Here is a 288,358-nt window from a genome sequence, read left to right on the forward strand (position 1 = left end):
ACACCATCTCAAAAAAAAAAAAAAAATTCAAGTTGTAAAACAATATATATTATGTAGTGCCATTAAGTTATTATTATATTTTGAGACAGAGTAACTGTGTCACCCAGGCTGGAGTGCAATGGTGCCATCTTGGTTCACTGCAACCTCTGCCTCCTGGGTTCAAGCGATTCTTATGCCCCAGCCTCCTGAGTAGCTGAGACTACAGGTATATGCCACCACACCCGGCTAATTTTTGTACTTTTAGCAGAAACGAGGTTTTACCATGTTGCCCAGGCCGGTCTCGCACTCCTGACCTCAAGCAATCCACCCACTTTGGCCTCCCAAAGTGCTGGGATTACAGGCATGAGCTACCATGCCCAGCCTAAATTAAAATTTATATGTATAAATCTGTCAACATATGTACATCTGTGTGAAGATATGAGAATGTGGTAATGCAAGACATTCCCACATAATTATTAATACTAGTTACTTCTGGGACGAAGAGTGGAGTTAGGGGTCAGGATAGGTAAGAATTTTCACATTTTACTTTATGTTCTAATATATGTCTTAAACCATTTGCACTGCGAATATATTCATATAGTATTTACGTACCAAGAAAAAGCAAAAGAGGTATTCAAAAGAAGGAATTAATATGAGTGAGTACAGGCTAAGAATGAGTTTGCTTGCATGGCACAGTGAGGCATCTCATCTAATTATGGTCTAGGATGCTTCTAGGTAGAAAGGGGAATTAAAATTTTATAGGAAAAATGGATCTAAATTAAAGTGAAATTTGGAACTAGAAAGAAGAGTTAAGGTTTCATGCTGTAGCTTTAGTATTACTTAGGTTAGTTAAGATGTTAGATGCCATAAAATCTCAGCATCACTGCTGTGCTGTCACATTTGACCTTAGTAACTTAACAGGGGTATGGTAAGAACCAAAGTGGGACAAATTCCACAATACATCACCTAAAATTCTCCTTCAGCTTGTCAAGTTTATTCAAAGTTGACTTTGTCTTTGGTTTCTCATAGTAGACCTATCAGATGAGGTCAGAAAAATAGGATTAGTTTCCAAAGGCAGTGTTTTTTTTTTTTTTTTAAGAAACAGGGTCTGGCTCTGTCACCTCAACTAGATGCAGTGGTCCAGCCTCAAATTCCAGTGCTCAAGGGATCCTCCCAAGTAGCTAGGACTACAAGTATTCATCCACACGACCAGCTAATTTTTTCTAAATTTTATTTTTTGTAGAGACAGGGGTCTTCTAATGTTGCCAAGGCTGGTTTTGAACTCCTGACCTCAAGCAACCCTCCCACCTCAACCTCCCAAAGTGCTAGGATTACAGGCATGAGCTGCCATGCCAGTCTAGCGGCTTTATAAGGAAAGAATTGCAGAAGTCCCTCTACTTAGAAGGTAGTTGGGTCCTTAGCAGGCATTCTTTCTGTTACAGAACCACCATAAGGAGAAGCTATACCACTCTAATAATCAGAAAGAACTTTTCAGATCATCTTCCTTCCAGTGGCTCTCCATTTTTCTCAGATGAAATCCCACTTCCTCACTCTTATTTAAAGGCCCTTTGTGGTGTCTTCTCACAGCAATGCCTCGGCCCTACTCTGTCCCTCCTTCACTGGTTCTGCCACAAAAGCAAACAGTCCCAGTGCTGTTTCCACAGCCCAGCAAGGATGGTAGGCACCCCCATGGGCATTTACCACTTATGACAGTATTATGCATTTGGCAAAGAAGGCTGTTCCCCTCTTTGCTAATCCTGCCTCCTATCCTCTTCTTAATAACCATGGAATGGCAGAAGTCAGGCTTTTACTTTTCTTAAGACTGTACTAATGGCTGGGTCATTTGGGAAAGGAAGTTGAATGCAAGAAAGGGAAATATAACTGCCACTAGCAGAGGCTATTTTTAGAGTCCATAGGCTTCAGCCCTCCTCAGAATCCATCATAGGGCTTCTTGGCTTCACTCCTGGCCTGCAGCCATTGGCGGGGCCGGTTTACTTCCTAGTGTGGCTTCTGTACCCATTTATTCCTTTAAGTTCAATTCAGTTGCCGAAAGATTTGGAGAGAGAAAAGAGTTTCTTGTAGTCCATGTTTCATCTTAGATGAATTAATCCCTTTGTGCCTGTTTCCTCTTTTGTAAAATGAGAAAAATAACAGCTAGTATATGCAGTTATTATGAATATTAAATGAGTTACTATATGTAAAGCTTTTAGAACAGTTTCTAGCAGTTAAGGATAAATGTTAATGAATTCTGGATAAGTTCTGCATACATGTTAATAATAAGTTCTGGATAAATGTTAGTTATTAATACCTATATCACATTATTGAACTTAGTGCCTCATGTCCATTACCTTACACTTCCACAGTTGGGTCTTTTGGCATAGGCAAAAAATTTCTGTTTTTCGCTAATAAATTCTATCTGTTGGCTTAGACTCATTATTCCAAACCGGTGGAATTTTTTTGGTAGTCTATCATCCAACATGTAGATTATTATCTTCAATTTAGTTTGGGATACCACCTGAGTTCTCCCTCACTGTGAATATTGATTTTATTTATTTAACAAATTGGTGAAGGGTTTCTTATGTGCCATGTTCCTGAATGCATGTGTATGTTGTATGCTCATGAGTGTTTAAGGAGGGACGGTTTCATCTCAAAGGTGCATATAGTTTTTGATAAGGGAAGTATGTTGACCACACGTAATATAAACACTTAAATATTCGGAGATGGGGCAAGGTAAAGAAAGGATCCTGGATATGGGCTGACTTACTTTGAGCAAATTATTCCATAAGGATCTAGCCTGGAAGATCCTTGGAAGGATTTAGGCTGGTACAGTTTTTATTAAAGAAATTTATCTTGCAGAAATACATACTAGATAGGTTAGTTTTTATTTTTTAATCTTACTCCTTTAAATTTAAAAATATTTATTAAATACATCACACCTTAAGGGCATGAACAGGATGAGGTTAGCTTTATTTAACCAAAACAGGGCAGCCCATGAAGCTTAAAAAAAAAATCAAATATCGGACAAGTCACAAGAAGGCCTATTTTAAGGAGTGAGTAGTAAACTAAGAGCTGATCCAGACAAAAAAAAATATTTGGTAGCTTTAAAACTATTTCACATTTATTTGTAGTAAGGGTTCTACTTGGAAGATGCAAACCTTGTGGCTAGATAACTATAAAATAAATTCTTGTGAGTTAATAGACTTTCAGACTTTTAGAGAAGTTAGAGCACATAATGGAAGAAGAAATACTCATGATTCTCAGTGGTGATGTGGAAGAGAAGAAAGCGTTTTTGGCAGCCAAAGGACCTACACAAAGCAACATATCCAGGAAGGACTAAGGGCTTGAATCTGTCCTACTCTAAACAGGAGGCATTTCAGGAGAGGACTGAGCAGGAGATACAGCCTGTTGTGACTGCGGCTTTACTATATCAAAGGCTGCAGTGGATCTCGATAATGCAGAAGAAGGTTTCCTTTTATAACTCACAGTGAATATGGCTGGATAACGAAACTATTTTGTAATTTCTTTCCTGAAAGATAAAGGAGTTAGAACATAGAATCTTTGATTATACAAAATCTTAAGACTCCTTCAGGGATGGCAGTCATTCCTACCGTGCTGAACAACGTGTTGTCACGGTTAGAATCAGAACTAAACTGATTAAGGGTCTGAAACAGTTTGGCAATTCTTGGGCCCTTATGCTGATAAGAAAGCTGATGAGACAGGGTAATGAAAAGAGGCTGCAAGAAATGACCATTCATGCATTCAGCCAACATTTAGGTCACCCTCCTGTATTCCAGGCGCTGTACATGGCACTGAGAATGCAAAGCTAAACGAGTTACGGTGTACTGGCGGGAGCCTTCTCAGTGGAGAAAAGATCAACAAGAGAATTGCCTGCTGGAGACCTCTCCTAGGGCATAAACCAATACAGAGGTGGGGCAGCTACGTCAGCCTGAGGTGTCCTTAGGCAGAACAGAAAGTGAGAATCAGATCTGTATCTCATTTCTGAGCATCTGGATTGTAGCTTTCCCTTCACTGACTGTCAAAGGAGGTGGTTTTTAAAATCAAGCCAAACAGGTTTCCATCTTTTAGGAAGACCCCGGAACGTGCCAGTTGATTCTGACAATTTCTCATGAACAGAAACACCTAGGAAGGGAGAACTGGTGAGTCTTTTCAAGAGGCGGAAGTCCCTCAAAAGGGGCTGTGTTTCGTAAACGGCGCCCCAAAGGGGCTGAACTACTTCCATCTGGAGGAAAAAGACTCAGGCACCGAGGGAAAGGGAGGGTGCACTTCTGGAGTAATTTCAAGGCTTTTTCCGTGTTATGTGATGTGGCAACAAGGAAAGATTTTTTCGTCTTACTATTTTTTTAATTTTTCAAGATTTTCTTTTCCCCCCTTTTCCCTTCCCAGCCACTCCGGTTTGGGTTTGCCACATGACTCGTAATTCCTTTAGAAAGTGGAGTCGAATTCATAAAAGTGATGGGGGGAGGGGCGCGGAGAGGGAAGGCTGGGAGCCCCAGGGAGTCTTCACTACCTACACTGCCGCTCAGCTCTCAGCGCGAGTGGAGGTCGGGGTGGGCAGACGCGGCTCCCACCCGGGATGGCTGATATTCTGCTAGCCCCGGCGGCCCGCAGCCGGGCCGGGTGACTAGGCGGCGGGCGCGGAGGGTCTGCGGCGGGCGGGCGGCGCTGCAGCAGCCTGGGCACGGCCGCCGCCGCCCGCGGGCGCGAGTGTGCGCGGGTGTGGAAGGCCGGCGTGCGGGCCGTGAGGGGTGTGCGCGCGTGAGCCGGAGCGGGGCTCGCCCCTCGCCGGCGCCCGCCGCCCCGCCGGTGATCGCTCTCCGGCCGTCTCCTGCACCCTCGGCCCCCCACGGCCGTTGGTCCGGGCGGGGGAGGGAGAAAGTGAGACTCAGTGTCATCACCATCCATTGTCAGAAGGGGAGGAAATTGGAATCCAGCAGCGGCGAGCAGCAGCTGGGCGGTCACATCTGGGAATGCAAAGCCGACCTCCCCCTCCTCCTCCTCCTCCTCCACCTCCTCCTCTTCTCTCACCCAGGATCACTTCCGAAACCACTTCGCCTTCAGCCCCTGCCTCGGCCAGAGGTTTCATTTTTAACTGAATATTTACGAAAGCTGGAAGCGTGCGAGGGGGGTGGGGTGGGGTGGAAATAGCGGCTGCTTCTTTTCCAGGGATTTATTTAATGGGGATGTGTTCAAGGCAAGAGCGAATTCAGAAGGATATCGACGTCGTGATCCAGAAGTCCAGAGCTGAGAAGGACTGCCTATTTGCAGGTGAGTTCTTGCTTTTCCAGAACCTTGGACCCAGCGCCCCCTTCCCAGTTTTCTGACCGCGACGTGTGTGGCTGGGGGTGGGGTGGAGGGTTGCACGTCCCCATTCTGGGGTTCATTTGGCAACAGCTGCTGCAACGACCGCGGGAGCTAAAAGGGGGAGGGGGCGCCAGCCTCTCCCCTTCCCCTCCCCCCACCCCCAAGTCTGGGGCAGCCACCAGCTTTGAGGGCAGAACCCGCGTGGCCCGAGCGGAGGTCTAGGCGAAAGGACAGTACGTGGTATTTCCACTCCCGCGTAGTGCCCGAAGCCTCCAAGCACGCCTCCTGGGTTCCAGCAGCAGCGGCAGAGCGGGGTTGGTTGGATCCACCGGGTTTGCGCAACGGGCTGAGCGGCGGCTGCCGGGAATGGAGCCCGCTGCGCTGCGCTGGTCAGCTGCGCCCGGCGCCGAGGACCCCCGGGGGCAGCGCTCAGCCGATCTTCGGCCCCTTCGGCGCCCTCTAGTCCCCTCCGACTGGCAAAGAGAAGGGATTCCTCGGATTCCCAAGGCACCCAGCGCCCCTTCCTGGGGGTCGCCTTTCGTCCATTTTGCTCGCCCGGGAGAGAGATCGGATTTTGCTTTCGCTGCCGCGAGCCCGGCGGGTGCTGCTTCCGGCCTCCCTGACCGCGAAATTCCCGCCGTTGCCATGGCACCCGGCACTTGTTGCGGGGGGCGGCCTCCAGCTGCACCCAGTCGGGGACCCGCCGCATCCCCTGGGACGCGGCGCAGAGCGGGTACCTCGCCACCCTCCAGCCCTCGCCTCCCGCCCGGCCAGGCCTCCCCTGACTCCACCAAATGGGGGGCCTAAGTCATGGTCGGGGTTAAAACAAATCCACTCCATGGGTAGCTTTTAACAGGACTTTCTGTTTCAGATTTCAGATACTCAGACTCCACCTTTACTTTTACCTACGTTGGCGGCTCCAGAAGGTATTTATGTGTATAGAGTTGCTTCATTTCCTGTTCACATGCTTGTGTTTCCTTTGTTCTTAGCGTGTTCCGTGTTCGGGTATTTTGGTTGCTTGTTTGTTTGATTATTGTGGCTTTTCTTTACCCACAACCGAAGCCTGACGTCCCTCGGTTTTAAATAGCGGGGGGAGGGGAATCAATGTTTGATTCAGCTGTTTGGAAGACCACGCCACAGGCAATGAGCGTTGAAACTGTTCTGCTACAGTACTAGATTACTCTTAGGCGATTTGGGGTTGATACAGGCAAGCCGGTGCAAAACTGGAATACTGGATATGAAGTGAAATGTATAAAAGACATAAAATGTCACAAAATAGTTTGATCACAAGTGTTGATTTTCCTGGTGAGTTGGGGCTGCGTGTTTCCATGTTTTCTGAAGGTTCACATAAACATGCAGCTTGCCAATTCTCTACACATTTTTTTTTTTTTTTTCAATGAGTGGTATTTCGGTTTTCACGTTTAGTTGTAAGAAAGAAATTGGAGACTTATATGTAGCTGGAGTGGATGACTTCTTTCTTTTGGGGGAAGAATGAGAGATGCACATTTCGTTAGTAAATTGTGAACAACTTGAAACAAACCCAAATCCAATTTTGAATTTAGGAAGTAGAGTTAAAATGAAAGGTAGCCATTCAAATACTATGCCTTGCTGCCTTAACTTGTTAGGTTAGGATCTTCCTTTTAGCCCTTTAGGGACACAGTAGTTTAAAAGAGCAGTAGCCACATATGAGAAGTATCAGATATAGCTTAGAAGGGAATTCCTGAGACCAGCCCTGCTGTTAAGACTTGACGTCAAATTCAATATTGTTTGATCACGTTCCAAAATATATCTTAGCTAATGGAAACATTTATAAACATATATATTGCAAAAGAAGCTTTCTTGTGTACATACATTTTTAAAAGCTTGAAATTGATGTGCACTTTTAAAAACACATAGGATCTGTATTACATTCTACATCTTAAAACAAATTTAATTAAAATGAATATCATTCGAGTATATACAATATGCCTAAGCCCCAGAATTGGCACATTGATTTACTAGTTGAAAATATAACAGTGAATCACCAAACTTCAGTGTATACTCTTTGGGAGATAATGAAATTACAGTATTTCTTAATTTACTGTAATGTCATCTTTGTAATTATGAATTAATAATTCAATGAGAGGAGACCTGGTTGATTAAATTAACGCTGGTCCTACACATCATATCTAAAGGATCTTCGTATATGACTAATATCCTCTTCCATTATTTTAACAGTTAAAATACACAAAGTGGCCCATTAAAATCAGAGTTGACTTTTCACCATTGCTGTTTTTCTGGTGAGACATGTGGGCAGGAAGGACAGGTGGGCTTTTCAACTAACTAGCTTTCTGATTTTTAATAAGATACCTTAGTTCTTTTGGCCTCAGTTGACTTATCTGTGCAATCAAAGGGTAAGTCATATGCTTAATCACTAAGATCTGTTAGATACTGCAGTTAAGATTCTTTATCAGCAAATTATTGAACTCTAGTGTTAACATAGCTAGAGGTGGAAAAGGGAGCAAGGCCAGGTGTTGGGATGAATAATTAACTAATCAAGATAACATCAGTTTTCACCATAGGAACAAGTACCATGGTTGCTCTTAAAGTAAGAGATGTTTCCTATTTTATGTAATTTTATTAAGGGATAGTGTTTCCTTTTGTCACTGATTTAAATGTACCTGGATGTTTCTTAGCCATTTGGCTAAGATTGAGCGCAAGTATACCTGGGTCTTTTATATCTAATCTAATGTAGACCAGCCTGTTAAAAAAGAAAGACAATTGATTAAACTGCTGATGTGTTGCTTTGTCATCTCAAAAGCTTGTTCTATAATACAATATGTAAAAAGTTGTTACAGTGTAGTAACTGCAGATAATCCCTTTATAATTTGTATATAATGGGGAAGACCATTTATTTTCTGAAAATAACATATTTGTTTTCATTACCAACATTAGAAACCAATATTTATTAATCTATTTCTCATCCTGACATTTCAGTCAGACTCTTAAAATAATCTTGCTGTATTTTGATTTAATGTGCTTATCAACTTATAATATTGAATTAATAGTGTCACTTTAGGTGAACTAGACTTCACTGAAGGAGTTGGGAGCCTTATGGAGAGAGAGTATATGATTATCTCTATTTGTATTTAATTACCATTTCATCTAACCATTAAGAACATATTTCAAGGATATTTTTAAATTCAAGTTGTAGATTAAATGTACTGTACCATTTTCTTTTTGACACTTTCCGAGAACGAGTTACACGGTATTTTTAAAGACAAATATTGATCTTACATGTTACTATTCAAAAAAAAAAAAATAATACAATCATTTTGTTCTACATGTATACTTTTAATTTTTCTGTGGATAATAAGAAATGCCAAGAGGCGATTGTGTCCATACTGGCAAGTGGCCTAATAAATTGTCCTTTTATTTGGTGGTCATCAGAGTGGCAGTTAATATCTTGCTATTTTGCCTTGTGGACTTGAGGTAGAAAGGTTCATGGAATTGTATCCTAGCTTTTGGATGTGCAAACTGAAGCTCAGAGAGTTGAAGACCCATAGTCACTTCTGCCAATTAAATGAAGCTTCCATGTAAACCTGTTCTGTCACACTTCCAAGACCTCCTTCTTCTCCATTAATGTTCTGAAGTTTTTTGAGCATGCAGACACTTTACCATCAAAAAATTATGTAGAAGCATACTTGAGAGTTACAGTTTAAAGAAAAACAAGGTGCAATTATTTAGTTATTAGTAGCATTTACATATGCTTGAAAACTTGTGCTAGATATATGGTAAGATTAATTTATTCTAACAGTGATCTTGATAATCCCCCTAATTCCCAGACTCCTTGGAATAGCTCCACAGCTATCAGTGGTTCTGCCACAGGTTCAGAGCCTTCCCAGTAGTGCCTTCTTATTTGAGAGGTGTGCTAAGAACTATAAAGCAGAGGCTTCAATTGTACACAATTTGGAAGTTTAGGCAAAAGTCATTTCTTCTCTATACTTTGTCATGCTTATCTCCTGTCTCTTTCTGTTTTACTGATTAGCAATAAACTCCTTAAAACCCAAAGGTTTGGGCTTCTGTTCCTTTCACTTGCAGTCAGACATGGAGTTAGTGGTAGAAGAAACAGAAGGGGTAACCTGCATGGTGATAGCTACTGAGGGATGGATAGGAAAGCAGGCTGAGTCCCTGGGGCCAGTGGTTACCAAAGCCAAGGAGAGAGCAAGGGGAGCCCAGTGGGCCTGGCCATGGACTACTCTGGCATTCCGAGTATGAACTTTCAGCCAGGAATGTATTGTGAAAATATTACTGTGAGGTTTTAAAAGTGCACAAATAAGAATTATTTTTTGGGGGGGAAAAAAAGTTAGAAAAAAAGATATACCAAAAAGAAGGAAGTAAAAAATACATGACTTCTGTTAACATATTAAAATTTATTCTTTTGGATTTTTATAATTCTATATGCATATAAAATATGTATGCATCCCCAAATTGTATTATACTCTTTTGAGACCACTTTTTTTTTCACCCAACAATATAACATTAATTTCTTTCCTTTAGAAAATATGTGAGACTAAAGAATGTTTATTGAGAGTTTCCCAATCAAGGAGTATGACTCTCTATGATAGTAAGTCTAATGTTTTATTAGAAATTATAATGAAATTAGAAATTTAATATTAAATTTGGCAGGATGTTGTGAGTTGCCTGCATATGTACACACCCTTTATTATATGACTAGACACTCTTTTGTGTGGTCATGGATATATTGGCATCTTTTGAAGTGTATCCTTTTTGTTTCAGGAGCTTCTGTCTAGATAAATAGCAAGTGTGACACTGATAATAGTAATCGAATATTCCTCAAAGCACAGGCTCCTTCCTCTTTCTCATGGGCCTTTGCACATGCTGCCTGGAAAACTCACCCACAACCTACTTTCTATCCTCTCCTTTGGCCCATCCCTGCTCAGCTCCCTTTGTTGAGATAGTTGCTAAGCCAGATTCTCTGAGAAGCCTTTCCTGGCATCTTCGTCTGTATGATTCTGCTAGGTGTTTCGAAAACCATGTTGTTACAGTATATTGTAATTGCGTATTTATGTCTGTTTGACTGTGAGCCTCTTGATGATGGGAATTCTCTCCTATGCATTGCAGTTTCCCCAGCCCCTAGCACGCTGTCTAGTCCAGTATTCCTTCTCAGTAAGTAGGTGTTGAATGACTTACAAAATGAATGCTAATAGATCTGGCAGACAAGAAGGAATTTCCTAGCCTAAATGACCAGATGTGGATACTCAAACACTTCAGGGTCCCCAGTCTGGTGATGTGACTTGTGATGGAATTTCTTTTATTTTTTTTTTTGAGACGGAGTCTTGCTCTGTCGCCCAGGCTGGAGTGCGGTGGCCGGATCTCAGCTCACTGCAAGTTCCGCCTCCCGGGTTTACGCCATTCTCCTGCCTCAGCCTCCCGAGTAGCTGGGACTACAGGCGCCCACCACCGCGCCCGGCTAATTTTTTGTATTTTTTAGTAGAGACGGGGGTTTCACCGTGTTAGCCAGGATGGTCTCGATCTCCTGACCTCGTGATCCGCCCGTCTCGGCCTCCCAAAGTGCTGAGATTACAGGCTTGAGCCACCGCGCCCTGCCTTTGTGATGGAATTTCATACGAATCCAGCGTGACAGAAGTTGCCTAGTCAAGTTATAAGTCCTCTTCTCTGGGTCACGTGTTCAAATACTTTTAGGGGACAGATAATGCAGTATTTCAGATACTAGGGAATGATGAGGACTGTGGCACACTGGAGAGTTTGGACTCCAAGAGTAATTAATTCAGTTGAAAAAATCGACACCACTCTGGTGATCAAGGAAACTTTCTAGGGGCCCTAATCCACGTGGCCCCCAGTGTGTAATTCCATAACTCATGGGATGCCATCAATAGAGACAATCTACTTGATTGCTAAAGGGCCTTTGTTTTCTTTGGAGTTCCCCAGAAAGGAGAAGTGTATGTGTGTGCAGGGGTGAGGAGGGGGAGGATAAAGAAGCAATACTATCCCCTTAAAAAGGTTTGTCAATTTTCATTATGAAAGAAGATCAAACGTGCCCACTCCAGAAATCTTGGCATATACAGTTATGTTGAAGCCATTCCGTGTTCTTCAAGATGTCACAATGAAAAGAGTGATGATTTTTTTTTTTAATTAACATGTTTCTCTTGGCAATGGGGACTTTCTCACCATACTTTTACATCACTTATTATATATTCAGAATATTGATTTTTTAAAAGTGTGTTTCTTGGCGCCCTAGGAACCTGCCTCAGGAACTGGGGTAGCTGTGGGGAAGGAGTGTGAAGCGAGCTGAATGAATGAGCGAGAATCTGGGTCTTCATATCTTTTTTAAAATTGCAGCTGCTTTTTTCTGTTACGTATAACAACTTTTTTTGAAAACAGTTTCATTGTTGAGTTTTAAAACCACTGACCGAAAATAACCACCAATTTCACATAAGTATACCTTTATTGAGTTTTTTTGTATTAAAAAATTTAAACTCTATTTTCTTCATGGATTAAGGTGATCCTACTAGTGATATTTATTAAGCATTGTCTCTGCTGTTTTCTTTGCTGGCCTTGCCTTATCCCGTGTTTCCAAAAAATACAAATGGGCATTTTGTCAGCTACTTCACATTTTATAGCAGGAAAAACAGAGGCTTGGGTGTTTAAGTAAGTCATAGTTAGTAGGAGTCATAGGATACATTTCAGTGTAAGTCAATGTTTATGTAAGGCTTAAGGGACATTGGTTGAATTGGCATGACTAGAATAGTTGGGAATGTTTGGGAATGGGGAGAGATTCCTAATGGGATGTCTGCCAGGGGCAATACTGAAAATCTACTGGTTGGCAAAGGTAGTGCCTAAGCCCAGTGCTAACCATAATAGTTGGAAAAGTATGTACATTGGCTGTGGAATCCTTATGCAAATATTTGGCCAATCCATCTAAATTTCCCATAATTTCTCTCTGTAGCATTTTTAAGCAGACATATAGCTGAAATTTTATCAATCCTAAAAATATTTTGTAATTCTCTGCCCAGATTTGCATTTGGGTAGATTGTGCTGTAGAAGATATAGCTTGCTTTAAGATAGCTGCCACTGATTAGTTTATTTTAGTCTATTTTAATCAACTTATTGCCTTGTAATCTTTCCTTTTTCATTCTCTAAATTTCTGAAATTCCATCTTTCATGTTTCCCAGGAAAGACTAGTTAGGTGTGTTTTTATTAATAAGACTTATTATCCTCATTTCACCGTGACATAATTTGGGCTTTCTGTTCCAAGTTATCCTACTTGAATGCTGGACACTTCCACCTGAATATTTGTCATTTTCACCTCAACCCAGCACATCAAAACAATCCCTTATTATCTCTTTAAAAGAAGCTTCTCTCTCCAGCCTTTTCCTAGTCAGTATCACATCTTTTGAGCCAGGTATGGGGATTACAGTTTCAGATTTCAAGTCAAGTCTTCCTCTTCTTGTTCCTGAAGCTCCACCAACCTCTACTTTGAAATGCCTCTTCATCCCACCTCATGTCAACATTTAGCCCATGCCCTGTTGGCTTTGACTTAGATCAATCACCTTAACCCAGTGTCTTAAAATTCTTGATTTTGAGTTTCTTATCCATCCAGTTTATTTACATCTGAACTCTTTAAGCATGAAATTAATCATTCCTCTGTTCAGAAGCCTTCAAATATGACCACAGCTTTTTCCATATAGACCTAAAACTTACATTCTTGGCCTTTGAGGGCTGCCTTCCCTGTCCACTGATACATGTTTCTCATGCTTCCTAATACCTACATGCTTCTGTTTGCTTAGTGACCATCCACCGTCCACTCAACAGCAGTTTGTATTAATTTAGTATAAAGCTGTGTAAAGTTTATTGATTGATAACATCTGTGTCACATAATATGATTGGTTTGGATATCAAGATCATGGTTCTTATCACAAAGAGCAGTTCATTGTATTTTTTCCTTGCCTACGAATGGCATCTCTGTTGATTAGAATACATAACATTTCATGCATAGGAGGATAGAGTGACAATATGAGTAGAACAAAGTAAGAATGAGAGGAGAGGATAGTAAAATTTGAGGATAGGATGAGAATGTAAATAGATTTATGTCCATCCATTACAGATTAATAACCACAACGATAAAAGCCTTGAATGTTATTTATTTGCATATGAGTGATATTTCCGTTTGCGGCTGATACCCTCTTGGTATTAAATGGAAGATGATAAATTATTCAATATTAATTTTAGAGGGAGACATCTATTGAAACCTTTGTGCAGTCAGGTCAAATTTCTGTGTACAAAAATTAGCAGAGAGGTTGCTGCTGGTTGACTTCCCCTAGGATGGTGTCTTTCTGAACATTTTGAAATATAGATTGAAAAGGTGGATTTGTCAACTAACTCTGAAGTGCTGTAGTTATTTGTGTTTTTATCATTGTTTTATTGTTTATTTTATTTTTGAGATGGAGTATTTGCTCTTGTTACCCAGGCTGGAGTGCAGTGGTGCGATCTTGGCTCACTGCAACCTCCGCCCCCCGGGTTCAAGCGATTCTGCCGTCTCAGCCTCTCCAGTAACTGGGATTACAGGCATGTACCACCACAGCTGGCTAATTTTTTTTGTATTTTTAGTAGAGGCGGGAATTCACCATATTGGCCAGGTTGGTCTTGAACTCAGGTGACCTCAGGTGATCCGCCCGCCTTGGCCTCCCAAAGTGTTGGGATTACAGGCATGAGCCAGCTATGGTGCCCAGCCTGTTTTATTGTTTAAAAAACAAGTACAAGTTATTATTCAAGGATTGTTGATAGAATATATACTGTATTTGGAGTGTAGAACTGAGGCAGAGGCTGATTAATGTAACTAGTTTATATTTCACATCTGTGAAGGAATAAAATACAGACAAAAGTGGAAAACAAACCAGGAAAAAAAAATTGTTAAGCACAGAGCTGCTTAAAAGAGTGATGTCACATTAAAACAAAAAAGTCGCAGAAATAAGTCCATATTTTGTTTAGAGACTAGAACTCCAACTGCTAGCCAACTGCCTAGAATATAGTAAATATTTTCTAGTTTCTTAAATGACAGAGTAGTATTCCTACATTATGTGTTGGCATTTCCCAAACTGTTAAAGTAGATGTTAGATTTGTAGCCAAATATGTCTAGGAAATGCTTAAACAATATAAAACAGTTTTAATGATTGGCTTTTTAGAACATTATGTGTTAGTGTTCTTTATGCATATCCAAGAGGTGAATGAAGTATTTTGGGTTTTTCAGACTTACTTGATTACAAATCTGAAATATCTCAAAACAGTTGTTTTGTGGAAAACACTTTGGCAAACTCTGAGTCTTATTCATTAAAAATAGTTTTTGGGTAAACAACAGTGTAATAGAAATGGAAATTACTGATTCATATTGAGCCATGAAGAATTTATTTTCAGCAATTTTTATAGAAGTTGCTTTATGACAAAGAAAGCTTTGGTTAACCGGCATTTGGCATTTGATGCCCCTAACTTTTCTACATGAGGATTTATTTCTGTGGTTCTCTCACTCTCTCACTCAGTTATACTGAATCCATTTATGATAAGGGCTCTCAACCTTTCTTATTCATCAAAGCCCTGAAGTTGGCAGAGCCTTCTCTGGTACCTGATTAGAAGTCCGACTTCCGTCTCATAGGGAAGTGTTAGAGATGGATAATGATTCTGTGTAGCAGAAGTAATCATTATGTCCTCCTAAATTTGGTCACTGACTGCAGTAGAGCTTCTTAGTGAGCAGTCTATGATGGAATGTACTTTTGGAGAAGCTCATGGTGGAGAAAATCTGGAATTTATCTAAATATTTGATTTCTTTGATAAATTACATTAAAAAATCAATGAGAGTATCTATTTGGTGAAATCATTTTCCTCCATGTGACCAAATGAGAAGTTTAGTGAAAGATTTAAAATCGTTTCTCAGAATTTTTCTGATTAGTCGGGAAGAAAACCCCTTTTTTAAGGCAATGTCAATTGTTAAGCTTTAGGGAACCACATGCTACTTTGGGTAACGCATGATTGGAGAGATTGAAGAGTGAAGTCCCTGCTTTAAAGTGTACTCCTGTGGACACGGTAATACATATATTTAAAATGGTTCATGTTAAGAGTATGTGTATTTCTATCTAAATACTCTGTAGCTTTTGTGATTCAGGGAAATGAGTGAAGCCTCGCAAGTACGAGAATCTAGTAAATTCTAGGTTTCTCATGTGCAAAATCTTAACTGAGTGAAAATCTTAACTGAGTGAATTCTTGATTGTTGGCATCACATTTGTTAGTCTAATGTATCTGTGTCATTGATCTCCTTAAGAAGAGACTCATAGATGTTGACTGGGAGACCCAAGCTGAATGCTAAAATCTGCTCCATGGATATAAGCTGATGCAGTCATCATTTCTCATTAAAATGCACCACAGCTAGATATGCAGCACAAAAAAAAAAAAAAAAAAAAAAAAAGTTCCTCCAGGCTGAAAAGCAGTCATTACTTTATTATCATCACAGAATTTGAAATGATTTCTGTAGTTAACAGTCAGATTTAGGCCGGGCGCGGTGGCTCAAGCCTGTAATCCCAGCACTTTGGGAGGCCGAGACGGGCGGATCACGAGGTCAGGAGATCGAGACCATCCTGGCTAACACGGTGAAACCCCGTCTCTACTACAAAATACAAAAAAACTAGCCGGGCGAGGTGGCGGGCGCCTGTAGTCCCAGCTACTCGGGAGGCTGAGGCAGGAGAATGACATAAACCTGGGAGACAGAGCTTGCAGTGAGCTGAGATCCGGCCACTGTACTCCAGCCTGGGTGACAGAGCGAGACTCCGTCTCAAAAAAAAAAAAATAAATAAAAATAAAAAAAAAAAACAAAAAACAGTCAGATTTAATTTTAGTTAACTAAGACAAAGTTTTAATAATTCACTGTGAGCCAAATTCTTTCTTGATTCTCCTTTTTGGAGCAGTCCATCTTTACGGGAAAACCAGCCTAGAATGATAATTTCAGTTTCAGTTAGGTGATTTCAATGAGAATTGTATTTGGCTCAGAAATGATGAGACTGGGGCCAAGAAAAATTTTTAACTTTTTTGTAATCATATTACTGGTTTGATTTCATATGAACTTCCTTTGTTGACTTTCTGTGCCATTAATTTAAAATTTCCAGTATCCTCAATATTTGATGTCTTATATGTACAGAATCCTTTCCAGCTGTAAGTCGTCAGCAAGTAAAAAATTTAGTATGGCAATAGTTTTCATAAGAGGTTTTTTAAAACAGAAAAATGTTGACATTGCCAGCCTCTGGGTTGCATTTTGGGATATGCTGCATTTCAAAGGTACCTTTTAAATCTTAAGGGAAAGACTTTTGCAACATCTGAAGATTCTGATTTACAGAAATTAAAAACAAAAAAACAAAAAAACCCCTGTGCATTACACAGGCATATAAATTTGAATCAGGAAAATATAAAATTAGCTAATTATTTTTATTCAGTAAAAGTGCCTTGGCACAGAACTAAAATTGATAACTTATGGTTTTAGCATGTAGATAAGTACATGAGAGTAAATCCCATTTTTATATGAATAGAAATATCAACTTTATTCATATATAGATTATAAAACTATACTAAACAAAAATTATTTACTATTACAAAAATTATTAAGAACCATTACAAAAATTCTCTGCCTACTAATTTTCAACCACCATAGAAATACAATATTTAATAATGCTGCTGCAATACTTACATAAAATGTATTAAGAATGGATGTTATATTTCTGTGTTTGAATATTGAGCTTAAACATAAAACATGTTTGAAATGTGTTTGTGTGTGTCTCTCACACATACATATAACACACACGTACTGCAGCTGCAACACATCTTAAGCTTTTCCTTTCAAACATGCCAAGATAACATTCTAAAATGAAGAATAATATCCATGTCTCTCTTCATACTATCTCTCTGTGTATATACAATTGCTATAGACATATCTTCGTATTTGATATAGATAGGTATATAGATAGGGATAGATAAATATAGCTATACAGATATATGAGAGAGAAAGGGAGATTAGAGATCTATGTTTGCCATAAATCACATTTGTTAAGATAAACTATCTGATTAAACTGGTATTTTGTGGCTCAAGACCTCAAACATGCAAAACTACTCTTACCAGGTAGAATTTTCTAAGAGCTGAGAGCTCAATCTCCAGGAGCTGGCCAAGGACCAGTCCTAAAGGCAGACCTTTCTTGGGAATGTACAGAGTCTGAGCAAACAAGGCCTGCTGAGTTAACCCTTTCCTATACATATTCAGACAGTGTTCAGCACAGGGCCTGACAGAAGGCAGTGTTTGTTATTATTATTCATAGCATTAGCCCAATGCTTGTTGTGAGTAACATGAACAAGGAGACTAAGGGGGAAAAAAATGCCCTTTTGTTGGGTGACCACCCTAACTGATTTGAAAGTCTACAGTTTTTTCAGTTTAAAATAATATTTATTTGTAACATGTACTATTATTGAACAACAATTTCTAATAAAAAACTACACTAGTTTTCTGCCTATGGAGTAGCCACCTTTTTATTCCTTTACTTTCTAAATAAACTTGCTTTCACTTAAAAAAAATCTACCCTACATATACACAAAAGTTAAAAAGCAGCAGTATTGTACATTGATCAATATAAATGCACACAGTTTTCTTTTCGTCAGTGTACAAAGTTTAAATCTAAACCTTTATAATTTTTAGAGTCCAGCGATTCTCCAGACTCCGTATTTTGGTTATTATCAGATGCCAGCATTAACTGCCTTTCCTTTCTCCTGTTCTGGGTTCCTGATCTTCACATGTTCTTTAAAACAGATTATTTTCTTTAGATTTGAAAGGTTGGGTTTTTGTCTTCATTTCTTATTTGCTTAGCCTTGTATTTCCCTTTCCTTACTTGAATTGTGTTATTGAAAATTAAATAATTTCTCTGTGAAGTCAAAAATCCTGTTTCAGGGTGGGCTCAAGTGCCTTTCTCTTGGCAGGTCTCTCTCACATGGGCTACTCTCCCATATCCTTGGAAAGCCTGTGTGTATTCTGATACGTTTGGCAATTTCTACTGGCTTTTCTTGTATTGTCTGACCTCTTTTTATTTCAGTGGTGCATCCTGGTTTTACCCAACAGGCAAGTGGTGACTCCAGTGCGGGTGACGCAGAGGTGAGGTGACACTAGAATGAAGTGAAATATTCTGTTGAGGACTAAGTTCATGTTTTTGCTGACAGTGGCAGATAAATATCATGGCTTCTACATAGTGCTTAGGAAGTTTCTTCTGATAAATGTTTTAGAGAAAACATAAAACTTGTAATCAAGAAAATGCAATAATGGAAGAAATGCTTACTTGAGTAACTAATATGAGTTAGGCAAAGAAGATACAAATACTTCCCATTTCCTACTTCTAAATTACGGTCAGATTGTCCCAAGCAAATCTCTCATTGTCTCTATGTAAAAGATATAGAGAAGCCATTAGAAAAAGGTGGCTGGAGCAACTTTATACATACTGACAGCCTGAATGAACTGCCTCACGATTTATATGTTTGAGGAAAGTGTCTGTTTGATAATTTCAATTAAGTTTAAACAGTGTCATAAAGGGAAAGCTGTTCACATTCTGTGAGAGAGGATATTGGGGTACCAGACACTCATTGCTTGGCTGGCCAGTCTGCCTCCTTCAGCACTCTGGATCCACCGGTGCCCTTTATTCGTTTTTTTTCACAGCTTCCTCCCCTTTACTCACATTCTTTAGAAGCTTCCAGGATTTTTTTAGTTTTCTTTTTTTTTTTTTTTCCCCCACAATGACTCTCATGGCTGTTGCTATAGTTGCTATAAAAGGCAAGGTGGGGAACAGACGGGTGAATGAGCACAAAGGTCATTTGTAAACTGTTTGTGGTTAGTGCTCCTCTGTTTACTGTCTGTCTCTCTCAGTGTCTCTGGGTGTGTGTCTATTTACAACATAAAATATAGGCACATAAATCTCCAATTTTTCTAGAGTAACTATTAACACAGTTCAAATCTGGAGGAAATCTATCTTTTAAAGGAAATACCAATTAGCAAATAAAAGAGTTGATTTCCCCCAACTCTCATTCCCCAAAGCTTGCTAAAGTGTATGGCTCACATACATTCCATAAATAAAAACATTACTGGCTCATAAGTATGCTTCACTTTCATAAGCCTTCCAAATGTTAGTAACTTAGCCTTCCCCTTTTTAAGGGTTAGTCTGTAAGTGATACTGGAAGTCATGTGGTAAGAAAGGGGACAGAAGTATAAAATCAGACTAAAGTAAGAAAGTAAAATCTGGCGTTTTTGGCATAGATCCATTCAGCTTTGTATACTTTGTTAGGACCTGAGGGCATGCCTGATTTTCATAAAATTGATTCTCTGTTATTAAAACAAACAGGTGAAAATGATTTTTGTTACCCTACTTGACAAGGCATCTGAGTACCTTAAGTGTGTTAGAAATTTTGCAAGTGGTTAAAATTTTATTCAAAAGATAGACTTTAGTTATCTTAAAAACTAATTTATGTAGATATTTTCTCTAATAATAGAGCACAAGTGGGTTTTATTTCCAACTAAAAAGATTATTTATTACCATGGATATAACTAGAAGAATCATACAAATATGTGTAATTCCATTAGAAAATATTTGTCTTAAAATTTTAAATGACAAGAACTTAATGAATCTTAAATATCTCTTGTTTTATTTTGAAAAATTGTTTTCATGAGATACAATTGAGCAATTGAGATTTGTTCTCCCAGTATCTGAAGATTTTTTTGGTATTGTTTTGTTTTTTGGGTTTTTTTTGGCCTAAAATTAGGTGAATTCAGCTTTGGGTCTATTTCATCCATTCTCGAAGGTTCCTTGGGTCACTGATCTGAAGCATTCTTGATGTGGTTAGGACTTCTAAGCATTATTATTATTTTTAGATCCTGTTTATTTAAAATGAAAAGGATTAGCATGAGGGATGGTAACATTCCTTTTTTGTTATTATTATTCCATGTGGTTGTTGTCAACTGGTCAGGGACACTTCAAGCCCTAATCTCTACTTTGTTTTTCTGTCTCCCTACACCCCATTCTACTTTTTCAGCTTGTTGCTTGTAATATGTGAATGGAAATAAAATAATCAAGCTTGTTAGAATTGTGTTCATAATGACACAAATGACCTGAGGGAATGTAAGAACATATAGAACATCCAAAATAAGACATACTTTTGGATGATTTAAAACCTTTTTGTTTGTTTCGTTTTCTTCTGTGCTTAATGTATGGTTACTATTATTTCATATCCTTTGACTTACAGGTTTGGCTACAATGCAGTGTGAATATTGCACATGGGACCATTTGTCATATTGGCAGATGGCAATATATAGGTGGATAGAGTTTTGCTGTTTGATCAAAACTGTGCTGTTAGAAACTTGTTTTCCCAAATATGGGTACATTCTCCCCTTTTCCTGAGTGGAGAAACCTAGATCTGAGCAAAAAGTGTAAATCACTACACCTTGGGAGGAAGGGTGTCAAATATTTGATGCCATTTCCTTTGCTTGTAAATTGTTCACTTCATTTGAATATAATAAATCACTACATCTTGGGAGGAAGGGTGTCAAATATTTGATGCCATTTCCTTTGCTTGTAAGTTGTTCACTTCATTTGAATATAAATAAAAAGGACGTCTACCAAGAACGTGAAACTAACATTTTGGCAAGCTAAATTTTAATGAATTCATTTTGACTTTTTTATAATCACTGAAACATTTTCAGTTCATATGCTAATATTAACCCTACTTCCTGGAGAGAAAGAAATGATCTTCAATATGATAACTACCTTTTTACTACAGAAATGTAGAAGTTTGGCATTTTAAGTGTCAAATATTTTAAGTTAAAAAAAAAAATTACCAGTGTCCAATAGCATAGAAAGAGAATATATGCTTGCCTGTGTCCCTTTAATCTTTGCCTTGTAAAATTAAGCCTAGGGGCCTTACACTATTTTAAATTTTCAAAATTAGGTCATGTAAATGTTGTGTCAGATTTCCAATTCATAAGTAGTATCCTTATGAATACTGAATAGTGAAGATAGGGTACATTTATATCCTACGGATTGCTTAGCTGTGGGCCAGAGGTGAACAGAGAATGAATGGTATTTTCACAGGTTAGTAAATTGTTTTTCTATGATCTCTTATATATAAGTGTGATTAATGTTTTTTTTTCCCTTTCTGAGCTAATATAGGAACATATGGTCTAATAAGTGTGAGTACATTTGGGGAGGGCAGGACAGAATGCTTGAAATTAGGACTCACCCAAAAAATGCCTTGGTCTCCGTATTTGTGGATTAGGAGGAGGAAGGGCTGAAAAGGAACCTTAAAAGCATTGGAATGGTAGAGTACAGATTAGCAGCAACACTCAGGGCTCCATCATGAAGAGAGTGAGATGAGTTCCCATGGTTAATGCAGCAAGGGCTCTAATTGAAAGCCCTCTACCTAGGAAATGATTTAAATCCTTTTATCCTAGCTGGATTGTGAACATTTTATTTACTTTGAGGAAGTTGTTTAACCCTTTTTGTAGATTCCATCAATATTCAGAGCAATGTAAATATATTTTCCCTTTGGCTATTTTACAAGGACAGTGAGGATTAATTAAATTTCAAAGAAAGTAGTGCAATTAACTCCCAAGAGACAGAGGTAGATGTTTATCATTTTTCTCATCATTCATTCCTTATTCTTTCATTTTACAAATGTTTGTTGAATAGTAATTATAATGAAGACACTATACCAGCTTCCTGAATTGGGAATACAAAGATGAAGGATGAGAGTGACTTCTGCTCTCATTATGTTATGTGATCATATTTTCTTTTTAAAATCTCCATTATAATATGAGCAATTGTGCAGGGATTTAATATTGCCGGTCTCAACAATAGTTGATCTTTGATTAACATCACTGACACATGTTTTCACTGTGTATATTCATTTTTCCTTTCTAAATTTAGAACTACTGTTTTTCTTCTACTGTAAGAGATATACAACATAATTTTGTTTTTTTCTATATTGTAATCAGTGCAGTTTTTAAAACTAAGAATAAACACAAATTCTAATAAACTCCCTACACATTACCTTCTCCATTAAAATGTTTTATGCCACATACAGAAGAATTTTAACATTATATGGTTATTTGTGAAAATATAACTACATAGAACTTTTGAGAAAGAAAGCCTCTAATATTCATATCTTAGCACTAAAGAAGCATATATTATTCTGGAGATTGAATTAAAATGTTAGTTACCAAGATATGAACTTAGACATTTTCAGTAAGCATTTATAGGCTATTCTAGTAGAAAACTGTACACAATTTCCCATGAGGCTGGTAGTGAAGGTTTATTAGCTTAAGTGACTTTTTAGCTGGTTCTTGGATTTTATTAAATAATATTTGAATGAATAGTTTTGACTACCAGCCTGAAAATATTAATCTTTCATCTCAATCTGAGCAAGCGAAAGTAGATACATTCATATTGTATGACTGATTCTCTTTGGGTTTGAAAAGAAATATAGACTCTACTCCTAAATTAGCATAGAAAAGAGGTGAATTTCTCTTGATTTATTTCTCAGTTTGGGTTTGTGCTTTTGGAAAAGGAAAATAATGGTCCTGAAATCAGTAGCCTTTGTCTTTGCCAAAAAATGTAGACATGTTGATCTTAGGGGGGCTGATTATATAAAACAATAGAAATGTAGTCTTAGATGAAAATCTGTAAAGATGTAAGAATGCTGAATTAACATGCAAATTAGGGGCTGAAAAAATGCTGGATTGAGAATAATGTGATAATGAAGGTTTTATATATATTCATATATATAAAGTATATTCATATGTTCTCTTCAACATACATAAAGTCATAAAAAGGATAAAATGCCTAAGTCTAGTCTTGACAGAGCACCAGCTTAAATCACATGAGCCTGTCATAGAATTTATGACAATATTTAGGGCTAAACTGATGTTACTGGTGAACCAGTATCTGGAATGATTTCCATAACTCACTTAACTGTGGACTTCAAAAAGTAATTATCAGGATGGCTACTGTGAAGCCAGGAGCTTAGGAAGTGTCACAAGATGCCTCTTGTCCCTTTCCCTGAAGTAGCGTGTGGGGTATGAGGGATTACAGTGTCTTTGTGGGTGGTGTGCTTGAAGGGCCATCAGGGGACTTCTGGTTCTGCTTCAGTTCTGTTTTGTGGAGACGGTCAAGTGATTTAAGGTCTCTTGCTTCAGCCTTCCCACTTAGAAAACAGTTGCTTGAGACTACTTCACTGTAATCTCCTTTTTTTTTTTTTTTAAGAAATGTAGATTTTATGATATTCCTAATCATTCTCTTTGCATTTAGTTTTAAAATGTTATTTGTAGTTGATTAGAGAGTGGTGATAAGTAAGCCAGGATTTCTGGAATGCCAGGGCACTGTCCCCATGCATGGAAAACTGCACAAGAGCTTGTGTGTCTTGACATTTGCACATGTCAGGATGCCTTCATTTACTAATGACAGAATACCCAACTCAGCCTTTATTAAATAAAAGGGGATTTTCTTGCTTATTTAACTCTAGATTCAGTGGTAAATGGGTTTCTGAGTTGATTGTTTCGGGGTCTAACAATGTCTTCAAGAGCTTGGTTTCTTGTCAACAGTCAGCTTTTGACTTCCTGTGAGCTAGCATTGTTTCCCATGGGATTGCAAGGCAGCTGCATACAACTCCTGAGGTTCTTCCTTTTCCATTTCCAGAGAGGGGAGCTTTCAGAAGCTGATTATTTTAGGTGTAAATTCCATGTACCATCCCTAGAGTCAGGGATAAACTTAGCAATTCCCAAATTAACTCTCCTGAGGAAGATATGATATAGTATTGAATAGCAGGAACATTTTTTATTTTATTTTTATAGACACAGGGTCTCTCTCTGTAGTCCAAGCTGGAGTACTGTTTTCACGCTGCTGATAAAGACATACGTACGATTGGGAAATTTACAAAAGAAAGAGGTTTAATTGGACTTACAGTTCCATGTAGCTGGGGAAGCCTCACAATCATGGCAGAAGGCAAGGAGGAGAAAGTCACGTCTTACATGGATGGCAGCAAGCAAAGAGAGCTTGTGCAGGAAAACTCCCCTCTTGAGCCTTACTGTCACAAGAACAGCATGGGAAAAGACCTGCCCCATGATTCAATTACCTCCCACTGGATCCCTCCCACAACACATGGAAATTCAAGATGAGATTTGGTTAGGGACACAGCCAAATCATTCTGCCCTGGGCCCCTCTCAAATCTCATGTCTTCACATTTCAAAGCCAATCATGCCTTCCCAACAGTCCCCCAAAGTCTTAACTCATTTCAGCATTAACTCAAAAGTCCACAGTCCAAAGTCTCATCCAAGACATGGAAAGTCCCTTCCACCTGTGAGCCTGTAAAATCAAAAGCAAGTTAGTTACTTCCTAGATGCATTGCGGGTACAGGCATTGAATAAATACAGTCATTCCAAATGGGAGACATTGGCCAAAACAAAGGCGCTACAGGCCTCCTGCAAGCCCAAAATTCAGCAGGACAGTTAAATATTAAAGCTCCAAAATGATCTCCTTTGACTCCATGTCTCACATCCAGGTTACACTAATGCAAGAGATGGGTTTCCATGGTCTTGGGCAGCTCCACCCCTGTGACTTTGCAAGGTATAGCCCCTCTCCTGGCTGCTTTCACAGGCTTGTGTTGAGTGTCTGCAGCTTTTCCAGGTATATGGTGCAAGCTGTTACAGTTCCATGTAGCTGGGATGTATTATTCTGGGGTCTTGAGGACAGTGGCCCACTTCTCACAACTCCGCTAGGCGGTGCCCTAGTAAGGAGTCTGTGTGGGGTCTCTGACCCCACATTTCCCTTCCACAGTGCCCTAGCAGAGGTTCTCCATGAGGGCCCTGTCCCCTAAAGCATACTTTTGCCTGGGCATGCAGGCATTTCCATATATCCTCTAAAATCTAGGCAGAGGTTTCCAAACCTCAATTTTTGACTTCTATGCACCTGCAGGCTAAACACTAGATGGAAGCTGCCAAGACTTGGAGCTTCCACCCTCTGAAGCAACAGCCCGAGCTATACCTTGGGCCCTTTTAGTCAGATCTAGAGTGGCCGGGACGCAGGACATGGAGTCCCTAGGCTGCATACAGCATGGAGACCCTGGGCCTGGACCATGAAACCATTTTCTCCTAGGCCTCTGGGCCTGTGATGGGAGGGGCTGCTGTGAAGACCTTTGACATGCCCTGGAGACATTTTCCCCATTGTCTTGAGAATTAACATTCGGCTCCTAGTTACTTATGCAAATTTCTGTAGCCAGCTTGAATTTCTCCTCAGAAAATGGGTTTTTCTTTTCTATCACATTGTCAGGCAGCAAATTTTCTGAACTTTTATGCTTGGCTTCCCTTATAAAACGGAATGCCTTTAACAGTACCCAAGTCACATCTTGAATGCTTTGCTGCTTAGAAATTTCTTCCACTAGATATCCTAAATCATCTCTCTCAAGTTTAAAGTTCCACAGATCTTTAGGGCAGGGGCAAAATGCTACCAGTCTCTTTGCTGAACCATAACAAGAGTCACCTTCGCTCTAGTCCCCAACAAGTTTCTCATCTCCCTCTCAGACCACCTTAGCCTGGACTTCATTGTCCTAATTGCTATCAGGTTTTTGGTCAAAGCCATTCAACAAGTCTCTAGGAAGTTCCAAACTTTCCCACATTTTTCTGTCTTCTTCTGAACCCTCCAAACCGTTCCAGCCTCTGTCTGTTACCCAGTTCCAAAGTCGCTTCCACATTTTTGGGTGTCTTTTCAGCAGCCCCTCACTCTACTGGTACCAATTTACTATATTAGTCTGTTTTCACACTGCTGATAAAGACTACCACAGACTGGGCAATTTGCAAAAGAAAGAGGTTTAATTGAATTTACAGTTTAACGTGGCTAGGAAAGCCTCACAATCATGGCGGAAGGCAAGGACGAGCAAGTCACATCTTACATAGATGGCAGCAGGCAAAGAGGCTTGTGCAGGAAAACTCTCCCTTATAATAACTATCAGATCTCTTGAGAGTTACTCACTGTCGTGAGAGCAGCATGGGAAAGAACCGCCCCCATGATTCAATTACCTCGCACGGGGTCCCTCTCACAACACGTGGAAATTCAAGATGAGATTTGGTTAGGGACACAGCCAAACCATATCAAGTACAATCTTGCCTCATTGTAGCCTCCACCTCCTGGGCTCAAATGATCATCCTGCCTCAACCTCCCAAGTAGCTGGGACTACAGCCACCACACTGGCTGTGTTTTAATTTATGTAGAGATGATGTTTTGCTGTGTTGCCCAGGCTTGTCTGGAAGTCCTAGGCTCAAGGGATCCTCCTGCCTTGGCTTTCCAAAGCTCTGGATTACAGGTGTGAGCCACTGTACCTGGCTAGCAGGAAAATTTCTAAGAAATAGATATTGGTGCAGTAACCACAAAGCCGACCAGATAGAGTTTTTCCATTTCCATTTCATAACTCATTTTTTTTTCCTTGACCTTGGAAAACTAGTGAACAGTTGGACTTAAGTAAATGTACTTTACTGTGTAAGAATACTTCACTCTGACACACAGCATCTGCAACACACAAGTCTGCTCAGACTTCAGTAACTGCTATTAGTATTTCTATCATGAACCTCATAGATCCCTGGTGAACAGGCATTGCATAAGAAGAAACTTCACAAGAGATAGAGATTCACTGGGAAATATACCAGAATATGGCATAATGAATAACCTCCTTCCAATGCTTATGGTGGGGATAATGATATGTAAATAATTTTTTGGACAATATTCTACAATTCATTTAGAACTTATATGGTGTGATTGATGTAGGTTTCAAACCTACATATGTGGCTTAAAGTATATATTAATATGATGGAAATTCGACATCAGATAATTCTCATCTTTATATAGGAAGTAATTATCAAAGTTCTCAATTAACATTAATATAATACCTAGAAAGTAAGTCTAGCTTGAATCTTGAAGTATTAAAGTATTTAAATTCTTTACTGAGAGAAAACCAGCCACTTACCTATGATGAGTGGTTATATACATTTTGTACCTTTTATTATATAGCCTTGTCAGTTTAGAAAATTAAGAACATTATGATGTGTTATTGGTTGAGCGGTAGCCCAAGCTACTCAGTCAAGAAAATAGTGGTTTGAGTGCACTTGATCTTGGACAGATAGTATCACTGAGAACTGCTTCCTTGTTTGTGCCAGAAAATGGGCTGGCATTTGAGAAGATGTTTAAATATGAATGATTTTTTTTTATAAGTTATTTAGGGCATGCTGCATTGTTCCTGGGGGCTCTTAAGCTGTTATTTTGACCTTCTGGCTTTCTGGGAAAGAGATCCTTAATCCACCTGTTATTCGAGGTGTGATTTTCTAGGAATGGGCTCTTTGAAACTGTAAGCTGTGTTCTCTGTCCTTTTTTCCACCCCATCCACTCTTGTTAGCTGTCACAGCTTTGATTTTCTTAGCCAACATGGAAGTTTTCTACATTTACTGACTGTAGCCTAGGCTATGCTGCAAAAAACAAATAGCTGTGAAATTAGAGCCACTTAATTCTACTGAGGTTTATTTCTTTTTCTTATTCTCTGTATCCATCTTCAGCTGGTTGAGGCCTCTGCTCTATTTAATCACTTGGGGAGTCAGATTGAAGAACCACCATCTTGTATGTACATTATCTGGAAACACTCCCTCTTAAATCTCCATTTCTGGGAAGGAGGGAAAATGGGGAATTCTATTTGGGTCTTTTACTACCTCAGCCCAAAAGTGACACACATCACTTCTTCTCACATTTCATGGACTCACATTAGTCATGTATACGTGACTGTAAGGGTTGCAGTGAAGAGGAGCGAAAGGAATATTTGGTGAGCATTATCACCCATGCTGTATTTTCCTATGACCTAGAAAATGTTGGTTTCTGAACACTTCATGAGGTTGATGGGATCTAATTCATTTCCTTGTCTTCCTCCTCACTTGGTAGAAGGGTCTTTTGGAATCCACAGATCTAGGTAATTTCTAAATGAGGCATAGGTCCCACCATGCACCTGGATTGCAGATGTTTTCTATTGGAGAGCTCTTTTGGAAACACTATCATTCCAGCCCAAGGCTGCTGGGACTGGCATTTTTGGTAACATTCCACTGTACCTCACATCCATTCTTGGTTCCTACTCAATAGCTAAAGCTCTTTGATCATCCATCTATTTCTGTTCTCTCATTCCCTTGCTCTTCTAATTCTCTGTGAACCCAAGGGGACAAGGGAGACTTTTCTGTCCTCTGCAACATGGGAAACAAACCAGTAGACAAACTCCAGCTTTTTGCTTTGAGCCTTAGGTGAAGATTGGGCTGTGCCTGAGGCCATCCTTCTTCCTGTAGCTTCTTAGAAGGGCTCCACATAAGTTCATACCCCTTTTCCTTACAACTAGAAGCTAGGATCAGTGAATTATGTATGATAGTACGTTAAGGGATTCCTACTTGATGGCCTCCATTTCTTTTTGAAAGAAAGTAGAGGAATTAGAGAACTTAAGAAGAGTAGAAAAAATTGGAAAAGCCACTGTGAAGAGGTTTGGAGGAGGAAGAGATCCCTAGTGCTGCTTTATTTTTCATCCTGTGCAAAATTCTCTCTTTTAAAGCTCTATTTTGGCCAGCCTCTCTCTCTTCCCTCTTGCTGGTCTTTACCAAACTCCTGGTTATTCCCCCTCCTTTTTTGAGGACTTTGGTGCCCAGTTGAATTCGTCCAACTAACTCTATTAACTTCCTCTCAATCTTACCTTTTCCTTTTTTAGCTGTGTTCCATCATTTGGCAATGGCAGCTCAGCTTCTTTGTTTTTTTATTCTTTTATTGGACCCATCTAGCAAAACTATGTCCAAAGATCTATTCACCTAGTACAGTCCTATGCCCAGACTGATAGCATTTCTGGAGATAGAAACTCAACAGTGGCAACTGATATTCTTAAATGCATGATTTCCATCCCCAACCAAACCTTCACATATCGGACACTACATACATGGTATACATATGTTAAGTACTGGGAAAAAAATACTCTGTTTCTTTGTTCATTTCTCTCCCCTGTTATCCATAGTAGTTCTGTATGCTGTTTCTACTTCCCTTCTCTACACTTCTCAAATTTCTTATTTCTCCACCTTCTTCAAAATGTGAAACTCATATAGAAGTCAATATCCAATAGGTAGCAGCTCTTTCTACTTCTTGCCAGATACCTACAACTCTAACATGTCCTCATCATCCTTTCTTCCTTTATTCAAATCTCACTGGAAAGGAGCCTCTGGCTAATGCCTGACACCACAAATCCATTGCATGACTTACCTTTCACTTAGCTTTTTCTCACTAGCTTCTTTCTGTCTTGAAAAACATATAAAATTCGGTAAACATACAAGTAAAACCTCTCTGGTTTCCCCATTCGCCCTTTGCTCCTTTTTTCCTCCCCTCCAAAGCCAGATTCTCAGACAGAAGTGTTTATATTCTTTTCTTTCCATCCTCAGGTTATCTCTTCAGCCTCACAGCCGTCTGCCAGTGCCTCCAGGACTCCATTGAAGCAGCTTTCATTTTACTTCACTGGTGGAATGTCTCCTTAGACGAGGTTAATCACGCCCTCCTTTTGGAAGTGCGCTCCTCTCTTGGCTGCTGCGATGAAATCCTGGTTTTTGCCTCACATCTGTCATTGCTAGGCCCCTTTTATAGAACTCCACTTTCTATTTCAGTATTTTAAATGACAGTGTAATTTAATGACACCTTCTGTTTCCTCATCTTTATCCACTCCATACACTCGAAATCTCTGTCAACTCCTTTGTGTTGGTTAGACCACATCCCAGAGATCCCCCAAATTCCTGAAGCCTTGTAACTCTGTTCTTATGTAATCTGTGTTTCAGCTTAGATCTATGTTCTGTGTATCAGCTGCCTACTAGACACCACAAATTGGACAGTTTAAGAATCTTCAAACTCAGCATTTTAAAAATTAAACTCATCACCTACCCACCTTCCAAGTTTCTCATGCCAGTGCCTGACTTCACTAGTCACCCATATTACTCATGTCAAAAACCTGGTGGCACCTAAGGTGTCTTCATCTCCCACAGCCCCTACTTAAAATTAATGACCACATTCTTAATGATTTTAATTATTTCTTATCGTATCAGTCAAATGGCTGATACTGAATGGTATCTACTTTCCATTCCAGCTTCCTCTATGTTAATTCCAACCACCACCACCATTTCTTACTTTGACTATTCAAAAGCCTTTTCCAGATTAGTCTTTCTTTATCCAGTTTTGCTTCATTCTATTCCATTCAACTCATAGCAAAATTATCTTTATTGAATATAGATCTGATGATATTACTTCCTCTGCTTAAAGCCCTTCCTTGTTATTCAGCTGACCGCAGAGTGAAATCTAAAATCTTTGTCATGTCATTCAAAAATGTCTGTGATCTGGCATCTCTTGACCTTTCCAGCCTTAATTCACAAATGTCTATCATATTATTTATAATTTTTAATATATTTTTATTTTGCATTGCCTATTCCTGTTTATTTCAGTGGAAGTCTTCCCTAAGACTCTCAAAATTAAACATCTCCTCTAGGAGCTATCATAGCCCCTAATACTTAGTCATCTGGGGATAGTGATCATATGATTAAAGTTTCTATTTATGACTTTGTCTTTTTTATTCTTTAAAGGCAGAAAAAGATTTTTTTTCTTCTTTCTTTGCACAGTGTTTTTTTATTTTATTTTTTATTTCTTCTTTCTTAGTGCAGTGTCTGACTTAAAGAAGTACTCAGTCAAATCTTTTGAATGAAGGAATGAATGCTCTTGGGACCTCATTAGACAACCCTACCTTGAGAATTCTGTTTGTCCGCATGGTTTCTTTTTCTTACTTTCATAGGCTGGTAAAAAAATGATACCTTTTTTCCCTCTAATCCATTGGACTAAATCTTACTCTCTTAAATTTCAGCTTAAGTAGTCCCACCCGGCTCTTCATTCCCCTGTCTTAGAGGCACTCTGTACCTCCTTGGCACCTTGTGTTATCTTTTACAACACTTAAAACAATTATGTATAATTATTGATTTTCCTGCCTGTATTCATTCATCTCTTCACTGAGAGAGACTTCAACAGAGAGTTCTTTGAAGCAGGACTTTATATATTTTTTTTAATCTGTGTTTCCAAATGATGAACTCAGGGAAAGAGCTCTTAAAAATTTTTATCATAAGGGTGTTGAGGACCTCCATTAGGAATTCTTCATATAAGTTAAACATCAAAGTTCTTAAAATGATTACCAAACTAAAATGCCAAAGGAAGATTTTAAGCCAAGTTATCAGTTGATAACTGAAAGGGGAATTCTAAATGCTTTTTTTCTTGCCTTAATTATTTATACCAACTGGCCATAGATTCCCCTACCGATTTTTAAATGGCTTGTCTCAAGTAAAGTTTGAATTAGCATGAGAATTAGCTATTATGGCTCAGCCTTTTCTTACCCTTAGTATTGCAGGTCAGAGGATTCCCAGGCATAGAATGAATGACATTTGGCCAATGTTTTGAATCTAAGCCTTGTTCTGAAACCATTAGGAAATTAAACCTTTCCAGGTGTTGCTGGTTGTGTCCATTGTCTTAGGAGGTCAGACCCTATCTCAAGATAGAACATAACATTTATAGAATCATAAGTTCAATTCAGCTAGGGCAATATAGACTAATTCTAAGGTTTTTAAATTATATTCGTGTCTACATTGCCCATGAGTTCAGTTATGCATACTTGTTATGACAATGCAGAGAATATAAAGAAAGTAAAACTGCCTATAATTTAAGCACTTAATTTATATAGTTTGCATTAATCTATTACATAAATTAATTATATAATTAAATTACACAAATCAATCATGTAAATTAAGTTATATAAATTAACCATTTGATTGAACTATATAATGTAACCATATAATCACATTATATAAATATATAATTAAGCTATGTGGATTAATTATATGATTAAGTTATGTGGATTAATTGTATGATCAATTATATAATCAATTATTAATTTACATTAATTTATGTAACTATAAGCACCCAAAGGTAATGTGTTAACAATTTGATATATGTCCTTTCCCCTTTTTTCTGTACACACACACACTTATTTGCTTTCTCTCACTCTCACACTTTTATTTATTATGCATAAAGAAGGGTTATCCTAAACCCCTAAATGGTGTCTTGCAAGTAGACTTTTTAACTGTAGCAGTAAATAATTGTCTATATCTTCTTTCTGTACCATTCTTTATGTTTGAAACACCTATTTGTGAACATTTTATGTTGCTTCCGGTATCCTGCAATGAACAGGGACCCTTGTACTTATACATTTTTGCACTTGTCTATTTACTCATACTATATGACTAGAAGTGAAAATTCTGAGTCTTATGACACATGTTGTGAAATTGCCCTTATGGAAGTGACATCAACTCCTGCCAGCACTCTCATGGCTTAGTGTGGGATATTAGAATTCTTTTTAATTCCTTGTCAGTTGAATTTCCTTATAGTTTTAATTTGCATGTATTTGATATTGATTTATTAATTTAATTTGCATTTATTTAATTTGTATTTATTTGATAATGAATTTGAAAATGTTTTTATGTTTACTTTATTCTCCTAGGTTTAATTAACATTTGCTAAAAGGGTCTTGTAACCACATTTCTTGTGAAGGAGTTTCAGCCCTGCTTTTATAAATTTTGTGGCATTTCCTTAGGGTGACTTTAAGAACCTCAGTTTTAACTATGAGCCTGGCAGTGCAAATTGAGATATTTCCTTCTAGAAACTGGAACCACATGTACTTGGCTTTATTAGTCTGGGTTCTTTAGAAGGACGGAACTAATAGATGTATATATGAAGGGGAGTTTATTAAGGAGTATTGACTCACGCAGTCACAAGGTGAAATGCCACAATAGGTTGTCTGCAAGCTGAGGAGCAAGGAAGCCAGTCTGAGTCTCAAAACCTGAAAAGTAAGGAAGTCAACAGTGCAGCCTTCAGTCTGTGCCTGAAAGCCTGAGAGCCCCTGACATATCACTGGTATAAGTCCAAGAGTCCAAAAGCTGAAGAACTCGGAGTCTAATGTTCTAGTCTGATGTTCAAGGGCAGGAAGCGTCCAGCACAGGAGAAAGATGAAGGCTGGAAGACTCAGCAAGTTGGCTTTGTTCTAGCCATGCTGGCAGTTGATTAGATGGTGCCCACCTGGATTGAGTCAGGTGGGTCTGCCTCTCCCAGTCCACTGACTCAAATGTTCATCTCCTTTGGCAACCCCCTCACAGACACACCCAAGAACAACACTTTGCATCCTTCAATTCAATCAAGTTGACACTTAATATTAACCATCACACTGGCTATGTAGAATCTATGAAGTAATCAGCTCCCAAGTATAGAAATGGAATGAGAATATTACGTTGTAGCAAGTGCCTTGATAATAATACTGAACTGTCAGTCATCATGTAGATCTGAACTATAGGTGTCACCATGACCTGATGTAGCACACCCAATGCTTAGAAAATTACTAAAGTAACAACTTCGTGCAGGTTCTTGCTTAGTCATTCAGGCCTCCTAAATTAATGAACTAGGTTGTAAATGATTGTTGAAGTCTGACCAGCTCAGCTAATTGAGTATTTATTAGACACACTTCATAAATGCCATAATTTGTACTAATGTGCACTAATTAATTAATGATTATTTCAACAAAAGGGCAAAATAGTTATATAAGGTAATCTTTTGTGGCTCTTTTAAAAAATAAATATGGTCATTTATATCCTGTGATTATTTTTCAATTTTATTCTAATATTTGCATCCTTGCTTCATTGTATAGTTCAGTAATGGACTATTTCTAAACTTTTTTTCTAATAATAAATTATTTTGATTTAAAAATAACTCATCAGATATGGAGTTACTATTCCTTGAAGCACTGCAATTTGATTTACATTTGGATATGCAAAATTCAAGCTTTAGTGTACCTGAACAATGTTTTTGTAATTTAGAGCTGCTATGGGAATTATAAATTTCAAAATTTTTCACTTAGATGAATTCAAAATCATTCTCCGCTATACATTATCTTGATATATTTGAGTTGAATTTACTGTTAACTTTTTAACAAAGACATGATTTTGAGATGAAAGAAATATATGCTCTTTATTGTTAGGAATTATGTAAATCTTAAAAGTTAAATCTGTACACCAGCACTGTGAGAACATAATTTAATGCTTATAAAGGAGAGAGTAAAGATTTTGCTTTTAATGAAGAAAAGAGAAACAGTTACATCTAATTAATCTTAGATCTATAATGTAGCCTAGGATTAAGGTGAGTCAAACTATACCATAGCTCTTTCTGTGGGTTAATCTATCTTTTATTAGTTTTTCATCACTTTTTAGACTGTTTGGGCTGTTTTAGAGAAATAGCAAAAAGAAAATACATTAAATCAGAATTTATTTAATCTTTACCTAGGTGAAAGCTAAAAGTTTTGTGCTAAAAATAGTGTAAACTTGGGTAACTGAAAAATTGTCCCAAGTTTTAAATTAAATTTGACCTCTCAAGGTACAACAGTTTAATCTGTGTGGAAGTATACATTAAATTTCTTGAATAATCCTCATTCAAGAAGCCCATAATCTTCCGTTTGGAAGGATAAAAATGATAAGGCAGCCATAATTATATTATCTAAATACAAAGTAGGATCCTGTTAACCACCAGTGACTTCTCTTGCTCCCTCTGCAACAGCGTTTCATGCTCTTCATTTTCCCTTTGCTGTGATATCTGTCCTTTGTCCTTACTACTCTGATTGGCCACCTTCTATTTTGCATCTTCATTTTGAAAAGTCTTTTTTTTCCTTTGACTTAACTGACATCACTTTCTCCTAGTTCTGTTTGTTTCCCCCCACCTCTAATCACTTCTCAGGTTTCTCCATTTCTCTATTTGTACTTTTTTATCTGCTTGCCCCCTAATCTGTTGCTTCTTTCTTAATTGATGGTAGCTTTTGGAATTTCTTCTTTTGCAAATTTAGCTGCTGCCAGCCCCTCAGGACTTAACCTTCTTACCTCTGTGCCCTTGGATTTAACTGTTCTTGCCTTGGGTGTTCTTACTCTCCTTTATGGTAATGAGACCCAACAACGGCTACCACTCAGCTAGAACATTAAGAAGAATTAGTTTGTGCCGGTCACAGTGGCTCACGCCTGTAATCCCAGCACTGTGGGAGGCCGAGGCGGGTGGATCACAAGGTCAGGAGATTGAGACCATCCTGGCCAACATAGTGAAACTTCGTCTCTACTAAAATACAGAAATTAGCTGGGCGTGCCTGTAATCCCAGCTACTCAGGAGGCGGAGGCAGGAGAATCGCTTTAACCGGGGAGTCGGAGGTTGCAGTGAGCCGAGATTGTGCCACAGCACTACAACCTGGCAACAGAGTGAGACTCCGTCTCAATTAAAAAAAAAAAAAAAAAAAGAGTGAGTCTGAAAACAAGTTCATATCCTTCAGAATAAAAAAATTCTCAGGGGTTTGGAAAGTTACTGAATGAATAGAATGCCAGAATCTTATATGAAAATCCTATCTTATATTTCAAATCCTGTGCATTAGTATTTTAAAGAAGAAAATCGGTACTTAAATCAGTATGTTAATAAAAGGCTTATCAATTTCAGAAAAAATCTAAATTATATTTATCATTATCTTTTCTTTTTCTTAAATTTTTTTTCAGACAAACTCTTGCTCTGTCATCCAGGCAGGAGTGCAGTGGTACGATCATGGCTCACTACAGCCTTGAACTCCTGGGCTTAAGCAATCCTCCTGCCTTAGCCTCCTGAGTAGCTGGGAGTGTAGGCACATGCCATCACGCCTGGCTCGTTTTTATATGTTTTGTAGAGGCAGGGTCTCGCTTTGTTGTCCAGGCTGACCTTGAACTCATGACCTTAAGAAGTCCTCCTACCTCTACCTCCCAAAACGTTGATAGTAATAGACAGAGGATATTCAAAGCTATATCTTTTAAGTAAGTAATATTCTCATTTGTCTTCAATAATGTGTTTCAGCATATGGCATATATACTGTTGTTACTTCAGTCAACTTTACTAATAATGAAAATAACCACTGTGCTGGTCCCGCGGCACCACTTCCTTTTTCATCTCCTTTGTATTCTTCAGGTTACATCTTCAGTGTCAGGAAGGAAAGCCTTCTGTCTCTTTCTCTCTCCTTGTGATTACGTTAAATCTCCTTATTGGAGTTTTCTCATACCATTGCAACTGCACATTTAGATTTACACATTTAGTTTTACACATTTAGATATGACTATTGGATGAAAGTTTAATTTATTTCTTGGGCTGTGAACTTCGTGAGGACTTTTGGTGTCATGGAGGTAGATGGGTGCTCACAGAATATTTCTCAATCGAATGCATGAGTTAATAAATGAATGAATTTGAGCTTCACAATTAAATTGGAGGTTTAGATAAGAAAACCTCAGAGAACAAAACATGTAAAGTATTTCCTAATTGATTTATGTGTCTACCACTCTGGCAGATGGTGAATTCAACATGACCTTTGTACTTGAAGTGTTCATGTTAATCTAAAACATTCCTTATTGTTTTCAGGGCTACCTGAGAATCCTAGAACATTTATGAATATTATAATTGAAATACTTAGGAATGAATTTCTCTCCCAGCAGGTTCTTCATATCACCTTCTTATTCCTTAGCATCTTTTTACTTCTTATTACTGTGATAAAATGACCCTGTGCTTTATATAAAGCCAGAAATTATACCTGAGAGTTTTAAATGCAGCAGAATCTCAGTGGAAATAGGATGATACAATTTTTTTCCCCCAAAGCACAGTGGAGAGCAGGAAAAAAGCCAAGGACCGTTACCCAATGAAAGAATAATCAGTCTTTTATTCTGATGAGATAGTACCTTTATCCCTTCTCTTAATGGATTGAGAACCCACTGGAAAAATTAAAAGTGAACCAGAAACATCTCAAAAGGAAGCCATGGGACCAGGGGTTCCCTGAAAGTGTTCAGGGAAAGAAAAGGATTAGAAGAGTAGATGTTTAATAAACTATGCCAGCCAAAATGATCTTTAACTTTGAATTAGTTAGCTATAAATGTACCAAATAAATGTATTCAAGACCTATTTGCCTTCCCCCAGGGAAAAGTTAGAGCAGGATTTTACCTTGTTTTACAAAAAAGAAAAGTTTATTTTGAAAAAAATTCCAAACTTGCCTCCTCTGAACTATAGTGAAAAGATACTTTTCCACATTCCTTTGTTCAGGAAATAAGGACACAGTGGTGTCATTGGGTTTTGATTGTCCTTTTGGAAAAGGTTAAAACCTGTCCTACAGTCATGATGATTTCAGTTCCATTTAAGTGGGGTCCTGTCTCTCTCACTCTCCACCGACTGTACCTTTACTATAACATGGCGTTACACAGACAGTTTTGAGTAAAGTGTATGTTAAATGACTGCCTAAGTGAATGGAAAATTAAGAAGGGCCTCCAGCACTGGAGCATGGAAAGGAGCACTGGGTTCATTGATTCTTTGGATTTCTCCCTTGCTATGTTAAGTCCATTCTCTAAAGAACATGGATCTTGACAGTATTGGAATCTTTAGAAATAATCGCAATACCAGAAGTTATTTAAGATTTTAGCATTTTCAAAGTATTTGTACATAACACTTTCATATGTTTTTGTTTCCTAGCTACCTCAGTTTCCCTATTGCCTTGAGCAGATTAGTGTAGAGAGATGGTGAGATCAGGGGAAACAGGTTTACTTAGCCATCTTCATTACCATATTATCACTGGCTTGAGGCTCCTCCCACATGCATTCCTAAAGAGGCTATTGTGGGTCACCCAAATTATTTACAGCCATCTGTATTATCAGTATAATGAAAACACAGGTATGCTCTATGGAATAAATCTTAGGCTTGAATGTGATTACATGGGCATCTGTTGAAATACAGATTCAGATCTATTGAAAGATCTGAGATGGGCCAAGAAGGGATGGGCATATTTTTAATAAACTACTAAAAGTGAGCTGATGCTGCTGGACTATGGACCATATTTTGAGTATCAATTAATATCAAGTTGCTAGAACATAAGAGGTCTCTGGGTGCAGCTGAGGCCCTTGGTTTCTACTCTGCCAGATATATTGTTGACAGGATAACATCATCACCCACTGGATGAGTAAAAGTTCCATTAACTTGAAAAAAGGATAGATAGCATGACTCATGGAACCTGTCTTCATTTAAAATTAGTGAAGTAAACTAGACTAAATATTCGTCCATTTTTAGAAGTCCAAATATTAGACATTCTGGTGAGAAACATTAGTCTTTGATGGTTCACTTGTTCAATAAAATAGTGGGATTTAAGTCTTAAATCATTTTTTGTCCTCTTTCCCGTATACCAAGGCCCAGAAGTGCCAGAATCAGCTTCTGGAAACAGTAATTGCACTGGTTTAGGGGTGAAAAGGTAGTATTTTTTATCTGTTGCCACTATGCTGAAAAGTGAACTTATCTTTAAATGGTTTTCCTCTTTAAAATTCTCTGAGAGGATAAAGCTTCTCTGTAGCGAAAACCAAGTTTCATCTAACTGTTGATTATTCTGTAGATAACTTCATTCACAGTTGGGAGACAATCATAAGTTTAAAGATAAAAACTTCTTTCCTTCAGTAGCCTATGGTTTCTAATCGTAACTTTTTGTTTGATGTTTCTGTAATGTAGTGAAATTGGAGACTTAATTTGATCAACTACAAGGAAATAAACAAACTGTGATCTAAATTTACTAAGCAATGTTTTAAGGCAAGTATTTAAATTAGTAAGAATTGGATTGGTTTTCTCTTATTTTAACTGTGTTTGCAGTCTCTTGACTATTACTTATATTTAATAACTGAATATTTGTGTTGGGGCATAATTACTCAAAATTATGTTTTTCTCCCTGCGAATACAATATTAATGTAGTAATGCTAACTCAGCTACTGCTTCATAAACTTCCATGTCTTATTTTAATCTAGCAAAAGCCTTCTCTCAGGATAATCATTATGCTCAGTAATCCTCACCGTCAAACTTGAAGTAGTTAAAAGATAATCCTCCAAGCAGCACTCCAGATCCATCTGAGTACCCATTAAAACACTTCTTGATGCTATTGGAGTTTTCTGAATTTATCTGTGAGACAATGGAAATTCCAGGAGAATTTCTTCTATTAGAATGTATATTCAAATCTTAGATTGTTTGAGTATCCTGTTCTAATTTTAAATGTGGTTTCCAGATGTGAATTGACTTTACAGATTTTTAATCTTAGAGTGCTTAATGAACACAGATTAAAGATTTGACAGTCTACGTTATTGACTCCCTCTCCACTCATTTTTTTTTTTCTTAAAAGAATGATAAAATGGAAAGGGTTTCGTATAGTTATTGTTAATAACAGAAGACTGTTCTGGTAATGGCTATAAGGATATGTATAAGTGGATGGATTGAAGAAACATTTACTGCGGAATTATCAGGAATTGGTGTTGATTGGATGTGTGGGATACGGATCATAGTACGTCAGTAAAACAAAACTCAAAGCATAGTGAATTTGGTTATCCGAGGATAAAGGTTTTAATTCTTCGAACAAAACGAATATGCTTTTTATCTGAATTCTCTTTATAAATATTTATTTGCTCCCCTTTGCGTAGTTTTCGTAAGTGGCATGCAATATATATGGATTTCTAATTATATAACTCCATTTATAGTTTGAATAATTATTTTAGAAGTGACTTTGGCTAATAAGATTGGCTCTTTTAAAATCTGGAAAATTCATGAGGTTGTTAAAGAGACAAAGTTAGTTTGGAACGACCATTTAAAAAATGTGTTGATTAATAACTCCAAAATAAACTGTTTGCTTTTCTGCATAGATATAGCTACATCCTACAAAAATCTTGCTTCACTCAAGGGGCTTCAGATAGAGTACCTGCTGAGTTTTTTTGTTGTTGGTCAATAACACGGTTATATACAAGCATTTAGAAATTCTTCCATTTCTTTTTTAGAACCTAAGATCCTTTTATATCATAATTTTGTTTTAAAAACTTCAAGAATTTGACCTTGTTCCTATAGTTCTCATGCACGAAAATAATTGGTGTAATTGGGGAGTTATGATCATTTTAGCTTGGAAACATAAACTGTTACATTTTTCTTGCTTTGACAACTGACCACCTTAATAAAATGACATGAAGTTTTCCTGTAGAATATATAATTTATTTATTTTTTATTTTTATTTTTTTATTTTTTTTTTTTTGAGAGGGAGTCTGGCTCTGTCGCCCAGGCTGGAGTGCAGTGGCCGGATCTCAGCTCACTGCAAGCTCCGCCTCCCGGGTTTACGCCATTCTCCTGCCTCAGCCTCCCGAGTAGCTGGGACTACAGGCGCCCGCCACCTCGCCCGGCTAGTTTTTTTTTTGTATTTTTTAGTAGAGATGGGGTTTCGCCGTGTTAGCCAGGATGGTCTTGATCTCCTGACCTCGTGATCCGCCCGTCTCGGCCTTCCAAAGTGCTGGGATTACAGGCTTGAGCCACCACGCCCGGCCGGAATATATAATTTAAAACCTGATGAAAATGTATTCCTATTTACTTGCACTATTTATGTAAGTGTTCTTGTTTTTTCTTTAGAAATAAAAGGAACATCTTCTCTTAACTTTTACAAAATTACATTTAACATCAATTAAATCTTTTTTAATTTCACTAAGAAAGGACAATAAATTAACTTTTTTTTTGAAAAAAGATAAGTATTACATCATAATTGATCACAGAATTGCAGTAATTTACTTATCATGTGACAATAAATAACTTGATCTGTGATCCCTGATAAAACATAACAGTAGAAAAATCCTTTGATGGGATAAATATGTTTCTGTTTTACAGGTGACCACTAGAAACTACCACCTTTAAACTCACACCTTCCTGGAGAATTGAAAGTAGTCTGAAATGACAATTTTCAGGGCTTCTCATTTTGTTATGTGATTTTCTAAGGCGTTTTTATTTTCTAAAAAGTATTTTAAATTCATTCTAAGGCGTTTTTATTTTCTAAAAAGTATTCTAAATTCATTCTAAGTCAAAATGCCCTGATTCACTCAAAACTTAGAACTTAGAAGATGAGGCTCTTGCATTTGACATCTTAGTCTTAGCACTACTAGAAAATGTATAAAATCTAAAATTCCATTGCTGCAACACTGCTCTTTCCCTCCACTTAGATTCAGTTTCTATTCACTTTAACAAACATAGTAGAAATTGTGTCTTTAATTAGTGTAGTGTCAGCCTTCTTTAATTCTCCTATAGAGGTAATTGAGGTATCACATAGTACTTAGTGCAAAAACAACCATTAGGTGAACACGTCCATTACAAAGAAGAGGAAGTGGTGAGGAAATTATCTGTCTTTAATTCTCCTGTCATTCCTTAAGTGCTTCCTCTGTGCTAGGCACATGGCCATAGTGGTGACAGGGCTGCCTGGAACCCTGTCCTTGTGGAGCTTGGCATCTAAGTGGAATCAGCAGACAGATAGTTGTACAAACAAACCAGATAATTACAGAAGATAAAAAGTGTTATAGGCCGGGTGATGTGGCTCATGCCTGTTATCCCAGAACTTTGGGAGGCTGAGGCGGGAGCATCAGTTGAGCCCAAGAGCTCAAGACCAGCCTGGGCAACAGGGCGAAACCTAATCTCTACAGAAAACACAAACAATAGTGGGGTGTGGCAGCCTGCACCTTAAGTCCCAGCTTCTTGGGAGGCGGAGGTGGGGAGATTGCTTGAGCCCAGGAAATTGAGGCTAAATGAGCCGTGATCACACCACTGCACTGGGTGACAGAGTGAGACCGTGTCCCAAAAAAAAAAAAAAAAAAAAAAGTCTTCTAAAGGCAGATTAACGTGGTGATATAATCACTGGGAAATGCTATTTCTGATTAAGAAATAATTTGTCTTCATCATTTATTATGTATGGATATGAGAGATGATATTTGAACTGTCCTGTTCAGTGAGATCATTTCTTGGAGGTCTCCTTGAGGGGGTTTGATTTCTTCCTTGAAGGATTCGTGATTATTATCACTGCCACAGCTTATTCATCATTCCATACATATTTATTGAGGGCCTGATATATTTCAGCCTCTGTTTTCACTTGGGAGAACAAAGCTGTGAAATCTCCTGATCTCAATGAATTTGCCATGTGTTCTCCACTGTTTTAATAAAACCCCCTGGCGAACACGGTGAAACCCCGTCTGTACTAAAAAAATACAAAAAACTAGCCGGGCGAGGTGGCGGGCCGCCTGTAGTCCCAGCTACTCGGGAGGCTGAGGCAGGAGAATGGCGTGAACCCGGGAGGCGGAGCTTGTAGTGAGCTGAGATCCCGCCACTGCACTCCAGCCTGGGCGACAGAGGGAGACTCCGTCTCAAAAAAAAATAAAAATAAAAATAAAACTCACTTTCCAGGCCCCTCAGTTGTATGATGGTCTAACTCTGTTCATTCGTTGTCCAACCTGGGCAACATAGGGAGACCCTATCACTACAAAAAATTTAAAAGCCAGGTGTGGTGTTGTGCACCTGTGGTCCCAGCTACTCTGTAGGCTGAGGTGGGAGGATTGTTTGAGCCCAGAAGGTTGAGGCTGCAGTAATCACTGCAGCCTGGGTGATAAAATGAGACCCTGTTTTTTTTTTTGTTTGTTTTAAATTTCATTCTTCCAACATGAATTTTCCATGTTTAAACATGATTTGTAGGAGAAAGTGCCTACCATATACAGCAAGATATAAGATTTAATTACTTATTATGATCTATTTTATTGTAGCTAATCTTTTGAAGTGTATTTAACATTTGTTTAACTTGTTTTCTTAATTCACATTCAGTCTCTTTTTGCAGTAAGAAATTGTCCAGCTTGTGCACTAGCAGAGAGGTTGCCAAATCTGCCTTAAGCTGGAGAGTTTAGCCTCCTTTCCCCTTTGAAACTTGAGGCATATCTAAGTCCTGAGAGGTGTGATATTTATTGACTCTTGTGGCTAGCTCTTGTGTATAGATATCCTCACAATTTTCCTTGGTATATGTGGATCCTGGTCACCAATCTGACAATCAGAAACGTCACTTAACTATCTTCTGTCAGGACATAATCAGAAAATGTTGATTTTTCTGCCGTCTTTGAAAAACTACTCTGACCAAGATATAATTACCTAAGTGAGCACGTGCTCACTTCGTTTATTTGAATCTTCACTCCTTATGTGCTCACCTCTAAACACTTGCAGTGATAATTTTAACATTTTATTTCTGAAAGTTATTTCTTACTCTGCCCTCCCCCAAATGGTAGCCACTAGCCAAAAGTGGCATTTGAGCACTTAAAATGTGACTGGATTGAGATGTGCTGTAAGTGTTAAAAGTACACACTGGATTTGAAAGACTTAGTGTAATAAAAAGGATGTAACATATCTCATTAACATTGTCATGTTGATTGTATATTGGAATGATAGTGTTTTGGCTATATTGGACTAAATAAAGCATATTATTAAAACTGATTTCATCTACTCTTTACCTTTTTTAATGCAATGATTTAAAATTGCCAATGTAGCTTGCAATATATTTCTTTTGGACAGTACTGCTTTAAAATAGGAATGCATATGGAATGTTCAAAATGGTTTTAGAAGCCTGGATTCGTTGATCTATTTGAAGAGTTGCAAGATTACTCTAGAGCAGTGTAATGTGTAAATTTAGAACTATTTCATGATCAATAATTTACTTCCTTGTAAAGCAAGTGAAAGCTTTAATATTGCATGTGGGAGGAATATGACATTTACAAATGGGCAAATTTCAAACTGGACAAAGCAGTGTCTTCATTGCCATCCAGATTATCTGCTCAATATAGATTGAGACTAATGTAAACAATGGAATATGTTTTGGTGGAAATTTTAGTCTTAAACAGTTTTTAAACTATTACTTTAAAATTGTGATTATTAAACTGAATGTTACTGTATAGGGGTTTACTTTGGCTGTGTTATGCTTTGATGAGTTTCTGGACATCAAAGTAAATCAAGGGGTTTTCTACTTGCAAGTTTGCACTTGATTATAGGAGAGCAGCCACGGTAGCTAATTAGCTTGCTTCTTTTTTTAATTGCTGTTTCTTAATGTGTCACATGAGTGAGAAAAGAAAAATACTAACTTGATAAGGATGTCTGACTTATTCTTGTTTAACTGAGTTCATTAGTGTTTTTAAAAGCAGAAGCCTGCAATAAAGGATATAAAAGTCTCAAACCATTATATGAGAGAAATTAATTGAAAATGAAATTTTAAAAGTAAGTACTTTTATTACTTTCAAAAATAGTTTACTGTTTAAAACAGTTGCTCTGTCTCAGGCAGCATGGCTCAAGAGAATATGTGATTTTAGGAGTAAAAGATAAAAAGAACATGTTAATGCTTTTTGGTCAAACATCTAGAAACTATTTTCTGTAATATCTGACTGCTTTGAGGAGAAGAGGTGAGCCAGGTTGCTGACAAAAATTGGTTGACAAAGAAATGGGGATAGAAATATATTATTTCAAGTTGCCAAGTTGCAAAACAGTTGAAAGATTAAAAATAATAGTGTCTATATCATATATAAACAATGTGAAGGTGATAAAATAAGAACATATAAATGATATGGAGAAAACCAGAGAGGAACTAAAACTAAATAAATTTAAAAGGAATTGATGGGGCTGGTGCGGTGGCTCACACCTGTAGTCCCACTTTGGGAGGCCAAGGCCTGTGAATCACTTGAGGCCAGGGTTTCGAGACCAGCCTGGCCAATATAGTGAAACCCCATCTCTACTAAAAATACAAAAAATTAGCTGGACATGGTGGCGTGCGCCTGTAATCCCAGCTACTTGGGAGGCTGAGGCATGAGAGTCTCTTGAACTAGGAGGTGAAGGTTGCAGTGAGCCTGATCGAGCCACTGTACTCCAGCCTAGGTGACAGAACAAGACTGTGTTTCTAAAAAAAAAAAAAGGAGTTGATGGGACTGGGCTGGGACTTGACTTTCATCATAAACTACTTATACTATTTGATCTGTTGCCATTTGCCTGCATTTCCTTGATATATTTTTAATTTGGTCTAGGGCAGTGTTTCTTAAAATCTGCTTCAGGATTAGGCTGCATTAGACTTATTGAAGTGCACACAAAAATGCAGATTTCTAAATCCCACTGCAGACAACTGAATCACATTTTCTGGGTGCAGTGCTTGGAAATCTGTGTTTTAACTTGCATCTCAGTGGAATCTTGAGAACTTTAAAGTGTGAGAACCTTTATAAGGTATGCCAGAATATATCTGGTTAAGTTTTTTTTTTTTGACATATGTGATTACATGTAAAGTATTTCAGCAACGAGTAAAATGAATGTGCAGTACAAGTTCATAGTGATTGGTATAATATACAACTGTAGCCAGCCATGCACGGCATAATATTGGTATTTACAAAGTACTTTTTTATTGCTGATTGGGACCAACTATTTCTGTGTCAGTAGGTAAGATGTTGGCAACGTACTTTCGAGTCTTCGGGCTTAAGCGAGACTTTTCTTCATATTTTGTAATTGCAACATTATATAAAGCACATAGGAATATTAACCCTAAATGAAATATGTCTTTTTTTTTTTTTTTTTACAGTGGTGGTGGAGTATGCAGTGATCGTGTCAGGGATGGTATCTTTGTCAGCTTACCCTATGCTGCAAAATACACACTGTCTCTATTTTATTTATATATATATATACACACACATACATACATATATATACACACATTTTTTTTTTTTTTTGAGATGGAGTTTCGCTCTATAGCCCAGGCCGGAGTGCAGTGGTGCAATCCTGGCTCACCGCAACCTCCGCCTCCCAGGTTCAAGCAATTCTTCTGCCTCAGCCTCCTGAGTAGCTGGAACTACAGGCATGCACCACCATGCTCAGCTAACGTTTGTATTTCTTTTAGTAGAGATGGGGTTTCACCATGTTGGCCAGGCTGGTCTTGAACTCCTGACCTCAAGTGATCCACTTGCCTCGGCCTCCCAAAGTGCTGGGATTACAGGTGTGAGCCACTATGCCCGGCCTTTGCTTCTATGATAGTTTGACAACAGATAACAGAAAACTTGGACTCAAACTGGCTTAAATATGAAGCACATTTATTATCTCAAATGACTAGAAGACAGCAGCAGTAAGCTGTAGTCAGGGCAAAAATCAGGGGATTAAGCGATGTCATCAGGAACCTGGCTATGCAGGCGTTGTCCTGAGGCTTACTTTGCTCCTGTTTTCAAGATGACTGCCATTCACAATAGACACTGTCTTTGCTTCCTTGTTCAGGTTCAACAGAAGGTATAAGAAGAAATATGTCACCCAAGCCAGGAATTCAGATCTTCACCTTTATTCTCACTGGACCAAGGAATGGGAACATATTACTTTAAGTCCTGAAAAAGAGAGAAGTGGATACCTTTAAAAAAAGAAAAAAATAGGATTTTGTTTTTTTCCAGAAAGGAAGAAGGCACATTTTTGGCAACAACATTGCCTACCATAAAAACGTTTTAATATATTTCACTGACAGGTAGTACTGCTAACTTTTAAAATAAGTAAGGCAAACTTCATGCATAGACAAAATAGAAATGTGATAATGACATGTAATACTTGATGAGTACTTACTATATGTTGGCATCATTTTGGATTGTTTTACATATAAAAACTATTAAATTATTTAGTACAGTATAAAAACTTTTAAAATTAGTACATTAGTTAACTAAATTAAGTACTCTTACTACCTCTATGGATTAGGAAACTGGCACATAGATTAAGTGACTTGTCTGAGGTAACACAGGTAGGAAGTGGCAGACAGGAATTTGAACTGTCAGGCCAGCTCCAGAGCCCATTCTCATAACTACTACCGTATGACTGACTCAGTAGATGCTCAGTGGGGTTGGTCACTGTGAGTGAGTGTGGCCTTTAAGAGGTGACTGTCATAGTGTTCATAATCAATATTATTGTTATAATCCTTTGCTTGCTGGTGGTTAGAACAGCTTTCATAGATACTATATTAAATTTACATCAGCTGGGTGTGGTTGGCTGATGCCTGTAATCCTAGTGTTTTGGGAAGCCAAGGCAGGAAGATTGTTCAGGCTAAGAGTTAGAGACCAGCCTGGGGAACATATTGAGACCCCCGTCTCTACAAAAAGTTAAAAAATTAGCCTGATGTGATGGCTCGTGCCTGTAGTCTTAGCTACTCAGGAAGCTGAGGCCAGAGGATCACTTGGGCCCAGTATACAGTGAACTGTGATCACACCACTGCACTCCAGCCTTTGTGACAGAGTGAGACCCTGTCCCTGAAAAGAAAAGAAAAAAAAAAATGAGGAAACAGTGATTACTGGGCCATAGTACGGAGGTAATAATAGTAGTAGTAGTGGTGTACAGGCAATAATAATAATAATACCAACCTATATTCCTATTATAAACCTGTTTGGATGGACTTATATTTATGGTTTCAATAGTATTAAGGTGATTATTTTAAATTTCCTGAGCCCATGTATTCATACATAAAAGGATAAATAAAAACAGCATCTGTGCTTTTAATAATTTCATGGTATGGTTAAGGAAATCAAACATGTAAACACATAGCTGCAATAGAAAATAGTAAGTACTGAAAGAAGCTAGCCTCAAAAGAGGAGTTCTGCTGGTTTTTGGAAGGAGAAAAGTTTGGGAAAGTTTTCAAGAAGAAAGATTTTGAAAGATGAGTGGCTAGACCTGAGCAGGAGAATTAGATCCAACATTTCAGGAAAAGTGAACAACATAAGCAAATGCACTGAAAACTGAAGAGCTTGCGTTTTGTGGGTAATGTAAGTACTTTATTATGTCCTAATAAAAGGACCATGAAGAAGGTAGTAGGAGCTTAGGTTACACAAATACTTCTGGAATATTTAAATTATTAAGAGTTGCTGAATTTTAAATCTTTGAGATATATTTGTTTAGATTTGGCAGGAGAAGTATTTTTAACCTTCAACATCTTGATTTTTGGTTTAGATATAGGACTTGTATTAATTCAAGGCCCTGATACTCAGAAAAACAGATCAATTAGGAATCATTAGTTACATTGCAGTTTCTTCACTGCATATACATAAAGGAACTCTTCAGTAATACTAGGTGTGTTTCAAAGTACTGGAGTGTGTTATTTGAAGATAGTCATTAATGAATTGGTTTTATATTTAAAGTGAAGACCCAATTTAAACATATATATTGAGTACAGCATACCAGAAACACAAATCTATTCCATAAACCATGATATGTATCTGCTCAAGCCATTGGGTGACCTTATGTCAATTTCATTATAGCGGAATTGTCCACCTTCTATGGTTGTTTCAAGTTAGGATAGGCACTTACCTTACTGTTTTATAACTACACCTCTTTGAGATAGTTTCTTTTTATTTTGTTTTTTCTCGAAAAATTCAAACATACAGAAAAACAGAAAAATAATGTATTGAAAATAATATCCTCACTTTTGAGATTAAGTAGGTTTTTTTCATATTTTAGATGTCTTTTTCTTTAAGAAATGTTACCGATATATTAAAACCCACCCTCTCATCACTTCAGCTTCCTTTCTCTCCAGAGGATATCACTGTCCTGAAGTTGTCAAACACTATTTCCAAGTACATATTATGCTTTGATTACACATGTATTCATAAACAACATGTAATATTGCCTTGAGTGTGCATTTTAATTTTTACATCAACCCTTTTGCACTGTATATTTTCTTGCAAACTGCATTTTTACTACTTTTTTGAGATTCGTCTCAGACTTTCATGTAGATCTAGTTTATTCAGTTTACTACTTTTATGTATCCATTCTCCATATGGAGGGTCAGTTAGAAGGTTTTCACTCATTTATCATGCACAGTCTTTCAGTGAGAATCTTTGTGTCTCCTTGTATACTTGTGCTAGACTCTCTTGAGGGTAGGTTTTAAAATGGATTAGTTGGATTAAGATATGCTCATGCTTAACAGTTGCTTCTAAATTGATTCTATCAAATTATACTCAAGGAAGAAAGGTACTGTTTCCCCAATTCTTGCTAATAACTCATGTTATATTTTGAAATTGGTATCAGTGTTATATGTTAAATCATATCCCATTGTTATTTTAATTTGTATCTACTGATTATTAGTGAGTTTGGGTTTTTTCAGTTTATTGAAAGTTTGGAATTTTATTTCTATGACGTTTCATATGCTTTTACATATATTTTATTGAGTTTTAAATGTTTTTTTCTGAGTAATTTTTAGGAAACCTTTATGTTTTTCAAACGGTTGGTTTTGGGGATATAAAAGTTTTCATGTCTAGTATCAATTTTTCTAGCCTGAAAAATTATTTAATTCTCTTCCTGTCCCATTTGACTATAGCTGGAGCCTTTTGATTGTAAACTTCTTAGGATTGTTAATGTCAGAAACAAGCGTACTTAACAGTAATTTTAGTGATTTAGATTTTAAGAGCTCAAAAGTTTGAATTTGAGTTCAAGATCTTCATCATTTTGGGTAGTTATTTATTTTTTGTTTTTGCATTTAAGACTATTTTCTCAGCATATTATACCTCTAATTGAGCAGTTATTTAGTCTTTCCAATTTCTGAATAGGAATAACAATATGTTATAATACACATAAGCACACACTCACATGTACAAATACCACAGAGCTTGGGACAGTATCCCGCAATAATTTGAAGTAATAATAAGAAGAAAGAGAATAGCACCAAGTATGTTCATTTTTTAAAAACAGATACCTTTTACCAGAGTGCTTTTACTTAAGTGAAACTTGGTTAATTTGAGCATGACCTAATTCAGATTCTAATAGTGCATTATGATGCTAGCAGACAGTGGTTGATTTCTGTAATTTTCATATACTGGCATGCATGTATCTTGTGAAATCACTACTCAGGGGTTTCATAATTTATACAAAAATCTATATAGCTGCTTTTTTATTGGGTAGTCTTGTTTAAGTGTTAGATTTGCATATATTTATGTAGCTCACTAAATCAATATGTTCTTTGTAAACTGATATAAAACCTTTTTGTACACATTTATAAGAACATTTACTGATTTAATAAATCAGACGCTTGTCAGACATGCATCAGTGTAAATTGTTGTTTATATATAACGTAAACATAATTCTTTAGATGGAGTATATAATTCATCATTCAATTAACATAAATATATAATCAGTCATTAGTTTATCTCCCAAGGTTCAACTCCTGCAGGAAAGAATTTATATGTATCTCTTTGATACATATAAATTAAAATTATTGCTCATTTAATGATTTTCCTAAAGCGTTTTTGCATTCTGTAGAACTTTAAATTTAGATTTTAAATTTTTTATACTCATTTCACAGTAACAATTAAGTAGACTTGACAGCTAACTAGAATGCATAATCTTTTTCTCAAAAACAGTGGCAAATTGTGAAGGTATGATTAAAATTCTTAAGTCATTAAAGCTAACCTTTAAAATCTGAATGCAATTAATTGAATGATTTGAAGATTTACCCTTTGGAAGATATTCCAAAGAGATATGAGATAGAGAGATAGAGATAGATAGGAGAGAGAGAGAGAGAGAGAGAGAGAGAATGCCAGTATTATCCTGATTCTATTGTCTTACAGTTGCCTGATCTCTTGTTTTCTATGGGGAGTTAGGCAGAAATTTATGTATTTCTTCAAGTAAGCACATATTTGATTACAAAACCCAACAGTAGTAAGAGTCTTATATCAACCATATATTTAACATATTTTAAAACAATATGCTGAGTTGCACTTTACTGACATAAGTTTTAGACAGTTTCTATTGAATGCCTGTTATATTAGTGAGTATTTATCTTTCTTACATTTCCTTACCACACCATCTCTCACCATAGCCACTTCAGAATTTTTGGTTGCATCACTAATCAGCATATTACAATGACTGCACTGTTACACCATAAGTATATATTTTTTTCCTTCTACTTTTTATTTTTCCTAGAGTTAAAAATTGCTTTTGATTTTTCCCATTAGTTTGTATTTTGCTGTGTATCCATTATTGTTTTTTCCCCAATAATTTAAGAGCGTTAGTCATGGTTCTTAATAATTTTCCTAAATAGTCTAACACATCAAATCAATTATCAATAACGAATTAGTTTTGCCTTCTCCTCCACCCTAGAGACCTTCCCAGAACTCTCCTTTTTTCTTGAATCTGAACCATATTCTTTGAGAGTGTGATGCAAATCTGTGGTCGTGTGTCATATTCTCTTTTCTGGATGCCATATTCTTCTTGTTTTACTGAAACATAACACTCTTTGTAAAGAAAACTTTATTCTTTGTAAAGAAAAGTTGTATTGAAGGTCATTTTTTTTTTTTTTGAATCTCTGCATGTCTAAAATACCTTTATTTTACCCTCATTTTAATTCATACATTGAGAGGGTATGGAATTCTGTGTTAGAACTCATTGTCCCTCATAATTTTGAAGATTGCTCAATATCCTACTACTGTGCAGTGTTGCTGGTTAATCTAGTACTTTTCTAATTTCTTTATTTGTAACTTGCCTTGGCATATCTTTGAAGTTTATCAAATCTCTTTTTCATCCCTGAAGTTCTGAAATTTCACATTGATATGACTTTATGTAAACTTATAAAAAATATCTATCAGGCTTGGTGTTTACTGCAAAACCCTTCACTGTGGAGGCTCCTGTCTTAGGAAATTTTTAAAAACAATATTGTTATTATTTTTTAGAGATAGTGTCTTACTCTGTCAGCCAGGCTGGAGTGCAGTGGCATAATTATAGCTCACTGCAGCTTCAAACTCCTGGGCTCAAGCAATTCTCCTGCTTCAGCCTCCCAAGTAGTTAGGACTACAGGCACTTGCCACCATGCCTGGCTGATTTTTTATTTATTATTTTGTAGAGTTGGGGTCTCAATATGTTGTCCAGGCTGGTCTTGAACTCCTGGCCTCAAGCAATCTTCCCACTTCAGCCTCCCAAAGTGCTAAGATTACCAGTATTAGTCACCATGCTGGGCCAGGACATTTTCTTGTATTATAGCTTTGATAATATTTTCTTGTCCCCTTCTACTCCTTTTTTTGGGGTCTCCCATTGAAATTCCTGTAGTGATACTCAGTTTCTTATGTTTACTTTCATATTTTTCACCTCTTCATCTCTTTATTCTGCTTTTTCAAGATTTCTTCATTTTTATGTTCCAACCATTTTGTTGAATTTTTAAGTTTTGACATATTTTAAATTTCCAAAGGCTCTTTTAAAATTCTTTCATTTTTTTTAATTTTTCTTTTGAAAATGTTTTTTAGAGCATTTTGTTCTTGTTTCATGTGCCAAGTATATTCTGGTTATCTATATTTCTGTTAAGTAAATTTAAGTTTCTTCTGTTTCTTTCATTGCTTCTGTTTCCTCCAAGTGTCATTTTTAAATTTGTTCTTATCTTTCATATTCACGTTGTAGGCTTTTCTCAAATGTCTACTGATCTTTCACTGTCTATTCACATTTAAAAGTAAGGTAGTGGGAAACATATTTTAATAATAATGTAAGCATCATGGTAGGAGATAATCAGTAAAATTCTTGAGTGCAGTAGCCACAGGCTTACAGTGTCTTCATTCTGACTCATCCAGAGATGCAATTTACTCGTTCCACAAAAAAATGCCAGTGTTGTTAAGCCCTGGTACTGTTGCAAAAATATAAAAATGAGAAAAGAAAAAGACCAAGGAACCAAAAGAGAGATAAATAGACAAAGAGTCAGAGATGGATGGATGGACTGAGTGTGTGTACAAGTGTGTATATGTGTGTGTGTGTGTTGGGGTGTTGGGGGAGAGAGACTATAAGAATATGAGGTAGAAAGAGTATATATATATATACACACACACACATATATATACACACACATATATATATGTATGAGATATTTGTGAAATATGCTTCATGACCCTTTAATAAAGAGAAACTTTGTTTAGATTTTGAACAGAAAAAAATGACAGAGGGAAAATTCATATTAACAATTTTTTTCTGGGGCTAATTATTGTGCTTTCATTTTATTACATCATTGTGCTCCTCATGTATTAGTTACTTAAAGGTGATGAAACTAGCACCTTCCATTAGTTCATTACTTATATGCACATTTCTGCTGCTGTTATCATAGGGAGATCCATTTGCATGTCTGATTTAATCTGAAATATAAATTGATTTTTTTTTTGTACTTTCATGGATCTTTTCTTAGATTCCATCTCCCACTGACTTATTTTTATATTTTGAGGTAAGTTTTGAGGCAATGTTTGCTTTTGCCTTAATACTTTATCAGCAGTAGTAATAGGGAAGTATTCACATGCTTCATGCTTCTTATTTATATCTTTTTTTATATAGAAGGAAACCTTTTTTAAAAAAGGTGTTTTTTTTTTAATCAAATAAACCTTTTTAAAAAAGTTTTTTTTTTAATTAAATAAACCTTTTTTATTTACAAGAATCAGATATTAGAATGGGTTCAACACCTGATGGTATGATGGTACTTAGATCTTACTGGTTCCTGCTAATTCTCATTTCTGGTCTGGTCTGGTAGGAACCTTTTTAGAGAGAAATAAGGATCAGCTTGTTTTTGCATGGATACTCCTTTGTTGTGTGAATTTTCTTGGACTTCATTCCCCGTTTTCAAAGTATCGGTAGTTAAATATAACAGATTTAGCAGTGTAACTGTGGTGTAGACTTTTGAAAAAGAACACAATTTTTGTTTCTGTGTCTGCAACCTACATATATGATTGAAAATTTTTATATCAGGTTCTACTTTTATGACCTATTACCTAGCCACAGTGTATTTGTTTCTATCTGTAGCTTTATAACTATCTATCTGTCAATCATTTATCCATATCTGTGTCTCTATCTGTATATAAACACATATAAAAATGTGCCTGTGCATACAATCAAATATATATATTTGAATGCTTTCCTAGACTCAGCATATATTAGTGTGTTTAACTACCTTTTGGTGAATTGTTTGTTGCTACTGGTGGTCTGTAAAATGGCATCTTGATTCCTCCTCTGATAAACACAATTATGTTATTATGAAACTTTCCTCCCTCGTTTTACCTCCTCAGAGCTTGGGAATTAGGCCAGTTGTAGAGCTGAGTTTTCTGATAATCTTGCTGTTTTAAATATTGTTGTCTATCAGCCATTCATTACTACCTTTTTCCATGCAAAGGGAACACCGGTGTTGTTCAAGAAATCACACCTTAGTGAAAATGCATAGCCTTGTCTCCAGCTCAGGAATAAAAGCCCATTAGTTTAATTCAGTCATATGACTTGTCCCTGTGGCTTGCCTTCTCCCTTCTCCCCTAACTGATTGATTCAGGGCTGGCTAGGAACTTCTCTCTGGCCTGTGAAATGTGAGGAGTTTGCGCTGTGGCTTCTGGGGCTGACTTTCATTCTCATGTCTGGATGTGATGTTGGGACTGCAGCACCCGTCATGTGGGCCATACAGGAAGTTAGCCCCGAGGTAGTTTGAAACTGCTGCTATACTGTGAGAAACAGAAAGACAAAAAAATGGGCGGAACTTGAGTCTTTGAGTCCTTGGTTGAGCCGCTGAATTAATCATAGACCTCCTCCTCCCCCACCCCCCAGCCCTCCTGCCCATCATCCAACATACATTTCTGCATTTACATAACAAAATCAAGGTCCTTATTTTTAAAGTCAATTCAGTGTAGGTTTTTGACAGTTGCAGCCAAAAGCATTATTGCTGAGACATCACTGCTTTACCTTTTATTTCTGTTTTCCATAGTGATTATTAACATCTGTTAACCTTTCTTTTCTCTCTTTTAAGTGAGTAGAGTAAATCATAGGCCAGGCTATTTGTCTAGCATTACTGTAGTAATAATAAACCTTCTGAGAAACAAAAACCTAAATGATTTTTCTGCAAAGTTGATTTATCTGCATCCTGAAGGACCTCATTACTTCTTCCATTTCTGACAGATATTTATAGTGCAATATAATTTTATTCTTTATAAATTTTAAGAGTAGTAAGTTTTATTAATCTTCACTTTATTCAAAGTGATTTGAAATAGATTACAAAGTGAAATGGCAGAAACTAAATTATGTTATGTCCAAAAAAATAAGAACAGCATATGCTGACCTTTGGCTGTTGGTTACCATTTTGTAGGCTTCTCCTAGGATTATATATTTAGAAATAGATATTTGGCATTTTATACTTTAAAAAACCCAACTTCTGGGAAATCTTCTGTTTCTCTACAATGAGTATGTACTGTTTTGTGGAGCACCTATAATACGACAAAATGAATTGTTCATGTTTTTCATGCTTCGATTATTGTACTGTTGATGGCAGAAACTAACAGGAGCTTTTTAGAATCTGTTCAACTTCATATTGATTTTATGTTAATATCAGACAACATTTTATTGTAAGAAATGTACAAAATAGTAAAAGTTGCAAAGATTATTGGCAAAACAAGTGACCAGATTTTTAAATTATTGTAGTTCATGATTTCTTCATTCACTCATTCAGTAAGCACTGAGGACCAGACTCTGCAGGCCACCCTGAATATAGAAGAGTCCCTGTACTGAGGGGCATTCACAGAGCAGGGATGAGATAAAGCAGCAGACATTATAATATAATGTCATAAGTGACAAGATAAGTGCAGGGAGCCACGGGTGCATGCAGGATAAGAAACAAGTATGGATCTGGTGGGGAGAAGGAGAAGAAAGATATTTTTGTATAAGGACTGTTTAAAACAGGAAAGTAGGAGGAACAAAGTTTTTTTTTTTTTTTCTTTTAAGTTTTGTTGCTAATATTAGGCTTGATTTTATTGTGTTTGGTATATTTTCTTTTTTATTATTTATGTTAGTGGCATGAAGTAAGGTATTATGATAAACTTAATGCAGAGATGTAATAATAACAAGTAAAATTCATTCAGTGTTTCTGTGGCAGTTAAAAGAGTGAGTATAAGCGCCAGATGGCTTGACTTTTAAAACCATTCATGTCAGATATTTGCTCTTATTAGGTTTAGGTATATTAATTGTGCTTTATTTTCCCCATTTCTAAAATGGCTGTGAGAGCTGTCTATATGTCATAGATCTGTGATGATGTTTCAATAAGTTGATTATTCAAAGGACTTAGAAGAGTGCTTGCTCATATTGAGTGCTCAATAAACATTAGCTATTATTATTATTATTATTATTATTATTATTATTATTTTGAGACAGGGTCTCACTCTGTTGCCTAGGCTGGAGTGCAGTGGTGTGATCTTGGTTCACCACAACCTTGGCCTCCTGGGCTCAAGCAGTCCTCCCACCTCAGCCCTCCAAGTAATTAGGACTACAGGCATGTGCCACTATGCCTGGCTAATTTTGGTATTTTTTGTAGAGATGGGGTTTTGCCTTGTTGCCCAGGCTGACCTTGAATTCCTGGACTCATGTAATCTGCTCCCTGAGCCTCCCATAGTGCTGGGATTACAGGTGTGAACCATCACACCCAGCTATTATTATTATTTGGATAATCTCATTTAATGTTTTCATTAATCTGATAATACAATGTGGTAGACAGAATAATGGCCACCAAGATGTCCACATCCTAATCCTGGAACTTGTGAACATATTACCTTGCATGGCCAAAAGGAATTTGCCAATATGATTAAATTAAGATTTTGAGATGGGGGGATTACCTTGATAATGATGTTGAGCCCAGTGTCATCACATGGATCCTTAGAAGAGGCAGGTGAGTCAGAGAAGGAGATGGGATGAAGGAAGCAGAGGGATAGAGTCAGAGATCTGAAGATGCTATGCTGTTCCCTAGCAAGATGGAAGGAACCCTAAGACAAGGAATGTGGGTAGATTCTAGAACCTGGAAATGAAAAGAAATAGATTTTCTCCTGGAGCTTCTGGCAGGAATGTGGCCCCCCTGACATCTTGATTCTGGTCTGGTTGAACCCATTTAATTTGAATTCTGACCTGTAGATCAGTAAGATTATACATTTGTGGCATTTTAAGCCACTGGTGATTTTTCTTTTCTTTCTTTCTTTTTCTTTCTTTTTTTAATCCCAGAATTCATCAAGCACAAAGTTTATTCTGAGGGTATCTGAGTCTGGTTTTCAGAACAGTGCCTAACCCATGTTGGAAAGAGCCCCACATTTTCTCCTCTGTCAAGACTTTTTGGAACTCAATACCTTACACACAACAGCTCACCAACACCAGTTGCTGCTTGGCTCACAACAAAGACAAATAAATTCAAGCTAGGAAGAAAGGATAGGAAATAAGACATTGAAATTCTATTACTATTTTTCCATAATCCTCTTAGAACAGAATTACAGTTTTTCTTTTCTATTTTTTTAACCATTTATTTATTTAATTTTCTGTTTTATTTTACTTTAAGTTCTGGGATGCATGTGCTGAATGTGCAGGTTTGTTACATAGGTATACATGTGCCATGGTGGTTTGCTGCGCCTATCAACCCTTCATCTAGGTTTTAAGCCCTGCATGCATTAGGTAGCCACTGGTGATTTTTCACAATATCAATAGAAAACAAGTGCAAATAAGCATTATTTCCATGTCACAAAAGAAGGAATGTTTTCTGGGGGATTAAGTTATTGCCAAGATTATTGGAAACTGTGGGGTGCACGCAGGGCTGTGGACTGATAGGCTTTATGATGGAAGCAGTCACCCAGAGAAGGAACCAGGACCTTACAACTCTATGTCCAGCCTTCTAAGCAGCCCCTGGTTTTAGCCTCCCTCCTGCAGCTGACTGTGTGTACAAGACTGGGGCTTTTCCAGGGTCTTTAAGGCAGCCACTGCTTCTGTTATCCTTAGCTGTCATTCCTGTAAGAAGCCCACCACTAGCTTTTCCATACTGTTAAATCACTTCACATTTTTCCAGCCCCTTGTCTTTTTCTAAAAGTGTTAGAAATCTGTCTTCCATGGATTCCTCTTTCATTCTTGCTGTCTTTGTGAATTTATGCTTTTTTTCCCCTTCATTTTCTGTAATTTTAGTAAGAGTTCATCAGGAAACAGTCATCAGTGGCCAGCTAACTATTCCCAACTCAAGCAGCATATCAATTTTTGACCCATGGCAGTGCCTCCTCTCACTTCAGCACTCTCAAAAGACTGCAAACAGTAACATTAAATTCACCCAACATGACCACAGTGCAAAAGCATCTCACATGGTCTTTATGAAAGCGCCCACAGTTACCACCCTTTAGTAACCTTTCCATACAGTAGAACAGTAGGCAGGAGGCAAAATGCTCCTACAAACTCTGTCAAAATATGTATAATGGATATGTTTCATATTTTGGATAAGTTCCTATGAATACACCTATATTTTTATAACTGTTCTAGGAATATATTTATACTTTTATGAGCTCCTTCCTCATATTTGAGGAGAGAAGAGAAATTGTAGTGCATACTTTTTACGGGGGGTTGTGTGTATCAGAGTGTCATGGTATTCATGAGGATCTACTGTAAAAGCTTGTGATTACTGCAAATAAAAATGACCAAATTGGTCACTTAATAAATAACATATAACATGATTAATCAAAATTTTAAAATTTGTGTTTTTAAACAACTATTTTTCAGACCTCTACACCACAGACAGTAGTAACAAGGGGAATAGGTAAATGTTGAGAGAATATAAAAAACTTCAGTGTTAAATTATAATACATAGTATGTTTACTTTTTAACTTATGTTAGCAAATTTCTATGCTTGTATGAAATTGGCAGTTGAAACTATTAGATTTTTTAGAAACAGTTATGTGCAGAGCTTCTGTCTCCTTCTTGTTCAGTCTCAAGAATAATATAACCTTTTTTTTTCTTAAATACTACCTTCTTCGTACATAATGGACAAAGATAAACACTATTATTGGATCCTAATTTGAAGGGTTCAGTTCCCAGCTTTCTCATTGTAATTCCATTCCTCTTTAACTCCCAGTTGGACAAAGTACATATGAATGAATAAAATTGATGTTGTGGCAAGAATCCCAAATTTACTATGCTTTATCGAAATGAGTAATTCTTTCCAAAAACTTGCTTTGATTCAAATGATCATGTTATATCCCCATGTTTCCACATAGAGGCTGAGAATTGTTAACCTGGAGCCTTCTATGGAGAAGTAAGAGGCTGGTTATTCCTTACATTAGAATACAAAGGAAGTTAAATTACAAAGGAAGATGACTCTGATGTGGCATAGAGTTTTACAAGTGAGACAATAATTATACGATATGGGGTAGTTCTGATTGTCAGAGAACAAAGTTCCAACAAATTGAGTTTAATGATCTAATTGGCTTTTATTAGTGATTCATGGATTGGGCAGCTTCTCAACTCTGTGAAAACAGGAAGGTGCTCTGCTGAGCTGAGCAGAGGGAGCTGGCTTTACAGGCAGAAAAGGGCTGAATTAAGAACAAAAAGCAGATTGATCGTTTCAAAGTTACTTTCCCTACAGGGTAAAAACAGAGGGGATTTCTTTATCATGCTGGCTCAGGTAGACTAGGCCCTTTTCTGTTGGAATCTCCTATCTTCTTTTGAAAACTGGCCCATTTTAAAATTCAGCTTATGTGACACCTGGCATGAGTGACTCCATTCTAGTTTTGTCTGGTCTTTGGGCTTAGTGCAGGAGCTTAGTCCAAAACAGCGGTCTGTGGTAGGAAATTTCTTTAACGTGGTTTAATACCTTTGTCAATATAGTGAATATTATCTTTAATCTGCTCATCAAAGCATTTGATGATTAAATGAGCTAATGCCTACATAACATTAAGAGTCTCAGATTAAAAGAGTGGTAAAATATTTAGTTTCTTCCTACTAGTGAATGTAAGTTGTGTTTGAATAAACATACTATAAGTTTAGTATGCATTTTATATGTATTCCATCCATTAATTCATTTAACAAATACTGATTGCACACCGATTATGTATCGGCCACTGTTCAGTATGTTTACAATGCTGTGTTTACAGCAATGAACAAGGCAAGGTAGGCAGGGGAAAGAATCTGTAGAGCATATTAAATAATTTGGATTTTATTCTAACTATGAAGGAAGCCATTGGAAGATTTAATGTAGGAAACTTACATAATTTGTAAATATATACTGAATTATATAATTTGTAAATAGAAGACTCTGGATTTTCTGCATGCAGTGGATTATCTGGAGAAACAAAGGAATTTAACCATCTGGGGGGAGGCTATTAAAGGAGTCCAGGGGAAAGATGATGGTGGCTTGAGTTGGGGTTAAAAATGGGGAAATGCAAAGCTGCAGCCTCAGAAAGTAGTCCATGAGATTTATGATGGAATTGACAGATATGAGGGGTAAAGGAAAGAAATGAATCAATCATGAGAATAATGCTTTTGGCCTGAGCAAGCATGTAGATGCTAAAGATAGAGAAGCACGGGAAGAATAGATTTCAGGAGTGGGGAATCAGCAGGTCAAATCGGAAGTTAATTTCTAGTCTGGAGTTTAAGTGTGAGGTTAGTGTGTAGGGAAGGTATATTTGGGTTTCATTGCAATAGAGACGGCATTTAAAGCCCAAGAGTAGATGATACAATATCTGTGCAAGTAGAGAAAAAGGTCCCAGGACTGAACCCTGGAATATTCCCATAATTTAGAGGCTAAACAAGAAGATGGGTTCTGCAGTTGAAACTAAGGAAGGACCATAGGCATAGAAACTAAGAGAGATGATGGTGTCATAGAAGCCAACAAAAGTGTTTTGATAAAACAATGGATCTTTGCACATCAAATTTTGAAAGTAATGCAGGTAAGTTGACCTCATTACTTCTCTTCAAGAAGCAGTTTTGCATAATCATTAATTACTCAGTGCTACTGAGAGTAGGGAGAGAGAAGTGACTGATGGATTTAGGATCATGGAGGTTGTTGGTTATACTAACAAGCAGAAGCCCAGTTTGGTTGGTTTAAAAGGAAAATGGAAACTGAAAAAATGGAAGTAGTGAGTATGGCGACTCTTTCAAGCATCATTCGTAGGAAGTAGAACAAAGAAATAGGATGGTAGCTTCGAAAAAGTATACTAGGTTATATCAGAAAATAGATTATACTGGAGTGCTGATTATACTAGAGTATGTTTGGAAGCTAATGGAAATGATCTCAGAAATAAGGGGAATTTAAAAAAATTTCACAAGTGAAGTTGAAGAGGTGAGAATATAATCATCAAGGAATTACACAGTTGTGACCAGTTGAAAATTCATATTCTGGGAATTTGACATTAGGTAAGAGCTTTGATAAAACAATTTTAGCATAAAATTGTTAAACAATACAGGTAAATTAACCTTATAACTTCTTTCTAAGAAGCAATCTTGCGTAATGACTTCTTGATAAAAATTGTAAATGTCTTATTGACTAAATAGAAACTGCTTTTAAAACCATGGAGAAAGCATATGTACACATATATGTGTGTATGTGTATGTATGTGTGTATACATGTGTATGTGTATGTGTATATATATATAATTATATATGTAATTTTTCCCCCTGAAGATGTGCCAACAGTAATTTGGTTCAGTTTTTTTTCAGCTCCCACATATGAGTGAGAACATGTAGTCTTTGTCTTTCTATGGCTGGCTTATTTTACTTAGCATAATGTCCTCCAGTTCCATCCATGTTATTGCAAATGACACGATTTCCTTCTGTTTTATGGCTGAATAGTTTCCCATTGTGTATCTGTACCACATTTTCTTTATGCATTTGTCTGCTGATGGACACTTAGGTTGCTTCCATATCTTGGCTTTTGCGAATAGTGCTGCAGTAAGCATGGGAGTGCAGATAACTTTTTGACATACTGATGTTCTTTCTTTTGAGTACATACCCAGCAGTGGAATTGCTGGATCATATGGTATTTGCATTTTTAGTTTTCTGAGGAACCTCTGTACTGTTTTCCATAGTGGCTGTACTAATTCCCACCAACAAGGTACAAGGGGTTCCCTTTCTCCGCATGCTCTCCAGCATTAATTATTGCCTGTCTTTTCAATAGAAGCCATTTTAAGTGGGGTGAGATGGTAACTCATTGTAGTTTTGGGTTGCATTTCTCTGATTATTAGGGATGTTGAGCATTTTTTTAAATACCTTTTGGCCATTAGTATGTCATCTTTTCAGAAATGTCTATTCAGACCTTTTACCCATTTTTAAATTGGATTATTTGACTTTCTTTATTGAGTTGTTTAAGCTCCTTATATATTCTGGATATTAATCCCTTGTCAGATGGGTAGTTTGCAAATATTTTCTTGCAAATATTTTCTCCCATTCTGTTGGTTGTCTCTTCACTTTGTTGATTGTTTGCTTCGTTGTACACTTTCTAGCTTGATATAATCCCATTTATTCATTTTTGTTTTGGTTACCTATGCTTTTGATGTCTTACTTAAGAAATCTTTGCCCAGTACAATGTCCTGGAGTGTTTCTCAGTGTTTCCTTCTAGTAATTTCATAATTTCAGGTCTTAGATTTAAGTCTTTAATTCATTTCAATTAGATTTTTTTGTATGGCAAGAGATAGGGGTCTAGTTTTATTTTTCTGCATATAGATACCCAGTTTTCTCAGCACCATTTATTGAAGAGACTGTCCTTTCCTCAATGTATGTTCTTGGCACTTTTGTCAAAAATAAGTTGACTGTTAACGCATGGATTTATTTCTGGGTTCCCTATTCCATCCAAATATTGGCGGTATTTTTGGCTCCTGTGTTGTAGGTTTTAAGAGGAATCCTATTAAAATATGTGGTTTCCTTTTTCTTTTAGAAGTTTGGTAGTTTAAAAGAATAAAGAGAGAAATTATAAAAAGAAGTATTTTCACAGCTTCTCCAGAGAAAGAATACCCCTTGGTAACAAAACATGCAGTACATCTTCAGAAATGATTTTCATTATGAAAAGTCAGAACCTATCCTAGATCAGCTTCATGCTGTTAATTGAACCTCTGAAAGACTTAACAGAATCTGTAGTGTCTTGTCAGCTATAATTGTTATAAAGCATAAAATCCTCAGGCAAAATTTTAAAAAAATCTGACATGCTTCTATCCTTGTTATGAGTCCCACCAACCACAATATACTAATTTTCATTGGTGGAGAACCTTTCGAAAGCAATATGTTTAGGAAATCTTCCTTTATTGCTTCTTATATAATCAAAGCATCCTTATATTGTTGTTTGCATTGCTTACATGAAAAGAGACATTTGATTTATCACTGTCAAGATCTAACTCACGGCAGCAGTTTGCATTCAGTGGGGATTTGGGAAGTGGTATGTTTTGGGCCCCTCTTATCTCCTTTAGTGTGTTTTCAGTTCTTAAAGCTCCACATCACAGTTTGTTGGCAATAATTATAATAACAAAAAGCTGGTGATAACATCACCCTAAATAAGAAGTGTTTTCTTCTCCTTTAGGTCTTTCAGGCCTGGTCTGATCACTCTGTTCGGCGACCCTCAGCCCCCTTTTCAGCTCACCTCTTCCTTATGGTCCTGGGTGGTATCCCTGTTTCTGACAAAAGGGAATAATGGAAGAAGAAGGTGGCAGAGCCATCTGCCGGCTGCCTCTGAAAGGAAGATCCCAGAAGCTGTTGCAGAATACTTTTGTTTGTACCATACTGGCCAGAACTTAATTATATCATAATTCTTTAGAGCAGAGGAGCCTGGGATATATAGTCTTGATTCAGTGCACCGTATTCTAAGCTAAACATCAGGGTTCTATAGAAAAAGATGTAAATAAGTATTGGGCTCGAGTAGTATCTGCCATACCATCCAACTCTAGATGCCACAAAAGCCTGCATCTCCTTGGAATACATCATGCTCATGAGCTGACCTTTGCTCCTTCTCTTCCCCTCATGTCAAAGGTTCTTTGACATGGAATCTTTGAAAATGGGAAAATGGCATCTCTTCTTTCAGAACAACCTGTGCTAGGTTGCAAGTCTTACTGAGCAGAACACAACTTAGATAGCCACTTCTTGGGAAACCTTCAGCTTGGAGCCCTTGTGCATTGCACATTCTGCACAGCCATACATGACGGCCCTATTTCTTTGTTCTGATACATCTCCTGTGTCCTCTGCTGCATGTGGGGAGAAGAGTCATCTAATGATCTAATTAAAATAATTTTTTTTAACCTGCCTTAGGGGGTGTATATGAAATACTTCTGAGATGGGATAAAGTATTTCCAGTCCTCTTATAGCCTTCAGTGTGAAACTTTCCAATGGCAGCATTCCTGATCTTAAGAAAAGTCTGTCTCACGTGGGTATAGCTTTCATTAGGAGGCTGCAGCTGTGAGTGCTTCCTCTGAGAAAACATGTCATTTAAACACCAATGGGTGCAGGAGGCTACAGTTTCATCCCCCATCACCCCAGGTAGAGTTAGCATTTGTAATGCTACCATATTTGAGATGATTTATTGGCATATAAAAATTGGCCAGCTATTTAAGAAGTATTAAGTTATTGTGCCTTCTGTTGTAGTCCATGTATTCTGTAATTTATCACAGAGTTCAGAACTGACAGAATTGAGAGAGAGAATATTCAATTCAGTGAATCTTTCCCTCCCATTTTTTTCTTAATTCTAAAAGTCAAGGACTGGTGACTTACTAAATAACCAATTGTATTTTTCTGTGCCTTCCATTTCTGTGGCTGATTAATTCAGGTGGGTGGAGTATAGCTGCAACAGCCTCCATTCTCAGAATGAGATTGATGATGTTCTGTGGCTGAACCTGTCTCCCTTTTGGTAACTCTTTATATTTTATTTTTAAACATAATAGTGTCTTATTTAGCTAGAAAAGGTGAGTGAATTAATAAAAGAGCTTTCTCATTAGTAGGAAAAAGTTCTTATTGGTTGATAAGAACTATGCCTTTGTACGCAAAATGTAATGATTAAAAAACTGCTAAAGCAATTCTGATTTTTTTTGGTCTTCTTTTTACAGGTAATTCTTGTAAGATACTCTGTTCTTTTTATATTTTATGTTCTCCTGTATCTATATCATGCCCTAAAAATGTTGTAGCTTTGTAATAATATTAAGAAACATGACTAAGTAGATGAATCAAAGTTTATTTTTTTGTGCCCAAGCTGTTCACTTCTTTTGTGTGTCCAATTAAAATATGTTACAGTTTTCTTAGTGAATGTTTTATTATAATATTTGAAGGATGAGGGACAGCTGGACTGAACAGTTGTTTTTGAGAAAGTTTTCAGGCTTATGGAGATCTGCTTTAAAATTATATGTAGTTGTTTTTCTTTGCCATTCATTTCTCATTTCTGTCACTGCCACTGAAAACCAAAGTTCAATAGTTAAGGAAAGAGTTTTCCAAGTAAATATTCATACATTTTATAACAAGCCAAATGTATGACTAAGGTATATACTTCTGTGTGTTTACTAATCCCTCTCCCCTTGGGCACAGCTATGTTCCATTTCCCAGCTTCCCTAGTAGTTTGCAGAGGAGGATGAAGTCTTAGCTGATGGTGGGACACAACGGTCAGTCAGCCTGGGTCCCTCAGGGACTGTATGGAGCTGAGTCCCCCACTCTTCTTCATATGATATGATGTATACAAGAAATCAGCCTGTATTGTGTTAAGTTTCTGAAATCTAGGTTTATTATAGTATTTACCTAATGTCATATAAGAATTGTTCCAAAAAACTATCTGCTTCTCAGACCATTGGTCTCATGGAATCCAACTGTGTTCCCTGGAGGAAATAGAAATGGGATTTGGTGAAGATAGAGTGTTGTCTCTGACAGATATTTTTTTAAAATGTTCATGTGTGGATGTTATATGTGCTTAAAGATTCCATGCATCTGATATGCTCTCTCCTAACCCTGTAATGTGATATGAGTTTTGTACTCACTAGGAGTGTTTGGGACAATCCAGCATCAGGAAGATATTTCAGTTCACTCTACATTATGAATACTTCTGCAGCAGATAATTAACTTGTCTAATTGTGTTGTGTTATAGCCTGCTTACTGGAATGATCTGTAATGCAGCTTGGCAGCAGTGAACAGTTATCAGATGCCATTTGAAATGATTTGCTGATTAAAGATAAGAGTTACTAAATCTTGCCCAGCCTTTTCATTTGATGAATGTTAAAATGTATTCTTGCCTCTTATATATGATAACTTTTCCTTTACATACAAATATTAGTAGTAAGCTAAACATTTCTTTCTCTTGAGAATCAACTTTTAGATAATTTGAATGATAAATTTTTGATAAATTTAAAAATATTTATAATTGGGTACATCAAAAGTCTCACGTTTTACAAAACTCACTCTAGAATTCCAGAGTGAAGTCCTGTCTTTCTTAGGAAGCAATGGAAAGGTATTAAATATCTCTCAAGTGTTTAATTCGTTGTATTCTCTACTAGGTATAGATTGTTGTCTTTCAGTTGCTAAATTAAACAGTTGCCTTCTCAAGACTTTGGTGATGATGATTATGATGATGGCAATTACAATATTAATATGATTGAGTGTTTGGATATCGAAGACGAGAAGAGGTCTTTCTTTTCTAAAAGAAGTGATTTTTTTTTGTGGTTGATTTGTATTTAATTTCATTTAGGTAGGTGTGGTTCTGGGTGAATATTAGATTTTTGTGCTAATTGTGTCACCTTGTTGTGTGACATTAGATAAACCTCTTAACCTCTTTTTACAATTAGAGGAAAAACTAAGTTCTTGAAGGTATGTAGAAAGAAAACCAAAAGACAAAACTAAGTGACAAAAAAGGAAACATAAGAAAAAACTATATATTAGTGAGGAATATTTTCAGATTTTGCCAAACAAGCTTTTTACTATTCTTTATTAGATTAAAAAAATAGTCTTTTAGGAGGAAGGTGAGAATTATTAAAAAAGTTTTCTACTTGGTCAAAGTTTTAAATTCGTGAGGCCTTGAAATTATTTTCTAAAATTTGTTGATGAGAAATTTAGTTTTCCTTTTAAATATTAAGTAGAGTATTTGAAATCCTCCAGGAGGAATTATTCTCTTTAGGCAAACTTTTGTTTTTAAATTTTTAAAAAGTAATTTTCACAAAGAGAGGATCTTGCTACATTCCCCAGGCTTGCCTTAAACTCCTGTGCTTAAGTGGTCCACCCTACTCGGCCTCCGGAGTAGTTGGGACTACAGACACCCCCTCCTTCAAACATCTAACTGTAAAATAACATGCCTATAAATATTCTTCAGGACCAGCTGTAGAAATTCTTGAAAATACGATTGTCTGTTTACATTATATGCCTTTCCTTTTTGCTTTTGGAATGAACAAATAAATATAGCTCAGTGAAATTATATTATATGTGTGAAAATTGATTCTTTACTTTTACCTACCTCATTAAGCAGGCAAATTGCTAAGTTTTCAGTAGATGCATTTAAAATAAATTATAGCTAATCAAATGTGTTGCTTTATTTCCTTTTAAATGACACAGTGTATGTGCCAGCACAGCAAAGGAAAAAAAACATCAGTTTGGTTATTCTTTACTGAAAACAGAAGTTGATTGGTTCAGGGAAAAAACATTGCAGCTACATGATTTGATATGTAGATGAGTTTCCACAATTTGTCAGAAATGGCTGCTTATGATATATGGTGAAATGTAAGATAATTCTTTCCTCTTCTGCCATCTGTCTGCAATTTATTCTTTTATTAAGGAATGTATTATAATTTTGTTATTTGTTTTTTAATTTTTTGGTAAAAGCAATACATATTACAGTTTTGACTATATTATTATGCTCTCTTTTTATTGATTTTTGTTTCAGTAGCTTTGGGGGTACAAGTGGTTTTTTGTTGCACGGGTGAATTACACGGTGGTGAATTCTGAGATTTTAGTACACCTGTCACCTGAGTAGTGTGCATTGTACCTACTGTGTAGTTTTTTTTATCCCCAGACCCCCTTCCTCCCTCCCACTCTGAGTCTCAAAAATCCATTATATCACTCTGTTTGCTTCTGTGTACTCATAGCTTAGCTCCCACTTTTAAGTGAAAACATATGGTTTTTGGTTTTCCACTCCTGAGTTACTTCACTTAGAATATGGCCTCCAGTGCCATCTATGATGCTGTAGCACACATTATTTTTGTCCCTTTTTAGTGGCTGAGTGGTATTCAGCCACTAAACACATATGTGTGTGTATGTGGATATACATATATATAAGACATATTCTTTATCCACTCATTAGTCGATGGGCGCTTTGGTTGGTTGCACTATATATTATGATACTCTTTAATATATTTTATTTAACATGTGTATTGTATTACAGTACTTAAATGCCTTTTTAATTTTTGTCAATGTAATAGTTTAATACCAATAAAATACATTTCATTATTTTTCATGAACCGTCTTACATAATGTTTGTGTTGCATCAAATGATGGCTAATGTCTAAAGTAAGAAAAGGCAACTAGTGAATTATTCATCTGTTTGTACTTTTAGCAAGATACTTAGTTATACACAGGTTCACATAAAAATCTTATGTTTAAATCCTCACTTTTAATCTGGGAAAATATTGGCTAAATATTGCTCCCTAACATGAATGCATGTTCGGTCAGGGTATCTGTGAAATTCAGACATATTTCATGTGTTCACTGCTAATATGGCTGTTAAAGCAAAATTAGTGGGCTAGCTAACAGAAGTTAAAAGACATTTTTTAAATTTGCTGATTGTTTTTTCCATGGCAAACGGTTTCCATTGTTTACACAGTATACAACACTTGTGCTCAGGCAACTGTCTGTAGTTTAGTTAAATTGCAATAGAAGTAGATCTGCTGGATCTTAAGATAGTCTTTCTAAAATATAATCAGTATGTTCTTCTCTGTTGGTTTTTGTGTTTTGAAATGACACTGCTAATGTTGGCATTATCAACTTGTAAGCAATGCTACTTAGATAGTATACAAAGTTAGTTTTTCTGATTTTGTGCATATACACAAGATTTCCTTCAAATCATGACCAGAGACGCATCCTTTAGAGCCTGAGCTGTTTATGGTTATGCCACCTACTCTTATGGCATTGTGATGCCTCATTTTTGAAAGCTGACAACTTGATTGCTTGATATGTGGTTATTCCACAGCTTATGCCATGTTGTTAAAATTGTCCTCCTCGCTACTTATTTATTTTTATTTATTTTTATTTTTTTAGTTTAGCTGTGTGTCAGGCAGACCTGGGTTTGAAGCTTTACTTGAATTCCCTTAGTAGCCCAGTGACTTTGGGAGCATTTCTAAACTTGCGAATCTGTTTCCTCGACTGTACAATAACAGTGAATTTATGGTGTTTTATTTAATGACATCATTAAGTGCTTAGTACAAAAAAGGTGTTTAGTAAAAATCTATCCAATGGAAGACGTATGTGTAATCTAGTTTATTAGTTTCTTTTCAAGCTTTACTTTTTCCCCACATTTTACAAATATGTTTTATTGATAGGAGTACCTCAGATCTGATCACAAACTGTAAGAGGGGAAGCTGCTTTTTCTTGTTTAGCCACATGATTAGCATCACTAACCACTGTAAAGCATATTGTATATTGCCAATGATGTCTCAATTAAAAATCCACTGGGAACAAAGCCCCATTTAACAAAGTTGGCTTGAGCACAGCGATGATTGAGGAAATTCCTTTACCCCAGTGTGGGAAACCCCACAAGGGAGCTGTTTTGCACACTGGTCTCATGTAGACTTGCTGGCTCCTGAATATTCTCTGAGAAGGGCAAAACCACCAGGAATTGTGCGGGCTGGTCATATGCAAGTACAAAGGGGACTGCCTAGGGCCTGTCAACTGTGAATCTCTGTCCCCATGCTACAGGCCATTCTGCTTGCCTCTAAAGCAAGACTCCTTTATTTGGAAGGTTGAGTGGAAATACTGTAGAGGGAATTTGTGTTTTAGAATAACACATCTCTCTGTTTCCTATATTAATTCTTTTTGTGGAAATAACCCAAAGATTGTGTCATTAGAAACTACTCTCTCATTTGAGGACTATGCCCTCTCATGCTATCTGGTAAAGATGGCATTTATAGTCATAAATCAAAACCATCTGAGATTTCCCAGGGTCTTTTTGAAGGTTGTCAGAAAAACACAGGCAATTCATTTGTATTCGATACAGTAGTATTTTGTGAGGGACAGGGTGTAGCTCTGATAATAGTTTTTGGTAATCATTTTATCTTTAGTTTTCTACCTATCAGTGGGCTATAGTATTTTTATGACTTCCTTCACCCTTCTTTAGATGAACATTTGAGATACTTCCTTGTACTAAGAACTGCAGACACATTTAGACACGTTGTGAGTCAGACCTGGCTTTTGCGTGCCAACTACTCCCTTCTGTTGTTGGAGTGTACCCAGTCCCCGCTCCTGCTCCCACTTCCCACTCGAACTTGGTGTTCTTTTGAAAAGATGGACATGGATCCACTCAAACTTTGTCCCTGTTTTCATATTTTTGTTCTTTGTTTAGGTACTATGTCATCTGCTTTGATCCAGCTTTTGGCCAGAGTACATGTGGACTATGTTGTTCAAAAGTAAAATACTTCTGTTAATGTACATGGCTTGTAGGCTTGTTTTCAGTTAATTTTGACAGAATGTGTGAAGGTCAGTTATGGTCTATACCTTCCACTGTGCCAGGGGCTACCAGTACATAGAGAAATAAAATATAATAACTGCTAAAGGGAGGTTAGGATTCGACATTTAATTTGGAACTATAAGGCTGAAAAAGTGAAAAGTTTGAAGAATGAGGATGGTATATTCAAATTCCCCAATTATTTTCTTTTACTCATCCACATATTTTTGTCCTGTCATCACACCCTGAAGGAAACCTTCCTGGTACCCTTTGGCAAGTTATGGGCCCTTATGTGATGCCACAATACATGATGTAGTCCTCCTTTGGAGTTGAAAATTAACAACTATTGGCCGGGCGCGGTGGCTCAAGCCTGTAATCCCAGCACTTTGGGAGGCCGAGACGGGCGGATCACGAGGTCAGGAGATCGAAACCATCCTGGCTAACACAGTGAAACCCCATCTCTGCTAAAAAATACAAAAAACTAGCCGGGCGAGGTGGCGGGCGCCTGTAGTCCCAGCTACTCGGGAGGCTGAGGCAGGAGAATGGCGTGAACCCGGGAGACGGAGCTTGCAGTGAGCCGAGATCCGGCCACTGCACTCCAGCCTGGGCGACAGAGCGAGACTCCGTCTCCAGAAAAAAAAAAAAAAAAAAAAAAAAAGAAAATTAACAACTATAATTTTCATTTATTTGGGTGATATTTTAATTGTGTTTTCCCTTGCTGGACTAGAAACTTCTGAATTCAAGGCCCCTGTCTATTTTTACTTTCCACCTGTGTTGGCACAGTGGGTCTTCAATAATCATTTACTCCATAATTGGTTGAATGAATGTGTGAGTTCCAACTACTAATGATTGGTAAGAGTTAAGTTTTGAATTCAGTTTCTTAATACTTCTTTTCACTCTGTGAATGTCATTTCTCTCAAGGACTTCCTATTTGTCAGATTTATAAAACCTCTCATGTGTGCTTTTAAAAGTTGTCTTTTGCAGTATTTTTAGTCATAATGAGACTGTCACTTTGAATGGCTTCCCTAGAGTCATGTTTGTGACTGCTGAAATGAGTTAGGATGGTGTATATTTGAGAAGGAAGGTCTTGGCACTGGCAAGACCTTGGGACTGCCAGCATTGATTACTTCTGTGTCATTTTTCTAGGTAGAAGTAAATGATGGCTTAAGTATTTCCTATTAGTTCTAATGAATATTTCTAAGACATTACCCTGTTCCCTTTATTAATTGACAACATCCAATGTAGAAGCTTCATTGATATTGTAATTTTAGAGTTGAGTATAAGTGATGAATTGATGCTATTGCAATTAGACTGACTTGAATTTATCTGTGAATTAGCTCATAAAAATGATTCTGTTGATCTTAACATTTTGAGTTTTGAGAAACTTTTAGTAGCATTTTGATTTATTTTTATACAGTCTTTTAAAACTGACATCATTTTCATTTTTTTCTCTATGATATTCTGAGTACAACTTAATTTGCAGTTTATCTGTCTATCTATTATTTTCATAGGAATCACACTTTTAAATTAACGTCTCATAGTTTCCTCAGTTCCTAAAGAAATACACAGACTTTTTTTTTTTTTTTTTTTGGCACCCAAATAAGTCAATTACTGCTTTCCCAGAATTCGTTGTCTTTCCTTTTTTGAGACTACTTAATATTAGAAATACTTCCCAAAGAGAAAGCAAAGCTAATATTTTAATATTTAAAGTATTTTGATATCAAAGGATAAGTTAGCTGTTTTTGAGTTGATAGCTTCTCCGTCAAAGTTTAAAATATTGCATAATTGGTAAAGTATAATTTTGATCTCTTAAAATGAAATTGTATATTAAATATTTTAAACTAAGTTTTTCCATATTTTATATTAGAAATACACGTGTACCCGAAAAATACTTAAAAATATGATGACAGAAATCAAAGATGTTTGTTTATGTTGAAAAAGGCAACTTATTAGCTCATTTTTTATTGGAACTGACTGACAGTTAAACATTTTTTTTCTCGTAAATTTACTTAGATATGTGATAATTTTATGGTCCAGTCTTATGGAACACATTAATGTGCAGTTGTTCAAAATTGTTCCTCTTCTAAAGTGAAAATCTCATTCACCTAACAAAATAAAACTAGATAAATGTTTGCTCTCATACTGCTTTGGTAACTATGAACTAAGTAAAAATAGTTTTTAGCAGGGTCATCTCATTGTTATAGGAACTCTGGATAACTAATCAATTTGCAAAAGTAATGCCAAATGCAATTAGACATGCCTCCTTTCACAGAAGTTGCTTTGCTAAGGAAAGAGCATACAGGGGAAACAACTTTTTCTTCACGCTTGGCTGTTTAATACATTGCATAATTGTTTTAAATTGATTTCTGATGAGTTACTAAATATGCTGTACAAATTGAATTAGACAATTGTTGAAATAATAAAATGTAATGAAAGGTATTTGGACCAAAGGAGACCTAAGTTCTGAACCAAGTGGTGTGTAACTGGGACAAATTGATAGACCTCTCTGGGCCTTAATCTTCTTGCCTGTAAAATAGAAAGAACAGATAGATGGTCCATTTTGTAAGTCTAAGTCTGTGTTCTGGGAATAAATTTTGTTTTTCTTACCGTTAGAAAGCTTACTCTTTCTGAGTAATTTCTTTTCAATTAGGTGTGAGTATCTCCTGCAGGTATCTTCCATCCATCTCTTCAAGATTAGCTGTCTCAAATGTTTTTCTTTTCTTCTTTACTGATAAATTTGGACTCCTTCTTGACAGTGATGACAGCTTCAGTATCATCAGTGTCTTGTCACCTTGCAGACTTTAAACATAAAAATACTCATTGGTTTTAAAAGGAAAAAAAAGTACGCATTAGTACTATGAAGCTTGGCCTTGAATCATTGTCTATCTTTTATTAAATGTCGGTTAGCTGAACAGAATTCATTTTACAGTGCAGAATGAGAAAAGAAGGGAGCTATATGCATTTGAGAATGCAAGCATTGTGAAATAAACGTTTTAAATGCTTTCTTAAAGTGAGCACATACAGAAATACATTAAGATATTAGAAAGTGTTTTTGCTTGTGTACTACTAATTAGGAAGCACCTTGTATAGTTCCACTTCTAAAATTGAAGTAGATTTTAAAAATCCATGTAATTTAATTGAGCTTTCAATTCAGATTGTAGGAGAATTTTAACAGGACTTGGTTTTTTCTAAATTTTATCAATTTTTTTTGTTAATCTGTATAATTTTATAAATGTCAAACTGTGTTAGTCTGTTTTCATGCTGCTATGAAGAAATACCCAAGACAGGGTAATTTATAAAGGAAAGAGGTTTAATTGACTCACAGTTCAACAGGCCTAGGAAAGCCTCAGGAAATTTACAATTATGGCAGAAGGGGAAGCAACCATGTCCTTCTTCACATGATAGCAGGAGAGAAAAGTGCAGAGCAAAAGGGGGAAAAGCCCTTTATAAAACCATCAGATCTCATGAGAACCCACTCGCTATTATGAGAACAGCAGGATCGGGTTGACCGCTTCCATGATTAAATTACCTCCCACCGGGTCCCTCCTATGACACGTGGGGATTATGGGAACTGCATTCAAAATGAGAGTTCCATGCGAACACAGCCCAACCATTTCACAAACCAATTCTTATTTCTTAAAAAGAGCTGATGTGACACAACTGAATGTATTATGTGCTAATATGAACCAGTACATTAGTTGATGGAATATTTATTGAAAACCAAAGATTATTGAGATATTTTTGTTATATTTTAAGTGATTTCCTTTGAAAATAATTTTATACTTTTTGAATAAGAATAAGTTCTTTTGTTAATAATGATCAAAGGTGAGGGTTAATAGACGAAGAAATTACTGTATAAACTTAGGCATATTAATCAGAAGACAAGGAAGTAATGTGCAAGGGCAGATTACCCAGTGAAGTTTGGCTCACATGGGGCAGTAACTTTACACTGTTGACTGTAGGTTCAGGAATACTTTTAGCAAGAAAGATTAGATCTTGTCCAAAGTAATCAGAAGTTTCTTGCCATAAGCAAAACAGCTCAGTGCGAAAATCACAAGAGGCTGATGACTTAGAGGAAAATGTCAGAAAACCTGGCTCTGCTTCTGGTTCCACATGGAATTGAATGAGTCTCTTTAAATTTATGTTTGTTCGTCTGTAAAATAAGGGATGTGCAACTGGGTGACTTCTGACTTCTGTTCCAACCTAACACTCTGTGAAATCAAGATCACATGTACATTTTTTTTCCAAATTTCCAAAATTTTTATTCTTTGTCCTTTAAAGAGTGAAATAAAAAATCTCTCAATTTTGAATTTCTTTTTTCAATTGAGTTCTCTTTTGCTCTTCTGTCCAAAAGAATGAGTGTGTTGGTCTGTTGGACTTGAGTCAAATGAAAATGTAAAATAGGAAATTCATAGCAGTGTGCATTTGCTTGTATAGGTCTGGCTCATTTACATCTGGGAAATATGGTAGAGTTTAAATTTATTTATATGCTAAAGAAGAAATATGTGCTTGTACCCTGAATAAAGGGTCACTAGACAGCTTTTTGTTATTTCCATTGTAAAGATATATTCATTCTGATCATAGTATGATGGGAAATGTTAATTATCCCCTTCAGATATTTTTCATTTTTTTGGATGCAGTTGTTGGGAAAGCATAAGGTATAGGACTCAACACTTAGGTATATATTTATAGATTTCTTACTATACTCAGTTATGCATTTGCTTAATTACAGAACTTAGTCTCATGAGTAATCTTCTTAGGTATTAAAACTTGAAATATATAGGTTGGATACAGTTCCTTATCCAGAATTTCTGATTCTTAAAAGCTCTGAAAATTCAAACCAATTTATTTTGTAAATTTACTCCGAACACATTTAGCAGTAAACCTATTCAAACAGACATGAGATTATATATAGTTTGCCCTATCTATAAATATCCCATATGTTTGCCACATAGTGGGAGTGTTTGTGCATCTCCCTACAGATATATTATTGTTTTTAATGACACGGTTTCTCACTGAGGGTTTTGTGTAAAATACGCACTCAATTACTTTTCTAAAAGAAGGAAATTTCTGAAATTTGAAGCACATTAGGCCACCCGGGTTTCGTATCACAAACTGATGGTAATTAGATAAAAGATTCAGATAATGACGATCTTTATCATCATAAATTTTCCCGAAGAATTAGTATGTGAACATGAGAACATTGGTTTCTTACTCATTATCACTGGCAGTAGAAATACAATACAATAAATAGTAATTTAGTGAGTGGTTCTAAGAAGGGTTAGAATTAGAATCTGGAAAAATGAACTATATACAATATGGAAGGGAACCTTAACAAGCACAAAACATATGATAGTATTATCTGTAGAAATTACTGTATATTACTTGTAATTTTAAAAACCAGTTTTTTGTTTAAGTTGTAAATTCTAACAATATTTTGTAAAGATTAGTTAAAAATGGTTCAAAGAAATTCTGAATAGAAATAGTAGATATGCCGACTGATATTTGCATAAAAAACTAATTAAAGCACTTCTTTGGAAACATTCAGTATTTCGTTGACTAATTTAGCTTTGAGAACAAAGTAGTAAAAGTCGTTATTTTAATGATAAATGTAAAGGACATGCAATAGCTTTGACTCAGCAGATTGTATCTTTTTCCTTTTTTTCCTTTTTTTTTTTTTTTTTTTTTTTTTGAGACAGAGTCTCGCTCAGTCGCCCAGGCTGGAGTGCAGAGGCGCTATCTCCACTTACTGCAAGCTCCGCCTCCCGGGTTCACACCATTCTCCTGCCTCAGCCTCCCGAGTAGCTGGGACTACAGGCGCCCGTCACCACGCCCGGGTAATTTTTTGTATTTTTATTAGAGACGGGATTTCACCGTGTTGGCCAGGACGGTCTCGATCTCCTGACCTCGTGATCCGCCAGCCTTGGCCTCCCAAAGTGCTGGGATTACAGGTGTGAGCCACTGCGCCCGGCCGCATCTTTTTCTTTTAACTGTAGGAAATGAAACTGTGAGTAGTTTTCACATACTCACATAGTTTTCACATTTCTCATCTGTGGTCATAGATGACATTAAAAATAGGTGAAAGGCCAGGCGCGGTGGCTCACGCCGTAATAATCCCAGCACTTTGGGAGGCCAAGGCGGGTGGATTGCTTGAGGTCAGGAGTTTGAGACCAGTCTGGCCAACATGGTGAAACCCCGTCTTTACTAAAAATGCAACAAAATTAGCCGGGCGTGGTGGTGTGCGCCTATAATCCCAGCTACTCGGCAGGGGAATTGCTTGAACCAGGGAGGTGGTAGTTGCAGTGAGCCGAGATCGCGCCATTGCACTCCAGCCTGGGTGACAGAGTGAGACTTCGTCTCAAAAACACAAACAAAACAAAACAAAAGTAAATGGGTGAAAAACTTGTTCCTGACCTAACAGATGGTGCCTATTGGAGTCTCTGATAGGCAGCTTGACTTTTAAAAACTGAAAATTCAAACTGTTAGTACCAATAGTTTTTAAAAAATAGTTTTTTTCTCTTAAAAAATCTTTTTACATTTTAGAATTCTTGATGAAGTAGTTTTTTAAAACCTCCTAAATGATTTCTTGATTTATTGACTTTAGCTAAATACTCTTAAATTATCAGTTTTTGAAAAACTACATGAAGCTACAGATAGCAGTATTTATGTTAACTAAACTATACTCAGGGACAGAAATTGTGGTTGAATAATTTAGAAAATAGTTTTTCAGTTGTTGACTCACAACCTCACAATTAGTTGTATTAAATTGTATAAAAGCAATTTTTCTATATCTATGGTAGAATCAAATGTTTTTACATCATATTCAAACTTTTTTTTTAAAATCATGTGAGGCTTTGTTTTAGTATTTAATATGATTATTTCTTTCTTATCAAGCCAGATTCCCTACAGTTTCTTGCAGATCTGATTCCCTCACTTGCCCATCTTTTCCTTAAATCTGTAGTACTTACTTGTTTCTGGTATGTTCTCAAATACTTCACACTTCCCTCCAAAAGCATAACTTAAGTTGTCTTGTCTTATGTATAGCATTTCCTTATTTTCTTCATACCGTGAACAGTAACTGATAACTTTACTAATGAGGAAGATGAATTTAAGTGACATACTTTATTATGAAAAATACTTTTGGAAGCATTTAGAAAATTCTGTGATTTAATGTTGTTAAATATAAACATATAGAAAGAGTGATAAAAAGGCTTTTAACATTGAGCTCCATCTTCCTTTTTTATGGAGGTCTTATTTCTGATCCCATTTGGATGTTTATCTTGTCAGTTGTTATATGTGAAATCTATATTTTATTATGGATCTCTTTTTTGGGGGTAGGATGAGCGTTGGGAAATCTCATGAAGGAAATTTTACCTTTTCCTTCCCTTCATGATTCCCCAGCCCTTTTCAGAAAAAAAAAAAAGGGGAAAAGGAGAAGGAAAGGTTTGTGTGATGGTGTAGGAGTGGCCAGTTCTTCATTTGCTTTGGGCTGTCTCTAGAGGACTAAAGTCATGAGAATTAAAGTCACAATAATCATATATTTAGTCCTTCATGATAACAAAGGGCAGTATGTAGGTGAATACTTTGCTGGAAATGACATAATCATTTCAAACAAATTAATTTGTCAGTAATATATTAATTGGTATGTAAAATTGAGTCTCTTTTCCTTTTTTATGTCTTTAGAGCTATATAATTCTCATCTAAATTGCAGATGTCTCCGGGATGACTAATATATATTTTCTATCTTAAATTGATTGATCAAATAAATATTTAGTGCTCTCTCTTGCTGTCTGCTTTTCCCTGAAGTCTGTAACTGGAGAAATTTCTTCATTGACTTATCTGGAGCTAGAGGTATGTTTATTTTTAGAGATAGAGAAGTGAATTTTTCATGAGTATTGGAGTTTTCTCATTTTCTTCAGTGAATTCATAATGCCGAAATCACGGAGGCCAAGGCGTGGATTTACTCTTTGACCTGCAGTGCCTAGAAAGGGAAGCTGAGACAGTGGGCTGTTTATGCCCATCCTAAAATTCAAATCATAATAATTAATATTAAAATATGCAGAATAATATATAGTTATCATATCTAGTAATAACATTACTATAATAGAAATTCATCATGGGCAATGTAGGATATATAGTGACTGGAAGAACATTTTTGTAAGATAGATTGATGCTTGCTTCTCTTGTATGTTAGTACTGTACTATAATAGGATTCTGGTGTACTTTTGTTTGGCTTCTGGGTAGCTCCCCAAACAGAATATATTTTAAACATATTTGCATGGCCTACAAATATTGACATTTCAAGACTTTGAAGTGCCCTTTGCTGCTTGTTCAGATTTTATAATCAATGTTGCAAATATCAAGTATAATATTTTCATGATTTGGGGCTTGTTGAATTATAGATAAATGCACTTGAATGCTCCGTACATAATGTATACATGGACAATGTGACTCCTTTGTTCTAATTTTACATTATATGGTATAATCAAATTCTATTACAATGATTTATTTCATGCAGACACATCATAGGCCAAATGATCACCTTTAAAATATTATATATGCAAAAAATCTGTTCTGTGAGGGAAAGACAAGTGTTATCCATCTATCCTAAAATCAGACTTATAAACAGACTTAAGTTAATTGTATTCAGGTTATCTTTGATAAGACATAAAATACTTTATATTCTGCCATTTTTAAGAATCATTCAATGTCCCTGGCAAGGGAGCTATACATACATTTTGAACATCTCTTAGGATGCAACCTGCATATATATTGAGCATCTGGGACACAACAGTGAATAAGATATACATAGAGAAATACGGTCTAGTGGGAGAAAGAAGCATTAATCTGATATTCATTCTAATTACAACTAAGAAAAGTTTTAGGTGGGGGTTGGTATAGAGCTCTATCTAGGTAAGGTAGGGCCATGGGGGTGGAAGCTTGGGGAGGGCTCAAGAAAGTAAAAATGTAAACTAATACCTGAAGAATGAGTAGGATCAAGGCAGGAGATCTAGGGGATTTTCCCCCATTTTATTAGTGAATGTATTCTCATTTGAAAGATGGAATTTATGTTTCGAATTAAATCTAGTGGTTCCCCCCTGTAATTATGTTTGATTACTATTAATAAAAGTGACTCCCAAAAAATTAGAAAGAAAAAGAAGGCAAACACCATCAGCAATAACAACAATCAGTGAATCAAGAAACCTCCCCCCACCCACCAAAAGCATACCCTGCAAAAAAAGTTAAAATTTTAAATCCATACAAAGAGTAATTTGTGACACATTGTTTTGTGTCCTTAGAGACACTTTTCTGTGCATCTGTATGCATTTGAGTATGCATTGTTCTTAACAGAGACGGGGTTATAGCCTCATTAAGCTAGTTTTATATCTCTTTTAGTGGCTACAGCATCTTTGTAATGGTGCAGCATCTTTGTAATGGATATGCTATTACTTAACCAATGCCTATCTGTGAACATTTTAGTTACTTCTAACTTTTCAAAATCCAGAAGTATTTTAAGCAAAGTCTACTGTGTTTACAAAGTTGACTTAATCAGTTCAGCACCTAAATTAATCCTAAATAAGGAGACATTTATTTATGGATTCCAAAGATTCTTTGCTTATGTTTGCATACTAAATAAAGATGGTTCAAATGAGAATTGGAGGTACAGGCATTTAACTTACTGAGATACATATTCTTTAGCAGAAAATTTATTTGTAATGCCGTGAACAAGAATCACTTGCATTACTACCAGTTTTCTATAACTTATGCCCATCATTCCAATGGAAAAACACCCAAGATCTTTTTTGCCCATTTTCAAGGTTTTTACAGTTTTTCCTTTAGAGTTTCTCTCCTGTGATCATAAGTACTTTCCAAAGGTAATTCTTCATCCAAAAACAAAACAAACAAAAAAACCTGCAGTCAGAGTCTTCATTAACCACATAGGCTTCCTGGAGTTTGCAAATCTAGAACCATGGTGTGTTGAGCAGCTACTGATCAAGGTGATAAAATTAACTTTTCCTCTGAAATTTTCATAAGAAAGATGGCATTTGACTTTAAAAAGTGCTTTCTTGAGGCTAGAAAAACAAAATGAAGAAACTCTCTCCACCTGATTTTTATCTTCAGTACCTATCTATATAATTGGTGAATTTCTTTCTGGTTGAGGCTCCCAAAATTTACTATGATTCCCATCTTGCCAGAAAGTGACCTTCCTCACCATCTATAAGTCTGGGAACCTATCAGCTAGTTCTTAGGCCAGTTTTCTTGGGAGGGGTGTGTAGGCATTTATTCCACATATAAAGTCATTCCTTGTTCCTTAATAGTTGCTTGCTATTCCTGATTAAATGAAAATTATTTTAAATATGATACTCCAGGGATAGCCTTGGTTACCAAATAGAGTTATCCAATGACATTCTGGTAATAAAAGAAGAGATATTCTTATTGAACCTGTGAAAATAACTCTATTTGCCATGAGAATAAGGGCACTCATTAGGAGTTTCTGAATTCTGGAGTAATCAGTGAAAATCATATGCTGTTTTAAAATGTTTATTTTAGTTTAGAAAAGCAGCATCCACAAAATTCAGAATTAAATATAGCTTAGAAAGGACTTTTTCATATTTATGTTAGAAAATAGAATATTAAAACAGTATCAACAGTATCTAAACAAATAGCCACAATTGAATGTCCCTCACCAGTTATTTCAATCTTATGTAGTTCCTGTTTCATTGGATTTTGGGTCAACAGTCTGTCTTCTGCTTCCATATGAAAAATCTACATTTAGAGCTTAGTTTGAACATATATTCAAAATTGTCATTGTAATCCTAACTATCTTGTTAAACTGCCACCTTTCCTTTGGTAAAACCATACACACGGCTATCTTAGATTTTTGTAATTGAGGCTTTTAGTTACATATTCATTGGCCTAAGAATGAGTTGCATTTGCTAACTGAATACTTACTAATCAAAATATGTCGTCAAAATATGTCATATTTAAGCACAGTGCCCTTATAATTTAAATAATTATATTTTACACAATCTTGTGAGAACAAAACATTTTCTGAAAGCTTAATGAATAGTGAAAGGGTAATTGATTTTAGTAACCACTTAGAAATACCATTCTGGAGTCCATAAAAGTATTACTATTGCCCTCTTTAGTTGCTCTTCTCCCAAAAGGCTATATCCAAAAAGAAACAAACAAGAAAAGCAGTGGATAGGACTAGGACTTTCCAACTCCAGCTTTACTATAGTATTTAAACAAAGTAATGAATCAGTACCTATGAAGGCCTGAAATAGCATGTAACCACTAGGGGAAAAATTATTAAATCATAAAGAAAATGACTTTATCTTTGGCGAGCAGAAAAATATTAAAACCTGTGCGCTTGTAGTTTTTTCTTGTGTAATGTATAAATGTCTAATTTATTACAGTTGTTTTTAGGTCATGACCTAAAATTTATTCTATAAAATTTATGAATATTACTTGAAACTCTAAACAAATCACTAGTGTGTATTCACTGCATTAAAATAATCAGGTAAAAATCATAAAATTAAAGCTATATGTTTACATTCAGTTTTTAATGCAAATAGCTTATAGATGCTTACATTGAAACATCTCAAGCACTTTAATAGGTCTACCTAAAATTAGGATGATTTCAGTTGTAAGAAACAAAAATACTTTTTCTGGCTTAAACCAACGGTGTCCAATCTTTTGGCTTCCCTGAGCCACAGTGGAAAAAGAAGAATTGTCTTTTGCCACATATAAAATACACTAATGCTAAAGATAGCTGATAAGCTAAAAAAAAAAAGTAGCAAAAAAACCTCATAATGTTTTAAGAAAGTTTACAAATTTGTGTTGAGTCGCACTCAAAGCCATCCTGGACTGCATATAGGTCACGGCTTGGATGAGCTTGGCTTAAACAGTAAAAAGGATAGTTATTTGTTCATGTAATAAAAAAAAATTATTGATAATGAGATTTAGGCTTAGTTTAAATCAGGGCTCTGTCTCTGTCTCTGACATTTTCTAAGCTCCACCTTTTTCTGTATCAAGCACTTCCTAGACCGGCTTGCTTGTGGGTGTGAGAAGGCTAAACAGCAGAGACCAGAGCTGTCTGCTTCCTCATTCACATCTAGGAGGAGCAAGAAACTTCCCACAGGTGTTGAATCGAAGTCCCAAGCTTTACTCTGAATGGAGCACCCTGAACCAACAACCACTGAGGCCAAAGTGTAGGACACAGGCTAGGTAACTCCTCTTTCCTTCCATTTGAGGGGGATCTGTTATCCTGATGGCTTATCCAGTCATTCAGTCTTCCTCTCCACCTGGGAGAAGGGATTCTCCTCATGAAAACCTTAGGACTTCCATATGAAGCGGGAGAGGAAGGAGCGGAATATTCAGGAGGCCTTTGAATGTCCATTACAGATTTATTCTGCTTTTACTCATTCCTTGATTTTTTTTTGCAGGGGGATGGGGTTGGGGAGGGAGTTGAGAAATCATTTTTATTGATCATCTCCTCTCACTACATAAGCTGCATTCTTCCATATATCATCTTCCTTGTAATCTCCTCTCAACACTAGGGGAGTAGATATTATCTCTCCAAATAAGCAGAAAGGGGTTAGCCAATTTAATTTTCTGAGGTTTACATTATAGTAAAGGCAAAATTTAATTCAAGCCTATCATATACTAAAGTCTGTGCTCTTTCTCCTGGTTGTAAAATAATTCTTATTTATACAATAATTTTGTAAGGAAGGTTATTCAGACTTGGAAGATCAATGGGTGTGTGTGTGTGTGTGTATATATATAGTGTGTGTATAGATATAGTGTGTGTGTATATATATAGTGTGTGTGTATATGTGTGTGTGTGTGTGTGTGTGTGTGTGTGTGCGCGTGTGTGTATATATAGTTTTTCTTTCTTCTTTTTTTTTTGAGACGGAATCTCGCTCTGTCGCCCAGGCTGGAGTGAGGTGACGTGATCTCGGATCTCGGCTCACTGCAACCTCCACCTCCCAGGTTCGAGCAATTCTCTGCCTTAGCCTCCCGAGTAGCTGGTATTACAGGCGCCTGCCACCACGCCTGGCTAATTTTTTTGTATTTTTAGTAGAGACAGGGTTTCACCATCTTGGCCAGACTGATCTTGAACTCCTGACCTCGTGATCCATCTGCTTTGGCCTCCCAAAGTGCTGGGATTACAGGCATGAGCTACTGCACCTGGCATGGGTTTATATATTTTTAATAAGCATTCATTCTACATATATTTATAGTGTTCCCACTATGTGCTAGGTAGATGGTAGGTGCTGGAAATACAACGGGAAGAAAACAGGTGCCTTCTACTCTGTTTTAGTGGGATTTAGCAGGGGAAGCAAATATTAGTAAGTCATGCAATTAGCCATATTTACAAACTGTGTAACTGCTCCTTAGTAAGAGCTGATCAAGTCTGGGAAAGGTCATCAAAAATTTTTTTCTTAGGAGGTGACATCTGAATTGAGAACTGAAGGATGAGACTCAGTTAACCAGGTCAAAAGGAGGAGGAGGAGGGGAGAGAGAATTCCAGGCAGAGGGAACACAACGTGCTCAAGAACTGAAAGGAGTCTTTTTTGTTGGAGCATAGAGAGAACACAGAACAGTGAGGCAAGATGAAGATGAGACGCGTAGATAGGCAAGGTCTTGCTGGGGCTTTAGATGTTATTAAAATTGTGTTTGAGCGTAGCATGGCAGCTCATGTCTGTAATCCCAGCATTTTAGGAGGTGCTTGAGACCAAGAGTTTGGGACCAGCCTGGGCAACATACTGAGACCTCATCTCTACACTAAATTTTTTTAAAACTTAGCCAGGCATGGTGACTTGGGTCTGTAGTACTAGCTACTCGGGAGGCTAAGGTGGGAGGATTACTTGTTCCCAGAAAGTCGAGGCTGCAGTAAGCTGTGATTGCGCCACTGCTCTCCAGCCTAGGGTGATAGAGTGAGACCTTTTCTCAAAAAAAAGTAAAAATAATAATTAAAAAAAGATTATATATTTGATATTCCACAAGAAATTAACTTGGAAATAACTTATTTTATTTGCCTTAAGTATTTAAGATGCTGAGGGTTGTATCATACTGTCGAAGTTCTCTGTAAATATTATAGTTTTGTTCCCTTGACTGGACAAAGCCTTAATTCAGCTATAGAGTTATTCAGTCATATTCAGTTTTTCCATCTTGGTATGCTGGGCAGATCATTTATAGCCGCTTTAAACTTTTTATGACCACTTTGAACTTGAACTTAGATATAAAACAGTGAAGGTAAAAACATCTACGTGTTACTGAATATTTATCAAAAGAATACTGAGTTACTTATAGTTACAAAGTGTTCAGTAAAGAAAAGCTCAGATATTAAACTTTTGGGATGCAATATGGGAATGGTATTTATATAATTAATCAAGGTGTCAGCATTTGATGGCTTGACATGATCTATCTACTATTCATATTTTATTGGAATTGTATTTGTGTCCTTTTATTTGTAGTCATGAGTAAAGAAAAAGAAGCACAGCTTTATTTAAATATAATGTTGTCTTTTGCATGGAACTAAGGTAGTGTAAAAAACCCATTTTTCTCACTTGCTTTTTAAAATATCATTAACAAAGCATGCATCAATGTTACTAATCAATGTCAGACTTAGTTCTCTCAAGTTCCTCCCTGTTAAGAAAATAGTTTACTTAGAAGTCCAAACATTTAACTTACAGTGTAATATTTAAGCATGGAAGTTGCTGACTTGACCGCTTCCCTAAAAAACAAACAAACAGACAAACAAACAAAAGCATTACTTTTGATCTTGTTACTTCACTTGCTGAAAGTATAACTTAAAAAATTACCAAAATAAATTTTGAAAATAGGAGAACATATTATTGAGAAACTAACTTAATGTTTATTGGGCAATAATCTTCATCCTTTTACCTTAGTAAAGGGTAATACGTAATTTATTTCATAGGTGAGAAAGATGTGTTTTTTTTTTTTTTTTTTTTTTTGAGGTGGAGTTTCGTTCTTGTTGCCCAGGCTGGAGTGCAATAGCATGATCTCGGCTCACTGCAACCTCTGCCTCCCGGGTACAAGTGATTCTCCTACCTCAGCCTTCAAGTAGCTGGCATTACAGGTGCACACAACCACGCCCAGCTAATTTTTTGTATTTTTAGTAGACATAGGGTTTTACCATATTGACCAGGCTGGTCTCGAACTCTTGAACTCAGGTGATCCGTCCGCCTTGGCCTCCCAAAGTGCCAGGATTACAGACGTGAGCCACCACACTTGGCTGCATTTTATTTTCTAGAATGAGAACTTACTGTTCTTGTCTTCTTCATGTTGAGTGGTTCCGAAGAAGGGTGGGAGCAGATACTGTGTGCAGTAGTTCATATAATTCTATTTTTGGCAGTTTGGCTTAAAAACAAACACATTTGTTCATTTTAAATAGTGCTACCATTAATATGTTTGTGGCTAGTTTTTTTTCCCACTCACATGGTTACATATGTTTGATAGATTTCGAATTGTGAAATTGTTAGATTAAATTAATAGAACAAAGTCCCAAATGGAATATGGGTTTATGAGTTCTGTGCAGCAAGTAGATGGATTAATCTTAGATTACAAGGACAGATATTTCCTTCTTCCTGAATACAAGGAGGGGGTATGAGCTTGTAGGTGGTTGGTGGAAGACAGAATAGAGGGAATGTCTTGAGGAAGTAACCATGTGATAATCTCTCTTAATGTGGAAAGAAAGCATTTTGATGAGAGTGAAAGGGTAGATTGTTACAGGGTGTTGGAAAGCTGTGAAAATTTGCAAAATAACTGAGAAGAAAAAGTAAGGGGGTCTATGAAGAATGGGTTTCTCAGGTTACTGAGCAGAGTTGTTAGTAGATGATATTGAGAACCACATGTCTGTAGCGCACCAGGCCCCTTAGTTTCATTGTCCTTTCCAGCAGCATTCAGAGCCCAGGTCCAGGAGCTGAGCATGCCAAATATGACCTAATCTGCAGTTTGGAGCTGGTAGGATCAGGTAGTCTGCAGGGGCAGGGTAGGGGCTGCACATTGAAGGAGTTGAAGATGCTGTGGAGAGAGCAGTTAGGTATCTAAAATCATGGGAAGATGAAAATGAAGCCCAGAGGGACTGGTAAAGACACAGAGAGTGAATGCATTGTTTAAGGATGTTAGAAGTAGGAGGAAAGGAGTGAGAGCTGGAAAATGATAAAATTGTGGTTAAAAAGTGGGGCATGGGAGTTTCAGATTTTAGAAGGAGAGCCATTCATTCCAAATCAAGCTTCAAGGTATAGCCATTTGGAGATTTGGTGAGCTAGAGGTAAGGGAAACGAGATCATGGAACTATGTGCAGCTTAACGTTGTCCAAATGGATGTGAGTGATGTCAAGATTTTTGGTAAAGAGGAAAAGAAGGTCCTAGAACTCTCTAATCCTGGATAAATGACAAAAAGATTGTAGCTCATAATGGTGAAGAATGAGGATGCTGTAGCTGATTGACCTGCACAATTTTAAATTTTTTTTTTTTTTTTTTTTTTAAGACGGAGTCTGGGTCAGTCGCCCAGGCTGGGGTGCAGTGGCCGGATCTCAGCTCACTGCAAGCTCCGCCTCCCGGGTTCACGCCGTTCTCCTGCCTCAGCCTCCCATGTAGCTGGGACTACAGGCGCCCGCCACCGTGCCCAGCTAAGTTTTGTATTTTTAGTAGAGACGGGGTTTCACCGTGTTAGTCAGGATGGTCTCGATCTCCTGACCCCTCGTGATCCGCCCATCTCGGCCTCCCAAAGTGCTGGGATTACAGGCGTGAGCCACCGCGCGGAAAATGTTTTTGGAAGATGAAATGATGATGAACATGAAAGTGAATGTTTTGGGAACTGAATGGCATTAAAGTAGCAAAGGTGAGCTTCTAGCATGCCCCAAATTACCTTCTAGCTTGAGACACTAGAGTTGGGTCTGGAGTTGGGTAGTGGGACAGAATCTCTTTCACTCTGCAGCACTTGAAGAGTAAGGAAGACAGAATTATAAGTGCTGGAGTGAATTTTCTTCTAGAAAGCTCCAGTGTGTCTGGGGATGAGATGTGGTCTCAGGTTTTAACTGCTGACTTGCAAGTGAACAAAGACTGAGACCTGACCAGACACGATGGCTCACATCTGTAATCCCAGAGCTTTGGGAGACTTGAGGCCATTGCATTCCAGCCTAGGTGACAAAGTGAAACCTTGTCTCCAAAACATAAATAAATAAATAAATAAGATTAAAAATAAATTGATTAAATAAAATTGAGATCTGTACTCATAAGCATCTTAGCTAGGGTAGAGAATTGTTTGTCATGTGCAAGTTTTTGTTTCTGCCTTTTGCTTTTTCTTATTTAAATTCTTAAAGTATGATCTAGCTGGGAAGGATAAAAGATATGAGGATGTAGTTTATTGGAGAAATTCTTTTAAATATTAGCTGGTAAGTAAAAAGGTAATGTGCAATAAAATACTGGTTTTTACTTGTTCTGTCAAAACCTCTGGGTGTTGTTGAAAAGGCATAAACTGAGGATCCAGGAGTTTTACGCTACAGATGGCAGTTATGGGCCCTGTTTATAAAATACAGATAATGAATTAGTGCATTGAAAAAGTCTTTTAAGTCTAAAATTCTTTCATGTTCAAGCCTAAGTTCCAATCTTTATTACATAAGAACTACCATCTTCCACTACTTTTGAAAGACTCTTCTTAGGTCCATGAACTTGGCAGTTCAGACCAAACTCTATCTATCTGTTCTTAGCTCATTGCAGACATTTCAGAAGGAAAAGGATGGTAATGGAGTGATTGGGAAGTGTAGATACAAGAATGACCTTATGAAATGGTTTCAATTATAGGACTAAACAAATATATGAACAAAATACAAGATTAGGTAGATATGGAACAACTGACGGCTGCTCTGGGAACTCCTTTGGTAGTTGTTGGCTATTGGGAGATGTCTTTTGTTGGGCCAGATGCTTTCAGAGGAAAAAGAGGTGAGAGTAACCATTTTGTTCAAAAATTATTGAGGTGCAATAAAATAATTTTTAGATTCTGGTTTCAAAGTTGTGACTTTAAGGATCATACATCACACTATTCATATAATATATACCAAACACATATTTGAGTGACCTGAGTTTCTCTGGCAAAGCACCTCAGTGTAATTAATTGTAAGTCAGCATATCACAAAATACTGAAGGATTTTTTTTTTTTTTTTTTTTTTTCTCTGAATAGGAATTCAGAGCTTGCTCCAGGGATGTGAGGACAAAAGATGAGTATGACTTTTAAAAGGAATTCAGAGGTTGCTCCAGATTTTGCTTTCTTCTCACGTCCACATTCTTTCACTTTGACTTATGCTTCTTGACAATATTTTCTGCCTGCTATATGGTATTTATTATGTACAGCACATACTAACAGTACTCTGAAATCTACTTAAACTTTGCTCTTTCCACTTTTTTTTGGTACTACCCATTAGATCCTTGAGCCAATCATCAATGTCTGCTTATACTAGATTGTTTCCCTTAGAACTCTGTAAGCCACAAAGTGAAACTGATTAGGGTTTTACAGTCCTGGTGATTTTCCTTCTGGTATACCACTGAGAAAATGCTGTCGCACAAGGGGCTGATGAATCATTTTACAGGATTTTTGTTTGCTATTTTCTATCTGAAAAATTAGGTATGTTCACGAACATGGGAATGTCTCCTAATATCATGAGGACAATAAGACCATAAAATAAAATAATCAGTGTTGGTTTGGGTCTCTGATAAATGCAGTATATTGTACTTTTTAGCAAATTGAGTACCCGAGAGAACATTCATTCATGTAAATTTCACTTCTATAAATTTTAATTGCTTCTACTGGAAGCTGACTAAAATTATTCGGCACCTGCTGCTATGTGTCTGGCATTGTCCTGGGGTCCTTGCACCTGTTAAGCCATTAAATCATCACAGCAGGCTGTTAAGGTAGGTATGGATTCTTCCATTTTACTAAATAGAGATTGAGTCTGTGGGTGTTTAACTAACTTTTCTTATGCCTCCCAGCTAGTAAGCCTCAAAGCTGCATTGGACTCTTGTTTGTCTGTCTTGAACTACAACAGGCCCTCTAACTGGAGGTAGACAAAGGAATGAATTAAGGCCTCATTTTGGATTCAGACATTGATTTAGATGAAAAATGAAGCCCATTGCGGTTGGTTGAGATGGTAGGCTGTTGGGAATTAATTCAGCTTAGTACTGAATATAATCTCTGGCATGGCATTGCCAAGCTTCTGTCACATAACACCGCCAGATCAGAAGGTGCCTTGATCATCAGTTTTATTTCTACGTAGTACCATTCGACAGTATAAGGGAATCGATCATGGGAAAATGAATTCATATGGGGTCATAGTGTACATTTCCCCCAGCTTGTTTGCGGCACCGTTTTCATGGATATTTTATCTTCTAATGTTTGGCATGTTGATTCAGGACCATGATTTCCAAAGCTGCTCTATTGGCTGGGGTCCAACATCTGCCATTTGTTCCTGCATTCTTATTCCCAATACATACCTTTTCACTGATATTTGCTCATATTTTACTACTATGATAGCTTCTCAGTCTGATCTCTCTTTTCTTCAATCCATCCTAAATATTAGCTATCAGAGTACCTTGTTCAAAATACTAATTCTGCCTGGGAATACTATTATGCCTCATACTATCTGATTCCATTTGTGTATCATTCTTGAAATGATAAAACATTTAGAGCTAGGGAACTGGTTAGTGGCTGTTGGGCTTAAGGATGCTTAGGTGAAGGGAGATGGATATGTCTCTAAAAAAGGTGGCACAAGGGAAATTTTTATGTGATCAAATAGCTCTGTATTTTGTTTGCTGTAATGGGTATATGATGCACATGTGATAAAATAACGTAGAACTATATACTCAAACTTTGCACTAATGTCAATTTCCAGGATTTGATATTTACTGTAGGTACATAACATGTAAGCAATGAAGGAAACTGGGTAATATACATGAGACCTTTGTACAGTCTTTTCAAATTTATGTGAGTCTATATTATATAAAAAGTTAAAAAAAAATACTACTGTGCTTTAAAATGTTCAAGTTCCTTTGTCTGTCATAGTTATTATGTATCATATTCTCTGGTTCCCTCTAAATTAATCATCCAAAGGTATTGCCTCTGATATATATATTTTTTTCTATTTAAATCTTATTTGGCATTAACACAATGTTTGGCTCATACCAGGTTACCATAAAGTGGTCCTTGAGTTAATACTGGGATTAATGGTTTTAATCCCGGTGCTTTGAAAGGCTGAGGCAGGAAGATCACTTGAGGCCAGGTGTTTGAGACCAGCCTGGGCAATACAGCGAGACCCCTGTCTCTACCAAAAATAAAATAAATTAACTGGATGCGGTGGTGCAAATCTGTAGTCCAATCTACCCAGGAGGCTTCAGGGGACAGTTGCTTGAGCCCAGGAGTTTGAGGTTACAGTGAGCTATGATCCAGCTTGGGCAACAGAGCAAGGCCTCGTCTCTAAAAAAATTTTTTTTTTAATTGAACAAATTTGCTTTATGAAAGAAAAATGTATCAAACTTGGTCTCATTACTAATCATACTTCTTTTCTACTCATCTACTTATTCAGTTTTTTTTTTTTTTTTTTTTTGTCTCTACCTAATCTCTTTCCAAGGACTGAGCAGCATGCCAGGGATTTGACTGGTGGAGTTGGGAACTCTATTCAAGGACTTAAGACTCAACTGTCATAAGGACAAGATGAGCCAGGGAACCCAGGGTATAAGCTGTGTTGACTCAACGTTCATCCATCCATTCAAATTTATTGAGATTTGTGTTATAGCTCAGTATATGGTCTATCTTGATATTCTGCAGTTATAGTGTTCTATGAAAATCAGTTTCACATATTCTGTGTCTTTAATTTTTTTTTCTTTTTGGTTTGGTTCTGTTAATTACTCAAATTATGATTGTTGAGTTGTTCATTTTTCCTGTATTTATGTCAGGTTTTGCCTCATATATTATGAAGTTTTGTTATTAGGTGCATACACATTTATGATTGGTATGCCTTCTTCCTAAAAAACTGACACTTTTATCATTATGAATGATCTCTGTATCTTCAGTCCTCAGTCTTCTGATGCTTATTGTTTGTGTGGAGTATCTTTTCCATTCTTTGCTTTAAATCTGTATGTGTCTTTATATTTAATATGGATCTCTTAAAGATAGCATAGACCTTGCTTTTTTATCCATTCTGGTCATCTTTTCCTTTTATTCAGTGTGTCTTATTCCATTAACATTCAATGCAGTTATTGATATGATTAGATTCGGGCTGTATTTACTTTTTGTTTTCTATTTTGTGCCTTCTGTTTTTTGTTCCTCCTTTCCTGCTTTCTTTTGGATTAAATCTTCCAAAATGATTTTTAGAATTATTGTGTAATTTATCTATTAGCTTTTTAAGGAGTTTGTGTGTGTGTATGTGTTCATGTGTACTTGCTATAGGGATATTTCCTTAACTTTTCTGATAGTTATTATTTAGGGGTAATATATCATTTTACATTGTATGTAAGGATTTTGCAACTTCATTTTACATAATATGCAAGGACCCTGCAACTGTTTAAGACCATCCTACCCGTCCCTGTTACAATGCTATAATCATATGTATGTGAAGTGCTATAATTTTACTTTTTAACAGTCAAATATATTTTTAAAACATTAAAAAAATCGTGTTTCATATTTACAGTTTTCGGTGCTTTTGATTCTTTTGACTTTCCCGTCTGGTATTATTCATCCAGAAGAGCTTTGTTTAGGACTTCTTATACTGCAGGTCTGCTGGGGACCAATTTTCACAATTTTATTTTATTTGAAAGTTGCTTTATTTTGCCTTTATTTTTGGTGCATACGTATGTATAATGTGTGGACTGAATGGAGAATTCTGGCTGGATGGTTGTCTCCTCCCCTCCCCAAAAGTCAACATTGGTTCTTATCACTGTTTCCTCGTGTGTAATGTGTCATTTTATTTTTCTCTGACTTCTTTCAGAATGTTTCCTTACATTTGGTTTTCAGCAGTTTGACTACTTGTACCTGGCTGTAATTTGCTTTGTGCTTTCCTATTTCAGATTTTCTGAGCTTCTTTATTCAACACATCTTTGTCTTTCACTCAAGTTGGAAAATTTTCAGCTCTTCTTGATATTTTCTGCATTATTCTTTCTTTCTTCAGCCTTCTAAAACTCTAATATACAAATGTTTGCTCTTTTGCTAGTGCTCCATAAGTCCCTAATAGTCTGTTTTTGTTTGTTTCTGTATTCTTCAGGTTGGTTTTTCCTTTACATCCTTAAGTATACTTATAATAACTGTTTTAACATTATGGTGGGCTAATCCCAACACTTGGACCTTCTTTTCTCTTGAAAATAGGTTACATTTTTCTGTTTGTACATATATTAAGTGATTTCTGATCATATTGGATTCACACTGTGAATGATGCTTTGAGTAGATTCTGTCTTCTGTATGTTCCTTTAAAGAGAATTAGGTTTTTTTTTTTTTTTTTTTTTTTTTTTTTTTTTTTTGTCATAACAGGAAGATAATTTGGCTGAAAGCAAACTAAAATTTGACCTTTCTGTGGCAGGTGGCAGCTTCACTGATGCAGTCAGATAGCTAATGTTAAACATGTGCTGTGTGTCATGCACCAAAATAAATGATGACACTACAAATATAAATAGACGTAGATCTTAACCGCATGGGGCTTGCTATCTAGTTGACAGAGATAGAAAATGAACAGATAAATATGTTCAATTTTCATGTCATATGAGATAAGGACATAGAGGCAGAGGGTTACTGAGAAGGGAGTTGTGCAATTGTTAAAATATAATTTAAAAATTGTTTTGAAACAACTCAATCCTTATGAAAACAGAATAAAGTTTATATATGTGTGTGTGTGTGTGCATGATGAAAGATTGATAATATTACTTATACTTCCATTATATTTTGTTAATTCTTTTAGAAAAAAACCAAGATTATCCAAAGTACTTCATATTTTGGGGAAACAATATTAAAAATGTTTAAATTCTCAGGTGCTATACTAAATAAGAGAAATACTTTTTTGGTAAGAAAAGATGATTTGATGAAATCTGAGCAAAGAATATAAATGCTCATATAATAGGAAAAATAGACCTTGCTGAAATAAAAGACCTATCTAAAGATAAAGCCTTGTAGGGAGAAAGATATTTCAAAACTGTTAGACTAAGATTCATTTAGACTAATGGAAAGCGTATTTTAAAAAACATGTAAGTTTCTTATGTTGGATGTAAAAGTGGTTTTATACTTATATCTGTATAACTGAATGGGTAATATCGGGTTGGTCTGTCTTTTATAAAAACCTGTTTACCTTAGCAGTAACTTGAACCTTTTTTTCTTGTTTTAACAGTGTATCCTACGCAGTACATGTATCTGAAGATTACCCAGGTATGGTTTTCTCGTTTTATTACAGATATTCATATCAGGGTTCCTTTGAATATTTTTTTCTTCTGGGTATGTAAAACACATATAAATATATCAAGGGGTGAAACATTGGTAGAGGAAGCCTTAAAGCTATAGAAGAATTCTGCCGACTGCCTGCGAAGTACATGTCTTACTCTGAGACACAGTGCAGAATCAAAATAATTTCCCAATGAAAACTTCTTTAAAGATTCCTATGATGGTTCCAGGCTGTACATTAACATCATTACAATTAAAATAAATATTCTCTCAATGGTCTAATTGTTAGTTTCAAACATCATTTGGCCTTTCAGAATGTAAAAATAATAGGTAACACTTATTTTTCAGTCAGTTTTCTAAGTGAGTGTGTGTGTGTATCTATTTTTTCTTTTTAGTATTAAAAAATAGTGATTAGTTCATAGTTTGGTATGGAGATAATGTAAAACTTACTTGTTTAGCATTTAAGTATTTTCTGCGGCAGTTTGCATTAAGCATTTAATCATTTTATAAGATTGTTACATTTGAAAATACTTTCTTAAATCACAAACTTCCTTGCAATTATTTTGCTATGCTCTCCAAATGTTTTAAGCATAGTATTCTATAAAACTGTTGTACAGTTATACAATGAGATTATTCATTAAGGCTATGCCTATTTTTAATAGCAATACAAAAAGTGTTCTAAAGAAATTTTACTGGAAGAACCAATACAAGAAGTATTTATAAGAAAAATGCTTTTTGTAGATGGTTAGGCAATCAGCCCTGTCTGATAGTATAGCATGTTTTTGATGATATGTTTGCCGAGTATGTTATGAAAATAGAGGCCCCCCTATTTATTGTAAATATAAAAATTAATGTGCTTTTCATCTGAGGCAGATCATAGAGATGTCAGCCATGAGAGGTACAGTAGGACTTTAAGTCAAGGTAATAGAAATAATAGTGCAAATTAAAGCCCAAGTTGAAGACACTAAGTGAATTAATCTGTAGCACAGAATATGTATGGTAGAAGATGCCTTTAGTAAACCAAGTGGACCAAGTGTTTAGCTCCCTCTTGTGGTCAAGAGGTATTACTTGGGCTTTTTCTCACTTTAAGGGAGCCCCACCTGGAAATGCCAATATACAAACATTGAAATTCTAAAAAAAAGTATTGATTATCATTTGTGCTCTTTTTACTGAATTGTCTAATTGGAGCAAGTTTGCAATGAATTTTCAATATAACTTCATTTCCAAAAGGAAGGAGTGTAAGTATATATATTTAATCTGTTTGGTGAAAGTAGGTTGTTATGCTGCAATAAAATACAATTACAGAAGACGAAGATTAGTGCATTCTGGTTTAAATACTGGGGCAGAATTTTCAATTGGTTGATGTAACCAGTATATCAAAATACACTGTCCAGTGGACAGTATTCCAAGTATTTGCACATACATAATTTCATTTGATTCTCAATGCCAGTCTGTATGAAAGGCAAAACAGGGCAGTTTAAAATATAAATTCATACTTAGAGAAGTGTACTGAGAGATGGCAAGTATTAAATAACATTTTCCCAAAACATGTAGTTTGGAGATAAAAATCAAGTCTGTAATTACGTTCTGATTCCCGTTGCCTCTGGGGAAGTAGTGTTAGTATTTTTATGGAGCTTTCTTCACAGTGAACATTAATATGATAATGTTTTCCCCAGTATTAAATTTTAATCTACATTTATTTGTACTAAGAGTTGTTGGTTAATATGCTTGACTTTTTAGGTAGACATCTTGTTTTATAACTTCTATGTTTGTTCTTCCTTTCCAACATTTATACCTGTTCTTGTTGGCACTGGAATAATTTTTAATAATAGATATGAAAGTTGGCAGCTTTGTATCTTTTCTCAAAATTAGTGAGCATGCTTCCAGTTGTTTTCAGAAAGGAAATTACTCTTTTTCTCATTTACCAAGGTTTTTTTTTTTTTTTAAATGAATATTAAGTCTTTATCAAACTACTGTTTGGCATCTGTTGAGGTGGTATATCTACTTTTTCCTTTAAACAATAAAGTAACAAATTATATTAGCAAATAACTCAATGTTGATCTATGAGAATTATGTGTTTTGTCATATACTTTAACATTAAAGACCTTAAGTTGCTGAAGGAATTAAACAACTCTTTGAGCATTTGCTAGAACTTGCAGACAAATCTGTCTGAGCTTTTTAGGGATGGTTCTGGGGCAGTTATCTTATTATTCTGCCGTGATTATTATCTCTTCTGTTTTCCTATTTCTTAGTCATTTTAAAATAGGTCTTCTTCTTGAAAGTTTCTATGTTGGTGAAATGTCCAAATTTTTAGCAAAAGTATAGTATTTGGTCTGTAATTGTAAAAATCTTCCATGTCTGGTTATTTCTCCTGGCCCATTTTTATTGTTTAAATTTGTTCTTGTTCTTCCCTCTGTTGGTTTGTCTTCCAAATAGTTTGTCCATTTAAAAGAATATTTCAGACAAATAGCTCTTTTTAATGTTGCATCCAATTTCTAAATGCAGTAATCTTGATACAACATTTATTAATTCCTTCTAATAATATAGCTTAGGCCGCCCCACCTTCTCCTGGATTATTTGGATCAGTAATTAACTAATCATCTAAGTTTGAACATAGGAAATTTTCTTTGCTCTATGAAAATGTATCAGTATTATCCTCCAAAGTCAAGATTACATCATTCTAGCTTATGTCCCTAAGAACAGATTTGTCCTTTTATGATTGTGATCTATTAATTAACTTGTGCCATCTATTGAAATTTATTTCATAGTTTTAGTGAAATGAAAATTTAGAGGGTCTTTATTGAGTCAGCATACATAATAGCATGTATATAAGTGAAATACTAAATGATATGTTGACTGTTCATAATTAAGTGAAGAAATAGAGCAGCCTTCTGATTTACTTGTACTTCTTTGTGTATTTTATACTGAAGACAGTTTTTATTTTTTAATGTAAGAGAATGGATTACACAATAGTTGTGTGTATTACAAGTCACAGGTTGGCTCTGCTATAATGGCAGAACTCTTTAATTTTCTCTTTCCACTTTTAATTAGGAAGGCTTACCTACTATTGGGAGTGGACTCTCTTATCCCTAGTAGAGGAATGAAGGGGTACTTTCTGGATCCTCTACTACCTGTGAGTCCAAAGAGTCTTGACCTACATGATATACTTGAGCATTAGGTATAGCTTGTGAATAAACCTCTTCAGTGAGAATTAGTATCCTATACAGTCTATATCAAATTACAGCCCCAAAAATGTAATTGTTTTTATACCTAATAAGCATTTATATTTTATAAGATATTGCAACTTTTTAGTGACAATACTTTCCATATTTAGAAAAGCACATGGTATAGTGGCAAAACATCGATTTTTGGATTCAGGCAGATTCAAGTTTTACCACTTACTAGTGTATAGGTAATTAATAAGTAATTTGAGCAAAGTATTTAATTTTTCTGAGCCTTAGTTTCCTAGTATTTAAAATAGGGATAATAAATGACTGCAGTAGGGGATCAGGTGAAATTATAGAGAAAATTCAGCAAAAATATCGAGAATGTACATGAAATCAATATAATTATTTTTTAGAGTTATAATTATTTATCTTAAGTTATACAGCAGTGAGGGGTGGAATAACTTGACTTAGATGATGCTGTATTTGAAGCAGAATAAAAGCAACAGTTTAAGAAATACTAAATACTATAAAACATACACATTAAAAATCTAACTGTCCCCAGAGGTTTTCAGGAAAAAAAAAGGGGGGAGGAGCTTAGAAGTCAAGATGGAGAATTCCAGTGAAGGAATTTGAGTTTAAAAACATTCTTATTCTGTCACTTACTCATTCTATTACTTTAAGTCCTTTCTTTAACACTTTTTACACTCCACTTTCTCCTGTAAACAAATATGTTGTTTTTACAAATGTCAAAATAATTTGAGGAAGATTTAGAAGGAATTAAGCAACAACAAAAAGCCAATAGAATGGATTCATACAGATGGGATGATCATCAAAGATCATGTGCAAACCTCTCATTGTATAGCTATAACTGTGGCTTAGGCTAAAGGAGATCAACAGCTAGTTGGCAGTAGTGTCTAGATTTTTCTAAATCTTAAAATATTTAATTGTCAAAGATTGAATATATTCAAGGTATACAATATGATGATTTGATGTATGTATACATATGTAGTGATTACCACAATCAAATTAATTAACATATCCATCACCACCCATGTTATACATTAGGTCCCAGAACTTGTTGATTTTATAGCTTTAACTGAAAGTTTGTACCCTTTAGCTAATATCTCCCTGTGTCCCCCAACCCCTGGCCACCATTGTTCTTACTCTCTGCTTATACTAGTTCAACTTTTTTAGATTCCACGTAGAAGTGAAATCATGCAGTATTTATCTTTCTGTGTCTGGCTTATTTCACTTGGCTTATGTAACGTCCTCTGTGTTCATCCATGTTGTTGCAGATGGCAGGATTTCATTCTTTTTTAGTTGCTGAGTGTAATATTCTGTTGTATATATGTACCACAGTTTCTTTATGCAACCGTCCATTGATGGACACTTAAGTTGTTTCCACTTCTTAGCTATTGTGAATAATGCCACAGTGAACATAGTGGTGGAGATATCGCTTCAAGATACTGATTCCATTTCCTCTGGATCTTAAAAGGATTGCTAAACTGTGTAAAGTAGAAGAAATAGGTAAATTCCTAGAGACATGCAACCTATGAAGACTGAATCATAAAATAATAGCAGGCCAATGATCAGTAAAGAGATCAAATCAGTAATCAAAAATCTTCCAAAAAGGAAAAGCCCAGGACTAGAGTGCTTTGAATTCAGAGCTAAGTGAATTCTTTCAAATAATTGAACCAGCTTCTAGATTTAATGTGCTTTCTTTCCTGTCCTACGTTTCTGATCATAAATTGGGTCTGTCTCTGTGATCTGATCTGGCCTATTATGTAATAATGGCAATTTAATAAATAATATCATGAAACCTGAAAACATTTTTATTTGGGGTAAATTAAGCCAAAATAAGAAATTACATGTCTTCTAATGCCTAAACACTAATCAAAATACAAACCATACAGAATCTCTTAGAAAATGATATGTTTGAAGGCATAATGCTGTCAAGCCTATGCAACATACAGTCACTAAATTATATTCTCTTGAATAAAATCTCACTGTCTTCCAGTGTTGACACTTTACGTAAAGCCATTTTGATAGAAAATCCTTTCTATTTAGTTATTCACTCCCCTGTTTTCTTAAACATAATGTCTTAATTAACTTGCCTCTTGGTGTTTTAGTAAAATCTTCGTCATTCCATGATACTGTGAAATTGCATGATGCTATCCACCTTACGGATTCTTCTGGATCTTCTAATTGGTGGCCAGCTTTTGTTTCTGTTGTTCTAATGCTCCCTTCTAATACTCTTTTTCTCCTAAATGTTAGCTCCAGGGAATCCATTGTGCACAGAGAAAACAGATAATTAGGTTTTATATTAAGTAGCAACCGACTTCAAATCAGTGAGACTCTTGAGTGAGGGTTTAAGACATAATAAAAAAATTTGACTCTAATAGGCATTTTTGATACTGAAAGTATGAGGTTCCCGACAGAAGCGACTCTAGATAAGTGATCAAAGTCTCAACTAATGAGATAATTAAGTTTATATTAAACCTGTTTCTTAATCTGTGGTCCCACTCAATAAGCATGAAAACCTCATATCCTCCATGAAAATATTGGAAAACTAAATAAAGCAAAATTTGTGATTGCACTAATCAAAATAATGAGGCAAACGTCTTTTGTCTCAAATCTAATTCACATCCACTCCTGCTTAGCTCCCTGACTGTTAAAGCCTTAGGTCTGTTGGCAATCTTTTGCAGCTAATCTGTACATACAGATCACTATCATTCACTCATTACTTGGGGTCTACGAATGCTACAGATGTTTCTTTGGAAATAATGACTCAGAGATGTATTAATTAAAAATTGTGTTCTCACTGTACTGACACAATATTATGAAAACTGGGCTCAAAAATATCTTTTAATGTGCATTCACTGTGTCATAAGAACAACTAATTTTTCCTAGCAGAAATTGATCCATGCTTCTATTATGTGTTCGTGCTACTTTATACTATTTAGTAGGTCATTGATGTGTGCATTATAGGACCATTATTAATGAATCGATAAAGTGTGTGTTAAAAAGCTCTTCTGAGAGATGCCTTGCAATCATCAATGAACAAAGAAAAATAAATACCTAGGAATTGTATTACCATACACTTGGAGACCTGTATTCATCAGAGAAAGAGTGCTAAACTCATAAAAATGTTATTTTTTTTAAGAGGAAACAAATAGTGAATAATAAATTTAAGGACTCCATGGACTGATTTAGTGTTCTGTGCACTCAACTTGTATAATACATGTAGATAATTTAATTCACGGAAGAATGATAATTGTGAGACTATCAATTTAAAAATATGTATTAGAGCAATATGGAAGGTATGATTTACAACAAAGTCTTCAGCTCAAATTTTTGAATGATTTGATAATGAATCTTTCTTTATTTTATTTTTTATTTTAGAGATGGGGAGTTTCACCATGTTGGCCAGGCTGGTCTCAAACTCCTGACCTCAAGTGACCCGCCCGCCTAGGCCTCCCAAAGAGCTGGAACTACAGGCGTGAGCCACCGTGTCCGGCCCACTAATGATTTTTTTTTTTTAATTGCAGCAAGTGCTTTTCTTTAGTTTTCTCTCTCTACTCACTAACCCTGCTCCCTATAGTAGACGCTAATATTGGGAAGGACCCTGTCCAGTGAGTTAAGGTACCGAGTTGCATCCAAATGATTCATTGCTATAAGGGATATTAGAGATGCACCTGGATAGTCTCTATTCAAAATCTGTATTTCACCAGGAGATACAAACTTCTTTAAAGAGACTATTTACAATTATTTCACACATAAATCTGCAATTTACTTTATCATATTTTTTGAGTTTAATCAGAACAGTAGTGTGTGGTTTATGAGAGTTGGAACTAAAGTGATGTACATATAAATTAGCTATTATTTTTATAAAGGATGTATTTTTTAAACTTATGCCTTTAATTATCCTTTTTTTTTTTTTTTTGCAGATAATACATATGTGTCAAGTTCAGAGAATGATGAAGATGTGCTAGTTACTACAGAGCCAATACCAGTAATTTTTCACAGAATAGCAACAGGTAATAGTAATATTATTTTTTATTCTAGGTTAATTTTTTAAATTGCATTATGCTTTTTGTTTGTTTGTTTCATTTAGCCAGTAACAGATATTTATCTTCTGTATCTATAAATCCAGTCTCCATGAAAATTTTCTATCTAAAGTATATTTTTTAACAATTTTGTAAATGTATAAATTTAAAGTAGTTGTAAAAAAGTTCTGTTTAAACGTATATGCTGACATTGCTGTTGTAAAAATATTTTTTTACATAGTGACAGACTAAATATTTTAAAAGTACACTTACAGCAATGAAGATACCATGAATTATAGAGTGAGAGCTGAAAGAATTTGTAAAGCGGTTGTTTAGTTTAATCACATCTTTCTGCACAGTGAAAAATCAGAAAAGCTTGCATATTGTGTAACTCCTCAACATGACATGATTTCAAAATATCCCTTAATTCATTTTCGAAGGAGATGGAATCACCTAAAGGGTGGTTTTGTACTAAAACTCATGAATGCTTGGTGAATAGCATACTAAATACCATAATATATTTTTTAATTATAACTTTCTTTCAGAATTAAGAAAAACAAAAGACATTAACTGTTGCTTATCCATAAAATCCAAATTACAAAAGGAAAATGGGGAGGTATGTAAATTATATTTTTTATTTTCTAGAAACAATATAGATACATTTAAAATTTACTGAGTATGTGTAGTTAATAGCATCATTAGTGAGACTAAAATGGTATATGGTGAATGAAACTCAAGCTAATGGCTCAGGGGCATTTGGTATGGTAGGAAGTGGCCTAAAATTAACTTTGAGAAGAAAGTTCCCTTTAAAATCATAGAAAGAAATGTCTGGTTTAACTCTAAATAAAATGTATATAAAGCTTAACTTATTCTGTATTATTTCATCAAACAATGTAATTAACTGAGGAACACTTATGTAACTGATTTATAGGTACACATGGCTATACATGATTTTGATGGGATCCTTAAAATTTTAAAAGATGATTTCTTTAGCCAAAGTGACACTGAGGGTGTACATAGTCTTATTTTCTGTCAGTATTTAAAAACACAAGCTCATCTTTTCTTTCTGTTTCCAAAGACTTTACTTGAATCTATAAATAAATATCAGGATATTAAACAAACAAAATGAGTGCAATGGGACCAGCAATTCTTTGCTTTCAAAATTATGCATTTGATCCAACTCTCCTCTTCCTGTTAGTGTTGCACCATTCATTGTTCCCTTCTTTATCCACATTGAGAATTACTGGTTGAACAAAAGGATTGCTGAAACCAAAAATGGTTAGAATTTTATAAAACCCAAATTTCCTTTTGCACATTTTTTTGTTTGTTTGTTTTCCTTAAGAACTTGAAATTAAGTCTAGAAGTTTAGGGATGGTTACAAAGCACTGGATGAATGGATTCCTGTGTCCAAATACCTACATTTCTTGTGTGTTAATAGGGCCAGTGATAGGAATACCCCCATGAATTTTCATTGTTTGTACTTCAGACACATGGCAGATGTGGTTCAGTTAATTAGAAATTCAAACTTCAGGCCGGGCGCGGTGGCTCAAGCCTGTAATCCCAGCACTTTGGGAGGCCGAGACGGGCGGATCACGAGGTCAGGAGATCGAGACCATCCTGGCTTACACGGTGAAACCCCGTCTCCACTAAAAAATACAAAAAACTAGCCGGGCGAGGTGGCGGGCGCCTGTAGTCCCAGCTACTCGGGAGGCTGAGGCAGGAGAATGGCGTGAACCCGGGAGGCGGAGCTTGCAGTGAGCTGAGATTCGGCCACTGCACTCCAGCCTGGGTGACAGAGCAAGACTCCGTCTCAAAAAAAAAAAAAAAAGAAATTCAAACTTCAAGTTGAAGTATATTAAATTAAATACCCTGTTGAAATCTGAATTCTGAAGCAAATAATTTCTGTATATCAAAAGTTCTTATAATATGTTTCATATTTATTTTCATAATTTGATTTTATATTATTGCATTTAAAGTTTCTTTTTTTTCATACCATTGTTTAGAGTTGGCAGAAGAAGTGAGAACAGCCTGGGACAAATAATGCTGAGGAGCTTTTTAATAAAATTGAATTAGTATAAGCTTGCAAGAGCTTTTTTTATCAGAGCAAAACTGAAGGTATAATTGATTATACATAAGTTTTTAATATACATCAAATATTGAATTGTGCATTTCCTATAAAATCAGTGAAAGAGAACTTTCAAAGCAGATATGCTGCTGAGTACACTCACAAAGCCATTTGTCTCCCACTACCTTTTGTTTTGGGGTTATACTGCACCAAGAATGTTTTATATATAAAATCCATAATATATGCTCAAGACCTGCCTATTATAGCCTCTTGCTATTTTAGAAAGATAAAATAATTTGACCATTAAATTGTTTTCTTACTTTATTATTTTAAGGAGTCAAGACAGAATAGTACAGTGGAGGAAGATTCTGAAGGTGACAATGATTCCGAAGAATTTTATTATGGAGGGCAGGTAAGGAAACGTGGTCTTACAAATACCTAATCTTAGAATTCTAATAGCCATGTTGTCCTAGTGATAATCTGTGCCTGAGAGTTAAGGTACCTGTGTGTTGTTCAGGGTTCTGTAACTAACTAGAAAATCTATATAATTTATATTTGCACATTTTCTACCTCTTTTTAGAAATTAAGGTTCCCTTGCAGTCCTTTTAATTGTAATCATTTATTTACATTGAAGTCATCTTAATTCATTACAGAGATTTTGCAGATAGCATTTTATTATGCTTTTGACTTGAATTTCTTAAGCATGTTGTGTTCAGTCACTATTTTGAGATAATGACACTTGTAATAAAAGTGTATATTGTTAGTTTTAAATAGAAGCTGCTTAACTTTTATTAAATTTGATGGGCCAAAATTACTGAGCAACTTCATCATTTGGCTTTTGTATTCATTGCCATTGAATTCTTGGTGTTGAAAAATTGTTATGAAGAATCATCATAATTTAAATATATGAGAATAGCCTAGCCACATATATAGAAGAACTCCTCAGAAGTTTACAGGATAATGCTAAACTTTAAAACTGAGCAATTGATTTTAGAGTGTGGCTATATAATATGTGGTTCTATTTCTATAAACTCCTTGAGCAAATGTGCTTTATAAGTCGGATAGTATAATGGGAGGGTAATATGTTAAAGAAGGACATTAAAGCCAAAATTATGTAAAAGAATGCAAGTAAATTTATTTATTCAGAATGAAAAATTAGTAATTTGTCAATCAAGCATGTGCAAGGCTACAGAGAGATGATATAATAAAATTGGCTTTCCTCTCTCCAGGAATGTCTTTCTAGCAATGAGATAGTTTTCCCAACGAAATGATTCATTTACCAATATAACATTTTAACATTATGCAAAATCATTCCTGTTTGATTTTTGTTTACTAATTCTTACAGAGGGGAAGTAAATGATTTTCTTCAGTCTTGATGTTCATTCTAGAAGTTTTTTAGATTATCTGCCAGACACTTCACTAGGTTTTTACATTTGCTTTTTCTTTGTATTAATATAAACTAACTTTAAGTTCCAACCATAATCAATTATTCTAGTCATATGTGAACTTAAGGATATTAGTGAATATATTACTTTAATGAAGCTAAAAATGCCCATAGTAAAACACACAGGGAGACCTATCTCAAAAGGTTGCTTAAGTTTTTGATTCCCTTCACATCTGAGACACTTTTAAATTATCCCTTTTCATCAGGTGAACTATGATGGGGAACTGCACAAGCACCCACAACTAGAATCTGATTTGTCAGCAGTGAGAGAGATATATGGGCCACATGCAGTTTCTCTCAGGTAAATACATATCACTGGTGAATAAAATTAAAATTTTATGGTGAGTCATTGAAATTTGCTTTTGGAGTAATTTAAATTAAAGGACAAATTTGGGGTTTTAATTACACTTTAAAGTGTTTTAGAGAGAGTCTACTGTTTCTCCTTATACAAAATGACATATTTATGGCTATGTTTTTGATACATGTTGTTTAAGAGTACATTGATTGCATTAAAAATTATTTTGGAGAGTTAGTTTGAAGATGTGTCAATCTTAAGTAGTGTCATAATTAATTCCTAGAATACATTTGGCCTGCTGGGCCCATGCTGTTATCGTAAATCATGGCCACATGCTTGTGAAGGATAAAAGTAAATGATGCCTACCTACTGGTATCCAAATTACATTGTCATCTGGTCCCTCAAAAAAAAAGTGTAACTTTGCACAGTATTTGTTTGAATGATAATGTATTTTATTCTGTAGTTACTTATTATTTGGTGATAAATTTACACATCATTTTTATTGCTTTTAATCATTCAGAAGACCCTACCATCCTTACTTTTCTTTTTTCTCTTTAATGTAAGAAAAAACCTTTTCTGCCACCATAATAGTTTCCAGGAATCAGCTCTGGTTATTTCAGATTTCCATTCTTTGCTTACAGTGTAGTCTCGAAGTCTCCATGGAATTCCAGACCTCTTTTGTAGCCTGACCTCAGACTGGCCCCTTTATGCACCCAGACTACCCAAATATGCCATATTTCCTCTTCACTTTGGGCATTTGCATAAGCAATTCTTTGATCAGGGAATGCGTCTCTTCAAATCCCACTGCTGTCTCTATTTAAGCCCCAGTCCATGGGTCAGCTTCTCTGTGAGCCTTTTTGGAATCTCCAATGCAGATAAGTTCCTCTGTTCTCTGGACTCCCATCACATTTGGCTCTTACCTTGTTTATTATTCATCTCATGTCTTTTAATTATTTGACTTACGTCTCCCCCTCTAGACTGAATTCTGTGAATGGTTGGGCAGTGCTTTTTCTTGTTCATTTTGTTTTGGTTTGGATTTTAATTCTTCATGTATTGTGGTACCTAGCATAACATGGGACATGCATGAAATATAGGCTGCTGGCATCCTGATTGTTTTCAGTGGCAATATCTGAAAAAAGACGTTCACATTATCTGGTTGTAACTTCTTCAATGGACATATACATATTTTGAGAGGGCAAACAAATAATTTTAATTGGAAAGTACAGCACAGCTGTAATTTATAATTGCCAAACATTTTATTTTAACTGCAGAAACAGAAACTCCCTACCATCTGCAGTCTAAGATAAACTGGGATTGTATACCCAGACTATCTCTATTCTACTCATGAAGGTATATTAGGCTACAATTGAATGAAAGTGTTGGGATTATATTTGGAAAAGCGAGTCTTTGCAAACTTCAAAGTTTTAGCAAATTAGCGTCAATAATTTCACATTGATCTCTATTATGGCTCCAGATTAGGTAATGTGCATATTTGTAAGTGTTATAGAATAAATATATGAAGAAGGCAATTGGGACTATCAATACATAGTCCAAAACAATGGCTGTTTTTTGTTTTGTTTTTTAGCAGTAATTGAACTTTGCTTGAAAGCCTACAACTTTAATTTTAAGCACAACAATCTCCGTCTCTATATACACCAAAATATGTCTATGGGATATAACTAACAATAATAATACAACATAGACTTCAACTTCCTTTTATTTGAAATATATAATTTGGTTGCTGGACGCGGTGGCTCACGCCTGTAATGCTAGCACTTTGGGAGGCCGAGGCAGGCAGACTCCCTGAAGTCAGAAGTTCGAGACCAGCCTGACCAACATGGAGAAACCCCATCTCTACTAACAATACAAAATTAGCCGGGCACGGTGGCAGGTGCTTGTAATCCCAGCTGCTCGGGAAGGCTGAGGCAGAAGAATCTCTTGAACTCAGAAGGCGGAGGTTGCAGTGAGCCAAGATCGTGCCATTTCACTCCAGCCTGGGCAACGAGAGTGAAACTCTGTCTCAAAAAAAAAAAAAAAAAAAGTATTTTTGTTTAGTGGACAACTTTAGCACATGTTGATTTCTTTTATAGTTTAATATTTTTCTAAAACATATTTCCATGCTGTCTAGGCCCCAGTCATATTGCCATGTATAAATGAAGGTCTTTTTTTGTTTCTTCACCAAGCATTTGTTAAGTACCTGTGATGATCTGCATTAGTATTTTCTATTATTAAAGTTAGTGATAATTGTTCACTGCTGAAATTAGATTAAAAAATGTTTGGAAATTCAGTCAAATGAAGTATCTAAAGTCATATCAGTGTTTTGAATTTTTTTCCCCTTACCCTTTTCACTTGTAATAGTTTTGGTCCAGTTTAAATCTTAATGAATGTAAGCCATGTTCCTGTCTGCTCTAGATTTTCTCTAGCTGTAGAGGATATTTCCAAAATAAATAACTTCCTAGAGGCTTCATGGAATAAAGGTGAATCACAACAGGACTAGCTTGATTTACTTAAATGAGAATGAATTTACTGTCTAGTCTCAAATACTTAGGCTTGGATTCAAGGGAAAAGAGGTGGGTAGTTAGGCAGAAGGTCTTGAAATCATCTTCCTTGCCAAGTTCTAAGTCTGTTGAAAACAGACTGTTCTAATTAGCTGTTCTTTTACCTAATTGGAGCTTACAAGAACTTAATGAAGTTTGAAGAGCAAAAGTACCTCAATATGCACAACAGGCTATTAGTAGTAATTTTTTTGTTTTGTTTTGTTTTGTTTTTAAAGCAACGTCTAATGAGAAAGGCAGCTAACCACATCTAAGTTCTATGTAAGAGATGGAAGTAACTGAGATTGCCTAGGCAAAATCCTGAGGTTATTGAGGCAAAATCCTCTTAAAGAAGGCTGAAAGAAGGTGTAGAAAAAGTGAGTGATGATACATTACTTAAGTAGGTAATGACAATTCTACCTCGCCATACTATCCAAAAGCCTACTACTGGCTGTTGAATCATACATGTAAACATTGATGATAATTCTGATTTATACTCTCTTGTATAGGAAGTGAGTTAGGTCTTGGGGCAACATGAACTTTTGTGATCAGTCTGAATAAGTGTCATCTTGAATCATTCAACAAAACGCATTTTGTATTTTTCATAAAATGTATCTCTCTATATATTTATGAAAATAAAATTGATCAGTGTCATTGGAAAATAAATTAAAATTACTATTTTTAGAAAGGGAATTACAGATCAGAAAATTCATATTTGTTTAGGAAAGAAATGATTCTGATAGTTTCTTTGTGAAATTTAAAACTTCCATTTAATATAAAATATTCTTTGCCTTATGATCATGCCATCTTTCATTTAGAAAATTTAAGTCATATGAGTAATAGTCTAACCTTTTTATTGTGACTAATGCTTAATGTAGGCTGGAAGCTTCTAAAATTGTGACTGTTCTATTGTGACTGTTCTATTGTGAACAGTCAACTGTTGTGACTATTTCAATCACTTTTTGTGCACAGACAATTGTAATCGGGCCTTTTGAGGGTAATGTTTGGGAAACGAGCATTCTGACGATTTGGGGTGGCTTGAGGAACCTATATCACGTTACTCATGCCTACCAAACATATATCTCCTTTAAAAAACAAAAACAGTAAATGAAAGGAAAGAAAAAAGTGCATACCTCAGAATGCACTGCTTTAAATTCTCTAAATTTCTAAATTCTCATTTGTAGTGGCCAGTAGGACTGCTTATGTATCTTCTGGTTCTCCTGTTCTGGTCTTATGGTAGGATTGTATTTCCTTGTACTCTTTAATGTTAGGCATGGACATATCACTAATTTTGGCCAGTCATATGTGAGCCAAGTGCTAGTGTGTTAGTTCCCATGTCCCCTCAGCTCTGCTTCCTTGGGCCCCTTCGTGACAACAGTGAGCTGCCCCACCCTAACCCTCAATTCTATATTAACCATAAGGTAAGAGTGAGATACAAATCTTTTTTCATGTTGAGCCACTGAGATTTTGAAAATGCTTGTTACCACAACATACCTTAGCCTACATAGATGTATATCGTTCATCAAAAAAGATCTTGGATTGAATGTTTTGTAATCTCCTTTCTAGCATATTGAGTCTTCACCCTCTGCCTCCAAGAAAAAGAATAAAAACAGTCTGACTCTGAAAATCAGGGAAATGATGACAGGAGGCACAGAGGGGAAAGAAAGGAGAGAGCATTTTCCCAAAACAAGGGGACATAATCTAGATGTAAGCTTTAGGTGCTCAGATCCTAGACACTAACCACTACTCCCAACGCAAGGACTTTCTCCTAGCAAAACTGAGGATTGTTAAGCTGACTGCAGAGTTCTAGCAGTTGTTTATACTGTACCTCTTATGCACAATTTTACATGAGCTTCCTTTCTTATCTGGATCTAATTTTAAAATTTTTCTCAGCCCTGTTGTTCTTTAGAGAAATGTATAGCTACCTTGGATGCAGTCTTGCAAATTCTTTAATCTGCCAGAATTTCTTCCTGACTACTGAGTTTGCATATTTCTTGGCCCATTCACAAACATGTCTCCCACGCTGGGCAAAAACCACACATTGAGTAGGCATGCAGAGATAGACATGCAAGCTGTTGAGTTTCAGATGACACGGGAAGGTGTATGTATCTTCACAAAATATCTGTCTTCTCAAAATATAACCATCCAGTTTTTGAAAGAAGAAATAACCAAGTAGTAATAGAGGCTTACTTCCTAGGAACATGTGGTAGAGTTTCATGCATGCGTGTGTGTGTGTGTGTGTGTGTGTGTGTGTGTGTGTGTGTGTGTGTGTTTCCATACAGTTAATAAAGGAAGGCTAGATATCTGAAATATATTTTCATAACCAACACAATGACTGCTGATTTTGATCAGGCTGCATTATAAAACATCATAACAGTGTAATGAATAAGCTGAAGCTTTATAGATAAAGGAGGACCAATATATTAAATGTTAATATATTGTAAGTGTGTATGTGAATGTCTCATGAGTGAGGATATTGTCTTGAGTAGTTCCATTAAAAATAGGAGAACAAATTGCTAAGAATTCTAACACAGTGGCTCAAAAGTCCACATTCATTGAAAAAAAAAAACTTTATACATATATGCTTAAATGAGCTAAGTCACATTTAAATATCCAAAATCAAATTACCAGATTTCAAGAAATGTAGATTAAAAGAGTAGCTCACCCCAAATTTAATGTATCACTACATGTCAGGAAAGAACATTTGTGGAGGCATTCTTTTCAGACCAGAATGAAACAATTTCATTAGATCATTTTTGTATTGTTTCCCTCATGTTAAAAAAATTCAAATTCATCAATTTGATGTGATCTTTTCACAGTGAAGAAATATAGGCAGCACATGAAATTATTTTGAGTTATTATATATCGAATACTACATTCAGGACACAATCAGATATCTAGCTTCACAATTCAAGTTGTAGTCATATTTCAAGCATTCAACTTGATTCTGCATTTGCTATTCATGAGATCCTGGGCCGCTGAAAGTTACTCAGATATAGAAGCAATCCTGATGACTGGGTCGCTGCATCTGGACAAACTGTAATCACGCTTTGTAATCTCTGAGTGGGAAATTTGAAATTTGCATTATTGGCATTATATAAAAAGGGCATCACAACGGAAATGGGCTTGCATATACATAGAGTCATTTGTAAATTCTTTGAAATCTGGCATACAAACAAATAAGGGTAACTATTTATAGATCTACACCTACAGAATCCAGTTAATTGCAAACCTTTAGGGCCTCTGCCTCCTTAAAATTCTTTATTCATGCTCTTCTATGGTGAAGAAGAGGAACACTTGCAACCCTTCATTTTCTTTTTTTGGAGCGTTAGAAATTGGGAAGATACTTTTAACCAAAACGTCATTTAAGAAATCATATACAAAATACTTACAAATTCACATGTAAGTGGTTTTAAAGGCATGTATGCACATTCTGATTATTCTTTTATGGTAAATTCTGTTGAAGTAATCTGAAAAACTATTTATGGAGAAAACAGTTGTGGATAAGGGTCATACTGATATATATATATATTTTATTATTATTATTATTATACTTTAAGTTCTAGGGTACATGAGCATAACGTGCAGGTTTGTTATATATGTATACTTGTGCCATGTTGGTGTGCTGCACCCATCAACTCGTCAGCACCCATCAACTCGTCATTTACATCAGGTATAACTCCCAAGCAATCCCTCCCCGCTCCCCCCTCCCCCCTCCCCGTGATAGGCCCCAGTGTGTGATGTTCCCCTTCCCAAGTCAAAGTGATCTCATTGTTCAGTTCCCACCTATAAGTGAGAAGATGCAGTGTTTGGTTTTCTGTTCTTGTGATAGTTTGCTAAGAGTGATGGTTTCCAGCTGCATCCATGTCCCTACAAAGGACACAAACTCATCCTTTTTGATGGCTGCATAGTATTCCATGGTGTATATGTGAAGGGGTGGCCTGCCCCTCCACACCTGTGAGTGTTTCTCGTTAGGTGGAACGAGAGACTTGAGAAAAGAAATAAGACACAGAGACAAAGTATAGAGAAAGAAAAGCGGGGGCCCAGGGGACCGGTGCTCAGCTTACAGAGGACCCACGCCGGCACCAGCCTCTGAGTTCCCTTAGTATTTATAGATAATTATCTTTACCATCTTAAAGATAAGGGAGTGGAGGGCAATAGGATCGTTTTTAGGGAAGAAATTAGCAGTAAGACATAAGAACAAGGATCTCTGTGACAGGAATACGTTTAAAGGAAAATCCTGTGCCTTGAGATAAACCTTTTAGCAACATTGTTTCATCCTATCACATGGGGATAAACCTTGGACAATACCTAGCTTTTCTAGGAACAAAGACACACCCTGCACGCCCAAAATCCATTAAACCTTGAGTTACCACAGCACATGTCTCTTGCAAGGACAAGGTTGGGGGTAGGGTCACAGATTAACAGCATCTCAAATACAGAACAAAATGGAGTCTCTTATGTCTACTTCTTTCTATATAGACACAGTAACAGGCTGATCTCTTTCTTTTCCCCACATATATGTGCCACATTTTCTTAATCCAGTCTGTCACTGATAGACATTTGGGTTGATTCCAAGTCTTTGCTATTGTGAATAGTGCCGCAGTAAACATACGTGTGCATGTGTCTTTATAGCAGAATGATTTATAATCCTTTGGGTATATACCCAGTAATGGGATGGCTGGGTCATATGGTACATCTAGTTCTAGATCCTTGAGGAATCGCCATACTGTTTTCCATAATGGTTGAACTAGTTTACAATCCCACCAACAGTGTAAAAGTGTTCCTATTTCTCCACATCCTCTCCAGCACCTGTTGTTTCCTGACTTTTTAATGATCGCCATTCTAACTGGTGTGAGATGGTATCTCATTGTGGTTTTGATTTGCATTTCTCTGATGGCCAGTGATGATGAGCATTTTTTCATGTGTCTGTTGGCTGTGTGAATGTCTTCTTTTGAGAAATGTCTGTTCATATCCTTTGCCCACTTTTTGATGGGGTTGTTTGTTTTTTTCTTGTAAATTTGTTTGAGTTCTTTGTAGGTTCTGGATATTAGCCCTTTGTCAGATGAGTAGATTGCAAAAATTTTCTCCCATTCTGTAGGTTGCCTGTTCACTCTGATGGTAGTTTCTCTTGCTGTGCAGAAGCTCTTTAGTTTAATGAGATCCCGTTTGTCAATTTTGGCTTTTGCTGCCGTTGCTTTTGGTGTTTTAGATATGAAGTCTTTGCCCATGCCTATGTCCTGAATGGTACTACCTAGGTTTTCTTCTAGGGTGTTTATGGTATTAGGTCTAACATTTAAGTCTCTAATCCATCTTGAATTAATTTTCGTATAAGGAGTAAGGAAAGGATCCAGTTTCAGCTTTCTACTTATGGCTAGCCAATTTTCCCAGCACCATTTATTAAATAGGGAATCCTTTCCCCATTTCTTGTTTCTCTAAGGTTTGTCAAAGATGACATGGCTGTAGATGTGTGGTATTATTTCTGAGGACTCTGTTCTGTTCCATTGGTCTATATCTCTGTTTTGGTACCAGTACCATGCTGTTTTGGTTACTGTAGCCTTGTAGTATAGTTTGAAGTCAGGTAGCGTGATGCCTCCAGCTTTGTTCTTTTGACTTAGGATTGTCTTGGCAATGCGGGGTCTTTTTTGGTTCCATACGAACTTGAAAGCAGTTTTTTCCAATTCTGTGAAGAAACTCATTGGTAGCTTGATGGGGATGGCATTGAATCTATAAATAACCTTGGGCAGTATGGCCATTTTCACGATATTGATTCTTCCTATCCATGAACATGGTATGTTCTTCCATTTGTTTGTGTCCTCTTTTATTTCACTGAGCAGTGGTTTGTAGTTCTCCTTGAAGAGGTTCTTTACATCCCTTGTAAGTTGGATTCCTAGGTATTTTATTCTCTTCGAAGCAATTGTGAATGGAAATTCATTCATGATTTGGCTCTCTATTTGTCTGTTACTGGTATATAAGAATGCTTGTGATTTTTGCACATTGATTTTGTATCCTGAGACTTTGCTGAAGTTGCTTATCAGCTTAAGGAGATTTTGGGCTGAGACAATGGGGTTTTCTAAATATACAATCATGTCATCTGCAAACAGGGACAATTTGACTTCTTCTTTTCTTAACTGAATACCCTTTATTTCTTTCTCTTGCCTGATTGCCCTAGCCAGAACTTCCAACACTATGTTGAATAGGAGTGGTGAGAGGGGGCATCCCTGTCTTGTGCCAGTTTTCAAAGGGAATTTTTCCAGTTTTTGCCCATTCAGTACGATATTGGCTGTGGGTTTGTCATAAATAGCTCTTATTATTTTGAGGTACGTTCCATCAATACCGAATTTATTGAGCGTTTTTAGCATGAAGGGCTGTTGAATTTTGTCAAAAGCCTTTTCTGCATCTATTGAGATAATCATGTGGTTCTTGTCTTTGGTTCTGTTTATATGCTGGATTACGTTTATTGATTTGCGAATGTTGAACCAGCCTTGCATCCCGGGGATGAAGCCCACTTGATCATAGTGGATAAGCTTTTTGATGTGCTGCTGAATCCGGTTTGCCTGTATTTTATTGAGGATTTTTGCATCGATGTTCATCAGGGATATTGGTCTAAAATTCTCTTTTTCTGTTGTGTCTCTGCCAGGCTTTGGTATCAGGATGATGTTGGCCTCATAAAATGAGTTAGGGAGGATTCCCTCTTTTTCTATTGATTGGAATAGTTTCAGAAGGAATGGTACCAGCTCCTCCTTGTACCTGTGGTAGAATTCAGCTGTGAATCCATCTGGTCCTGGACTTTTTTTGGTTGGTAGGCTCTTAATTATTGCCTCAATTTCAGAGCCTGCTATTGGTCTATTCAGGGAATCAACTTCTTCCTGGTTTAGTCTTGGAAGAGTGTAAGTGTCCAGGAAATTATCCATTGTTTCTAGATTTTCTAGTTTATTTGCGTAGAGGTGTTTACAGTATTCTCTGATGGTAGTTTGTATTTCTGTGGGGTTGGTGGTGATATCCCCTTTATCATTTTTTATTACATCTATTTGATTCTTCTCTCTTTTCTTCTTTATTAGTCTTGCTAGCAGTCTGTCAATTTTGTTGATCTTTTCAAAAAACCAACTCCTGGATTCATTGATTTTTTGGAGGGTTTTTTGTGTCTCTATCTCCTTCAGTTCTGCTCTGATCTTAGTTATTTCTTGCCTTCTGCTAGCTTTTGAATGTGTTTGCTCTTGCTTCTCTAGTTCTTTTAATTGTGATATTAGAGTGTCAATTTTAGATCTTTCCAGCTTTCTCTTGTGGGCATTTAGTGCTATAAATTTCCCTCTACACACTGCTTTCAATGTGTCCCAGAGATTCTGGTATGTTGTACCTTTGTCCTCATTGGTTTCAAAGAACATCTTTATTTCTGCCTTCATTTCGTTATGTACCCGGTAGTCATTCAGGAGCAGGTTGTTCAGTTTCCATGTAGTTGAGCGGTTTTGATTGAGTTTCTTAGTCCTGAGTTCTAGTTTGATTGCACTGTGGTCTGAGAGACAGTTTGTTATAATTTCTGTTCTTGTACATTTGCTGAGGAGTGCTTTACTTCCAATTATGTGGTCAATTTTGGAATAAGTGTGATGTGGTGCTGAGAAGAATGTATATTCTGTTGATTTGCGGTAGAGAGTTCTATAGATGTCTATTAGTTCTGCTTGCTGCAGAGAAGAGTTCAATTTCTGGATATCCTTGTTAACTTTCTGTCTCATTGATCTGTCTAATGTTGACAGTGGAGTGTTGAAGTCTCCCATTATTATTGTATGGGAGTCTAAGTCTCTTTGTAAGTCTCTAAGGACTTGCTTTATGTATCTGGGTGCTCCTGTATTGGGTGCATATATATTTAGGATAGTTAGCTCTTCCTGTTGAATTGATCCCTTTACCGTTATGTAATGGCCTTCTTTGTCTCTTTTGATCTTTGATGGTTTAAAGTCTGTTTTATCAGAGACTAGTATTGCAACCCCTGCTTTTTTTTGTTCTCCATTTGCTTGGTAGATCTTCCTCCATCCCTTTATTTTGAGCCTATGTATGTCTCTGCATGTGAGATGGGTTTCCTGAATACAGCAGACTGATGGGTCTTGACTCTTTATCCAGTTTGCCAGTCTGTGTCTTTTAATTGGAGCATTTAGTCCATTTACATTTAAGGTTAATATTGTTAGGTGTGAACTTGATCCTTCCATTATGATATTAACTGGTTATTTTGCTCGTTAGTTGATGCAGTTTCTTCCTAGCCTCGATGGTCTTTACATTTTGGCTTTTTTTGCAATGGCTGGTACTGGTTGTTCCTTTCTATGTTTAGTGCTTCCTTCAGGGTCTCTTGTAAGGCAGGCCTGGTGGTGACAAAATCTCTAAGCATTTGCTTATCTGTAAAGGATTTTATTTCTCCTTCACTTATGAAACTTAGTTTGGCTGGATATGAAATTCTGGGTTGAAAATTATTTTCTTTAAGAATGTTGAATATTGGCCCCCACTCTCTTCTGGCTTGTAGAGTTTCTGCCGAGAGATCTGCTGTTAGTCTGATGGGCTTCCCTTTGTGGGTAACCCGACCTTTCTCTCTGGCTGCCCTTAAGATTTTTTCCTTCATTTCAACTTTGGTGAATCTGGCAATTATGTGTCTTGGAGTTGCTCTTCTCGAGGAGTATCTTTGTGGCGTTCTCTGTATTTCCTGGATTTGAATGTTGGCCTGCCCTACTAGGTTGGGGAAGTTCTCCCGGATGATATCCTGAAGAGTGTTTTCCAACTTGGTTCCATTTTCCCCCTCACTTTCAGGCACCCCAATCAGATTTGGTCTTTTTACATAATCCCATATTTCTTGCAGGCTTTGTTAATTTCTTTTTCTTCTTTTTTCTTTAGGTTTCTCTTCTCGCTTCATTTCATTCATTTGATCCTCAATCGCTGATACTCTTTCTTCCAGTTGATCGAGTCGGTTACTGAAGCTTGTGCATTTGTCACGTATTTCTCGTGTCATGGTTTTCATCTCTGTCATTTCGTTTATGACCTTCTCTGCATTAATTACTCTAGCTATCAATTCTTCCACTCTTTTTTCAAGATTTTTAGTTTCTTTGCGCTGGGTATGTAATTCCTCCTTTAGCTCTGAGAAGTTTGATGGACTGAAGCCTTCTTCTCTCATCTCATCAAAGTCATTCTCCGTCCAGCTTTGATCCATTGCTGTCGATGAGCTGCGCTCCTTTTCAGGTGGAGATGCGCTCTTATTTTTTGAATTTCCATCTTTTCTGCCCTGCTTTTCCCCCATCTTTGTGGTTTTATCTGCCTCTGGTCTTTGATGATGGTGACGTACTGATGGGGTTTTGGTGTAGGTGTCCTTCCTGTTTGATAGTTTTCCTTCTAACAGTCAGGACCCTCAGCTGTAGGTCTGTTGGAGATTGCTTGAGGTCCACTCCAGACCCTGTTTGCCTGGGTATCAGCAGCAGAGGCTGCAGAAGATAGAATATTGCTGAACAGCGAGTGTCCCTGTCTGATTCTTACTTTGGAAGCTTCCTCTCAGGGGTGTACTCCACCCTGTGAGTTGTGGGGTGTCAGACTGCCCCTTGTGGGGGATGTCTCCCAGTTAGGCTACTCAGGGGTCAGGGACCCACTTGAGCAGGCAGTCTGTCCCTTCTCTGATCTCAACCTCTGTGTTGGGAGATCCACTGCTCTCTTCAAAGCTGTCAGACAGAGTCGTTTGCGTCTGCAGAGGTTTCTGCTGCTTTGTTGTTGTTGTTGTTGTTGTTGTTGTTGTTGTTGTTTAGCTGTGCCCTGTCCCCAGAGGTGGAGTCTACGGAGACAGGCAGGTTTCCTTGAGCTGCTGTGAGCTCCACCAGTTCGAGCTTCCCAGGGGCTTTGTTTACCTACTTAAGCCTCAGCAATGGCGGGCGCCCCTCCCCCAGCCTCGATGCTGCCTTGTGGTTAGATTGCAGACTGCTGCGCTAGCAGTGAAGGAGGCTCCGTGGGCGTGGGACCCTCCCGGCCAGGTGTGGGATATAATCTCCTGGTGTGCCCGTTTGCTTAAAGCACAGTATTGGGGTGGGAGTTACCCGATTTTCCAGGTGTTCTGTGTCTCAGTTCCCCTGGCTAGGAAAAGGGATTCCCTTCCCCCTTGCGCTTCCCAGGTGAGGTGATGCCTTGCCCTGCTTCAGCTCTCGCTGGTCGGGCTGCAGCAGTTGACCAGCACCGATTGTCCAGCACTCCCTAGTGAGATGAACCCAGTACCTCAGTTGAAAATGCAGAAATCACCTGTCTTCTGTGTCGTTCGGGCTGGGAGTTGGAGACTGGAGCTGTTCCTATTCGGCCATCTTGCTACGAACCCCCACTGATATATATTTTTTAATCTTCCTGCCTGTAAACATTCCAGCGTTTTGCCAATGTAAATAAGTTCAAAAAAAATGTTTTATGTGTTCCTCCCATAAAATTGGCAAAGACGGGAGAAAAAAAAATGTCTGATGATGATGAGAATGTAGAAAAGGTCATGGTGATAAACTGGCTGGTGTAATTATAAGTTGTTGTAGCCATTTAAGACAGTAATTAAACAATATACATCAAGAATCCCAAATATGGTTATAATGTTTATTTAAGCCAGTGATTCAAGAAGTGATTCTACCGGAAGACTGATATACGTAGATTTTTTTATCCAGTTACTGTTTACCAATATTTATACTGTAAAAAAATAAAAAGGAACCAAATATTTTATTATACAATCATGTATAAAATTATAAAATTTTACATTATAAAATTTTATATTATATAAAATCCAATTTTATAATATAATTTTTGTATATATTTTTTATATATTTTTATATTTTTTATAATATAATATATTTTATATTATAAAATTATGTATTGTATTATATAAGATATAATGCAATATGGGAAAAACAGCTGATCATAGAAGAAGTGAAAGAACAGAATCGAAATCTTTATATATTACACTGTATAATTCTTGTATACATGGAAGAGACTGGAATGAGATATAAGCAAAAAGAATTATGTCCATATGGTGATAAGACAGATTATTTTTGTGCATTTAAAAATTTCTCACATTTTATATAATGAGCCTTTATTACCTTTTTTACCAGAAAAAGTAGGCATATATTTTTAGAAAATCATAACATTTTTCATAAAATAAGTTTTACACACAATTTAGAGTTGATATATAAGTACTGTTTTTACTCTTGATTTTCCTATTTCTATTTTCTTAAAAATATCATTTTAGCTTCCATGCTTTTTTGGTAATCTGCTTGTCAGTATATTTGCAACATTTCCCCCAGGATATGAATATTTTTGTATTGACTCCTTCACTAATGGGTAATTTTTTCTCCTAACAACATGCTATAGTTTACTTAACTGTTTCCTTATTATTCTATATTTATTTTCTCAATTTCTGCTCTTACACACATGGCTGTAGGTAAGACTTTGAATATATTTGTTACCATTTTCTTAGGATTAACTTATGTTAGTGAAGTGTGGTTGTAGACAGGGCCTCTTCACACACCGAAACTTTTCTTAAACATCATTCATCATCCTTCCTCATTGTTCAGTTTAGTGGCTCTTTCTTTTTACATGCCTCACAATGGATATCGGATCTATTTTATTTATCAAATATTTGCCAGTGTTCAGGGTCATTCAAATTACAACAATTGGGTTGTGAGGTTTGTTTCGAAGAGTCCTGTGAACTATAAATGGTTTTGCTTTTTAAAAGGGTTGGAGAAAGAAAGAAAGAACGAAAAAGAAAGAGGGAGGAAGGAAGGAAGGAAGGAAGGAAGGAAGGAAGGAAGGAAGGAAGGAAGGAAGGAAGGAAGGAAGGAAAGAAGGAAGGAGGGAGGGAGGGAGGGAGTGAGGAAGAGAGGAAAGAAAGAAAGGAAGGAAGGAAAAAAAGAAGGGAAGGAGGGAAGGAAGGAAAGTAGGAGAGAGGGAGGAAGAGAGGAACGAAAGAAAAGAAAGAAAGGAAGGAAAGGGAGGAAGAGAGAGGAAGGAAAGGGAGGAAGAGAGAGGAAGGAAAGAAAAAGAAAGAAATAAAGAGAGGAAGGAAGGAGGGAGGGAGGGAAAGAAGGAAGGAAGGAAGGAGAAAGATAAAGCGAAAGGAAAGAAGGAAGGAAAAGAAAAAGAAAGAAGGAAGGAAGGAAAGAAAGAGAAAGAAAGAAGAAAGAGAAAGAAAGAAAAAGAAAGAAAGAAAGAAAGAAAGAAAGAGAGAGAGAGAGAGAGAAAGAAAGAAAGAAAGAAAGAAAGAAAGAAAGAAAGAAAGAAAGAAAGAGACAGACAGGAAAGATGGATGCAACAGAGGCTGTATGTGGCCTGAAAATCCTAAAATATTTACTGTCTTCATCTTCACAGAAAATGTTTGCTGTACCCTGAACTAAAGGCAGAGATGAAAGTGTTCATTTGCTTGGCTCTTATTCTTGTCGTACTTTCTGTATACTTTCATATCGAAATTTGCACATAATCTTATCCTTTAAGATTAATGTTTATCATGTAGTACAGACATTATTGATGCTTTGCCGGTTTTAAAAAATTAATTCCTATGTAAATATTTATTCATTTATTTATGTAACCTATAAAAATATTACCATGAATAAAAAGTGCAATTTCCTTAAACATGGAAATGTGCCCTCTCTCTCTGTCTCTCTCTCTCTCTCTATATATATATATATATACACACACACACGCACATAGATATATATGCATTTATTTAGTTTTTGAGATGGAGTTTTGCTCTTGTTGCCCAGGCTGGAGTGCAATGGCACGATCTTGGTTCACTGCAACCTCCACCTCCTGGGCTCAAGCAATTCTCCTTCTTCAGTCTCCCAAGTAGCTGGGACTACAGGCATTTGCCACCACACCCAGCTAATTTTGTATTTTTAGTGGAGATAGGGTTTCACCATGTTGGTCAGGCTGGTCTCAAACTCCTGACCTCAAGTGATCCACCCACCTCAGCCTCCCAAAGTGCATGAGCCACTGCGCCCGACCAATGTTGTAATATATTTTTAAGGAGAGGACAGAGAAAGCACACAGACTACCTTATATTTGGATATGCTGACATTATTTTGATCATAGATATCAAAAAGCAAACAAATCTCCCACTTTCCCTTTCTCATTAAATTACATAAAACCATTTAATCAGTACAAATTTCTTCTCTGAACCCTACAAAAGGGATATTTTATTACTTGAATAGTCGATAGAAATTTTTATTTAGTGCCATATACTGTGCTTTACACAATTTTTAAAATTTTATTTTTAATTGACACACAATAATTGTACAGATTTGTGGTTTACAATGTGATGTTTCAATACATATATACATTATGTAATGGTTAAATGATCCATTTAACCATGGATATCCATCACCACAAACACTGATCTTTTTTTGTGGTGAGAACATCAAGAATCCTTTCTTCTGGTTAATTTGAAATATATATTATACTAGTGTTTGCCATAGTCACTCTACTATGCTATAACTTATTTCTCCTATTGAACTGTGATACCGTACTCATTGACCAATTTCTCCTCTTCATCATCTTTCCCTTTATGCTTCCCAACCTCTGGTAGTCTACTCTGTACTACTATGAGATCAGCTTTTTTTTAGATTCTGCAAATGACTTAGATCATGCAGTGTTTGTCTTTCTTTTCCTGGCTTACTTTACTTAACACAGTGTCCCCCAGGTTCATCCATGTTGCTGCAAATGACAGGATTTCCTTCATTTTTATGGCTGAGCAGTATTTTATTGTGTATATGTACCACATTTCATTATCCATTCATCTAATAATGGACACTTAGGTTAATTCTGCATCTTGGCTGTTGTGAATAGTGCTGCAGTATACATGGGGGCACAAATGTCTCTTGGACAGACTGATTTCATTTCCTTTGGTTAATTGCCCAATAGTGGAACTGCTGGGTCACGTGGTAGTTCTATTTCTGATGTTTTGAGGAACCTTCATACTGTTTTCCATAATGGCTATACCAATTTACATTTCCACCAGCAATGCAAAAGGATTCTCTTTTCTCCACATCCACATCAGCATTTGTTATACGTTTTATCTTTTTGCTAACAGCCATTCTAATTGGAGCGAAGTGATATCTCACTGTGGTTTTGATTTGCATTGCCCTGATGATCAGTGATGTTGCACATTTTTTCATGTACCCGTTGGCCATTTGTATGTCTTTTGAGAAATGCGCAGTCAGATCTTTTGCCTTTTATTTTTATTTTTGAGACAGAGTCTCACTCTGTCACCCAGGCTGGAGTGCAGTAGTGCGATCTTGGCTCACTGCAACCTCTGCCTACTGGGTTCAAGCGATTCTCATGCCTTAGCCTCCTGAGTAGCTGGGACTACAGGTGCGTGCCACCACACCTGGCTAATTTTTTTGAATTTTTATTAGAGATGGGGTTTCGCCATGTTGGCTGGGCTGGTCTCGAACTCCTGACCTCAGTAGACCTGCCCCACGTGGCCTCCCAAAATGCTGGGATTACAGGCATGAGCCACCACACCTGGCCTTTGCCCCTTTTAAGATCAGATTATTAGTTTGTTTTTGTTCTTTTTTTTTTTTTTTGAGACGGAGTCTCGCTCTGTCACCCAGGCTGGAGTACAGTGGCCGGATCTCAGCTCACTGCAAGCTCCGCCTCCCGGGTTTACGCCATTCTCCTGCCTCAGCCTCCCGAGTAGCTGGGACTACAGGCGCCCGCCACCACGCCCGGCTAATTTTTTGTATTTTTTTAGTAGAGACGGGGTTTCACCGTGTTAGCCCGGATGGTCTTGATCTCCTGACCTCGTGATCCGCCCGTCTCGGCCTCCCAAAGTGCTGGGATTACAGGCTTGAGCCACCGCGCCCGGCCTGTTTTTGTTCTTGAACTGTTTGAGTTCCTTATATATTATTGATATAAACCCCTCATGAGATGCATAGCTTGCAGATATATTTTCGCCCATTCTGTAGGTTGTCTCTTCACTGTGTTGTTTCCTTGTTAGTTTGATGTAATCCCATTTGTCCATTTTTGCTTTTGTTATTAGTGCTTTTGAATTCTTATTCAAGAAATCCATGGCCAGACAAATGCCATGAAGCATTTTCCCTGTGTTTTCTTCCAGTAATTTTATATTTTTGGGTCTTACATTTAAATCTTTAATCCACTTTAAGTTGATTTTTGTATATGAAGATAGGGGTCTAGTTTCATTGGTTTGCTTGTGCATGGACAGTTTTCCCAGCACCATTTATTGAAGATACTGCCCTTTCCTCAAGGTGTGTTCTTGGAGCCTTTGTTGAAAATCAGTTGGTTTTAAGTGTATGGATGTATTTCTGTGTTCTCTATTCTGTTTCATTGATCTACATGTCTATTTTTACACTGGTCCCATGCTGTTTTGGTTACTATAGCTTTGTAAGGTATTGTGATGTCTCCAGCTTTGTTCTTTTTGCTCAGTGCCTTGGCTATTTGGGGTCTTTTGTGCTTTCATGTGAATTTTAGGATTTTTTTTCTATTCCTGTAAAGGATGTCATTGATGGGTTTTGACAGGGATTGCATTGAATCTGTAGGTTGCTTTGGCTAGAGTATGGATGTTTTAATAATATTCTTCTATCCATAAACAAGCAATTATCTTTGCATTTTTTGTGTCCTGTTGAATTTATTTCATTAATGTTTTATATTTTTTATTGTAGAAATCTTTCACCTCCTTGGTTTAATTTATTCCTATATATTTTATTTTTCATAGCTGTTGTAAATAAGATTTGTTTTTTCATTTATTTTTCAGATAGTTCATTTGTGGTCTACAGAAACACTACTGATTTTTTTTGTGTGTTCATTTTGTATCCTGCAATTTTACTAGATTTGTTTATTAGTTTTACAGTTTTTTTGGTGGAGTCTTTAGAGTTTTATATATGTATGATCATGTCATCCACAAACAGGAACAATTTGGTGTCCTCTTTTTTAATTGGATATCCTTTATTTCTTTCTCTTGCCGGATTGGTCTGGCTAGGACATCCAGTACTGGGTTGAATAAGATTGGTGAAGATGGGCATCCTTGTCTTGGTCCATATTTTAGAGGAAAAGCATTGAGTTTTTCCTTATTCAATGTGATGTCAGCTGTAGGTTTGTAAATTTGGCCTCTATTGTGTTATATTCCTTCTATAGCTAATTTGTTGAGAGTTTTCATCATGAAGTGATGTTGAATTTTATCAAATGCCTTTTGTCTGTTGAAATGATCATAATATTTTCTTCATGATTCCGTTAATGTGATGTATCATGTTTATTGATTTGCGTATGTTGAATCATCTTGCACTCTCTAGGATGAATCCTACTTGCTCATGGCGTATGGTTTTTTTAATGTGCTATTGAATTCAGTTTGCTAGGATTTTGTTGAGGATTTTTGCATCTGTATTCTTCAGGAATATTGGCTTGTAGTTTTCTTTTGTTGTTGTTTCCTTGTATGGTTTTGGTATCAGGGTAGTGCTGGCCTCATAAAACAAGTTTGGAAGAATTCCTTCCTCTTCAAATTTTTAGAATAGTTTGAAAATAGTTTGCAAAGCACAGATGTTATGATGCTTTGATGGTTTTTAAAAAGGGATACCTATGCAAATCATTTTTATTCCTTTCTTTATGTAACATTTAAATATATTAACCATGAAAGAATAAGAGTATAATTTCATAAAAGTTGAAAATTGCTCAATGTTTTAATGTATTTTTAAAGGAGAGAATGGAGAAAGCACAGAGGCTACTTTATTTTCTAATATGCTTTGGTTTTTGGTCATTTATATTAGAAAGCAAAAAGATCCCCTAGATTCCTTTATTCATTAAATCACATAAAATTATTCAGTCATTAAAAGTTTCTTCTCTGAACTCTATAAAGTGCCACAATTATGTGTTATAATTCTATTACTTGAATACATAATAGACATAAATTTTTAGTGAGTACTTAACTATATGCCAGATACCATACTTTATACAGCTTTAGAGTTGGACATATATTCAATTCCTGACTTCTCCACTAACTTATTTTTCATTTGGCAACTTTTTTCACATCTTTAAATCTTAATTTTCTCATCGGCAAAATGAATGTCATAATATTATCCACCTCACAAGGCTGTGATGAAGACCTAATGAGATCATCCATTAGTGCTTGACCTGGTTTTGAACACAAAGTACTAGTTTCTTGAATAGTAACTAAAATACATGTATTCAAGTCTCAGCTCTGCTATAGAGTGATGATGGATAAGTTACTTTAGTACTCTGGGCCTCAATTTATGCATCTATAAAGTGGAGATGGCAGTAGTGCCTTAGGTGTTTTGTGAGTACTGTATTAAATTATCACATGTATGTAAGATCTTTAGAACAATTTCTGGCACATCAGTGCTGAGTAAATATTGGTCATTAACTTTTATCATTTAGGTTATTTCTGTGGTTTTTATCTCTCACTATGTATAGCATTTGTAACTTCAAAGTTTTATAAGAATATAAAAAATACAGACATGTATATATGGAGAATATTAAAACTTGTTTTTATATTCTTTCATTTGCTTAAGAAGTATGCTGGTTCATGGCAGTACCTGCACTGTAAAAAAGTTGGTCTTCATAATTCCTTCCTGTAGAATACACTACAGTTACTTTTTTTTTTAAAAAAATATCAGACTCTTAGAGCTGCCCATCAAAACACTGACATTTAAGTGGCAGAACACTTAGATTGGCTTCTGAACCACTGATGCCTAACTAGAAGGAAAAATTATGGGCGCATTATTGTGTGTCTTCCCCACACTCCTTCCTCATGTCATAAACTCCTTTCTTGTCTTCAGAAGCAGCTCCTTATCCTCAGAGAGTGTAGTGAAAACAAAGCAGTCATATGGAAAGATTGACTAATTTGCCACAGAAAACGGAATATTTAAAACTATGAACCAAGCAACTCTTGATTTTATGTATGCATGTGCATGTACAAGACAATAGAAAGATAGCTATGTGGTATAAACAGAAAAATGACAGTCCAACTAGATTACTAGTTATTTCATATCTACAGTTAGATGTGAGCTATTTGTCAAAATCAAGGATGAGAATTAGTGATTTAAAATTTTAAATAAAATAACCTAACACACACCATCTTTTAAGCATCATTAAAATGAAAAAAATAATGTTAATTTTTGCTTTCAGGGAATATGGAGCCATTGATGATGTAGATATTGATCTGCATATCGATGTTAGCTTTCTTGATGTAAGTATCAATTTTATGTAATATGAATGGTGCATTTAAAATACATTTATTTTATTTTGGGGGAAATTTAATTTTTAGTTGTCTTATAATACTATTAGTTACATATTGACTGTTAAGGTGCTTTGTGAAGAATTGATGTGATTGTCAAAGAAGCAGAGATTTTATAAACATATATATTTGCAATGTTTTTTCTAATGTTATCTGAAATTTATGGGCTTTTGTAATACTTTGTTATATTTTAAGTGTTCATTTTTAGTTCTCACACATAGAAGGCCAATATTTTCACGCAACAGTGGGTTTTGAGATAACTTATAGGCCTTCATGTTATATGCATTTTGCGAACACAAATTTTAAAAGTTTGTGTGTGTTTTTTTTTTCATTTTGAACTCTAAAAAACGATTAATTCATCTTTTAAATATATTTGTGCAGGAGGAGATTGCTGTGGCTTGGGAAGTAATTCGAACAGAACCTATAATTGTTCGACTACACTGTTCACTTACGCAGTATTTAAATGGCCCAGGTTAGTTTTATTTCTTTCTTTATTATTTTTAATATTAATTAGCTGTGCACTATGCCTTAAGCAAAATGCGTGTTCATTTGTCAGTTCTGAGCAAAAGTGCTAAATATCTTGATAATGGTATTTAAAGAAGCTTGCATTCTAAGAAAGATGGTTTATTGCCAATATAACTTATGGAAACAGAAACATGACATTTCTTTTTATAGATTTTATTTCTTTATTTCTTTTTATAGATTTTCAGAAACTGACAAGTTTCTGAGACACAAACATTTAAAAAACGCAAAGGAGTACTTTGCATGTAGTAGAAACTCAGTAAATATATATATTTTGGGTTTTCCTTAGATACAATTATTTCTCTCTCTGATTCTGAGATTTAATTTTAATGCAATATATTTCTGTCTTTGAAAATGGAGATTATAATAGTGTATTTGTTTGCTGAATCTTTGAGGGACAATGTTGCTATTATATTTCACCTCATAGCTGTTTACAACAAAGGACCCTATCATAAGTCTTGCCAAAATTTACTTGGTAAAATGTTTTTTCCTACCTTCTACCACACATACACACACACACACACACACACACACACACACGCATACATGCACACACACACAATTGTATCTACTTATATTGTTCCAGTTATCTACTGCTACATTAAAAAAGAAATCCCAAAACTTAGTGGCTTAAAAAAACTTACCTCTCACTATTCTTTGGGCACTTCTTGCTTGCAGTCTCCCATGATTTGCAGTCATATGTGGGTGGGGCTGGGGCCGAATCAAGGCCTCACTGAGTTGGATACACATGATGTTGGACGTCCAAATGGCTAGCAGTTGATGCAGGTGTCATCTCAGGACTCAATTGAGGCTTTTGGCTAGAGTACCTGTCTGACACATAGCTTCTTCATGTGGTTTGGGTTTCTTGTACCATGGGGACTGGGATGCAAATGCAAGTGTTGCAAGAGACAGGATGTAGAAGCAACCAGGAAAAGACATAGTGAGTCTTTGATTGTATTCTGTTGATCACAGCAGTTGAAGAGCCCACCCAGAATCAAGGGACAGGAACATAGACAGCACCTTGTGAAATCATGGGCATCTTTAATCTGCCACACAAGTTACTATGATGTCTGCATGTTTTTCCTTTAGGCATATCAGGGAATATACATCTACTGTTTGTTGTCACATAGGAAACATACTTGTTCTTTCAGATTTATAAAATACAGGAAAAATCTTTCATTTTTAAAGTTAGTCACTTGTTTTCTGTCTTTGCATAATACATTCTATTCAAATTAATCAATGCATAATATAAATTACATATTCTAACTGATTTAATGCTGGACAAGAAAAAATAAGTGTTTAAAATATTTTTATTCTGATAATTTCAGATATATAAATATGTAAAGAAAAGTAATTTCTCATAATTCTTGTAATAAGAAAGCTAAATGGCTTGGTGTTGTTTCTGTTTTCTATGTGTATATGATTTATTTTTATAAAGTTGACAAATAATTTTATAAATAGCTGTGCACCTTGATGTTAAGTCATGAGACTGTCCTCAAGTCATTAAATCCGCCATAAGGGAATGATTTGTAATATATGAAGAATATTTCAGCCCATAGTTGTATGTGTTCTTGTTCCTTCCCCACATATTCTGCCATATGGCTAACTTTTTTCTTATTTTAGTGATTTGAAATGTCATTTGATTTTATTTTAATGGTGGTTAAAAGAAAAGGAAATCCTTATGTCTGAACTTTATTTAGGGTTAGGAATGAAATTGGGCTGGTTAATCTCTACTCACCCAAACCCCATCTGTGTGAGATGATACTGAAGCATGCTTTTATGTAATCTTACCTCTGATACTTATTTTTTGATATAATCTTGAATGTAAGGGAGATATTTTCCTTCACAATATCTCTTTAAAGATTTTTTACATTTGCATGGTTTTGTAAATATTTTAACACTCATTTTAACTCATGGTTAGATTATTTTAATGTTCAGTACAATTCCTTTAGTGTCACAACTCATCTGCTCTTTCTTTCATCTATATTGGTTGATTTATATATTTAACAATTTGGAAACCAAGGAAACCTGAGGATTATGTTTTCTTTTTTCATACCTGAGAATGACTTTCTGTTTTGTGAATGAGACAAACTTGTCCAAGTAAAATTAGTGAGGTCATGATAGTTCTCCTCCTACAAAAAGCAAAAATGCTTTAGAAACTTCTCATTTTGTGCCTGAAGTATTTTAACTCTTTTTATTTGCAAGAAGTCCGTTTTGATTTGTTTGTGTTTTGTTGTGTACTTTTTGGACTGCTTTTCTTCTTCTCCTTGATGCTAGTTTTTCTGTATTTATTTTTGCATGGTGTACCTGACTGAGTCTTAATTCACCTCAAGTGCATTTTATGTAATTATTTATTATTCCTTCTTTACCTGCTAATCCCAATATCCTGATTGGATCTAACTCTTTTGTCCTCCATGTTTTTCATTTCTCTAATTCTTTCATCCTTCATATCTGAAAACTTTATATGTTCTTTCCAATCTGTCTTCTGCTCCACTGAATGAATTGTTTTCATGATTTCATCTTAAATTTAATGTTCCCATTGTATTTTTAATTTGGCCATATTCTTTACTGATTCCATATTATTCCTCCTTTATCACCAGTCGCTTTCATTTTATTTGTTTAGTGTCATTTTGAGTTTTGTTGTGAATATCAATCAGTAATTGTCAAAGGTTTATCATTTTATTCCTATAGATGGAGTTTTGTTTTCCTCAATATTATATACAAGCAAGAGTTGAAATGTTCTTCTTTTGGAAATTAGTGTGATGTGTGAACAATTTCTTCCATTAATAAGAGGAAAGAAAGAGAATTCCATACTGACCCTACTTTGGAGTTGGCAGCTCTGAGATCTGCCCGCTGGAGGGGAGGGCTGTGAGCTCTGCTAGTACCCCCACACTGTTCCCCTGGGTCCCCTTTCCCAGCTCTTGCTCCCATCCCCATTTCTGCACCCTTGGCTGCTAACAACTCCACTTGAGACCCTCAGTAGCTTGTCCTTGGACATAAAAGCTTTCTCTTTCCTGGGGAGTGCAGGTAAGTACTTGGCAGTTTTTTTATCTTCCCTTCACTCTTGTGAGGTGTCACTAGTGTGAGGGTACAGTGGCCTAGCTACTCTGTTTCAAGTCTGTACAAAGATGGGGTGGAAACTAGAACTTTCCCTGGATTTGTACCCTTGCTTGGCTTTTTCTTTTCCTATCTAGCCCCTTCTCGCTTGTTCTTATTGTTTCCTCCTGAGAACAATTCCGAGTACATTATTTGTCCCTTGTCTGCACTCAAGGTCTGCTTCTGAGAGAACTAAGGACGATGGGTCCAGGGTCACAAAAAAGGTAGCATCTGCAGAGGGAGGAAGCCCTGCTAGACCAATCTAGAGTGTCTTCTCTGCCTTAGGGTTCATTTGCTCCCTGTTCTGAGAGGTGTCAGCGGTGGTTGACTTTTTTTATAGCATCTGTCTCTTTCATAGAATGGAGAGTTTCGCATCCATCCTGTAGGGCCCCTTAGGATTGGTTCCATCTGCTCTGTGCAAAATTTGCTGGGCATTTCTCACATGGGGATGGCATTACTCCAAGTTTCTGGTCTTTTTTACTGGTTTTCTCCTATTTCTATTAGGCACTGGTTATGACTGTGTTTGTGCAAAAGTATTCACTCACATTACCATCTTACTAGTAAACTCCCCAAGATAGTTTTTTCTTATTGAAAATTTGAGGAAAATATGATTGAAACTGTGCAGTAATATATAATATATGGATAGAACTGGAGACAGTGTTACTAAAAAGGAACTTTTAACTTATTATTCCAGGAGAATAATTAGGTTTTATCCTAACTTATGATTAGGATTATTGCTAGGAAATAAAAAAGTGAGAAAATATTTATGAAGAGTGTTTGTGCTATGCCCATAATGCCTCTGCCTGTCACAGAATACCATTATTTCAGTTTCCATCTGTAAATAAGTTATCACCTTATTAAGGTTAAGCAGATGAACTTTCCAATTTCAGTATCCCATTTTATGGTGTGTTGCCTGAGACCACTCCCAATATCTGATACTACATCTGTTAGAATCCAATCAGAAAACAAACCACTCTAGTATCTCAGGTAAAAAAATTAAACCTAAAGAGTTAGTTAAACCAGTGGCTAAAAACTTGGGAAGAAAAGCAGGATGGTGAAGCCCATCAGAGAGTGGTAGGAGGAGACCACTAAGGAAGATGACAGCAAGAGATCACTACAGTCCCTTGGGGCTGGGGTGACACTGGAAAAGGGAAGGTATGCAACAGAATCCAAATATCAGGGAAATCTTACAGGTTCTAGAACCATGTCAGGAGTTGCTCTGTAGGAGTTACGGCCACAGAAATAGGACATGTCTGGTAAAGAGCTGCAACCATGGAGAAGATATGACAACTGCTAAAAAATGCCCACACAAGACAGGAGAGGAGAAGGAAAGAGAGATGAGGGAATAGGAGGGAAGAGAGAGAAGAGAGAAGGGGAGAAGGAGAAGGGAGATTGGGTAGAAGGGAGGAGAGAAAAAGAAAGGAAATAGTACCTTGATTCTCTTTCTCTGTCTCTTCCTCAAGTCCAAACAGAGCTTCCATTAGTCAAACCTAACCAGAAGGTAGTTGGCAAGGGACCATGGAAATGCAGCCTAAAGGTGGAAGAATGAGGAATGGACTTGAGAGCAAACAAAACACAATGGCCTATATGTATATCCTTGTCAAATGCATAATGCTGTTAGACATTTTTAAATTTACATAAATGCTATTGTGCTATAGATTTTATTCTCTTAACCACTTAGCAACAGAATTCCTGGCCCTGTTGCTCTGGGTACACTAATATATACTATAGTATAGATCCACTACAATTTACATATTTACTTTGTTAGTGATGGCCACCTACATTATGGTCAGATCCCTGATGCCATAATCAGTGCTGCAAAGAGTGTCCTTAAATAACTTATTTTATGGACTTTATGACAGTTAACTTATGAACAGTGGAATTTTTATGGGTTGGTCTAATCTGAGCTGAGAGCACATACTCATTATCATTTCAATTGCGTGGCTCTACTTACTCATCAGAATTTCTCCAAATACTGTTAACCATATAGAATTTTCCTTCTCTATGTTGCTTTGTCAAACCTTTATTTTTCTAATGTGTTTCCTGTCTTTGAATTTTATTATTGTTTATCTTACAGATCCCTTTAGTATGTTAACTGTTGATAACTAGTGGCTTCAATTCATGCAAAAGTCTTTTACAGTGATATTTATGAAAAGTTGGTATTTGATATTTTTTATGAAAACTTTTTGAAATAACAAAATTCAGCGATTTAAAAATTCAGTGATTTAAAAAGAATGTTTCCAATGTGTCTTTGGAAGGTATCAGCATTTATAGTAAAATGGACTTACAAGAAATGTATGGCTAATTCAAGATCTAGACTGACCTACTTAACAGTTCTTTTTGAAAAGGATTTATTCCTACATTTTGGAAATGTATAAATAACAGTTATTTAAACATCAAGATTTGGCTACAGCTAATCTGACAATATATCTGTGAGAGAACGGGAATGATATGAATTGAAGACATCTACCTCCTTATCCACTTTGAAACTAAAGATAAGGATTATTTGTATTATATATGGGGAAATATACTTTAAATAAAGATATGATATAATTTATCACTCTTATGATAATGTATATTTTCTGGAATTGCTGATATAGAGATGCAGTTTTTCATCACAAGGACAAAGCTGTTTTTAGTTGAAAATGATAAACAACTAACAATACTTTAAAATGATTTCTGTGCATATCATCTCATTATTGGTACCTCTGTTCTTGCATGATCAGTGCATTAGAATAATTTCCACATATCTTGGGCAGCCCTCACTTCCCAACTGCAGTTATATGAGAGATAAGAGAACATTGAATAACTTTGACCTTTTTTAAAAACATGAAAATATGTCACTAGTACTTTCTGTCAAGTTCTTTTCTTATAAAAGAACATTTATTTGTAGTTTCTAGTTTTATGTATCGGTACAGTTCTGGGGATTTTTGTTGTTGTTGTTTGTTTGTTTGCTTGTTTTGCTTAGATCACTAATTTTAGCTATGTTTATTCCTGAGTACTTATTTGGATAATTAGACTTTTATAGTTCATTTTATTTTCTAACTTATTATTGATTATCAAGAAAGTATTAATTTTTTAAATGTTGTTAAAAATGAACTTAAAATGTTTTTAAATTTACAGAAAAATTGCAGCTAGTACAGAGGTCCTATACACTCCAACCTCTGTTTCTCTGTTTATTAACATATTTCATTAATACACTGAATATAATTAATTACATTTATTTTATTAGTAATATGTGTTTTAGGACTTGAATTTTGGAATATTTTATGAATTCCAAATTATGAATTTTGGAAATTTTAGAATTTTATGAACTCTTTTAGTATATTCCAAAATTATAGTTCATTTAGATTTTGTGCTATTAATTGAGTCAATGTTTGAAATTTATATTTTTCTAGAAAAATTATTTTGATAAATGTTAACACTTGTTTTCTAGTCATGCATAGTATGATTAAGTTTTGGTCTTTGTATTATCAATTTATAAGAATAATTTGTATGTTCTGGATAAACATTTATATCTAGTATTATATAACCCTTCTTTCTTTCTACGTATATATCATACCCAGTTTTCTTCAGTAAAGGCATTAGTTCTAGTGCATTTTGGATTTTTCTACATTTTTGTAGGTAGATGTCTTTTGTTTCTCTGCCCTCATCTTCCCACTTTTTCTGTCTGCCTCTGAAGAGATTGTAGCTTCTTCAGTCTTCTTAGAGAAAATACAGTGCTTTCTCATTTAATTCCACTGAGGTTTTCAAGATGTTAGAATGTTTTTATGCACTTTTGAATTTTGAAAGCCTTGGGTTTGGGTTAAGTGGGATTGGAGTGATGTTTACTCTATACCTTACTCTCTGTACAAAGATTAAGGAGTTCTCAGGAAACGAACTAATTTTTTGGTGGTACAAACACCCAATTTCCTTGATTGATGGAGCATTTGTGTCCCAAAGTAGTGGCCAACAGGGGATACCATTTGGCTTACAGTACAGAGCATGTGTGATCTGAGAAGGTCCTATGAGCAACACAGTCTTTGCTCTAATTATCTGCTGCCCCAACTGTTGCTATGAATGGCACTATCTAAGCTCCCATATGTCATCTTTTCATTTGCACACTAGTTTCTGTTCCCTTTCACCTAATTGGGACACCATCCCAGCAATTCAGTTCTCCTCCTCCCTCCTGTACTATTTATTTCTCTTTTTCTCCTAGAAGACTCACATAAGCATATATTTCTCTTGTCTTAAAACAAAAACAAAAACAAAAACAACCTCTTGATCTCAAATGCCTCTTCAGTTGGGACCCTAATACTCTGCTTCTTTTGACTGTTAATTTCCTTGATTACAGTTGTCTCTATTAGCTTACTTCATTTTCCTTTTTCTTTTCTCTCTTTGAATCCACTCAAGTCAGATTTTAGTCCCATCATTTCTCAAACACTGCTTTTGTCAATGTCATCAGTAACTTCATTCTTGCCAAATGACTCATAACCTATTTTGAGTTATCATCTTAATTGATTTAGCAGTATTTCATAACAGTTGTTTACCTCCTCTTTAAAAATCTTTTTTTTTTCTTTTTTTTCTTTTTTTTTTTTTTTTTTCCGGATAGAGTCTTGCTCTGTTACCCAGGCTGTAGTACAGTGGCATTATCACAGCTACTGCAGGCAGCCTCAACCTCCCAGGCTCAGGTGATCCTCCCACCTCAGCCTCCTAAGTAGCTGGGACTACAGGCATATGCCACCATGCCTATTTTTTTCTTTTTTTTTTTAAATAGAGATGGAGTCTCCCTAGGTTTCCAAGACTGGTCTTGAACTCCTAGGCTCAAACAATCCACCTGCCCGAGCCTCCCAAAGTATTGGGGTTACAGGCATGAGCCACCGTGCCTGGCCTGAAAAACTTATTTGAATTTGTGTCCAGGTAGCAGCACTCTGGAATCTTCCATCCTCTTGGCCATTCCTCCCCAGCCTTCTTTGCTGAGCTGGGCTCGGGGCCTAATCCTCAGACTTTCTCTTTCCTCTACCTACACTCACTGAGTGGTTTCTCATCCAGCCTCATGCCTTTAAATAAATATATATACACACACACACATACACACACACACACACACACACACACACACACACTCTGACTGTTCCAAATTTATATCTTTAGTACATGCCTCTCACCTTAATGCCTAAATGCTGGGCTTCTCCAATTGCCTTAACATTTCCATTTTAGTATCAAATAAGCATCTCAAATTTAAAGTATTTGGTCAAATAACTAGTCTTATCTGCCTTTCCAAACCTGTTTCTCCTACAGTCTTTCACATTGTAGGAATTGGTAAATTTCATCCCTCTGGTTGCTCAGGCCATAATCTTTGGATTCATCCTTAACTCCTCTTCTTTTTTTCACACCTCAAATCCAGTCCACCAGCAAAATCTGTCCACTCTCCTAGAAGTATGAATCCGAAATGTTCATCACCTCCACAGACCCAAGTTCTATATATCTTGCCTCACTTGTTGCAATAAGTTCCTGACTGATTTTCCTATTTTTCCCTTTGCTCTTTGACCAATTGATCCTGCACAGCTCCACCATGCTCCTTCCCTGCTCTCATCTCCTGACATGAGACCTTGTTCAGTTCTCTCGCCACACTGTTCTCCAGCTGTTCCTGGAATATTTCAGCATATTTTCTCTTCAGGGTCTTTGCCCTTGTTCTTGGGTCTGGCTGGGACATTTTCTTCCTGCTTGTTCTTATCTAACATTTAAACCTGAGCCCACATAGCCTGCAGCCCATATGTTTTTCCCCATCTTTATTTTCTCCAGAGCCTTTATTGCCATCTAGCATTGTATCTTTTTTTCTGTTTTTCATCTTCCTCCTCCCAGTGGATTTCCGACTTCATGGACGCAGGGATATTCGTGTGTGTTTTTACTCTTTCATCTGAAATGACTGGAGTGATGAGTGCAAGAAATACTCTTTAAACCAGTGAATAATGAAAAATAAGTGACTTTTTTGAGAGAAGTTATTAATTAACATAGTTACTGATTTAAAGAAATATATGTATATATGTATTTTTATATATTTAGTTACCGATTAAAAAATATATATATTTAAACATATATAAACGTATATTTTAACATATTTAAACATATATTATTAAACATATGTAAATATATATATTTTAATGAATTTAAATATATATATACACCTGGTAAAAGTATGAATTACGTGAAAAGGAAATCTCTTGTGCCTTCTTATCTCCCGTTGTTTTATTCTAAAAATGATGTGTGTAGATGCAAACATGTTGTCTTTCTTCCACTTAAAAAGTAATGCACTAACTGTCCTACATGTGGCCAGTTCAGCTGTTGCTTACTTTGGAGATCATTCTTTCTTACATTTACATATATTATACATTAATATATAATGACCATTAATGATCTCCTGTGTGGATATAGCATAAATAGCATTGTTTAGGACTGTATGTGCACTGCTTTTAAGTGTGTCTATGTATATGCACATATATAATGCAGTTTCAGCCTTTTCCTGGCTGATGGTTGAGTTTCAGTTTCAAGTCAATACGTGACTGTGATCCTTTTTCCTTTCTAGTGCCCACTGTTGATGTCTTTCAGATTTCCACAAAAGAGCGATTTGGATTGGGACATCAGCTGAAAAAGTAAGTTTGCTAAAGTGCAAAAAAATAAATTTCTGCTAAAGAGAACCGAGTTCTCATTTTGTTCATGAAAACAAACAAATAAACAAACAAAAACCTTCTATTCAGTAAGAACTTTTTGAAGCAAGTCCCTCAAGAGAGGAAATCATCCTGATGCTAAAAGCTGCATTGATAATTTATTAGCAGGCCTCACTTTTCACCTGGGCCAGGGTCCTTCTATTGCCATCCCAGATCCACTTTCTTTCCTCCAGCACCCTGCACTCTACCTGGGGAGGCTGACCTGTGTAGACATAGGCTCTGAGTCCCTAACATGACCAGTGGAGGGAGGAAGGAGAGTAAGATGGAAGTACTTACTGCCCTGGTTTCCTCCCTAGGAGGTCATCCTGAGCTGACCAGTCCTTCCACTGAAGCCTGCTGCTCTGCTCCAGGCTGCAGCGTGTACATGACTTTCTTTCTTACTGGGCTCTATTGAGGGCTCTCACTGCTCATTCCTTGGGGCCCAGAGGTGGGCAGCCACTGGCCCTGGACTCCTGCACTATGCCTACTTCCCATTCCTACCGCTTTGAAACGTTCGTTTTTTAAATAAATACTTTATTTCCTGTTTGGATCTTGATTTTGTTTTCTGATCTTTAAGTCTATTTTATATAAAAATGTATTTTTAAAAAACAGAAAAAGAAAACGCTGATAGAGCCAGGATACAATGGCACCAGAAAAAAAAAAAAAAAAGAAAATTGCATCTTAGAAGTAAATAGAGAACACTGATAAATTACAGACGCAAGAATTGACTCTCAAATTTTTCTAAAATCAGATGATCACTGATGTGATCTGAGACACAGACCTTTGGGACCCATTGGCCTGTGTTTTGGTATGCATCCAGAGGGCTTGTTGTGGTTTTCCCTGAAGAAAATAATGATGCCATCCACATGGTCTCCTTCGCCAACCTTCCACACAGAGGGAATACAGCTTTCTCTTTAGACATAGTGTCTAGGTGGGCCTTGATTTCATAAGAAGACATAAAGCCACCCAATTTGAACTGAATTTTAAAATTTAGGCACGTACCTCAGTTTGCCATGGTCAGAATATAAACAATAAATTCTCTACTTAATATCAGCTTTAAGAATTTGTGTTTATGGAGAATTCCTAGAGGATTATTTATTCTTCCAAATCTGCAAATTTAGCTTAAATGTAAATTTGTCAAGAAAGACCATTAGATAACTGTATACTTAAAGCCTGGTTTAGGCCTTTCATAGTGATGCAGTCTATATGATCACTTTTATTTTAATGGATTTAAATTTGAAATCATATGTGGGCTTCTACTGAGCAATATTCTAAGAAAAACCTATTGAAACTATATTTGATATATGAAATAGGGGACTTACTGAGATCATTTTGCCTGATGTAGGAAGCCACATATATGATATCTAGGATTTTGTATGTATTACAGAGCTCTAGAATTTTCTGAAATTTTTATGACTTAAATTGAGGCAGCACTACTCAAATGTGAGTTGTGTGCCTACCACATTTGAAAGGAAAAAACATTCTTACAAATTCCCAATGTTGAGTTCAAAGATATACAAATATAAAATTAGATAATAAACCCTTAATGTTTAGAATTCTGCATCTTTAAAATTAAATTCAATTTACAATATGTGTTTAGCATATTATGTAACGTAGTGTTCTCTTATAAGGACTCACAGGATAAATTTTCTCAGTTTTCCATTCTAGGATTAGGTATGCTTTCCCAGAGCACTTGGTTGTGTTTTTTTGATTGGATTTTGTTTCCTGCATTGTGCCCATATCCTGCATGTCTTGGAGATGAGCATGGAGCCTGCCTCCATGATGAGCATGGATGGCGTTATCCAAGTTGAGCACCATTTCACCTTGACACATTTTTTTATTCTATTATTTTTTTCCTCACTCAATTTGCTCCCTTGTTTTTATACTCTTCTACTTTGTGTACTTTTATAAGCCACTTACAAACTTTTTTTTTTTAAGTAGCATGGAGCTGATCAAAGTAAGATAAGAATTACAAAAGCACACAAGTCTAGGAATAAATAGCCTTCTACCCTTAATGGCTTCTGGGTACATTATATAGGCTCAGCAAAAAAAATTGTATATATAATCCCAACTCTGAGAAATTAAAGAAAGCTATGTGCCTTTTTCACTGTTTAAGTACCTAGTAACATATATAACCTATTTAATTAATATCCCTATCCAAGTGATTAATGTTTTTAAAGAGTTACTTGCTTTTAGGGATAAATATTAGCTATGTGGAAAGTTTGTTAATATAGATTAGATTTTTTTTTTTTATGATCCTTGAGAAATTTTGGTCTGATATGTTTGTTTCCCTAATTATAAATAATTAGATTTGGCTATGATCCTTAAGGTCACTGCCAGCCTAAAATCCCATAATTTTAACAATCTAATTTCATCCTCACAATACTTTATAAAAAGAAACTCAATATAAAGAGGTTATTTTCTTAGAAACATCAGCAAGTTAGGAAGGCAGATTTAGAATCTAGGCTCCTTGTTATCAGTTGGTTTTCAGTAAATAAAAGACACTCTTATTTACTGAATAACTTTTTCACAGGAAAATTTTTTTCTAGTGGTTTCAGACAGCAGAATAATCTTATCAACAATAGCAACAGCAAATGCTCATGCAGTACTTATTATGTGTCATGCACTATTCTAAGTGTTTAACATATAATAAGACATTTAATCTTTACAACAACTCTATGAAATAGGTCTTGTTACTCTCATATTTCCTAGATAATGAAACTGAAGCCCAGAGAGGTTGAGCAGCTTGCTCATGGTCACACAGCAAGAAAGTGATAGAGCCAGAATTTGACTCTAAACCAGTACTTATGACCCGTAAACTAATCTGCTTCTCATATAATCCTGGATATTCCTTTGCTTGAGATAAGATGTGGAATTTATGTTTGGCATTGAATGAATATTGAGAGAATGTGAAGTCAAAATAGCCTAAAAGAAAAAATATTCATGTATTTTCTCATGGCTGACCTGACACAGATATCACAGATATAGTGATTGGTCTTATATAGGGTATCCTATCATTCAAAGGCTCAGCATATCACAGACAATGGAAATAATCTTCGATTTTTGTATGACTTTATGTTGAGTCTGCACTGATCAAACCTTAGTTGTGTTTAAGGGGGGAAAATATTACAGATCTTCAGTTTTCCCTTAAATATATTTGCAACGTAAAATTAGGTATAAATTTTTCATATGTAGAGTTCCCTACATTTGTAAAACGAAATTCAATTTACAACTTAAGTGCAAATCAAAATAAAATACTTGAAATTCAAAGTAATACTATTAATTTGGTTTATGATATTATTTTGCTAAAGCTATTTCACCATCACAATTCGAATATAATACTGGCTGCTCTAGTGCATAGTTTTTTTTTAAATTAACATGTAAAACAGTATGATGTCATCCCTATGTACGTGCTTTTTCCACTGCCCTGGAACCTTTTTTCACATAGTTGGCCATGACATCATCTGCTCTTGACTTGATGCAAATGTATACTTTACTTTGAAAATTTTCACTTTTTTCCCCTACAATCAGCCAATCACTGGCAATGGTAGTAGTTCCTTTTGGTGCTGCCAGCACAATAGTAAACACAAACTCAAATGTAAATACTGAAGTCCCTTCATGGTTCTCTATTATAAGGAGGTGGTTGTTATACCAAATGTGCTCATATGTATACTCCAGATTACCCCTGAAATTAAACACAACATTGAACGTCTTTTAGAAAACACTTAATTTCTTTTGCATCCAAGAACAACTAGGTACCTGGGTATTCAAGTTTAAGAATTATTGATTTTAGATGTTGAATCACACTTTGAATCCTAATGTAATATAAAAGTGGGAAACTTTTTAGCCATTTTGACCTGTTTGGTTTTTTGTTCCACTTAGCTTATCAAGATTAGGCAAGCACTTGCCATCTTTCTTAGAGAATGGTGCATAGGAGTAACAATTTTCTATGGGAAGAAAATCTAACTCTGCTTAATACAAAGGGTTGTGTCAATGGAAATTTCAAATTAGGTACAGGGAGAAATGATGATCTTATTATTACATTTAAATCCTGCTGAAATTTTGGGTAAAAAAAAATTCAAACATGAATAAAATGTTTCTTGTGCTGACTGAGCGAATTTACTGTGAATTTGGAATCATGGCATCAGTTATTGCAGTGTTATTCCCCTTTTCTCACCACTTCCACTGCTAAAAGGACCCCAAAATAATTCAATATGTAACTGTTTATTCTTCTGAACTTACCAAAACTAGCAGAAAAAAACCTAACTGATATACTTTCTGGCCATCTGAGTTAGTTTGTTAAGACCTGAAGGATCCTGAGAACTTAGTAACTGGCGTTGTGCTAAGAGTCACGTCTGTCCCATTTGAATAACACGTGTTATACGTATCAAAACCCATTTGATAATATACGTACTACTGCTCTGTCACTTGCATCTGTGCTAACTTGGGCAGATTTCATTCTCTTATTTGTGAAATGTGTGGAATAACAGCTACTTGCTGGGGGTACTGTGAAAATTAGAGGGAAAAATGTGCCTGTAACATTTCTGTTTTACTCCGTGACATATTGTAAGTCGTAAACAAATATTGGGATCATTTTCCTGATCCCAAAGCAATGTGTTAGAAATAACTGAAAAGAGCATAAAAAACAGGCAATCCTGAAGTTATTTTTGAAGAAAAAAAGTTTAATTTATTGCATGCTTGATGTTTAATTGTAAAATTTCATGTCTACTTAAGTATTAGTGTTGAGGGCCACTGCCGTGTGGAAAATGGAGATATACAGAAGCCATCCAAGCCTGGGACCTTTCCCAGATAAGAACAGTGTGTCCAAGTCCACAGTTGACGTTCTGGAATTCTTTACTATAAAGCACTGATGGAGTGATTTTGACATAGAAAATATCGAGATTAGGAGTTACCAACATCCTGCCTTCTGATATTAACTAAACAAATTTAAGGATACCCAGTTTTGAAAATTTAGTATAGTATATTCAAAGGTAAATGGGCTGTGTTGAAGATATAATTTGCTGACCACATATTTCTACATAGAGCAAGTTCTGCATGTTTTCTTTTTATGTATGACTTTATAGCTTTACTTTCCTTTTCATGAAGAAGATATTGAAGCAAGTCAAGTAAAAAGAAAATGGCTTTACTTCTATCTTAATACATAGCATTATAATTAGTAACAAATATTTTCTTAAAAATTGAATTTCTAGCACCAAAAATTTAGATTTTTTTGCCACCTCAGCTCAAGTTGTTGATCCTGAAGGCCGTCTTTATAATTCTCTTTATATCTTTATTGTTCTGTCGTTTGAATTATATCCTAGTAATATTATAATTTAATTATTTAAATAAATAGCAATCATTATCATTTACTGTGATATAACTAGTCACAGTTAAGTTCTGGGAATTTGTTATATGATGCTTTCCTATGGATGAAAAATCTTGTATGATTCTAAATTAGCATCTCACTGATTTCCGTGTGCTTGCTTTTATTTGATAAATGCATTTTCTACATAATAAATACAGTAACATTAATTGAAATTGCCCTGGAGTGGTGATAACAGAATTACCTTTGGATTGACAGAATCATGCAGACATTTGTTACACAGCAGTGGAAACAGAGCAAAGAAAAATCCAATTGCCTGCACAATAAAAAGTTGTCAGAGAAGAAAGTGAAGTCTCCCCTGCATTTATTTTCTACTTTGCGCAGGTTGGTAACAGGCAACTTCGTCATTGTCTTACTAAATGCTGTGTGTGTGATGCAGTTCATACTTACAGCATTCTTTCTATAGTTTTGGCATCTGTTTATTTTCTTTATAACCTCTAAGAAAAGACTGAGTTAGATGCATTCCATCAAAAACATATTCATTTCTCTGTTTAGAGTTTTTATTAATATTTATTTAACATTGGTTACGTTTGCTAAAATTACATTCTTTGCTTTTTAATCACCTAGAGTTTTTCCTACCAAAATTAGTTTCATTATAGGGCTTTGGGATAGATAGGAGGGAAACAAAATCTTAGAACCTTTTTTTTTGCTTTTCAGGAAAAATGGGATTCAAGTCCTGTGATCATTCTGCACATACCTTTGATTTCAGTTTTGACTGGGTAGGCTATATTAAAATGAGGTGGTAGAATATTTGTAGCACAGTCAAGTTGAGTTTGAGAATGACAAGCTTTCTTCATGGTCTGCCATACCTGTGATTTGCCCTGTATTAATTGTTGTTCAATTTTGAAGGTCGCCAAGTTATCCTCCGCCTGGTTGTGGTAAAAGCAAATCAAAACTGAAATCTGAGCAGGACGGAATCTCTAAAACGCATAAGCTGCTGCGGAGGACTTGTTCCAGCACAGTGAAGACTGATGATGTGTGCTCCACAAAGTCACACAGGACCTTTGGCCGCTCCCTGTCCAGCGATCCCAGGGCTGAGCAGGCTATGACAACAATTAAATCGCACAAACTTTTGAACCGTCCCTGCCCTGCAGCTGTTAAGTCAGAGGAATGCCTCACTCTAAAGTCGCATAAACTATTGACTCGATCTTGTTCTGGAGATCCGCGATGTGAGCACAACACAAACTTGAAGCCCCACAAACTGTTAAGCAGGTCTTACTCTAGTAATCTCAGAATGGAAGAATTGTATGGACTGAAAAATCACAAGTTGCTCAGCAAGTCCTACTCCAGTGCCCCCAAGTCATCTAAAACTGAGCTTTTCAAGGAACCCAACGCAGAGGGCAGGAGGCTCTCTCTTACCTCAGGGCTTATTGGTATCCTAACACCGTCTTCATCTTCATCTTCTCAGCCTGCTGTGCGTAAATATTTTCATCTTGAGTTCTTAAATGTTAGCTAAGGTGCAGTCGAATTTTTTTTTTTTCTTATAAGATCTGGTGGAAAAAGAAGCAAAACTTTGTTTTAATTTACCATTTTTAAATATCTTTTTGGATATTGTTTTGCATACCATACATTTGCAACTGGCACTGAAATGTCACCTTTGGTTCTGAAAAAAAATAAATGTAGCTACCCATTTGAAGTCCAGTTCAAATTCTTGTCATAATAACAAATGCTACTGAAAACAGAAGGAAATGCATTGGATTCACAAAGCCCTTACTTATTAAACAAGCATATAATTTTAATGTTTCATTAAGTATGTGTATCTAATCTCTGGTCTTCTCACATGAGTGGTGGAGGACCACATTTTTCTTGTGGTTAAATTAAGAGTAATTCCCTTTCAATTACATATAAGAGAACTTTGCCCATGCATGTTGTTACCTGTGGAGAGGGGCAGCATTTATCGCTTTATCCCAGAGCTTCACTTAAAGTTGTTTCTAGTGTCCCTTTTATACTGAAGTCACTTTATGCTGGAGCTGTTTTGGGGGGACATGGGACCAGGAGATTACTTTAATAATTTAAGTCCTTTTGATGGTATTTATCAAGAATAACGCTTACACAAAATTTATCACTAGCATAATTGGCATGATAGCCAATTTCATGCTAATGATAAATTCATAGACCTGTCTTATGTATATTATTAACATATTCAAAACAGTTGATGAAAAGTTTTGTTTCCTTTTGCTAAATATATATGTGTGTATGTTGGGGGTGTGTGTTTAACTCTAACCATTAATGTGTATACACACTCAGCAAGAGATGAAATTGAAAAAAATAAAGGCTTTTAGGAAAGTAAGGTTATTCTTATATAGGTTTATTTCCAAAATTAAATTGTAAACTATACTGTATATTTATTTTATGAAAAGTTGAATATGTTGTCAGTTTCACATGAGCATCCTAGAAGCCCATTCCTACTCAAGGATAAGTTTTAAGGACATAGAGCAAATAATGTAGAACAGTTACACAGTGGAATGTTTCCCATGTCAGCTTCATCCAAGAAAGATCATTTCAGACATTCTGTAAAAGAAAATGCCTTAATGACTTCCAATATGGCTAAGCATAATACATAGTTTTCTGTTATGACACTTTCAGTAGCTGTCTAATATTTCTTTGGAGGAATAATTGTATCTAATTGTAAAATAAGACTGATGTTCCCTAATGAAGAGTATGAGCATTTGCTGATTAGTAACAGAAGAAATGAGTTTTTGTGATCATGTAAAGATGCCAGTCATTTTTGCTAGAAGATCAGCAACTAAGAATGCTATTCATTTACTGTAGGCAAAAATTGCATTAGTAATGGTAGAAAAGGGTATTTATTATAGAGTGAACAAAAAGGTTTTTAATTTTGATGTCATCATCAGTGACTCAATTCATTTTTCATGTGCTCTTAGATCACTTTTGTATTCACTGTTGCAAAGAGTAAAAGACTGTAATTTATACATTTTTAAATTAAAGAAATTATTATTGTTTTCTTACTTTGCTTTTTATAGCCAAATGGTGCAAAATGCATTCCAGTACGAGACCGCGGCTTCCTCGTGCAGGTATGAGCCAAAACTCTATCCACTGTAGAAATATTTTAATTCCTACTGGGTTTTAAAATCATTTATGAACTTGTCTTAATTATTTTTCCTTACTGTTTTATTCAGACAATTGAGTTTGCTGAACAGCGGATCCCTGTATTAAATGAATACTGTGTGGTATGTGATGAGCCACATGTGTTTCAAAATGGCCCTATGCTTAGGGTAAGTTCTTGCTGATAGAATGTTAGTGTTGGTTTAGAATACAGAAATACAGAAAAGGTTCGAAATATAAAAATAAGTAAATAAATGCAATTTAAAGCAAATACTCTTTATTGAGCAAATTATTTACATATAATTTTGACAAAATGAATTAGTATTACTTCTAAAGTAGCCTGTGAAAGAGCAGTTAGTTTGATATTAGGAAAATGTTTCTTACTATATTTTTTACATATGTTTATCTAACAGCTATTTATCCATCTATACCTATATCAGCATTAAGCATCATAAATTGTGGAATTTTGAAGAACCAGTGTTTACAAGGTTATATGACAAGGATGCTTAGGCAGTGTCCCTTCAAAACTCCACAATTTAAGATGCTGAATATAAGAGAGGAGAGTCTTGGTCCTATACATGTTAAAAGAGGTACACAGTAGTAGAGAGAGGATCAGAATAAAGATTTCCAAAAATGCTAACATCCTGACACATTTGGGACATTATCATGGGAGTATGAAAATAAGAATCGGTGTATACATGCATTTTGGGGAGAACTATTCAATTTTAAAATGATTTTTTTTGCAATTTTTATTGCAAAAATTTAACACATAAATCACTACTTAAAGTACACAATTCAGTGTTTTTTCATATATTCACAATATTATATAACCATTACCACTATTTAATTCCAGAAAATGGAATTTCCATTACCCCCAAAAGAAATATCCTGTTAGCAGTCACTCCCAATTTCCGCCTCCTATCATCCCCTGGCAATTATGAACCTGTTTTCTGTTTCTATGGATTTGGCCATTCTGGATATTTGATATGAATGGAATTGTATAATATGTGGCCTTTTGTTTCTGACTTCTTTCACTTATAATGTTTTCACGGCTCATCTATATAGCGTGTGTCAGTACTTTTATTTCTTTTTATGGCAGAATAATATACATTTTATGGATATACCACATTTGTTTATCCATTCATCAGTTGATGGAACTGCTAGAACATATGTTAACTCTGTTTAACTTTCTGAGGAACCACCAAACCTGTTTTAACAGTTGCTGCATAATTTTACATTTCCATTGGCAATGTATGATAGTTACAGTCTCTATATATCTTCCCCATGTATTATTCTCTATTTATTATTATTTTTTAAATTACAGCCATGCTAGTATGTGTGAAGTGGTTTCTTATTGTGGTTTTCTTATGCACTTCCCTAATGACAAACTAAAAGATGCTAAAATATTTTGATTTTCTGCTAAAAAGATTTTGAGCCTCTTTTCATGTGCTTATTGGCCATTTGTGTATCTTTTGAGAAATGCCTATTTAAACCCTTTTCATATTTTTAAATTGGATTATTTGTATTCTTATGAGTTGTTAGAGTTCTTTATGTATTCTGAATATTTTATCCTTACCACATATATGATTTGCAATTATTTTCTCCTATTTTGTGGTTTGTCATTTCATTTTTTAATAGTAATCTTTGACACACACAAGTTTTTAATTTTTATGAAGTCTTGTTTATCAATTTTTTCTTTTGTTACTTGTGTTTTTGATGTTGTATCTAAAAATGAATTGCTTAATTCAAAATCACACAGTGCACTTATGTTTCCCTCTAAGAATTTCATGATTTATGTCTTATATTTAAGTCACAATATTTTTTGAGTTAATTTTTGTATATGGTGTTAAGTTGGGGTCCAAAGTCATTCTTTTGCATGTAGATACCCAGTTGTCTCAGGACCGTTCTTTGAAAAGACTATTTTTTCTCTACTGAATGATCTTGGCACCCTTGTTGAAAATTATGTGACTATAGATGTTTTGGTTTATTTCTGGACCCTCAAGTCTTTTTCCACTGATCTGTATGTCTGTCCTTAGGCCAGTACCACATTGTCTTGATTAATGTTGCTTTATAGTAAGTTTGAAGTCAAGAGGCACAAATCCTCTTTGTTTTTGTTTTATAAGATTACGTTGACTGTTTGGGGTCTCTTGCATTTCTCTGTCTATGGTTCATTTATCCATTTCTGCAAAAAGGCAGTTGGAATTTTGATAGGGTTGCACTGGAATTGTAAATCAGTTTGAAGACTATTGCCATTGGCTGTAGACTGACTGTGTTCCCCCCAAAATTTATATATTGAAATCCTAACTCCCATGTGATGGTGTTAGGAGATGGGTTGTTTGGAAGGCGATTAGGTCATGAGGGTGGTGCCCTCATGAACAGGAATAATGCCTTTATAATAGAGCACAGAGAGCTCTCTCACTCCTCTACCATGAAAGGACACAGCAAGAAGATTAATTTGTGGCCTTACTGTCACTCTGGTCTGTGAATCAGCAGATGGGCCCTCATCAGGCACTGAATCTCCTGACATCTTTATCTTCCCAGCCTTCAAAACTATGAGTAATAAATATTTGTTGTTATAAGCCACTCAGCCTATGGTATTCAATTACAGCAGCCGGAATAGACCAAGACATCATCTTAACAATATTAACCTTTCCAATTTGTGTTCACCAGATTGTTTTATTTATTTAGGCTTTTAAAATTTTATTTCAATGCTATTTTGTAGTTTTCAGTATTCAAGTCTTACATTATCTTGGATAAGTATATTTTTAAGCATTTTACTATTTTTGAAGTTACTGTAAATTAAGTTGTTTTATTCCATTTTCAGAACGTTATTTGCTATTATATAGAAATAGAAGTTATTTTTGCATGTTAATCTTTTCTCCTGCAACATTGCTGAACTTATTTATTAGTTCTATTAAGTTATTTTTGGATTCTTTGTTTCTCTATATAAAATTATGTCTCTTGCAAATAGAGTTTCACTTTTTCCTTTTTAATCAGGATGCCTTTTATTACTTTTCCTTACCTAATGTGCTTGACTAGAACCTTCAATACAAGACTGATTAGAAGTGGCAAGAAAAGAAATTTTTATCTTGTGATTTAGGGGGAAAATGTTCAGCCTTTCACTGTTAGTTGGGGATTTTTCATAGATACCACTTACCAGGTTGAGAAAAATCCCTTTCTAGTCCTAGTTGTTAGGTGGTTTTATAATAATGAAAGCATTTTTGTCTGTTTTTGTTTTCCTGTGTCTCTTGATATTACTATGTTTTTCTTTTATTTTATTAATATGATGTATTACACTGATTTTTTAATATGCGATAACAACTATCTGGGCCTGGAGATTGCTGTTTTAGATTTTTTTTTTTTTTTTGAGACGGGGTCTTACTTTGTCACTCACGTTGAAGTGCAGTGGTGCAAACATGGCTCACTGCAACCTCAAACTTCTGGGCTTCAGTGATGCTCCCACTTCAGCCTCCTGAGTAGCTGGGACTACAGGTACATGCCACCATGCCCAGCTAATTTTTAAAATGTTTTGTAGAGATGGGGTCTCACCATGTTGCCCAGGCTGGTCTTGAACTCTTGGGCTCAAGGAATCCTCCTGCCTTACCCTCTCAAAGTGTTAGGATTACAGGTGTGAGCCATCAAACCTGGTGAAAAATTTTTAATTTATGAATTCAATTTCTTTATTAGTTATAGAGCTATTCAAATTATCTTTTTTTTTGAGACGGAGTTTTGCCTTTGTTGCCCTGGTGTGATCTCGGCTCACCACAGCCTCTGCCTCCCGGGTTCAAGCGATTCTCCTGCCTCCACCTCCGAGTAGCTGGAATTACAGGCAGGCACCACCACGCCCAGCTAATTTTGTATTTTTATTAGAGACGGGGTTTCTCCATGTTGGTCAGTCTGGTCTCAAACTCCTGACCTCAGGTGATCTGCCCGCGTCAGCCTCCCAAAATGATGGGATTGCAGGTGTCAGCCACTGTGCCCAGCCTCAAATTATCTATTTTATTTTGGGTGAAATGTGATATTTTTTGCTTTTAGAGGAATTGGTCCATTTTGTCTCAGATGTCAAATGTATGTGAGTAATTTGTTAGTATTCTCTTGTTGTTCTTTTGATGTCTGCAGAGTTTTAGTGATACTCTTTGTTTCATTCCTAATGTTGAACATTTGTATCATATCTCTGTTGGTCCTGCTACAGGCTTGTGGATTTTAGTTAACATTTCAAAGAACAGATTCTTCGTTTCATTGAGTTTCTCTATTTTCTCTTTCAAATTCATTTATTCTTTATTACCATTATGAAAGTGGGGATATTGAAGGCTCTGACTATTATTGTTGAATTGTTTTTACCTTCAGTTCTTTCAATATTTGATTCATGTGTTTTGGGAAATCTATTGCTAGATGCATATATGTTTGTAAGTGTTTTATCTTCTTGATGTTTTGACTCTTTTTTCATGTCCTTCTTTGTCTCTATTAGCAATTTTTGTCTTCAAGTCTATTTTGTCTGATTAGTGTAACCACTGCAACTCTCTATTGGTTATTATATGCATGGAATACCTCTTTTCATGCTTATGTTTTTATCCTATTAATGTGTTTAAAACTAACGTGAATCTCTTGTTGATAGCAAATTGTTGATCTTGTTTTTAAATCCTTGCTAAACTTTTTACTTAAACATAATTACTAATAAGGAAAGACTTCTACTATTTTGCTATTCATTTTGTATTTGTATTATATCATTTTATTGCTCTGTTTCTCCCTTATTGCCTTCTTTTGTGTGTTTAATAAGTATTTTCTAGTGTACCATTTTAATCCCATGTTGTAGCTTTTCAGTTTTTCTTAGTGATTGCTCTAGGGATTACAGTTAACATCCTAATTTCTAAAAATCTAGTTTGGATTAATACCAACTTGATTTTTTTTTTAGTAAGAGACAGATCTTGCTCTGTCCTCTAGATCAGAGTGCAGTAGTGCTGATCATAGCTCACTGAAGCCTCCAACTTCTGGGCTTAAGTGATCTTCCTGCTTGCCTCATCCTCACAAGTAACCAGGACTGGAGGCACAAGCCACTATGCCTGGCTAATCTTTATAAAGTTTTTTGTAGAGATGGGGTTTCGCTATGTTGAGCAGGCTAGTCTGGAAGTCCTGGCCCAAAGTACTGAGATTATAGGCATGAGCCTCTGTAACCAGCCTTAATAATACATAAAAACTTTGCTCCTACAAAGTTTCAACTCCACTCCCGGAGTGGAAGTACATATAAATGCTGTTATATATAAATATGTAAGTTATATCTTTATATTATGTGCTCATCAACATAAATTTATGATTATTGCTTTATGCAGTTGTTTTCCAAACCAGAAAAAATCAGGAAAAAAAAATCAAAGTCAAATTTATCAATGTGCTATTGTATTATGTATTATATCTATGTTTGTATTATATCTATGTTTAAATTTTAAAAAATATATTATATCTATGTTTAAAATTAAAATATATATATATATATTTGTGTGCAGTCCTTTGTATTTACCTGTATATATGGTTACTTTTCATTTTAATCTGAAGTGTCCTTATCATTTTAATCTGAAGAACTCCCTTCATTATTTCCTGTGGGAAATCTCTGCAAATGATGAACTCTGTTGGTTTTTACCTGGGAGTGTTTTACCTTCTTCTTTGCTGTTTGAAGGATAGTTATGCTGGATATAGAATTTGTGGTTGAAAATTTTTGTGGAGGAGGATTTGTGCTGTTTTCAGCATTTTGAGTATGTCATCCTGCTGCCTTTGGGTATTTGTGGTTTCCCAGGAAAAATGACCTGTTTTCTTACTGAGGATTCCTTATTATGTGATGGATTGCTTCTCTCGCTGATTTTGAGATTTCTTCTTTGTCTTTGGTTTTTGGCATCTGGATTTTGATGTGTCTAAGTGCCTCTTTAAATTTATCCTATTTGGAGTTAATTGGATTTCTTGGAAGTGTAGATTAATTTTTTCTAATGAATTTGAGATGTTTTAAGCCATATTTATTCAAATATTCCTCTTGTAATTTTTCTTTCCTCTTTCCTTCTGGAATTTCCATTGTCTATATGTTTGTATGCTTGATGGTGCCCCATATATGTCTTACACTTGATATTTTTTTTCATATTATTATTATTGCTCTTCCTTAGACTAGTTAATCTCAATGGACCTATCTTCAAGTTCATTGATTCTTTTTTCTGCCTGCTCAAATATGATTTTTTTATTTCAGTAATTGTATTTTTCAACTCCAGAGTTTGTTTTATTTTTATAAATTCTATATATTGATACTCTGTTGACATTGTCTTTTCTTCATTTATTTTGATATGGTATTCTTTAGCTCTTGAATGTTTTAAGTATAGCCAATTTAAAGTTTTTGTCTAGTAAATTTAACATCTATGCTTTCCTTGGGATCCTTCCTATTGGTTTCTTTTTACCCTGTAAATAGGTCTTACTTTCTTATTTCCTTGCATGCCTCTTTTTTTTTTAATTGAAAACTGGACATTTGAAGTATAATAATGCTGGAACTCTGGGATTTAGATCAGCCAAACTGTTTTGGCAGGCCTTAGCCTTCATTCCTGCTTGTCCAGAGTGTTAAGATCAGCCAGAGGTGAGATTTAAGGCCTTCTAAAGTCTTTCTTGAGCATGCACACAGACATGGGCAAGCATATGGTCTTCTGGATTTCCAGGAATATGTGTGAGTTTTTCATAGTCCTTATGGACATCTCTTTTCCCAATCCTTTCTTCTAAGCTTTTTGGTTATTCTGTTGTTTGCCTCAGTTATTATCTGTTGCCTCACACAAATAAAACACTTACTGGAAATGTTTTTAATCCCCACTCCAGGTAGTGTTTTAGTACTGGTTAAGTTCCAAGTCAGGCAGAAATAAAGACAAGTATTTTCAGCGTGTCTTCCAGAGAACTATCAGATATCTCTTTGTGAATCAGTTCCATTCTGCTCCCTCTATTATTGGAAATACAGGCTATTGTTTTTAAGGCTACCACTGAGCTCGCGAGTGGAAGCTTGCATTAGGGTAAATTTAACCCTTTTCCCATTTGCCCCAACAATACTTGCCAGCAACACTTGCGGCAATAGTGTTTATCCGGAGATAACTTTGCCATGAAATCTGTCACTTTTATTATTATTTCTGCATGGCTCTAGTATATCTACTTTGGAAACAAAATACATCATTCTACTTACAGCATTTTGGTTTTAGTAGTGGTATTTCCATTTACAAAATATAGTAGTAATTCTTGATCACTGAAAATGTCAAATCCTAGAAAACATAGCATTTGTATGTGTAATGTTAACATTGTTCTGGAATAGTGTTGGCTGAAGATTCATTTGATGAATCTGATTTTTCAGAAATAGACGATTCTAATGGTTCAGACTATTCTGATGTTAGTTCTGTTTAGAAATAGCTCTGAGAACAGTTTTTATATTTTGTTTTCACATTGATTGAAAATCAGATTTGCTTCAGCCTCAAAGAGTCTGTTTATGTAGAATTAAATAAGCGCTGGCAACGAGCTGCACTTTTTGTTTTCCCCAAAACAGAAAAAAAAGATTAAATGTCACAAGTTTTGTGGTTCTTACCAAGATTCAGCTGTTGATCCTTGGGTTGCTGCAAGTTTTTAAATTAATTTCCAGAATATCATAAGAGTTGACTCAGGCCATTTTTGCCAGTTTCTTTTAAAGATTTTATAAAGAGGTGCAAGTTTGGGTTCCTCACTCAGCCTTTTTTGCTGATATCATTCCTTATTTCAAAGCTTTTAACAAGCAAGTACATTGTACCATATCTGCATAGTATTCAAGGTCCAGCTTTTGAGTTAAGAAATAATGAAATGTAGATAAATATGAAAATAATGATTGAGCTAATAGCTATCATAGTTAACAGAGAAAAGGAGGTTATTGAGGGTTGTGTGCCAGGCACTGTGGGTAGATATTTGGCATTTTTTTTTTAATTTGATCATCACACACCTCTTGTGGTTTAGGTACTTTTGCTTTCATGCTGCAAATAGGGAGAATAAGATTTATAGAGGTTAAGCAGTTTGTTCAACACCACCCAGAAAATATAGGTAGAAACTTGGCTTTGAACCTAATTCTATCTGACTTTAAAACTGCATCACAAACATTTAACTTAATATTTGATAAGTAGAAGGCACCATGCTAGATTCTGTTACACTTTTTAAAAGAAACCTGTCTTGCTGTTTAGAATATGTGTTTGAAAAGATAAAACACAAAACTTGGAAAGCAATAATTCTATTAGAACTTTTTTTGTATTTCAAGATTTATACTTTTAAAAAAACATCTCTTGTAGCCATTTAATAACACAATCATCTGTCAGATATTTTATTTTTTTGCTTAAGGGAAACAATCCATGTGCTATTTTTTTGCCAGTCAACTTTACTCTCAGAGATATAATGTTATTCTGAAACCAAAATCAACGAAATCATCATTTAATTATTAAATAACTGCAATTTTGCCATTTCCATTTGACACAGGGAAATGTGTCCTTTTGATGAGAATAGGGAGAATTCTCTGGTCATCTCAACCTGCCCCACTTAGATGGCTATGTTTTCACGTTGTCAGTGCTCACCTGTTGATATTGATCTATTGCTTGCTCTATAGCATTGCCATTTCTACCACAAAAGGTAATAGTAATGTTATCAAAAGTAAATGCTTTTTGCATGTTTTTTATGTAATCCGAATGTTTAAAGTTATTTATGTGGATTTTCAAGTATAATCCTCTTAATAACTCTCTGGGTATATATTATTACTATCCCCACTTTATGGTGAGGAAAATAGTAATTTATTCAGTGTTAGTGTGCTAGTAAGTAATAGAAATAGGATTCTAATACCGATAGAATGGCACCAGGCAGGGGTTCTTACTCTTGACTTATGGACTTGAATTGACCACATTTATGTTCTGGAAATGTACCACACACGTTGTTGGGAGTTCACTGTTTGTGGTTTAATTGTGGGCAATTCATTTCTATAGTAAGTAGTAGAAATATTATAGTTACTATTAGTATTCTTGGTGTCTCCTCGAAATTTTGACTTTATATCTGCAACAATGAATATTGCTGTATTTTTCTACAAATGGCCATGCTTTTATATAAGCAAGAGAGAAAACATTTTCTAAATAAATATGGATGATTATCAGATGGTTTATTGTTGCTGTGATGCAGACTGATACCTAAGAATATCAGAAAACTTTCTTAAATAGTAAGATAAGTGACATAGGAAATCAGATCAGGAAATGAAAATTAAAGAAACTTTTCACGTTGAAAGGAAGAGAGGTAGACACAGGAAGAACTACCTCTTGATTCTGTGAAACAGATATTTTACCTAAGTTGGTCCCACTCATTTTTTTCTATATCTTACTTGTATTTACATTGCAATGTTTTGCTGTAAATTCAAGAGTAATATATAAGAAGTAATATATAATTTCTTATGAGATATTAACCAATTAACTGAATCACTGATCATTATTGAGCCCATCTGACATATTACAGTCTGTAGTAAGTCTCAGAGACATAAAGAGTGTAAGTTATAACCCATTGGTGATTAAACAGGTTAGATAAAACTCAAGTTTCTATAGAATTCTATGCCCATTCTATTTTATTACATTTACATTTGTTAGATCTTGCTTTCCAAACTTAGACTCTCCCATGTTTTTTTTTTTTTTTCGTTTCTTTAGGCCTGATTGTTTTTTAGATGACATAAATCCTCTTTAACCTTTATTCTCCAAAAGTCCTAAAATTTTAGTCACTGCTTTTGCACTATCTGTCACTCCACTCAGAGGTCTAGGTTAGCATGTCACACTCTCTGCAATACAGGGAACTAAACTACATACTTAGAAACTCCCTGCTGCTCCTTCTTCACTTTTGTTTACAAAAATTATAAATGTCACTCCCAGATTTGAGTCCTGACACATAACATTTTGCATCTGCATAACGCTTACATTAACATCACAAGAATTGTTCAGGAAGTCCTCGATTTTCAATTTAAAAGTGTCATTTATACTGTCATCACAAAACCAAACCAAAACCAAATGCATGGTTCTCTCCATTGTGGAATCAACTAGAGTGTTAATGCAGCAAATTGTTTTAGAGATGCTTTTTAAATGTAGTTTGTGTCTTCAGTTGTTTTTGAAAAACAATAAAACAAGGACTTATTGTCAGAAATGCCAGTTTTATCAGCCTCTAAATTCCTAATGCCCTTTTCTATTATACTTACGTTAATCACCTCAATCATGGATTGGTACAATGGTGTACTCTGCTGAACTGCTGAACTCTGCTGGAGAAAACCATGTGGCTGTGTGAATAACAGTTCTTGCAAAGCTGGGCTTCTGTCTTTGATACTTGGCAATCATTCTGTGTGTCCTTGGTTAATAGACTTTCTCATTTCCCACATCAACATGTGATATGAGAGTTATGATCTCATTCTCTTCTCCTATCATGTAAAATGCCCTGGATTACTTGCTCTGAGTGGTTTGATGAGGCATGAGATTCTAGTCTGCTGATTCCCAAATATGTTTGCATATGTCTGTCACCCACTTAGAGTAATGCCCATTCTTACTGAAGCAAAGCCAACTGAGAAACCTGAGAATCTATATTTTCTGTGTATCCAACATTAGACAGATGTTTGTAACTAAGGTTCTTATTTTGCAAGTGAAATTAACAACACCCAGTTATAATTTGGTCCGGTTTTAGGTGTTAACCAAAAAATGACTGAGGCGGGAGGAAGAGGACGGGTAGGTAATGAGGCAAATGGTTACATTCTTAGGAGGCTCTGATTAGCCTCAGTAAATCTACATTTTACATGTGAAAAGAGGGAGTAGAGGAAAAAGTTATGTATTAATCACAGGGTAGGCACAAGGATGAATCTGTTCTTGGTCATTGTTCTCGCTCTGTGAAGATAAGCTAATAATTGACATTGTCAGGATGAGATTCAGCAGAACTTGGTTTTAGGGCTAGTTTATAGTGGGTATGTCTCCTGAAAGATTTGGGGGCCTCAAGGAATTTCCTTGTGAGGGAGGCCATCTGGGGAGATGTGTGACCTTGTATTGTCGTGGAAACCTGTCTCATGGGTGAGGCTATGACACGGAGCTGTGAAATAACAGCTATCAGTTTGGGAACAAAAGGAAAGCAGTATGGCCTGACTCAGTTCCCAAGCTTAACTTTCCCTTTGGCATAGTGAGTTTGGGGGTCTCAAGATTTGATTCAATTTTCTTTCACAAAGACATTCCCATGAAAATTCATGAGAAACTGAGCATGAGGGTAGACCTAGGTATATCCCATTTTACCTTCTAAGAGTAAAACAGATAGGTCTGCTTGTATTTAGACCTGATTTTAATATTTGAAGAATGGATGAAAAAGCATAACCTATTAAAACCCTCCCCAAACCTTCAACATGGAAGTTCAGATATCAACTTCTGAAATACTAACTAAAATAATAATTATGCCAAAAAACCTTTCGTTCAAAAACATTGTTTAAAAAAATCCATACTAAATAGAAATTAGTTTTAATACTCAAACAACATCTTTAGTTGTATGAGACAAATAGAGACTACTGCATGTTTAGGCCTAATTAGACCTGATGCTGTCTTACTGTGGTTCTGCCTTAATTGCTGTGGGATTCTCTCTCTCTTCATGGACCGCACACCTTCCCTCACCCTGAATGTGTGTCTTGACCACAAACAGAACCCAAAGCATTGACTATAAAACTGTAAATACAGAGAGTTAAAGGCTTCTAAGTTTGTAATTCTAGAAGATATTCATATAATTATTCTTGCATTTTTCAATACCAGTTTTTAAATAGGAATTTATATTTACTCTGCTTATTTCATTTTTAGTAAGAAAAATTGCAGCAATAGTTTTAAACTGTGGGTATACAAATAAAAATGCTACTTCATAATATGCTTCAAAGAAAACTATTTTTTATTAAATACTTATCTTTGTATACACATTGAGTTAAGGAAGTAGAGCTAGCTTCTCCAGGTTCCCTTATATTGTTAATATTTAACAGCTTTCCATACCTCAAGGATATTTTTTGAACCTTATCTCACTTGGTATTTTTATCAATTTGAGAGCTGGATACTATTTTTACTCCCATTTTATAGATAGGAAAACTGAACTGTGCACATGTGCTCCAACAGGAACAAGCTCCACTTTTAGCTGTTTTGTATACTGGACTTATGTGAAATATTTTGTTTAAACAAAAAGACCATGGCAAAAATATTTGAAAACCTACACCATGCTTTTCTCTACATAAATACATAGCTAGATTCTTTAGAGTTGTATTATTTCTATTACCAGTAGAGGGTAATTTAAATTCATGGAAAACATAAATTTCTTAAAATACAATTAGGTTCTAAAATATTCTTCTGAGCTTAAAACATTTTTTGAAACATGTTTTTATTGCTCACATTTAAATTGCTTTGATTCAAATAAAGTTAAAAATGTATTCATTTTAGTTGAAAACTTCTAAAATATGTCTTATTTCAGGGACATATATAAATACGTTCCTCATGCTTTTAAATAGTGCCTAATGAATATTCTATAGCAAATATGTATGTGTTGATAATAGAGGGACTTGCTATGGTTTTGCAGTCTAAATTAGAGCGGTTAATTGCTTCCTGGCAATATAATATAATATTAAGAATAGGTAGTATTTTACAAATTGGAACTAATAGTTTTTTTGTAAACTCAGAATGAATTAATAAGTAATATAACACCTGGTTTTATTTAGGCATACATACTTTGTATTAAATTATGTACAATAAAACATGGCAATACACTTAACTGGTAATAGTTCTAATGACTATGTGCTGTTTTGAATTGATGCTAACATTTTCCGTGTAAATAACATAGTCATAGTAGAATTTGTCAGGGTGGAGGATTGGGTGGGAATAGGATAAGGCTAGCCCACAATATAACTACTTGTGTGTCTTTAAGGGAGTAATTCAGTTTCTCTTCCTTGAATAAGATGTTCCTTCTGTGAGCAAAAGAGACATCTAGTCACTTAATATAATTTGATAACTTTCTTTTAGTGCAGCAGCTGGTGTTAACACTTTGAACTTTTCAGAAATAAAGTGTGGATAAACAAGGAAAAGGGAGGATTACTACTCTACAAAAATAAATATACAAACACCTCAAAATAAAGTCATTTGCATCTTACATCTTAAATACTACTTGAACCTTCTAGTAAAAATGAGCAAGAGATACAGAATTGTTATTTTAAAAATTTACTAGCATTTACTTAGTATGGTGTATGGTATACAAATTAATGACATCATGACCTTTGTAGTTGCTGTGTTAAAAAGGAAAGATAAAATTATTTTTATAAGAACATAGTCCTTCCTTTTACTTCTCATTTTTTTAGTATGATGGCAAAGTGTTTTGGTTTTTGTTTCCAAAAAGCAGATTTTCTAGGGTGCCTGATTTCTGTCTGATTTCCTTCTTCAAACTATTGGAGTAGCAGAATATACCTAGAAATCTGCCTTACTCACTTGAGTATGGGAAGAGGGTTATTTTTAAACCAAGAACATGCAGGAAGGAAAACTGTTTCCACAAATTAATCAAATCATAGCTTCATCCTGAGGAGTGCAGGCGTATTATTTAAAATAATGAGTCAGTTGACAAGTCAATAAAGTTGATTTAGAACTTTCTTTTTTAATCCTTTTTTTTCTTTTTTTTTTTTTTATTATACTTTAAGTTCTAGTGTACATGTGCACAACGTGCAGGTTTGTTACATATGTATACATGTGCCAGGTTGGTGTGCTGCACCCAACAACTAGTCAGCACCCATCAACATGTCATTTATATCAGTTATAACTCCCAATGCCATCCCTCCCCCCTCCCCATAATAGGCCCCGGTGTGTGATGTTGCCCTTCCCGTGTCCAAGTGATCTCATTGTTCAATTCCTACCTAAGAGTGAGAACATGCGGTGTTTGGTTTTCTGTTCTTGCGAGAGTTTGCTGAGAATGATGGTTTCCAGCTGCACCCATGTCTCTACAAAGGACAAGAACTCATCCTTTTTTATGGCTGCATAGTATTCCATGGTGTATATGTGCCACACTTTCTTAATCCAGTCTGTAACTGATGGACATTTGGGTTGATTCCAAGTCTTTGCTATTGTGAATAGTGCTGCAATAAACATACGTGTGCATATGTCTTTATAGCAGCATGATTTATAATCCTTTGGGTATATACCCAGTAATGCGATGGCTGGGACATATGGTATTTCTAGTTCTAGATCCTTGAGGAATCACCATACTGTTTTCCACAATGGTTGAACTAATTTACAATCCCACCAACAGTGTAAAAGTGTTCCTAATTCTCCACATCCTCTCCAGCACCTGTTGTTTCCTGACTATTTAATGATTGCCATTCTAACTGGTGTGAGATGGTATCTCATTGTGGTTTTGATTTGCATTTCTCTGATGGCCAGTGATGACAAGCATTTTTTCATGTGTCTGTTGGCTGTATGAATGTCTTCTTTTGAGAAATGTCTGTTCATATCCTTTGCCCACTTTTTGATGGGGTTGTTTGTTTTTTTCTTGTAAATTTGTTTGAGTTCTTTGTAGGTTCTGGATATTAGCCCTTTGTCAGATGAGTAGATTGCAGAAATTTCCTCCCATTCTGTAGGTTGCCTCTTCACTCTGATGGTAGTTTCTTTTGCTGTGCAGAAGCTCTTTAATTTAATTAGATCCCATTTGTCAATTTTGGCTTTTGTTGCCATTGCTTTTGGTGTTTTAGACATGAAGTCCTTACCCATGCCTATGTTCTGAATGGTATTACCTAGGTTTTCTTCTAGGGTTTTTATGGTATTAAGTCTAATATTTAAGTCTCTAATCTGACTTGAATTAATTTTCGCACAAGGAGTAAGAAAAGGATCCAGTTTCAGCTTACTGCTTATAGCTAGCCAGTTTTCCCAGCACCATTTATTAAATAGGGAATCTTTCCCCATTTCTTTTTTTGTCAGGTTTGTCAAAGATCAGATGGCTGTAGATGTGTGGTATTATTTCTGAGGACTCTGTTCTGTTCCATTGGTCTATATCTCTGTTTTGGTACCAGTACCATGCTGTTTTGGTTACTGTAGCCTTGTAGTATAGTTTGAAGTCAGGTAGCATGATGCCTCCAGCTTTGTTCTTTTGACTTAGGATTGACTTGGCAATGTGGGCTCTTTTTTGGTTCCACATGAACTTTAAAACAGTTTTTTTCCAATTCTGTGAAGAAAGTCATTGGTAGCTTGATGGGGATGGCATTGAATCTATAAATTACCTTGGTCAATATGGTCATTTTCATGATATTGATTCTTCCTATCCATGAGCATGGTATGTTCTCCCATTTGTTTGTGTCCTCTTTTAATTCACTGAGCAGTGATTTGTAGTTCTCCTTGAAGAGGTCCTTTACATCCCTTGTAAGTTGGATTCCTAGGTATTTTATTCTCTTTGAAGCAATTGTGAATGGAAGTTCATTCATGATTTGGCTCTCTGTCTGTTACTGGTGTATAAGAATGCTTGTGATTTTTGCACATTGATTTTGTATCCTGAGACTTTGCTGAAGTTGCTTATCAGCTTAAGGAGATTTTGGGCTGAGATGATGGGGTTTTCTAAATATATAATCACGTCATCTGCAAACAGGGACAATTTAAGTTCCCCCTTTCCTAATTGAATACCCTTTATTTCTTTCTCTTGCCTGATTGCCCTGTCCAGAACTTCCAACACTATGTTGAATAGGAGTGGTGAGAGAGGGCATCCCTGTCTTCTACCAGTGTTCAAAGGAAATGCTTCCAGTTTTTGCCCATTCAGTGTGATACTTGCTGTGGGTTTGTCATAAATAGCTCTTATTATTTTGAGATATGCAATTTGGCACTGAAAAAGTAATATCTATTGTTATATTACCTGGAATGTGTATATATATGTACATGCACACACATGCACACACACACAAATATACATATTTTGATCACAAAGTAAGCCTAGTTCAAGGTTCAGATAAAAACTAGTCATAACTCATGTCAGTAAATAAGCCTTTGGGATTGATGGATTTTAATCATATAAAAGTGATGGTTATTCTACGAGAGTGTTACTAAAAACAAAGTGCCCTTTTGTGTCACTGTTTACTTCCTCAGTAGCTGATATAAAAATAAATTCCCAGGGCCTTTTATGATATCTAAGGTTTATCTTCTCCTTGGATTCTTGTTTGTGTACTGTTTCATTGTATTCAAGCACCAGAATAGCGTTTGACACTATCGTAAATATGCAGTAAGTGGTTGCCTTATTTCAGGTCATACCATGCTCTAAGCCCCAGAAAATGAACAAAAGAAGCAATATAATATCCATGGGGAAATTGAGGGTAAAGCATATACACATATAGATACACAAAAAAATTGGAGAATGTTAAAAATAAACACTCAAAGGAAAAGTTGTTGAAATTGAACATTTTGCTCTATGTATATCTAAATATATATTGCAGAGTGTATAGCTTGAGTCTGGATGAAGAACTTTCTTTACTTCCTCTCATGGTTCTGAAGTTTCTGAAAATGGAATCAAATGCACTTTTAAGTCTGACAAAGGAAATATATAGATTCATTTTTTTCCCTAAAATCCTTTTTGGAGCAAAGTCAACCAGAAAGCTTTGTAATTGGTCAAGCTTTCTATCTATAAAGCCACGCATATGGGCCCATTCTGAACATAAAGGATGTTCAGAATGGGGCCATATGTCCCCACTGGTTAAGCAAGAGACCAAGTTGGCCTCTGAAAGAAGTGAGCGTAGGAGCAGTGGCACTAACAAATGCCTTTTGTCTGCTATGCAGAGGCACCGTGGATTGCATCGTGTTAGGCTTCATCAGCTACCTAATGCAATGTAACTTGGGAGATAAGATAAATCAGAGGATGACACTATATTAGATTTGAAAGATGAGAGCTCTTCCAAAGTAATTGCAGAGTGTATATTTCAGTGCTGTTGACTTCACGAGGTTACTGAAGTCAAAAGTGTTTGCAACAAAACGAGTCTTTCAAGAGCTGGGTAGCAAGTAAACAGAATCATGCTTTTTGTTTTGTTTTGTTTTTTACAAACAAAATTTCATAGGACAAAGTGGAATTCTCTTTCATATGTTTGTTTTATATAGCTTTCATATTTAAACTCATTTATTGTTATATCACCAGCGTAGGTATTTACATTTTATGCATCTCATGTGCAAATGTATATGAAAGCACAAGAGATAAATTTTCCTATTTAAGGAATTTTTTACTGCTAAATTGTTCTGAGTGTGTCTAAAACTAACTGAAAAGGATCTTTTTAATAATATTTTTGACTCTATATTAGTAAATGATTCTGCTAATTGTTACCTAAATGTAAGAATTTATTTCTTGTTAAAGTGGTATGATTTCCTTTTTAAAAAACACTAAAACTGCATTTTCTATTTATTATGTGAAATGTCACGAATTTAATTTTGAAATTGAGAGTTGGGAAAAAGTTCTGTGATTAATATTGATTCCCTTTTCTTTTGTAGCCTACTGTGTGTGAACGGGAGCTATGTGTGTTTGCTTTTCAAACCCTGGGAGTAATGAATGAAGCTGCTGATGAAATAGCAACTGGAGCTCAGGTAGCAACACAGGATACTAATTATTTCTTATTTTGCTTTGAAAAATGTGTTCCAGTCCACTAGTTATCTTCATTCTGCTATTCTTTGGGGAAAATATTTGATAACTTCTTGTTAAGTGGCAAATTGGCATTTGATATTTTTTATATGTAAACTAAATGTTCTCTCTTCATCTAATGTGTGTTTTGTCATTTCACGATTGCCAAGGAGAGAAATTAAATCAACTTTCTATTGTATGAAAAATAATTGTAATTTCTTCTTACACGGTGAAGTGGAAATATTGAAACCCTCGTGCATGCTTTATGTAAAATTTATTTGTAAAGATATACTGCCATAAAATGGAAGCCAATTTATTTTTAAACCTTAGGTGAAAAGATAATAGGCAGAATATGTAATAAAAAGAGAACATTCAGTTTTACATTAGCAGTGTTTAGGAGACAGGAAGAAAAGCAATTCCATCAAAATTTCAAGTTTTTTTTTCCCCCACTTAAAGAACCTGATTAAACTACTAATTCATCTATAAGAAAAAAAATCAAAGAAAACTCTAAAAAATGAATGAGCATTAATTAAGAGAGGCTAGACCAACCACATACAGAGACATATGCAGTGCTATAACATTTTAACAAAATATAGTATTGGCAAAGAATAGTGTGACACATCAATGGCAGATTATCCCCCAAATGGATCAAATTATGAATAAATTTAATGTAAAAGTAGGTTTCACGTCCTCACTTAGTAAAGAGTTATTTAGTAAGTGACAAATGGCCTGTACCAGGGGAAGATTGGTTTAGCGCTTTACCTTACACTGTGTGCAAAAACAAATTCCAGATAGCTTAACAAATACCTAGTTTTAAAAAATTGTTTACTAATACAAACTATAGGACAGTAAAATTGAACATGCACAGCCTGAGGCAGTGTATCAGGCTTATGAAGGCACAGCAGTTAAATAATACAGATGGTAGCCTAGAGCGTAGGAATGTAAGCACCCCTTAGCCTAGTCATTTTACTGATTAACTAAAACTATGGTGCATCCACCTGATGAAATATTTAGGGCAGTATTTTTCATATAATTGAATTATAAATTAAACAAATAATATAAACAGTAGAATATTAGTCTTATATGAAAAAAATGATTCCATGATTAAAATAAATTTCTGAACTATAGCTTTGTATTTCTCCCACACCCAACATGCACACATTTGCATATTAAAGGTTCTGAGCATCCCTAAAACTAAGAAAATAGCTAGCCTATACTTAGAGGGTTACTAAATTATATCTGACTATGGAGAGCCTTTTTCTTTTCCATCCTTCTTTTTTAAATGTGAAAGTTTTTCTTGTCCCTTGGAAATAATATTGCTAAAAGGAAGAAAAAAGGCACTTTATTATATATGGTATTTATAGCTGTGTAAAAATAATTTAAACCTTACAAGGGGTATGTTGTATGAATATGCTCACACGTATATTTATATAGATTTATGTATGTGCATATATGTTAAAAATTCTTCAACAGTATACTTAAAATTTACACATTTTACTATATGCAAGTTTCCCTTTAAAAAAGAAACTAAAGGCTAGAAATAGTAAGTTATAAATTAGAAGGAAAAGTAACATGCTAACTGTATGGTATGCTGATAGAATAATAGTTGACATTTTAAAATCATTGTTGCATCTTAAAATTAATGGTTTTGAATAGAAATGAATTTCAAATTATATAATGATTGATATAAAGCACAAGTATTTGATCAGCTCAATTTAGTGATGTAATTCTAAAAATCAATATCCAAAGATCAGAAAATTTAGTAATTCTACTTCAAAGACAGCATTTTTTTCATACTTTATTTCTTAAAACGGGTGCCCCAGTATTCTGGTCTTAATCCTTAGGATTACAGGGAAATCACTTCTTTTTCTAAACAAAAAGAAACCACCTCAGAGTCTCATTGCCTCAGTTTACCCCTGCATTTTAAGTGGTGCTCTGGAGGCTGCAAAGACATTCCTCGGGATCACTGCAGGGGACTCACCTGGAACAACAGTGTCCTGCGGTCCAAGCAGCTACCATTCCAGCACCCCAAATACTACTTCAACAGAATAGTTCCATTTTATTTGTTTAGATATTGGACTCTCATCTAAGAGAGTTTTTTTTTTTTTTTAATTACTATTGCAATATTGGACAATGATTGGTTTATAATTCTGAATCTGCTTCCTTTTTTAGACTACATTGTATACCCGTAGGCTATTCCTGTAGGTGCCTTTCTTAGTCACATGGACTTCTAGTTAGTAAAAGACTAATGGCTAAAGACTAATGACTGAATTTTTCTCATTTGCAAGAGCTTGGAGGCCTTTCTTTTATGCCTGAAAGGGGTGTGGGGAGGGTTGCTCTGCCAGTTGAATTGTAGGTAATGTAATGTCCTTTGGAGGCACCTGATTCTGTAAATTCACAGACCTTTTTATCCTCACTTACCAAATGTCCTAATTTTTCTTGCCGAAACTTAATATTTCTGTGCATTTCCATCCCAAGTATCTAAGTCAGCCTCCAAATTGATTCTTCAGTTATATTATTCAGTCAAAGAAGGCAAATAGATGTGTGTAACTTGTTGCCTATGGCATGCATCATATATACTAAGATACTATTTAGAATCTTTAATTTTAAATGTTGGGAATGGGAAAACATATCATTTAGGCCAAAATTAAAAAAAAAAAAAAAAAGCGAAGTCATAGTTGTGTGCTCACTTTTATTTTTTATTTTATTTTGTTTGTTTTCTTTGTTTGTTTCTTTCTTTCTTTTTTTCCTGAGAGCACCTCTTTCCGTCACCCAGGCCGGACTGCATTGGCACAATCTCGGCTCATTGTAACCTCTGCCTCCTGGGTTCAAGCGATTCTCCTGCCTCAGCCCCTCTAGTATCTGGGGTAACAGGTGCACACCACTGCACCCAGCAAATTTTTGTATTTTTTTGTGGAGACAGGATTTGGCCATCTTGGCCATGCTGGTCTCGAACTCCTAACCTCAATGAATCCTCCCACCTCAGCCCCCTGAAGTGCTTGGATTACAGGCATGAGCCACCATGCCCAGCCTCTCTTACATTTTTATTTATTTTTTTTTTTGATACAATGTCTCACTGTGTTGTCCAGGCTGGTCTTGAACTCCTAGGCTCAAGTGATCCTCCCACCTCCACCTCACAAATTACTGGGATTACAGGCGTGAGCCACCACGCCCAGCCTTTTATTTTTTAAAGAGGTTGTTTTAGTCCATGAGATATTTAGAAAAATTAAGATATGCAAAGGAATATAAATCCAAATTGTATTATAAATGCTTTTCTTCTTAAAAAGTCTAATGCTAGTTTCTGTAACAGATAAACTAAAATCACAGTAGCTTAACATGGTAGCATTTTGTCATTCGCATACTCCAATTAGAATGTTTGATGGACCACTTTCTGTGTAGTGACTGGGCGAACTGGACCCCTTCCATCATGTAGTTTTTACTCTATGCCATATAGTAGAGAAAGTGAGGAAGGCATACCTTTCTTTGCATCAGGTCAGCCCCTTTCCACTGATGATCTGGTGAAAGCCAGTCATAAGACCTTATTCAGACGAAAAGGTGGAAATATCTCTTGCTGAGAAGCTGCTTCCAGGCATTAGCGCTGTGTCCTGGAAGTAAGCATGGAGTTGGCAACTTTGGTGCATCCCATGTAATTGAGTCACAGTAGTTACACTCTCTTTTTGAAATTAGATTAGGACATATATTAACAGAAATATTCTACCAATTAAATTTACTACCCATTATTACATTATAATTTACTTAAATATACTAGTAAAAATGTTGGTCAAAAATGCATGGACTTTTATAAAGCTTCAATTGCTTTATTAGCAGGACATAATTTTTAAAGGGTTTTAGTGAGAGCGTATCCATCTGTGTCATTCCCCTCCTCCCTATAGGGTGTCAGAAAAGGCTATTTTATCTTTTGTTTGTTTGTTTGTTTTGTTTTGTTTTGTTTCCTGAGATAGAGTTTTGCTCTTGTCACCCAGGCTGAAGTGCAGTGGTGTGATCTTGGCTCACTGCGACCTCCACCTCCCGGGTTCAAGCAGTTCTCCTGCCTCAGCTTCTTGAGTAGCTGGCACTACCGGCACCTGCCACCATGCCCAGCTAATTTTTGTATTTTTAGTAGAGATGGGGTTTCACCACTTTGGCCAGGTTGGTTTCAAACTCCTGACCTCAGGTGATCCTCCTGCCTTGGCCTTCCAAAGTGCTGGGATTACAGGTGTGAGCCACGGCGCCCACAAGGCTATTTTATCTTACCGATTCTTCTTTGTCAGGAGTTCCTGTTTGGGTTTTCATTAGAGATCAGATAATGCTGAAAACAATCTGTATCAGGGTTAATGTGCATCTCTAGGGTAGGAGGAATGTGAGGTTGAGAGTGGAAGACAAAAAGGAGGGTTTTATTATGTCCTTATTATGTTTATTGCTTGGAATATAACTTCTTGCATATATCTATCTATACGTATGCATGTATTTACATACACACACATAAATGAAATAGTGTGTCAGGAATATTAACCTTCTCCATTCTAATGTTTTCTGAGTGTGTCTTGTGGATATGCATGTCTGTGTACTCGGGACATGTTATGAGCGTTGCTAATTATTTTAGGTCACTGGAAATTCTGAATGCTATGATTGGGTGGGTGTGTTTTGTTAGTACCCACACAACATAGTGAGCCCTACTGTCATTAGGTCACAACGCTCCTCTCTTAAAAGCAGGAGAATCAAAAATTGGCCCCCTCTTACTGTGCATTTTTTAAATGCCTGTCTAAAGATTTTCTAGAAATAGCTGTCCCTATATATGTATTTAAAACCTGTTGCTTCCTTATTAAGTCACTTGTGTTCACGTTGTAGATATGTCTGTTAAGATGAACTGTGACCATTTAGACAGTATCAGTTTTCTATACTGTCTAAATTCAGTGGCCAGAATATATTGTTTTGGGGACTGGAAAGGAAAGCCATGCTATCAAACTCCTATATAATACTGCCTCTTAGTAGAGTGTGCAGAAGAATCATAGGATAACATAGGAATAAAGCTATTGTCTTTAGCCAATCAAAGATCATTAGTGGGCTTTGATAGAGAATAGGAAGAGGCAAGATGTTCTCAAGCAATTAGCTATTCCTGGATCATGCCAAAGTCTTTTCCTGCACATGGGGCTTCCTTCACCTGGAACATCTACCCAGATGGTCGCATGTCTCCTTCCTGGACCCCATACAGGTCTGTTGAGATTCACCACCTTTCCTAGCCACTCTAAAACAGTGTCCCTTTATGCATTATTCTCTGTTGCCTACTTTTTTTTATATAACATGTAACAGTATCAGAAATTCTACTGAAGCATCTACTTGTTTAACTAATATTTTATTGTGTATCTTCTCCCTTAGACTGTCAACTGCACCACAGCAGGGACTTGTCTGTCTTGTGCCTTGTCTTACCATAGGGCGTAGAACAATGCTAGCATATAATGTGTGCCCTTGAAAAAGAGATATTAAGTTGTGAGTAATGAGAGGCAGCACACGTTTGTTATTTTGAATTGATGGTCAAGTTTGGTCAAGTATGGTCTCAAGTCTTGAATTACCCATTTGAGAGATTGGTAGCAGTCCTGGATCTTCCGCATTAACTTATGCTACCTTGAGAGGGAGAAACAATGGCAAAGCACTGGATAAAACCTGAAGGGTAGTAACTATCTTATGTGTATATTTCAAGGTGGTAGATCTACTAGTATCCATGTGTAGGTCTGCGTTGGAATCTCCTAGAAAAGTTGTGATTTTCGAGCCATATCCTTCTGTGGTAGATCCTAATGATCCTCAGATGTTGGCCTTCAATCCCAGGGTAAGTTGTTATCCTGGCACACCAATCACAAAGTTTTCTTTAACAATAACAACAACATTGAGATTGTAGTCTCATTAGGTTTCCTCTTTCTATCTAAGTCTCTATCTCATCAAGCATATCCATGAGTATTTTAATTTCATCATATATTTTTGGGGATTCTGACTTATATAACCTCATTTTGATTTTAAAGATCATGGGTAAAGGGACAAGTTTTCATTTCTTTTCTGCATTTTCACTTCAACCCTCCTTTCCCCTTTCCCTTCTTCCTCTCCAGCTGTCTGAAGGTTAGTGAAAGTTTAGTTCATATTGTTAATGGACCTGCCTTTCTTAAGGAAGCAATTTTATAAATGTTCCTAAAGACAAGGCAGAATCCTTTTGAAATTACAAAACTTTCAAATTGCATAAGAGCTAAAATTGCCTCAGTTTCTATTACTACTCAGCTTGAAATAATTTTATAGAAACAACTGTATACAATTTTCTTGGAAGAACTTTATTTCTTCATAAATGGCAACAGCACATATACTTAGATCTTGCTTGAAAATGAATTGTCAGCTACATGACGGTATGCTATCATTTGCATACTCTCAGCCATACTCTTTTGTTAACAATATTCAAATCAAAATAAAATAAAAGCAATTGTGAGATTTGAAGTGGGTTTTTATATTTTAGAAGGATTCTATGTTGACTTTATTCATTATGGCTTAGTGTTTTAGTGGTGAAAGCCTGAATCAGGAGCCCCATAACTTTTTTGTGTTTCTAGATTTTTCTCCCATGACTTATAGAAGGATTGGCATTGTTTTCTTTGTTCCTTTTCTCTGACTGAAGTCCTGGAGCCATCTTATAATAGTCTTCCCTTTTATGTACACAAAACAGTCATTACCTTCAAATTGACCCTAAGGGAAAATTCACATATGGAAATAATATATTTCTCTAGTGAAAAATAGACTTGCAACAGCTTATAAGCAAATGCTGTTTTTTAACATTACTTTTTCATTAAACAGAAAAAGAACTATGATCGAGTAATGAAAGCACTGGATAGCATAACTTCTATCAGAGAAATGACACAAGTAAGTATGTCATCTGGTCTTGTACAGTATATTTTTAAAATGTTTGAGAGTTCTAGCTGTGTAGTGAAATATAGACTTTTCTATTATACAGGGTATAACTAAAATCATTTAAAAATTTGTGTGGTATTAAGATGTTTTAATTAAATCACATCAGTGTTCTAGCATGTAACACTGTGACTTCAGGAAAGTAAGCGGATAATTATAAGATAATTGTACTCCTAATACTCTGCCCTCAAACTTGAGCAAGAGCTTGGGTACATGTAGGTATGTTGGGATATTTTAAGGCAAAGGTTAAATCTGGTACCATCTTTCTGACTGTCAATTTTAATTGATGGTAGCAATTTCAAAACATCATTTGAGTATTAAAATAAAAACAGAAATGTTCTTTAAAATGGAAAATTTCCATAAATACTTTATATAATGCAAAATCCCAAAACCACTTTGGAAGATACCAGACTCCCTGAGAGTATGTGTTTATGTTTTTGGTCATTAAGGGAGGCTTTGGTGGAAATAGTTTGATGAGCAAGGATCAGAGTTTGTTAGGAAAATCTAACACATCCCTGGGCTATAGTCTAGCACTTGGAAAAGCACACACTTGAATTATTGAGACCTTTCCACTGTCAAAGACTTGGAGAGAGGTTTAAGACTCATCATTGTAAGTAGAAATTAATAATCCGAGATTGAGAACACACATTATGTGTGCAGCTTGCATGTAGTGGTTTCAAGGATTGCACTGCCCTTGAGAATCTTGCAGGCCTATAATGAGTATTACCCCGGGTCCTTTATTTTCTCTGGGGAGGGAATAGGGGAATCCTCCTGTCCCAGGGCCCACTAAGCTGCTATGCTGCTTTCTCCCCACCCCCCACCAACCCCCAGAGTTATCTCTATTCCTCTGTAGGAAGAGAGTACTCAAAAAGTACATTTTTCCATTTCCATTTTGTTTCTTGATTCTTTTGATCATCATTTATTCATGTAGTCAAATGTTCATTCATTCACTCAGTAAATAGTGTGTGTCTGGCAAATAGTAAACAAGAGATCCTTTAATTCACAAATGCTATTATTTGCTTAAAAAATCACCATCCTTTCGGGTTGTTTTTCTATGCCAGTACCTTTCTGTATTATCTGAATTCTTTCTCAGACAAACACTCCTTATCTGTGTAGGTAAAAAAATAAAATAAAATGTATTTCCACCTAGGAAAAAAAAAGAACATATTGGAATATCTTACACTAAGTCATATAAACATTTTTAGTCATGAAAAAGACTTTGGTATAAGGTATTTATACTATACCCTAGACCCTGATTATTCTTGGATTTAAAAATAGCTACAAACTCTGACTCTGGAATCAGCTCTCTGCCAAAAATTGCTTTCTTCATTCTGGGTCACGCATAAGCTATTTTAATAGGAGCAACGTAGACAACTGAGCGTCAGCCTAGGAAGTTAGAGGCCAAAATTGTGTAACTGACTTGTCAATGAATGTGGCCTGTGACCTTGGGCAAGTTGCTTAATTGCTTGGTGCTTTGCTGTCAAGGTGGAATTAGTAATTCCGCACCCTCTTCCAATGTGTACTTCATAGGGAAGCTGTCAGGCTTCATTGTGTCAAATTCTTTAAACCTTTCTGAATAAATACAACATTATACTGTGCTGTTTTCTAGAATGTACTGACCTGTACATAGCCCTAAATTGTCACAGAGAGATTGCTCTTTGTTCTGTGAAATGGTTGTCTGGGTAAATCCCATTAAATACTTTTGAGGGAAGGGTTCGTCTTAGGTAAATCGTGTCCAATTTTTAATGTAAAGATCTACACCTAAGTCTGGACTGTCAGAGATGAGCATGAGTGGTAGCTCTCACAAGCTTTGCTTCATACTAGTTATCAGTTAAAAATGATCATTGTGAAAGAGAAACTTTACAGGACACTTGTAAAGGTGGCAAGAAAGATTTATTCAGAGCACTGCAGTGGGGGAGAGAGACTGCAGCATAAACTGAGCTCAACTTCAACTAAGACAAAGGTGATCCAGGTTTTTAAAGGCAGAGGAGAGGAAGCAAAAGGCACTACAAGTAAGTGAAAAGGCAAGGAAAAGAACATGGGACTAGGGGAGTTATGTAAAAATGGAAAGTTACAGAATGGGATAAGTGGAGAATTACCAAAAACGGTTTGCCAAAGTGGGCTGGTACAGTACACATTTTGTGGTTTGGCAGCCTCACGTTTTCTTGAGCAGACACTCAACAGGGGGCCGGAGAGTGGCCATCTTTAGGGACATAGCCTAGTGTAAATGGAAGCCAGGCTAAAATCTGGACAAGTCTTTTAACACAGTGTTGGGACAAGTCATTTTGGTGGCTTGTAAGTTCATGCTTCCCATCATCTTGGGAGAAAAGACTAGGATAATTGTTGTTGTTCCCATGTTAAGTCCATAAAATTTTAAGTCTTACTAGATTAGGCATATTGTTTGGTCTGATTTTCCTTTTGTAAAAAGGGAAAAACAGATTTTTATGAAAAATCAAGAAGTATTATGACTTTTTTTCAGGCACCATATCTGGAAATCAAGAAGCAGATGGATAAACAGGACCCCCTTGCTCATCCCTTACTGCAATGGTATAAAATTTTAGTTTTCCTCGTAATGAAAACAGCATCCCTTTCTACTGCTTGCTTTAAGAAAAAAAAAAAAAAAAATGCCTGCTTTACAAGCCCTGCAATGCTAGAGTTCTACAAGCTTATGAGACCTGGTGATTTTACAACCTAAGGGTCCATAATGACTCTCACTTTAATTAAAACTTATACATCACAAGGGGAAGAGAATGCTGTCACACACACTACCAGGGATAAATAGTGCATTTGACAGCAGTTTGCCTATAGTTTTCAAGATGTGATTAACTAGATTATCTGGCAAAAGCATTTTGGTTCATTTAATTTTCTAGTGCAGTGAGGACTAAGTGATCAAACTCAGTGTTTCAACCTTTATTATTGAAATCTTTCTAATCCAAAATAATTGTTTTATATTTTGCCCCCTTAACAAGGGCAGTATAAATATGATTAACTCTTTGCTTGCTCACTGCAGAAGATGCACAGTTTCAGAGTGAGCCTGGTGAGGGATACAGTGTTATCCCAGCATGAATTTTAGAAGGAGGGCTAGACTATGAAGAGGAGAGGTGGTTTGAAAAGTCACCTTGCTGTGATGCCCATTTCAAATAATTTGCCCTCTTCTACTTCAAATAATTTCCTCTCTTGTTTCTCATTTGCAAAATGAAGATACTAGTTTCTACTCAGCATCCCTTAGAAGGGTTTTATATACATGTCTCTTTGAATTAACTTTGAAAACTCCAACTCCATGAGATTTACCATACAGTAATAAAAATGTAAGGCTTATAAGAGATTGATATGAATAAGCACTTATACCAGGCTGTGACCAGGAAGTTTTAAAAAATATGTAAAGGTGGGCAGATGCAAAATAATCTGGCTTCTTCAAGATTCTGATTACTTAACTTTCACTTCATTAAAATTGTGTAATACACATTTAATTTAGTCTAACAAGATTATAACAAAAATTAGGTATAGAAGCCTTCCTTCTTTGTATCTTTTATGATCTGTTACTAAATTCTGACAGATTTAAGTAAAATAACACTAAATTTCCATTGTAACCTTAAAATTTTTCTCATTATTATATTCAGATTGAAGGTAAAAATTGCAGATATCTGGTTGCTTTCTTTTTTTCCTTGTAGTCAGATGGTTAACTTCTAATTCTTGTGATCATTTCCTTCAGCTTGTTAGTCATTCTTCTTTCAATATGAAGAGAGTCTACCAAAACTTTGTGTACTTTTCCCTGCTTATTTTGTGTGCTGAAAGTATGGAGCAATTCCTTTCAGACACTTGAATTTAATTTTCTTCAACTGCAGTGTCTACGTTTGTTGGATTTTTGTATATAAAAAGGTTGTATATATCAGCTCAAAGAGATCCTCAAATGTTTAAAGAAAAAAAATCTTCATAAGAATGTATCCTTAATTTAAGTAATTTAAGAGAGGAATAAAAGAAGCAGATCCATGACTCACTGCTCATATTTTTATTTGGACTATCATTATTTGAAAGTACATTCAGAAATGTTCAAAAGTTCATTTTGCTGATATGTGAGGTTATGCTTATTAAAAACTATGTCTTAAGTTTTAGAGAACGACTTTCTAGTGTGTTTTCTCCAATTAAAATGTTATCTTTTTTGTTACATAAGCTCTTTAAATTGTTTCAGGAAGCAAACCTAAATTATGCAACTAAATGAAATTATTTCCAAGTTTAGTTTATGGCACAGCAAAAATAAGTTTCAATCACTTGCCAATTAAGAAAAAGAACTTTCAATATATTTGGCATATATTTGTGACTAATGGATCATTTTAATTTCAGGGTTATATCAAGTAATAGATCACATATTGTGAAACTGCCAGTTAACAGGGTAAGTTGTTTTGTTTTTTTACATATACATACAGAAATGGGAGGAGTACTTGCCAGTTGGGAGAACCTACCTTGTGATTTTTAGCCAGCCTCTCCAGGAATTGAAGTAAACCCAGGTTAAATCTCATTCTTTAGTTTGAAATAGCCATTTGTTCACTAGCTCCAAATCTTTCCAGATAACAAATTCATTGAGGCTGTTGTTCTGACCTTTTAAGTAAATAAAAACATCAATATGAAATCATTTAGTCATTCCACAAGCAATTGAAAAAATATTATATGGAGATTGACCAGAAGGAAGTTAATGTGCTTTGTAATCATTGTCAGTTTCATGTTGGCACATTTCCATTTTTCTATAACTGAGAAGCTGTTGACCTCAGACAGCTTATTTATCAGCCTAGTAAACTTAAAAAATAATAATTTGTAAAAAGCTAATAGAATGTGGATTTCAGTTCTGATCATCACCTAGGAGCTGTACCTAAAAAAATCTCATTTTTGCCACCTATGAATCTCTAAATGTGAGACTCCTGTGCCTTATATTCCTGTGTAACTATATTCCTAAGAGAAAGGGAAACACTTAGAAGATGTTATCAAGCTATGAATCCAAAAGATTCTGCTTTCATTTATTTTCATGACCAAGCAGGAGACTATATTTGAATGTAGGCAAAAGTTCTCAATTTTATAAATATATGCAAATAAAGCATAATAATAATTTTTGCAGTTTTATAAACTTTTCTGCTTAGCAAACTCCAGAATATTTCCCCAGTTGAATAGCTAGTATATACTTAGGGACTCAGTAATAAAAGTGTGAAAAGAAATGTAATTAAGAAGGCAGATCTGCTTAAACATGAATGCGTACTGTATTCCAAAGCTAAATACAAATGACTTTGGATTGTCTGTTTCCTACTCCTTTCCCGTTTGCCCAAAGAATTGTTCTTCATATTTGCAATTCCATGTGACTTACCACTTAAGTAGAGTTTTTAAAACATTATACAATTTAGCTTGCTAATGTGGTTAGTGTAAAATTGCTATAGTTTGAAAGTGGATAATTCTTAAGCCAATAAAATTTGAAATTGTCATCAGCCTGAATATATGTTAAGTTTTACATGTTTTTGTTTTTCTTTATTTTAAATGGCAGCAATTGAAGTTTATGCATACTCCACATCAGTTCCTCCTTCTCAGCAGTCCACCAGCCAAAGAATCCAATTTTAGAGCTGCTAAAAAACTCTTTGGAAGCACCTTTGCATTTCAGTGAGTAAGGGTTAATGTTATGGGGGTGTGCTCCACCCAGTTTTCCAGAAATGTATGGGGAAGATATCACTGTCTTTCAGTAAATGGTCATTCAGCAGATGGTCATTCAATAGATGGTCATTCAGTATCTGGTTATGAAGTCAACTACATAATACTTGATTTGGCAATCCAGAACCTTCAGAAGGTATCATGACTTGTTATATTGTGACCACTTTGACGATAATTAATTTTCTGATTTTGCTTTTTCCCTTCCGTCTGTTTTTTTAGTGGCTCACACATTGAAAACTGGCACTCCATCCTGAGGAATGGTCTGGTTGTTGCTTCTAATACACGACTGCAGGTAAATTTCCTGAATGCTTTAACAAGACCTCATTCTTCTTCAGAATTGAGAGTCAGTAAGCAACCCTGTTGTTAGGCTTTTACTTGCAAAAGAGGAAGCATGTGAGTAAAACATTATATGGAATTCGTAGTAGGCATACTAGAACTGAAGCAGAACACAATGTTCTAAACACAAAATGGATAATACGATGAAAAGGGAAAGGATGGGCACAGTGGCTCACAGCTGTAATCCCAGCACTTTGGGAGGCTTAGGTGGGCAGATCACTTGAGGCCAGGCGTTTGAGACCAGTCTGGCTAACATGGCAAAACCCTGTCTCTATTAAAAATACAAAAAAACACAAAAATTATCTAGGCTTGGTAGCACATGCCTACAATCGAAGCTAATTGGGAGGCTGAGGCAAGAGAATAATTTGAATCCAGGAGGTGAAAGTGAAGGTGGCAGTGATCTGAGATCGCACCACTGTACCTCAGCCTGGGTGACACAGCGAGACTGTCTCAACAAAAAAAAAAAGAAAAAAAAGAAAAGAAAAGAAAAGAGAGTTTAATTCCCTATGAGAAAACAATAAAACAAATCACACTTTTAACTTAGGTAGAAAAACATTATGCACAAAGTAAAATCATAGAGGCGTTCTGTTAATTCAGTGTACATTTCTTGAGTACTGGGCCTCAATATGAATGCTTTTAGAGAATAAAATGTAGAAATAAGTGGACTGGATGTTAGAGAGCCATCTAATACCTGCTTTTCCGCCTCTAGGACAGTACTTGGTGTTAGCAGAATATCGTGGCTGTCATCTTCATCTTTATTTATGCTTTTCATCCTGCACATTTCACTTCACTCTCATGCAGCTGAATTTTTTTTCATCTGACAGCATAAGGACTTAAGAAAATATGAGATGCTTAAGACTTAATAATATGAGATACTTAACCCAGCCACTTGAGCTAGATCTCATATTACAATGACATTTTAGATGATTCAATTAAATGTTAAATGTTAAATGCGTTTAGTATTCAATAGTTCATACTAATAGCGTGTGAGGGCCCAGAACACAGAAAATGAGAAAGAAGTTTAGTTGATCTGAGTATAGTTTCTTAGACCAGTTGAAGGGTTTCGGTTAATGAAACTTATGTAACTTCAAAAATGTAACAAAGGATAAGAGCAGGATGACAGATAGTGTTATTTAATGAAAATCTGAGCAGGACGCTTTGTTTATACACTAATATATAAATCCTAATCAGAATGTGTTACTGTGTCTTTCAGACCAAGTTTAATTTCTAAAATTTTAGATCCATTAAAATAAAGGCCTGCTAGTGTACTTTGTAATAAGTGATTGTTTTTATTACTGGTAGAATGGAAAACATTTATCAAGAATCTTTTTCCTCTAGATATCGTTTTTTCATATATAAACTCTGAGTTTTAAGCACAAGGCTGTTAGTACTGTTTTCAAATTAGACCTTGGAATAGAAGCTCCGTCATTTTTTTCTAAGACTGAATGTTCTGACATGAAACTGATTGCTTTGTCAAATATTAACATTTAAACCATGAACAGACCTCTCTCTCTCTCTCTTTCTCTCCTACTCTTCCCATCTTAGCTCCATGGTGCAATGTATGGAAGTGGAATCTATCTTAGTCCAATGTCCAGCATATCATTTGGTTACTCAGGTAATCCTAAAGTCAAATTTATTAGCTTTTAATTTTCTTATTGTTTATACTCTATGCACAGCTTTCTATTGTGCCCTATTATATATATTTTTATTAAATTTACAATGTCAAGATGAATTTATAATACTCTCCCTAGGGTACAAGATGGAATATGTGTTTTATCAATTTAAACAAATATTTAATATTTCTTACATTTATTCCTTCCATAAATGAATATTGAGACTGTAGTATATGCAAAGCACTATGTAGGGCCCTGAAAAGTACACATACATAATATCTTTAAGTGTAATTCTATATCATGCTAATTTCTTATCTTTGGATTATTATCCATAAAGAAGCTTTGAACATTATGGAAACATTAGAAGTAGAAAAACACCCTCAAAATCATCTCTCTTGTTAACAACTTTTTGTAAATTTGGTGAGATTGTGGGAAAGAATACTTTGGAATAAATTGAAAGCTTGTGCTGTGCAGGAGCCTGATGAGTTAAAAATGTAGAAAGAATGATCACCAAATTATTAGCATTAGTTATCCTTGGTGAAATTGGTGATGTTTTCTTCTTTGCACTTTAAAAATTTTTGGAATATTTTACAATGATCAGTATGATTTATGTAACAACTAACCTATTCTGTTTTAAACATAAAATAATTATGCTCATTGTATAAATTCAAGCTACATAGAATTTTTGAAGTAGCAGATGAAAATTTTCTCTCCTTTACTACAGCTTCATTGTTCTGCGTATGTTCCTTCACACTTTTAAGTGGTTTTATATACATATAACTGCATATGTAATTAGTTTTGCTTGTGTGCTTCTGTGTGTGTGTGTGTGTGTGTGTGTGTGTGTGTGTGTGTGTGTAATTATGCGATCACATTACACGTTTTAGGAGATGTCATTCACATGGTGCCTGAATGGTAAGTCTTAATATCCTCATGTTATAGGAAAGTATAGTAAGAAAGGTCTGATAACTAGGTGAACATTAAAAAGAACTTCCTAATTTATTTACCAAAGTTCATGTTCTTCCAACCATAACAAGTTGTTTCTCAGTGATAGGAAACTTGGAATGCTTAAAACCAGATTTATAATTAGAAATACGAAAAGAAAACAGCAACATTGATAAATGGTAAAATGCTGATGAAAAGAAAACTTTAAAAAATTAGAAGGTTGCATGTAAATAAAAAAAGAAAAATTAGAAATATATGAAAAATTAAAACATAATTATTCAAGTAACTATTGCTGTTCAACAAAGCACCCTAACCTTAGGGCAAAATAACAGCTTCATTATGCTCATAGGTTCTTTGGGTCAGCAATCTGGGATGGGACCTGGCTAAGTGATTCTTTAGCCCCTTGAAGTATCCACTGAATGGCACTCAGTTGATGGATGGGCTGCACTGGCAGGTCTGGGACAGCCTGACTCATATTCAAGAGTTGGGGAATTAGACTCCTTCTCTTGTTAGCAAAGAAATACTCTTGCAGTGATCTCTGAAAATACATATGCCAAAATAACACAAGAAAATAAATATCAGGAAGTGTAAGATACTGTAGAGATAGGAAATGGAGTAACAAAGAAGAAATCGGTTAAAATCAGACTCTAAATCTTGCTAAAACAGTACAAAATAAAAAGCTAAGAAACCAGCTGAAATAAATAAGTACATTCTCAGCATAGATAAAGAAAAAACACAGCAAATCATCAAGTACTGTGATTTTCTGTTTTTTATATTGGTATATAGACTCCTTCGATGGGTTCATGGAAAGAATTGAGGAAAGGTACAAACCGTGTGAATGGATGTAAAAATTTGTCTGTGTATATGTGCATTTGTCTGGAGAGGGAGTACATACCTTTCTCAAATTCCTGAAGGGCTTTTGATCTGAGACAAATGTAAGAATCACTACGGTAAGATGACGTGGCATCTGTAGTTGATTTTAAGGGCTGAAAGGGTAGGGGTAAGAGAACAGGACAGCTTCTCTGCATATATACCCTTTGCTTTTTGGTTAGAAATGCGTTTGAAATCCTAAGGCCTTCTCCTCAACCTGTCCCCATCCACCCCAGCACCTTTTTGGAAGACCTGAAAAAGTTGGATAAATGTACTTCACAAATTTGTAAACAGGCTTTTCCCCATCTCATTAGGCCATTTGCTGAAACAACTACAAAAATCAGCACCTATCTCAACTTCTGATGTAACAGTAGATGAACACTTTCTAGTAAAGTATAGATACAAATCTACATATTCAAAAACATGTGTATTTTAGTTCTGCTTTTCTAAAGTATTCACAGTAAGAAATTATGGCATTTACAGAGTAAGCTAAAATTTCTGAATATTGCAGAAAAAAGAACATAAAATTTGTCTTAATTAGAAGAAATGTTAGATTCTACGTAGAATTTAACAACAAATAACAACAGAAAAGTTAAGTTGTAATGTAAATATATTTTTCTGACATTGTTCATATTTCCCACCCTTTATTTTCTCCTTCTCCTAGCCAGATAGTAGGAATGACAGTTAGGTTCTAAAAGCCTTTTAAAATCAAGTTTTAATAATTTTTAAACTATATTAATTTTATGCAGAAGAATTTTCGATCCTTGCTTTCAATGCAAAATAATAATAATAATAATAACTTTCCCAGGACTCCAAAACCCACTGATCTTCCACCTCAGGTGCTAAGGGCACAGCCCTTTGTTACTGTCTCTAGCCTGATGTGATCAAACCTTTACCTAGAATGGAACTTTGCATAGTAGGTGGATTGTACTTTGAGCTGCATCAGACAGCTTTGTCCCTAAATTATTATTTTGCTGATGTTTTCAGGGATGAACAAGAAACAGAAGGTGTCAGCCAAGGACGAGCCAGCTTCAAGCAGTAAAAGCAGCAATGCATCACAGGTGTTGTAGTGACTTTAGTGACTGCTTATGATTAGTGAACTGTGGCCTCATTAGCCAGCAGAGCTTGGAAAAATAGGCTTTTTAAGTCTGCAAAATTATTTAATGTTGTCATTACTTATAAAGGAATAAAACTCACTCTGAAATGCAATAACTGAATTGCCTCTATACAATAGTTATTCAACAAATATGTATTTATCTCCCACTGTAGTACCAGAGATACTCCTAGGCAGTATAGTGATGGCCAAAAGTAGACACATATTCCAGTTCTCTTGGAGCCTACGTTCTACTGTGGGGTATAAATAAATTAACTACATATTTAGATAGATAGAATGCTAGATACTATGAAGAAAAATAAACCAGGGAAATAAGACATTTAATGCTGTCGGGTGGAAGAGGGACCTGGGATGAATGTTAAAAAGGATGGTCAGGAAAGGATACTCTGAGAAGGTGACATTTGAGTCAAGACCTACAGGTGATGAGTACCTGAGCCATGTGCCTCTCTAGGAGAAAGAACATTCTGGGCAGAGAGTAGAATGACCATCAATCTCACGTTGTTTCAGAGAAAACAAGTATATTCTGGGAAAATTAAAAATTCATCTGATAAATAATGTGACTTTAAATTTTTAAAAAAGAGTATAGCTAATCTAATATCTGAAAACGAAAACATCCCAGATTTTCTACATGTGATGTTTCTGAAACCTCTGTGACCTAGTAAGTGATGCTATTAAAAAATGGGTTGGTTTTGGAGTAGATGATCTGAAATAATTGATTTTGATGTTGGAAAAGATCATGCAAATTTAATTTTGTTTACCTTGAAATAGAGGCCAAGCTTTTAGTAAAAATAAATTTGAGTTCTAATTCCATGTTGTGAGATCATTGAACCCTAATTTAGCATTTTTAAGTTCACTCATCTCAAGAATAATTTAGTAATGATTATGTACAGAAATTAAATAAAAATAGCTTGATATTAAGAGAGTGCAAGGAAATTGATGCTAGTCTAGATAGGCTTTTTTTTTTTTTTTTTCCTGGAGCCACCTCAGTGACTTTTTGATGATGAACAGTTTTTTTCACTAAGTGTTCCATTCTGACTCTAAGTGTTAATTGTTTTTGGAATTTAGTCACAGAAAAAAGGACAGCAATCCCAATTCCTGCAAAGCCGTAACTTAAAATGCATAGCCTTATGTGAAGGTAAGTTGAAAGTTTTACAAACCTCGTAGTGTTAGTTCTTAGCTCATCTATAATTAAGAATATTAGTATATTTATAGAGTGCTTACAGTGGAATAGGAAAAGCATTATTCCTTGTGATCATCTCAAAGGGCACAAATGCAAAAACGGGTACAGTAGAGATCATAAAGTTTCAAACCAAATTGCAGAATTGGCAAGAATTCAGACAGTGATATATTTTATTTCAGGCAGATATTTCCAGAATGGTAATTACATATTTCTGATCAAGTAATGCTTATCTCTTTAGTTAATGTGCTATCTTCCTCTTAAAGTTGGTATTTGAATATGTGACACGATGAAAAATGTGAAAGATGAACCAAGCACTGAGAAGATAACCTATTAGGTCTTTCTGTTCCTACACTGAAATTATTATATTATTTTGTACTTATGACAGAAAAATTGACGGGTGATTTGCAAGATCATATACTTTTCTTTTTTCTTACTTTAAAATATGACTTTGGCTAAAAATTCATTTTTTTCTTCTTGTGTTAGGAGTTTTAGTAGCTACTGTCAACTGTCTTTTAAGTTTTCAACACACAGTAGTTATATAGTACATGAACATGGTGTCTAAATAGTTCTTAAGTCAGGACCTGTCAGCTTTCGATAATACTTAAATGAGTTCCTTTTTGTTGTTATACCAGTTGTTATTCAAATTATAAAATTGTTACATGGCCTTTCACTGTTTTTGTCTATATTTCTTCATAGACAGTAAGTTTAAAGAATTTTTATGTGTTCATTAGTGCTTATATTTTTGCTTTAGATTTCAAAGAGAAGGGATATATTAAGCCGGAATGGACTAGGATTTCTTTAGAATAAAGTGGTTCTTTAATTTTATCTTCTACTTGCAGTGATCACCTCACCCGACCTGCACAAACATGGAGAGATATGGGTTGTCCCCAATACTGACCATGTCTGCACACGATTCTTTTTCGTGTAAGTGGATGCTCAAATTTGTATATTACTGTCTTTGCCACAAATGAGCTAGTGGTGACTGAATTATTGTTTGGTCTCTTTAGCTGCCAAAATATAACAGGTAATTGAGTTTAACATCAACTAGTGTTTTTGTTTTATTTTCAGTAAGCCATTAAAAAAATCTAAATAATTTTTAAATGCTGTTAACTTAGAAGAGCTGATGAAAAACAGCTGTTAACTTACAACTAAAAAAACATCTTGGCTGGGCGCAGTGGCCCACTCCTGTAATTCCAGCACTTTGGGAAGCTGAGGGAGGTGGATCACCTAAGGTCAGGAGTTTGAGACCAGCCTGGCTAATATGGTGAAACCCTATCTCTACTAAAAATACAAAAATTAGCTGGGTGTGGTGGTGCATGCCTGTAATCCTAGCTACTGAGGCTGAGGCAGGAGAATCGCTTGAACCTGAGAGATGGAGGTTGCAGTGAGCCAAGATAGTACCACTGCACTCCAGCCTGGGTGACAGAGGGAGAATCTGTCTCAAAAAAAAAAAAAAAAAAAAAGAAAAACATCACCTCTGTCTCTCTAGCCATCTCTCTGTATGTATATATGTATACATGTGTTTATACACATGTATACATACATATACTTTTGTTAATTTTAAAAATTTAGAACTGGGATGAAGAATACAAATAATGGAAAGGTCTGTCCTATAAAAGATTGATCTACATTGCATATAACACGAGCTGGCAATGCAGTACATGTCGATGTGGGGTTTTTTTTTTTGGCATGGCTTTATCATAAGAGTTGCATTAAAATATAAAAGCATTATTTTTCACTCCTAAATAATGGGTGCAATAGACCAGTCTAATTTTCACGCTACCCTTGGCTTCCAACCCTTTTCCCATGCTGTTCCCACCTTATCCATGATCTTGTCACAGAAAGTATTTCAGGGAAGAGTTGAGCATATCTGTTTTGTACTTCATGTAGTCTTAAAAGAAGCTGAAAATTTGAACTGTTAAGATTGCTTCAGTATGCTGTATATCCCTAGTACCCTGTGCATTCAGCATTGGATCTGTTGCCTTGTTGACAGACTATTCACAGTGGAACTTAGGAGCTGCCTGGTTTTCTTTTGGATGATTTGAAAACTGTGATGGTTCTTACGATAGATATTTACTGGCTATAGATTTCTTTCTTAACAGTCAGGCAGCAGTGAGTATAGTAGAAAGAGCCGGCTTTTGATCAGATAGTTTGAATCCTGGCTGAATAGTAATTAGTAAGGCGATATTGACTAGTTGTATAACCCATCTAGGCTTCATCAGTAAAATGATAATAGTATACCTGTATCAGTCACAATCCAAACAGGAAACAAATGACCCGTGAAAAATATTTTTGGGACATCCCCAGTTAGATTATTTACAAGGATATGGTTATAAGGAAACCGCAGTTCCAGTGTAGTAACCTGGATCTGTTAGCACGTTATACATTCCCCGGTACAAAAAGACACAAGCAGGAAGCAGTCCTGTTGGGAAGCCCCATTGTCCAAACCCTGCCAGAAGCTAGAGAACAATGGAGTTTATTGAGAAAGTCCTTACAGGTCAGGCTCCTGGGGCAGAATGCAGGCAGAGAAGGACTCCAAGAGGATCCTGGGGGCTCCTAGAGAAGCTATCTGCACACAGTGCCTTTAAAGTTTATTACGAGGGTTAATTTAGCACAGTGCAGGTCTTGGCCACTGAAAGGCTTATAAAATATATATATATATTTTTTGTCTCTTCTTTCTTAACTGTCTTGATTGTTATCCACTGTTAGATGGTTGGCCTTCCAAAAAGAAACCTTCAGTCACCAAGTTGACTTCATTGAGAAATCTTGAGATTTTGGCAGAAAAGTAACTCTAGAGTCCTTTCCTTAGCCTGTCATCTAATCAGTTCATTTACTCCTTCTGTGTCTTGCTAACATTCAAATTAACTAAGCTAAATAAACAACCTTAGATATTTTAATAGGCAGTACCATTTTAAGTATTATTTCTTTTGAACTTTTAGATAAATTATACATAAAGCCTATCTGTAGGGATATACATGTTGTGGGGGGGTGTTTACTGGAGAAAATAATTTCTGTATTTCATAGGCAAGCATTGAGGATAAATCATATGAAGAAAAGAGAAGTACACTCGGATACTTCCTAAATAATCCAAGGAAAAATTTCATATTATCATATTAAGATCATTTTCATTGCTTTATGAACACAAATTAGATTTCATCCTTTCTGTACCCTCAGGAGACTCATTAAGGAAAATTGATAAATTCAAAACACATCAAAAGGAGAACTTGTTTCATTAATGTACATTCTAATTGCAACCATCAGTTTCTTTCTCTATAAAAGATATGATCACAGAGTTCTACTAGTGGTGAGCCTCCCTAATGCGTGGTAACACCTAGAAGAAGAATAAATAGATGAGAATGAAGATAAGACAAAAGCTCAATTTCTGTTCTTTTTAATTTTTGTGATACATTATGTGATCCTGGATGTTAGAAACTTTGCCTAATGCCTAGGATATGAGTTAACATGGTTACCTTTTTAAAAAATCTATTATCAAGTAACAATATTGAAAATTAAAATAACTCCCATGCTAATCTGATTCCCACAGTTGAGCTGATAAAACAGTCACATAGTATGCTACATGTTTTCCAGCAAGTAAGCAGCACAAAATGAGAGAAGAATTGGAGGGAAATTTTAGGGAACAGGCTGGTGTATCAGAAAAAAATGAAAGTAAAATTTGAAGGAAAATATCGATTTAAAAAAAAAAAAGAAGAGAATTAGAAGTTCAAAAAATTTTTGTTAGAGAATTCCAAAATGAAGAAACTTAATTAAATGTAAGTGCTTCAGGCAAAATGTAATAGTTCAGATGTTATGAACAGATCCAAGCCAATTTCTAGTTTCTAGAAACTGTGAGTAAAACTTGATTACATGACTAACCTTGAAACGCATGTGTACTAGGACATTAAGACCTGTATGTAGAAATTAGGTAGCCATTTTCAAAAGGGCTGGAGATGTGAATGTAGGAATGAATAAGTGAGGAATGAATGTAGGAATGAAAAAAGTCAAATATTATAACTGATGAGTATTTGCCCTTGAAAAGCCTGCTAATACCTTAAAATCAATATGCAAATAAGAACACATTATTTAAATTCCCTTGCTAACATCTCACCTTCTCCAATCTGTGCAGTAACTTTATACATCAAAGAGACTCGAAACCTGAGCTGTAGTTTTCCATTTGTTTTTCATTGCTCACCATAGTCATCAATTCCCAAGTTTATCTTTTCACAATTTTGTCCCAATGCCTTTACTCCCGTGGATATATTATTCTGTCCCCCCAGAGTATATCAAAGGGTTATTAGTTCTCCCTGCTTCTAATTTCTTCATCACTCTTAGCCTCCTTTGTGCAATGCAAGATTTATTAAACATTACCATTATTACACGTGATATACCTCTTTAGTATTCAGAAATTGAAGATAAGCAAAAAAGAAAAAAAAAGAACATTTTCCATATTATCCCCATTTAGAGTTAACTAGGATTAATCTTTTGGTGTACAACCTACATTCCTATGCGTATAAAATTCTAAGATCATACCATTTGTACCATATTCATCTCCCTAAAGCAGTGTTTTGATTATTCATTGCCCAGACAGGCTGATAGTTAAATAGAAACATGGCATTCTCCAACATATAGAGTCCCTTCTACCTTACTTCAGTTACATGCACAAACCACTGATTAAGTGAAATTGTCCAAGCTGTTTCTTAAAAACAACTTGGAATTGTATTTCCCACTATTGTGCCTTTGCTCAGTCAATCCAAATGATTTGGCCTTCTTACCAGCTAGACCATTAGCCTATTTTTCAAGGCTCATTCAAACAGTCTATTCCTTGGCACCTCCCCTGACCTCCCAGTCTGAAATGATTCTGTCTTTTCTCTGAATTCTGCTCACCCTATGTTTGGACAGCTCAGGCTGCCTTGTCCTTTTTTTAATTTGTAGAGATGAGGTCTTGGCTGTATTACTCAGGTGGGTCTCAAACTCCTTGACTCAAGTGATCTTCCCATCAAGTTGTCAATAATTTCAAAAGTTTTTATTTATGAAATGTCCTGACATACCTAAGAAATTTCTGGGCAGCTAAATTTCATCTAATATCCTAGTTTCTATTATTTTTAAAGCAAATTGGTTAATTTTTCATTAAAATTTTAGTAATCCTTTTACACTCCTGGGAATATGAGTAATTCTTGTCTCCTTTTAGACGTTTTCACTTTTCATTCTACCAAAACCCAGTCAAATGTATCATCTCCCTAGTGGTATCATTCATATGCTATTTCTTTTAAATTATGTTGTTTTCCAGACATAAAAGAACTTTACTCTTAAATCATAAATAGCTGTGACATGTTCTGTATACTCTATTTTAAGAAATGCCCTAATGCCACTATCAACTTATGTATCTAAGCCTTGCCAGTTGCCCAAATTAAATGGATGTTTGATTTTTCTTGGTTATTATATATGCAACAAATTTAAAACACCTGAATGCCTTTGGTCAATTTTGTCATTCAACCCACAACTGTTGTGATTCCTTGTGGGTTTCCTAGACAGTAGAAAAATATGCATTTTATTTAATACTTTTAAGCATGCTTTCTTTCTCTTTCTCTCTCTGTCTCTCTCTCTAGTTCTCACTCTTACCTTCACTCCCACTTTTGCTCTCTTCTCTCTCTTCCTCTGTGCTCTTTCAGTCTTAAATTATTATCCTTTATTCAAATAATTTGAGTCTCATGTCTTCTCCACTAACTTCTAATGCTTTTTAAATGTCAGTGTACGTATAATATTTGGGGAGACAAACCCTTCCATCTGACTGAAAAGAGTGATGGGGCATGACTGGAGAGGAAGTCTGTATTTGAATGATGAAGGAACTCATATTGCCAATAACTTGGATTTTGTTCTGTAAGTGAGATAGTGGTCATTTTCCTATCACTTTTGCAGGGTGGAGAATAGATCTTGTAGGAGAGATGATGGGGATAAGTGTAGAGACAGAGAGATCAGTTATAATGTTGTAACAACTCTCTAGGTCAGTTTGTCTCACCACAAAAAGAAATGTGTTTGACATTGTGACTTAGAAAAAAATAATTCTTTCTACCTGTATTGAAGTCAGTGTTCGCTATTCTATTCTATTCTATTCTATTCTATTCTATTAGTCATTTAACATGCTGGTCTGGACAACCTAAATTAATTTTGAAACCCACTAGTTACACACAACCTGCAACTTGAAAACCAGTCATTTAGACAAATGACAATGGAGGCCTAAACAAAGGTAATGGCCTCAGGTAGAGAGAAAGTTTACGAAACTGGAAGCAAGATAGCTTGATAATTAATTGGGTTTAGGCACAAAGAGAGCCAAGAATGACTAAAGGTTTTGTGTTCCTGGATGCTGGTACATCAAATTGAGATATGGATAGAATAAAAAGTAGCAGTCCCAGGGTCAAAAAATAAGGACTTTGAATATACTGAATTTGTGTTATCTGTAGGAAAGTTATATAGAGAGAAAAATTTAAGGATCGAAGGTAGAGTTTTAGGAATTAGCATGCGTGTGATAGTTAAAACTTGGAAGGGGCTGAAATAATTGATTTTGCATGTCATGAGAAGAGAGAAAACTGAGGTGTGATTCATGTATAAAACCATCATTGAAATGAGAGGCCAAGGAAAAGGATGCAATAAAAGTGATTGAGAATTAATCTTAGTAACAGAGCACTTACTGTCCTGAGAAAATACTTGTAATTGGGCTGTGTACCACATATCCCATTCTTTTTCTTAGGGTAATGTTTCACCATGAGGTGTCATTTCCATGTATATGTAAGTTGAAACTTGCTGAGTATATCTAAAACAGCAATAAGAATTAGCCAAATAGACAACCTTGGGTCATTTAGTTAAGAATTTAGACTTGGTAGATCACGAGGTCAGGAGATCGAGACCATCCTGGATAACACGGTGAAACCCCGTCTCTACTAAGAAATACAAAAAACTAGCCGGGCGAGGTGGTGGGCGCCTGTAGTCCCAGCTACTCGGGAGGCTGAGGCCGGAGAATGGCGTGAACCTGGGAGGCGGAGCTTGCAGTGAGCTGAGATCCGGCCACTGCACTCCAGCCTGGGCTACAGAGCGAGACTCCGTCTCAAAAAAAAAAAAAAAAAGAGAATTTAGACTTGGTACAAATGCAGTTATCACTTGATGGTTAAGCAGTGGATTACATAAGGAGCCAAGTTCTCTTTGCTGTATGTCATCTTTTCATTTTCCTATAATGTGCTATTTCAGGAAAAGATAGTGGCTAGTATTAGTCTTTGAGATGCTGTGCTTATATCCCTGGTTATCTATTTTCAAGTAATTACCACTTTTCTAAAGCTTCTGTCTTGAAGCCATTTTTATGAAGTAAAAATAATTTGTCACTTGTTCGCCTCTGAATATGATCATGAAAGCTTGAAAATTCATTCTTAGGAAATTCTTATTGCTCAAGTAAGTTTATTTGAGAAAAATGAATTACCATCTAAAATGTAATTATTTATTTTTAAAGAACTTAGTAATTGCTGTTCTTTAATATTATATTTTCCCTTCTACTGCTAAAGTAAACTTAGCAGGCTTGCATTCTTCTGTGAAGTGCCAGCATAAATAAGAATATGTTAAAGTCAGACTAAATAGTACAACCAGTGATAAGAAAAAAGGTCAGCACTGATTGTGGCTGAATAATTATTAGAAGGCAGGCATGGCAAAGAAGCAGTGGTAGAAAGTGAAGTGTCGTCAGTCAGAAAATAAAGACATGATTGAAGTAGGAGTAGAGTTAAGAAGTCCAGAATCTTAGCAACATAAAGTTGAAGCTGTTATTTTTTTTTATAGTAGACTTCATAGCAGCTGCTGTGGGAAATGCCTGCAATGCCAAAGACACTGAGAAACTTCTTGCAAGTCAGACAGTGCTTTATGAGAGGATTAAAAAAAAAAAAATGCAAGAAGGGAAAATTTAGGCATGACGTAGAATGGGCTGTTCTGTGTTTCACAATGAGGACACATTGTTAAACGCACCTGAAAAACAACCGTATAATTTGCTTTTTATTTTCTTGGGCTATATTTTAGGTATCAAATAGCATTTCTAAGCTGTTTTAAATGCTGCCGTCTTTTAAAATGTTTTTATATTTTTATGTTTTGTATTTCAGCTATGAAGACGGCCAAGTGGGAGATGCAAATATTAATACACAAGAAGGAGGCATTCACAAAGAGATCCTCCGAGTAATTGGTAATCAAACTGCTACTGGTTAAAGGACCACCATTTAATTAACATGATTTGAAAGCCTTCCTCGGGTTCAAAGCTGGATTTTGAACTGAAGAAGATGATAAAATAATTTATTATTATTATAAACAAAATTAACCCTTTGAATACTGGTTGTTTTCTTAGTATTTCTAAGTATCTCATTAAATACCTAAAATGGTATAAGATTTATCAATTGTAGGGTTATGGAATCTAGTAATAAAATTTCAACAGCACTTAAACTAAAGTTTGGGTTGCTCACACAATAAACAGATTGAAAAAACTGTTTTGTGCTGATATTTTTATATTAAACTCTTTAACTGGATATTTGGTATTATATACCGACATTTTAGGTTACCAAAATAGAATTGAGAACATTTTATAATGGCATCTAAATCAATCAGATACTCTGAAATAAGTATACTGTTTGCACATTCTGATGTGCTATATCATTAGTAGTATGGGCATTCTAATGTTTTGGAAGGGATGTTCCCTATTCTTCTATTTTTCTTCATACAAAAACAATTAGGTCTTAGAAGTAGTGCTTTGCGAAAAAGTATGTAATATACACATCTATAGATTCATGCATCAAAATGTGTGGTTGTGAATATATTTGTGTATATTCACACGTATGTTTTGACAAGAAAGATGGCTTAGCTTCACAATTCTATCCTCATTTAATGGAAAGAAGATAATATTTAGTAAGCAATAAATTTGAACATAAACCAAGATATGAGCCAAATTTACCACCATTCATTCACTGAAAATATTTTCAGACAATTTTTCAGTTTGTCTGAAGAAATTCAACTCTTTTAAAATGTTATCTAAAAGTCATAATTTGGGGAACATACATGGCCTGGTAGACTGAATCTATATTCAAATGATTATGTATTTGAAAGAAAGACCTCAGAATTTAAAGAAACCATATATATTTTTTATTTACTACAAGAAAACATTTTACCATTTTATTTATGCCACACCAGCATTTTTGTATTTGTTCATCTAATACCTCTGCTTATTTTTTTTCATATTGAGAAAGAACACAAACTTTGATGCTTCTTTTATATTAAAAGACAACAAATAAGTTTATAGAGAACAGTAACACCAGCTCTCAGCATTTCCTTTTCAAGACTCATAATTTCATCAAAATCATTTCTTATTCTTTGAGTCCTAGAGTTCTTATTCATCAAGTTTTAATTGACAGTGTTTATTTTCCCACATGTTGTCTTTGGAATAAGGCCATTCATGAAAGCAGTTTAATTAGTGAGTCTGCCACTCTATTCAAACCCTGAATCAAGGCTCTATCTGATTTTAATTTATATAGAAAAAAAATAAAAATGTGTAGTCATTTGCAAGTATAATGTGATAACTGCTGTGTTTATTTCCTTTGTCTGGCATAAAAGGTGAGAAAAAGGTCATACATGTTGTTAAGGGTTGCAGTTTAGGAAGTATTTTCTAATCATTTGTTTTGTTATATTGCAAATAATTGATATGCCACTTATTTCTGCAAGAAAAAGTAGGCTTGAAGTGGCTGGGATATTAATCATTTTGATAGTATCTACTTAAAACATTGATCTGTTTTGACTTGTGGCTCTGAACTCTGGGCTAGGCTGAGGGATAATAGTACTGGGGTAGGGCAAAGATACAATATCATATCCAGTGTTTTGTGACCACTTATTTGAAGACTAGTGTGGGACATGAGGACCTTGCTTTTTTTTTTTTTTTTTTTTTTTTTTTTTTTGTCAACATGCTGCAAGTCTCCCAAATCACTTTAACTGTGTTTTTAAGACATTTTTAAGCAACAGAATTATTTTTTTGAAATTAGTCTATACATTAGACCATCTATACATGACAAACATGATACCACGATTTGGGAGACGGAATCTTGGAACTCCACCTGTTTGGCCACTAGGACCACTGAGGCACCTCCAATAAGCTCTGTAGAGTGCCTCCAGCATAATTTAAAAGCCACTGACCTAATCCATTATGGTTTTACTTAACATTTGAGTGATCTGTAAAGAATATAGTATTGGAGTCTGAACTGGAAGGATAACTTGTAGGACTCAAGAAAGACTGTTTAAGGAAAATTGGCATAATAAAAACTGTTCCTGTTGACTTAAGAATAAGAGTAGGTTCACCTATCTGAGAAAGTAGTTGATAGTTTAATGCTAGGCATCTTTTATGATAATAAAGTAAGATATCTTGTTATGACAGTTAATTGAGTTGTATCATGATGCAGAATGACAGATTTTGTTTCAAACAATTGTCTCAGAACTTTGTAAGCAAATATTCTAAGGAGAATCAATCTTATTTTTTAATTGAACTTTTTGAAATTGGGGATACTATAATAACTGATAGAGATGATTTTCTGTATTTCTAAAGAATCTAATTTCAATTACTACTACTAACATATAAATGTGCTTCCAAAATCCAAACAGGTCCATACAATTTGGAGATTTGAACACTGTTATGCTTTGATTCAGTCATTCATTAAAATATTATCTATTCACTTATTTGATGATTCCAAACATTTGATATTGTATTGTGTTTTTATAATTATTTGAAATCTGTTCACCGATGCTTTGTAATGGTTTTATTAATTGTGTAGCTGTTGCTACTTAGATAGTAACCCACTAAGCAAAGGCAGTCATTTATTTTCATCCTTGAAGTAGGGAAAGAAAATTATTAATTTATTAGTTCTACTTTTTCCTACATTGCTGATTTTGTAAACATTTTACTATGAATAATATGTTCTCTTTCACTGTATTAAAATGAGAAGAAAATGAACATTTGACAATGGAAAAAAGTAATAATATACAAATAATCTAGTGCTATAAAATGCATTATTTGGTGTCTTCGAATAATGCACTTTTGGTGTCTTCGAATGCACTATGTTGGAATAAATTTTATACTTGTTGCTCAGCAAATCTCAGTCATATGTTGGGTTTGAAACTGTTTTTTTTTAATTTAAAGTTTAATTTTAAAAGTGCCACATTTTAAAAGTTACTGTTAAATACGGTGTAGTATAAAAAACCAACCCAAGCTATTGTTAATGCTCTGAATATTTTTCTTTGACAATTTAAGTTTGGAGAAGAAATTCCTTCATTTTTCTCCCCTTTGCTAAAAGAAAGAAAATCTATAATATGTAAGTCTATGAATCTTTAACTGAAAGAATTTTAGCAGTACTTTGTATAATAAAAATATTTTTAAAACTATAACTTGCCTTAGAGCATGGGGTTTGAGAAAGTTTTAATGAAAAATTCATCATCCTCATTAAAGAGTCTGGATAACTTCATCAGATAGTAATTTAATATGTCACAAAGGGGCCACTCAACATTGGGTCATCTACCATCTAAATAAATATGGATTTCATGGTGGCATTTGAAGCACATTTTACAGACATTATGATGTTCTATTGTCTTGCTGAATTCTTTATTATAACACTACCTCAAGACAAATGATAGACTGTTGGTAAGGTAAATTGGGTTTTCAATGTCAGGAACAAATAAAATTTTGCAAATAGAAGTCATCAAATAATTCAACAGTAAGACCATACTGGACACAGATGTTGTCAGTTACTTCTGGACAATGTGGTAACATGGATCTTTCAGTCACTGGTAACAATGTCAGGGTTAACACCCAGTGAGTTACCTGAAAGAATTTGGGTTGCAAAATTTGAAATTAATTAGTTTATTTTGAGATTGATTTTCTACATGGGCCAATTTTATGTCCATTACCTAAAGCCACTATCTCCCACTCTAAAGAGTTAAAGGATGAAAACACCCAACGACTACACTGGAATGGCAGACTGAATATTCAAGCATTTTGGCATTTAATGCCGCTAAATTTTTGTCTGATTATATATAGATTTGATGTATATTATTACCCAGTAAATTCTTCTTGGGAATTTTGTATACATTATGAAATATTAGGATAAGTTTTTGTAGGTCAGAAGAATTTCAAGTAGTTTTTAGACAAAACATATCCATGAGTGTGAAAAAAGCTGTGTTGACGAATAGATTACATTACACATTTACCAGGAGGTCAGTAAAAAATAGTGCTTATTTACATAGTCAATATAATTTAATGTTCTAAAAATAATATCTTTGATCTGCCCAATATTTAATGTATCATTTGAGATTTTTTTAAATGCAGCCACTCCTTTATGTAAACATTAAGATATGCCTATGTTTCTTTAACTATACAGCCTCTTTACAATAAATTTCTTGATTTTTGTGCACAGAATAGTATTGCAAACTGCTATTTAACCTTTGGTGCCTTAAAATTATTACAAATATTTAACAATATGTACATAATGTAAATACTGCCAAGAGATCAGTAAGGCCAAATATTTTCTCTATTCACTTTTTATTGCTCTTGCTTTCTATTGCTACTAAAGCCTCTTTTATCCAGCTTTGTAATAGTTCCAACATTGTAGCCAATGTAAATGTTTGCTTTCAATAAATCTGAATTTGTTTAACAAGTACGGTATATGTGGGCAGTATTTTGAAAGCTCAGTTAGGCTTTAGATTCTCCTCTTGATGAATCTTGCTTCTAGGGACTATGTATTTGAAGGTCTCAAGAAACTCTAAAATTGATGTTGCCCTTTTTGTTTTTAAAATGAGGGAAAAAAAGAAGGTCTTTTCAGTATTCCCCATGTACTTTCAATGACTTGATTGTATGAGTGCCGTTTTAATTTTAAATTCTGTCAAGAAGTATAACATTGAAACAAAAGATTCTTGTATATTTGTACATGTGTCAGTTTGTAACATCTGGCCATAATATCTAAAGGAGCATTTCAAATGAACTGTCCTGAATTTTCTAAGCATTTTTGACCTAAGTAATCAGAAAATGGTTTTTAAAGCACCACTTTTTATAAAATACATCTTATTAACTGAATAGGATCTTAGTCCATAAATAAATATGGTCCTGTAAACCCATTAATAGTAAAAATTTATGAGGAGCTTACTGTATATTCTTACAATAAGTAAAATAATTTTTAACTCATGATATATTCATAATTGAGAAGCTTTAGATAGCAAACTTCTTTTGTTAGACTTGATTTCAGTTACTCTAGAAATACTTGTTGGGAATCTAGTATGCATTTTTGACAGTAAATATAAGGACTAGAGAGTATTAGATTTTGTCTTGCCCTTAAGGAACCTTCCATTTTTTTGTGAAAAGAAAGCAGACACATTTGGAAATAATTCTAGAATAGTACAAGATGAACAATGCAGAATGGAAAAGACAAATGCAAGCAAAACTTGGGGAAAAGAACAAACCATTGCATTCACTGAAACAAAAACTGCACCCTTAATATCTTGAATCCTTAAATTAGTACTAGTGAGTAATGTTAATATTATTAATTTCCATTTAATCACCAGACACTTCACAACTCTAAAACAAAATCTAATAATCTCTTGGCCCTTATACTGACGGTCAAGATTCATCCTAGGCTCTTAACAAGTATTTCTAGAGTGATTGGAATCAAGACACATACTTTGTTGTTGATCATACATATATTAGAAAGCACTTAATTTTTTGCTGATTTTTAAAATTTTTAATGATGTTTGTTACTCCTGTGACACTTACCTGTCTTCCTCACGGAAGCTGCTCGGAGCATAGTTCTAACTCTTCAGTTAACTTAATTTACCTTTCCCGGTCCCCCCACTTTGAATGACCCCTGGCTAGCCAGATAAAATCACCTGTGCTTTAAAAAACTATACAGGCTGCTTTATTGGAAGGCCAATGTTAAAAGTTACTTAAAGTGTCTGAATTTATTTGGCCTCTATTTCTGTTCCCAACTTCTGGGTCCCTGTTTTTAATTATTTCAAATAACAATGACTTGTAACGTGGATCTAAGAAGACATCTTTTCAAAGATAACCAACATGAATATAGTTTAAAAAATCATGTATTCTTCACTTTCAGACAGATAAAAGTTTTGATTAAACAGTTTTTACTTTATATAGCACTTTATAATTTAGAAAGCACTTTTACATAGATTGTCTTATTTTCTCTTCAAAAATAAGACAATGTGGAATGTACTTAGTAGGTATCGTGGTATCATGGATGAGAAGCTAATCACTTTCCAAAGAGGGCACTATGCTCCGAAGCTAGCATCAGGGATTCTCAGTCTCATCTCTGAGCTTTCTAATAAACCAGGTGTATTACTGCTGAGATCCCAGCTTGGCAAAACTCACAGCAAAGGTAAGAATTATAGGAGACTAGTGAGAAGAGTCAATGAAGAGGGAGTGCTGACTGCCTTGAAGAACTGTGTCAGGGAAACCTGAAATACCATTGTATAGGCTGGATGTGATTTTATTCTAGAGAGCTTGGAAGGAAAGAAGTCTGCACTTGATGTAATTGGCAATGGAAAAATCATTGTCGGCCCTTGGGTGAGTGACATGAAAGTGAGATTTTAGAAGCATGTTGGCAGCTGTATGCAGAAAGAATTTCTGAGAGGGAGGCAGAAAGCAAGAAGAGATATTCTATATCTATTGTAGTAATTCTGACAGGAATTAGAGAAGAAGAACTGAGAAAAAGAATGGATATAAGAAACAGAATATTTAGGAAGAAGCAGTAGGAAATGAAATCCAATTTATAGTAATATAAATTGAGAATAATTTCCCCCTTGATTTTTTAATGGAGATCGATTAAGATTCTCTCATAGCATTTAGTATTCCGAGAAGGACTGACTGAATACAAATGACTTGGCTATGCTGGCTGTACACTAAGAAGTCTGAGCACATATTCAGCCATGTGAAGGGAAAGAAGAGAGAAGGAGTATTCTGAATCACATGGAGACATGTTTGAGAACAAATCCCCCCTACACCTGTAAAACCAGGCTTACTAAATACTGAGATCTGTAAGAGAATGGTTGCAGTAGTGCAGTAAATCTCATGTCTGTTTTAATGTGATTTATTTCCAAGATCTATCGTGTGTGTGTGTGTGTGTGTGTGTGTGTGTGTGTGTGTGTGAGATGCATTTTAGCCTGGGTAACACGACTCACCACCAAGGATGATCGCATTGTACTCTTTACACTCCACTTGAAAGACACAACCCACTGTGAATGGCTCCAACTCTGACCCGTAGTCTGAGGACTCTTAAATCTGTAGCTCTTACTTGTATCTTTCCCTTTAGCTTCAAAATTACGTGATCAAATACCTCCAAACAAACATCTCTTCCTGAATGCTCCAAGGACACCTCAAACTCTAACCAATGTCCCCAACCCCCACCATTCTACTCTTCTTGCACTATTATCATTGAACCAATGAATGGCCACACCTTCCACCCTTTTGCCCAAGTGAGAAGATAAATTATCCCCTATCCCCTTCCCTTTCACCCAGTCCCATCCCCCAATCAATAGCTAAGCCTTGTTAATTTTTCTTGTTGAGTGTCTTGATGTGTTCGACAGTCTTGTTCTCTCCTGTGACTTCCTTTGCTAACATTCATGTAGGTTATAGCAATATCCTTCAGGCGACTTTCCTTAACTGAATCCAGTACCCTTTGCCAAGAACAAATTCAGCTAGCACATAGTACACTTATGATTGGTAAAATACTGACACTACATCCAGTCCCAAATTGCTCAGATGCAGCAACAAAAATGTTAGCTTAACAGACAGAGGAACTTCCTCCTGTACTTTGGCCCCGGCTAAATAGGCTATGACTGGCTCTACCTCCTTCCTGACCCTTTGCCCTCTCTTAATGCTGGAGCTAAAGTGATCTTACTGAAATGAAAATCCACTTTTGTAATTTCTTTGCTTAAAATCCCTTCAGTATCTCCCAGTTTCTCACGCAGTAAAAATTTCTCACCAAACCTTTCACACATGACCCTTCATGGTCAAGCCCCTGCTTCCCTCTCATCCCTTTGCAGCCTCATTTTCCACCACCCCCTAACACTCAGCATTACAACTTCACTGAATTCTTGGCAGTTCCAAGAACAGCCCATTGCTTCCCACCTCTCACTTGCTTTTTCTTTCTGACCCGGTCACCATTTCCAATTTATACTTCTTTTGACTCTCAACTTTTTCCCAGTCTAGACCAAATGGTCCTTCTAGATCTTTTCCAAGTATCTGGCCATAGTTCATCTATTTCACTTAGCACATAGTGTTGAAAATGTTTATTGATTTGCCTGTTTTTCCCCCCCTGGCTACCCTTCCTCCATGCCACCATGCATAGATTATTTTCAGTACTGACTAAATGTTTGGGACTTAAGTGGGTGTACACATACACAATATTACAAATGTTTATCTGAGAAAAACAGTCTTCGAAAAAAGTGGCATTAAAGCTGAAAATATTTAGATATGTCTTCTATTGTTACATACTAGATTCATAAATCTAAATAAATACCCATGGTGGGGACATGTTAAGCCAAGGCTATCACTGTTCTGGTCACCATCATCACTATCATCCTGGGCATCATTTCCAGCTCTATCACCTGCAGGAAAATGTAGAAATCTCATAATGTTGGCAACATCTACACTCTCTCTCACTCTTGAAGTATATATTTTCATTTTAACTTTAGATCAAGCAATACCTGGATTGGAAGGTCGCTTTGAGGGCCCAGAATGAAACATAAAACTAGATACTTGCAAATTTATAATTTAATGTCAGTAATTTGCATAACCCAAGGATCATTGCTCTGCTAAATAATTACCTTAAATAATGAGCTTCCCTAACATACTTGAGTTCATTTACAGGTCATTAACTACGTGACATACAAGACAAGAAAAAGAGCTACTTTAAGCTATAGTACAATAATATTCATTACCAATAAAAGTAAATCAGTGATGGAATTAAGCACATCTATAACTATAAGTCAATGGGAAAATAAAGTTTCTTCCAAAGGAATTGAATTCTTCTAACATAGTATAAATTGTAACTAACCAGAATTTTATTACACATTTTTCTCTGTCGACATCTAACTTAATTTTTGCAGCCCTGTAATTGGGAGCATTTCTATTCTTAGTGTGTTTCCTGGTTAACTTCTGGGATACATATTTCTTAATAGTTGTAGGCTTACAGCACAGTCAATTTTCTAGTTCTAATAACAGCAGCTCAGGAGTGGAATATCTTTCCATAGTGTATTATTTGGATTCTTTTTCTTTGAGTTGCTGCCTGTTGCAAATCTACCCATAATTCAAGGTCAAGTTCATGTACTCCTGAGTACATGAATACTTGTACTTTTCTTCTAGCCATAAAAGATCTCTCTCTGCTCCAAATACCTGAAACATTTTGTAGTTCTCCTGGAGCACTGATTTATAGCTATCACTATTTCTAGGGCTCTTTTCGTAAAAAATTGCATTCCTGAACATAACATTCTACCACCACTAACAATTTCTCTCTGTTAATGTTATGCTTAATTCTGTAAGTTTAACCTGTTAAATATTCAGCGTTTAACTTTTTAAAACTTTATAATTAAATAGCATTTGACATTTCAGTTAGTAGTATTGAAGGAAGTGACAGAGTGAGTCCAGACACTGAACTGAAGCCAACCACTGTCTCTTCACTTCTTTGATAATATCTCCGCTTCTACGCCACCAGGATGATTTGTAGGGAGTAACAGGGCAGAGTTACCATTGAGCCCCATACTATAACAATTTAATGAATAACAGATCCACCACTTTTGTTTCATTCTTTCTATGGGAGTTTTCTTAAAATTTTTAGGGTAAAATAGTTTGGTTGTTCATTGGACTTCAGGCAAGATATTAAGTTGCATATTGAACTCAGAAAACATCTGACAAATGCACAGGTTACCTTTTAATATATGGAAGTTTAAAAAATATATGTGTAAACAAACATTAAATTTCATAAGCATATTGATTTTGTTTTATAATTGTCTGATGTCATCCATTTATAGAGATCAGGCATGCTATTTTAGCTTGCATTTTGTGATTTTGGAAGAGTGTGCTAGCACATTTTCCCATCAAAATAGCAGTGACAATTTCTTACTGTCTTATTTCTGTCCAAGGCACTACCATCCAAAGTCACCAGGTTGAAAACCACTTCCTTGCCTTCCCCATCCACTCAGCCCCCAGGAAGTGTCAAGTATCTATCCAAGATACCCCTGATTTCCCTGGACTGGTACAATATTTGTCAGCTGTGATATTTTCAGTTATTTATTCAAAAGACTTTTTTAGTCCATGATATGTACCAAGTTCTAACTAGTGTTCTCTAGAAGTTCCTCTTTCAATAAGTAGTTCTTTACTTAAAAAGAATCTTCAGTCTATAAAAAAGTATATATGAGAAGCAGTTACAATCCAGTATGATGCATGATATTGTAGGATAGGTACATGGAAGGAAACCTCTCACTGAGCTTTAAAGACCTGGTCAAGGTACTCTCCTGTGCAATAAATCCTGCGGCTGTCATTGCTATATAGACTACACATCCTTGTTTGTAAGCCCTCTATGAAGAAACAAAACTGTTCTCCATCTTTTTTTTAAATGTGTGACAAAATCACTTCATATACCTTTTATTTTCAGTCAACCCAGGGTTCCCACTAATTGCAAATCTACAAACTACAGACTCTGTTAATTCTATGCCTTTCCTCACTGTTTCCATTTGATTTGAATCATTCTATCTATTCTCACTGTCAGAAGAGTATATTTTAGTTCTCCTTCCTTAAAATCTCAAAGGAAATCCAACTTCCTGTCTGAAGCCCCTCACCAGGCATAATCTTTCTTCCTTGCAATCTCATAGCTACTAAGGCAAATGTATTTTGGGTATGGGGGACATCTGCTGTGAATAACAGCACCAGCATTTCTTCCACAAGCCTGAAAGCTCCTATGGGTAAGAAACTGTATATTTTTATTTCCTGGTGTCCTCCACCACCCCAAGTAAGTAGTATGTTATCAGCAAGTATGTTGGAGTGAATAAACTTTTAAAATGTAATTTGAAAACTCTGTAGGCAAAGCAGTATTGCTGTATCCCATCATCACATTCTTACGTGATTTCTGCCCTTGCACACCAATGGTACCAAACTAATCTGAGGACAGATAATGTATCTAAACTCTGTTTTACAAATTGAGTACAGCAAAATGGCTGCCTTTTGTGCAGGTAACAACTGGAAATCCCCTCTCAGAAAAAAAGAAAAATGTCAAACCTCAGCCCGTGATCCTGATTGTTACTCATGTTTCCTATTTTGCCTTGGAAATACAGCTATCTGATGCCTTCCTCACAGCAAAGCCTGGCCTGGCCTGGTTGAGATTAACATGTTTGTTGGCTACAGAAGTGAGAGTCAAAAGGAGAAGCTAAACGCTGAGACTCCTTTCCTGGAGAGCTGTACGGCCTCTAGTCTCCACTGACTCCTGCCCTCATCTGCACTGGCTCAAACTTCCTGTTTTAGCTTCCACAGAAAGTCTCAAGAGACTAACTAAAATGGATATTTCGGTCTCCGTGTGGCTACTTTTTCTTCTGCAGGTGAGAAAAGAGTCTTGCGAAGGGGTCCCCAACCCAAGAGGCTGAAGTTTTCTTGGAGAAGAAAACTTTTGGAGTTTTCTGAGGGCATGATTGGAGAAGCCCTCTGAAAACCCTAGAAGAGCCGCCATGTATTTCCCTTTGTTGATATGAGGTGAGAAGCTGGGCACCAGGAAAGAGGGTAGAAGCCTGAATTTTATTACTCACACAGGCAACAGAGGAGGGAAGCCCAGGTCAAAAACAGCAGTGAGAGGGAGAGAGACGGAGCTACATGGAGGCCTCTGGGATAATCTCGGTGCCCTCTGAAACCAAGAAGAGTATCAAGAGAAATTCATTTCTCAGCCCTCTACTTAGAAGCCCCATGTGAACCCTGACTCTATTCCATGCTTATTTTTCATGCTACTTTGTATAAATACTCAATTTTTGTTTAAATGCTTAGTAACTTGCTTGGTTGTCTTCATAGCTCTGCTGCTTTTATTCCTTTGAAATTGTCTAGCTATTCAAGTCAAAAAAATTACATATTTATTTTTCTGTGATGTTTCATTTATCTGTATAAATAAGCTTTTTCCTCAGCATGACTATAACCACAGTTCTACCCACAAACTCACCTCCACAACTGCCCTGCAAGTATCTGTGTTGTTGACATATTTTCAAAAACATCAGTCTGGAAGGTGACAAGGTTAAAAAGTTGGCCCATATTGAGTTGTGACACTGTTGACAAGGTGTCACCATCTTAGGAGTTGCAGACAAAAGGCAAGCAATGTGAGCAAAGCTTAGGAATCCAGCAACCAGCACAATTTTCTACGTGACCAACAATAGATCCCACAACAACCGAGAGATCAAAGTGAAAAGGTTTAAAGGCAGTGACAGCGGCTGACATTTAATAAAGGTGGCAAAGACAAGAAGTTAAACATTATGTTCAGGCTACAAGATAGCAACTTCTCTTTGCAATGGAACTATCTAGTGTATTCAGTTTGTCAAAGAAAACATGTAATTCACTTATTTGCCTTCTGTTTTCCTGGAAGGTGTAGAATGGGGTGTTGGGCACTGAGTATGCATGAGATACTCTAATTAATTATACAGTTTTTTTCTGAGATTTTTTTAACCCTACATGATTTGATCCCTCCCATCAGTCTAACCTCATCTCCTATCACCTGTCCCTCTCAACTCCCTGAATTGAATGATTTTCTTTTTTCTGTATGTCCTCTCAACACAACATGAACCTATTCAGTCTCAGGAGGACACTGAGTAATCTTCCTTGCTTAGAAGGTCCTCTTCCTCTGTCCTCTAGGTACCAGGCTCCCGTAAATACCTGCAGGCCCAAGCTAAGGTCCGCCCCCTCCATGAACTCTTTTTAAACTATAACCTCTATTGTTTAGAGGGGCTTTGTGAGTTTTTATTTTCTCTCCCTAATATTTTATAAAGTCCTACATGGAAAGAAACATCATTTATACTTTAGATTTCTGCACAGGTCAGCATACAGCAAGAACTCAATAAACAATTATTGAATGAGCAAACTGAATTGACCAGTTAATTGAATGTTAAGAGAATGAGAAAGCTAGGATTTGAGGAAGACTGGATATGTAGCCAAAAAATGTCTATATTAAAAATATTTAGGTATTCCTACTTCTCTGCCCACACAGCACTCATATATACTCCTGCTTAAAGTTTTCTCACAAATGTAACTGTTTATACAATAATGTCTCTCTGTGTTTTGTGAGATTAAAGTGCTGGAGTTATTCACCTGTGTCTTGTGCTTTAGCCCAGGGCCTGATACAGACAAGGCACTCAATATACCTTGATAAATGAACTAGTTACCCAGTGAAAAAATGAATTAAGTGAAAACAAGATCAAATTTGGAGGCCTCTAAGCAATACCTACTCACGTCTATAAGGGGATTATGTCCTGTATTGAAAATACTCCTGTGGGCCCCAGGAGAAATACATCCTTGGACTAAAAAGGATAGTTAGGATGTAGATGCTTGGAGGAAAGAGGGGGCAGGCATTCTAAGTAATGAGACCTACCTGAAAGCCTTTGTGAGAGTGGAAACCCTTAAAGCGTGCAAGCTTTTGGAAAGGGTATAGTTTCCATTCATTCTATTCCTTTTTGGTGCCAGGATTTGTGTCATCCTACTCTGGCGCATTATGTTTACTTTGAATTTGCCTTTCTCATCACTGGTGGCTTCCCTTGTTGTCTCCACTCTCCTCTTGAACTCCAATTATTCCGAAATGCAAACTGAAGGTGGACAGAGAATGAGAGGTCCAGGAGTCAGCCTAAAGGCCAGGATGCTGGGTGAAGGGCTTATTTCTCCTGATTGAATGAATCAGGGATGAAAATTAGGGCATGTTCTAATAGGATATAGTAAGCAATTTGAAGCATTTCACTACATATGAATACTTTTTAAAAATAGGAATAGCTACTGTGGCCCAGGTACTCTGCTAGGCACTGGGGAGATGCCAAGGTAAAGGCACCTCAATCCTTGCCCTTCAGCAGTATGCAGACTCTGCATTGCTTTTAAGTAAGGATGATGATGATGATGATGACCAACACTATGCACAAAGTATTGTTCTTATCATTCCACATGGCTAAGTTCATTTAATACTTAAAATAATCTTTTAGGTTGATACCATTATTATCTCCTTTTTATGTATTAGAAGACCAATGCAAAAAGACATAGCAATTTGCCCTAGGTTACATATTCAGTGAACAGTGGAATCAAAGCCATCCAACTCAAGCTCACATTTTTAACTGCTCTGTGATTTTTGTCTCCCTCACCCTCTGCTCAGCACAGTTCCAAGCACAGAATCCACATGCCAAAATGTTTACTGAACTGAATCACTGTGTAAGGAGGGTTCATACAATCTCTCCATCCACGTTTTTTGAACTAATTTTGGCATTTAGAATGGCTCAGAAAAAGACATTGGCCAGGGAGAAAATCCTTATAGGAATAAGAGGAACAGCTGCTAATCTAAATGCTACTCATAACACTGAGAGAGTTTGCCAACAAGTTCAGCAGAATCTTGGAAATGTCTGCTCCAGAAAAGCTTGCGATCGATTCCAATGCCCATCTTATGCCCAGATTGCACAAGGTGAATCCAATGATCTTCTCACAGAACGTTGAGTGCAACATCTGCAAGAAGGGCTGTTGGGACAGGCTCTGTCCTACAAAATACAACATAATGAAACCTGGAAATTGTCACAACAATTTACATCACCTGGAATACAGTGACACTGATAATCCTCCGGACTATGAAGCCTTGGAAGGATATCAGATTTATGAGGTCTAAAGCAAAACACCAGAGAAAATTCAATATGTATAGAGAACTAAAATGCCCACGAGGGAAGTGAAAGCTATGTCCTGCTTTTTCGATATCATGTGATGAAACTGCCATTCAAACTGTCTTCCTGTGAAGCAGTTTGTCAGAGTTGTGGAGGGAACCGTGAGATCAAAATGATTATTTATTTCGTACCTGTTTCATTTACCTATTAAGGTAATCAAGATGTATATTTGCCACTTATAATGTGCAATTGCCACAAAAGGAGTTAGGAAAACAGATGAAATAGAATGAAATGCTCAGACTGTTTGTGAAGGCTGAGAAAATGTTTCTGATTTTTCACCAAGCTTCCAATCCTGGGCATTTTTGCCTTAGAATCCATTCTGCACTCTTCCTCTGCTGTGCTCTGTACCACGGTGGGAGACAAACTTACAGATGACACTTCTCAGGCTCTTTTAATCGAGGGCTTCCAAATGAACCAATAACAATGGAAAGGACTAATAGATTGAAGAACAGGAGAAAGGAGCATCCAGGCTATTTCTCCCTCAGTTTGTTCCGTGATGGCCTCTCCAATAGAGGCTGTTTCTCCTGCATGGTTTCAGGTAGCTTTCATAGGCAAGTAGCTTTCTTAGGCAGGTAGTCATGGTTCCAGTTTATGAAGGGTGACCCCAGCTCCTGGGCTCTTGCAGCATCTCCTCTTTCAGCTTCACCAGTGTTGGGGTGCTGGTGGTTTCCTATTATTAACTTCTGGCTGCTTCCATGGGCCCTGTTTGGATTCTAATCTCCTCCATCACCTAAACTACCACTACTCCATTTAAACCCCCTCTGTTGTAAATATTCAAAATACTTTCTATTTTAGACCCTGATTAAGATAACTGCTTATTTCCTGTGCCTAGAACAGAGTCTACCACATGCTTATTTGTGAGTCTACCACACACACACATATATATAATATTTTTTTTCTCTTTGAGACAGTCTCACTCTGTCACCCAGGCTGGAGTGCAGGGAGGCAATCGCGGCTCACTGCAACTTCTGCCTCCCAGGTTCAAGCAAGTCTCCTGCCTCAGTCTCTCGAGTAGCTGGGAGACTAGGTGCAGCCACCATGCACCTAGGTGCTCAGTCTCTCGAGTAGCTGGGAGACAGGTGCAGCCACCATGCCCGGCTAATTTTTGTATTTTTATTAGAGATAGAGTTTCGCCATGTTGGCCAGGCTGGTCTCAAACTCCTGACCTCAAGTGATCCACCTGCCTCTGCCTCTCAGAGTGCTAGAATTACAGGTGTGAGCCACCCCTTCCACATATTTAAATGAACAAATAGCTAAATGGGGTGCAATAGTTGTACAGATTACTATAATATATATACATTATACATCATTAAACGGATATGCACTACAGGAACATAGAAGAAAAAATTCTTGGTGTGTTTGAAAACATAGGAAAATCTGAATTTTGAAGAAGAAATTTTCAGGTCAACAACAAGCAACAACAATTCATGTATCAGAAAACATGAATCGAGGCAAAAAGACAAAAAAGAGAAAGGTATAAGAGCTCAGGACACTACTTAGTATTTCCTCACAAGTAGGATATAAAATTACTGTCTGAGTATTGTGGGAATTAAATTAAAAGATGGTCAGGTTTAGACTACAAAAGAATTCATGTCCAACCTAAGGAGTTGAGACACATTGTGCAGAATTATTGAAAAATTACTAGCAAGGAAATTACATAAGCACACACAAAAAAACCTGATATTCATGATATGCCCATTCTAAAACCAAAATAAGCATTTTATAATCATTGAATGTCTACTTTTTTTGTTTATTTTGTGTCACAAAAAAACAACTTGGGGAAATATTTTATCTAATTAAAATGATTTTCAATGGTAATGGATGTTTCAGTTTGAAGATGCTTTTATGAATACTAATTAGTTAATACTCTCAGATTTTATGAGGTTCTATTACAGTAAACATCAACCACTTTTTGTTTTGTTTTTAACCACTGATGCATCATCTTATAATGTCAAAGTTGTGCTTCTTAAACAGGCTGCCAGATGGCTGCAATATGACAGTCACCTAAAACTCCACAAGAATGTCATCTACAGACTAAAATTATAGAGAAATTCGGAAAGAAGATGACAGGTTATTAGGAAGCCTTGTTTTTACAACTGTGTTAATCTGGAAGCTTTGCTAAGTTTACATTATAGCCCCAATTGCTGGAAGGAATACCTGACTTATTGCCTGTGGCTATGGAGGAGTGGTAGCCAACAATGATGACTTGGATTTGTGAAGCACAGAGATTGTGGCACCACCTGCTTTGAAAGATTTTTAAAAATATTTTGTTGCCTCCTTACCATTTGAACTTTAGATACAATTGACTTAAATGCCTAGGTCAATGCATTGTGGAAATACAAAGCCTTACTCAAGATTTCTATAGACTGTTCACGTAAAGAGGTCTGCTTCACCTCCTGGACTCTGATGTATACAATTTCTGTGCTGTTAAATCCTTTCAGTCACCTGTCCCTGGGGTTTCCTCACTGGCTCTTCATCAACTATCCATGCCACTATATTTCAGCTTCCTCGCTATAATACTTAATAAGGAATTTAAATGATACAATTTCCAGCTTCTTAAATGAATGTATCTTTATTCTAGCTTATCTACCATGTCCCATCTTAATTCAAATGAGGACAAAACTTCTCAAAGCAGTTAATTCAGCATATGGCATCAATGTAAGTCATTGTATCATTGGGGATATTACCATGGTTTAAATATCTTTAGGTCCTGGATCCCTCGAGAATCTAATGAAAGCATATGACTATCACCTCAAAGAAATCCACATGGGGAACAAAGTGTGCATACAATATTGGGATGTTATGGACCTTTCTAAAGTCCAACCATAAGCCAACTTTGTAAGGTTCATGGACCCATGTTGTACAGGAAACTTGCGCTGCTACTCCAGAGGGAGTGTCCACCATCACCCTAACCCCACTTTGTTGCTATGCTATCTGGAAATGCTTGCGCAAAAGCATTGATACAAAATGAAGGATACGTTTGCTGGTGACAAACTGTTAGTTTTCCTTTATCTGAGAATGTCCTGCATTCCTGAATTGTTTCCAGTGGATATCCAAGGATTCTGGGTTAAGAGTTCCCTTTTTTCAGCACTTGAAAATGTTTTCTACTTCCATGTGGCTTCATGACTCCTGATAAGAAGTCCATTGTCGTTCAAATTGCTTTTTCCCTATAGATCAGGTGTCATTTCTCTTGAGCTACTTTAAGACTTTTTGCCTTTGCTTTTCGGAAGTTCAATTGTGATGTATCTTGGTATGGATTTCTTTGGGTTTACTTCACTTCTGGTGTCTGTAGGTTTATGTCATTTGCCAAATTTGAGAGATTTTCAGCCATTATTTCTTTGAGTACTTTTTTTTTTTTTTTTTTTTTTTTTGAGACGGAGTCTCGCTCTGTCGCCCAGGCTGGAGTGCAGTGGCGGGATCTCAGCTCACTGCAAGCTCCGCCTCCCGGGTTCGGGCCATTCTCCTGTCTCAGCCTCCTGAGTAGCTGGGACTACAGGCGCCCGCCACCTCGCCCGGCTAGTTTTTTGTATTTTTTTAGTAGAGACGGGGTTTCACCGTGTTAGCCAGGATGGTCTCGATCTCCTGACCTAGTGATCCGCCCGTCTCGGCCTCCCAAAGTGCTGGGATTACAGGCTTGAGCCACCGCGCCCGGCCAACTTTTTCAACCCTGCCATCTTCTTTCTCTCTTCAGAGACCCACAATGATATGAATGTGACATCTTTTTTTATAGTCTCTTAGGTCCCTGAGGCACTGTTCATTTTCCTATGTTATTTTCTCTGTTATTCAGATTGGATCTTTCCTACTGTTCTATCTTTCAGTTCACTGATCCTTTCCTCTGTGCCCTCCATTCTGCTGTTAAAATTTTTACTTCAGTTTTGTATTTCAGGTCTAAAATTTCCTTTTGGTTCTTTTTTAAATATCTTCTATTTCTCTGTTAAGACTTTCTATTTCTCTGTGACAGTTTCTATTTCTTCATTTGTTTCAAACGTGTTCATAAGTACTCAGTGAAACATTTTTATAATTGCTTGTTTAAAATTCTACTCTCTCTACCATCTAGATGTGGACATCTGTCTTTTTTCATTCAGTTTGAGATATTCCTGGTTCTTGTGTGAGAAATGATTTTTAATTGAAACATAGACATTTTGGGTGTTAAGTTTTAAGGTTCTGGATTTAGCTAAAGCTCCTATTTTACTTTTAGCTGTCCCCCCACCCCACCCCACCATCTCTTTGGCTGGGGAATGAGGGGTGCTACCTATTTAGTGCCAAGTCAGGTAGAAATTCAGGTTGCCCACTCAGTCTCCATAGAGACTTGAGCAGGTGGACTTCTAGCTACTGTTGGATGAGCGGTGAGTTCTGGCTCACTCTAGGCCTCGACGGATGCCTCCTTGGCTGAGAGGGGCTACAGTGCCTTGTTACTGCTTTCCATATAACCTTCACTGAAACCATGGAGCGGTGTTGTCCTCACCATTCCTGGGCCATAATGGAAGTCCTGACTCTACTAGGTATCCTTGGATGCCTAGTAGAAAGGAATTAGAAAGAGTATTTCATGTCTGCCAGTTGAGAATGAAGTATAGGCTCCCAACAAGGTCTGTGGCATGTGCTTGTCAAGGATAGAGTGATTATTATCTAAAACTTCTCTTTCATGCGAAGCTGCCTCTTTCTTGGTCCTTTGACTACAGAGAACAGGCTCTTGTTTGGGTTTCATTTGTCTGTACCTGTTGATGTTTCCAGGTTACTAGCTTTTTCAGCTCCCAAGTCAGAATATACAAGAAAAAAAATAAATAAATCCTAGAGAACTCACCACTATTTTGTCGCTTGAGTTCCCAGGTCACTAGCCAGTCTGCCGTATTTTGTCCACCTTTCATAGACTTCTTATGTTTGTTTTATGGATAATGGTTTTTAGCTGTACTTAGCAGAGAAATAGGGAAAATAGGTCTACTTCATCTTCCTAGAAGTGGAAGTTCACTGATTTCTCATTTTTGTGAATTTTTGTTTTTATTATTTCACGAATGTTCTGCTGAAGATCGTTATGTTTCTAACTATTGAATTATCATTGCTATTTTTTATTTCATTACCTATTTATTGTTTAAGACTATTAACAATGCCATATTGGTGCAAATATTTTACCAGCTTTTTGATGGACCTAAATTTCAATTATAATGTTGATATATAAACATTTTAATATTTATGTAGTCAAATCCTTTGTGATTTTTCCCTTATATAAAGCTTCAAAAGTCTCTCCTTCTCCAAATATCAGATAAACATTTGTCCATATTTTCTTTTAGATTTTAAAAATGATTTTATCATTTTCTTTCACTTTTTACCCTTTTATCTATCTAAAATTAATTTTGGCATATTGTCTCAGGAGTGAAAGTTTGTTGACTATGATTTTAGGAGAGGAACTCCTGACTGCGTTAAAGACTTGACAATGTTTCCAAATATCCTAAATCCAGTACAAGATCTTGATGCAATAACAAGAGACTGTGACATTTACTTCCCACGTGGATTAACATCAGTACTTCCTAAACATGCATCTGCATTCACCTCAGTTCATGATGGGGATGACAGGGAAATAGATTTGCCTGAGCTTTCAACAATGTGCTTTAGCACCATAGGGAAATGGCCAAGCTGACAAGCCTTCGTGAATGATAAATGATGAGTGATGCTGTGATCTGGACTATTTGAGGATATTGGTTGAAGCATCATGTTATTTGACATACCATTCCAAGCTCAGCAACAGAAGGTAGCTCTGCTGAAATATTAATGAAGTGGTTTGTTTCAAGCACCTTGATTCAATTTCAAGCAAGATTTCGAAGACAGGTGCATGTTATGGCTCCTTTGGTTTCTCTGACAAGTGTTAGTCTGTATTAAGAACGGTGGTCTGTATTAGTCTGTATTAGACCTGAACCTCGGTCATGGCCACTTATTTGGAAGCCAGGGGACTCTATGAACATTTCCCAGATGCCAATGGACTAGTGTGGTGCTGCCATCTTGAGACACCAGGAAGAGATTCCTAGTAGCAGGCATAGCACTGAAATAAACCTTTTAGAGCTCCTTGTCATGACTTGTTCTCTGGCCCCTCTCCCCACCTTTTTTTTTTTTTTTTTTTTTTTTTTTTTTTTTTTTTTTGAGATGGAGTCTTGCACTGTTGCCCAGGCTGGAGTGCAGTGGCATGATCTCAGCTCACTGCAAGCTCCGCCTCTTGGGTTCATGCCATTCTTCTGCCTCAGCTTCCCGAGGAGCTGGGACTACAGTCACCCACCACCACGCCCGGCTAATTTTTTGTACTTTTAGTAAAGACGGGGTTTCACTGTGTTAGCCAGGATGGTCTCAATTTCCTGACCTCGTGATCAGCCTGCTTCGGTCTCCCAAAGTGCTGGGATTACAGGCCTCGCCCCACCTTTTGTGCTTCTAAGCCTTAAATTCTTCTGTGCTTAATGCATCAAGTAAAGAAGAGACAATTCGTAACTCTTTATCAATTAGAGTAACTCAGAAATGGAATCACAAAAGGAAATCTCATTGCTGAAGTAAGATAAAAAGCTACATTAATAGTAATTATGACAGATATAAAGACTTCATAGAAATACGGAAGAGATTTCTGGAATACACTACGTAAAAAAAATCAAGGTGCAAAATAATGTGCTCACCATATTAGGAAATAAACTCAAAGTATGGTAGTAGTAACTTGCAAGTGAATTTTTTTTCTAAACCTTATGTAATATTGAGTATTTAGAAGATATTCTAAAATTGCATTTTTACAGTTTTGATTAATTAAGGAAGGGGAATTATACAAAAGAGGGAGTTACCTTGTTGTCTGTTCTTTGTTGTTGCTCCCTGGAGTTACAGATCAAGTGATTTTAGAGTAGGGCTTACATGAACTAGTTCTCTGGCCATAAAATATTTTTTTATTGAAGGTTGCCTTATCATTGCCTGAATTTTTATCACTACACAACCCAAGAGTGGATTAAAAATACATCAAATGTTATAGGGCTTTATAAATTTCAGTGTTGTTTTATAAGCTATGCCCAGATTGAGGAGACTACAAGATAAAAGAGCTTCGGCTACTTCCCAAAGCAGCCCCTCTGCTGCTGTCTCTGAGCTGTGTGAAAGATGTTTAAAACCAATGAAACAAGAAAGTACCAGCAGAGGAGATTTGTTTCCTTGGGGTGTGCTTTTCACAGAGGCACTTGCCGGGAAACTCAGTAGACAGAATTTCTTTGGGGCCAATTTCTTGGCCTTCAATCATACCAAGAATTAGTGGGGAAGAAAACCCCAGAAGCATTCTATTCTCTAGAAGGCAAATTTTGGTGCAGACCAAAGGCAAATCTATGGCCACGGTGTATCTCCAGGGCAAGTGAGTTTCATGCTTTACAGTAGAAACAGCAAAGCACAAGTATTGTTTGCAAGTTGGGAACAGAAACTATATAAATAGTTGCAAAAGAAAAAGAGAAACTTCATAAGTAGTACATGAAGTACAGGTGCTGCCCCAACACACACACACACAACACAACACACACACACACACGCACACCCTCAAGGCAGCGGTGGGTGGGGGTTATAAACATATTTGGCAAACAGAAGGGAAAAGCCTCCTGGAACCAAAGGAAGGTTAAACAATGTATAAAAAAAGAACCGAAGCTGAATGAGTGGGGGTGAAGGAATGGGAGAAAAAATGTTTGACACGAAGTCCCAGTCATGTCCACAGGTCTCTGGATAGACACTGATCCACTCTCTCTGAAAATCAACTAATGCAGACTTTTCTATACCTCTTGAAGAGTCTGTATGTATATGTGGACAGAATCTTAAATATGTAGGCTATATGTTTATTTTGTATTTATCGAGCAAATACCCTATTTGTTACAAGTCTTTGTTAGGCAAAAGTCTTGAAGTTCTTTTAAAAAACTTGTGAATATTGGTGTGCAAACTATGATGGCACTAAACTGATGCCTACAGAACACCTGACCCTTGTAGAAGAAAGAGAAGACAGAAGATTGGCAGCAACTCAAAAAGAAAGACTTCACATCCCTATGTCTTACTTGGTGCTCCTGAGTGCATTATTATTGTCATCGTATGTCACTAAGATAAGGAGGCTCATAGACTTGCCCAAGGCCACAGGCTAAAACAACTGAGCTAGGAATTAGAACACAAGTTCTCTGCTTCCTTAATCTCAAGTCAGGTTTAATGTATTTATACTTAGTTGCATAAATACCATACAGAAAAACCACTCTGGTTTCATTGCTCCAGTCTCTACCCCAAAGGGGGACAGTCCTCTGGTACTGATCATTGGACACCAATGACAGAGCACAACAAATTCTCACCTCTGTGTTGTGTCAGCTTCCACTGAGGTCATTTTAATTCTATAGCCAGTCCTTTCTTCTTATGTTCCCTGATGGGTAATTTACATGGCAAACCAGAGCCTCCTATTAAAAATATGCACACAATTTTTTTCCAGTAAGACTACACTATGTATTTTTAGTTTAGAAAAATGAAAAGGCTAATGTAAATTTTCCAGACCAGTATTTCTCTAGGAAACATTCACCTACGTGTTTTTTTCTGCTTGCCTCATTATTTTTCCATATTAAAGTAATCCCTAAATGCCAGCAGGATTCTGATATGTGTCATTATTCACCTGACACTTTCTTATTGTTGGGGTATTCTATTTGCATGCAATTGCATTATTCCACTGTTGATGTCTCTATCAGATTCTGCAAGTGTTAGTGTTGTATCTGCCACAATAACTTTCAAATAATAAAAATAAATAGTGGAGGCTTGAAGCTTCAAAAGTAATCAAAGAGATACTTCTATTATAATCTGTTTTCACCTTCGAATGCAATCATATTTCTTTTGGCCTGAAGTGAGTTTCATAGAGTGGATAGAAGCAAAAGAAATAAATGCATTTAAGGAAATTTTTGTCTATGCAGTTTCTCCAATTTCTACTCTTATATCGTTCTTCTTTCCTTTTTATTTCTTTTTATCAATTTTCCCTCAACAAGGTATTATTTGTAATACTTTGAATGTATCATTTGCAGTATATTGAAAAGGCAAAATTGACAAATATGTTTGCTTTAGTAAGATTGATTGTCTTTCTTACATAGGGTTCCATGAGTTGAATTTCTAATGCAGCATCATTCCTCTTATCATTCTCTTGGCCATTCGCTCAGAGAAAAAGAGAAATAAAGGCTACATTTTCACATTTAAAAATGCATCATGGTTGTTCTCCTGAATCAAGAGCCTGAGGCCAAGCCTGGAGGGGCTTAAGGATGGAGCCAGCATTCTCAGGTTGAGTCATTCACAACATGTGCCCCTGTGGGGATCTCCTCAAATTGTCCTGTGGGCACATGGCTTTGTACACTTTTGAGAATCTGGATGTGGGGAGCATACAAAAGAAACTGGAGATAATGGTGACAAGTGGATTGGCTCAGCATGCAGCAAATTTTTGAAAGGAAAGGAAACAGTGGTAGAAGGTTTAACATTCAGTTCAGAGTGTCCCTGTAGAAACACTTACAAGTCACTCTAAAGATGATCTTAAACTCTACAAGCCTGGCATGGAGTACATAAAAATGACCACATGTTATAACAAATTACAAAGGTTCTTAAAGAGTTTAGTTTCTCTCTAAGTAAAATAGATTTCTTACAATATTGTACTCAGAAACTCCATGTTGAAATTCCAGAAATTTTGCCTGTCCTAGAACTGCGGCTTCTTTCTACATGTGTTGTAGAGTGGTGGCAGTAAACTCTGCCTTTTGTTTAGTTTGTGTTTATTTAATTGAAACGAAGTTGATATTTACTCTTCACTCGCCTTACACAGTCTAAAAGTAAATGGCCAATTTATATATTTTTAGTTCCAAGAGCAAATTGATTGGGCTGCCTTGGGTTTCGAATACCACTTTAGAGTTTGTTGTTGTTGGCTTTGATTCATACTTCTTATCAGTTTCCAAGTAGAGACATCACTGCTGAAAGATCGACTGAAAAGTGCTATCTTTGTCTTATTTCTTATCTAATTTGTTATCCCCATGGTATATCTGGTCTGTCTAAACCAATAGTTCTCAAAGTGTGATCCAAGCCCCTGTCTGGGTCCCTGAACACCTATCAGGAGTCTGTAGGGTCAAAGTTATTTGCATAATACTACTATGATACCATTTGCCTTTTGTACTCGGATTCTCTTTTGAACCTACTGTGGCATTTTCCAGAGGCTGCAAGGTGTGTGATAACTCAAATCAACTGATTTCATTCATATCATCTCAAATGCAGAGCAGATATGAAAATCCAGCTGTGTTCTTCTCAGTCAGGCATTAAAGAAATTTGCAAATAGATAAAACAATGCCACTCTTCTCACTATCTTTTATTTGGAAAATAATTATTTTTCTTTAAAATACCTTATTTATGTTAATATATAACAGTTTATTGACATGATTTTTAAATGAATAAATTAACAAATACATTATAATTTTTCAGTCATGTTCTTCTTAGGTAAACATAAAAAAATAAAACCCACAAGAGTCAAGGCTTTTTTGAATCCTCAGTAATTTAGAACATGTTAAAGTGCAACCAAAAGTTGGTGAACTGCTGCTGTTTCCTCTACCCTCATTTAATTCCTTATTTCTCTATTTTGCCTTTGAATGACTGAATCTTATTTATGAGGCACACATTACATCTTTTTCTTTTATTTTGCTCACAGACCCAGAGTCTTCTCCTTCCCACAGGATCCCTCATGGAGCACACTCACAGGGGTTTAACCAACTCTTTTATGCTCAGCAGAATATGACACTGGAAGAAAATGAAGGAAAAGGGCTAGTGTAATAGAAAGAACACTAGATGTAGTTAGCTTGTGTGGGCTCTGGTCCCTCCACCAGGGACACAAATTAATATCCCTTGTCTGTAAAATAAGAGAAAAGATGAGTTATTTTAAAACTGCATACCGCAGAGCTTTAGGACTCTGAAAATGTGACAGTTCCAGTGGGTAGGTGAAGTGACTGAACGGATAACTTCATCCTCCCCTGATTCAACTAAGCAGAGCCATTTCTATGCCATCTTATGTATCCATGTTCAGAGTAAGACCTCATTTGATGAAAGAAAGTTTGCATTAAAAAAAGTTTGGAAACCACCTGTTTAGGTGATTCCTGACAGCCCTTTCAGCCATAACTTGACAGAAGAGCATCGGCTCCTCATAAGAAAATGTGTTATTCTTACTAAGACAATGTGATTTTGTTGTTGTTGTTCTGTACTTTGTGAGTTAAGGAAGGACCTCTAATGAATTCGAGATGGAAGCTATGCACAGATCTTATGTGAAAAGGACTCGGAGAGAATTTTCCTGTGCTCTATTTGTTCGGTGTTTCTTCAACGTTTGAACACAGCCCTCTGACCTGAATCTCACTCCAATACTTGGCTGTACTCTCTTTAATGGGGCCACTAACTTCCAAAAGCAATTTTACTTTGATGTGGTAGAATATGATTGAGTAGCAAATTCAGGAGCTTGTCAGAGGAGGTTTCTTTTCTCCACTGGAGTTTATGAAACTTTTGCTTTGCTGTTGAGATGGAGAACGAAAAAAAAAAAACTGCAAGATCTAAAAAAAAACTATTGAAGTAGAGGAATCAAAGCAATAAAATATTGCAATCAAGCAGTTTTGTTTTTGTTTTTTGTTTTGTTTGTTTGTTTGTTTTTACTTTAAGAAGTCTTCCATGTATAGCATCTCAGTTTTCTTTTCCTCGACTCAATAAAATATTTAGACAAGATGTTCTCTCCATTTGACAACTTAAAAAACTGAGGCATAGAGAGGTGGAACAACCCGTGTGGATTCACTAGCGATAAAGAGACGACCATAATGCAAGGATTTTGACTCATCACCTGGGTTCCTTGCTTTACATTCAGGAGAGTGGGTTTCTTTCCAGTTCTAGGAAGTGGTCTAGGAATATCTTTTTACAAGAGGAAGTATTTCCTGGAGAAAAAATTCTCTTAGGTAGAACATGTATGTTTTCATCTCTAGACCACTTTTCATCTTCTACTCCAAGAATCTAGCTCCCTCCTCCCTCTCTTTTCTTATCATAAGCATCTTATGTATTCCATGTGAAATAAGTTTCAAGTAAGCTATAATTACCATTTTCATGACAGAAAGGCTACCCATTTTCACTTCCATTTTATAGTTTTGGTTATACTTTGAAAAGCACTAGCATTTTCAAATATTTATAATTTTAAAATATAAAGAAAAATGCATGGTTCTACTGACATAGGTTTACCATGGAAGGAGGCAAAACAGGGACATTCTATGCTGACTTAAATTCCCGGTAAATTATTGTTTAAATTCAATTTCTCTAGAATTAGAAAAGCTACCATTTAAACGCCTAGCTTTTGAGACAATTTTAAAACCAGTAACAATTTTGTTAAAAAAATTAGAAGGTTTAAAAATCTTCAATGAAAAATGATTTACAAAGATTTTAAGAGATTTTTCTCATCAGTCACAGTGATGCCTCTTTCAAGGATGTGCTTTCTAATCCAGTTCTGTCCACATTTATGACCTACTCTATAGTTTGATTTTCCTCTCATATAATGAGTGCTCAGTGTTTTCACTTGGATCATGAAAATAAGAAAACATGAAAGATAAAAAGCACTATGGAATTCAGAATCCACTTGATGCAATCACTTGATGCAAGTCATGCTATCACAGTCAGTTATTTTGAGGGGTATTTGGGGAGTTTTTTGTTTGTTTCTTTGGACCAGTTCTATAGTGAACTAAATTAGTTAATTAACGTCAACTCTTTCAGCTCTAAGCTACATATAACCCATTTTTGTATGCTTATCTGGGAACAATTCATTATTGACTTAGCTTGGAATAGATATAATATACTCATCTTAGTCATCAGAAATATGCCCTACTTGGAGAAATTTTCCATTTACTTTATTTCCCAAATCCACAGACCACTTTGAAAAGTCCTTATCTACAAACAACAGTGGGGAGCAGTTTTACACTCTAGGAATTCATCACAAGCCCCTGGAGAATTTAATGTATCGTTACGCATCTAACTTCTCTGCCTGAAGTAAATTTCAGCATAAATCCTTACTTGGTGAAATGAAATTCATCCAACCATTTATTTGCATAGTTTGAAGATTATAACAACACTGATGGTTCTATTTTGAAAGGAAAAAATATAGCCTCAATTGCTGATCGGACACAAAACAAAACAAAACTACTGCAAGTTTTGCAAATTCTTAGAAATGTCTAGATTTGGAATGGAAATGAATTACTGCTTCCCTTTTACAGTTTTATTTTGATTTCCCAGTTTTATTTTCTCTTTTCACTCCTCCTCTCTTTCACAGAATCCCCACCTTCCTTTGGCCAATCTGCTGCTATATGTCAGGAATCACCCTTTCTTTCCACATTGCTCCTCTTCGTCACTGTTCTAAGCAAATACAGTCTAGAGAATGAAAAGATGAGGTGTATCCAACCGAATATTCCATCAATTGCAAACGTCACAAGAAAAATATTTCTTGCTTTGGAGAAGTAGAATTTCAAATAAGACTTTTGCTTTCCTGTGTTTTTGGTGAAATCCTCATTAGGTAGCAACAATGGATGTTGTCTAGTGGGGTCTCATTTGTCTCTCCATATAAACACTGGAATGTTAAATCTGGGATGTTGCAGGAGTGGTGTTATCACAGGAACCTGGAAGAGCTTTTCCCTTTGTCCTAGTATGAAGTAACACTCTTCGGCATCCTGGAGGGCACCGTGCATTCAGTGCTACTCTTCTGATTTGTTTTGATTTATGTAATAACAATAATATTTTGGAATGCAGTAACCCAAGTGGAAGCCATTTACAACGTATCAGTTTATTGGCTTCTATATTTGGAAAGAAACATTTCCTCTTAATCAGAGGAAGAAGCTAGATTAAAAGTAGCTGTCAGCTAGGTTTGCTGTTATATAAGTCAGGGCTTTAGAGAGAAACAGAATCAATAAGGGTGTGTGTGTGTGCGTGCTTGTATGCGTGTGTGTCTGTGTGTGCGTGTGTGTGTGTAGAGAGAGAGAGAGAGAGACATTGATTTCTTTTAAAAATTGGCTCACATGAATGTGAGGGCTGGCAAGTCCAAAACGTACAAGGCAGGCTGGCAGGCTGGCAGGCTGGAGACCTCAAGAAGAACTGATACTGTAGTCCTGAGTCCGAAGACAGACTGAGGCAGAAATCCTCTTGTCAAAGGACCTTTTAAGGCCTTCAGTTGATTGGAGGGCAATCTGCTTTACTCAAAGTCTAATGATGTATATTCTAATCACATCTAAAATATACCTTCACAGCAATATCTAGACTGGCATTTGACCAATTAACTGGGCATCATAGCCTAGCCAAGTTGACATACATATAAAATTAGCCATCAAAAGTGGATTTTACAATAAAGTGGTGGCAACCCATTGTGACACTATGTCCAAGGGCACCGCTCATGTTCTTGCTGTTAGTTAACCACTGCTAAGCATCTAATAAAGGTAGTGATGTCAGCCAATCTGTTGTACAGCCATGTTAATGTGGAAATAATCGGTACCATAATGATCTCTTCTACATGCACTAGCTACATAATGCATCCAGGAAGGATACACAACGAACGGATATGCATACTAAATGCTCACTTTCTGCAGGCACAAAACCACACAACACAGCCTCCTGCATTAGTCTGGCTTTTTGAATCCATTATGTATCACTGAAGATGTGATTTCTGTCTCATCATCATTTTAATGTAGTGGATTCACATTTTGAAAATAGGGGGCTTCTGAACCCTTCCTTCAAACGAAATGTTTGGAAGTATAGCAATGAAATGGAGCACCAACCATGCCCTGGTGCAAGTGGATTCTTCACAACTGGGCCTCACCCCATCCCTACCATTTTAAAACACCATACTATAAAAATAGGGAAAGACCTTGTTTTTCTGTATTTCATATACTGGCAATATCAAATCTTCAGAACCAAACCACACACAAAAAAGCAAACTTTTCTCTGATAATTTGAAACCGTTATTGTAAAACTTCTGCTTTATAAACCCAGATGTCATTGTTTCAGCCATCATGTGTGGCCTCGTTGGTCCCAATTTATTCTTCTCTCCTTCACCAAGCCCAATTAGGTGCCTTCTCAGGCCACCACATGTTGTGGTGGTAAACAAACTGCTTACTTGGAAAGTAAGGATACAAATGAAATAGCCTCTTGGGTCTTCCTCTCTCTGACTAAAAGAAAGTGATAGTTTCAGGCAAACAAGATGAGAAGAGAAATGGCAGAGGAGACACAGGTGGGAAGGTCACTAGGCAGAGTCACTGAGTGGTGATGGATGTTTGTGTTGAAAATAATGAGTCAAAACTAATTTAACTTATAGTCAGTAGCCTCTCTTTAAGAGAGCAAATGAGTATATTAGAAAGCTTCCAAGTAGATAAGTTAACATTTTTTTTAAAGTTTTTAGTGTACAATATGGGTAAAAGTCAGTTTGAGGAAACTTCATTTACATAAAACTCAGATTGCTAATTAAATAATGCACTTATTTATATGATCATTTTACAATCATCTCAAAAAATGATTTATTTTTCTAGTTCGAGCTCAATTTCAGAACTTGAAACGCTGTGATGTTGATTTTTGAGGTGATCTTTTACTGTAGTTATGGAAAAATGAGTACACATAAATAATGCACTTATTTACATGATCATTTTATAATCATCTGGAAAAATGATTTATTGTTCCAGTCAATCTCAATTTCAGAACTTGAAACACTGTGCTGTTCATCTTTGAGGAGGACCTTTTACTCTAGTTACAGAAAAACAAGCACATTTAATTTGTAATTAAAATAAAGAAGACAACAACTATAATAGTCATTATTTAGCAGTTACCAAGTGCTTCCTCTGGGTCAAGCACTGATCTAAGTATTTCACAGTAAGGAATTATTTAACCCTCCCACAACCCTCTGATGTATATAATATTCTTCCCTGTTTTGCAGCTCAGGAAACAGAAGCATATGAAGTTTGGTAATTTAAGACTGTATTGCTGATACATGGAGAGACAGGATGAACATGCAGCCAGTCTGGCAATAAACTCCATGCTCAGGCACTTAATGGCGTGCAGTACGCTGCACCCAGAGTTTTCTCAGAGAAGCCTGTGGATGAAATGGTTCTTAGTCACTGAAGGAGCATGGACAGGTAGTAGAAAGGTAAGAAGGATTACACAATGAGAAATAGCAAAAGCTCTCGAGGAGAAAGGTGCAAAAAAGAGTGGAGAAAAGACTTCCTGGGCTGAAGTGAGGTGTTCATGGGGCGTTACAGCAGGGAATTGGGAGAACGGTGATAGAGACGGTCAGTTGATGCAGGATCTCCTGTCAAGAGTCCAAATTTGGCACTGAAATCCAAAAGGACGAATGGAATCCACTGGAGGCTCATGAGTATGGAAAGTTTATAATGGAAATGACTTGGGAGAAATAAATAATCTTGGGAAGTTGGTACTATAGAGTGAGGAGAAGTTGATTTGAGGAAAGATCTGGACTATGCTAATGTTGTCCCTGAATGCTGTTTGCCGAAGAACATAGGTTAAGTTTTACATGCTTTCCTAGCAGCTCACTGAGGTGCATTTCCCACACTATCACCAAGGGGTCCCAGGGCATCTCAGGAAACTCGTAGGGGAACAGCAAATATTTTAAATTTTCAAAGGAAGCAAGACCATATCTGTCAGACATAAGCAAATTATTAGCTTAAATACATTCCCAGTTGCATCACTGAGTTGTACTACATTCCTCTTAATAATGTCATAACTTTGAAAAGTTGAGTTTTCTTAAGGATGCTGTGATAAAAAGCAAGTAGCCTGCAGAATTCAATGTAAAAGAGGAAATAAGGGTGGCAGTGTGCAATCTGCTTACAGGTTTGAGAAGCTGTGCAGTGCCCAAGAGGTGCTCACATGCAACCCATTAGTAATGGTATTGGTTAAGGATGAAATAAAATAAAATTGTTTCCAGTATATGTGTGTATGTACACTCACGAAAATATTTTTTGAGACACCAAGGGTACCATCTTAGTCTGCTTGGGCTGCTATAACAAAATACCATAGACTGGGTGGTTTATAAACAACAGAATTTTATTTCTCACAGTTCTGAAAACTGAGAAGTCCAAGATCAAGGCACCAGCAGATCAAGGGTCTGGTAAGGGTCTGCTTTCTAGTTCATAGATGGCACCTTCTTTCTGTGTGCTCACATGATAGAAGGGGAACAAACTCTCCAGGGCTTGCTTTGTCAGGGCACTAATCCCATTCATGACAGCTCTTCCCTCACAACATAATCACCTACCTCCCATGTCACCACTTTTACGATAAGGGTTTCAATATATACATTTTGGGGAGACTCAAACATTCAGAACATAGCAGGAACCATGTACTGAGAAAGTGGGCAAACTTCTATCCAAGAGATTGTGACTGTGTTTACTACCTGCTACCAGTTGAAGATTGAGTTTCAAAATGTGCTAAATCTGTAGTTTTTTCAAGTGTCTGCGTATGAAAGAGAGAAAATGCACGCATGAAGGAGAGAGAAATAGAAGTTTTGCATGCATTTTGACTGTATAACACTCCTATTTTTAAAAAAGAACATTTAAGTTTTAAAAGCATAGTGACATTTAATCTCATTTCAAAATATCCTTCTCTTTCCTTATCTAGTTTGCCCCACCTTGGTAAAAATGATATTACTATAAAATCCAAAACCTAAGCATAATCCTTTATTCTTATCTCTTTGTTACCCTTCACAGTGAACCTATCACTGAGTCTTGTTGCTTCTGCCTTCAACATATATCTGAAGTCCATCCATTCAACATATATCTGAAGTCCATCCATTTCTCTCTGGCCCCATGGCTGTCTCTTTGCCCAAACCACCCTCCTTCCTCCCCTAGACCTTGACAACCGCAACAGCCTCCCACATGTCTTTCTGCATCCTTCCTTCCCCTCTTTCTGTTCTCAGCAAAACAGCATCAATAATCTTTTGAAAACATAAACAGAATCAGGTTATTCTATTACTTGAAATCTTTGATAACTTCTCATTTCATCTTAAGCTTAGAAAAAGAAAATCTATACTACTTACTATGGCTTCGACAAATCCTACATAATTTCTTCTCTGTCTCTGTGACCTCACCTAGATCTGCATCACATCCTCAGACTCCATGCATCAGCTCTCTATCTCTTTCAGTTTCCCAAAGACACTGAGCTCGTCTCTAAGTTTTTACACCACTTCCTGGAACACATCCAACCATCATTACTGATGTGTCTGACTCCTTTAATTCTTCAGGCAACAACTTAACTGTGCCTTCCTCAACAAAACTTCCTGTGACCACAATGCCTTACATAGAACCCCTCCATACATTCTTAAGCAGAAATACTCTCATGGCCTGAACTAGTCACAGTTTTTATTTATAGTTGTCCATTTGCTTCTTTATTGCTTGTCTGGCTCCACTAAAACTGGAATGTTGTACTAAGGTAGGTGGTGGGTCTTTGCATTCACATTCAGCAGTGTATACCCAATATCTAGCAGTGTCTCTGGCATTATAATCATGGTGTAAATGAATAAACAGGTGAGGAAATGGGAGACGCACTGCCTCTATCAGATGCGTGGGTTGGGATGTAGGAGTTGTCAGTTGATCTATACTTCTCTGCTGGCTATTTTATCTAGCCTGGGTTCCTGGTCTTTGCCCCCAGTATCACCTGCAGAATGGAATTTTAAAGTAACCCAATAAGGCTGTAAGATTAAGTTGAATTTAAGGACACAGATAAGGAAGCACAGCACTTTTTCTCCCCCTCTGAATAATTCTCCGAATCCCCTAACTTTTTGAGTACATAATAAATTAAGGTTTCAGATTGTTTTCCTTGGATTACTCTTCCTTTTTCCTGTCCTAAGAACATGGCTATTTTAATACTTCCTAGATGATTTGAATATTGACCACTTACACAAGATTTCCTGAGCAACTATTTTTCCTATGTTAAACATTCTGTCGTGGTTTTTCTATTTATAGAAGTTGCGGCAATAATGTTCATATGAATGAAATAGGAGCAAAATTTCTCCCGCTATCTGCTACATACAGCACAGAAGATGTTGCAAAGCAATATTTCAGTTTTCTGAAAATAAATCTTATCTCCAACCATCTACTCTATTAAAAATGTTATTATGGTTCAAAATCCAGGGGAAAGAACTTTATTTGGTTCCTGAAAATAAGAAATTTGTGCATAAATGCATTATAATAGTCAGAAAGGGATTTTGAAAGAACACTAATTTGCCCTGCATGTTTTTTGTTCATTTTAATTCTTAAAAATCTTAGTGAAATTTGTGTATGTTACATCAGTTTAACATTTTTTGTTAATATAAATGAAATATTTATTTCTTAAATACAAGGGGATCAGACTGTATAGTAAACACCAAAGAGAAAACAAAACCACCTAAGACCTGGTTCCCACCTGCTGAGAGTTTACATTCTAACTGGGAACATTAGACATGTGTACACACAGCTATACTGTGATGTCCTTTGGAATATAATTTATTCTCACAGAACACATAATAAGCAATGCTGAGATAGGAGGGGTTTCCTTTAATTCTTTTAATTAATGAAAATGCTATGTAAAATATGGGATGTTTACTGGTCCTTGAAGAGTAGATTTCTTTATACGTAGAATTTCAAAAAATTTATTCTATAGAGAAGGAATGTGCCAAGAGTCAGAGCTATCCTTGGAAAATATGACAAATGGATGAAGACAAGAAGCAAATTTTAGAGGTCTCTATTAGTGGCCTAAGATGGAGGATGGTCCAAATAATGACCCTTTATCTGCAACTGACATCCACCTCAAACATCAGGGATACATTTGGTTTAATGATGTCCTGGTGGTTATGGCCCCCTCATTTTTCCCACTCCTGATCAGCAGAACAACACTGGGCCCTTATCTGACACTCTTCCACTCAGAAAAAAATGAGCAAATGGATGCATCTTAATAACTTCTTCAACATAAAAGATTCAATAGAGAAGACATTGGCTTATCCCTCTGACTCTTGCTGATAGACTATTGGCTTGGTCCAGGTTGCTCTGTGATGAGTAAAGTCCCAAGAAGGGAATGTCCGTCAGCACATAAACAGAGTTTGAGTGACACAGTATCTTCCAAGTCTTTACCTTAATAGCTTTACCCAGAAGAATCTTGGATCAGCATCTCTCAGTGGGTGCTTCCACTTATCCTTTGAGAAGATTGTTCTAATTAGGAAAAACTGTTTCAGAGGAAGGGATAAATTCAAGTGAAGCTGGCAACAGAATCTAAGACTGCTGATTGCAACTTTTACTTTAGGTCTGATATACTTTTGTCTTTTATTTTACTTAAAATACTTTGGATTCAGTAGAAAGCTGAAGGTTTAATATTTTATAAAGTATATATCAAAATATACTCTCCACAAAATAAAGAATGGTAAATAGCATTGTGTTTATGCCCTTCAGTATTCAGTTGGAGGATTGAATTGATTCTAAAAAATGCAATTAAAATGTAAGTGCTTTATGCCCAGTTTAAGTCAATAGGCAATTGATGTTACTATGCAGAAGGTAACATAAAAATAGCTGTGGAGGATGTAAAGAGTTTAATGCATGCTCTCTGCCATCAATTGGAAAAGGACATATAATATCAGGAAATACAAAATATATAAGGCAATATGTAAGCACCAAGTTAAGAGATTCAGCAATTTAAATTTAAAGATTGAAAGCCTCATTTTCATTGCAAATTACATAATTGCATTTTCATGTTTTACAACAAATGAGTTGAATTTCTCTCCAAATTGTTCTTCTCTTGGAGAAACTACTTGGCTTGAGAAAGCCTATCCCAAAAGCCAGAGCCAAGCACCTTAGATGAGAGCTTTGCTGTTCTGGAACAGCACAGCCCTGCATGTGTCTTCTGGGCTGGGGGGACTGAAAAGGTCTGATTCAATTAAAAAATGGAATATGCCATTTATATGGATGACTAATTTGGAGATCAAGGGAAGATTTTCTCTTTTCTAGAACTATGAAAATGAGTTACTATGTTTTGTCAGTAAATAAATGAGAGAGTTAATTTATAGGAGATTACACATTGGTGTTTAAAATTACACTTGGATATTTGAAGTATTTGGACAGGAAGAAGAGCTATGGCTCAAATGTGTGGTTCAAAGACAAGAATTCTAAGGTAGGTTTTGCAGAGTGGAGAAGGTGTGGCAGAAGGCTACCTTTTATTACCTAACATTCAGTCAGTATGGGCTTGGAGTGTTTTCTCCAATATTCAAGAGATCTAAACCATGCAAACTATTCTATTGTTATAAATTCAAATGATTAAATGGATGAGATTTTCTGAGTGAACTGTACAATTATTATTTTAAATATTGAGAGACTAATTTATGCAGTAAGGTGTGAGCTTGAACCCATGTTCAGCTCACTGGTGGATGTTCAGGATTATCTGACAGGTTGAAAAAAATAGGTGGCATCTATTCATTTATATTTGTTGATTATCACAGGGGCAAGTTTTTGTGCAGCAAAAAAGAGAGGGAGGGAATTGGGATGGGCATCAAAATATCTGACCCAGATATGTGTCTCACAATGAGTCTATTACTGTAAGTAGCAGGTCAGACACGAGCAGGGCAGGAGAGGGCTGCCCCCGCCCCACACGCACACATTAGGAATGTCGGGCGACTATCAGGTGATGGTCAGGCTGTTGTTAACTGTCTCTCTAAAATAATAATTGGTCACAGCTGGTTCTAGGGAAAGGCGGGCTCCTAACAGATGAAACACCTGAAACCGGTGATCAGCAGCTTCCTGATAAGATCTCAGGAGCTGGGAAAGTGGGCTCAAGTATGTGCATGCAGACAGCCCACCCCAAAGGAAAAATCAGGGTAGAAGTAAAGCAAGACCCCGGAAGTATGCCGAGGTGTAAAACCGCAAGTTAAAAGGTCCAACTGCACACCGTCTTTCAAGTTGCCCACTTGGCCCTCTCCAAGTGTACTTTCTTTCCTTCCTGCCCTAAAGTTTTTTTTAATAAACTTTCATTCCTGCTCTAAAACTTGCTTTGGTCGCTCCTTCGGCCTTATGCCTTTCAGTCAAATTCTTTCTTCTGAGGAGGCAAGAATTGAGGTTGCCGCAGAACTGAGGTTGCCGCAGATAACAAGTCCATCTGATAGCTGCTTGGCCTACTGGCCGTTTCCCCTTCTTTGAAATGTGCTCTCTTTCCCTGGAGGTAGGTGTCCTATAGATATTTTGTATGATAGAATCCCTTTGTATCTGGAGTAGACATCCTACTTAAGATGGATCACTTTGATTTTCTTTCCTGTTAATCTGGAATTGAAGAAATTCCAGAACACTCAGGAAGTCTCTCCATGGAACTCAATCATATAAACAGTTACATTGTAGTCACAGCAATAGAGTTTGCCAAGTAAAAAGAAGCAGGAAAAGCTGGGTCAGGAGAGGGATAAAGAAGTGTGATATTGATACACTAGAAACCTGAGGTCCCAGAGGTACACCTATGACCTAGAGAGGAGGAAGGTAGTTTTGTATTTAATGAGGAACCACCAGTACTGTAACGGAGGGCACGGTGAGTGGTGGCAGTGTTCAAGGACACCTGGAAGTGACCTTGAAGATCAGGTCAGTAGGTAACAAAAGGAAAATGGTGCTGACAGACTGACGGATGAGTATTACCTAGAGACCTCAAGATACACCTGGGTAAGATTTGGATCTGGCTGGGCACAGTGGCTCACGCCTATAATCACAGCACTTTGGGAGGCCAAGGCAGGCAGATCACGAGGTCAGGAGTTTGAGACCATCCTGGCCAACATGTTGCAAGCCCATCTCTTCTAAAAATACAAAAATTAGTCAGGCGTGGTGGCAGGCGCCTGTAGTCCCAGCTACTAGGGAGGCTGAGGCAGGAGAATCACTTGAAACCAGAAGGTGGAGGTTGCAGTGAGCCAAAATTGCACTACTGCACTCCAGCCTGGGCAATAAGAATGAAACTCTGTCTCAAAAAAAAAAAAAGATTTGCATCCATGAGATGAGGATGGTAGTGAGCCCCTGAACATTAGCTAACTCTAATAGTATTATAGTGATCCCTTTAGTACTAATAATCAGTTAGGCTTAAGGAACCTTGCAATCGTGTAAGAGCAAGGGATTGTATTTCCAGGGCAATTGCTTTCAAATGGTAACCAAAGAATACAGCACAGTGGTAGTTTTGCATTCAGATGCACTATTCTGAAATAAGTGTCACTAAGTGGCCAGGTGGCCTTGGCTAAATCAGTCACCTTCTCAGGACCTCATTTGCTCATTTATAAAATGAAGCATCTGAGCAAGATGATTCATGTGATTTTTTTCTTGGTCTGAAATCAGTATTTTTGTGAAGCTATGATTATCTTACATTTGTTCTCTTCCTCCTTCAAAAACATTCACAAATAGTATTTTGGGGTAATTCATTACGTTTTTCCCTATGCTTAGAGTTTTTGTCTATATGTATTTTATTATAAATCAACATTTGTTTCAATCTTTCTTATAAGCTGAAGTACAAATGAGCAACTTTCTTCAGGCAAAATTCCAAAAGAGCAGGGTTTATTCATTTATTTATTTATTTATTTTAAACTATGAATTTGAAAAGAAGTGTGTGAAATGAATCTTTCCCCTATGAAGTATGGGTCCCAAAAGCCATGATAAACATGCCTCTGGTACCATGTCAGTGGCTCAGCATTGGAAAGAAGCAATTTGGCTGTTGTCAAAAATCTGATTTGTGTTTGTTGAAGTATTGCAGGCGCCCCGTGTGTGGAAACCTTCCTGAAGCTCTGACCAGCAGCAGCAGTGCACCAATAGAGGCCTGGAAAGTGAAAAGTTGGTGAGAGCAGTGGAAGAAGGAGGATAATTAATGCACCTAAATCTTTGACAGGTAGTGGAACATTATGCTCTTCATAAATCTGAGTTTGGCAGAGGAGTCAAAAGAAAAAAAAATGGAGGCACAAAATTACAGACACAAGATTTCTACTGGAGACACAAAATTCCTTATAGGCTATCCTATATCCCATCCTGAAGGCATGAATGAGGCTTGAAAATGAACTGCGAAATTACAACCTCTACTATAGAATCAGAGTTGTTCAATATTTTTGAATTACTCTTTTGCTGGCACCACAATGTCTATACATTCTGTAGGAATATGGAGATATAATGATAGTTTAAGCACTAAGTGTACTAGGTTAGTAGGTGATGGAAGACAGGGAGACAGAGAAAGGAAAGAGAAGTAGAAAGAAGGAAATTTTTAGAATACGAAAATGGTATCAGGAATGCTTCTGGAAACATTTATAAATGTGACTTAATTTTTTTCCCCTTAAAAAAGGACTACATTGAATGCTGAGAATAAAATGCAGTAAATGTTATTCCTTTGGGAGAAGAGTGGAGGTTTTTAAACAAGGTTATTGAATGTCAGGGGAGGCAATATAAGGTATCAGTGAAGGCTATGGATGTAGGAGTCTGGGAGGTGTGGGTTTGAATTCAAGATGCTGCACTTGCTAGTTGCTCAAAGCATCAGTTTCCTTGTCATCAAAGTGACCCTAGTGACATCTAGTTTTCATAGGCTGCTGGTCCCAGAGTAAGCATTCTTTACCCATTATCTCATTAAATCTTTACAATTGATATCTGAGGTAGATATTGTTATGCCCATTTTGCAGAAGGAGCACCTCTTGCTAAAAGTAACAGCTGGCCAGTGGCAGGAAACCCAGGTTTTATGACTCCAAGTCTAGAGCACTTTGACTTACCTGGGATTTTGACCAGAGAAGTCAGAACAAAAACAAGCAGAATGAAAATGGCGTGCCACTGCCATTTTCTTCAGGGCCCAGGTGTCCTCTTGGAGCTGGTAGTACTATGTCAGGAAATAGAGGCCCTTGAGTGAGGCCTTCCCCTTCTTGTCACTCCTGTGAGTGACAAGACCTGTGAGCTAGTGCCTGACCACATGCTGTCTATTGTGGCAAACTGGAGGTGGGACTTCATGTCAGGACACTATCCTATAAAATAGCCTAATCTCAGGCCATGACAATGACTCAAAATAAATTCAGAAGTTCTTGAAACATCCCAAGCTTTGCTCCTTATTCTCCACACACAAGGTAATTCTTCAACCCACACAAGAGGGATGGTTAACTGACCACATATTTGCTGCTGCTATTGTCTGCTTGAGGTACATGGCCCTGGGCAGCAGGCCTTTGGACCAGGCCGGACTCCTGTTTAGAACTGTTTTCCAGCACTGGGTTTTCAGAGTGGTTTTCTCCTCCTCAGTCAATTAGTATTTATTATCCCCTATAAACTCATCATTCAGGTAACAGAGAAACATTAAGAAGTCATTATCTTGATATAAAGGACTTTATAGAGTTCCCAAATAAAGGTTGGGGTGGAGGGTAGGGGGTGAGTTGATTATTTCCAACCATGATGACTGCTTGTCGCTCTCTTTCAACTGGTTCTTAACCTATAGAACTGATTCAAGCAAATCATAGATATCTCAGCAACATAGAATGCTATTAAACAGGGGAAAATATAAGGCATCAATAACGAATGATTTTGAATTCACTTTCTAGCCTTCCAAACCTGCTAGCACACAGAATAAGCAGAATTTTAAAAGACTCATCATTGAAACCATGACTTAAAACATTACACGTGTATTGTAGTTTTTGATCCACTCATAAGTAGTTGTACAGTCTTAGATGAATCACTTGACCTCTCCGGATTCTAGTATTCTTTTCTCTAAAATAAATGAAGCATAATGTGTGGGAAATTACATACCTATATTTCTTTCAGCTAGAGCCCTGAGCTTTTGGGCCCCCTCTCCTAGAAACATATTAATTTTAATTATTATGGCAGGTGGGTAGACTAGACTGTTGTTGCAGTCTTTGGTTTTTACTGAAGTTTCAGGTCTCTGCAAATGGAGGGGGCAACTTTGGGCTACAGAGCAGGGAAGGACCAAGGGCCAAAGGCCCCACCAGTGGCCTGTGAAATATCCCCTAACCTGATGGGCATCACACTATATAAGGGTTTAGACACATCTAACAATAATTACAGGTTAATAAAAATGGATTCAGAACTAGAGAGCTTTACTCCCTGTTCTGACACTAATTTGACTTATTACTTTAGGCAAGCTACTTACACTGCCAATTTTACATTTCCCTCTTGGCCAAAAGGGAAAAATCATATTGATTCTAATTATTTTATCAGACTCTTGTGAGGATCACCCTCACCCCCACCGTGCATTCTACCCAGATATAAAAGTACCTTCAATATTTGTGGGGTTTGTGGTGGCAGATCTCATTTGTCCAGAATAGATATGTCACTCACTAGCCTTTCTGCATGATTATTCTTAAAGAATAACTCTTAGCTTGCCACTTCCCTATTCTAAAACCTTCTATGGCTCCCATTCTTGAGGAAGGTAATCTGAAAAACCCAAAGCATCACAAGCCTGGTGATATGGTTTGGCTATGTCCCCACCCATATCTTGAATTGTAGCTCCCATAATTACCAGGTGTTATGGGAGGGACCCAGTGGGAGACAATTGAATAATGTGGGTGGTTTCCCCCATACCATTCTCATGGTAGTGAATAAGTCTCACGAGATCTGATGGTTTTATACGGGGAAACCCCTTCCACTTGGCTTTCATTCTGTCTCTTGCCTGCCATCACGTAAGACGTGCCTTTCGCCTTCCGCCATAATTGGAGGCCTCCCTAGCCACATGGAACTGTCAGTCCATTAAACCTCTTTTTCTTTATAAATTACCCAGTCTCGGGTATGTCTTTATCAGCAGTGTAAAAATGGACTAACACATCTGGTTACTGACAAGGTCATAGAGACCAGTTAGACTCAACATTTGCCAGCTCAGTCATCCTCAGCTGTGGACAAACAAGTCCTCCGTACTCCCTTTTCTGCACTCCTGTTTCTTCAGACACTTCCACGAGAGGCTGCCAATGATCTATCAGATCAGCTTGGGCTTCTAATCCCCTCCCATTTTCTTCCCACATCTGTTCTCCAATGAAGAGTTGCCCACCTGATCTGGTGAGCCTCTGCCTCCAACTGTCAATCAATCCCTTCTTGAGTATCCATTTCCATTGCATCAATTCTGCTGCTCAGCCCATATGACCACCGGCACCTGATTCTTCTTCCTGTGGTGGCTGCAGTCACAATGCTGAAGTCCTGGGATGCTATCAAAAGTCCTCAGCAGTCTCATCCCAAACTGCTCCAGTTGTTTGCCTAGTTCTCTCCATGGGAACTTTGTGTTCAGGGCAAAATTTCTTTCTTAACTTCAGATATCCTTCCTGCTTAGAGTAACCTCTACTCTATCATCCCTTTTATACCTTTTTAAGCTTTGTCATCTTTCAAGCTTTAATCAAAACTTCACCTGCTCCACGAAACCTTTCCTGACCCCCTCACTGAAACTCAGTAGCCTTTACTCTCAACAGCAGTAATTTTATTCCTTGCATTCTATGCATAACACTGAAATGCTGTCAGAACTGTTTGTTTGTTTGTTTTTTTCTTTTTTGAGACAGTGTCTTACCCTGTCACCTAGGCTGAGCTGCAGTGGTGTGATCATAGCTCACTGTAGCTTCAAACTCCTGGGCTAAAGCAATCCTCCTGCCTCAACCTGCTGAGTAGCTGGGACTATAGACACATGTCACTGTGCCTGGATAATATTTTTAAAAAACTGTTGGTAGAGACAGAGTCTCACTACGTAGCCCAGGATGGTCTTGAACTCCTGGCCTTAAGGGATCCTCCCTCCTTGGCCTATCGAATTGTTGGGATTATAGGCATGAGCATGCTGCAACTGACCAGAGCTGACTTTTGAAGTCAGGACTCAGTCCTAGTACAGTCTTTGCAAATCTTACTGTTTAGATGATGTTTTAAACTCATTTTTCTAGAAGTCCTATTAAGATACATACTACTTGTGGCAAAATGTTGGATACTAACAATATTACTACTCTTTCAGGTCCTGGTGAGGGATAAAAGCATTTGGTGAAGTCCTGCATTCACCAAATACCTAGTGAGCATTAATTATGTATCAGCACCATGCTGAGATTTGGTGGTAACAGAGAAGATGCTGTTCCTGTCCCATGGATCTTACATCTGTGTAGGAGAGAGGGATATTAAAAATAAACAAAAAACCTCACCTACCAAATAAGTATTATGTCACAACAATTTTGCTAAGTGTCATGGAGGAAAACTACAGTGTATCAGAGGGTACATTAAGTAGAATCTAATCTGAATTTGGCAGTAAAATGTGTCCTCTGTGGGAAGTGGCATGACCTCAGATTGAAAAGGTGAGGAAGAAGGGGGCGGAGCAAGATGGCCGAATAGGAGCAGCTCCAGTCTCCAACTCCCGGCGCGAGCGACACAGAAGACCGGTGATTTCTGCATTTTCAACTGAGGTACTGGGTTCATCTCACTAGGGAGTGCCGGACGATCGGTGCTGGTCAGCTGCTGCAGCCCGACCAGCGAGAGCTGAAGCAGGGCGAGGCATTGCCTCACCAGGGAAGCGCAAGGGGGAAGGGAATCCCTTTTCCTAGCCAGGGGAACTGAGACACACAACACCTGGAAAATCGGGTAACTCCCACCCCAATACTGCGATTTAAGCAAACAGGCACACCAGGAGATCATATCCCACACCTGGCCGGGAGGGTCCCACACCCACGGAGCCTCCCTCATTGCTAGCGCAGCAGTCTGTGATCTACTGGCAAGGCAGCAGCGAGGCTGGGGGAGGGGCGCCCGCCATTGCTGAGGCTTAAGTAGGTAAACAAAGCTGCTGGGAAGCTCGAACTGGGTGGAGCTCACAGCAGCTCAAGGAAACCTGCCTGTCTCTGTAGACTCCACCTCTGGGGACAGGGCACAGTAAACTAAACAAACGCAGCAGAAGCCTCTGCAGACGCAAACGACTCTGTCTGACAGCTTTGAAGACAGCAGTGGATCTCCCAACATGGAGGTTGAGATCTGAGAAGGGACAGACTGCCTGCTCAAGTGGGTCCCTGACCCCTGAGTAGCCTAACTGGGAGACATCCCCCACTAGGGGCAGTCTGACACCCCACACCTCACAGGGAGGAGTACACCCCTGAGAGGAAGCTTCCAAAGCAAGAATCAGACAGGTACACTCGCTGTTCAGAAATATTCCATCTTCTGCAGCATCTGCTGCTGATACCCAGGCAAACAGGGTCTGGAGTGGACCACAAGCAATCTCCAACAGACCTACAGCTGAGGGTCCTGACTGTTAGAAGGAAAACTATCAAACAGGAAGGACACCTACACCAAAACCCCATCAGTACATCACCATCATCAAAGACCAGAGGCAGATAAAACCACAAAGATGGGGAAAAAGCAGGGCAGAAAAGCTGGAAATTCAAAAAATAAGAGGGCATCTCCCCCGGCAAAGGAGCGCAGCTCATCGCCAGCAACGGATCAAAGCTGGACGGAGAATGACTTTGACGAGATGAGAGAAGAAGGCTTCAGTCCATCAAATTTCTCAGAGCTAAAGGAGGAATTACGTACCCAGCGCAAAGAAACTAAAAATCTTGAAAAAAAAGTGGAAGAATTGATGGCTAGAGTAATTAATGCAGAGAAGGTCATAAACGAAATGAAAGAAATGAAAACCATGACACGAGAAATACGTGACAAATGCACAAGCTTCAGTAACCGACTCGATCAACTGGAAGAAAGAGTATCAGCGATTGAGGATCAAATGAATGAAATGAAGCGAGAAGAGAAACCAAAAGAAAAAAGAAGAAAAAGAAATGAACAAAGCCTGCAAGAAGTATGGGATTATGTAAAAAGACCAAATCTACGTCTGATTGGGGTGCCTGAAAGTGAGGGGGAAAATGGAACCAAGTTGGAAAACACTCTTCAGGATATCATCCAGGAGAACTTCCCCAACCTAGTAGGGCAGGCCAACATTCAAATCCAGGAAATACAGAGAACGCCACAAAGATACTCCTCGAGAAGAGCAACTCCAAGACACATAATTGCCAGATTCACCAAAGTTGAAATGAAGGAAAAAATCTTAAGGGCAGCCAGAGAGAAAGGTCGGGTTACCCACAAAGGGAAGCCCATCAGACTAACAGCAGATCTCTCAGCAGAAACTCTACAAGCCAGAAGAGAGTGGGGGCCAATATTCAACGTTCTTAAAGAAAAGAATTTTAAACCCAGAATTTCATATCCAGCCAAACTAAGTTTCATAAGTGAAGGAGAAATAAAATCCTTTACAGATAAGCAAATGCTTAGAGATTTTGTCACCACCAGGCCTGCCTTACAAGAGACCCTGAAGGAAGCACTAAACATGGAAAGGAACAACCGGTACCAGCCATTGCAAAAACATGCCAAAATGTAAAGACCATGGAGGCTAGGAAGAAACTGCATCAACTAATGAGCAAAATAACCAGTTAATATCATAATGGCAGGATCAAGTTCACACATAACAATCTTAACCTTAAATGTAAATGGACTAAATGCTCCAATTAAAAGACACAGACTGGCAAACTGGATAAAGAGTCAAGACCCATCAGTCTGCTGTATTCAGGAGACCCATCTCACATGCAGAGACATACATAGGCTCAAAATAAAGGGATGGAGGAAGATTTACCAAGCAAATGGAGAACAAAAAAAAGCAGGGGTTGCAATACTAGTCTCTGATAAAACAGACTTTAAACTATCAAGTATCAAAAGAAACAAAGAAGGCCATTACATAATGGTAAAGGGATCAATTCAACAGGAAGAGCTAACTATCCTAAATATATATGCACCCAATACAGGAGCACCAAGATTCATAAAGCAAGTCCTTAGAGACTTACAAAGAGACTTAGACTCCCATACAATAATAATGGGAGACTTCAACACTCCACTGTCAACATTAGACAGATCAACGAGACAGAAAGTTAACAAGGATATCCAGGAATTGAACTCATCTCTGCAGCAAGCAGACCTAATAGACATCTATAGAACTCTCCACCCCAAATCAACAGAATATACATTCTTCTCAGCACCACATCATACTTACTCCAAAACTGACCACGTAATTGGAAGTAAAGCACTCCTCAGCAAATGTACAAGAACAGAAATTATAACAAACTGTCTCTCAGACCACAGTGCAATCAAACTAGAACTCAGGACTAAGAAACTCAATCAAAACCGCTCAACTACATGGAAACTGAACAACCTGCTCCTGAATGACTACTGGGTACATAACGAAATGAAGGCAGAAATAAAGATATTCTTTGAAACCAATGAGAACAAAGATACAACATACCAGAATCTCTGGGACACATTTAAAGCAGTGTGTAGAGGGAAATTGATAGCACTAAATGCCCACAAGAGAAAGCAGGAAAGATCTAAAATTGACACTCTAACATCGCAATTAAAAGAACTAGAGAAGCAAGAGCAAACACATTCGAAAGCTAGCAGAAGGCAAGAAATAACTAAGATCAGAGCAGAACTGAAGGAGATAGAGACACAAAAAACCCTCCAAAAAATCAATGAATCCAGGAGTTGGTTTTTTGAAAAGATCAACAAAATTGACAGCCCACTAGCCAGACTAATAAAGAAGAAAAGAGAGAAGAATCAAATCAACGCAATTAAAAATGATAAAGGGGATATCACCACCGACCCCACAGAAATACAAACTACCATCAGAGAATACTATAAACACCTCTACACAAATAAACTGGAAAATCTAGAAGAAATGGATAATTTCCTGGACACTTACACTCTTCCAAGACTAAACCAGGAAGAAGTTGAATCCCTGAATAGACCAATAGCAGGCTCTGAAATTGAGGCAACAATTAATAGCCTACCAACCAAAAAAAGTCCAGGACCAGATGGATTCACAGCTGAATTCTACCAGAGGTACAAGGAGGAGTTGGTACCATTCCTTCTGAAACTATTCCAATCAATAGAGGGAAGGGAATCCCTCTAACTCATTTTATGAGGCCAACATCATCCTGATACCAAAGCCTGACAGAGACACAACAAAAAAAGAGAATTTTAGACCAATATCCCTGATGAACATCGATGCAAAAATCCTCAATAAAATACTGGCAAACCAGATTCAGCAACACATCAAAAAGCTTATCCACCATGATCAAGTGGGCTTCATCCCTGGGATGCAAGGCTGGTTCAACATTCGCAAATTAATAAACATAATCCAGCATATAAACAGAACCAAAGACAAGTACCACATGATTATCTCAACTGATGCAGAAAAGGCTTTTGACAAAATTCAACAGCCCTTCATGCTAAAAACGCTCAATAAATTCGGTATTGATGGAACGTACCTCAAAATAATAAGAGCTATTTATGACAAACCCACAGCCAATATCATACTGAATGGGCAAAAACTGGAAAAATTCCCTTTGAAAACTGGCACAAGACAGGGATGCCCTCTCTCACCACTCCTATTCAACATAGTGTTGGAAGTTCTGGCTAGGGCAATCAGGCCAGAGAAAGAAATCAAGGGTATTCAGTCAGGAAAAGAAGAAGTCAAATTGTCCCTGTTTGCAGATGACATGATTGTATATTTAGAAAACCCCATTGTCTCAGCACAAAATCTCCTTAAGCTGATAAGCAACTTCAGCAAAGTCTCAGGATACAAAATTAATGTGCAAAAATCACAAGCATTCTTATACACCAGTAACAGACAAACAGAGAGCCAAATCAGGAATGAACTTCCATTCACAATTGCTTCAAAGAGAATCAAATACCTAGGAATCCAACTTACAAGGGATGTAAAGGACCTCTTCAAGGAGAACTACAAACCACTGCTCAGTGAAATAAAAGAGGACACAAACAAATGGAAGAACATACCATGCTCATGGATAGGAAGAATCAATATCGTGAAAATGGCCATACTGCCCAAGGTAATTTATAGATTCAATGCCATCCCCATCAAGCTACCAATGAGTTTCTTCACAGAATTGGAAAAAACTGCTTTAAAGTTCATATGGAACCAAAAAAGAGCCTGCATCTCCAAGACAATCCTAAGTCAAAAGAACAAAGCTGGAGGCATCACGCTACCTGACTTCAAACTATACTACAAGGCTACAGTAACCAAAACAGCATGGTACTGGTACCAAAACAGAGATATAGACCAATGGAACAGAACAGAGTCCTCAGAAATAATACCACACATCTACAGCCATTTGATCTTTGACAAACCTGAGAGAAACAAGAAATGGGGAAAGGATTCCCTATTTAATAAATGGTGCTGGGAAAATTGGCTAGCCATAAGTAGAAAGCTGAAACTGGATCCTTTCCTTACTCCTTATATGAAAATTAATTCAAGATGGATTAGAGACTTAAATGTTAGACCTAATACCATAAAAATCCTAGAGGAAAACCTAGGTAGTACCATTCAGGACATAGGCATGGGCAAAGACTTCATGTCTAAAACACCAAAAGCAACGGCAGCAAAAGCCAAAATTGACAAATGGGATCTCATTAAACTAAAGAGCTTCTGCACAGCAAGAGACACTACCATCAGAGTGAACAGGCAACCTACAGAATGGGAGAAAATTTTTGCAATCTACTCATCTGACAAAGGGCTAATATCCAGAACCTACAAAGAACTCAAACAAATTTACAAGAAAAAAACAAACAACCCCATCAAAAAGTGGGCAAAGGATATGAACAGACATTTCTCAAAAGAAGACATTCATACAGCCAACAGACACATGAAAAAATGCTCATCATCACTGGCCATCAGAGAAATGCAAATCAAAACCACAATGAGATACCATCTCACACCAGTTAGAATGGCAATCATTAAAAAGTCAGGAAACAACAGGTGCTGGAGAGGATGTGGGGAAATAGGAACACTTTTACACTGTTGGTGGGATTGTAAACTAGTTCAACCATTATGGAAAACAGTATGGCGATTCCTCAAGGATCTAGAACTAGATGTACCATATGACCCAGCCATCCCATTACTGGGTATATACCCAAAGGATTATAAATTATGCTGCTATAAAGACACATGCACACGTATGTTTATTGCAGCACTATTCACAATAGCAAAGACTTGGAATCAACCCAAATGTCCATCAGTGACAGATTGGATTAAGAAAATGTGGCACATGACACCATGGAATACTATGCAGCCATAAAAAAGGATGAGTTTGAGTCCTTTGTAGGGACTTGGATGCAGCTGGAATCCATCATTCTTAGCAAACTATCACAAGAACAGAAAACCAAACACCGCATGTTCTCACTCATAGGTGGGAACTGAACAATGAGATCACTCGGACTCAGGAAGGGGAACATCACACACCGGGGCCTATCATGGGGAGGGGGGAGGGGGGAGGGATTGCATTGGGAGCTATACCTGATGTAAATGACGATTTGATGGGTGCAGCACAGCAACATGGCACAAGTATACATATGTAACAAACCTGCACGTTATGCACATGTACCCTACAACTTAAAGTATAATAATAAAAAAAAAAAAGTTAAAATTAAAAAAAAAAAAAAAAAGAAAAGTTGAGGAAGAATTAGCCAGGTAGAAATGAGAGGAGGCCATCATCCAGTGAGAAAACAGCCCCTGTAGGGTATTGGGGTGGGAAGGAGCATGGGGACTGGGGTAACAGAAAGAAGCTCTCTGCACAGAACAGGGTGATCTACAAAGGGAGTGATGGGGATGAGGCTGCACAGAGTATCAGCCAGTGGCTGGATCATAGAGGTCTTTTAGGCCATGACAATAATTTTGATTTTAATCCTAAAAGTGAGGTGACACACATGCCTAATTTTAAGGAATGCTATGATCATGTTGAGGTTTTTTTTAATGAAAAGATAAATCCCAAGAAGAAAGGTTTTGGGGTGGTGTAAAAAGTGAACTAGATGCATTCTTTAACAACAGAGGGTTTCATAGGAGAGAAAGTTAGGGCAATATGAATATCTAACTTCCCCTGTTAAACATGTCTACCAGAACTGGCCTTCACAGTGGCCCACTCTCAGGTTCATTCTTGCTGTAAAGTTCCCAAGTAAATTCCTGCTCTAAAGTTCCAAGTTCCTGCTGTAAACTTCCTGTTGTAAACTCCCAGGGTAAGGAAGACTCCTCCTGAGGCAGCAGACTGCTTCGGCTTACCCAGCCAGACTCTCTCTGGTTCTCATGGAGAGAGGAGTGTGATAAAGGGCAGGTAGAAAGAATGATTGTGAGTTGGTCCTCTCTCCTTCATGAAGCTGGACAAGTAGCACAAGTAGCAGTTACCCTCTTGCCCACCAGTAAAGAAATAGAACTGATTATTCTGTAGGTGTTATCTTTTTTTTTTTTCCTCAATATCACACTAATCAACTCCCTGTGGCTGTGATGACAAGAGATGCTAAATTGCTGAAACGGCAGACTCTCAGAGGAGATGAAACTGAGCACCTGCTTTTAGGTCCATAAATAACTGAGGGTTATTTTCCTTGGGGACTCACATGCTGGTCCTAACATTCCCACCAAATGTTAATGTAGTCATTACACTGTGTCTGATTGAATTACCATTGTAACTTCAGGAGAAAAGCTTTGGCTTGGCCAGAGCAAAAAATGTATTTTAAGACGCACTAGTTTATACCTTAATTAGGTTTTTTGGCTGAACATCTATGAATGTACAAAATCAAGAAAAAAAATCTTACTTTAGTTGTTCACCTTTTTTTGTACTCGAGTATGCCTAACCTCAAATCTGGTTGTTGTTGTCAAACCCAACATGGGTCCATAATTATTATCAATTTTGTCTTATCTGTCATAAAATAAGCATTATTGAAAAATAACCATGTCTAAAACTATACTGGCAATCAATTTTCTTCCACCTGGTAGCTTTTAAAGAATTGATCTTGCCCATCTACTTTTCTAGTGAAATAATTGCAGCATCACTTCTTTGCTAGGTAACATAGGACATATTTGGGGATTCTGTCTGCATGTGGAAGGATTTTCTCTTCTGTAGCTATGAAGTATTCTCTCTTCTGGTGGCCTTTGACATAAGTATTATAAATCTACCAGTTATCAGAAGTGTGTAATGTTGCCCATCTCCCAAATCTTCCTTAAATGCTTGTCCACAGAAATATTGGAACAATTGAATAACACTCTACTTTTCATACAGACATTCCAGAATCATAAAGACAAGCCCTAGGCTCTTTCATGTTATTTTTTACTTGAAAGCGACCTTCCTATAATAGGCTGATTCTTAGCACCTAGCAGTTATCATCTAGAGTTCCTAAGAGCTTTTCCCAATATCTTTCTTTCATCCTTCATTTCTAGTTCGTTTGAGATTTCCCAGCCTCACTATCACTCTCACCACCTCTCATCTGCCATGTGGAAAAGATATTTCACTGGCGTTCCTACTTCCCTGCTCAATCACATGCAAGGTTCACCATGAGTCATAGTTGTTAATGGCTCCCCCCTGCCTTTTGTACTTGTTTCAAATTCTGCAACTCAGCCTTCAAGGCCCCCCAATTAACTGGCTCCCATTGAACCATCTTCCACAGTGCCTCAAAGGAACTCTTATTCTTTCATCAGCCTGGTTTTCCCATTGCATCTGCCCCTCACACTCCCAACACATACGTATAACTCATATTCATTTCAGCTGCATGAATTTATGAATAATTTGTCCCTCCATGCAATGCTCTATTTCCCTTCATTTCACTGCTTCAAATAAAAACCCATTGCACATATTTAATGTGTATTTGGACATATGTATACACCTGGATACCATCACCACAATTAAGGCAATAAGCACATCGATCACTTTCAAAGTTTCCTTGTGTCCCTTTGCTTTTTAACTTAATTTTATTTATTTTGTGGTAAGAGCACTTAACATGAGGTCTGCTCTCTTAACAACTTTTAAGTGCATACCACTGTATTGTTAACTATAGACACTACAGCAGATATCTCAAAGTTATTTATCTGGTAAGACCATTAATATCTTAAATTTTATTTCTTTAACTTTATGCCCAGCTGATAACTCAGTTACTTACAGATTTACATGTTTGATTCACTTTCTTTCAAAAATTTGAAGGCTTTACACTACTATGTTCTAGCTTCTAGTGTTACTTCTGGGAATTCTAATGTCATTTTGATTCTCGATTATTTATACAGGACACACTTTTATTCTCTTTGGAAGCTTTAAGGTCTTTTTTCCCATTAACTGAAATGTCATCATATCATGACTTGGTATGAGTCATTTCTCACTTATGATGCTAGGCTCTCAGAGAACTCACTCAAGATGGAAACTTGTGCCTTTTACTTCAGAAATATTTATTATTTTTGTCATTATTTTTATAATCATTACTAAATTTTCTATGTTCTCTTTTTATTCTGAAAGTCCTGTTATTTGGGTGCTGGACATCTGACAATGATCCTCTAATATCATGTATTTGTACTCTTCTATTTTCAACCTAGCTGTTTTTGGTTTTACTTTTTGAAATATATCTTCAGTATTGTCTTCAAAAATTATATACAATTTTTTTAATGGGTATCACATTTTTTGTTTTTCAAGAGTCATTTTATCTTGTGATTTGCTTGTTTCTTTTATATAGATTTATGTTATTCAATAGATGTAATACTTTATATGTGCAGTGGGTTTTTTTGTATATCAGTTATACCTCAATAAAGTTTTAAAAAAAGAAACTAGAAAAAATACAGTTGACCCTTGAACAACGTAGGGGATTGGGAAACTGACCCCCTGTGCAGTTGAAAATCCACATATAACTTTGTACTACTCCAAAACTTAACTACTAGTAGCCTACTGTTGACTGGAAGGTTTACCCGTAACATAAACAGTCTATTAGCACATTTTGTATGTTATACGTATCATATACTGTATTCTTAAAATAGTCTAGAAAAAAAAAGTGTTATTAAGAAAATCATAAGGAAGAGAAAACACATTTTTACATTACTGTATTGTATTTATCCATACTGTAAGTTTGTGTTGCCTGTTTACAAGATAAATTGTCTATTTGCAATGGCAGGCAACCACAGCTGCAAATCTTATCTATGGTACATATCAAGCAATCCAACTTTTCCTGGTAATATCATGACTTTTCTCTGCTTCTTGGGAGCACTTCTGGCATCACTAGAGGTACTTCGTATGGGTCCTATGGTGTTATTCAATGTTTATGGTATTGCACTATACATGAAAAATACACCAGAACCACAAGAGATCACTTTTTACTGTGATTTGCATTTTACTGGGGAGATGAACTGCTCACAGGGAGATGATGAGCATAACATGGCATTTTAAGAGGATACTTGGCAACACTTGAGCTCAAGGCAAAAGCAACAGGAGGTGGCCACAAAATTATTACAGTAGTACAGTATGTACTACAGTTAATTTTATACAGTTATAATTTAATAATACTCCATCTTTACATTTCTTTACATTTCTCTTGACTTTGAATGGCATCATGTACAGTCTGTGTGCATAAGTTTTAGTAAATTTTAACTTCTTGTAATGGATCTGTGCATATTTTATGGTAGTAAATGATAAAATAGACTAATAGCTATGTATAATTTACATGTTGATGTCATACATAACGTTTTCTCGTTTTACTTTTCTGTATTTCTAGGCATTGCAGTTTGCAAGTTTTTTCGAATTGACACAAATCTCCAAAAAATTTCCAATATATTTATGTAAAAAAATGTTTATAAGGGGACTCATGCCATTCAAACTTGTGGTGTTCAAGGATTAACTGTAGAGACCATAATGGTCTAAAAAACACCTAACTTTCCACGTACTGTTTCTCATGAGTATCTATTTGAAGATTTGCTCCTTTTGAAAATTGAGTTATTGATTTTTTAAGTAATTCGGTTGTAGGAGTTTCTTATTTATTTTGAAAACTAACTCCTTGTCATATATATGGTTTGCAAATATTTTCCCCCATTTCATATGTCAATTGGTTCCTTTGCTGTGCAGAATCTTATTAGTTTTGTATCATCCCACTTAGTTATTTTTGTTTTTGTCTTGTATGCTTTCAGTGTCCTATCTATGAAATCATTGCCAAAACCCATGTTGTGAAGGTTTTAAGTTTTATGTTTAAGTCTTTCATCCATTTTGAGTTGATTTTTGTATAAGGGTTCAATTTTATTCTTTTGCCTGTGCATTATTTTATATGTATATTCTTTTGCAGTTTCCTCAGCACCATTTGTTGATGAGACTATGCTTTCCTCACTGCATATTCTTGGTACCCTTGTCAAAGACCAGTTGACCATATATGCAACCGTTTATGCCAGTACCATACTATTTTGATTACTGTAGCCTTGTAATATATTTTGAAATCATTATATGTGATGCCTCTAATGAGCTAAGGTAATGAATAGACATGTCCAAAGAAAATGCATTAGTCTGTTTTCACACTGATATAAAGAACTTACTGATGCTGGGTAATTTATAAAGGAAAGAGGTTTAATTGACTCACATTTCTGCATGGCTAGGGAGGCCTGAGGACACTTACAATTATGGTAGAAAGGAAAGCAGGCACGTCCTACATGGTGGCAGTTGAGAGACAGCATATGAAGGAGGAACTGTTGAACGCTTATAAAACTATCAGATCCACGAGAGCCCACTCACTATCACAAGAACAGCATGGGAGAAACTGCTCCTATGATTCAGTCACCTCCCACTATGTCCCTCCCTTGAAACATGGGGATTGTGGGGATTACAATTCGAGATGAGATTTGGGTGGGAACACAGAGCCAAACCATATCAGAAGATGTACAAATAGCCAAGAGGTATGTAAAAAGTCATTAACATTACTAATCATCAGGGAAAGGCAAATTAAAACCATGATGAGATATCTCCTAACCCCTGTCAGTATGGCTATTATCAAAAAACTAAAAGAAAACAAGTGGGTGATGATGTGAAGAAATTTGAACTTTTGCATATTGTTGGTGGGAATGTAAAATGGTGCAGCTCCTGTGGAAAACAGTATGAGGTTTCTCAAAAAGTTAAAAATAGAACTACCATATGATCCAGCAATCCTGCTTCTGTGCATTTACCCAGAAGAATAGAAATAATGATCTCAAAGAATATTAACACTCTTTTGTTCATTGCCTTACACAATAGTCAAGATGTGAAAACAATCTGAATGTCTATTGACAGATGACTGGATAAAGAAAATGTAGCATATACATAGAATGGAATACTATTCAGCCTCAAAAAACAAGAAAGTTTTGTTATATTCAATAAATCTTCTCTTCTTCCTCCTCATCTCCTTCTTCTTCCTCCTCTCTTCCTCCCCTCTCTCCTCCTCCTTCTTCTTCTCCATCTTCTTCTCCTTCTTCTTCTTCTGACAGAATCTCACTCTGTTGCCCAGGCTGGAGTGCAGTGGTACAATCACAGCTCACAGCAGCCCCTACCTCCTGGATTCAAGCAGTCCTCCCACTGTAGACTCCCAACTAGCTGGGACCACAGGCATGTGCTACCATGTTCAACTAATTTTTAAAATTTTTGTAGAGACAAAGTTTCACTATGTTGCCCAGACTGGTCTCAGTCTCCTGGGCTCAAGCAATCCTCCTGCCCTAGATTCCTAAACTGTTGAGATTTCTGGCATTGAGCCACTGCGCCTGGCAAGTATATGGATAAATCTTGAGAACATTGTGCTAAGTGAAATAAGCCAGTCTCAGAGAAACAAATACTGTGCTGTTTTATTCTACGTATATGTGATACCTAAAATAGTCAGATTCATTCAAGTGGTTGCCAAGGGCTAGGGAGGGGAGAAATGGGAAGTTACTAATCAGTGGGCACAAAGTTTCAGTCAAGCAAGATGAGTCAGTTCTAGAGATGTGCTGCATGACATGGTATCTATAGTCAACAGTAATGTATAGTTCATGTAAAAATTTGTTAAGAAGGTAAATCTAATGTTAAATGTCCACAATAAAATAAAATTAAAGAAAGTTTACTCCCACAAAATAAGGAAATAAGCCAAAATGAGAAAAAATCAGATACAAGACATGGAATAGTGTCACAAAACAATAGCTCCAGCGGCCTGCGGTATGATCAGACCGAATTAATAAGGAAATTATCTAAAAACATCTTCAGTTCAAAGACCAATATGCATTTGGCTTCGTTTTTTAAAGCTAAAATACACACAACTAGAATCAGCTTATTATTGTTGTTCTGTAAACTAGCATGGGACTACGCATTTCCTGTGAATTAATCTATAGATAAAATGTGACAAATGGCAAACTCTAAACATAAAAGCAAACAAGCATTGGTAAAGCTAAATGCCATTTCAACCTTATGTTTTACAAATGCAAGTTATTTCCCTCAATTCGACACAGAGTTTTTGTTTGTTTGTTTTCCCCAACAGATTTGTCTGTGTAAGCTCATTCCACACTGTAGGCCCACAGTTAATGCTATGACAAAGGCCAACTGAGCCTTTGTCACTTGCTCACTCTGTCCCTCTACTATGGTCCTGCCTCTGACCCTCTTCCTCCTATTAGTGTCTACAGATTTCTCCCTCTGCTAATACCTGCCCTCTGCAATTTCTCTAACACCAGGAAAAGTGTTTGGAATGTCAACAATTTACCCATCCTAGGAGCACATCTTTGACAAGAACCAGACTATTCCCTCCTACCCTCTTCTTCCTCCAAGAGAAGACAGATCCTTCCCAAAATTGGTGCTACTACTTAAATTTCATCATTTCAAGAGTTCCTCTGGCTGTTATTCTCAAAACTCTTGGGAAAGTAGAGTTGTGAGGATGATTAGAAACCTTGTCAATAGAAATTACATCAGTTTCTTTTTAATCTCTTGATCAGTGAAAAAACAAACAAATAATGCAAGGCATTGTGGGTTTGGCTGTCTTCAAGAGAACTTAATGTAGACAGATCTGACTACCTTAAAAATGATCCTGTCTCTTACTTTATCTTTTAGTGAGTTTGTCATGTTAATCAGTTACATGAATTTAGCCAAGGGCTGCAGCATTAACTTAATTTCATTTTGTTATACCATCAGTTTAGGGGTGTCTTTACTTATTAAATAAATATAGTATGGTTTAGTTTTAAATTTCAATTTGGGATAATTTATACCTGTTTAGGATAATTTATACTTGTTTATGTGCCAATGAGGTAGGTACTTTTTAGCTCTTGCTCGATGGGGAGATTTTAAAGGATATCAGGTGTTGGTGCTGCAATTAATTTTCTATTAGTGAATCCAATGGAATCTTCTTACTTGGCAGAAAATTAAGTTAAAAAACAGTTGGAAGTTCAATACTGTGTGACTCAATATAATATATGTTAGTATTATTTTGAAGAGTTACCACCCTTCAGTAACTGTTGAACTCAGAGTCAAAGTCTTCTTTGGTTAGAAACTCAATGTGTAACATTAAGAAAATCACTTAACTTTTCTAGATAGCAATTTCTTAGCAGTAAAATGAAAGGGTTGGACAAAATTATCTCTAAGACCAATTTCTAGAAATACCTGATTTTACACTTTCTATGCTTATGATTGGAAAAAAGTGATAAAAATAAGAAAGTTAAAAAGTCTTACTTGAAAAGTGAATACAAGTGACTGGCCTCAAATTCATTGTCAAGGTAAAAATGATTTATGTTTTGCCTGAGGAAATTATTATGATTAAGAAAAAAAAGTGGCTAGCCAGGTGGTTCATGCCTGTAATCCCAGCACTTTGGGAGGCTGAGGAGGGTGGATCATGAGGTCAAGAGATCAAGACCATCCTGACCAACATGGTGAAACCTCTTCTATACTAAAAATATAAAAATTAGCTGGGCGTGGTGGCACACATTTGTAGTCCCAGCTACTCGGGAGGCTGAGGCAGGAGAATCACTTAAACCCAGGAGCAGAGGTTGCAGTGAGCCAAGATCGCGCCACCGCACTCCAGCCTGGTGACAGAGCTAGACTGTCTCAAAAAAAGAAAAAAGAAGAAAAAAATGTGAAATGAAAGGGATCTACTTCCAAATTATTTTCCTTTTGGGTATCATTACAAGTTTTGAACCTTATAGTTCTTATTAATATAATATTGGGCTCATACTTATGTAGTAATTTAGTTTCCTAACCCTCTCATCTATTGTTTATTAATAAGAGCAATTACATACGGAGGCTTATTATGAGCTTTTAGGAATATTTTCCAATTTAATTCTCATATCTATATGAATATAGTATTATCACCAATATATTGAGGAGTAAAATGAGGCAAAGTGAGTTTGGATAATTATTCAAGATCATAAAATTAGCTAATGACAGATTTTTTAACCTGGAACCATCAGACTTCACAGCCATCCTGTTAACCATGGTATTACCCTGCTTTTATTTCTCCATAAATGTTCTAGTAAATGTGCTACAACTTTCTCCTTTTTCTAGTCACTGTGTCATGACTGAAAGTTCACAATCTCCCCAAATGTACATGTTGAAACTCCTCCCATTGTGATAGTTTTAGGAGGTAGGGCCTTTGGAAGGTGATTAGACTTAGATGAGGTCATGAGGGAAGATATGTCATGAATGGGTTTAGTATCCTTATAACAGTCCCTAGAGTGTTTGCTTCTCTCTGCTCTCCATTACATGAGGACACAACAAGTCCATAGTCTGCAGCCAGTAAGAGAGCCCTCACCAGAACCTGACCATGCTGGCACCCTGTTCTCAGACTTTCAGCCTCCAGAACTGTAAAAAATTAAATTTCTGCCATTTATAAGCCACCCAGTCTATGGTAATTTGTTATAGTAGCCTGACCTGAATAGGAAATTCTGTAAAACATTGGCAAACTCTTTTTTCTTTTGAGCAACATTCTCACTGTTACAAATAATAATAATAATAATTGTCCTGCCATTTAAACACAGATGAAAATGTTAACCATAGAATAAAGATGTTTCTTTGCCATTTATATGAGTCCAAGATCTTGTGAAACAAGCAGAAAATTAAATCAAAAGACTTTCTTGACGTTGTGTATTTAAATGTTTTTTTGTTTTTTTTTCATAAACAACATGGAGCTACTTTATTAGGTACAGAATCAATGGTGAGTTAGAGATTAGTAAGTCTGCAGGAGGCACAGGTTACTTTCCACTCAAACCATTAAAACAATGCAGTATCTAGTTCCAAAAGAAAAGATGTTATCATCTCATGGCCAGTTGACAAATTTTATTGGTACCATTCAAGTGAAAAAACAACAACTAAATCTTAGTTTTTATGTAATCTATGTGTTATGGGTGAAATCATGTCCCTCCAAAATGATAGGGTAGAGTCCTAACTCGCAGTACCTCAAATGTGACTTTATTTGGAGATGTAGTCTTCGCAGTACAATCAATTTAAACGTTTTCTAGGTCATGGACTAAATTTGGAAAATGACAAGATTTTAAGTAGCTACTGCTTTAAGATTTAGTACCATACTTTCTATTATCCCAAAATAGTTTCTTCTTAACCTTTACCTTCTACCTCTGAATATGCTATAAACAGTCCACTTACATTTTCAAAATTAACAGTTATCATGAGTACATTAAAAGGGCACCATTGTGAAGTTTGTTTCATGTTTCTTTCCATTAAAATGCATTATTTTCAACATCTTGCTGTTTTACTTCTTTTCCCTGGTGTGGAACACAATTACCACCATATTCTTAGCACTGCTTTAAAGCCCTCTTTCCAGCTGAAAGCCACACTATATTGTTAACTCCACAAGGTCCAATAACATTTTCCCAAACATGTTGTGACTGTCACCACTGGAGAGCAAGGCTTTTAGGGAAAAATGTGGAGTTGTTATGCAGCACATTCCTTTCTTTCTTTTATGCTTTCCTAATTTCAGGTAATTATTGAGTTGAAGTTTATTAGCTAATTGTATGCATGCTGTGGTATTCAAGCACTTTCATTTATGTGGTTGACAGTGACTAGAGTTTTCTTTCATATAGGTATTTTCTTCAGATTTGGGAGGTGAAACTTACTCTAATTGTGGTACTTGGAAGCCTAGTGTGACTCTAACTAGAATTTAATCAGTTGCATTTATTAGAGAATTATTCCATGTAAGTTGGGAATTGTAATAATTTTTCTATACTAGGATATTATCCAGTGAGAGCTACACTGAGATGCCTACAAACCATGGACATTGTTTTGCCTGTAACGCTGGGGACAAAGTCAGAAACAAAAACTTGAACCACCTGAATCAAATAAATGGATTCTGGTTCAGTATTATGGTGACATTTGAACATTTCTAGTTCTGTTCCTCTCAATCATTTCAGAAAACATATAATTGATTTCAGTTAAAATTTATTTCTTGGGCACATACTTGAAAAACCCTTAGCTTAGTTTGAATTGACTTATTGGTCACTAAAAAAGATATTTTACAAATTGAATTTAATTTCCCTGGTACCTTCAGCAAAGCTTTGTGGCATTCCTTATTTTTAGTTCAAGGTGCCATTTGGTGTAAAGCCCTGTATGAATAGATCTCTTTGGTAGGGATGAAAGTTTACCATACAAGATTAAAACTTGTTCATCAATTCTCAAAATTGTCCTTGGACTAAATAATTGCCAGTGCTTTTCCTAGGATTTCAATTAAAGGTTGGTCATCTGACAAAGTGTACTTCCAAGACCATGTCCTGGGAACTGAGAGAAACCACTCAAACGGAGCCCAGGGGTTCTGACCAAGGGAGGTGAGAGAACACAATGATTTCAGACACATGAGACAACCTATGGTGTTTCTTCTTCTTCTTCTTCTTCTTCTTCTTCTTCTTCTTCTTCTTCTTCTTCTTCTTCTTCTTCTTCTTCTTCTTCTTCTTCTTCTTCTTCATAGCTTTATACTGGATGTATAACAAATTGCATGAAATGATTTATTTATTTTCAATTACAACTTTTTTTTTGAGTTTAGGTCTTGCTCTGTTGCCCAGGCTGGAGTTCAGTGGTATGATCATCACTCACTGCAGCCTTGAACTCAAATGATCCTCCCACCTTAGCCTCCTGAGGAGCTGGGATTACAGGTGCATGCCACTGAACCTGGCTAATTTTGTATATTTTTTGTAGAGATGGGGGGGTCTCACTATGTTGCCCAGGCTGGTCTTGAACTCCTGGCCTCAAGCAACTCCTTGGCTTCTAGAAGCACTGATATTACAGGCAGGAGCCATGGCACATGCCTGCATATATTTAAAACTTACAATTTGATCAGAAGCCCACCCGTTATTCCCAAAAGATTCCTCATGCCTGTCTGTCATTCTCCCTCCCAATTCTCTACCTGCCCCATTCCTGGGAAACCAGCAATTTGCTTTTTGCCATGATAGATCAAATTTTCTCGAAGTTTATATTGATGGGGCTCAGGACATGCCACCCCCAAATATGGCATGTTGGCATTTGAAAAAACAACAAAAGCAAGGAAGTCACTCTCAACTTCTGCTCGCCCTTCCTCCCCTGAAGTAGGCCATAAAACCCAGATGATCTTTTCCTAAAGTAGGTCATGAAACTGTCATTCTAGAGATGCCATTCCTATATTTCATATCCAGAGCAAAGAGACATCCTTATCCTTGAAAACACAGAGATACCAAGAAGAATCTGAACAAACAGGCCCAAGATCCCCCTAGTTGATCACCATTAGGTCATACCCCTTTGCCCAATCATACTTTTGCACAATTGTCCACTGTTCATCAAACCTAAGCCTAAAAAATACACACATTTCCCTATTTCTTTGAGTCTTCTTTTCTCAAGGCTCCCATGCCACATACCATTTATATTAAATAAATTCGTATGATTTTTCTCTTGCTAACCTGCATTTTTGCTATAGGAGCCTCAGCCATGAACTTTGTGATGCGTGAGGAAAAGATGTTACCTTTTCTCCCTGACAATAAAAATAGAATCATACAGTATATATTCCTTTTTGTTTGGCTTTTGTCACTCAGAATAATTAGCTTGAATTTCACTCGCGTCATTGAGTGCATTAAGAGTGCACTGCTTTTATTGCTGAATCATATTCAACTCTATGGATATATCGTGATTTGTTTATTCATTTACCTATTGATGGAAACCAGAAAGAAAATGAGCACCTCAACCCTACAACCACAAGGAAATAAATTCCACTAACAACCTGAATGAGCTTGAAATAGAATCTTGAGCCTTAGATAAGTTGGCATGTATCAACAATTTTTTTTTAAGTCTGGTGAGACTCTGAGCAGAGGACTCAGTTAACCTCAGTTAACCAGAGTCACAACTCAAGGGAACTGTGAGGTAATAAATTTGTCTTGTTGTAATGCTCTATGTCTTTTGTGATTTGTTATGCAGCAGAAGTCAAGAAATGCTGCCATGAGGAAGGAACACATGAAGGAGTAGACTTCTCCAAGGTGATACTAGGACAGAGACAATAGCCTGCTTAGACGCCCAGTGGTAGAAGGGAACACAGAGCATTCAAGGGAACCGAAAGAAAGGTCTGGCTGGATTGCAGCTACTCAAACGGAGAATGAACTGGGAAGAGGCTAGAGATGTAGTCAGACCCTATAATTTTTTTTTTTTTTTTTTTTTTTTTTTTTTTTTTTTTGAGCATTGAGACCTCAGGAAGGGTTTTTGATAGGTGTGGAGGAGAGGGTGGAGTGACTTAACATGATAAGCCTTACTGTGTTGGAAAGATTATTCTCACTGCAATTTGGAGGATGGGCTTGGAGAGGGCAACAGTGTATGTGGAAACCAGTAAGAAATGCAGTGTTGTAGTCCCAGAGAAAGAAGTAGGCAGTATGAATTTGGGCAGTAACAGTGGAAGCTAGAAGTGAACAAATTTGAGAAATATTTAGGAAGAACTTTGGAGACAACCAGTCACATGGAGGTATTGGGTAGAGAGTTGCATGTACTGATTCAAAGCTAAAAAGTTAAGTCCATACTGGAGAAAGACTCATTGGCCTGCAGAGGATAACCAAAGCTGTGAGTGTGTATGAAATAATCTAAGGTACTGAATGTTTCAACACTTAGTTCCTGCAAAATAATCTTGCAAAGGAGACTTTCAGTAACCAAAGATATACAAGGGAAGAAAGTGTTAAGGAAGCCCAAAGGAGAGTATTTTGAAAAGAGAGGAAATAATTTTGAAAATGAGGAAATAATCTACAGTAAAAATAAATGCTGAAAAGTCAAATAATATGAGATTTGAAGATGCCAGTTGTATTCTGAAGCTCTTAGAAAGAACTGCTTTGGTGTGATAATGAGGGTGATGAGAAAAACGGGAACATTGTAATTTGGCCAGCATTTGGGAAAGTTTGTGGACAAGAGGATGGAGAGACTCTAGCTTAAAGAGAAAAGAAGTCAATGAACCTTTTTGTTTTTTGCTTGTTTGTTTAAAAATAGAAAATATTTAAATAAAGAGATTCGGTTAAAGGGTGAACCATTAAGTAACTCATTATTGCTGTGTTTTTATTGCTTAGTGTGACTATCTCATGGAAAATGAAAAAGTTTTTATTTAACAGCATAGTCTTCAAAGGCATTTGAGCTATTCTTCTTTTACCTTATTTTTTAATACCCTGTCTTAAACTTGAATCACAAATAACTCTGAAGAAGGTTTTTTTTGCAATAAATAAGCAAATACAGAAACTCATTTGGAGCTCACAGTATTTGTTTTTATAGGTGTTCCATGGCATGAGTTAATCAGTTAACAAGGCAGTAACCTTTAATAGCAGCCCCTTTCTTCTGAATACTGTCTAAGCATTTGTGATAATTGTTCAAGCTCTAAAAGACAGGATCACTGCTCCCCAGGAGTTCAAAATTGAATGGATGAAATGATGAATAAAAGCACTGGAAGGTTTGTGGAATACTAATGGGAAGAAAAACTGAAGGAGAATTTATCTTTCCTGTAGTATCATTAAATCTCACTTTAAAAACTAAATCCTTGTCCTAAGAAGTTTATACAATTTTTTTCATGACATATATGAAAACTAAAGCCAAGAAATTCTATTATTACCACCCTTAAAATTGGGCTGTATCCATGCCACACACACAAAAAAATTTTTAAGAAAGCATGATAGTCATTTGTTCATTGATTAGTAAACTTTATGTATGAAGTCAGTGTAGCACACAAACTTTTTTTTCCAATAGGATAACTGCAATTTTCACCCTCCTAGTTTCTATTTTTCCTCCTGAAATTCCTATTATCATTCAGGCAGCAGCCAGGACTTTTCTGTATGTCCTACCCTCAGGGTGTGCTTGATATTGTAAAACCGCTGAGTCATTGCTTACTTTGTGTTTCAAAATAAACTTGACAAGTACAGCAGAATAAAATACAGCTTTGAAATAAATAAACCTGGATATTTTGAGTACCAAGTCCACAGTTTACATCATAGGAGAATAATAATAAATGAAGAGAACTGAAGTTCCCCAGTCAGCTCTGTTAGACTGCCTAACTGATACCATATCAAGAACCATCTTTGCCGATTCTAGAAGCCAAGTGAGAGTCAAATTGGCTTCTAAGGTCACTCAGTGACTATTCATGAATGTGTTTTCTGAGCACTGGCTGTGCTACGCAAACCTTCCTGTAGGTACCCTGAAAAGTTGTTTCACGGTTAGCATCTAGCACACAGTCTATTGATCGTCTAGTGGGGTGACCGGCAAGTATACAGCTCAGTCATTTTTAGTGTATTTGCAGAGTTGTGCCACCATCCCCATAATCTAATTTTAGAATATTTTCATCACCCCAAAAGAAACCTTGTGCCCATTAGTAGTCACTCCCCTTAGCCCTTGGCAACCACCAATCTATTTTCTGTCTCTAGATTTTTCTTTTCTGGACCTTTCATGTAAACAGTATCATAGAATAATGGTGATATGGTTTGGCTGTGTCCCACCCAAATCTCATCTTGAATCTGTTGTGGAAGGGAGGTAACTGAATCATGGGGGGAGGTCTTTCCCATGCTGTTCTTGTGATAATGAGTAAGTCTCATGAAATCTGATGGTTATTATAAGGGGGAATTTTCCTGCACAAGCTCTCTTTTCTTGTCTGCCACCATGTGAGACGTGGCTTTTGCCTTCTGCTGTGATTGTGAGGCCTCCCCAGCCAGGTGGAACTGTAAGTCCTATAAATCCATTTCTATTGTAAATTGCTCAGTCTCGAGTATGGGTATGTCTTTATCAGCAGCGTGAAAATGGACTAATACATATGGTCATTTGTTACTGGCTTTTTTCACACAGTTTATCCATGCTTTAGCATTTATCAGTGCTTCATTTCTTTTATTATGTTTCATGTACGACATAATATTCCATTGTACACATAACCACTGCATCAGTTGTTGCACATTTGGGTTGTTTCTACTTTTTGGGTCTTATAACTATTGCTGCTATGAACACTTTTGTACATGTTTTTGTGTAAACATATGTTTTTTCTTTTGGCTAGATTGCTATATAACACATGACAATTTTTAGCAACTACCCCTGAAAGGTTTAGACCTCTATAGACCGGGTGTTTTGGAAAGGTCTCATTCTCCCAACCCTTGCCCTCATGTATAATCAATGCTTGGTATATCAGTTAGGGTTCTCCAGAGAAACAGAACTAAAAGGATATATGTACAGGAAGAGATTTATTAGAGGAATTGTCTTATGTGATTATGTGAGAAGCACCATGATCTGCTGTCTACAAGCTGGTGACCCAGGAAAGTTGGCAGTGTAATTCCAGTTCAAGTCCAAAAGCCTTGATAAAATAAAGGAGTCAAGGGTGTAAATTTTAATCCAAAGACAAGAAAAGACCAATGTTCCAGCTCAAGTAGGTAGGCAGGAAGTACAAAAGGGCAAATTCCTCTTTCCTCCACCTTTTTGTTCTATTCAGGTCCTCAATGTGCACCCACATTGGGGAGGGCAATCTGCTGAGTCCGCTGACTCAAATGTGAATGTCATCTGAAAACACACACATAGATATACCCAGAAATGATGTTTAATCTGGGCACTCCATAGCATAGTCAAGTTGACACAAAAAACTAACCATTATACTTTGCTGCTCTATGCCAAGAACACAGTGTGGTGAACGTTTTTCCTGTTTTTGCACAGGTCATTTGTATATATTTTATCTGGTTCTACATGGGTTTATGTAGTCAGTACACAGGAAGCTACAACAAGATAATTGGAATTAATAAAATTCTTAGAATATGTTGAGGAAACTCGGTGTTAATGAATCGTTTCATTCAAAATAAATGAGTCATCTAAAAATAATTTAATTGAAATAAATATCTATAATTAATTGAGAAGTTTTGGGAGCAGTATATGATAGTCAAGTACCAAAAAAAAATCCTAGTAAAATAATAGACTCTAAAAATAGAAAGACCTACTTTTGAGTTTCAACTTTTTCACTTGTTATTTTGCTTTAAGCAAGTTGTTTAACCTCTGTAAGCCTATCTAATAATTTCTAAAGCAGGATTAATAACAGTACTTATTTTTTAGGATTGTTGTTAAAATTAAATAAGATAATGTTTGTAAAGATTGAGTGTAGAGCCTGGTTTATAACAAGAGCTCAAGAAATAGGCTTTTCTCAGCTGCCACCAAGGTGCTCTGTCCTTCTGAGGATGCTAAGGCTGCCTTGGAGTGACACCTTCACTTACCTTCACTTCAGTAGATAACTAACACCTCACTCACCTGGCAGCACCAACTGCGGACTTGCCTGCACCATGGCCTCCATCTCCGAGCTTACTTGCATCTACTAAGCCCTCATTCTGCACAGTGACGAGGTGACCATCACAGAGGATAAGATAAATGCCATCTTTTAAGCAGCTGTATAAATGTGGAGCCTCCTGGCCTTCTGTGGTTGTTGAAGTAATGACTCTTTTACAGGGATTCTCATGGATTGCTCAATGCAGTTCTTCAGCATGAATATTACTGTTTATGTCAAAAAAGTCATCTTTGACAATTTGATGCTATCAGGTAAAATTGCCCTATGTCACTGCTGCCTTCTTCTGAAAAGTGATGTTTATGACATGGAAGTTGCTTAATTATATGGTTGACTTGGTTTCTTGAAGTCTATTGAATACTTTCTTTTTTTGACTTAGGAATTGTTTGAGAATACCTTTCATGTGAAATAGTGTAAAATCATTGACTAAGAAATATGTAAAATATCTACATAGAAAAAGTTCTAGAAAGGTATAGAATAAAATGTTTACATTAGCTTTGTAGGAGAAAGTTGAATAGCAGAGATGGAAATGGTGGCAAAGGCTGAGAAGGCAGAATTTTAATTGTTACTGTATATATTTCTACACTGCTCTTTTTGGTTGTTAAACAATGATCTGCTATTAGCTTTGCAACTGAAAACGTGTGTGCCTTGAGAAACTCATGTGACATTTTTTGAACATGCATTTTCTCCTTTTTCTAGGTATCACTGTTCCCATTTTACATATAAAATACACCAAAAGAGATGCCTCCCTGACTAGAGAATGCTTTTATTATTTTCCTCTTTTTCCTACTAAAAAGATTTGTAAAATGAGAACACTAGAACATTCGGATTAAATAAATATCAATAATGGCACTAAAGTCTCAAGATAGAAATTCAGTAACATCCATTAATCACAGAGTATGTGTATCTTGTTTATAAATCATCTCCAAATAAACTTACTTTGGTATAGTAAGTGGATTTTGGTTTAGTGAACATTTAGAGTGATATGTTTCCAGAATAAGAATTTCAGCAATGGACTATTTTGTGCATTCATGTTACGTATAGGGAGTAACAAATCCTATCAATGCTTATTGTACTTTTTATTATTCCCATAATAAGAAATACAGTAAAGTAGAATATAAATGTCCTGAGACACTCACTGTTTTATTTAAATAAGATTTTTAATTCAGGAAGAAAAGACATAATTACTTATTTTAATTTAGTCATAGTTTTTTGTCATTTTATACCTTTACATCAGCTGCTATAATCATGCCTAAAATGCCATTGCACCAAATGAAAGGCTGGAAATGGTAAAGTGAATATTGCTGAAGAAATTGAGATGTTATTTCAGGTACATTCTTCAGGAGGAAATCTCCTTTACCTTGTTTTAGATGATGGTCTTGAAACATCTCATTTTTTTTAGTTACAATTATGTGACTTTTTATTCTTTTAATGTCACAAAGTAATAAGTAATATTGCAATCTCCAAGTGACTTTGAATATGGCAATTTTAGCTTTTATAGTAATTTTCTTGATAGTTGAATTTTAAATGTATCAATTAATTAGAAAAAAAGTCATCCTAGTTTTGGAGACAAATCAAAATAATAGGAAGGAAACCTTAAAATCATTTTTAAAGATATTCAGATAACTTTTAAGGATATTATTATTATTTAAAAACAATTGAAAATTATTTTTAAAGACCTTAAAACTATTTTTTCATAATCTAATGAATATTTATCAAGTGATTTCAAGAATGAGACAATGATACAGGTATTTTAGGACATTCATTCATTCATTCATTCATTCAAAAATATTTACTAGGCATCTACTATGTATCAAGTTCTATTCTAAATTCTGGTAACACAGTGGCAAATAAAGGATCAAAAGAAATGTTTGACCACCATTATATTCCAGACACTATGCTTGGTACTGGGATATAGTAATAAATTAAAAAGAAAAAATTCTCTCTTGTCATGGAACTTATCTTCTAACTCATACATTCAAAAATATGAAAGATAAATGAGTAAAACAGATAGTATGTTTGACAGTGATAAGTACTCAGAGGTAACATAATTGAGTGTGTGTATGTGTGTGTGTGTATGTGTGCATGAAATTTTAAATAGGGTGCCAGGATAAAACTAATTGAGAGCATGATTTCTTGAATAAGCACTTGAAAGAAGCAGGCAGAGCTCTACCTGAGAGATTATCTGGTATCTAGGTGAAGAGAGTCCTAGGCAAAGGCAATAGAGGTGGTAAAAGCCCTGAGGAAAGATTGTGACAGAAATATTCCAGGAAGAGCCAGGAGGTAACATGGCCACTGTGAAGAGAACAAGATGGAGTGGAGAGGAGATTAGGTTAGAGGTGCAATGCAAATCGGTTTCCTTTGTAACAGATTGTATATGATCTTGTAAGGATTTGAGCTTTTACACTAAGATAAATGAATCATTGGAATTTTTTTTAAGCAAGGAGATGACACCACTTATGTTTCAACAGGATCATTTTGACTTCTGTTTCAACAGTATCAATTTTTTCTGTTGCCTTCAAAATATATGGCAATGTGGCAAGGAAAAAGCAAGAAGACTAGTTGGGAGGCCACCTTAATTACTGATTTTGGAGGTGATGTTGGCCTTGATTGTGGTGATTAAGTTGGTAGACACCTAGAAATATTTTGAAAGTAGATCCAACTTCAGCATTTATATGGAGACAACTCTATATTAATATTGTGACAATCGTTATACAGAGGATGACAGAAGGGAAAAAAATGACTCTAAGATGTTGGGCTGATTGTATTCCAGTAAGTGTCCGTTATTTAACTGAAATGGGAAAAAATTATAGCAAATGGAAGATTCCCCTCTGTAGCCCCACCCCCAAGAATGGTGTTTAGTAATTCAGTTTTGCATGTGTCAAATTTGGATGCCTTTGGACATTCAAGTGGAGATATCAGGATATATGGTGAAAGATCCAGGCTGGTAAAATCATTGAACATCATTTCCATGTGCATAATAATTAATGCCATAAAATGAACTAACTTCATTTAAGGAGTTAGTATAGATGGAAAAGAGAAGACTTCCAATGACTAAACCTTGGGTACTCCAATATTTAGAGTTTGGGTAAATAAGGAATCCCAGCAAACGAGACAGAGAAGGAGTCACCAGAAGTGTAGGAGGTAATCAAGGTACATGTTGTTCCTTGGAAGCCAAGAGAAAACGTACTTCAAGGAAGCAAGAGTAGTCAATCATGCCAAATAACACTAGATAAAGTACTATGAGGACTAAGACATAAACATTAGATTTAGCAAAATGCAGAGTTTTTTTTTCAAATGATCTTGATGAGAACAGTTTTACTGGACTGATGGGGATAAAACTTTGAGTGTATTCAGGAGAATGGGGTGGAGGGGAAGAGAAAGTGCGAGAAACTGCAGGTGTTGGGTACAGCATGGACAACTCTGCCAAGGAGTTATATTTTAAATAAAAGAAAAGAAGGAATAGTAGCTGGAGGTGGAAATGAAGTCAAGATATAAAATATATGACTATACATAATGTTTATGGTTTTGAATCTTGAATTACTGCATTTTGATTATAGCATCTCATACAAGTCACATTATAATCGATAATTAAGAAAAAAAATAAGAGATCATAGTTTGATTCAAATTTAGAAAATGGGCAAGCAATGACTGAAGAGACTTTATGCCTAAGAGGCTCACCTGCCAATGAACATGATTTTTACAGTTGTATTATGATTATGATGAACTGATAGGTCTCAGAAATGTCAAGTGATTTGCTATAAAGTTTATAAGAAAATCAACTAGCAAGGAGTCATTGTATTAGAAAGAGCCTTGAGCTTGCTGAAGCAGCAACAGTTTGCAAAGTCACAATGTCATTTTCATTTAAATTGGAATTAAGACTTTAGGGAAAATGCCCCTATGGGAGGAAAGACTTTCCAGAAGGAATTACAAAAAGCCAGATGCATGTTATGAATCTTTAGTCTTTGCAAAGAAGTGTTCTTGAAATAAGAGATGGGAATCATAAAACTTAAATATTTTATATGCTGGGTTTATTATTATGTATTATGAGTCAAATTGTGTGTCCCTAAAAGACATGTTGGACTCCGAACCTTCAGTACCTCAGGACGTGGCCTTATTTGGAAAGGTGACTGCAGATGTAATGAGTTAAAATGAGGTCACACTGGAGTAGGATGAGCCCTTAACCCAGTATGATTGGTGTCCCGAGAAGAGGAAAAGAGACCCAGAGACACAGACATATAAGGGGAGAACACTGTGTGATGACAGAGGCAGAGATTACAGCACTGCAGCTGTCAGCCACGGAACACCAAGGAGTGCCAGCAACCACCAAGGCTAAGGAGAGGCAAGGAAGCTCTCTCCCCTCCAGGTTTCAAAGGAAGCATGGCCCTGCTGATAGTTTGATTTTGGACTTCTACAGAACTGTGAGATAATAATTTTCTTCTTCTTTATTTCCAGATTTTCTACTTAATAAGGTTATTAAAATCATGTTTGTAAAACTCACCCAGTTTATAAAAGCCACCCAGTTTGTGGTACTTTGTTACAGCAGCCCTATGAAACACATACACTATCTATAGCCAAATGTAGGAAAATATAGTGAAAAAAACCTTGCGTAGAGTTTGAGTTCGAGTCTGAAAAACAAAAACAATGTAGCAATGGGGCAGCGGTGGATGAATAACAATATAAAGCGAAGAATCCAACAGTATTATTATATTATTAAATACAATTATTAAGAACAGACTATGTGATACTTTCCCTGCATTATCCCAAATCTCCAGAATAGCCTATCTGCAGTGTATGTATTATAGCTCCTATTTCATAGATAAGGAAACCAAAGCCTAAGGGAGTGAAAATATGAGGGAGACAGAATTCTGGCAGATCCAAACAATTTCTATGAAACGCCTCCCTTCCATTAAAGTGTAGAAGAAAATAGCACATAAGAAAGTTATCAAAGTTATATATCAATGTGTGTGAAGATATGTTCCTAAAACTCATTTAATAATTTTTTTCTTATTAACAAAAGGCATGTATATGATTTTCTCACACTTCATTTTTTAAAATATAAGAACTTTGCTTCATGTTTTATATGAGGGTAAAGAGATTTAATCTGTAGAGCCATTAAACAAGTATTGAATTGGTGCATGACCTGTATGAAATCATAATGTGGCTCTAAAAATAAGACTTTTTAAAAACAGATACCGTAATTTCTAGAACGATTGCTCAAAGAAATGAATGGTCCTAAACCCCAAACAACCAAAGAAAACAGAAAAGCCTGGTAGAGATCTTTATTAAAATGTATGACCTCAGGGAAGAAAATATAAAATGTGACAAAATCAGAATAAATCAACATGAACAAAAACTTAGTAAGACAAACATGATTTTAATAGCTTTATTAAGCAGAAAATCTGGAAATAATTGAGCCCTGAAACTTAAAAGAGAGATAAAATGTATTGTGATTTTTGGTTACTTAGTCGATGTTTGTGTTTTGAAGAAAATGATAAAAATACATATTTATAAGGGAAAATATTCTGCTTAAAAAAATTAGTGGAAAAGTCAGAGTATTTTTGGCTATATACCAGTCCTATATAGCAGGGGTCCCCAACCCCGGGGCAGTGGCCTGCTAGAAATCGGGCCACACAGCAAGAGGTGAATGATGGGCCAGTGAGCTAGTGATATGGTTGGGCTGTGTCCGCACCCAAATCTTACCTTAAATTGTAATAATCCCCTCTTGCCAATGGCGGGGCCAGGTTCAGGTAATTGAATCATGGGGGTGGTTTCCTCCATGCCATTCTTGTGGTAGTGACTAAGTCTCACGAGATCTGATGGTTTTATAAATGGGAATTCCCCTGCACACACTCCCTCTTGCCTATTGCCATGGAAGACAAGATGGGCCTTTGCTTCTCCTTTGCCTTGTGCCATGATTGTGAGACCTCCCTGGCCACGTAGAACTGTGAGTCCATTAAACCTCTTTCCTTTATAAATTACCCAATCTCAGGTATATCTTCATTAGCAGCGTGAGAACAGACTAATACAGCTAGCATTCCTGCTTGAACTCCGCCTCCTGTCAAATCAGCTGTGGCATTAGATTCTCACAGGAGCGCGAACCCTCCTGTGAAGTGCGCATGCAAAGGACCTAGACTGTGCGCCCCTTATGAGAATCTAATGCCTGATTATGCCTGAGGTGGAACAGTTTCATCCGGAAACCACCCCTCGACCCCGATCTGTGGAAAAATTGTCTTCCATAAAACCTGTCCCTGGTGCCAAAAAGGTTGGGGACTGCTGATACACAGTATCTGCATATGTGTTTTAATGCTTAGGTTATTGATCTTTTGCATTATCTTATGAATCTCCCCCATATCAATGTTTAGTAAAGAAAAAGTTTTTTTTCACTACATTTTTCTTCAGATAACAGGCTTCAGCCTTGATGGAAAAATTTCCTTATGTTCAATTCTTCAAAATGATCTATTTACACGAGTGTCATATGGCTAAGTTCCTGGCCCTAATCTCAGCTAAATTTCGTTCTTTCTTGTCCTAGGAGGGCAAACATCTTTATCTTTTTGTCAGTTGGGAGAAAGATAAAAGATGAAGCAGCTCCAGAGAACCGTGGCTGTGGAGGAGTGGTTACTATTCTTTGACTCCAGTCCTCTTCATTTGTAGCCACTTCCTCTCTTGTACCTCTGCTGTCTTATCCCAAAGAAAACTGCTCACTGAGGCAAGTGGCATTTTCAAGAAGATATTGCAACGGCATCCACAAAGCCTATTCATGTTGAGAAATGAGGGAGAATGTGCTTCATAGAGTGGTCCTGTCATATAGTCTTTTAGGAGCCAAGATAAAAACTGTCATTTCCTCTTCTTTAATAGCAAAAATTATGTGTAATAATTTCATGCATTATTGTGAAACAAACAACATAGTAATTAAGAGAATAAACTTAGGTACTAGACAGAACTGGTTTCTAGTTTCAGTTTTTTCAACTTTCTAAAGTGATGCATGGCAAATGATTAAATCTCTCTAAGCCCAAATTTCCTCTGGTGATAGGGTTTATGAGAGCAAAGGAGATCATACTTGGAAAGCACCAATTTCAGTGCCTGTAGAAAGTACATGATAACAGTAAAGTATTGTTATTGTTTATCTTTTTTTTTTTTTTTTTTTTTTTTTTTTTTTGAGACAGGATCTCACTCTGTCAGCCGGGCTGGAGTGCAGTGGCCTGATCTCGGCACACTGCAACCTCCGCCCTCGAGTTCAAGCAATCCTCCTGCCTCAGCCTCTCTAGTAGCTGGGATTACAGGCATGTACCACCACAACCAGCTAATTTTTTGTATTTGTAGTAGAGACGGGGTTTCGCCATGTTGCCAGGCTGGTCTCGCACTCCTAACCTCAGGTGACCCGCCTGCTTCGGCCTCCCAAAGTGCTGGGATTAGAGACATGAGCCGCTGTGCCCAGCCTGTTATTGTTTATCTATGTGACCTTAGATAAGTTACTCAATCACTCTGTGCCTCAGTTTTCTTATCTGTAAAATGGGATAATTATATTCCTGCTCCATAGAGCTACTGTGATGAAAAAATAGACTATATCTAAAGCACTCAGAGTAGCGTTTGACATGTCCTAAGTGTTCAGTAAATGAAAGTCACCATTATTATTGTTATTACCATTATTGTCAGCAGTGTCATTTATTAATGTAATAATAATAAAATTAGATTCTAATTGTGTTCATTTATAGTTGATATACATTAAGGGTGGCCAGCCAGCATTATATAGGTATGATTTGGAGGTTGCTAGAAAAAATCTCCCTCCCACTCCACCTCAATCTACACGAGTCTTGCTTAGAGAACTCCCAACAACTAAAAAAGCTCATCGTAAGACTCTGAATGTAGAAGTCTCTTTGCCAAAGGATCTCCCTTAAAATGAGAGTTTACAAAATGTAAACATTCCAGTTTCCGAAATAATAATACCCAAATTAAATTATAGTATGGATCAATTTATCAGGTCAATTTCCTTCTTGGTAGCAAGAACATAGTAAAATTCAAGAGCAATGAGATTCTCAGAGTGTTCAATCAGGTTCTGTAGCCAGAATAAAATCAGAGCAAGAGGCAAAGAAAGAACGTGTGGAAACTGACAAAGATAAGCACTGTCACTTTAAAATTTGAGTGGATTTTATTCAAATGACTGGAAATACTGAAAGTGCCATTCTTGTTCTTCCCTTGATGCAAAGGTAACTCCAAAAAGGTTTGCGTAGGGAATCAGTGGCAAAACATGATTTATGAAAAATTTCCTTAGAACGCTGCAGGAGGCAAGCCCAAAGTAGAATGTCTTTCCTCAGAAACAGTGAAACAAATGGATGCATTCATTCGAATCTTCCATAATGGGGAAAAGAGGCTGGTGATAAGAAATGGCTGCCTGATTATTCTTTTGAAGAATAAGATGTAATAGAAAATGTGCATAAACAGAAGAATTGGAAAAGTTTTGGCTTATGAAGAGGAAAATGTTCTCAGCAAAAAGTCACTAAGTTATAAAATCATTTGCTAACTAAAAAATGAAAGATGGAATTGGAAATTCAGTAAGGTTATATAGTTTGGATGTTTGTCCCCTCCAGATTTCATGTTGAAATGTCACCTCTAATGTTGGAGATGAGTCTAGTGGGAGATGTTTGGGTCATGGGGTGGATCCTTCATGAGTGGGTTGGTGCCATCCTTGTGGTTATAAGTGAGTGCCCACTCTATGAGTTCATAAGAAAGCTGGTTGTTTAAAAGAGCCTGGCACCTCATCCCCTCTCTCTTGCTCCCTCTCTTGTTATGTGATGTGCCCAGTCTTCCTTTGCCTTCTGCCATGAGTAAAAGCTTCCTGAGGCCTCACCAGAAGTTGAGCAGATGCTGGTACCATGTTTGTACACCCTGCAGACCTGTGAACCAAATAAACTTTTTTTATTTATAAATTTCCCCATCTCAAGTAGTTTTTTATAGCAATGCAGAATGGATTAACACATCAGGAATATATTAAGTACTAATATTTGCATGACATTGTTGGTTTCAGTGACTTTTACCCAGTAGCAAATTTATGTAGTGTTATAAGCAATGTAGTGAATCTACATTACACAGACAATATGAGCATTTTAAAGAAAATGGTCCCATCACACAGAATTTTTGAAGTTGACTAACCTTGGAAATTCCTTTTCTGGCACAGGTACAAAATTATCCAGATTGACTTTCCATGTGTTCACATTAACCACGTAATAGTCAATCAGGAGATAACAGTTTTTGAATTCAGTTTAACTTTATAGGCTTAGCCACTGTAACAGGACCTTTATTTTGCAGGATTGTAGCCTATAGAAAAATGACTATAAGGTGATGAAATATGTAATCAATACATATTGATTACATAGAATAAGGACCTGCCAATGGAAAACTGATTTAGATTATCATACAGGACAAGGGTGCCCAGTGCTTGTTTGAGACTTTGGGGTGGGTGAAGGTTGGGATGGCTGTGGCAATTTCTTAAAATAAAACAGCAGTGAAGTTTGCCACATTGATTGACTCTTCCTATCACAAAAGATTTCTCTGTAGCGTGTGATGATGTTTGGTCACATTTTATCCACAGTAGAATTTCTTTCAAAATTGAAGTCAGCCTTCTCTAATGGTTGTGGATGGAAAACCAATCGGGGATTGGGTGGGGGAGTAAATGCAAGTTCCATGGAAATTGTCACTGACTTAAAAATTTTACTTAAACATTTACTGTTACAACATTTTCAATAAAGGATTTTACTGAAACACAAAAGTTAAAGCCAAACTTGTAAGTAAAGTTAGATCATCATCATCCTTATCTCTATGAAAAAAAAAACAACAAAACTTGATTTCTATCTCACTCCATACCCCAAAGTTTTGTTTTGTTTTGTTTTGTTGAGATGGGGTCTTGCTCTGTTGCCTAGACTGGAGGGCAGTGGTGTGATCTCGACCTACTGCAACTTCTGCTTTCTGGGCTCAGGTGATCCTCCCGCCTCACCTCCCATAAGCTCACGACCATAAGCTCGTGCCACCATGCCTGGCTAATATTTTGTATTTTCGGTAGAGACCGGGTTTCACCATGTTGCCCAGGCTGGTCTTGAACTGCTGAGGTCAAGCCATCTGCCTGCCTCAGTCTCCCAAAGTGCTGGACTTATAGTTGTGAGCCACCAAACCTGGACCTACACCCCAAAGTTAATTCATGATGGATCATGGACCTTAATATAAAACAGTACTGTAATGTGGCTGGGCATGGTGGCTCACGCCTGTAATCCCAGCACTTTGGGAGGCCAAGGCAGGCGGATCACGAGGTCAGGAGTTTGAACCAGCCTGGCCAACATGGTGAAACCTCACCTCCACTAAAAATACAAAGATTAGCTGGGCATGGTGGTGGGGACCTATGATCCCAGATACTTGGGAGGCTGAGGCAGGAGAATCCTTTGAACCTGGGAGGTGGAGGTTGCAGTGAGCTGAGATGGCACCATCGCACTCCAACCTAGGTGACAGGGTGAGACTATGTCTCAGAAAAAACAAACAAACAACAACAACAAAAAAGAAAAACAAAACAAAAACAGTACTATAATGCATTTAGAAGAAACTTTTGGTAGGTGGAAATTTCTTGGAGAGAACACTAAGAGCAGTACTATAAAAGCAAAAAAAAAAAAAAAAAAGATTGGATTTCATCAAAACTGAATAGATTTATCAAAAGTCACCACAAAGAAAATAGACAAGCCATACATTGGGAAAATTATTTGTAGCGTATATATGGCAGAAGACTTGTGTCTAAAACACAAAAAACCAACCTATAAGTCAACAATAAAAATACAAACAATTCAATAAAAGAATGGAAATAGAGATACTTCACAAAGAACATATACAAAATACCAATAAGCATATGAGAAGGTGCTTAACACTATTAGTTGCCAAGAAAATTCAAAATAAAATGACAATTAGATACCATTTCACACTCACTAGAATGACTAAATTAAAAAAAAATCATCCTTAATACAGGCATAACTCAGAGATATTGCAAGCTCAGTTCCAAGTCACTTGCAAATATCCCAATGAAGCAAGTCACACAATTTTTTTGGTTTCCTAGTATATATAAAAGCTATGCTTACACTTTACTATAGTCTATTAAGTGTGCAATAGAATTATGCCTAAAAATGTATGTACCTTAACTAAAAATACTTTATTGTTAAAAATTGCTAACATTCATCTCAATCTTCAAAGGGTTGTAATCTTTTTGCTGGTGGAAGGTCTTGCTGGATGTTTACGGATGCTGATTGATCAGTGGTGATTGCTGAAGGTTGGGGCAATTTCTTAAAATAAGACAGTAATGAAGTTTTCCCACATTGATTAACTCTTTCTTCCACAAAAATTTCCCTGTAGCATGTGATGCTGTTTTTTTGGTTGCATTTTACCCACAGTAGAATTTATTTCAGAATTAAAGTCAATCATCTTAAACCCTGCCACTGCTTTATCAACTAAGTTTATGCAATATTCTCAACCTCCTCTTTTTGTTTATCATTTCAACAACATTCACAGCATCTTCACCAGGAATAGATTCCAACTCAATAAACCACTTTCTTTGCTTTTCTGTAAGAAGCAACTCCTCATCCATTCAAGTTTTCCTGTGAGTTTGCAGCTATTCAGTAACATCTTCAGGATCCACTTCTAATTCTGGTTCTCTTGCTATTTCTACCACATCTGCACTTACTTCCCCCACTGAAGTCTTGAAACACTCAAAGTCATCCAGGAGGGTTGAAATCAACTTCTTCCAAACTGCTGTTAATGTTGATATTTTGACCTTCTCCCATAAGTCACAAATGCTCTTAATGGCATTAGAATGGTGAATCTTTTCCAGACAGTTTTCAATTTACTTTTCTTAAATTCATCAGCAGAATCACAATCTCTGGCAGCTATCACCTTACAAAACGTATCTCTTAAATAATAAGACTTCAAGGTAAAAATTATTCATTGATCCATGAACTGCAGAATAAATGTTGTGTTAGCAGGCATAAAACCAAAATTAATCTCCTTGTACATCTCTATCAGAGCTCTTGGGTGACCAGGAGAATCGTCAATGGGCAGTAACATTTTGAAAGAATTTTTTGTTTTTTCTGAGCAACAAGTCTCAACATCGGGCTTAACATACTCAGTAAACTGTGCTGTAAACAGATGTGTTGGAATTAGATTTTGTATTTCATTAGTAGAGCTGAGTAGATTTAAAATAACTCTTAAAGGTCCTTGGATTTTCAAAATCCTAAATGAGCGTTGGCTTATTAGTGACTTAAGTCGCCAGCTGCGTTAGCCCCTAACAAGAGATTCAGCATGTCTTTATAGCTTTGGAGCCAGACATTGACTTCTCTTCTCCAGCTGTGAAAGCCCTAGATGACATCTTCTTCAGTGATAAGCCTGTTTTATCTAAATTGAAAAGTTGTTGTTCTATATAGCCACTTTCATCAATTATCTTATCTAAATCTTCTGGATAATTTGCTGTGAGTTGTACATTAACACTTGCTGCTTCATCTTGCACTTTTATGTTATGAAGATGGCTTCTTTTCTTAAATCTCATGAACCCACTTCAACTAGCTTCAAAATTGTCTTCTGCAACTTCTGTCTCTCAGCCTTCATAGAACTGAAGAGAGTTAGGGCCTTGCTCTGGATTAAGCTTTGGCTCAAGGGAATATTGTAGCTTGTTTGATCTTTTATGCAGACCACTCAAACTTTCTCCATATCAGCAGTAAGGTTCTTTTGTTTTCTCATCATTTGTGTGAGTGGCACTTTTAATTTCTTTCAAGAGCTTTTTCTTTGCTTTCACAACTTGACTGTTTCGTGCAAGAAGTGCAAGAAGACTACCTTTCAGCCTATCTTGGCTTTTGACATGCCTTCCTTGCTAAGCTTAATTATTTCTATCTTTTGATTTAAAGTAAGAGACATGTGGCTGTTGCTTTCACTTGAAAACTTAGGGGTCTTTGTAGCATTGCTAAATGGCTTCATTTCAGTATTACTGTGTCTCAGGGAATAGGGAACCCAAGAAGAGGAAAAAGAAATGGGAAAATGGCTGATAAGTGGAGCAGTCAGAAAATATAACATTTATCAATTAAGTTCACCATCTTATATGGGTGCTATTTGTGGCACCCCAAAGTAATTTCAATAGTAACAATAAAGAACATTGATCACAGACAACCATAGCTGATATAATAATAATGAAAAATTTGAAATATTACAAGAAGTCTTAAAATGCAACACAGAGACATGAAGTGAGCACATGCTATTGGAACAATGACACCAATAGACTTGCTCAGCACAGCGTTACCACAAATCTTCAATCTGTAAAAAAACACACTATCTGCAAAGTGCAAGAAAATGACGTGTAATAAAATGAGGAATGCCTATATAGGCTAGGCTATAGGGCAACTGAAATTCTTATACATTGCTTGTAGGAGTTTAAAATGGTCCAGTCATGGCTGTGCACAGTGGCTCACGCCTATCATACCAGCACTTTGGGAGGCTGAAGTGGGTGGATCACAAGGTCGGGAAATAGAGACAATCCTGGCCAACGTGGTGAAACCCCATCTCTACTAAAAATATAAAAATTAGCTGGGTGTGGTGGTGCATGACTGTAATCCCTGCGACTCGGGAGGCTGAAGCAGGAGAATTGCTTGAACCCGGGAGGCAGAGGTTGCAGTGAGCTGGGATCACGCCATCGCACTCCAGCCTGGCAATGGAGCGAGACTCCATCTCACAAACAAAACAAAACAAAAAAAAACAACAAAAAAAACCACAAAAGCAAAAAACAATAAAAATAAAAATAATTAAAAAAAATAAAATGGTCCAGTTGTTGTAGAGAACAGTTTGGTAGTTTATTATAAAGTTAAATATACATCTACTCTATGATCCAGTAATTCTACTTCTAAGTATTTATTAAAGAGAAATGAAAACATAAAATCACAAAAAACTTGTACAAGAATATTGATTGCAGTTTTATTCATAAGAGCTAAAAATGGATCACTCAAATGTTCATTAAATATTAAAGGATAAAAAAATTATAGTGTATATATATTGTAGTATATATAGTATATAATATATATGACAATATATTCAGCAATAAAAAAGCACTACCTACTACATGCAACATCGTAAATTAAATCTCAGAAACAAACATGTTCAGCAAAGAATGCCAGGCACAGAAAAGTGCATACTCTCTGACTCAGTTTGCTAAAGTCAGGCAAGTTTATAATAATACAAATTTAAAAGTGTTCGCCTAAGTGGTGGAAAGGTGGTGTAGAGGAAGAGGGATGGTAAAATGGACTGGAAGGGAGTTTGAAGGAACTTCCTGGAGCTATGGAAATGTTCTACATCTTGTTTTAGGTGGTGCTTTCATGGATTGATAGAATAACCAAAATCTTAAAATCTGTGCATTTTTTTACATGTTAATTATATATCGATATAAAATGATTCTCAAATGGACTCTCATATGTTGGATTCCTATTGCATACCAGGCATTCTGCTTGTGCCTTTAAACCTATCAGTTCTTTATGGGAATTTGTATATAAATTTTTCTTATTTTAACATAGGAGGAAATTGGAACTCTTTAGATCAACTCCATGAAACTTATATGGCTAGTAAATATCAGAAATGTTATTTAAATCAAGGTCTAATGTTGAAACCTTTACTCTTCCTAAAATGTCACACTTGCATAGTCAGTGACACTTATAGTCTCTAACGACAAAATAAAAGGACTTGGAAATTTGTGGGTGCAGTTGAAATAGATGGAGATACGGAGAATGAAATTCAAAGACTGTGACTTGATGTCAGAAAATTTGTTTGTAAGAACCCATGTGTCATAGAGAGAAGCACAAAAGGATTCTTAAGCATAATGCCAAACTTACAATGCTCATTATCTAAATAATTAGAATGTGAACTATTTTAAGAAACTGAGTTATTTGGTGCACGTGCCTGTTAGAATAAATCACCTTATAATTTTTTCATTTGATAGAATTACAACTGTCAAAAAGATTCAGACCATAAAAAAAGGTATTTTTTTCTCCTTTAATTGTTCCCTGCTAAAATAGCATTTTACTAAGAGAAAGCAACAATGGAAACATGGAGAACAAATCTGACTTTTAAAAGCACAGCCTAAATACTACTGAAGTAAATGATATAGCTAGAGAGGCTCTCAGAAAGTATCTTTCTATACATGAGTTTCCCTTGCTCTTTATCACAGTATTCGATTTTTTTTCTGTATCAGAGATCCATTTCTTTTGGGGTTTGATGATATTTTGCTCCTCACGAATACCTTACTGAAATGCCAATACCTCTTAAAAGAAGTGAACCATTATATCAATAAAAACATGAGATTCTGGATAAGGAAGTAGAAAACAGAAAGCAATTATGTTAGTCAGGATAGGATAAGCTATGCTGTGGTAATAAATAAATCCTGAAATCCCTGCTGGGTACGGTGGCTCACACCTGTAATTCCAGCACTTTGGGAGGCCAAGGTGGGTAGATCATCTGAGGTCAGGAGCTCAAGACTAGCCTGGTCAACATGGTGAAACCCCATCTCTGCTAAAAATACAAAAATTAGCCAGGCATGGTGGTGGGCACCTGTAATCCCACCTACTGGGGAGGCTGAGGCAGGAAATCACTAAAACCTCAGAGGCAGAGGTTGCAGTGAGCCGAGATTGCACCATTGCACTCCAACCTGGGCAACAAGAGTGAAACTCTGTCTCAGAAAAAAAAGAAAAAGAAAAGAGGTGACATTCATAGCCTCTGGCAAAGAATGGTGAGCATCACCTCTACTCACATCCTGTTGATCAGGACTCAGTCTCCCTGTCCATTTTATGGAGAATGAGGGAATATTTTCCTACATGTGTAGGCATAGGAAATGATGTCATAAATACACACACCCTTCCACAGCAGAGTTATAGTGATGAGAAAAACACAGAAAAAGAAGCTTGCAATTTCAAATGTGAATTTAATCAATTTCAAGGACCATCTAGGTTTGTTAATCTTGCATAAAAATGTAAACTTTAGAAACCACAGCTACCTCATTCCATATCTATATGTTCTCTTTGTGTGTTCCTTAGACCTACAAGTGTCTACTGCCCTTTTGATTGTGCCATCTTGTTAACTCTCAAACCTTATCCTTAGGAGAGATCTGATGTGCTCTTTTCTACTAAGGCATAGGAAAGTCACCATCAGAACTCTGACCAAACATTCTCACTATTTTTTCACATTCCTAAGCACTTTGGGAGGCCGAGACGGGCAGATCACGAGGTCAGGAGATGGAGACCATCCTGGCGAACACAGTGAAACCCCGTCTCTACCAAAAAATACAAAAAAAAAAAAAAAAAAAAAAAAAAAAAAAAAAAACTAGCCAGGCGAGGTGGCGGGCGCCTGTAGTCCCAGCTACTCGGGAGGCTGAGGCAAGAGAATGGCGTAAACCCAGGAGGCGGAGCTTGCAGTGAGCCGAGATCCGGCCACTGCACTCCAGCCTGGGCAACACAGCGAGACTCCATCTCCAAAAAAAAAAAAAAAAAAGAAGTAAATAGCTAGAATTATGTGGCATTCCTTCAGGTAACATGAACTTAAGAGAATGCTACTTATTTTAAATCTGTAAAACAAAACCAAACAAAAACTTATTTTATTTGTAGATTCCATATGCTTTAAAAATCTCGTATTTTACAAACTCCTTTGGATCATGAAACATAACTTCCTAAAGAAAGAGACATAAAGGGAAGACAAAGCAGACTGACTATGAATAAATCACAATCTTAATTAATATTTGTTTTCTTTTTTTTTTTTTTTTTTTTTTTTTTTTTTTTTTTTTGAGACGGAGTCTCACGCTGTTTCCCAGGCTGGAGTGCAGTGGCGCGATCTCGGCTCACTGCAAGCTCCGCCTCCCGGGTTCCCGCCATTCTCCTGCCTCAGCCTCCTGAGTAGCTGGGACTACAGGCGCCCGCCACCGCGCCCGGCTAATTTTTTGTATTTTTAGTAGAGACGGGGTTTCACTGTGGTCTCGATCTCCTGACCTTGTGATCCGCCCGCCTCGGCCTCCCAAAGTGCTGGGATTACAGGCTTGAGCCACCGCGCCCGGCCTGTTTTCTTTAAGTATTCTTTACAGGAAAGTTATTTTCCAAGTTTTCTCGTCAGAATTTGCAATTATGATGAAATGCATCACTGAGAAATCAAGAGATGGAGAATAAAATTTTGCTTTTTGTTTTAAAATTATCTTTATGAAAATTAAATTACACACTCTTTAATATGCAGTAGATTAAAAAAGAAACAAAAAATGAAACAAAAATTTTTTGAGACAAATGAAAATGGAAACACAGCATATCAAAACTCAAGTGGTGCAGCAAAAGCAGATCTAAGAAGGAAGTCTATAGCAATAAATGACCACATTAACAGAAAAAAAAATCTTAAATAAACAACTTACCTTTACACCTTAAAGAACTAGAAAAGAAAACTAAGCTCAAATTCACCAGAAAGAAAAAATAATCATAAATATCAGAGCAGAAGTAAATTAAATGGAGACTAGAAAAACAATGGATCAGTGAAACTGAGATGTTTTCTGAAAATACAAACAAAATTAGCAAACCTTTAGCTAAACTAAGAAACAAGAGAGAAGATTCAAAGAAGATTCGAAGTTAAAAAATTAAAGAAGAGGCAATCCAGCTGATTTCACAGAAATACAAAAGATGGTAAAAGGTTATAATGAACTGTGAACAAGTATATGCCGTAAATTGGATAATCTAAAAGAAATTGGTAAATTTTTAAAAACACAGGCTACCAAGAAAGAATCATGAAGAAAAAGAAAATCTTAACAGACTAATGTTGAGTAAGGGAATTAAGTAATCAAAAACCTCCAAAAAAGAAAAGACCCAGAATCCGTGGCTTCACTGGTGAATTCTATCAAACAGCTAAAGAAGAAGTAACATCAATCCTTCTAAAACTCATCCAGAAACTTAAAAGGAAGGGAACACTTCGAACTCATTATGTTAGGCCTTCATTATCCTGATATCAAAATCAGACAAAAACACTACAAGAAAATAAAATTACAGGCCAATATTCCTGATGAACATCATCGGTGCAAAAATCCTCAATCAAATATTAGCAAACTGAATTCAACAGCACATTAAACGGATTATACACCATGATCAAATGGGATTTTTCTTTGGGATGTAAAGATATTTTAATATATGCAAATCAATAAGTATGATTGTACCATATTGATGGAATAAAGAAAAAATCCTATGATTGTCTTAATAGATACAGAAAAAAAATTGACAAAATTCAACATCCTTTCATGGCAAAAACTGTTAACAAATTAGGTATAGAAGGAATGTACCTCAGCATAACAGAGGCCATATATGACAGGACCGCTGTGAACATTATTGGTGAAAAGATGAAAGCTTTTCCTCTAGGATAAGGAACAAGATGGGGATACCCAATCTTATCACTTCTATTTGACGAAGCACTGAAAGTTCTAGGCAGAGCAATTAGCCAAGAAAAAGAAACAAAATGCTCCAAATTGGAAAGAGGTAAAGTTGTCTCCATTTGCATATGATATAATCTTATACATAGAAAACCTTAATACCTCATCAATAAAATGGTGAGAACTAATTAACAAATTCAGTGAAGTTGTACAATACAAAATCAACAGTGTGTTTGATTATGTTTCTATATAGTACCAAAGAACTACCCAAAAGAGAAATTTTAAAAAATGCTATTTTCAATAGCTTCACAAAAATACAAATAAATTTAACTGAGGCGAAGAAATATCTGTGTAATGAAAACTGTAAAACATTGATTTAAAAATTGATGAATACACAAATAAATGGAAAGATACCCTATGTCCATGGATTGGATGAATTAATATTGTTAAAATGTCTGCACTGACAGGCACAGAAAGACCAATGTTGCATGTTCTCACTTATTTGTGGGATCTAAAAATCAAAACAATTACACACACACACACAGAGAATAGAAGGATGGTTTCCAGAGGCTGGAAAGGGTAGTGGATAGGGGTAAGTGGATATGGTTAATGGGTACAAAAAGTAATTATAAAAAATGAAGAAGATTTAGTACTTCATAGCACAATATGGAGACTATAGTCAATAATAATTTAGTTATACATTTTAAAATAACTAAAAGTTATTTAGTTATTTACAAACTGGGCTGTTTGTAACACAAAGGATAGATGTTTAAGGAAATGAATATCTCATTTTCCATAGAGTGATTAGTACACATTGCATGCCTGTATTAAAACATCTCATGTACCCCCAAAATATATATGCTTACTATGTACTCACAAAAATTAAAAAATTAAAAAATAAAGAAAAATGTCTGTAATATCCAAAGCAATCTACAGTTTCAATGTAATTACTATCAAAATTCTAGTGATTTTTCCACAAAAATAGAAAAGAAATCCAAAGTTCATATAGAACCACAAAAGATCCCGAATAGCCAAAGCAATCTTAAGCAAGAAGAACAAAGCTGCAAGCATCACACTCCCCGATTTCAAAACCTACTATGAAGCAGTAGTATCAAAACTACATAGTATTGGCATAAAAACAGACTCATAGACCAAAGCAACAGAATAGAGAGTACAGAAATAAATTCATGCATTTATAGTCAAATGATCTTCAGCAAAGGTGCCAAGAATACACGACGAGGAAAAGGGCAATCTCTCCAATAAACAGTGATGGGAAGACTGGAAATCCACATGCAGAAGAATGAAATTGATCCATATTTCACAATACATACAAAAATAAACTCAAAATGAAAGAAAGACATAAATGTAAACCTGGAAACTGTAAAACTACTGAAAAAAAAAAGTGGGAGAATAGCTCCACATCATTTTTATGGGCACTGATGTTTTTGGATGTGACCCAAAAAGCACAGGAAATAAAAGCAAAAAACAAAAACAAAAACAAACTCAAATGGGATTACATCAAACTAAAAAGCTTCTGCACAGCAAAGGAAGCAACTGACTCAGGGGATCACCTATGGGATGGATGAAAATATCTGCAAATCATACATCGGATAAGGGGATAATGTGCAAAATAGATAAGAAATTCAACTGACGCAGTAGAAAGAAAACAAATAACCTGATTTAAAAACTGGTAAAGGATCTCAATGAATATTTTTCAAAAGAAGACAAATGGCCAAAAGGTATATGAAAAAATGCTGAACGTCACTAATTATAACGGAAATGCAAATTAAAACCACAATGATATATCACCTCACACCTGTTAGAATGATGATTATGAAAAAGATAAGTGTTGTCAAGGATAGGGAGAGAAGGGAATCCTTGTACACTGTTGATGGAAATGAAAGTTAGTACAGCCATTATGGGAAATACTATGGAGGTTCCTCAAAAATTTGAAAATAGAGTTACTATATAATCCAGTTATCTCGTTTTTGGATATGTATCCAGAAGAAATGAAATCAGTATGCTGAAGATATATCTGCACTCTCATGTTGGCTGAAGCATAATTCAAAATAGCCAAGCTATGAAAACAACCTGAGTGTTCATCAGTGGATGAATGGGGTATATGTACGATGAAATACTATTCAGTTTTAAAAAGAAAGAAATCTTATTATTTGGGACAGCATACATGAACTTACAGGACATTATACTAAGTGGAAAAAAAGACAAAGAAAGACAAATACCGCATGATGTCATTTATTTGTGGGATCTAAAAATGTCAAACTCATAGAAGCATAGTGTGGTTGCCAGGAGTCAAAGTGGGGTTGGGGCAATGAGGAGATGTTGGTGAAAGGGTACAAAGTTTCAGTTAGACAGGGTAAATAAGAGTGATATCTTATACAGCATGGTGACTATATTTAATAACAATAAGTTGTATACTTTAAAGTCGCTGAGATATTAAATCTTACATGTTCTTACAACAACAAAAGTATGTAAAGTGATGGATATAGCAATTAGCTTGATTTAACCATTTCACAATGTATATTATATCAAAACATCACGTTATATACCATATATGTACAATTTTTATTTGTCACCTATATCTTAATAAAAAGATAAATATGAATAAATAATCTGAGCCTTTAAGAAAAAAAAAGAAAATGATCATTACAGGGTAAGGTTTCGGTTTATCATAAAAAAAGAAAAATGTAAGCAAAACTTTCACTTAGCTCTGGAATATCTTTTTATCAAGATAAGGAGACAGAAAATAAATTCTTCATTGAAGCCAATTTCAAAAGGCTATACCACTCTTCTACAGGAAATACTGTTTCGCTCCATTATATATAATAAGAATTGATTGTCACCAGCTCAATTTGGTAATATAGTTGCAACAATTACTTCTGACACTGTCACAAGAATCAAAATGTTTAACAAATATTTCACAAATGTAGTGAAGATAATTATAATAAGTGATTTTTCACTATATTTCTTTGTTATTTGATAAATATAGCAAAATGCCAGATGATTCTCATTACCATAGAAGTCAATTAGCAGGTGACAAATAATTTTTACAAAGTTATTGAATCAATGTGAGAATCAGTTGTGATAGACTTGCTATGAGTAGAACAACTGATTGTTTCTGACATCATTGTTTTCTGAGTATGAGATTTAAATAAATAATAGAATTGTAAGGGTTAGAGAAATGGCCTCAAAATTAAAAGAAAAGATTTATATGCATTCTGAATAGAAACCAGAGGAAACTGGAGAAACCACCACCATTACAGCAACATCCAGCTTTTGATTACTTATAATCATTACCATTTGATTGCTAATTGATAGAAATAGTCTTTTACAGCAAGTAAATTTGATGAAAAATTCCCATCACATTGAGTATTTCTTTCAGGACACATGGCTTTGATGACTTTGAACCCCTTTCTCTTCCTTTTTGTCTTGGTGGCCATGATGCAATAATCTGTAAGAATAGGGAGATGATGAGGCTGAATTGAGCAGCTGTTTGATTGACCATCACAGTGGTCAGAATCCAGAGGACCCAATCAGCTCACTGGGGTGAGGATTAGCACGCAGGAACTGCTGATTGATGTGCACCGCCTCTTCTCAGCTTCAACACAACACCACTCGTCCTGCAACAGTGATATCTGAAATATGAGATTGTGGAGTGAAGATGACTTGAAGTGAGGGTGCTTTCCTGAGGAAAAGAGAAAATTAGGGAGAAAGAAAAAAAAAAAAGCTTGATTATAAGCACTATGATTAGGACCATGATAACCACAGCTCAAACTGAAGCATAAAAGGTATTTGTTTTTTTTTTAAACATGTGAACACGGCAGATGCAGCTTTGACTTGCCTCAGCAATAGACTTTATTTGGTGTAAGTCTAGCCTCCTTATATACTTAGCAATTTAAATGTGTTGAAGAAGATTTTTAAAAGAAAAGGATATTTAGTACTCGAGAATATTAATACATGTGTTTCCTAAAGTTTATAGGGGAAAAAAGATAATGTCCCAATTATATGTTCTGAACTAGCACAAGTCTAAAGTTAAGCTAAATGCAGTTTATCTTCTTGTTAAGAACTCAATGCTTGGCACACATTAGGATAAATCATGTTATTTCAGGTCAGTATCTCCCCAGAAATCGTTTTTCCAACTCTACCTGCAAACACACAACTTTCTCTATTCCCGAATACCATATATTTCATAAATGGAGAATTCTCTTACTCTAATTTAAATCAAATGGTAAGCATACAAAGTTAGTATTTCTACTGTTTTTGTCTAATAATTCCCTCCTGGTGTGAGTTTTAATATGTGGGAAGTAGAGAGGAAGGGAGTTAGATTTTGGAGTCAGTTAAAGGAGAGAAGGAAGTCAGCAAAACAAAATTTTACTTTCTTTAATTTTTTTCTAAGTACATGATTTTTGGTATTGTTTTAAGAAGACAAAGGACTGATACCAAAAAAGTCCGTTTGAATGTTTTAATTCTAAACACACAATTTCTAGATCTACCAAATGCTAATCAATGTTGGGAATACATTCATAAAATAAGGGAGTAAACTCCTAGAATGAGAATTTTTTTTAGTGCAGAAAAGAAATTTTTAAGGTAGAACGTGAATATGTTTTCAGCGCCATTTTTTTTAAACGTGGGAAATTAAATTATCTGGAATTTGGTTACAGAGGAGCAGCTTGTATGCAAACTAAGTCAAGACTATTTCTCAATAATTTTCTAAGTGTTATTTAAAAGTGGAACACACAAAAGAGAAAATGGTCCTTATCTTCTCAGATCAACTCATCAGATCTACCACATTTTCCAGTGGCAAGAAGTCATTCTGGCTGGGTGCAGTGACTCACGCCCGTAATCCCAGCAACTGGGGAGGCTGAGGCAGGAAGATCAGTTAAGTCCAGGAGTTTGAGATCAGCCTGGGCAAAATAGAGAGACCCTACCTCTTAAAAAAAAAAAAAAAAAAAAAAAAAAAAAAAAAGACTGTACCAGAAGCAGTTTTCATGGCAGTGAGAGGAGCACAGTGCAAAATGAGAAAGACAATGAGTAACAAGGCTTTTACAAACCTAGAGGCTATGTTAAGAATTATTTTGCTTTTGTTTTAGATTTAGTTTTAGGTTTTTGTTTTTGTTTTTTTTTTTAATTCTAAGAACACTAGGAAATTGTTTAACATTTTTTGGTTTGTGTTTTAAGGAAGAATATGGGTCAGATTTGGGTTCTGGAAAGATAACTCTGCTGATGCTGAGATAGATAATTCATTAAAAGGGAGCAAACGTACATATAGGAAGAGTGTTTGCGATATTATAATAATCAAGGAGGAAGATGTTGCCTGCTTGGACTAGGCTGGTGACAGTAGAGATGGAGAGACGGGGATAGATTTGAAAAATACTTAGGGCATGAATAGTAGACTTTGGAGCTGGAGTTGATATGAGGGTGTGGGAAGACTTCAAGAGCAAATTAAAGGTGCTTGTGATTTCAAAGAGGGACTGTTAGATGAAGTTTGAAGGTGAGGATGGGGAAAGAAGATCTTGAGTTTAAATCCAAACACCTTGGTATTGAGGTGCCTGTAAAGGTTCAAAGAAGAGATACAGAGCAGAGATTTGTTTGTACTCATCTGGAGCTTAGAGAAGTAATCCAAACCAAAGATAATGCTTGTGATTCAAATCTTATAGACAAATCATAGCAGTGGGAATGAATGATGCAATCCATGGGGTGAAAAGAGAAGAGGTCCACATATTGAGAGACTTCATTACTTCATGCCTAGATAAAAAGGGAATTAACTTGGAAAAAAGTCTGAGGAGAAGCACCCAGACACATAGGGAGAAAACTATTACATACCAGAAACCAAAAAAAAAAAAAAAAAAAAAAAAGTATCTTAAAAAGTAGCAAGAAGTCAAAATGTCAAACACATATGATAAATCAGGATTCAATAGTGTGCACTGGATTTACTGACATGTACAGTCCACTCATGGCCTTGGGGAGAGGAAGAAGAGATTCATTTATGACATGGTTGTTGGATGAGATAAATTCTAAAGTTCCTTTCAACTGTAAGATTTGTCAAATTTTTGTCATACATTTCCAAATTATTTTGTGGTAAGATTTTTAAGTCACTTGCCCCTTCAAAAATGTTTTCTAAATTTGGGATAATATTCATTAGAAAAAAAGTGCAAATTTATGTAAGAATGTTCATAACTTCTCAAAGGCAATGGTTAAAGTTAAAATATTAATACATTTTGTTTTCGTGTTAATAAAATCTCCAGCTGGGCTGCTTCTTCCTGTAAACAACAATTCACACTATGTTCAAATTGTAATCCATTTCCAGTCTGGAATTAGTCACAGAGGAGCGGCTTGTACGCAAACTAAGTGAAGATGAAGGTTTGACTAGTTCTCGCTCATAAGAAACGCCGGAAGACCTAGGGATCAAGGTCCTGGAATCTCACTGTTGAGGGAAGCTGAATGAACGTGAGTTTAAGTATCTTTATTTTTTACTTAATCTGGGAAATCAATGGAAAATATCAAATTTTGGTCACTGTACTAAATCACAGTTCTTCAGAAATGAGAGATAGTTTCGCAGTGATATATTTATCTAAGGCTTGGAAAACTTTAATAACCTTTTGGATATTGTCAGAGATTACTTTCCATTGGTAAATAGCAGCAAGGGTCTATTCTTGGCTTGGTAAATAATTGGAAGCCTGATTTGCAATATGGCTCCCACTATGCTCTATGCTATAATTTCTCTGTCTATAAAATGTGCTAATCTCCATTGCAGAGTTCTATGGATGCAGTTATATCAGTGATGGTCATAGATAAATAGTTATAACAATTCAAAGTCTGTCTTAAAACATAATTATCTATAATTCTCTTTTCCAGGTTGACACTCTTAAGAGTGTCAGGTGGCTGAATTATAATTATTTTCTCTATGGCTTCTTCGTGGAGAATACCTCCAGAATTTCTGGATCTTCAGTTCAACTAGATGCCCTTGCAAGTAAAATGATTATTCTGTCTTTCTGCTGAGTGTGAATATCACAACCTCTACCTGCTCTGTGAATAGTAGGTCAACAATGGGAGCTGCCTTTCACTCTTCCTTTTGTGCCATTGCTAGTTTTCCTCAAAGAGCTTTGGCTGAGAGGACTTGCATGAGTTTACCTCTCTTTCTCTTGGCTACTGCCTGTGATTCCTCTCATCAGTGGTATCTTCAATCTGTACTCTCAGTAGTTTTTTCTCCTACAACTTCCAGAGGAAGCTCTGGGCAACTGTCTGTGGCAGTGGCAGCTCTGCTTTTCATAGCTTCTCAAACTAGTAGTTTACTCTTGGAGTCAGTTTCCCTCAACTGTGAGATTCCATGACCCTGATCCCCAAGTCTTCCTGCATTTCTTATGAGTAAGAACCAGTCAAACCTACTGAGTTTGCTGCTCTTGGTCCTCCCTAGTAGTTACTTTCACTACCAGCCTGTGCCAGGTATCTGGCATCCCTTGCTCCCTACCTGACAGTTCTTGGCTAAATCCCTAACCAGTTAAGTAACCCAAAATCACTCTCAGTTATATCTGGAAGTAATAACAAAAAGACCCTTCTAGGGCTCTTGAAATGGCTTTAATGGCTACATTCTCTTAAAAATAGCCCTTCCAAGTTACTCATTGAAAATCTTCCTAGGGGTAGGGAAAAAAAAAAATCTTCAATACTTCCTACATAGTCACTCTCTTGATTTTCCTGTTACACTTACCTGTGCCCTAACGTTAGTTTACTCAGGGCAAGTTTTCTTAATCATCAATATTATTTCAAAAGGCAGAGTTTGAACAACTTCCAGGCAGTGTCCCAATTCAATAGAGAGAGGTCTTAAAAACTGTCCCAGCAAGAGCATCTGCTTCACAGGCCATTTGATAACAATACATGATGTGGCTTAGAAATAGTTCTGGATATTCTGCAGTGCAATACAAGGAAGACGGCATAGCATAGTAGCTGAGTGTGAGATCTGACATTAGAATAACCTGTGCTAAGTTTCTACCTCTTCCACTTACTGAGCATGTAACTTTGGGGAAGTGAGTTTACCTTACCAGGTTCTAGTAACCTTGTCTGTAAAATGAGGTGACAATACCTGCCTTACATGGATGTTACCAATAGCCTATAGTAAGCAGTCCACACATTTTAATTTTGTAAGTTTTCCCACAGTACTTGCAATTGAACAGTTTCCTAAAAACTATTCTGATCTTCCTCATGAGTCAAAAAGTGAATCTAATAAATCAACCATTATGTAATGCTTGCTTTCCTTTGATAAAAATAATCAGCTTCTCAGAGTTCCACTCTGTTCCCTGCCTCTCTGCAAGATGGCATCAGATATATCATAGTAGAGAAGAAAAGGTCCAGAGAGCCATGTGCTTTTCTCGGTCTCCATAGTGACGACTTTCTGGATCCTGCTTGTCCTGCTGATATCCTAGCTCAGGTCTGGGCATTTGCTGATCTTTCTCTAGATTTCATTATTTCCTTGTGGAGCACCCCACAGGAATCAGCCCTCCCTTGGATCTTGCTTGCACTCTGGACACCCTTGAACCTCTCCAGTGACCTCTGGGCTTAAACCTAGAGAAAGGACCTGCATGTCTTCTTCCTTATCTCTCAAGGTCAGAAAGGACAGACTTCTCCTGTACCTCCTCTAGATCCTGCCTTCCTTGTTCACAGATTCAGCCTTGTGACTAAAATCTAATGCCAGGTTCGATGTAGATATCAAATTGAAATTTACTTATTGGTAATGGAGCCCAAATTCGGAGGTGTCTTAGTCCCTTTGCATTGCTATTTTTAAAAATTTCTGGCCAGATGTAGTGGCCCATCCCAGCACTTTGGGAGGCCAAGGCAAGCAGATCACTTAAGCCCAGGAACTCAAGACCAGCCTTGGCAACATGGCAAAACCCCATCTCCACACAAAAAATAAAAAAATTAGCCAGGTGTGGTTGTGCCTACCTTTAGTACCAGCTACTCAGGAGGCTGAGATAAGAGGATCTCTGGAGCCAAGTAGGTCAAGGCTGCAGTGAACTGTGATTGCACCACTGCACTCCAGTCTAGGTGACACAGCAAGACCCTCCTTTTTTCTTTCAAATGCAACAACAATAAAAACACTTGAGGCTGAGTAATTTATAAAGAATGGTTTATTTGGATCATGATTTTATAGGCTATATAAGAAGCACAGCACCATTATCTGCTTCTGGTGAGGGCTTCAGGGATCTTCCACTCATGGTAAAAAGTGGAGGGGAGCAGGCATATGGCAAGAGAAAAGGATAAGGGGAGGAAGGGAAGTGCCAAACTCTTTTTAGCAGCCACATCTCATGGAAACTGAGAGTGAGAGCTCACTCAATCCCTCCAGAAGAGCATTAAGCCATTCATAAGGGATCTGCTTCCATGACCCAAACAACTCCTACTAGGACCCCTTGCAACACTGAGGATCAAATTTCAAAGTGAAAATTGGAGGAGGAAAATATCCAAACTATATCAGGAGGCATTTCAAAATATTTTATCTTTTTTATTCTTTTCCTATTAGACTTCCAATTTCCCATATCAAATTTCCAAGAGGTGGATTTTAGGTCTCTAAATCAGATCTATTTCTCTGTTCATCTCTGGTTCCTTCAAACGTGACCAGAAATTCTGGATATCAATGTGAAAGTCTGTACCCTGCTGTAAAAGTCATTACATCCTACAGTCTTAATTCTTTCCCAGCAATGAGTCCATTTACCTTGCAGCTGAAAAATTGTAGAGTCAGGAAGAAACCTCTCAAGGATTGGATATTAACAATGGGAGAGGTGAGTAGTATCTTACCTAAAGGCAGTAGGAGCTGTAATCTGGCTCCTAGCTTTTTCCAGGCCTTCCTTTCTCCCTTTGTCTCTAAATTGAGAGAAAAATAGCTGAACTGATCTGGGTACCTCAGGATCACATGATTCCTGCCTTGATGTCTACATTATTAATTACGGATTTTCTTTCTGAGTTGCCTAAGAATGTTTACTGGTCTCAATTTTATGTCCCAAGTTTTCATGATAGAATTGGGCTTCCCTCTGTTGAGTCAAAGGAGGGAGATTAAAGATGACTTTCCATTACCTGACCCTTTCTTTCTTCAACTGACTATCCCTTACCTGCCTAAGCATTACATTTCTTTAGCAGAGCTACTGTAGCCTTGATTTTAATGTGATTAAGTAAAGATTTGAAATCAGTCCAAAGTGCAGATGTTTTCTGCACACAGATATTTTCAAAAGAAAAACACAACAGGATTCTGCACTATGAAATTCCTGCTTTTTCCCAAGTATTGGTTTTTTTTCTTTCCTATTCACCTTTGTTGGTTTTTTCCCTTGTGTTCAAGTGTATACACTTGAGATCAGAAGTCAAACATTGTTGTTTAGTACATAAATCGATGGGTACTTCACTTGTTTTCCTAATGAGAATTCACTCAAGTCGAGTCTAGAATTTTGAAAGCCACCTGCTGTTAAGATTATTTGCAAAAGTCTAAGTAGTTCCCTTACAGCAAAGTTTAACAGAACTCCTAAAAATGCTGGGAAATTTTTCATTAATAGTTATGATGGGGAAAACTTGTAGCATTCCTAGTATATGCCTAATAAGGCCACCAGAAATGATGCAATGGCTTTTTCTCCTTATTTCTTGATGTTGGGCAAGAATGCCATGGGTCTCAATTTGATTGAGTCAAAGAGGTGAGGTATAGAAAAACCTCACTGATTGTATAGTTAACCTTGAACCAAGTAATGACCCTCAGATCAAGTTAGTGAAAAGGTCATCTGATAGTCATAACCCCATTTATTCTACATTTGGAATACAGTAAAGTATGGCTCTCACAGTCAAATGTAGCTTGTGAATGAGAACAAATCGTAGAAGACATAAATTCAGGACAGAGATCCAATTTCCTCCCCAGTATCTACTTCCATCTGCAGGAACAGGGAAATAGTCAGATAAAACGTGTAGATTAAAGTGCAAGTATTTTTTTTTTTGGAATATAAAAATCCATTTCTGAGAGTAGGAGCATTGCCAGATAATGCCCTGAAATATTTATCTATGCACTTTCTTTTTCCACTACCCAGTCAGAGTCATACAGGGCCTCAAGGCAAAGTATAAATAAAAATAAATAATAAGCTAAATTTAAAATAAGACAATAAAAAAGCAAGAAATAGTCTGTCTTAGTCCATTTTGTGTGGCTGTAATAGAATACCACAGACTGGGTAATTTATAAAGAGAAGCACTTTGTTTGACTCATGGCATAGAGTTTGGGAAGTCCAAGATCAAGGGCAAGCCTCTGGTGAGGGCCTTCTCACTGCATCATCCCATAGCAGAAGGTGAGAGAGCAGGAGAAAGGGGATCAAACTTCATCCTTTTATCAGGAACCCATTTCCACAATAACAACATTAATCATCATGAGGGCAAAGACCTCATGACACGATAACCTCTTATTAGGCCCACCTCCCAACACTGTTGTGTTGGGATTAAGTTTCGGATATGGTTTCGATATTTGTACCCTCCAAATGTCATGTTGAAATGTGATTTTCAATGTTGGAGGTGGGGCCTAGTGGGAGGTATTGGATCATGGGGATGCATTCCTCATGAATGGCTTAACACCGTCCCCGTGGTGACGAGTGAGTTCTTGCTCAGTTAGTTCATGTGGGATCTGGTTGTTTAGGAGTCTGGGACCTCTCTGTTCTCTCTCTCGTGCTCTCTCTCTTTTGCCGTGTGGCATGCTGGCTCCCCTTCACCTTGCACCATGACTGTAAGCTTCCGGAGGTCCTCATCAGAAGCAGATGCCAGCACCATGCTTCCTGTACAGCCTCCAGAACCATGAGCCAAAAAGGAACCTCTTTTTCTATGGATTACCCAGCCGTGGGTATTCCTTTATAGCAAGGCAAGAATAGACTAATCCAGAAAATTGATACTGAAGAGTGAGGCATTGCTACAAAGATTCCCAAAGATGTGGAAGTGGCTTTAAAACAGTAATGGGCAGAAGTTTGGAGGGCTCAGAAGAAGATAGAAAGTTCAGGGAAAGTCTAAAACTTCTTCGATGGTTAAATGGTGTGGGCTGAAGTGCTGATAGAAATATGGACATTATGTGTTCTCTTCACAAGATGGTGGATAGGAAGCAGTGCTAGAGTGCCTCTCCCACTTGGAAGGAGAGAAACGTGAAGAGATTCACACTGTGAATTGTTGTTCCAAGAACTACTGCAGGAATTTTCCAGGAAAACTGAAAGAATTCACATGTCCTTTAAGAGAATGCCATGGCAAACTCTGTGAGACAGGCAAAAAACTGTGAGTTCCCAGAGCGGAAGATGGGGAGAGCCTACCCTTGAACATACATCCCCACTGAGGAATCTGAAAATCCAGATCACAGGAGAAGGTTTCAACCTTACCTACAGCTGGAATGAATTAGAGAGTGGCATGAAATATAAAAAAGTAGAAGCATCAGTAGGAAGAGCCTTGTAGGTATTCCCAGTCTCCGGCTGGAGCCCAGGGAAGCTATTCCTGACTATATATCACAGGGGTCCTTGGCGAAGGCAGCCAGTGAACTTAGGGAGGGGTTGCAGGGTGAAAGAAGCTCTCAACTAAATTTTGTGATAATTTTGAGTGGGCATGAATTCCCTTAAACAGAACCCAGGGGGAAAATGGAAACTGCTGCAGATACAAGTGCAGGAACTGGATGCTGCCATTATGGGCAGACAAAGAGGGGCAGGGCCTGAAAGCCATGCTTGCTTTTTCATCAGGGAAGCTTATGGCCTGGGGCAGGTCTGGGTTCTGTGTGAAGGCTGCCTGGATCTAAACTCAGCACTCATAGCAGGACACTGTTGGTGTGAGACTGGCCTTGCCAACCGCTTGGTAGCTGAGAGAGGCCTACAGCTACAAGTTATTCCCCACTCCCCATGTGGACTCTATTGCACAGTAGAGGCAGCCATACTCCCCTCTGTAACATAACCTCATTAGCCTGAAAACCACATCCCCATACCCACAGTGGCTATGGTAAAAGCCCACCCAGGGAGAGTCTGAGCTCAGCCCTGCCTAACCCGCCCTGACCCAATGGTCTTTCTCTATCCACCCTGGTTGCTAAACACAAAAGACATAAACTCTTGTGAGCTTTATGGCCCTGCCTGTCACCTGAGAAACCAGAAACTTACCCTGGCCAATTTAGGGCAAGCTTAAATCCCACTGCTAATAACTCAGCTGGTGGTCTCTTGAAAGCACCACCTCCTGGCTGGAGGACAACCAACTCAGGCCATTACAGTAACTCTTGGCAGAATAACACTTTATTTTTTCCTGCTCCCAGGAAAAAGAAAACAGCAGGTAAGACTGCTGCCTGCAACACCCTGGCTAACCAGAGGTTCTGAGTCTGTCCACATGATAATCTCACTGCTAGCATAACCATCATTTGGGAAAGCCAGCACACTAAACCTATCTACAACCGAGGAATCTCACAGAATCTGCATAATTCCCCTGCCGCCTCCATCAGAGCAGGTGCTGATATCCATGGCTAGGAAACCTAAAGACTAATCACACCATTGGACTCTTTGCAGACATTCCCCACACCAGCCTGGAGCCTGGCAGCCTGGGTGGTTAGGCCCAGAGGAGCAATAGCAATCACTTCATTCTTGCTCTCAGGAAGCCCCATCCCTAGTGGAAGGAGAGGAGTACCACATCAAGGGATCACCCCAAGGGGACAAAAGAATCTGAACAGCAGGCCTTGTGTTCCAGATCCTTTCACTGGTGGGAAGTTTCTTATAGCAGAGGCACAACTGCAGTGTTGGACACAGTAGGGAAAGTCTGCACCTACACCCCAACAGGCAGGCAGCCTCTGGGATCATGAAGGGGCTTGGCAAAGGAGTCCTTGTTCACCCCTGGCACTCCACTTTGGACACATTTGGGGCTTTCCTCACAGAAACACACCATGGAGGCACCTATAGGCAGCTTTCCCAGACAAATCTAGGGTGAGCACAGCCCCACAAGAAGAGCACACACCAGATTCAGGCCTGCATGAGAGGCACCATCACAATTCCTCCCTACTTGGAACATCAACATTCCTACAGATGAAAAGAGGTGCCAGTCTGACCTGAATAGCTGAAACACTGGGAGAGGAGTAAGGCTGCTAAGTGAACAGTTTTCCTTCTTGACTGTCTGGGAAGCTGAGGTATCTCCCACTCTTCACCCTATCAAACCTCAATACATCTAATTGAGAGCTCACCCAGCCACCCTCATCAAGGCTGCGACCTCACTCCACCGTTGGGTATTAAATCTATACACCTACCTTAGCCACAACCAGTTCCTGGCTTGGGATACCTCCCTTATTTGCCTATAGCCCAAATCATCAACTCAAATAAAATACTGGGGGAAAAAAGACAAAGAAG

At 36.5% G+C, this 288,358-nt stretch overlaps 1 protein-coding gene across 5 annotated transcripts; it reads left to right on the plus strand.

Annotated features, from left to right (window-relative positions):
* The first annotated feature begins 3,782 nt into the window (after positions 1–3,782).
* On the plus strand, positions 3,783–193,780 carry PARP8 (poly(ADP-ribose) polymerase family member 8). Of its 5 annotated transcripts, XM_078004416.1 has the most exons (28): positions 5,046–5,076; positions 5,164–5,265; positions 6,173–6,227; positions 88,993–89,720; positions 94,172–94,209; positions 101,336–101,425; positions 101,980–102,050; positions 103,834–103,911; positions 105,150–105,244; positions 125,902–125,962; positions 126,392–126,482; positions 136,194–136,260; positions 141,896–142,021; positions 142,547–143,111; positions 144,682–144,732; positions 144,838–144,933; positions 162,277–162,369; positions 168,102–168,227; positions 169,229–169,294; positions 171,819–171,886; positions 173,681–173,729; positions 174,864–174,976; positions 175,244–175,316; positions 176,906–176,975; positions 179,773–179,846; positions 180,965–181,034; positions 181,919–182,003; positions 189,206–193,780. In XM_078004416.1, exons 13-28 carry the CDS (start codon positions 141,900–141,902, stop codon positions 189,306–189,308), a joined length of 1,824 nt encoding a protein of 607 aa, XP_077860542.1. In that variant the 5' UTR covers positions 5,046–5,076; positions 5,164–5,265; positions 6,173–6,227; positions 88,993–89,720; positions 94,172–94,209; positions 101,336–101,425; positions 101,980–102,050; positions 103,834–103,911; positions 105,150–105,244; positions 125,902–125,962; positions 126,392–126,482; positions 136,194–136,260; positions 141,896–141,899; the 3' UTR covers positions 189,309–193,780. The 5 variants fall into 5 exon arrangements, with proteins under 5 accessions (XP_001093952.1, XP_014995550.1, XP_077860542.1 ...); XM_001093952.5 differs by lacking the exons at positions 5,046–5,076; positions 88,993–89,720 and adding an exon at positions 3,783–4,136; XM_015140064.3 differs by lacking the exon at positions 88,993–89,720 and having other exon boundaries at positions 4,506–5,076.
* Positions 193,781–288,358: the final 94,578 nt, after the last annotated feature.

The sequence above is a fragment of the Macaca mulatta genome, chromosome 6 (assembly GCF_049350105.2).
Source record: "Macaca mulatta isolate MMU2019108-1 chromosome 6, T2T-MMU8v2.0, whole genome shotgun sequence".
In the NCBI taxonomy this organism is placed as follows: Eukaryota; Metazoa; Chordata; class Mammalia; order Primates; family Cercopithecidae; genus Macaca; species Macaca mulatta.

Coding starts and splice junctions, on each gene's coding strand:
- PARP8 (XM_015140062.3), top strand. CDS start 5,668: ATGGAGCCCGCTGCGCTGCGCTGGTCAGCTGCGCCCGGCGCCGAGGAC. Junction 105,245..125,901: donor CCACATGCAGTTTCTCTCAG/GTAAATACATAT, acceptor TTTTGCTTTCAG/GGAATATGGAGCCATTGATG. Junction 182,004..189,205: donor TGCACACGATTCTTTTTCGT/GTAAGTGGATGC, acceptor TTTGTATTTCAG/CTATGAAGACGGCCAAGTGG.